Source organism: Ovis aries, chromosome 6 (assembly GCF_016772045.2).
Source record: "Ovis aries strain OAR_USU_Benz2616 breed Rambouillet chromosome 6, ARS-UI_Ramb_v3.0, whole genome shotgun sequence".
In the NCBI taxonomy this organism is placed as follows: Eukaryota; Metazoa; Chordata; class Mammalia; order Artiodactyla; family Bovidae; genus Ovis; species Ovis aries.
Window position 1 is genome coordinate 15534636 of NC_056059.1, and position 288358 is coordinate 15822993.

At 40.7% G+C, this 288358-nt stretch overlaps 1 protein-coding gene and 1 pseudogene across 4 annotated transcripts; both read left to right on the plus strand.

The window, feature by feature from the left end:
* Positions 1 to 27482: 27482 nt before the first annotated feature.
* Positions 27483 to 166548, plus strand: ELOVL6 (ELOVL fatty acid elongase 6). 4 transcript variants are annotated; one of them, XM_042251140.2, is made up of 5 exons: positions 27483 to 27534; positions 28168 to 28288; positions 116232 to 116363; positions 150279 to 150430; positions 162259 to 166548. In XM_042251140.2, the coding sequence occupies exons 2-5, from the start codon at positions 28206 to 28208 to the stop codon at positions 162684 to 162686; spliced, it is 795 nt and encodes a 264-aa protein (XP_042107074.1). In that variant the 5' UTR covers positions 27483 to 27534; positions 28168 to 28205; the 3' UTR covers positions 162687 to 166548. The 4 variants fall into 4 exon arrangements, with proteins under 4 accessions (XP_042107074.1, XP_004009667.1, XP_042107073.1 ...); XM_004009618.6 differs by lacking the exon at positions 27483 to 27534 and adding an exon at positions 27920 to 28013; XM_042251139.2 differs by lacking the exon at positions 27483 to 27534 and having other exon boundaries at positions 27920 to 28288.
* Positions 78932 to 98196, plus strand: LOC132659925 (large ribosomal subunit protein eL34-like; annotated as a pseudogene).
* Positions 166549 to 288358: the final 121810 nt, after the last annotated feature.

Genomic DNA, 288358 nt, shown 5'->3' on the forward strand with positions numbered 1-288358 from the left:
ACAGAAATGGTATGGACCTAACAGAAGCAGAAGATATTAAGAAGAGGTGGCAAGAATACACAGAAGAACTGTACAAAAAAGATCTGCATGACCCAGATAATCACGAAAATGTGATCACTTACCTAGAGCCAGACATCCTGGAATGTGAAGTCAAGTGGGCCTTAGAAAGCATTACTACGAACAAAGTTAGTGGAGGTGATGGAATTCCGGTTGAGCTATTTCAAATCCTGGAAGATGATGCTGTGAAAGTGCTGCACTCAATATGCCAGCAAATTTGGAAAACTCAGCAGTGGCCACAGGACTGGAAAAGGTCAGTTTTCATTCCAATCCCAAAGAAAGGCAATGCCAAAGAATGCTCAAACTGCCACACAATTGCACTCATCTCACACGCTAGTAAAGTAATGCTCAAAATTCTCCAAGACAGGCTTCAGCAATACGTGAACCATGAACTTCCTGATGTCCAAGATGGTTTTAGAAAAGGCAGAGGAACCAGAGATCAAATTGCCAACATCTGCTGGATCATGGGAAAAGCAAGAGAGTTCCAGAAAACATCTATTTCTGCTTTATTGGCTATGTCAAAGCCTTTGACTATGTGGATCACCACAAACTATGGAAAATTCTGAAAGAGATGGGAATACAGACCACCTGACCTGCCTCTTGAGAAATCTGTATGCAGGTCAGGAAGCAACACTTAGAACTGGCCATGGAACAACAGACTGGTTCCAAATAGGAAAAGGAGTGCGTCAAGGCTGTATATTGTCACTCTGCTTATTTAACTTACATGCAGAGTACATCATGAGAAACACTGGGCTGGAAGAAGCACAAGCTGGAATCAAGATTGCCGGGAGAAATATCAATAACCTCAGATATGCAGATGACACCACCCTTACGGCAGAAAGTGAAGAGGAACTAAAACGCCTCTTGATGAAAGTGAAAGAGGGGAGTGAAAAAGTTGGCTTAAAGCTTAACATTCAGAAAACTAAGATCATGGCATCTGGTCTCATCACTTCATGGGGAATAGATGGGGAAACAGTGGAAACAGTGGCTGATTTTATTGTTTTGGGCTCTAAAATCACTGCAGATAGTGATTGCAGCCATGAAAATAAAAGACACTTGCTCCTTGGAAGGAAAGTTATGACCAACCTAGATAGCACATTGAAAAGCAGAGACATGACTCTGCCCACAAAGGTCCGCTTAGTCAAGGCTATGGTTTTACCAGTAGTCATGTATGGATGTGAGAGTTGGACTGTGAAGAAAGCTGAGCGCCAAAGAATTCAGTCTTAAAGGCACACTATTTACAGCTGTCTGTGTATATCCCAAATTATGTCTGACAGCCTTTGGTTCAAGATGGCAGACAACAAAAGAGAACAAGAGGGCACAGTCAGTAGACATGAGAACCCAACAAGTTTCTAGTGGATGGAAAGAAGATGAAAATACCAGGGTCTTGCAGGGGAAAAGGAAGGGATTTCAGCAAAAAAGAACCGCTCAGAGTTCTAAGACACTGAATGAGAATATCTGAAGTGGCCCAGGGGGAAAAAATAAAAGCAGGCCAAAGGCAGAGGTGTAAGTACAATTCTGACCATGGAAAACATGCCCCAGTCAGTGAGCCACTGTCTGCCCTTCCCATCCTCATGTATTCCTATCTCTATTCATATGAGCACCAGCATTTTACCTACAGAGAAAAAATAAACAGACACACAACAACAAAACATTAAGGATTTTTAAAAATACAATTGTAGCTCTTTCCTGGAGAGAATTAGGGAGGAAGACCACAGAACGAAGTTCTCCCCATTCCAGTATTTGTACCTTCTCTATTCCCCTGATTAAACTCTGCACTTGCAGAAAGTAAAGTCTTCTGACCCAAATACACACCTATACACACAGACTACTGTGTCCGTATACATACAGACTATTGGGAAACTAACCTACAACACCACAACAGACGAAACTCATGCTGCCTCCTTAGAACAATCAAATTAAGCTGTGCTAACCTTTCCAGCCAATATGGATGGATGCACAACATGGATCACATGAAACTGTAAATCCAAATGTGTGAAATCCTTGAACCTGGCCACCACCTTATAAATTTAAGATAATGAAGCTCCTCCAACTAACAAGTCCATCCTTGTTCCAAAAATAAATAAATTAATGTCCCTCTAGGTAGATCTCTCCTTCAATTTTAAGTCCCAGAAGAGGGAATCAATGCTTCTCCTCCCCAAATTCTTATTTTTCTCTGACCCAACAGGAGAGTTCACACTCCACGCCTGGGTTGAGTCTTATTCCTTCCTCAACAACTTGCACCAACTGTTGTATTTTTCTTTAGTGGGTCACGTTGGGGTAGCACCAACATTAGCACCTGCAGAACTGGATCACTTCAACCTCAATGGTCTCATGAGTCCCAATCTTACAAATATTCACAGAACCAGCCCTTCTGAAACTCCAGTACTTTGGCCACCTCATGAGAAGAGTTGACTCATTGGAAAAGACTTTGATTCTGGGAGGGATTGGGGGCAGGAGGAGAAAGGGACGACCGAGGATGAGATGGCTGGATGGCATCACTGACTGGATGGATGTGAGTCTGAGTGAACTCCGGGAGTTGGTGATGGACAGGGAGGCCTGGCGTGCTGGGATTCATGGGGTCACAAGAGTCAGACAGGACTGAGCGACTGAGCTTAGAACTTAGAAAACTTTATGGAAATGTCTAAAGCAAAATGTAAGCCTTAACACTTAAATCTCAGCAACTACCCACCACCAGTTGCATTTCTTGAGCTGAAGTGGATATTTCAGACCTTAGCTACAACCCAAAACCGCATCATTGTTACCAGTTGTAGGCCACCTCAGAGACAGTGTCATGGAGGAGAAGAAGGTAGACTAGGGAAAATTGTAAAAACATCCTTCTTATTGATGAATGTGGATGCAGTATTTGAAAGACATCATTTCCCTAGCCAAGGGCAGCCTAAGACCTGAGTCCAAAGCAAACCAAATGACCTACATTGCCCCTATTCCCTAAGCACTTGAATTTCAAACTTCTCCAATCCAGAGGGAAAAGCTTGTCCAACAAAAAGCAGCAGCAGAGGAATACTGAGTGACAGAACAAAAGAGCTGGGGTTCTTCCACAATACCAACAGACTCACTCTTTCCATGGGCCAAATGAACAATGTAGATGAGCTTCCTTCACCAGCTGTCAGGAGAGAACGCCCACAGAATGCCAAAGACTCCACCAAAGAGCTCGTAGGAATCACAGTGGTGGCTACCTGCGGGGAGAAAGTATTGACTAGGAAGGGGCCTTAGGAAACCCCCAGAATCATGGAACTGTTTCTATTTTGATCTCAGTAGTGACTGCATGTGGATATATAAGTAAGCAAAAATTCTTCCAACTGTTCACTTAATATTTGTGTATTTCATTGCATATAGAATATAACTCAAGAAAAAAAGGGAAAAATAATTAAAAAAAAAAAAAAAAAGAAGAGACACAGCCAAACTTTTTTCAAATAAGAAAACACTTCCAGACTTTCTGTAATTCTCCGGATTTCTGGAAGTGATAGATCCCAAAGAAAGAATTAAGGGCAGTCAAAAAGAGAGGAAGACAATGATCACCGAGCAGGAAATGATCACATTTCCCTTCAAATTCGTGTCAAAGCAACTGGAAGCGAGACAAAGAAATAACCATGCTTAGCCCCATGCAACACAAGTTAGCTCTCATGAAAGAGAATGCATCCCCAAAGTCTTTACCTATATGTGCACTGTGACTTTAAATCCTTTTCAGGAAAACAGAGAGGGCTCTGCTCCAGGAAAACATCGCCAAATAGATATTGAGTCAGAACCCCTGTCCAGCACTTGAGTAACCTTCTCCAGAGGCACAGTTTCACAACGATAGTTCAGTGCACCTGCTCCACAGATTTATTCTCAGGGATGTGCCAAATGATTTTCTTTTTCCTATCTATTTCTGTGTTTACTTTTAAGCTACCAAGTGGCATGTGAGATCTTAGTTCCCTGACCAGGGAGTGAATTGGTGCCCCCAGCAGTGGAAGCATGGAGTCTTAACTGCTGGGCCACCAGGGAAGTCACAAATGACTTTCTCTTTAAAAGGGCTGCTACATTATTCAAACTGGGGAAATAAGCCTCTGAGGGCCTTAGTTAGGATCAACAAAAAGAACACAAGAAAAAAACGTTATTTAATACTTTAAAATATTAAAATATTCTTATACCCCCACTCCTCAGTATTTTCTTCTCTAATTTCCCATTTGCCTCCCCACACACAAACTACCACCACATTCAGACAACCAGAATGTTCCACCTCCTGGACTAAAGGACAGAATGTGTCAACAAGTTAAAAGATTTAATTCTTAGATTTGGGATTTTAAAACTTAGGCAGTTTGGAGACCAACAAAGAACCATGACAGATACAATATAAATGGGAAACTACCTGATACATAAGAGAAAAATATCCCATCCTCACTCTACTCCCTGTCAATCTCCAATCTCTAAAGTACAAAGGAGTCCTCAGGCTAAAAGAAGACTCTGCATTTTATTGCAATGGAAACACAGAAGTCGTAACAGAGCATCTAAAGGGTCCCAGAAAGAGGAAGCTTGCCCTCCAGCTCTTGGGTTGAGTTCTAGGAAGGATTCAAAACCCCTATATGGGCTGGTTGTCTCTGGGAGGAAAGAAAACAAGCTCCCATTGTTTAGGCAGAGCCTATGGAAATGACATAGCCTTGGAGGAAAAGTTGTTACACGGCATGCCTACCCAGATGGCATTGGAGGCAATGCCTTAGGCTTCCCCATGCCCCAACGCAGACCGCATGATTTACATGGCTCCTCAGAGAAGCACAAAGAGAGTGATAAAAATGGAGGGCCCTTGGATGGGAATTAGGTACAACTAGGCAATTATGGCAACCCACTCCAGTGTTCTTGCCTGGAAAATCCCAGGGATGGGGGAGCCTGGTGGGCTGCCGTCTATGAGGTCGCACAGAGTCAGACACGACTGAAGCGACTTGGCAGCAGCAGCAGCAGCAGGCAATCACATGGACCTTCATTTAAGGACCAGATAGGATGACTGTTCCAATGCATGCCAGATGACATCAAGGACAACACTGACCTCCTGCCTTCCCCTCAACAATGCAGCCATGACCACTGCTAGCCGGGTGCAGCTTAGGAAAAAACACCTATACAATGTATACTGTTTACTGAAAGGAGGGCTTCCCTGATAGCACAGTTAGTAAAGAATCCACCTGAAACGCAGGAGACCCCAGTTTGATTCTTGGGTCGCGAAGATCCGCTAGAAAAGGGATAAGGCTACACACTACACAATCCTTGGGCTTCCCTTGCGGCTTAGCTGGTAAAGAATCTGCCTGAATTGCAGGAAACCTGGGTTTGATCCCTGGGTTGGGAAGATCCCCTGGAGAAGGGAGAAGGCTACCTACTCCACTATTCTGGCCTGGAGAATTCCATGAACTGCATAGTCCATGGGGCTGCAAGGAATCGGATATAACTGAGAGACTTTCATTTTCACTTTAGTGAAAGGAGAGGTTAACTTTCTGCTCCCTGTCTCTCTACCTACTCCAACCCCAAAGCCATGGTACTTAGAAATAGAACTCAGATGGTCTAACTCTTATACCTGAGCCACATCAACTCCAAACCTGCCTGAACAGTTACGACTAACCCATTTCAGGAAATTTACCTAAAACTTCATGCAAATTAAATCTATCCCAATAAATAATCATGGTATTAAAAAAATTGTTATTAAGAAAATTCAATCTTATACAACCAAAGATATAAAGGAGAAACCACAACGCAATGGTAGAAGGTACAGAGACATAGTCAAATAGGCAAACCCCAAATAGGCAACTTACAAATGGGAGTTGCAGAGCTTCTCCCCAAGGAGCAAGGGGTCTGAGTCCCGCACTGAGGTCTCCAGCCCAAGGGTCTGGTACAAGAAAGATAAGCCCCCAGAATATTTGGCTTTGAAAGCCAGCAGGGCTTACTTTCCAGAGGGGCAGAGAGCTGTGGGAAATAGAGATCCCACTCATAAAGGGCACCCACAAAATCTCACACACTCCAGGACCCAGGGCAGAAGCAGTAATTTGAAAGGAGCCTGGGTCAGACCCACTTGCTGATCTTGGAGAGTCTCCCGAAGAGGCAGAGGCAATTGGAGTTCGTCCTGGAGACATAAACACTGGTGCCAGTCATTCTGGGGAGCTTGATCTACTCTGAGGACACTGGTTTAGGCAATTTGGACTGTTCCCTTTAGCTTTACTAGCGCCTGGGGCCCAGGGCCCAGGCCTTCCCACCAGCCTGTGGCACCAGTACTGGGATGACAGAACAGTCTGGTACAGGCATAAAAATAGACACAAAGCTCAATGGAACAGAATAGAGGGCCCAGAAATGAAGCCCTCTTATATGGGGATATACAATTGAGAAAAAAGGGGAGAAAACAGCTTTTCTGATAAAGGGTCTTAAGAGAATTGGACAGCTATACGTAGAAGAATAAAACTGGACTATTCTATTGGGCTTCCCTGGTGGGTGGCTCAGTGGTCAAGAAATCATCTGCCAGTGCAAGAGACCCAGGTTTGACCCCTGGGTCAGGAAGATCCCCTGAAGGAGGAAATGGCAACTCACTTCCGAATTCTTACCTGGAAAATCCCTGACAGTCTACAGCCCATAGAGTTGCAAAGTCGGACATGTGAACATGTTCTTTCATGAACAAAGATAAACTCAAAATAGATTAAAGATTTAATTTTAAGATCTGATAACATGAAACTTCTGGAAGATAACGTAAACAGTTAAATTTTCTGACATCACTCACAGAACTTTTTTTTTTAATATGTCTCAGGAAAGGGAAACAAAACAAAAATTAAAAATGGACTAATCAAATGAAAAAGCTTTTGCATAGGAAAAGAAACTATCAAAAAAACCTGAAAAGGCCACTTACTGAATGGGAGAAGATGTTTGCAAATGACACATCCAACAAGATGTTGATATCCAAAATATACAAAGAACTCATACAACTCGATATTAAAAAAACAAATGATCTGCTTAAAAATTTGGCAGAGAATTTAAATAGACTTTTCTCCAAAGAACACATACAGACAGCTACCAGGTGCTGAGAAGGTGCTTAACATCCCTGACCATCGGGGAAATGCAAACCAAAACCACCTGTCATAATGGCTGTCATCAAAAAGACAACAAAGAAGAAATTTCGGAAATTATATGGTGAAAGGAAAAGTCCTCCTACACTGTTGGTGGAAATATAAATTGGTGCATCCCTTGTGGAAAACCGTGTGGAGGTTTCTCAAAAAACTAAAACTTGAACTACCACATGACCCAGAAATTTCACTCCTGGGTATACATATGAAAAACATAAAAATATTAACAGTAAAAGATACATGTACCCCAATGTTCATAGCAGCATTGTTTATGATTGCTTAGATATGGAAGCAAATTTAGTGTCCATCAACAGATGCATGGACAAAGAAGAAGTGGTGTGTATATTAACATGGAATACTACTCAGTCATAAGAGAGAAAGTTTGCCATTTACAGCAACATGGATGGACTTGGAGTACTGTTATTATTCATAACAAGGTCCTTTCAATCACACCTGAGTTTTTATCAATGACATGACTTTCAGTTAGCTTCAAGATAAAGGCCAAGGGAATGATCAGCCATCCCCTGACTATGGAAAGCTCTTTACCTTGCCCTATGCATCTCTTCCATCTGGCTGTTCCTCCGTTGAAACCTTTATGATAAACTAGTAATCTAGCAAGTAAAATATTTTTTTCAGTTCCCTGAGTCATTATAGCATATTATTAAACCTATGGAGGGGTTGGGGAACCTCCTATTTGTGGCAGGCTATGTCAAAAGCACAGGTGATAACCTGGACTTATGACTGGCATCTGAACTGGGGACGTGGGGTGCAGTCTTGCAGGACTAAGCCCTTTAACCTGTGCAATCTGATACTATCTCCAGGTAATGTCAGAACTGAGTTCCACTCTGACACCCAGTTGGTGTCTATAGCAAATTGGAAAATTGCTCAGCATGAAAAATCCTACACATCTGGCATTAGAAGTGAAGTACTGAGAATGACATATATGACACAGAAAAACAAGTTTTTTCCCACAACCTTCTTCCTTCCAAATGTGTCATGACTGCATCTAATAGACAGAACCTATGGCTCAGATGGTAAAGCGTCTGCCCGCAATGAGGGAGACCCAGGTTTGATCCCTGGGTCAGGAAGATCCCCTGGAGAAGGAAATGGCAATCCACTCTAGTACTCTTGTCTAGAAAATTCCATGGATGGAGGAGCCTGGTGGGCTATAGTCCATGGGGTTGCAAAGAGTCGGGCATGACTGAGCGACTTCACTTTCACTTTTCACTTTAACTTGCATCCAGATTACAGATGCAAAGGCAATTGGTCAACATAGTTTTCAGTTTTCCAGTCTCATATTTACATCAGTTCAGTTCAGTTCAGTTGCTCAGTCATGTCCGACTCTTTGTGACCCCATGGACTGCAGCACACCAGGCTTCCCTGTCCATCACCAACCCCCAGAGCCTACTCAAACTCATGTCCATTGAGTCAGTGATGCCATCCAACCATCTCATCTTCTGTCATCCCCTTTTCCTCCCACCTTCAATCTTTCCCAGCATCAGGGTCTTTTCCAATGAGTCAGCTCTTCGCATCAGGTGGCCAAAGTATTGGAGTTTCAGCTTCAGCATCAGTCCTTCCAATGAATATTCAGGACTGATTTCCTTTAGGATGGACTGGTTGGATCTCCTTGCAGTCCAAGGGACTTTCAAGAGTCTTCTCCAATACCACAGTTCAAAAGCATCAATTCTTCGGTGCTCAGCTTTCTTTATAGTCCAACTCTCACATCCATACATGACTACTGGAAAAACTATAGCTTTGACTAGATGGACCTTTGTTGGTAAAGTAATGTCTCTGATTTTTAATATGCTGTCTAGATTGGTCATAGCTTTTCTTCCAAGGAGCAAATGTCTTTTAATTTCAAGGCTGCAGTTACCATCTGCAGTGACTTTAGAGCCCCACAAAATAAAGTCTGTCTCTGTTTCCATTGTTTCCCCATCTATCTGCCATGAAGTGATGGGACTGGATAACCCAGGGATCAAACCCACGTCTCCCGCATTACAGGCAGATTCTTTGCCAGCTGAGCCACAAGGAAGAGCCCCCAAGTTTACATAAAGACATTCTAATAGGAGAGTGGAATGAACCTTAGCAGGCCATTCTTCATTATCTATCACAGACATTGTATCACTGTCCTAATATCTTGTATTTGTGCATTCTACAATTATACAGTGCCAGAAAAACATAATGGAAGTTGCCCGCTTTGGGAAATAAACTATTTTAAGTAAATCTATTCTGTTGAAAGCAGAGGAAATGCAAGTAGTGTTACCTGGCAACTTTGAATATCAATGAAATGATTAAGCATACAGTTCCCATTTATTCATGATCTGTGGCTACACATTGCCAAATTTCTAACTGCTTGATATTACAGAGAAGGAGAAGAATCTGACATGTGTAGTGCCCATTTGATCTTGAAAGTATTTTAAAACCTGTGCTTTCCTCAAATTTATTCATTCTCTCCTATGGGGAAAAAAAATCCAGGAAGAAAGGCATTCTGGCTTGCATCACATAAAATCTGAAAACTCTACAGATACTAAGTAAAGTACTGCAGTAGGCTGAACAACAGCTACCCAAATATATTAGGTCCTAATCCTTGGAACCTATAAACTTTACCTTATATGAAAAAAAAAAATCTTTTCAGATCTGATTAAAATAAGGATATTGAGATGGAGAGCTTATCCTGGTTTATCCAGGTGGGCCCTAAATGCAATTACATGTATCCCTATTAGGAGGAGGCAGAGGGAGATTTAACGTGGATATACAGAGGAGAAAAGTATATGAAGACAGATTTGAAGATACTGGCCTCAGAGATAAGAGTGATGCTGCCACAAACCAAGGAATGCCAGCAGCCATCAAAAATTGGAAGAACTAAGAGATTCTCCCCTCTAGCCAACAAAGGAGCATGGCCCAGCTGACACCTTGATTTTGACCTAGTGACACTGATTTTGGACTTCTGGCCTCTAGATCTGTGAGAAATAAATTTCTGTTGTTTTAAGCTAACCAGATTTACAGTGATTTACTGTAATAGTCACAGGACAAATATCTCACAACTGAAATATTAGAGCCTACTAGCTCAGTTCCTTCGGAGAAGGCAATGGCACCCCACTCCAGTACTCTTGCCTGGAAAATCCCATGGTAGGCTGCAGTCCATGGGGTTGCTAAGAGTCGGACACGACTGAGCGGCTTTGCTTTGACTTTTCACTTTCATGCATTGGAGAAGGAAATGGCAACCCACTCCAGTGTTCTTGCCTGGAGCATTCCAGGGACAGGGGAGCCTGGTGGGCTGCCGCCTAAGGGGTCACACAGAGTCGGACACGACTGAAGCGACTTAGCAGCAGCAGCAGCAGCAGCAGCAGCTCAGTTGCTTACGGCAATTTTTGTCCAATGACGCGTTGCTGCGGAGCCCCGGCGGATAGAGCTGTGGAGGAGTGAGACAGAGCACATTGCTTTTTAGCTCCCACAAGACAGACAGTGCCTCACTGGTGAGTTAAGCTTGGCTGCTCTGATTTCAGTAGTAGTGTTAGTCGCTCAGTCTTGTCTGACTCTCTGCGACCCCATGGACTATAGCCTGCCAGGCTCCTCTGTCCATGGGATTTCCCACGCAAGAATACTGGAGTGGGTTGCCATTTCCCTCTCCAGCAGAGCGTCCTGACCCAGGGATTGAACCTAGGCCTCTTCTGGTTCCAGAGGCTGTGCTTCTCCAGTCTACGGTACGGCTGAAAAGTGGACCCAAGTTCCCTTAAGTCACCACTGGAGTCACTCTCCACTCCAATCCTAGTAGAAACCCAGGTTTCCTCCTCAACTTCTCCCTCTTCCTCTTACCCACACCTGTTCAACAAGGAAGCCATTCCTGTCCAAATTCAGTTACGGTTCTTGGATCCATTTCCTCCTCCCATCCCACTGCCACTGCATCAGTTTATGCCTTTTATATCTTTTCCCCCAGATCAGGGTAATAGTTTGCCAACTCTTTCTACTTACTTTCAATGCTTCCCTGTTACCTAAGGTATAAAGTCCAAGAGTATGCTGCTGCTGCTGCTAAGTTGCTTCAGTTGTGTCCGACTCTGTGCGATCCCATAGACGGCAGCCCACCAGGCTCCGCCGTCCCTGGGATTCTCCAGGCAAGAACACTGGAGTGGGTTGCCATTTCCTTCCCCAATGTGTGAAAGTGAAGTCGCTCAGTCGTGTCTGACTCTTTGTGACCCCATGGACTGCAGATTCCTAGGCTCTTCTGTCCATGGGATTTTCTAGGCAAGACTACTGGAGTGGGGTGCCATTGCCTTCTCCTCCAAGAGTATAGCATCACACAAATAACTTTTCATTATCTGACCCCAAACTGCTTCACTACTTTATTTCTCCCCACGCTCGTGGTTCTAATTACATGCTAACATTTTCATTCTCCTCCCATACACTAGGCCTTCCCAAATGCATGGTTGCTCATGCACTGGAGGGCATCACTGACTGGATGAACGTGAGTCTGAGTGAACTCCGGGAGTTGGTGATGGACAGGGAGGCCTGGTGTGCTGCGATTCATGGGGTTGCAAAGAGTCAGACACGACTGAGCAACTGAACTGAACTGGACTGAACTGGACTCTTTCTCTTGCCATCACTCTCACCCATCCTCCAACATTCAGTGCAAATGTCATCTGTTTCATAAAGCCTTTGTTGATTTTACCAGGTAACCCTGAATGCTCCCTTTATATCAAGTAGTGCAGAGCATATACCAACTGGATCGTGAATTCCTCAAGAGAAATGTATGAAATATTATGAGCTTCACATTCTGGTTCAGAGTCTTCAATGGTGGGACATGCAATACCCATTTGTGTGCATAAAGTAAGTGTTAAATCTTTAATTAAAAAATTAATTTCTGTTTATATTTTCCTTTTATTTTAGATTTTTATATTTTTAATAATGCGTAAAATGAACACAATTCATACCAGTGGTACCTGTGTATGATTTTTTTTTTAATGAATGTGTATGAAGGGAGTGCCCACTAATTTTCTTTTTTATTTTACTAACAGAAGTGTGCAATAAAATGTTTGGCAACCACTGGTCTTGCCTATTTTAGGAGATTTAATAACAAATCACCCAAATGCAGCAGGAAGCCCTTTATCTCAAAAAAAAAAAAATCAGTATCTAGAACACTTATCTGCATTTGGCAAATAATCTGTGAATGTTAACTGAGCAAATAAATATAACTGAGGAATATATTTTTAGCATACACGTTCATGGAAGATGTAAAACATAGTCTTTTGATCCTGAAGGTCTTGGGTAGGATACCAAATCTCGTACTCCCCAAGTTTGTGACTTTGGGTAAGTCATTCATCTCTTTGAATATCAATTTCCTGATGAAGTAAAATGAAGATAATACAAGTTGGTTGTGAGAATTAAAAAAATAATAAATGCAAGCTGCTTATCATAATGCCACACTAAGCACTCAGTAAACTGAAGATGTTCTCCAGTACTGTATGGTAGAAAGTCCAAACCGGAAGCCCCTTATATCTTGTAGGTCCACCCTTACTTCTGCTCAAATTATTTTGCCTTACTGTCATCCCAGGAAAGGACCTGGGTGTCCTTAGATATAGATGAATCTTACATGGATGAAATATGAGTCTTTTTAAAGCCAGGTAAGAATCTTATGGAAGGAGGTTCATGACATTTTACAGGAGACAGGGATCAAGACCATCCCATTGGAAAAGGAATGCAAAAAAGCAAAATGGCTGTCTGGAGAGGCCTTACAAATAGCTGTGAAAAGAAGAGAAGCGGAAAGCAAAGGAGAAAAGGAAAGATATAAGCATCTGAATTCAGAGTTCCAAAGAATAACAAGAAGAGTTAAGATAGCCTTCTTCAGTGATCAATGCAAAGAAATAGAGGAAAAGAACATAATGGGAAAGACTAGAGATCTCTTCAAGAAAATTAGAGATACCAAGGGAACATTTCATGCAAAGATGGGCTCGATAAAGGACAGAAATGGTATGGACCTAACAGAAGCAGAAGATATTAAGAAGAGGTGGCAAGAATACACAGAAGAACTGTACAAAATAGATCTTCATGACCAAGATAATCACAATGGTGTAATCACTCACGTAGAGCCAGACATCCTGGAATGTGAAGTCAAGCGGGCCTTAGAAAGCATCACTACGAACAAAGTTAGTGGAGGTGATGGAATTCCAGTTGAGCTATTTCAAATCCTGAAAGATGATGCTGTGAAAGTGCTGCACTCAATATGCCAGCAAATTTGGAAAACTCAGCAGTGGCCACAGAACTGGAAAAGGTCAGTTCTCATTCCAATTCCAAAGAAAGGCAATGCCAAATAATGCGCAAACTACTGCACAATTGCACTCATCTCACACGCTAGTAAAGTAATGCTCAAAATTCTCCAAGACAGGCTTCAGCAATACGTGAACTGTGAACTTCCAGATGTTCAAGCTGGTTTTAGAAAAGGCAGAGGAACCAGAGATCCAATTGCCAACATCCGCTGAATCATGGAAAAAGCAAGAGAGTTCCAGAAAAACATCTATTTCTGCTTTATTGACTATGTCAAAGCCTTTGATTGTGTGGATCACAATAAACTGTGGAAAATTCTGAAAGAGATGGGAATTCCAGACCACCTGACCTGCCTCTTGAGAAACCTATATGCAGGTCAGAAAGCAACAGTTAGAACTGGACATGGAACAACAGACTGTTTCCAAATAGGAAAAGGAGTGCGTCAAGGCTGTATACTGTCACCCTGCTTATTTAACTTATATGCAGAGTACATCATGAGAAACGCTGGGCTGGAAGAAGCACAGGCTAGAATCAAGATTGCCGGGAGAAATGTCAATAACCTCAGATATGCAGATGACACCACCCTTATGGCAGAAAGTGAAGAGGAACTCAAAAGCCTCTTGATGAAAGTGAAAGAGGAGAGTGAAAAAGTTGGCTTAAAGCTCAACATTCAGAAAACGAAGATCATGGCATCTGGTCCCATCACTTCATGGGAAATAGATGGGGAAACAGTGGAAACAGTGGCAGACTTTATTTTCCTGGGCTCCAAAATCACTGCAGATGGTGACTGCAGCCATGAAATTAAAAGACGCTTACTCCTTGGAAGGAAAGTTATGACCAACCTAGATGGCATATTGAAAAGCAGAGACGTGACTTTGCCGACTAAGGTCCATCTAGTCAAGGCTATGGTTTTCCTGTGGTCATGTATGAATGTGAGAGTTGGACTGTGAAGAAAGCTGAGCGCTGAAGAATTGATGTGTTTGAACTGTGGTGTTGGAGAAGACTCTTGAGAGTCCCTTGGACTGCAAGGAGATCCAACCAGTCCATTCTGAAGGAGATCAGCCCTGGGATTTCTTTGGAGGGAAAGATGCTAAAGCTGAAGCTCCAGTACTTTGGCCACCTCATGAGAAGAGTTGACTCATTGGAAAAGGGTCTGATGCTGGTTGGGATTGGGGGCAGGAGGAGAAGGGGACGACAGAGGATGAGATGGCTGGATGGCATCACTGACTGGATGGACGTGAGTCTGAGTGAACTCCGGGAGTTGGTCATGGACAGGGAGGCCTGGTGTGCTGCAATTCATGGGGTCGCAAAGAGTCGGACATGACTGAGCAACTGAACTTAATTGAAGAATCTTATAAGTTCAGGGTCATTCGTGGATTTCCTCATTCTGCCACACCGCAAGAGAGGTTTACTGGATTTTGGCAGAATCATTTCAAAACACTTCAGAATAGAAACACAGTGAAGTCACCTTTCTTTGGGCTTAGACCTTTGTGTCTGTTTGAGCTCATCTGAGTTGAAGGGAGGCATGGCTCCTAAATCACTTATTGGCAGGAAGCAGATGAGCCTCTTCTTATGGTCGCTGAGGGGCTGAAAGGCTCCCTAAGCAGAGGCTCATCCTCTTCTGCGACCTATGAGCACAAGTGGGTCCAACAGAACTTCACAACATTAGAGAGAGAAGGCCTAGAGAGAAAAACTACCTTAGGCCGGTAAGTCCTTAGTGAGATCAGAGCAGCTAGAAGGTTTGTTTAATTAAGTGTTAACCTGAGTTTCTCATAGGATTGCCTCTTCCCAGCCTCTCCCCAGATGGAAAAGAGGCTGTAGGGCTAGAAAATCTGGCAAATTTGCAGGGGATTGTGAGTCAGTGGAGAGTGCAGCTAAGCTGACCAGTGCAATTGCTCTATCAAACAAGTCTATTATTTTAAAAATCCATTCTTCACAGTGCTTTCTTGACTCTGTAATTGTTCAAAATTGCAAAACTTTTCGTTCTCCATCATGGACAAATTCCTCAGAAGTGCCTCACGGTGTAAATAATAAGGTCCCCATTCCTTAATTTGGAAAGACCCACAGGATCCTTTATGATCTGATTTGTGGCTAACCCTCTAGTTTGTTGTCGTGTTGTTAAGCCGCTAAGTCATGTCCGACTCTTTGCGACTCCATGGACTGTAGCCCACCAGGCTCCTCAGTCCATGGGATTTCCCAGGCAAGAATACTGGAGGGGGTTGCCATTTCTTTCACCAGGGGATCTTTCTGACCCAGGAATCGAACCCAGGTCTCCTGTTTTGGCAGGAAGATACTTTACCACTGAACCACCAGGGACACCCCTCTTTTTCATTTTCTAAAGAATGTAATGTTTGTGGAGTTCATGGATCTGAATACACCCAGTAGCCCCAGAGGCCATGAAAATTGACAGGGTGGCAGCTGCTCTCCCAGATCATAGCTGCAGCTCAGTTTAATGTTCTCTTGGTGAAAAGTTTGCTAAGTCATGAGCACCAGTGATTTCTAGTCTGAGGCTTTCACTGTTTCTAAATGAACAGGCTCTGAGAACAAATGCCTTTGCAAAAGTCACTCAACCTCTCTAAGCCTATTTCCCCTTTTCTAGCATGGAAGTGGCTGGCCTGGTTTGCCTTCTGCACCTCTGTTGTTCTATAGGGACTTGAGGAAAGGTCATAACATGAATATCATGCTGTTATTGTCCCAGGCACTATGCTAGTCACATTATATAGATTATCCATTTAAGCCTTTACTGTATTTAATCCTCATTTTCAGAGAAGGGAATAGAGGTAAGAGAGAGCAATGTGTTGCCCCATGATTTACAGGATCCACATGGAATTAAGGGGCTTCCTAAAGTGTGATAGGGAAGAATCTTTGTATTCTATTACAAATTAATCACAAAAGGGATGTTTCCTATAAGTTTAAATCATACATAATGGCTCAGGTATATGAACATCAAGCTCAAATACTTTTGTTTGGCTCACAGGAAACATCCTGACCAAGCCCACCTGTGACTGGCTGCAGAAAGTAATATATTAATATGACCGTTCTAGAGTCTCGCTAGAACCAGGACTTTACGCCTTCTCCTTTGAGTATTAAAAAAAAAAAAAAAAAGCTTGAGTTCTAACTCAAGGAAGACAGTTCTTTGGGACACTAGTTCACTATTTTCTTGGTGTGTTGGCTTTCCAAATAAAGTCTCTATTCCTTGCTTCAACAAATCGTCTCTTGATTTATTCACCTGTCATGCAGATAGCAGTAGGAGCTTGGACTCAGTAACAAAAGCTCCCCAAAGCTGCAGTGGGATGCAGTTACCAAAAGAGGAAAGACCAAGACAGCAAACATCCAAATCAATATAGAAAGAAATGAGTACAGGCTCTGTTTTTCTGAATTTTCCTACTGATGCTACAAACACAATCCCTTATGTCACTGATCTCAGATCTTTCTGTGGCTTTGGAAAGTTTTCAGTGTGTTTACTTTCAAATGTCTTTCAAGCCAACTTGCAACTCTTGTTCATGTCTAAAGAAAGTGAAAGTCGCTCAGTCGTGTCCGACTCTCTGTGACCCCAAGGGCTATCCATGGAATTCTCCAGGTCAGAATACTGGAGTGTTTAGCCTTTCCCTTCTCCAGGGAATCTTCCTAACCCAGGGATCCAAAGGGATTGAACCCAGGTCTTCTGCATTGTAGGTGGATTCTTTATCAGCTGAGCTACAAGAGAAGCCCAAGAATAAATGGAGTGGGTAGCCTATCCCTTTTCCAGCAGATCTTCCTGACCCAGGAAGTGAACCGGGGTCTCCTACATTGCAGGCAGATTCTTTACCAACTGAGCCATCAGGGAAGCCCTGTTTATGTCTAAAGAAAAGAAAGTGAAGTCTCAGTCGTGTCGGACTCTTTGTGATCCCATGGACTGTAGCCCACCAGGCCCCTCTGTCGATGGGATTTTCCAGGCAAGAGTACTGGAGTGAGAGGCCATTTCCTTCTCCGGGGATCTTCCTGACCCAGGGATCAAACCTGGGTCTCCTGCATTGTAGGCAGATGAGCCACCAGGGATATGTTTATGTCTAATCCCCTTCCTATTAACTTATCTCCAATAATCTTTTTTTTTCTTCTTCCCCATCTTGATTAAACCTTCAGTTTTAAAAATTCAGTGATTAGAAGGTACACCCAAAGCAGCCAAGAAACCGCTTGAGGCAAGATTAAAGGGACGTGAGAGGCTCATCAAGATTAGGAGACTGGACCACCTACGACTCTGCATACACCCTAATCTTATCAGCAACCCCAACCTTTTGAAACTTTGTAGAAGAAAGAGGAATGCAAGACTGTTGTTACTGCCTTGATCTTTATCACATACCCTTGCCTGACTTATTTATAACTTCTCCCTATTCACCAGAGAGTGGGGGCACAGTTCTTGAGACCCTAGCCTACTGTGTCCCCCCTTTGCCTGGCAAAGTAACAAAGCCACTCTTTCCTTCTCCATTAAAACAAACAAACAAACAAACAAAAAAAAAAAACTGGATCCAAATTCACAATACCCCGGAAATCATTAAACTTTATAACAGGTACTATATGATCTTAAAAAAGAAAAAAGCTTCAAAGGTCTAAAGTACAGAACTTCAAACAGAGAATCAGACATTAATAAATCAGTATGGGGACTTCCCTAGCAGTCTGACGGTTGGGAGTTCATTTTGCAATGCAGGAGACATGGTCCAGGAACCTTGGTCCAGGAAACTAGGATCCCACATGCAGCTAGGCCCGAGGCGAGAATACTGGTGCTGCAACTATTGAAGAGATCACACCACAGCTAGAGAGTCGGTTAGTCAAAGTCCCTTAGTCACGTCCGATTCTTTGCGACCCCATGGAATGTGCAGTTCTATGCAATTCTCCAGGCCAGAATACTGGAGTGAGTAGCCTTTCCCTTCTCCAGAAGATCTTCCCAACCCAGGGATCGAGCGCGGGTCTCCAGGGTTGCAGGCGGATTCTTTACCCGCTGAGCCACAAGGGAAGCCCGCAAGAGAGTCCATGTGCTGTAACAGAAGATCCCAAGTGCCACAGCTAAGACCCGTGCAGCCAAATGCATAAATAAATCACCATGATTTTGGAAATCCCACATTTTGGGAACTGTTTTACTCATTTGGCTTCTTGGAAACTCTTCCTTTCTGGATGATATTTTTTCTCAAGGTCACCTTATTTTCCAACTTTAAACATCCTCCAATCTCTTCTACAGTTTTTTCTCCTAGTTCAGTCAGTTCAGTCACTCAGTCTTGTACTCTTAGCGACCCCACAGACTGCAGCACACCAGGCTTCCCTGTCCTTCACCCACTCCCAGAGCTTGCTCAAACTCATGTCCATCAGGTCAGTGATGCCATCCAACCATTTCATCCTCTGTCATCCCCTTCTCCTCCTGTCTTCAGTCTTTCCCAGCATCAGGGTCTTTTCCAATGAGTCGGCTCTTCACATCAGGTGGCCAAAGTATTGGAGTTTCAGCTTCAGCATCAGTCCTTCCAATGATTTTCTTTAGGATTGACTGGTTGGATCTAAGAGTCTTCTCTAACACCACAGTTCAGAAGCATTAATTTTTCTCCTAAGATACTTGAACCATTACAAGAGTTCTCTACATGGTCTAATTGAGAAAGACTGCAGGCTCAAAGTAGAACTGTTGGAGAGGAATCCGCTGCTGTGAATGCCTGCAGCACTAAGAGAACGTGAACCATAGATGGTCAGGCCAGGGTGGGGATGTGGGTGTGAGCCTGGCCATCTGCAGTGTGGATGGCCAAACTCAGCCTTCCCTCTTCCTGCTTTTCCTACTAAGAACCATAAAACATGACAAGTGGAGGACACCTAACTGTCCAATAATCCTCATTCTACAGGAGAAAACTGAGGCCACCAAAGGGAAAGGGATTTGCCTAAGATACCTCGTAAATTAATTAATGCAGGGCTAGGAAAGAACTCAGGCTTCCCTGGCAGCTCAGTTAGTAAAGAATCTGCCTGCAGTGCAGGACACCGGGGTTCGATCCCTGGGTCAAGAAGGGCCTCCGGAGAAGGAAATGGCAAACCACTCCAGAGGAAAATCCCATGGACAAAGGAGCCTGGCGGGCTACAGTCCATGGGGTTGCAAGAGTCTGACATGACTTAGCAACTAAACCACCACCACCATCCAGAAAGAACTCAGGCCTTCTAAGAATAGGTCTAGTGCTCTGCCCTTGTGCTACAGCTTTCCCTTTCTTATCCTTCCTCTAACAGGAGCTGAAATGACTTCTCCTGCCAAGGCTCCCTTTGCCTACATTTGGGGCTGGGTGGTCTTCTTCCCTCCAGCTCTCCCTCCCTCTCTCCTCCTCCCTTGCATTCTTTTCCTTCCTTGTTGTGTATAAAATACAACAAAATGATGTATACAATACAATACAATCATAAAAACAAGTAACAGAAGAAAAAATAAGGGTAGAGATTACAAGATGGAGATGGGAATAAGGTTAAAAGTGTGTATTCTATTAAGGTATAAACGTCTACAAAGGTAAGTCCCAGATTTGCTTCCATATTTTTCTAACAGTGGAAACATAATTTACATTATTCTTGATAATAAATCAAGTACCTAAGATGGCACAACTATTAATACTGAGACCAGGTAGAAATACTTCTCAGAGTTTCCTTATAATCAAAATATTTGAAGATTTGTTGTTGTTCCTTTTAGGCTATTTGCTGTAGAACACGTTGAAAAGACAGTCTGTAGGAGTTTAATTAGTATTCACTGTCTTAGGCCAAGTCATAAGGTGGTAAAGCCCTCCTCAGTCTTACATGAGAGTAACTGCTCTGCAGGTCTGAAGGCTCCACTGCCCTGCCACATGCCTCTGACAGGTTAAAGTTGGATCGTGGTGGGAAAGGGACTCACTGAGATTTATGCCTTTCTCAAGGTCTCCTTTATAGTTTGGACCAATATTTATCAGAGGGAGAGTCTGAGAGGGTCTAGGTATTTCTTTGTAATTAAAAGAAGTTTATTCACTGTAAATTTCCATGCATCTCCTATTTTCTACTAATGCAAAAATAAAGAATAAATGCAGTTTCCTAGCAGCCAGTTCATTAACACATTTGTTTAGTCGCTAAGTTATGTTTGACTCTTTTGTGACCCCATGGACTGTAGCCTACCAGTCTTCTGTCCATGGGATTTCCCAGGCAAGAATACTGGAGTAGGTTGCCATTTCCTTCTCCAGGGGATATTCCCAACCCAGGGATCAAACCTGTGTCTCCTGCATTGGCAGGTGGACTGTTTATCACTGAGCCATCTAGGGAAGCCTTCATTAATACATATGAACATATATATGCATATACACACACACACACATACACATACACACACACATATATATATGGAGAGAGTGTGGGAACCTTAATATAATGTAAAAGTAACTCTTCAATTCAGTTCAGTTCAGTCCCTCAGTTGTGTCTGACTCTTTGTGACCCCATGAATCCCAGCACGCCAGGCCTCCCTGTCCATCACCAACTCCCGGAGTTCACTCAGACTCACGTCCATCGAGTCAGTGATGCCATCCAGCCATCTCATCCTCTGTCGTCCCCTTCTCCTCCTGCCCCCAATCTTTCCCAGCATCAAGGTCTTTTCAAATGAGTCAGTTCTTCCCATCAGGTGGCCAAAGTATTGGAGTTTCAGCTTTAGCATCAGTCCTTCCAGTGAACACCCAGGACTGATCTCCTTTAGGATGGTTGGATCTCCCTGCAGTCTAAGGGACTCTCAAGAGTCTTCTCCAGCACCACAGTTCAAACACATAGATTCTTCGGCACTCAGCTTTCTTCACAGTCCAACTCTCACATCTATACATGACCACTGGAAAAACCATAGCCTTGACTAGATGGAACTTTGTTGGCAAAGTCATGTCTCTGCTTTCTAATATGCTGTCTGGGTTGGTCATAACTTTCCTTCCAAGGAGTAAGTGTCTTTTAATTTCATGGCTGCAACCACCATCTGCCATGAAAAGTAACTCTAGATTTCCGTTAACATGCAGGTTGCCTAATTGTTCTCCAGGGGTGCTTTGATCTTAATAGCAATAATAAGAAATTGTTTTCATTATCAAATAATGTTCTTCAGGTTTTCCTTTATATCTCAAATACATTTTTTGTGCTATCACATAATTCTGTGTGTTGAACACATATAGGGGAAGTTTATCAGAATATATCTGAATAAAGAAAGCACGCGAGGTAGGATCCCATTACCTCCTATTTGATCGTCTTTCCCAGCCGTCCCTCAAGGGCCAAGGAAAACTCATTCCTTTGGGCCTTAATTGCTCTTGGCTACTCCCAGAGCAAAAAGTCTTGGCTCACAAACTCAGAGGCTTTCAGGCAGCAAGCAACTGTCTGCAGCATGGAAGGCACATGCTCAGGGTGTTGTGAAAACCCCAGAGTTAAACTGGGTTTTTGAACACCTATCACAGTCCCTTATTACATTTTCTTAAATCAGATGTCTTCCTCTGAAATGCTGTCCTCACCACTCACTTAGTTGAACTTTTCCAATTCACTGAATTTTAAGCGTCTATTTTGGAGTGTGAGTTTATTTTTATGTAACTATTTGTACATCTCCTAATTTACATAAAATTTTGATCTTGTGTATTTCCCTTAATCTCTTCCAAGATTAATAAGGCATGTTGATCACTATGATAAGATCTTTTTAGGACAGGTCTACATGGGATGGGCTTTGAAGTGGCTCAGGCCCACCTCAAACTCTGGGGCAAAGGAAGACGATACTTTGGAACTCTGGCCAAGCACCACGATAGGGAGATGCGGGTGCCACCTAAGGCACATACGGAGCACCTCTGGAGGGGGAAGTGGAAGCAGGAGCCGAAGGTGGGTCCCTAGGTCACCCTGTTTCTCCCAGTGTTTGGGGGAGGCCTCTGCCCTGCCACAGTCTTTAAGAAGGTTCCAGGCCCCAACTTCCCTGTTCCAATCAAATATCTTGCAAGCCACCTCAGTTCTGTCAGTTTTTGTCAGAAAAGGAATGGGGAAAGTTAAGGCTCCTTGGCTTCTTTTGTTTGTAAATACATTGTGTCTTTGAGAAAAAAAAAAAAAAGGATCTTCCTAAACTTTTTAATTTTCATAGAGATCTAAAGTGAAAATTAAAAAAAAAAGAAAGAAAGTGAAAATGACCAGGAACTGAATATTGATTTTTCTCTCTGGGAGGGTTTTTTTTTTTTTTTTTCCCCAATGTTAGAATTTCTTGCTTACAAATCAATATAGTTTGCAACTTTGGAAACTATCTCCAGCTAGGTTAGCAAAGTTCATTGGGGGAAAAAAAACAAATGAAATGTGGTCGCTGTATTGCCAACCTCTGTAAGCAGGGCCAGAATAAAATTGCAACTTACCACTGTTGTCAGAGAGATGTAGTCCCTTTCCACCTGTGCCAGATCCAATGCCAGCTTGGTGGCATCAAAGAAGGTACATGAAGAAATTATGATCTGAATCCCTCTCAAGGGGTCAACTAAATCAGAGGACAAGGAAAAGTGGAATCACCTACTTGAGGTGTGCTTTTCAATTCAGAAATCTTTAGATCTGTTGAAACAGAGATGTGGTTGAAACAACTCTGATGTGATGTGGTTGTTTGTAGTCATTTGCCACAGCAGCCCTATGAAACTAAGAACTCATTGTCTCTGCCCTTAAGATATAAGGTACAATGGATCCCCCTGAGTCTCAGTGTTAAAGAATCCACCTGCAAGGCAGGAGACATGGTTGGATCCCTGGGTCAGGAAGATCCCCTGGAGAAGGAAATAGCAACCCACTGCAGTACTCTTGCCTGGAGAATCCCATGGACGGAGGAGCCTGGCGGGCCACAGTCCATGGGGTCGCAAAAGTAGAACACAACTTAGTGACTGAAACCATCAGTCACCACCGCCTCCCACGTGGCTGAGGGCTTCAGAGCTGTGGTAACAAGCACAAGAGTTTAGGAGGTGAGAGAGCAAGAGATCTTACATTTGAACAGATCTTATATTTGAAAAGCCTTAAGCTGGGAGTAGCTCGTGAATATCCAAAGGGGTTTCGGAAAGAAGGGTATCCAAGCAGAGAGAATGATGGGACAAACAAAGTCCAGACTCAAGATGTTCAGAGGATGTGAAATGGGTCAGCATGGCTAGACTCATCTAGGGACCAGAGGTCTGGAAAAGTAGGTTAGTGTTAGAAGGGCCCAGAAACAATGAGTATATTTTAACATATTTCTGAACCAGTGAAATTTTGAGCTGGTAGCATGCAGCCCAGTGGTTATTTTACATAGAGAAAATGAAATTAAGGATCAATGTACTTTCCCCAATAGCCAGGTTTGGAATAGAGTCAGGACCAAACTCCAGATCTTTAGCTTAGCTGTCATTCATCTTTGTAAATAAATATGTCTTTCAAAGTATGCCTTACTCTCTGAACTAATTTTGAGAATTTTACTACTAAATGTCAATTAGCTGTTATTTTTTAAGCCCCAATTATTTATATTCAATATTAACTACCTATCTGGTTATGGGTTAGAAACACACACAATAAATCTTTTCATCAAAATTCCTAGTGGTGTTGCTGGGCACCTTCCTAACATTCTTCTCCATTTCTCCTAAGCTTCTATAGCCCCCTTGCAGGAAAAAAATAATCAACACAAATAGCCAGGTCTTAGTATGTGTTTTGCAGTGCAAAATAAATGTAGAAAAATCATTTTGAAATATTTTATTTCTAATAGAAAAATAATCCATTATTTCACTACTCATCTAACTCCTGTTGACTTTTTTTTTAATGAAATACAAATACATCATGAAATTCAAATACTGTGAAAAAATAAACACTAGGAACTCTCTTTAGTTTGCTCCCAGGTCTTTCCCCAAACATATGCATCACCAACAAACTCTTCCCTCCAAACCCCACAAAAGTGTACATTTGTAAATGTTTTTCTTAAATATATCACAATACAAAATGCCCTGTGCCTTGCTTTTTAATTTTCCTTAAAAATATTTCTGGAAGCTCTCTGAATATTGCAACCAACAGAACCATTTCTTTTCAAAAGGCTTTAAAATATTCTATTGCAAGGGTTTGCCATCATCTAATTAATATTAACCATCATTTAGTTAGCCCCCCATTATTTCCAATGTTTTCTTATTGCAAACATTGCTGAACAATATCTTATACATATATCTAAAATGTGTTTATGAGTGTATCCACAGCTTAAGTTCCTAGTAATGGAATTACTAGGAATTATCATGCTATTCTCTATCTAAAATCCTTTTAATTTCTCCTCACCCCATAGCAGTTAATGTGTGTGTGTGCTCAGTCATGTCTGACTCTTTGTGACCCCATGGACTGTAGCCTGCCAGGCTCCTCTGTCCATAGAATTTTCAAGCAAGAATACTTGAGTGGTCTAATCCAATTATCTCATCTTGATTTGCCAGTCCGCCAAGATCTGGCCCATGCCCCGCCTCTCCAACCTATCAGTCATTCCTTCCTTATGACCTGGAAACACACCAACCTACAAACTTATCCCTTACCTTAGAGTGTTTGTACTTGCTCTTGCTTCTGCAAAAGTTAGTGACTCTTTGTCACTGTGGTTTCAACTACTGACCTATAACAAATAGCCTGGTGATTATTACTCCAGCAAGGATGAGTTTATTCAGAATTAAGAGAATTACAATTGAGAGTGTGTAACTGTGGTAAACCATGTGCAAGTCCCCGCAGAGGAAGGGAAGAACACTCTTATAGAGGGGAAAAGGAAGTGGGGAGGGTGTAATAAACAAAGAGACCACGGTTTTTCATTGATTCAGTTGTTGCCAGAAAAAAAGAGGAGTCTTTCTTCTTCCTGTTGGGCTCTGCTGTGGTTGCGGTGCAGGAGGGCTCCCCCTTCTGGTCTTGCAGCTTTATTTAATTGAGATTTCTGTGTATTAATTTTTTCTAAGACTCATAGTCACCTTTTCAGTGAAGCCTTCAGTGTTTAAATGAACACTTCCATCTCTTCAGATGATGCTACTTAATTTTAATCTTAGAATGTCACCTTATATGAAATTATTTTGTCTTCTCTGGAATATGAGCTCCAAAAGGGCAGGAGACCTGTCTTTCTTCTTCCCCTGACTCCGAAGAGCTCAGCAGAGCACAGTCTCAAGGAATATCTGGTAAATAAATGGTCAAAGGATAGTGTATTTAAAATGATTAAATAGGCTGCCAAATTGCTTTCCAGGTAAAGCCACCAGTTTTCACTACCACTGACAGTGTCTGTTTTGAATACTCTTAAAAACACATAATACTACCAAGAATTTACCATTTTTTGGTACTTGTCCACTTTAAAGGTCAAGAAATAGGGACTTACCTCCCATTGTAATTTTTCTTCAGACACTGTTAAGAACAAATCAGATATTTGCTTTTAACAAAACCCCAACTCCATCTCCAGAAAATAAACAGGTAATAACAGATGACAAAGTAAGTCAATAAAAATTTCTCATACTAGTTTAAAATTGACATGATGCCTAGTGAGAATAACACTTAGTTTAAAAGGGGTCTTTTTAAGGCAAAAGTAGGACTTATCCTTGCAAAATATAGCAAAATATTTGCTGGATTTTCTCACCCTTGTTTCCTTTGTCACTTTCCTTGCTTCTTTAGGAGTCTTCCCTAGTGGCTCAGATGGTAAAGAGTCCACCTGCAGTGCAGGAGACTGGGTTCAATCCCTGGGTTGGGAAGATCCACTCGAGGAGGGCATGGCAATCCACTCCGGTATTCTTGCCTGGAGAATCCCATGGACAGAGGAGCCTAGTGGGCTCAGTCCAGTGGGGTCGCATAGAGTCAGACAGGACTGAAGGACTAACCAAACATGCCTCCCTTCTTTCATTTACTTAAATCACTTCACTTTACAAATATTTATTGATTACTCATATGCCCAGGTGCAGTGCTAAAATCGTGATCTAATCAGTCCACACCCACCTTTTAAGACTACTAAGTATTTTGGCCTAGCTGTACTTTCAGATTTACTCAGACTTTTGCTGCAGAAGTCTCTAGAATAACAACCCTTAAATGGAGAGATGAGGAAAGTTTGTATATGGAATATTTGGGAGCATCAACTTATACATTAATTTGCCATATATGTGTGTGTGTATGTGCGTGCATGCAAAGTCGGTTCAGTCGTGTCCAACTCTTTGTGACACGATGGACTGTAGCCCACCAGGCTCCTCTGTCCGTGGGATTCTCCAGGCAAGAATACTGGAGTGGGTTGCCATGCCCTCCTCCAGGGGATCTCCCTAATCCAGGGATTGAACCCATGTCTCCTGTGTCTCCTGCATTGGCAGGCAGGTCCTTTACCACTAGCGCTACCTGGGAAGTCTGTCTGTCTCTCTCTATCTATATATATACTGGATTAAAAAAAAAAAAAAACTAACTTTTTATTATACCCTCCTTATTTAGAGATGTTTCTCACAGTTTCCAGTTTTCAGTGGTTTGAGGCACTCGACTTTAAATGGAAATATCCTCTTTGGACTGCCTTGGAGGTGGGGAGGTGCGGAGAAAGAATTTTCTTCCTGGTCCTAATGTCCACCTAATTTTTAAAGCATAGGTTCGTTATTCTTCTTATATTTTAAGCTTACAATCACATGCGTATATTATTAGATGCCTCGATGTCCCATTTCACTTTTCTTAATTTGTGGGGAATGAGTGGAGGGAGGGACAGAGTGAAAAATACTTCCCTCTGAGTAAAGAAAGAGGGTGTATATAGAAACTGAGATTAAAACACTGGTGTGAGACTGGGAGGTCAGTAGGAGTCAATGGTACATTTAGCCCTCTCCTCAAAGGTGATTCTGTTTCACCTACACCCGTAAAATAAATAAAGTGAATTTCTTATGCATGCAAATAGTTTTTGCATTGAACCAGTTGGTCCAGGTCTCCTATCTGCTAACTTCCTTACCCTCTTTGTTTCAGTTCACTATCTCTCTGCTGCTGCACTATCTCTACCCTTTCCCATATCCAAACCCTCCACCTAACCTCCCTCCTCTTCTGGCTTCTAGTCACTCTCGACTTTCTGCCACCTTCGCCCTCAGCATCCCCAGCGGGCACGTGACTGGGGGGCTCCGCAGACCGGGCCCCAAGTTTCCTTGAGTCAAAGCCAGAGCTCGGTGGTGAGCGACCTGGACGGTGTGGCAGGGGCAAGGAGGTAGAAAATGCGTTCGTTTCACGTGGCATCTCAGCGCAAATTTGTCTGGAGTTCTTGGCGAGGAAGCGGGCAGGCTTTATTATTTACTTATAGCCTACGTGCTAAGCTCGCTCTGGGGCTTCGCTTGGTTTTCAGAAACTTCATTCAAAAGCCAGGCGAAGCGGCCCACGAGGTCGGGACTGGGCGTTGTAGATGACCTCAAAGCTACTTCCTCCCCCTCCAAGCCCTTCTTTCTCTCCCCTAGTCACCTTTACGTGTACAAAACTGCCCCCGGGGCTAGAGAGGTCTCGCTCTCTCTCGCAAAGGGTTAAAAGTTGTCGGATCGCATGAGGGGGAGGAGATTCCCCATAGACAAGTAAAAAGGGCGATGGACAAACGTGCGGGCACTAAGACCGCAAGGCATTCATTTCCTCCTACGGTGGATGCGGACGCCGGGAGGAGGAGAGTCCCGGAGAGAGGAGCTGGGAGCAGAGGCGCAGGCAATGCTCAACCCCGACTGTAGCTGAGAGAGGCTGGGGGAAACCGGTTGCCGGAGATCGACCGGCGAGGGGAAGACCTTGGGGGGTGGGTGGGGGAAACAGACTGGAGAGCACTCGAAATCTAGCGCTTTACAGATTATTTTATTTTGTGTAGAGAATACGTAGCGACTCCGAAGATCAGCCCCAGTGAACATGTCAGTGTTGACTTTACAAGAATATGAATTCGAAAAGCAGTTCAACGAGAATGAAGCCATCCAGTGGATGCAGGAAAACTGGTAGGTGATGCTTTCGTGTGATGCTGTCCCCAGGAGCCCCGCGCGTTTTCCCCGTGTGCCTTAATGTCGGTACTCCCTTTCTGGGGCGTGAATGGAGCGAGGAACCGCGGGTAGCGGGAGCGGATCGCTGAGTTCCCTGGTCTCCCCGGTGCAGGAGACATTGGGGCTGCATGAAGCGCGTGAGTCTGTGGGTGCCCCTGGGTGAGCCGTGGCTACACATGCATCTTTAACATAGATTATATAACATAGAACATACATGTGTACATAGAGTGCGACAGGGAAGGCGGGAGAGACGCCACAGACCCTACCTGTGCTGCTCCTGGTTTCCCTCTAGATTTGGGTTTTCTTGCTTGGCCTCCTGCAAGCAGAGTGTGAAAGGCAGTGGAGATAGGACCCGGTCTCCGGCTCTGTTTAACCCTCTCCCATCCGCCGTTCTCTGCTCTCTGGCCCTCGCCCTTTCCCCATTCCTCCTGTCTGTCCTTCCTTTCTCCTTGTAGCTCTCCTACTTCACTGTCTTTCTCCTTGCTGCTCCCCAGCCAGATTCTTCCTTTCCTGGACCCCTTTTCCCCACGCAGATCCCTTTCCAGTTTCATGAAGAGACGGAGGCGGGGAGTGGGGGAGGAGGGGACAATGAAAACAGTAATAAAAATGAATGAACCCGAGCGAGTGGAGCCACGCCATTATTAAGTTTGTTTTACGGAAACGCCTTTTGGACACACTGGATTCTAATTTAGTGGGAAGCTGCTGATTGGAGTTGAGACAGATTAAAAACCCCTGGGTCCGCAGAGTCCTTGTGGGGTGGGGAATGTTCCCCACACAACTTCTAACCTGGGAAAGCATCTTTCTTGTTAACTGTATTCCCTCCGCCAGTCCTTTTGGAAATCCCTGTGTGGGAAGCGATCCCGTGTCACCTTGCGATACTTAACAGGGGAGGGTGTGTATGTTCATCTCGCTTCTGGCTTGTAGACGGAGCTGCTGTGGCAGACATTCTCTAACCACCCCACCTTAAGCCCGTGTCTGACGATCAGTAAAGAGAAAGCGCAAGGCAACCCCCAGCTAGGCAGCTGCTGGCAGCCTCCCAGGTACTGTTGGAGAGGGTCGGGCCGAGAGGGCTCTCGGAAGGTGGGGGATTCCGCCTGCCGCGTGCGCCAGCGCGTGCCCCCGGCGCCCTCACGACCTGCCTTCCCTCCCCCAGGTCATCAATGGGAAACCGGAGACGCTAGCGCGCCTGGAGGCTGGGGCGGGTGGGTGCTCTGCGCCGGAACCCGGGAATGGGGCTCAACGTCTTCTCCCCGGGAGGTTCGGCCGCCGCTCCCGCCTCCTCCCTCGCGGCCGGCCCGCGGGGGACCGGCTGGCCATTTGCGGCCTCAGCGCCGCCGGGCCCGCCCCCTGCGCTGGGCGCGCCGGCGGGGCCGGGCCGGTTGGGGTGGGCGCGGCGCGCGGCCTGGCGCGCTCGCACTCGCTGCGGCGCGGCTGGGGGCTTCCTCGGGCGCGGGGGCGGGGGGCCACAGCCGGAAGCCAGGAGGGCCACGCGATTCGCTCGGAAGGCTGGGAAGTGCGGCAGCGCTCTGGGCCGAGGCCCGTCCTGGGCCTCCGAGGGCGAAGGCGCCGAGGGTGGGCCCGGAAGACGGTTGTGCACCCAGAGGCTCGATTCCGTAGGAGTTAGACAATTAAGGCCTCTGCGCTTGGGGAAGCCAAGCCTCCCTCGGGCCCCACCAAAGGGACCTTCTTTACAGGCACTTCCTCCTCCCGCGAAGGGGGTGGCGCTGAGGGCCGGGCGGGGGCGGTGCCTGGGGGGGTTGGGGGTGGACCAGCAGAAGGCGAAGGTCTCTGCAACTGTTTGTCGTGGTGTCTTGTCACACCGCTGAGTCCATCCTCCCGCCCCATCGGCCCTGCGCTCTCTGTGTTTCCTAATATCTGACCAGTCTCCAACTTGCTGCACCCTTGTTGAACCTGCCCCTCCGGAACTGGCCTCCCCCTCGGGCCGGCTGCTCCGGCTCACTGTAGGCTAGCCCCTCTCCTTGCACCTCCTCGGTGGATACTCCTACTCACTTGTTGCCTTTTTTCTGGGGCCACTTTCTGTGTTTCCACCACCACCTGGTACTATTTCCCCCCTCTTTCTCTATGGGACTGTCCTGGTGACTCAGACCATAAAGCGTCTGTCTACAATATGAGAGACTTGGGTTCGATCCCTGGGTTGGGAAGATTCCCTGGAGAAGGAAATGGCAACCCACTCTAGTACTCTTGCCTTGAAAATCCCATGGACGGAGGAGCTTGGTCGCGAAGAGTCGGGCACGACTGAGTGACTTCACTTTCACGTTCTCTATTGACCAATACATCAAACAGGGCCTAACCCTCGGGATTGAAAATGAGAAAAAACGCACCAATTTATCTTCGCCTGTTGGACTCTTAGCACTCTTAGCTCTTTTTCTGTACATTTCATCTGGCAGTATCTTTCCTAGCTTTTTATTCATATGCGTAAGTATTTAGATGTATGTCTGCCTTCTAGGAGAAGGAAATGGCAACCCACTCCAGTATTCTTGCCTGGAGAATTCGATGGATGGAGGAGCCTGGTGGGCTACATACAGTCTATGGGGTCACAGAGAGTCGGACACGGCTGAGTGGCTAACACACACTGTGCCTCCTGCTAGACCATCATCTCTTCAGGGCATGCTTCTTATTCCGCTCTTGAATGCACCTTGAAGAATGCATTGTACAGGCAGATGCCTGGGAAAAGTCTTAACTAGTGAGTTAAAAGTGATGATGGATGTCTATTTTATTGCCAGCACAGCTCTACCTGAACCTTAGCAGACTTGGCCTTCCCTTGAGTTTTGAATACTATGACATAGTCACATATTAGGAATTCCCCTTCCTGACTTTTTCTCTCTTTGACCCTAATTGTCTTGTTTCTTTTTATATCCCAGAGTGTATGCATTCCCAGTATCCTTGGGTGCCCATTTTATAAACCTCTCCCAAAATGTCAACAGCCAAAAAGTCTTGAACAAGGTGTATAAGAAAATGAAGGTTTTTTCCTTTTCATTTCCTTTGTTAACCAAAGCTTACACCCTCTTGAGGAGAGGGGACGTTTAGGAAGCACAAGGTCTTGCATTTGCCAGACTCATTAACTACAGATGACTTGAAATAGTTTCTGGAGGAAAAACAATGTTGTGAAGTTTCTACTGTATTTTTTTGACAAATTATTTTCAGTTGTCCTTAAAAATTCCCTAGACATAGCCTCAAATAAAACTCAGTTTACAGAATTAAGTTATAACTTATCTCTCAAAGATAAGCTGCACTCACTGTTTTGAAGAATTGTAAGGAAGGTCAGGAGTGTTGTTTTGTCAGGATGCTGTCTGCACTACCTTTTGAATATGATTTAAGAAGGCCTTTATTAAACTTATCCTATAATCTGTACTCATTACTTTATTACATATTAATGTAATGGGACCCTTATTTTGGAGTGATGTTTTTATAAACTAAAGAGTTCAACTGAGGCAAATTTATCAAGTTTATTGCTGCTCAAACAATGATTAACCCTGTATTCACTGTTTTAGACATGGGATAAATGCTATAGACCATTTTACTTTTCTAGCAAATAGTTTCACATTAGAAAAACTATGGAAAAATGCAGAGTAATAAATATGCCTTGGAGAATCACCCTGAGCCACATCTTTATATGTCAATGAAAAAAATATCCTGGGTAATATTATATGGTAAATGAGGGTATATTGCATGAGATAGAGGAAAATACCTGCTTTTAGCTTAACATTTTTAAGTTCTGATTTGACACTGAAAAGCCCTTGTGGTTTTACAGCATTGAAAATAGAGGCGTTTTGTTCTTTTATGAGATGTCTGGCCTTTACCTGCTATTTTCACAAATAGCTGACTTCATTTATTAGGTCTGCTGGGAAGGGGGCAAAATCGTCTAGGGATTGGTAAAGTGACATAAAATTCACTGACTGAGAAGGGCAGCTGGGCTCTGCTCTGCCTTCTCTTTCAGCAGCCTGCCAGGTCTGTGCTCGCAGTGGTAGATGCTAGTTGCTTCAGTTGTAATTGTCTGACCAATGGTGATTATCTTCTGATGTCGGCTGACATGGTGTTCACCAATAAGAAAGCAGGAGGCCTGTGCTGACTGCTGTAACATTATGTATGTGAGGTGACGTCATCACAGGGTTTGCCTAGAACCTCACGAAACCCTCCCCCGCTCCCCTCTGGCATCCTTCACATCCAGCCTTTCACTGCTTTGTATATTTTTCTGACCTTCTTTCCACCCGTGGTAATGGTTATAAAGATTTTATTGTTTTTATATTTTGTATGCTGTGTTTGAGGTCTATAAGATAGTGTGGGGATTTTTAGAAGTAAATACTGTCTGGCTAAGGAAAGTACAGATTGGTTTTTACTAAGGGAAAAAATTAAACACTGTTAAAAAGAAATTGCACATCTTTTTGTTTTTTGTTAGATGTGAGATTTGAAAGGTAACATACAATTTCAATATGAAAAAACATAAAAGTATTATAAGCCTGTGTTAGATTTTTACTCAAAATATAGCAATTAATGTCTATCACACTTTGGAATGCAGGCTGTTTTTCCTGTAGTGACAATTGCTTTGCATTGATCTCTAAAATCCTCCTGTGACTTGTATGTTTTTGTAAGAAAAGTGGCTGTAAAACAGTACCGTCTGTGGCCATAAGACAGAAAAGGCCACAATGTCTCATTTAATTAATACAAATTTGGTCAGCTGTCTAGGAAACTACTATGTCCACACTGTACCCAGTGTGTTTTTGCCATTTAGTTTGGAGAATCACAGTTCATATTAGCCTTAAAATTGAAAATCCTAAGTGTGAGGAACTTAACATTCATTCAGTAAACTTTAGAAACCACTTGAGATGTTGGCCTCTTATGCACTAGGTTAAGAGTGAGAACACTGAGAAAATGTATACAGAGGAAAACTGTGATCTCTGATGTGATCCTAGCAAATAATATTGTGTAAGAACTTTAATCTGAACTTTTATGTGATGTATATTCATGCAGTCTGGTTTCTCTAGGGTTTCCAGGAATAATGCAAATTATTTTATGATTATCTGTCTCTATATTCACATTAGTAACTAAATATGAATATGGTGATAAAATGTTTACATAGGCCTTTTGTTAAATTGGAAGTTAAATTTTGTGGTCTAAACATGACTCCTTGGTGCTTTTAATGTTCAGTTCAGTTCAGTTCAGTCCAGTCACTCAGTTGTGTCCGAATCTTTGTGACTCCATGAATCGCAGCACGCCAGGCCTCCTTGTCCATCACCAACTCCCGGGGTTCACTCAAACTCATGTCCATCGAGTCGGTGATGCCATCCAACCATCTCATTCTCTGTCGTCCCCTTCTGCCCTCAATCTTTCCTAGCATCAGGGTCTTTTCAAATGAGTCAGCTCTTCCCATCAGGTGGCCACAGTATTGGAATTTTAGCTTCAGCATAAGTTCTTCCAGAGAACACCCAGGACTGATCTCTTTTAAGATGGGCTAGTTGGATCTCCTTGCAGAAGGGACTCTCAAGAGCCTTCTCCAACACCGCAGTTCAAAAGCATCAATTCTTTGATGCTCAGCTTTCTTCACAGTCCAACTCTCACAGCCATACACGACCACTGGAAAAGCCATAGCCTTGACTAGATGGACCTTTGTTGGCAAAGTCATGTCTCTGCTTTTGAATATGCTATCTAGGTTGGTCATAACTTTCCTTCCAAGGAGTAAGCCTCTTTTAATTTCGTGACTGCAATCACCATCTGCAGTGATTTTGGAGCCCAAAAATATAAAGTCTGACTTTATATTTTTCTTTATATTTAAACTGTTTCCACTTTTTCCCCATCTATTTGCCATGAAGGGATGGGACCAGATGCCATGATCTTAGTTTTTAATCTTAGCTTTCAATGTTAGATGATAGTAAATTCTAAGTGTCAGGATCACATTAGAATTTAATTACAAAGTCAATCCACTCTAGGTCCAGAATTTGCTTTGCCTGTTTATCTTTAAGGAGAATCTATTTTGTGGGAAAGTTTTGAGAGGGGAAAGAGGCTTAGAAATACTTTGGAGAGCATAAACAACCATCTGACCTGTCTTAAGCCAACAAAGTAAAATGGAGTTCAGCAAATCAAGAATTCATAATTTGGTTCAATGATCTGGATATTTCATGTCCAACACTTTCTAAGATGAGTTATCCAAAAATTGTTGCTACAATTCACTTAATTTGTCATGTCTGGATACAGGTGAGCTGAGCTGGCTTTTATTAATAAGAATCAGACAACAGTCCACAAATTTGCCTTAGCTTGCTATTTTTATTCTTAGCTTCAGATCCATCTGTTCCACCTACTTTCCATTTATCTTTGTTAGAAGAGCACAGACACTTACCTGGAAAAGTTTACCTTAGGAAAATTACCCATATCACACTTATTCCTGTTGATAGTCTAAGGAAATCTGAATGAAAATATAACATGGCTTTATTGAAAGGTAAAGGCTCATAACTTCATTTCTTTGTTTGTATTCTGATTATGAGTATATGGCTTCCCGGGTGGCTCAGAGGGTAAAGCGTCTGCCTGCAATGCAGGAGATCTGAGTTCAGTCACTGGGTGGAGAAGATCCCTGGAGAAGGAAATGGCAACCCACTCCAGTACTCTTGCCTGGAAAATTCCATGGACAGAGGAGCCTGGTAGGCTGCAGTCCATTGGATTACAAAGAATCCCATACAACTGAGCAACTTTACTTCTTCTGTGAGTATATACAGGCAGGTATGAACATGTAAAGTTCAGAACTTTAACAGCATCCTTAACTATATTTAACTTATAATAATTTTATAAGATTAATCTTTTTTTGAAAGAAGACTGCCCTAGTTAAAAATGGATTTGTAATTTTAAGTTCATTGAGCAAAAAGCATCCCGAATCCCAGATCTTTGTAAGTCATCTAAGCTTACATCTAAGCTTTGTAAGTCATCAAACTTACAATTTTATTGTGATTTCTTTCTGTACTGAGTACTCATGATTTTAAGTTTCAAGGTTATTTATCTTAGTATATTAGAATGACAGGTATTTTTAGGAACCCTTTTGTTGAGTCAGTCACCCACTGTGAACTTCCTAAAATTTAACTTTAAACCTGTGTGTCCAAAATAATGTACGAATGAAAGATTCATTTTCTTAAAGATAAATTTCAGATGTCTTTCGCTCAACCCTTAATTTTTTTTTAAACAATCTTTTAAATTCTGAGACTGATTTTTTTTTCCTGGATTTTATTTAAAATTTATTGTAATGAGGTCCACACAAAAGGAAGGGGTGAAGAGTGGGGAACATTCAGGGGACACAGGAATGTGGCCAGTGTCACAGATTCTCAGTGGGGGAGAGGGGTGAAAAGAGAAGGCCAGGCTGGAGCTGGTGCGGAGTAGGGAAGGGGGAGACTGTGGCTGCATCCTCCCACCCCAGGAAGCGCCTCTCGTCCCTGGAGCCCCTCTGCCCTGGGCCCCCGGGGTCCCATCCCTTGTCCTGCCTTGGGCCCAGTGTCTCTTTTGCTCCCCTTGACTTGTTTTCTCTTGACAGATTTTTAAGCAGGATAATGTTCAGGGCCTCACCCCAAACAATCCCACCTGATGAAAGTACAGCCTTTGTGAGGCTGAATTTTTGAATTGACTATTAACACTTAATGGGCACCACACAAGATCATTCTTTGAAGACTGGCAAGATTAATGAAATGCATGTTTATGCATAAATGTCCATACATTTACTTAGAAAAGTATATGTTTATATATATACACGCACAAACCTGTAAGTACACATAACTATGTTAAAGTGACGTTTTGAAAAACTGAAAACTGGTACCCCGTTAAAGACCACTTTTTGTGTATTTCCTGCTAATAGAAGAGCATCTTCCTTGGGAATTCCCTGGAGGTCCATTGGTTAGGACTTGAAGCTTTCACTGCCATGGGCCAAGGTTCAATCCCTGGTTGGGGAACTGAGATCCCATAAGCAAACTGGTGCAACAAACACAGCAACAGAAGCATCTTCCTGAACCCAGTGTACTTTTCTAAAATTCGCTGCAAATAGGTCCTAATTTGAATATTTTGTCAATTTTTTAAACTAAATAATACTATTTTAGTAAATTTCTTAAAACTACAAAATTTGAACATTTAGTACTTGGATTTAACCCCAGTTATTAATAATTTTAAAAAATCTTCAATATGGGTAATAGTAGGGGAAACCCTCAAGTCCCAGTTGCCTGGCTCCTTCTATTTATAATAGAAGTATGGTATTAAAGTTTTTAAGATACTTGGTCCACTCCAACTGGGGTAATTAACTTTTTCAGGTAAAGTGGGTTCAGTTGAATTGAACGCTTTGAAGTTGAGAATTTCATGATCTTGTTTTAGGAGCCTCAATGAGGTAGTGGTGGTGCGGGGGTGGCGGCTGCTGGGGGAAACCCTGATGAAAAGGTTTACACCGGAAACTTTTTTTTTTTTTAATGGTGTGAGATTTCTCTTGAAGTCTATGGATACATTTAAAAGCTGGTATAGCAGTGGTTATCATTACAATAAGAGGGTAGGAAGCTCTATAAAAAGTTACTCTAAATATCAAGGTCTGTAGTTTTCTTTCAATTTTATGACCTTTTGACATAGATTTAAAGATCTTAGAAGTAATTTAAAGATCTGAAAGATCTTCTGAAGCAATGATACTAACAGTTGAGAACATGGTCATTTACTAATTGCAGGCATTCTTTTAAAATGTTTTATATATGTTAATAACTAAATCCGCCCAGCCACCCTTTGATGTATTATCTTTCTGATTTTAAACAACAGGAAATTAGGCCCAATGAGGTTTCACAAGTTGGAATTTGTATGTAGGGACGAAAAAAGAGAAATGGGCTCCAGCATTGACCAAAGCTTAGCCACCCAGGCCTTAATCATCCCCCTGTTTGTGTTAGAATAAATATTCAATCAATTAAAAAATGTGCTTGGAGACTTGGCGGCACTGTAAACATGGAAGAGATCTGCCGTTTTTAGTTTAGGATGTTACAGTGTCTGTTTCCTATTGTTCAATAAGTGGATCCTGAACACTGAAGGCAAGGATAACTACAAAAAGCACTATTAATGTTATAATTGCCCTATAGATATCCTATGTAGATATGGATACTGTAATCACGCAGAACTATTATTTTCAGAATATTACTTAATCAAAATCCATCAGTACTTTTAAATTTGTGGAAAGCCATGTTACCTTTAATAATGCTTCTATCATAAAATATTTCAGTTTCATCTCAAACCATGACACACAGACTTGGAACATTTCTTACAAAGCATACTTTCTGTCTGCTTTTCTATGCTCTATGCTTTGTCCACTCAGCTTGGTTCTAGACTCCAAGCTTGTATTTCTACCTGTTACACTGCCTGTCAGCAGGGGGAAAGAATATATTTATGTATGTGTATGTCTGTATGTGTATATATGGGCTCCCAGGTGGCAGTAGTGGTAAAGAACCCACCTGCCCATGCAGGAGCCATGAGATATGGATTTGATCCCTGGGTCAGGAGGATCCCTGGAGGAGGGCATGGCAACCCACTCCAGTATTCTTGCCTGGAGAGTCCTATGGACAGAGGAGCCTGGCGGGCTACAGTCCAGAGGGTCACAAAGAGTCTGCCACAACTGAAGTGACTTAGCACGCATGCACACACAGACTCACACACACCCATACATATGACTTGGAGATGTCCCTGTTCTTAAAGGTCAGTTCCTCCAGTGTGAAGAAATAGAGCCTGTTAAAAAGTAGTTTTAAATCCTTTTCCTGATTTTAAAGTAAATATTTATTATAGAAAAAAGAAATAAAAACGTTAAAAAGCATAAAGGTTCCGGAAAGAAAACACCTTTAATTCTTATCCAGGGGTAACCACTGTTCTTTGCCACATTTCTTCCAGCCTTGTTTTTAAGATTTTTATATACTTTAGATCATTCGGCGCATGTCAGCAGTGAACTGAGTTCTTATATGCCAGGGACCGCACTGGATAGTTTTCTTTCACCTACTGCCTCATTACAACTTTATATGTTGCTTTTGTTTCCTCTTTACATTATAAATGTTTTTCATGTCACCAAAACCTCTCCTCTCCATAGGTATAATTTTCAGTGACTATTTAACATTGTATTGTTTGAGCTTTAGGTAACCATTCCCTTACATGTTAGGTTGAACGTGTTAAATTTCTAATATTTTGCTGTAGAAACAGACCTCTTGACATCATAGGAGGTCATCAAGAGTATGTGGCCCCCTAGCTGACCAGAAAGCCAGCCCTGGGCAATCAAGGCTCCTCATGCTTCACCTGCCCTTTTGCCCGCTGTTCCCACAGCAGGAGCCGTTTCAGGGATGCAGCCTTGAGAGGGTGATGTGTTGCTGAGATCATCTGGGTGATACACGCACCAAGCCTCATTAAGGACAGTATATGGACTCCTAGCTCTGGTCGGCAGCCGCCCAAGACCAGCCTGGTAGGCAAGTCCCTTGCTCACTACCTGCCACCCTCCCAGTCTCGAGCGGCTGCCTTGTTTTTTGGCCTCTTCCTGCCTTCCAGTGTAAGGGTCCACTTTCAAATTTCACTTTGGAACTCCTAGGGATACAAACTAACAGCTCTCCTTCTAGGCCCGGAGTTGACATTGCAGTGGGCAGCATGAGCCCTTCTTTGTGATGAGAGCACAGGTAAAATGTGCCATGCTATTAAAGATGTTTCATAATTAACCTGTTATGACTAATACTTAACTCATACGTGGCCTGACCACTGGGCCCCTATCCACTGTAGGGTGATTCCCCTTTAAGACCTAATGTTGTAGATGGAATTTGTGCTTTTGTAGATGGAATTTGTGCTTTTAACACCAGCAAATCCAGGAAATGAAATGGTTTGGGTTTTTTCATTTGCTTCTTTGTTTTTTTGCTTAAGTTCTCAGCACAGTTATGTTTGCTTTCTTTTATTGTCTGGTAGGTAGGAAATCTTGGAGGTAAAAGCTTATGTCCTTGTGAAAAATGGCCCCACAAAGGAGTGCAACACTGGGTACTGACTCTAAAAGTAAGAGAAGATTAAGAGATCAAGGAACATTGTGATCCTTAATCAGGAAAAAAATAGGTGGTTTAATTAAATTTACTATATTAAAGGAGGATTCTTCAACTGTTTTTGCTGACATCCACCTTAAAGATGTTTGGAAAATTATGTACTGCCTCACATATTTAATATTTTTTCCTTTGTAAGTTGAAGTAAAGTAAATTTTTAATAGAGATAGAAGAAATAAGATGAGGATGGGCTAGTTTTAATAAATATTTCATGACTTGGTAAGATAGGTTTGTCTTTTTAGTGAGTAATGGACAACAAATCTGAAATGCATGATTCCGGTCCATGGTTTCATTCATCGTTAGCTGAAAAACACGGTCTGTATTCCACACTGATAACATTTAAAAGACTTCAGGTGTACTCATCCTATACTGTTTCTGGTTGTTAAGAATTCAGAGCAGCTTAACATTCAAAATGTGTGGTCTAATCAGTGGGGGAAAAAAGTGAAGATTATCATTATGTTTCACATCATTGTTCATTTTTACTCTGCTTTTGGGGCAAGAAGGAGAGATGCAGGTAATATCTTAAACGATCCTTTGTTGGCTATAGAGGAGGTTATAGCCGATAGCATTTCTGTGTGTGTTGCCATTAGGGCTATTCTCCTAATCCGCCAAGTGTCAGTCACTCAGTCATGTCTGACTCTTCGCAATTCCAGGGACTGTAGCCCGCCAGCCTCCTCTGTCCATGGGATTTCCCAGGCAAGAATAACTGGAGTGGGTTGCCATTCCCTTCACCAGGGGATCTTCCCAACCCAGGGATCAAACCCCGGTCTCCTGCATTGCAGGTGGACTCTCTACCACCAAGCCACCAGGGAAGCCTCTAATTGGGCAAAACACTTCCTTATTCTTGACTTGGTCAACCACTGAAAGAACCTGAGAACTTTCTCAGGAAGCTCCTTTCAGTCCATTCTACTTGGGGTGGCTCTGATTATTAGAAGACTGTTCCGGTTACTGCCTGAAAGTTATGATCCTCCTAGTCCTGACTAGCTGTAGTTTATTCTCACATCTCTGTGACTGTCTTGGATGCATTTGAAAACGACTCCTATCTCCTCTCTAGGCTTTCTTTTCTAGAATATCATCAGCAGTCCTCTGGCAATCCACATGGATACTTGTGAAAAATAAAAAATTAGAACTCCTATACTTTTGAATAGTTAAATGTTACCTACTAGGAAACTCCTGAGAAAGATATTAAAACTTACTCAAATTTGGCACTTATACATTAAAATGAGTAAGCCTATATTAGAGGTGCAGCAGGCGAGGGGGGACTTCTAATTTAGTATTCTGCTGAAAGGTCTGCCACATGGTGCTTTGGAACATTACAAAGCTCTTATTGTATATGACATTCTGGAAATTTTAAGGACTCTCTTAACCCTGAGCCACCGGGCTTGTCTTGAGTTGTAGTTGGCTTTTCAGTGACTGTTCCTGCTTTCATGTTTGCAGAAACATTTTTTGGAAACTATTTCATGATGGCTGATATTGTTTGTGATTATACTGCTTTGGTTGGTGCTCAGCTCTTCTTCAAGGCAATGGCACCCCACTCCAGCACTCTTGCCTGGAAAATCCCATGGACGGAGGAGCCTGGTAGGTCGCAGTCCATGGGGTCGCAGAGAGTCAGACAGGACTGAGCGACTTCACTTTCACTTTTCACTTTCATGCATTGGAGAAGGCAATGGCAACCCACTCCAGTGTTCTTGCCTGGAGAATCCCAGGGACAGGGGAGCCTCATGGGCTGCCGTCTATGGGGTCGCACAGAGTCGGACACGACTAAAGCGACTTAGCAGCAGCTCTTCTTCAGTTCTTTATAATTACTGGGCTCACTGTCTACCGACAAAAGGGTATCTCTGTCCTCGATCCTTAACCAGGTGTTTGGGCCAGGGTCACACGGAGAGTTTGTTTCTCCTCGGAATACACGTGTGCAGGCTTCATCTCCGAGATTCAGAAATGATGGGTCCATGGTGGGGCCCAGGTACTAGGAAAGATCTTCCAAGCTGAAGCTTGTGTCAGTGACGAGCGCTGCCCTGATAACTGCTGATTTCATCTCCGTCTCTGGGTCTGTCTTCTCAGGTCGTTGATCTCACACATTGGACGCCTCTTCCTCTTCCAGCCTGCTTTGCCTCCTTTGTCAGCTCCCTGGGACCAGGATATCAAGCTGCCCAACACCCTGCTATTCATCCTTATCTCTAATGCACAACAAAGACCTTTGTGATCTGGCCCTCACTTTGCTTTCTCTCAATGGTTTCCATTGCCAGTCACCTCCTTCAGGGCCCCGTCACTACTTCTGATTCCTACCTCCATCTCTCCTTGCTCACTTTCCTACCCCAGCTCTCTGCCTTCTCCTGTGACTCCTATGGTAAAAAACTCTCAATGGTTTCCCACTCTCTGTAGGATAAATCCAAAATGTTCTGATTGATTTGAAAGGTCATTCAAAATCCAGCTCCAAGATTATCTTCCTGATGTTACCTGTTGAAAGGACTTCCCTGGTGGCTCAGATGGTAAAGTGTCTGCCTACATGCAGGAGACCTGGGTTCGATGCCTGGGTTGGGAAGATCCCTTGGAGAAGGAAATGGCAACCCACTCCAGTATTCTTGCCTGGAGAATCCCATGGATGGAGGAGCCTGGTGGGCTACAGTCTATGGGGTTGCAAAGAGTCGGACACGACTGAGTGACTTCACTTTCTCCCAGGCCTATTCAAATAAAAATTCCTTCTCTTTCCCACCCATCAAAATCTGTTGCTATTTTTTTTGTGGTTTGCTTGCACTTGGCTCATAAATAGGTTAGTATTCTTTCTTCTATATTGGGCTTCACTGGTGGTTCAGATGGTAGAGAATCTATCTGCAATACAGGAGATCTGGGTTCAATCTCTGTGTCAGGAAGATCCCCTGAAGTAGAAAATTGCAACCCACTCCAGTATTCTTGCCTGGAGAATCCCATGGACAGAGAAGCCTGGTGGGCTACAGTCCATGGGGTCACAAAGAGTCAGACTCAACTGAGTGACTTTCACTTTTCTCTCTTCTGTCTTTGAAATAAGTGCCTATCACAGAATTTGGCGTGTAGTTGCCCTTACTGTGTGTGGACTAGATGAATGCAGGTATGCATGGATGTTATTGTCTAGTGGCTAAATCCTGTCTGACTCTGCAACCCCCTGGACTGTAGCCCACCAGTCTCCTCTGTGCATGGCAGTGCTGGAGTAGGTTGCCATTTCCTTCTCCAGAGGATCTTCCCGACACAAGGACCAAACCCTGTATTGGCAGGCAGTCTCCTGCATTGCCAGCCAGATTCTTTACCACTGAGCCACCAGGGAAGTCATTCATGAATGCACAAGGCTGTTTACTCACTCTCAGATGTATTTATTATTCAATGTCTCTTTAGTTGTCCTTAAGTGAATTATGGACTGATTAGTACCTTCTTGAAATAATAATACTTCAATCAGAAAGAAGTCAAAAGTTTGCTTAAAGTGGTAGGGAAGGTGGGATTGTATACACAAGGGGAAAAAAAAAATCAGGAAGAAAATAATACCAAAATAGTAAAAAGTAGTTGTGTAAAATGATATTTATTTTTCTTTTTGCTATTCCAGTTTTCCATAATTTTTTATATTATGTCTGGGTATGTAAGGTGGTAAGATTTTGCATATTGGTCTTTTTTTTTTCATGTTTTGCATCAACTATACTATATTTACTTCATAGTAAAAGACAGGCTTTATTTTACAATGGTGTATTATCCAATATAAGGTAAAAATTACTTAAAGAAAAAACCAGTACATGTTTTAATAAACATTAAGCAGCATCAGTTCAGTTCAGTTCAGTCACTCAGTCGTATCCAACTCTTTGCCACCCCATGAATCGCAGCACGCCAGGCCTCCCTGTCCATCACCAACTCCCAGAGTTCACTCAAACTCATGTCCATCGAGTCAGTGATGCCATCCAGCCATCTCATCCTCTGTCGTCCCCTTCTCCTCCTGCCCCCAGTCCCTCCCAGCATCAGAGTCTTTTCCAATCAGTCAACTCTTCACATGAGGTGGCCAAAGTACTGGAGTTTCAGCTTTAGCATCAGTCCTTCCAATGAACACCCAGGACTGATCTTTAGAATGGACTGATTGGATCTCCTTGCAGTCCAAGGGACTCTCAAGAGTCTTCTCCAACACCACACTTCAAAAGCATCAATTCTTCAGCACTCCACTTTCTTCACAGTCCAACTCTCACATCCATACGTGACCACTGGAAAACCATAGCCTTGACTAGATGGACCTTTGTTGACAAAGTAATGTCTCTGCTTTTGAATATGCTATCTAGGTTGGTCATAACTTTCCTTCAAACATAAAAGCATTTTGTGAGGACAGAAATGCACATTCTTACTTCAGATAAATGTACTTTGTCAGATTAAGGTAGAGGTAAGCCATACTGTTGATTGAGGTCACAATAAATTTCTCTCTCTCTCCGATTCCAAATTATACAGTTTGATTTTTTTTTTTTTTTTTAAAGTAGGAAAGTGTCCTGCTTCTTTACGGGAAGGTTATAACAGACACTTGTTTGACTTGAACATGACAACTTTTACGTCTGGGTTTCAGGAATGTATCTAATAGGGCAAAGGTTCCCCAGGGACAAGAGTCATCTAACAGCAATGAAAGATTAAACATAAACCTGCCCCTGGAGAGTAAAAAACAATAGGATAATTGGCTCAGGGACCTTGTGGCATCTGGAAATAGACTGAACACACATACATTGGATATATCATTAACAAATACTCCAGCACTGCCCATTGCCTGGGAGATGAAGTCTGATTTAGAGGCGCTGGAAGGATTTAGTTACTGTCTGCAGTGAAGGTTATAAGGGTTATAAAGGACCAATCTAGTCCAGAGGCCAGCCTGTGTGGAGCCAGAAAATCTGGTGTGTCTGGTCTGGTAGGAAGGACCAGGGATCTGATTGGGAACTAAGTGACGAGAGATTTTTTACAGGATTGCCTTGCAGAGATCTAATCACTTTGGGGCATTGCTTTGAACACTCACTGCTTCTGTATTTCCTCTTAGAAGAGAGAGACAGGGATTTCCATGTGAGCACGTGAGAAGTAATGTTTTGTTTTTAGTTCGCTGTATCTAGGAAGACTTGGTGTTCCTTTTTCTATAAGAGTCTTTGCATTGTCTCAGTCAGCATACAAAAGGTTACTGGAGCGGGGAAAAGAGGGTGGAGGAGAATGGCTCCAAATCCTATGGGATATAGTTTGTAACAAAATTTCTGTAATTGAATTAATGATGAGATTTTGGTTTTACCTTTTATAAATTTAGAAAAAGTTCTGCACTTAAACTCCAGACAACTTAAGTGTTCTTTTTAGAAACAAGAAAACAAGAAATATGGTTGGAAATATTCTAAAGGACCAAAAAAGAAAATACTCACTATAAGGAAAATACTGCATACTTAATATGTGTTAGGTATATTAGACTTGATTTTTCTAAAAGAGTGTTGCTGCCGCTGCTAAGTCACTTCAGTCGCGTCCGACTCTGTGCGACCCCACAGATGGCAGCCCACCAGGCTCCCCCGTCCCTGGGATTCTCCAGGCAAGAACACTGGAGTGGGTTGCCATTTCCTTCTCCAATGCATGAAAGTGAAAAGTGAAATTAAAGTCGCTCAGTCATGTCTGACTCTTAGCGACCCCATGGACTGCAGCCTACCAGGCTCCTCCATCCATGGGATTTTCGAGGCAAGAGTACTGGAGTGGGGAGCCATTGCCTTCTCTGAAACTTTCCTCAAAAAATAATATTTCTTGAAGTAAATTTTAAAATTTAATTTGCTAAACATTTATGACTTCTATAACATTAGAAGAAAAAGTACCTTCATTCCTTTTCAGGTAATTTTTTAAGGCAAATTTTTTCCTATCGTAGAAAAAAATCTTTTTTTTTTAAAATTTGACAACTACTCTAAAATAAAACATAAGAAATTGTTCATCATTTCATATTCTAGAGCCACATGCTTATGAGTCTAATACCAAAATTATAGCCTATCAGGTATACGGTGTTCTGATTGGCACAGTCTCTGAGTATGTAGTTACAGTTCCAACTGGTAGAGGGTGAGGGCTATATGATTGTCCTTGACTTTGTAAAACATTTAAACAGACATTTTCACATTATAAACTTGGATAAATTTTGTAATGTTCAAACAAATTTTCACATTTTAAACACTTGATATCTATTTATGCTTTATCTTGAAAATAAGCTTTCATTTCAATGCCATATGATATGAATATTGTGATACTTTTACAAAGAAATCTTTATTAATTATTGAATTCTTTTTTAATTGAGCCAGTGTTGATGCTTATCCCTTGTTTAGTTCTGCTGAGGCAGATAAGAAGTGGTCAACATCCTGTAGCTGCTATGTAGGCTTGGATTGGTGGTATTTATGTGGATAGTTCAGGCAAACCAGAGAGGTGCTTTTTTAAAATTGCATTATTACATAGAGAGACTAACACACTCACAATGGAAATCTGCACAGAATAACCTGGACGAAAAAAAGAAGAAGAAAGACTCTACTGTGTTTTTGTGAATTATCTCTTGGCTAAGGAACAAAAGCTCGGTTTTGGGGAGATTGTTTCTTCCCCGCAAAACATTTGGTATCCAGAGCCTCTTTTTTCCCCAGCAATGCTGAATGGACAGGGTATAGGGACTCAAGCTGGTGAATTATGCTCATCCCACCTTCGCACATTGAAATACTATTCTTGTTCAGTTGCTCAGTTGTGTCTTAGTCTTTGCAGCCCCATGGACTGCAGCACACCAGGCTTCCCTGTCCTCCACTGTCTCTCGGAGTTTGTTCACACTCACGTCCATTGAGTCGGTGATGTTATCTAGCCATCTCATCCTCTGTCATCCCCTTCTCGTCCTGCCCTCCGTCTTACCCAGCATCAGAGTCTTCTCCAGTGAGTCGGCTGTTTTCATCAAGTAGCCAAAGCATTGGAGCTTCAGCTTCAGCCTCAGTTCTTCCAGTGAATATTCAGGGTCGATTTCCTTTATGATTGACTGGTTTGATCTCCTTGCTGTCCAAGGGACTCACTGGAACATAGATTCTAACGAAAAGTGGTGCAAATGTATACTTTCAGGATAAAACTTTTCTTAGTGAGTAGAATACATAGTCTCTTTTATGTTCATAGTCTGTCTTGTCTAGATTTAAACTATTTTCCTTAGGTGGTTACAATATAACAGCTCCAAATGCCTTGTTTATATGCAAAGTCTAGAATATTTGGAATATAGTAGTTTACTCAAGTATTGCTATAAGCTGTGTTTTCATTGATCTTGAGTCAGACCATCAATAGCATGCCAGTTGTTTTCAGCAGTTGGCTTAAATTGCTTGTTTTTCACCTGAAAATAATACTCTTGTTTTCTCATGAGTTCAGCTGAGTTTAAGGATTTAATATTTCCACGCTAGTTCCTGAAGTTTGTATATGCATTGTTTTCCATCAAATTATATGCGTATGGAGGCCTAGAATTAGGAGATAGACATAAAATCTTTACTTTTTTCTGAAGATTTTATGTAGAAAAGTATTAGGATGCATCTTGATAGAGACATGTATTGTCACAAACACTTTGTAAGGGAATAAAGTCTTATTAAGTTGTAGCTTTTTTTTTTTTCCAGTTTCTTTGTAATTATAGTTTCTTCATTCATTGGGTAGGCCTGGTGCAAGTAACTTGAAATTATACATTGTCAGAAATTTAGGAAACATAAGAAAGAATAGAGTAAAAGTTACCTTTAGATAAACATTTTGGTGTAAATCTTTTTAAACATCTTTCTTTCCATTTACCCGTCTTTATATTTTTAGCAATACCTTATTTTTCTGTAACCTGACTTTTTTTTCTTGATAAAGGATGGATCATTTTTCCCTATTCCTAAATATTTCTTCACCAAATTGTTAAGTGGGATAATTGTATTTCTTTAATGTAGTGTTCTAGCTGACATTGGACAGAGAAGGCAATGGCACCCCACTCCAGTACTCTTGCCTGGAAAATCCCATGGACGGAGAAGCCTGATGGGCTGCAGTCCATGGGGTCGCTAAGAGTCGGACATAATTGAGCGACTTCACTTTCACTTTTCACTTTCATGCTTTGGAGAAGGAAATGGCAACCCACTCTGGTGTTCTTGCCTGAAGAATCCCAGGGATGGGGGAGCCTGGTGGGCTGCCATCTATGGGGTCGCACAGAGTCGGACATGCCTGAAGCGACTTAGCAGCAGCAGCAGCAGCTGACATTGGAAAAGCTTGAGGAGACATGTGTCACTGTTTTCAAAAGAGCAAAGACTACACTGGTTAATAGCATGAGAATGGTTTTAAGTTTGACCAGTAGAATAAATATGCAGTATATTTCAGATTATTTTCTTCATGGATTATGTCTTCTTTGGGTAATAACATCAGTTTGCTGTGCAGAACAAACCACCAATCAAGGAACAGTGTTAAGATGCTTTTAACTGCAAGTAACATTATAATTAGCTGTGGCTTAAAACATAAAAACTTTTAGTTATTTCACATAAGAGTAGCTCCGATTGGAAAGCTCTGTAGTTGTTCAGGGGCTTAATAATGGCATCAGTGTTTCAGGTTCTATCGGGGTTTTTACCGTCCTTACTGTGTCTGCCTGCTTCTGTTATGGCTTACTGTGTCTGCCTGCTTCTGTTATGGCCTGTTCCTGAGCCTTGTCAGGCCCAAGCTCACCTTTCTCTGTTGACGCTCATTCTCGCACTTGACTAAGCCACACCCAGCAATTTGCGTTTGTTGAGGCAGGGAAGCAGGTCAGAGGTGCTATTTGAATACAGTGATAAGCGGATGACGTCAGTAGATGAGATAGCACACTGCTATGGTTGCGCAGGTTGGGCTTTTTCTACTTCTTACACAGATCTGCAGATGACTCAGCACAGGGCTGATACAGGAAGGTAGCACATGAACATATGAAAAGTCAGCATGGCTCTGAATGCTGTTTTTCCTCTTGTGCTTGGGATCTCAAGAAAAGCAGGTTTGGGAGATCCGTGAATGTGAGTTAGTGTACTTCCTCTGCACTAGGTAACATAAAGTTCAGATGAAAACTCCCCATATTCCAGGCAACATAGGTTCATTGTCTCACTGTGTTAGTCCCTCAGTTGTGTCCAACCCTTTGCCACCCCGTGGACTGTAGCCTACCAGGTTGTCTGTCCATGGAATTGTCCAGGCAAGAACGCTGGAGTGAGTTGCCATTCCCTTCTCCAGGGGATCCCAATCCAGGGATCGAACCCTGGTCCTGAGGCACCGTGGGCAGATTCTTCACCTTCTGAGCCACCAATGAAACCCCTGTCTCACTGTAACAAGACTTAAAAGCCTTACAGAGTCCTTGGTTACAAAAGGGGAGGTAATCACTCACTAAGCCACCGATATGAAGCCCGGATTATACTCCACAAAGTTCTTGTATGGATTAGTACTGTCCCCCTCTGTCCACTTTCCTTATAGGTGGTACAGTTGATTCTCATTACTTGACTAGATATGTTCTATAAAGTCACTGGAAACATTAACTTGGCAAATTCTGTTCCTAGAAGAAATATAGAGTTAGGTTCCCGCAAGCTTCTGGCCATATTTTTGTCAACCAGTCAACACATAACTTTGTTTTATGTGTTTCTGTTGGCATGCTCACTTGTTCAGTCACGTCTGACTCTTTGTGACCCCATGGACTATAACCCACCAGGCTCCTCTCTGTCCATGGAGTTTCCCAAGCAAGAATATTGGAGTGGGTTGCCATTTCCTACTCCAGTGTTTCTGTTTAAAGACACCTTATTTTACACTTTATTTATATATAGTTGATTCATGAACACTGAACTCATAGCCAATAGCACCATAACTCATGCCTGAAAGAATGTTATCTAACACATGAATTTCTCTGTAAAACAGCACAGCCTTGTATTTAGGAACACTAGTTAGATGGCGTTTCAGCCCTGGGGGCCATTTTTAACAGGGAAATCACCAACAAAAAAGCACAAAAATGCAGAACATGTGACCCTGCTGCTGCTGCTGCTAAGTCACTTCAGTCGTGTCCGACTCTGTGCGACCCCATAGATGGCAGCCCACCAGGCTCCCCCATCCCTGGGATTCTCCAGGCAGGAACACTGGAGTGGGTTGCCATTTCCTTCTCCAATGCGTGAAAGGGAAGTCGCTCAGTCGTGTCTGACTCTTTGCAACCCCATGGACTGCAGCCCACCAGGCTCCTCCGTCCATGGGATTTTCCAGGCAAGAGTACTGGATTAGGGTGCCATTGCCTTCTCCAACATGTGACACTAAGTAGACTGAAAAATGGACACTTATTTACAATATGAGAGTTGAACTAAGAAGGCAGAGCATTACCTTGTTTGACCTAAGCCTGAAGCTCAGGTATTGGGCAACTCAGATTATTCACCACTCTGTGAATGACCATGAATGACCGTGGAAGCACTGTGTGGGGGTGAGAAACAGTCTAATGAGTAGGTGAACTTGCAATAATGAGGATCGACTGTATTCTGCTATAGGAGGTAACATCCAGAGTTCAAGTGTTTGTACTGTCCTGGATAACCCTGATTTATAATGGCAGCACTCAGCTATGCTTAGCAGTGAAAATACTTTTTCACAGAATGCTGAGATGGCAGCTCTTCATGCATACAGAGAACTTGTCTTTTCAGATTTGTATCACAAAGCATGCCTTTAAAAGCTCGAGATTTGAAATTTTATTAAGGGACAAAAGAAAACTTGGGGTTTTCTAAGGGAGAATCCAGAGAGAACTGGGGAGAGAAGGATGGATAATTGAAAACATACCTATACATGCACTCAAACATATACAATTAATCCTTATCAATTGGATTTATGATTGTGGAAAGTGATTAAATTGTGTTTGCTAGAATTTGTGAGTAATACTTATTTGAAGACTTCTGGGCATTTAATAAGGGTATTGTGTGTGTGTGTGTGTGTGTGTGTGTGTGTGTGTGTGTGTGCGTGTGCTTAGTCATGTCCAACTCTTTGCAGCTCCGTGGATTATAGCCCACCAGCCCCCTCTGTCCATGGAATTTTCCAGGCAAGAACACTGGAGTGGGTTGCCATTTCCTTCTCCAGGGGATCTTCCTGACCCAGGGATCAAACTCGTCTCTTGCATTGGCAGGCAGACTCTTTACCACTGTTCCACCTGGGAAGCCCAACAAGGCTGTTAACTAACAGTTATTGAGAGCCTATCCCAGGTCTAACATGGACTTTATGAACACTGACTCAACTAAGGCTCCGGTTTACAAAATGCACTTTGTAACGGGGCCTGTTTTGCAGCTGAGGAACCCCAGGTACAAAGAGCGTGAGTAACTCGCAGAGACTCCTACAGAAATGGGTTCAGATGCTGGGCATCCGCAGAGATGGGTTCATAGCCTGGTAGGCTGAGTCCACCCACTGGGCTGCACTCTGTCTCCCACTTTGGCCTGCAACCCAACACTTACTGGGAAAATCACAGAAACCATTTCCAAAGACAGTGTTTCAAAAGTGTAGGGATGGGTGACAGAGTAGGCTTCATTCATTTTCTTTAGGAAAGTCCAGATCACTGGAAGTGTACTGTATGAAATAGGAGTTTTGGTAATAATTATGGTTGTATCTTTTGGATGGGACTCTTATTCCAATAATTTATAGCAATATAATGCTCACTTAAGCTAAAAATACTTATAGAATATGCTTATTCACTCTTGAAGAGTTTCATTTATTTATTTATTTTTGGTAATCTCTTCTGTGTTCACATATTCTGGGTTGTAGTCTTACAGCGATACAAAGCCAGAATTTCTACTGAACATTAATCTTAAAAAAAAAAAAATTCCCTTACTGGACTTTCCAGTTGGAATCAAACACTAAATCTAGAATTTTATATCAAAAATACAAGAAAGAACTTCCTTAATTTTTTGTCAGCACCTATAGGCCTCAAAAAGTTTTGTGCAGATTATTAAATTAGCCTTAAACATTGAAGTAGGCATTCTGTTCTTCTATGGCTAAGAAAATAACTACAAAATAAGTATATGTATATATATGTAATTATTATTAAAAATTGATATCAGTGATCTTCTTGTACTAAGATCACTTGACTTACTATATACTAAGATATACTTGACTAAGATCAGTTGTAGTCACAAATAGTCTGATAGAAGGGTCCTCTACCTGCCCTCCCAAAAAATAACCTCCAGGAAAACCTTTATAGATACTTATATACCCATTAAAATTACATTACTGAGAAATATATCTTGGTAGAAAATATACATCACATAATGTTACAGGGGAAAATTACCTGCCTACAAAACAGTCTGGCCAATTTGTAAAACACACACATTGCGCACATACATATACATAGTTAGTACAGTTAGTTTGTTACAGTTTTAATTGTGTATGTACCAAAATTCTAATTATGATTGTCTTTTGAAGACAGGGTTAAGTTTTTACTCCAGGGAACCAATAGTTGTCTTAATGCACCTAATATTTTACTAGTGGAGAGACTTCTAGAGGTCTTGCTCTTCAGCAGCTGTGTGCATCCAGGCTGATCCATCTATTCTTGGGTCAAACCAGCTAGTAATTACTAAAAGATCAGAGTGTGCGTGACATGCAGGAGACGGGCAAGAAGAGAGAGAGGAAGGCAAGGTCCTATGAGTTAGATCCTCTGTAAATATCTCTATTTGAATTACAACCCATTCAGGAAGGCAAATATCCATGCAAAATATAGGTAGGTGTCCTATAGCAGAGCAAATATTCAAGTGCTGGAATGTAGGAATTACAGAAAATAGAAAAGAAAATCACTATAGTGGGACTTTAGAAAGACTCCATTAAGAGGCAGGAACCTTGAGAGCTTTTATGGTAGGTAGATTGACAAAAAGGAGAACCAGGCATTTACTTTCAAGGTGGTAGAAGAGAAAACCAACCCCATGTTCTCCGATATGCCAGCCATGACTGTATGCACAGGGCTGAGATAAAGAGGCAGTGTTCACCTACTCTGTTAGCCAGGCCAAAAGTACAAACACAGAATTTAAGAGAGTTAATATCTGAAAAGAGGAGGGCATCCAGGTATCTAATTATTGCTCAAAAGACTTAGATGATTTTGGCAGTAAGGTAAGGACAAGGCAATGTCCTAGACCAAAGACTAATGTTTGAAGAAAGTCAGTGATACGATACCAAAGAACACACCAGCAAAGGGCCCAGATTCATGTGGCCCAAGGCATTTCCTAATCTCACTAGCAGGCTAGAATTCAGTCCCCAGGGGAATGGATAATGCTGTATCATCCTTGAAGCTGGGCTCTGAGCCAGGCTGTGTTGATAAGCTGTCCAGGAGTACTGGGACTCTGTGTCACTGACAGGGGAAGTGGCCAGGTATATTGAAAAGCAGATCACTTGTTGATAATTAGGAAGGTAAAAAAGCCTAGTTGGTCGCCTTGCTCAGAGAGAACCACCCCTCCTTTCCACCCGCCCTGGTGGGCCGAAGCATGCAGGTGGACAGTGTAGGGTTGATTGTCCTCGGAAGCCCATCTTGGCTTCTCTCCAATGCATGGGTAAATGTTTGGTTTTTCGAAGCAGATGTTACCAGTAACTTCCACATACCTTATTTCATAAATACCCCTGATAGTCTGGGCAGGAATGCATTGTAACTGTTCCTTTATCGTTGAGGAAAGTGAGTGTTAAAAGAAATGATTGGCTCACTTCTGCCCCAGAGCAAATGAGTGACTGACTTGGGATTCAATCTTGAGCATGCCCATCTCCCAAGACTGGAATCCATGCTCCTCCTGACCCACTACAGCCCCACACATTGAGGAGAACAGGTAAAGCGTGGCCCTTCCTTGTCTCTGTGAGTTGGACAAGCCGAACTCACTCCCACCTGCTCTTTCTCGCAGTGACATTAAAATGAAGGATTTGATAAGCATCACTAGCTGCAAGGAGACTCAGCCTTGCCTGACTGAGGTTTACTTGAGGTTGTTGTAAGGAATGAAGTTGGATACGTGCGGGTAGACTGGCAACTTGAAAACCAGCCTTAGGAATTGGAGTAACTTCAGTAGGCATGGTGTTGGGGGGTGCAGGGTGGGAAGGGGAAGAAAAACACATGTAAATCAGGTAGGAACATAATGGTAAAAGCGCCCTCTTCTTTCAGAAGCCTAAGTCATATTTAGGATGAGCTATATACAAGTATACAGTCAACAAAAACAAGACCAGGAGCTGACTGTGGCTTAGATCATGAACTCCTTATTACCAAGTTCAGAATTAAATTGAAGAAAGTAGAGAAAACCGCTAGACCATTCAGGTATGACCTAAATCAAATCCCTTATGATTATAGAGTGGAAGTGAGAAATAGATTTAAGGGACTAGATCTGATAGATAGAGTGCCTGATGAACTATGAAATGAGGTTCGTGACATTGTACAGGAGACAGGGATCAAGACCATCCCCATGGAAAAGAAATGCAAAAAAAGCAAAATGGCTATCTGGGGAAGCCTTACAAATAGCTGGGAAAAGAAGAGAAGTGAAAAGCCAAGGAGAAAAGGAAAGATATAAGCATCTGAATGCAGAGTTCCAAAGAATAGCAAACAGAGATAAGAAAGCCTTCAGCGATCAATGCAAAGAAATAGAGGAAAAGAACAGAATGGGAGGGAACATTTCATGCAAAGATGGGCTCGATAAAGGACAGAAATGGTATGGACCTAACAGAAGAAGAAGATATTAAGAAGAGATGGCAAGAATACACAGAAGAACTGTACAAAAAAGATCTCCACAACCCAGATAATCATGATGGTGTGATCACTCATCTAGAGCCAGACATCCTGGAATGTGAAGTCAAGTGGGCCTTAGGAAGCATCACTATGAACAAAGCTAGTGGAGGTGATGGAATTCCGGTTGAGCTATTTCAAATCCTGAAAGATGATGCTGTGAAACTGCTGCACTCAATATGCCAGCAAATTTGGAAAACTCAGCAGTGGCCACAGGACTGGAAAAGGTTAGTTTTCATTCGAGTCCCAAAGAAAGGCAATGCCAAAGAATGCTCAAACTACCGCACAATTGCACTCATCTCACAGGCTATCAAAGTAATGCTCAAAATTCTCCAAGTCAGGCTTCAGGAATACTTGAACCTTGAACTTCCTGATGTTCAAGCTGGTTTTAGAAAAGGCAGAGGAACCAGAGATCCAATTGCCAACATCCACTGAATCATGGAAAAAGCAAGAGAGTTCCAGAAAAACATCTATTTCTGCTTTGTTGACTATGCCAAAGCCTTTGATTGTGTGGATCACAATAAACTGTGGAAAATTCTGAAAGAGATGGGAATACCAGACCCCCTGACCTGCCTCTTGAGAAATCTGTATGCAGGCCAGGAAGCAACACTTAGAACTGGACATGGAACAACAGACCGGTTCCAAATAGGAAAAGGAGTGCGTCAAGGCTGTATACTGTCACCCTGCTTATTTAACTTCTATGCAGAGTACATCATGAGAAACGCTGGACTGGAAGAAACACAAGCTGGAATCAAGATTGCCGGGAGAAATATCAATAACCTCAGATATGCAGATGACACCACCCTTATGGCAGAAAGTGAAGAGGAACTCAAAAGCCTCTTGATGAAAGTGAAAGAGGAGAGTGAAAAAGTTGGCTTAAAGCTCAACATTCAGAAAACGAAGATCATGGCATCTGGTCCCATCACTTCATGGGAAATAGATGGGGAAACAGTGGAAACAGTGTCAGACTTTATTTTTTGGGCTCCAAAATCACTGCAGATGGTGATTGCAGCCATGAAATTAAAAGACACTTACTCCTTGGAAGAAAAGTTATGACCAACCTAGATAGTATATTCAAAAGCAGAGACATTACTTTGCCCACTAAGGTCCATCTAGTCAAGGCTATGGTTTTTCCTGTGGTCATGTATGGATGTGAGAGTTGGACTGTGAAGAAGTCTGGGCACTGAAGAATTGATGTGTTTGAACTGTGGTGTTGGAGAAGACTCTTGAGAGTCCCTTGGACTTCAAGGAGATCCAACCAGTCCATTCTGAAGGAGATCAGCCCTGGGATTTCTTTGGAAGGAATGACGCTAAAGCTGAAACTCCAGTACTTTGGCCACCTCATGCGAAGAGTTGACTCATTGGAAAAGACTTTGATTTTGGGAGGGATTGGGGGCAGGAGGAGAAGGGAACGACAGAAGATGAGATGGCTGGATGGCATCACTGACTGGATGGACGTGAGTCTGAGTGAACTCCAGGAGTTGGTGATGGACAGGGAGGCCTGGCGTGCTGCGCTTCATGGGGTCACAAAGAGTTGGACACGACTAAGCGACTGAACTGAACTGAACTGATATGCAAGTGCCCATACTTAAATATTTTGACCTTTGAAATGACAGCATCATATGTTTCAGCTAAAACAGGTTCCCTGTTGTTTTAATCACACTTTTACTTCACATCCACTTTCACCGAGAGGCTGTTAGAGAGGGTTACCTTTAATTTAGCATTGTTTGCAGACACCAAGCAAACAATCTGTATTGCTTGTCCAACTAGTTGAAAGTCAGTTCTCTTTGTGCAGAAAAAAGGCCAAACCTGCTGCACAAGTTTATGTATTTGCCACGATTACAATAAACATTATAAAAATTAAATTCAAGAGAAAGGTCACGCACAGTATTACTTTTTGGAAATCTTTGCTTTCATCAGAAACAAACATCCTACCTGCCTGCCTTCCGTCCTATTTTCTGTCTTTCAACAAATCCTCATGACATGTCTATGGCAGACTTGTGATAGTGGAATTCTTTAAGTGTTTACCTAGAGCCTGGGTTATAATACCCATGCCATAAATGCAGTTTTCCATTTCTCTTTTTAAAACCATGGCCTCAACTTTCCTTTCCCTGAATGTGTCATTAAAGAAGCAGCATGTGACTGTCTGGCACCTCTTTCTGGTATTTCTTTCTAATTTCATTCCTTTGTGTAGAGAATATACCCTGTATGATTTCAAACTTTTAAACTATTTTGAAGGTTGTCTTATGGCCTAGTATATAGTCTGTCCTGTGGATGCAGGCACACTGAGTTCCAGATCCACCTTTGCCATTTGCCACTTCATGGTTTGCTGAAGTTCAGTTCAGTTCAGTTTAGTCGCTCAGTCGTGTCCGACTCTTTTTGACTCCATGGACTGCAGCACGCCAGGCCTCTCTGTCCGACACCACCTCCTGGAGTTTACCCAAACTCATGGCCATTGAATCGGTGATGCCATCCAGCCATCTCATCCTCTGTCGTCCCCTTCTCCTCCCACCCTCGGTCTTTCCCAGTATCAGGGTCTTTTCAAATGAGTCAGGTCATCACATCAGGTGGCCAAAGTATTGGCATTTTAGCTTCAACATCAGTCCTTCCAATGAACACCCAGGACTGATTTCCTTCAGAATGGACTGGTTGGATCTCCTTGCAGTCCAAGGGACTCAAGAGTCTTCTCCAACACCACAGTTCAAAAGCATCAATTCTTCGGCGCTCAGCTTTCTTTATAGTCCTACTCTCACATCCATACATGACTACTGAAAAAACCATAGCCTTGACTAGATAGACCTTTGTAGGCAAAGTAATGTCTTTGCTTTTTAATATGCTGTCTAGGTTGGTCATATCTTTTCTTCCAAGGAGCAAGCGTCTTTTAATTTCATGGCTGCAGTCACCATCTGTAGTGATTTTGGAGCCAAGAAAATAAAGTCTCTCACTGTTTCCATTGTTTCCCCATCTATTTGCCATGAAGTGATGGGACCAGATGCCATGATCTTGGTTTTCTGAATGTTGTGCTTTAAGCCAATTTTGTCACTGTTCTCTTTCACTTTCATCAAGAGGCTCTTTAGTTCTTCTTCACTTGCTGAACTTGGGCACATTCATTAACCTCCCAGGGTCTTCATTTCTCAGTGTGAAATTTGGGTAATCAAATGGGGTTCTGGCCAGAATTAAACTCAATAAAGTGTGTAAACCTCTTACAAATGTCCAGAGTTATATAAACCCTCTGTAAAAGGTAGCTTTTTACTGGTTTGTCTGTGAACCACCATTTTATTTTTACCTGGCTCTCCATATAACAACAGGGTTCCTAATCCAACACTTCTTTTTAACTTCTCAGTAGGCATTCAGAAACATTGTATCACAATTCTGTCTAAAACCTTTTCACTGCTGGAGATTGCCTATCCATGGACTCAAATTTCACAACCTGATACCAAGATTCTTGGCAATATGATCTCAACTCACCATTTCTGTATTAAGTTCAGTTCAGTTCAATCGCTCAGTTGCGTCCGACTCTTTGCGACCCCATGAATCGCATGATGTCCAACTCTTTGCGACCCCGTGAATCGCAGCACGCCAGGCCTCCCTGTCCATCACCAACTCCCGGAGTTCACTCAGACTCACATCCATCGAATCAGTGTTAGTTCCCTCTTTTTCCTAGGGATAGCTTATGTTCATGGCAGACTGAAGCACTTCTTACTTCCCTTGTGTTTCCATCCCATCTTTTCCCTTTATTTCTGTCACCAGGAATATCCATCCCTTTTCCCTGCTTTGAAAACGTACCCAGAAAGCTCCACGCTCCCTACCACCTTCATAAATACTTAATTTTTTAAAAATGGTTTCAATCTTTGCCTTTAAACCCCTAACTCTTCCATTTGCATTTAAAACCCCTAAACTCCAATTTAGCTCTGGCAGATTCTCTCTTAATTGTTGTGACTTGTATTATCATCTTTATAGCATTTTATACTAATTTTGATAAGATTTGCCTTTCAGTCAAGCCTGCCACAAAGCACAGTAAGTTCAATAACTATTTGTTGTTATTTAGTCAGGAAGTCGTGCCTGACTCTTGCAACCCCGTGGACTATAGCCCCCCAGGCTCCTCTGGAGTGGAGCCGTTTCCTTGGAGTGGAGTGGGTTGCCGTTCCTTCTCCAGGGGATCCTCCCGATCCACGGGTCAAACCCACATTTCCTGCATTGGCAGGCAGGTTCTTTACCACTAGTGTCACCTGGGAAGCCTGATATTTCAAGTACCTTAAAATATATTATCCTATTAAAATAAATTATCAGTATGGTATGTAAATCTAGATTCTGAGGTTGTGTTTCTATACCATTGCCACTCATTTCAGTGGTTAAACATTCATTGCTATGGAGTTTTCATCTTAATAAAGCAAATTTATGCCTGCTAAAATCAGAAGCATAGCAAGTCCTCAAGGAAGGTGCCTGCACACACACTCCTCTCCCCAAAAACCCCCCAAGGAGTTGTTTTGATGAGGGAACTATGGTGATTTAAGAATAGACTATAACATGTTAAGTGAGCTGGAGAAGCTGCCAGTAGATATTTCCTTAACCAAAATATGATTCAATTTGTCTTTAGAGTCCAAATCGGCATGTTTCAGGATCCACCCCTTATTTTATATTTACAGCAGTGAGAGACAGAGGGAAAATGGCCAAAAAGGAAAAAAAAAAAATTCTGGGGAAAAATCGTTCAAAATAGCTAAATATATTTAGCAAAATGGTTTATTATACCACCTTGAAATAGCCACATTAAAGCTGTATTGAGTCAAAAGTTGATAGAATTTTGGTATTTAGTTGTCTATTATCTTTATAATTCTACTCTGGGTAGCCTTTAAAGCCAGTTGTTGAACTTTCTACTGGTAACATTCTTTTAGTTAATTTGTTTTTAACCTTTAGTTTTATTCATTTAAAAAATAATTTAACACAGGCATGGTATAAAATAAAAATTGTACACAAGGGTACTTATTGGAAAATGTATTCAATGTAAAGGGTTTTGTTGTTGTTTAGTCGCTAAGTCGTGTCTGACTCTTTTGTGACCTCATGGACTGTAGCCCGCCAGACTCGTGTGTCCATGGAATTCTCCAGGCAAAAATACTGGAATGGGCTGCCATTTCCTTTTCCAGGGGATCTTCCCAACCCAGCGATCAAACCTGTGTCTCCTATACCTCTGAGCTACTTGGGAAGTCCATAAAAAGGTATAAATCCAGTTTTAATTCAGAATGCCCCTTCCTATGGATAACCAGCATACCTTTATGGTCTTGCATGTAAAAGCAACTGTGAATACAGTCAGTTCTCATTATTGGTAGTACGTGCATGCTGTCGCTTCAGTCATATCTGACTCTGTGTGACCCTGTGACTGTAGCCTGCCAGGCTCCTCTGTCCATGGAATTCTCCAGGCAAGAATACTGGAGTGGGTTGCTCTCCAGGGGAATCTTCACAACCCAGGGATCAAACCCACATCTTTTATATCTTCTGCACTGGCAGGTGGATTCTTTACCACTAGCACCACCTGGGATGTATTATTGGTGATAGCTGCTGCTGCTGCTGCTAAGTCGCTTCAGTTGTGTCCAACTCTGTGCTACCCCATAGACGGCAGCCCGCCAGACTCCCCTGTCCCTGAGATTCTCCAGGCAAGAATACTGGAGTGGGTTGCCATTTTCTTCTCCAATGCAGGAAAGTGAAAAGTGAAAGTGAAGTCGCTCACTCGTGTCCGACTCTTCGCGACCCCATGGACTACAGCCCACCAGGCTCCTCCATCCATGGGATTTTCCAGGCAAGAGTACTGGAGTGGGTTGCCATTGCCTTCTCCGTTGGTGACAGCTATGTTCTATAAAATCACCACAAACACTGAATTAGCTAATACAGAACCAATGCACTCAGGGGAAATACAGGATTTGGTTCTTGAGAGCTTCTCATCACTTTGATCAATATGTATTTTTGTTTTGTATGCATTTCTGTGTAAATACACACTATTTAATATATATTTGTTCATTCATTAACAGTGAACCCAGCCAGTGGCTCTCTGATTCACGCATGAAATTTCTTCATAAGACATGTCCCAGCTTTGCCTGGGAGCACTAGGCAGCACGTTACCACTGGGGGCTATTTTAAAAGCAAAACATCAACCGAAAAGCACAGAAATGCAAGAGACAGAGTGCTAAGACCTGGAAAGGACACGTGCTTACAGTGCGAGAGCTGAAATTGGAAGCAGAGAGTCCTTTGTCTTGTTCTACCTCAGTTGGGCACATATGTCATGTGACTCAAATTTTTTTGCCACTCTGTAAATGTCCACAGTTGATGCTGAAAGTGCTTTGACTTCAGGAGAGGGTAGAAATAAATTTTAGTGAGTAGGAGGATTTGCAAATACAAAATCTGCAACTATATTCTATTTTCTGATTTTAGATACACACGTGGTAGGATACTATACATAATGGTCTACATCTTCATTTCTTCATTGAGCACTACTATTTAAACTTATTTTATATACACAGACATGTATTGTTTTTATTTCCGTGAAAAAGGCGCTTCTGCATTGTATATTTTTGAAGCTGTATATTGTTTCATTATGTGGGCATTTGTGTTGTTTCCAGTCCTTTACTATTTGAGATACAGTGTATCTGTAAGATATACAAGGAACAAAGTGCAATGAAAATGTTGATGGATATTGTCGAATTGCCATCTCTGGTGATGTGCATTATACACTGCTACCACTGTTTTAAGAGGAAATGGTATTCTTCCTCATAGCATCATCTTTTGCTGGTTGTAATGATATGAATTATATCTTAATATCAATCCCCTGTGTCAGAGAATGCATCTTATTAAGTTTCCCAGTAAGGCATAAGAACCTGCTGAATAGAAAATAGTTAAAAAAAAAAAAAAAGAAAAAACCTTAAAGGAGTCAGTGTGTGAGATAATGAGGTTCCTTTCCCCCTTTGTCTACCTATTTCCTAAACTTTTTATTTGGTACATCACCCTTCTTGGTATTTCACATGAATCCATTTGTTATTTCCCATTCTAGTTACACTTTCTATAGAACATATCATGTTTCCAAAATCAGTACATGTTGTAGCAACATATGGGCAACATGCATGCTTTTAGTATTGTAACAATAGACTAGAGTGGATAATTTGAATACATTTAAAATATCTGAAGCTTCATTACCATGAAGTTGATGTGCATTAAACCTAGTAAAATGGCATAGCTGTGCAGATTGTTTAATGAAATAGCATTTTTAGTCCCTGCCTCTATGAAGGTCACAAAGAGTCAGACATGACTGAGTGACTTTCACTTTCTCTTTATGATGTTTATAAATTAGTAGTAAGAGATAGATAAAATAAGTTAACCATGTATATTTCTGATTTATATCTAGTGTGCCTGATAGTGATGTGTGCTATGGAGAAAAGCAAAGCAGGATGGCCTAGACAGGAATTGGGGATAGTTGGAAGGTCCGGTTTGGCAGGAATGTTAGGAAAGATAGTATCTGAGTAAATATTGTAAGGTAATGAGGGTAAGCTATGCATATTCTGGAATGAGGGAAGGGTCCAAGAATAGGCTCTGTCTGGCAGGAAAGTCAGATGTCTGTCAAGGCCAGGATGGCAGGAGCAGGTTAGTGAGGGGACAGGTAAGAGGAAAAAACTCCATGCAAAGAGTCAGAGGAACTAGATTTTAAAATTTGATCACTATCGTTGTGTTGAGGGTATGGGAGAATAGATGGTCATATGTACTATTGGTGGGACAGTCAATGGCTACAGTCTTGGAGAGCTTTAGACACTGTCAAGACTTTTCAATGTAAAAGCATTTTGCCCATGACTAGGATCCCACCGCCTCCCATCCCCCCCCCCCCGCCTCCCATCCCCCCCCCCGCCGCCTCCCATCCCCCCGCCGCCTCCCATCCCCCCGCCGCCGCCCTTCTACATGTGTACAAAACGATACAGGTGCAAGAATGTTCTTTGCAGTATTGTTTTTCATAGCAAACAATTGAAGGCATTCTATATGCTTTCCAAGGGCACATTGAAGCCATGAAATACTACAGAACTGCAGAAAAAATGAGGTCAAGCTTCAGGTGCTGTGATGGGAAGATCTGCCGTACACATTGTTAAGATGATAAGAAATCATGGCATTTAATAGTACGTGCCTGTGTGTGCCTTTTATGTGTTTGTGTTTAATGTGGAGCAAAGTGGTAAACAAATTCCCATTGTATTGTTTAAAAAAAATTAAATTTTTGTTTTACTGTTTGCTTTAGGTGCCAATTTAAGAGTAGAAAACAGCAATGAGATACTACTTTTATCTTCTAGACTATGAGATTAAAATTTTTCCACACTCTCAATGCTGGGGAGTATGGGAAAATATTTTGGCTGAAGGATAGAAATTCTTGTGCTTTTTGGAGTCATTTTTGAGGGTAATTTTTTATTCTCTATGAACTGTTAAAAAGATGGAGGTAGTGACTCCTGCTGATGTGAAAAGATTTCAGATACATTGCCATAAGTGAAAATATAAAAATATGCAATAGTGTTAAGATACACCTTTAAAAAAACATGTATGCATATATTAATGCACAAATATACATAAAAATCCAAGGAGTGGAATTGGGAGTCAGTGGAAAAGGGAAGGAGACTTGGCCTTCACTTTGCATCATTCCTGTATTACTTGACTTTCTCTTTTTTCCCTAACCCTGGGCATTTCTTATTTTTATGGTAAAAATTTTAATCTCACCTACTTAAATTGAAAAACATTTATCTTTTTCATGATTAAGCAAAGTAATCATCAATTTTTGAAATTGCTTTCATATATATTATTGACTGACAGTCCCCCTGTATTATAAATCCCATGACAGTGGAGGATTTGCCTGTCTTGCTCCCCTGGGTATGCTCTGATTCCTTGGCATGTGGTAGGCACTCCATGAAAGTTTGCTGGCTAAATGAATAAAGGAAAATGATTTTGAAATAGTGTTCAGTATTCCAACACTACCATCATCCTGGGCAGGTACGCTATTACCTCTGTTTTACAGACAAACTATGGAAAAACTTACAAAGTTTTTGTAAGTCTGTTGTGAATAGAATAGAGAAAATAAAGCAACTGTGCAAAGTAAGTTTGACACGAGAGCTGAGGCTAAGATTTTGTGCGTCATGACTAGTTGTTTAAGTTAGTGTACTATCCAGCTTTCTTGGTTACCAGCTGGAGAATGGCTGTTCCGTTTTGTCCTGCTTCTTGATAAATGGTGTGCCAGGGGTCCAGAAAGATGTTAATGAGAGTGGAGTTTCCCTTCATCAGAGCTGTGTTTCTGTCTCAGTAAACAGATCACAATTGAAGAAAATGTGCAGATTGATTCCACAGGTGGCACAAAATAAATTGCATCATGTTTGGCGTAAAATTTGTTGTGATATTCAAAATGGGATTACTTAAATTATGGACCCTCTATACAATGGTCACTGTGGAGTCCTTTCTCTATTTCTGTGGCGATGGATGAATATGTAGTGCCATGGGAAAGTGCACCCTTATATAATATAAAGTAATATAGAGATGTAGACTATGATTGGATTTTTTAAAAATAACATTCACGTTAATACATTCAGTAAACTGTAAATAAGTACAAGAAAAAATGTAATAAGCTTCTTAAGCTGTGTATGAAAGCATAATTGACTGATTTGGCAAACTTATTTTTCAGTGTATTATATCCATAAATTTTGGATTACCTTTGTATTTAAAAATAAAGTAACTGAGTATTTGGTTACTATTTATATGTATTTGTTTAATCCTTCCTTTTCCTAGAAAAGAATTTGCGATTAGATGTCAAAATACTAAGCACTGATCTCTGATTCACTTCTTAGCATCATGAACATATTTCTTACTTCTTTTCCTTTAAAAAATTTACTTTGTATAATGAAACAATAAGGCTGCAAAGAGTCGGACAGGACTGAAGCAACTTAGCATGCAATGACAAAAAGTGTCATTTAGCCTAATGGCTAATTCAACATGTGTAACTCATGAAGGTGTTTTTATATCTTCCATGGCAGATACATAATTCTTTGAGGGAGTTAGTACTCGGTAAGTGTTTATTGAATTGCTGTTGGTTTTCTTTCTAAAGATAAAATATCTTTAAAAACTATATTACAGATTATTCGGTCAGGACCCCCCCCCCTCCCCAATACTGTATAGTATTATTTGACATCTGGCTCTCTTTGCTTCACATTGCATATTCCAAATTGTTACTTAACTTAGGGACCATCTGTACAACGGTCAGTCACTGTGTACAGATGTTCCTTTTATGCTTCAGTTAGCAGTAAATTATGGAGGGAACAAGTGAGGTTGTTATTAAGATAGATGAAATGTCTGAGACTTTCTCTCACAAACCTCTCACTAATCCTGGGCTCTGGCCTTGCTGCAAGGAAACCCCGGAGGGCCTGGCCTTATGCTCTTGGACTCTCTCCCTGTCCAAGTCTTCCAAAAATGGGTCCAAATGATGATGATTAGCCAGTTGCATAGGTTGATACAGATCAGTCGAGTGAGTGAGGAAACAGCATCTTTTGCCAGTTTGGCTGTGGCTTCCTGTAGCCACAAATATCCAGCCACAGGCTACCATCTGAAAGAGTTTTTTGAGGAATAATTTTGTGCTTGGGTGTAGATGCTGAGTCTTGATACATTTTGTAGAGGCAGACATTTATTAATCAAGTTTTTATTTAACTAACCAAGGAAGTACAAAACTAACTGCTTGGAGAAACTAATTCAATTCTCCTGTCCTTCCTTTCCTGAAAATGAAGTATGTAATTCAGCATACATGGAGCCCTTTCATTTCTGTTCATGAACATTAGTAAGATTTTAGACAGCACAGGCAAGGAAGTGTCTTAGAAAAACCCTTCCTTTCATTACACCCTCTGTATAGTTCTCTCCTTTAGGGAGACTCCCATCCTAATTTCAGGTCACTTGTTACCTAATTCTCTTTCCTGACACGCCTCCCACTCTTGAAAGCATCTGAACTTCCCAAATATTCAGATTTCACCAAATGTGGCAGGGTCAGTAACAACTACCCATCTCTTGCATTTTCAAGGTGGCTCTGATGAAATCCTCCTTTTCCAGTAGATTCTGGTTTTCTTTTGTCTACCTCTTCTTATTCTATCCTTTTTTTTTTTTTAATCTTTTTCAACAGATATTTAAAGAGAAGACAGCAGGCATATTTGGAGGTATGCCCACTAAGGCACTATTCTTAAGAGAACATTTGTTCGTGTCTTTTTTAACACTCCTGTGCTTTACTATTCCTGCACTGCCTCGTAGCCATTCTTATTATTTAGCATAGTTGGTTCTTCACATGACTTGCACTTCCCACATTGTAATCACCTGGAAAGATTTTGCAGTCACCATGCAAAGTCACCTTAGCATCTCTGGAGGTAGAGATCAGGTTTAACATCTTACTAGGAGATGAGGAGAACCTGTCCATAGGAAGATGTTAGAGACATGAGGTCTGTTTATCTGCCCAGGTACTTCTGATTATTTAAAATCTACCTAGAAAACGTAGCCATTCTGCCATGCCTCTAGATATGAGTATATGAACTAGGACAACATGAGTCTCTTTTTCTTACTCTCTGAAAAAACTGAAATTGTGTTAGAGTAAAAATAAATACTCCAACAAATGCCTATAAAGTAGTTAAATCTTGATACTTAAACAAGTTTTAAAATTTTGATTTTGTTATATATAATCTGATATGAAATAAAATGCATTTAAATACTTTTAGTAGATTTTATAGTTATCTTTCTTGTTTTCTTTTTTCCATTATTATAAACAAAATTTTTTGCTAAAGATAGGAAAGTTTTCTATTCCCTCAGGTCCCGGGGCTAATCATTTTTGGTGACTATATTTTTAAATAATGTTTTAAATGATATATAAATACTAATAAATATGTTAACACACTAATAAATATGTGTGACTTAATTGTAAGAGGATTTCTAAAACCACAAAGTCATTAGTATGTATTAGACTTAGGATTTGGTTCCAAACATGCAATTATAATGATTTATCATCTGAAAACTTCTAAGAAGTAAAAGTTAGTTTTTGTCTGTGTAAACGTGTACAATATATATGTTAACATTATATTTTCAAGGAATTTAAAAAATGTGTTACTAGTTGTGCCCACAATTTGCTACAATTTGTTGGGGTTAATAAAGTAAATTAATTGCCTGTCCTGCTTAAATTGTATTACTTATTTAATTCTCAGAATATAGCTACAGGGAAGAGATTCTCTCCATTTTACAGATGAAGAAGCTGGGGCTCCATCACAGAATTAGTAACTCAAAAGGGTATGGTTTTGACTCAGCGCTGTCTTTCTGAAAGGCTTTTGTTGTTTCTGCTTCTGTCACATTTTTGGTCTTAGAGCAGCCAGAACAGCATTTCTTCTCCAAGGTAATTACAAATAAGAAGGGGAGTTTCACAGTTGGAGAACAGCATCCCAGGAGTCTCTGTCTTGGCCATTAGATTGCCTTTCCTGTTTCATTTCCATGCACACCACCCCCCTCCTCTACTCAGCAGTGTACAAGACAAAAGGTGGCAGCTGATAAGAAATTCAGGCAGAGTTTGGGTCCAATGACAGAGATAGCCTTAAAAAATTCCTGGAGAGAGGCAATTAGGAAGACACTAAGAAATTAGTATTGACAACACAATGCCTGGGACTTCTAACATTTCTGAACTTTTCTAAACAAAGGAGGAAATTTAATTTTTAATAGACAAAGTCTATGCCTTGGTATAAAATTGCCTTTCGAGAGAAAACTATTTCTGTTTCATTGCAAAGGAGGTAAAGAATGCTGTTAGGTCAGTGGAGACAGCTAAGCTCTGTAAAGCTGCTTACTTTGCATTAAGAAACTACAAAATAAGAAACAGCCCATTATTCCATCTCGAGAGTTATTTCAGGAATGGCACTGCAAAGTTCAGTGAATCCCATTTTAAACAAAGATCTGTTAGTTTTGTTTAAATATGTAAAATCATCCTTAAAATTTTCTAGATTATAATACTTTTCACTTCCTTTTTTACATGGGAACAAAATATTTAAAGGTTTAATTTTTGAAACATAAAAAAAAATGTCTTCTTTTAAGATTTACATGGAGAATAAAATATGTCAGCAGCTTATGAATATTTTTTTTTATACTTTATTTCCCTTATATGGCACCATTCATGTAACTACTCTACTGGATTTCAGTATCATCAAATACGTTTTTTTGTTTTTCAAATGAGCTTCTTCAAAATTGCCACCCTTAGAGAGGATATTTCTCATTTTGTTCCTCTATCAATTAAACTTCACCTCACTGTCTAATAACTATCTATGAACTTATCCTACTGTCTCTTAAGGTTTAAAGCATTCAAGAAAGATAGGTAGGTGGTTAATGCTGTCATTCTGTTTAAAAGATTAAAAAAAAAAATCGGGGGTAAGAGATTAAGTATGGCCTTAAATAAGGTCTCAAAAGTGACACTAGACATTTACTTTGTACAGAATGGTATCATTTTCACAAAGTTACCAAAGTTATAGTTTACTATTATTATTAATAAATTTGAAAAATATTATCCATGACATCAGGAAACTGCCCTCACGTATATTCCGTTTGCAGTTTTCTTCGTGTCTGTCAGTACCTGCTAGGCTGATCATGACATTAGAAAGTGACCGTGGTATATCAGAGAAGCAGTTCATTAACTACTGTGTCCTCTCTGCTCTCTCACAGGCCATTGTCTTTAGTTATGGAGGGGTCACCTAGGTTTCAGAGCCTCATTGTGAGAGAAAAAACTGTCTTTACCAATTTGAAAAAGCAAATTTTGGAAGAACCAAGTGTTCATCTTGAAATAAGGTTTCTAGGACAGTGCAGCGAGTGCTTCTCCCTTCTTCATCTAAAAATTTCTGAAATATTTTTAGCCAGGTCACACATGCATATGCATGCGCGCACGCATACACACACACATACACACACACTATAGTGACCTCACTAGGATTGTCACAATACTCACTACATAGGACCTGGCTCTGTGTGTGGACCAGCAGCATCACTGGGGAGCTTGCTACACATACAGCATATCAGGCCCCACCCCAGACCCATTGAATCAAAATCTGCCTTTTAACAAGATCTCCAGGTGTTTCTTATGCTCAAACATACTCAGAATTTGAAGAGCTGGTGTCAGGGAATCAATCACTGTCTGGCAGAAAGGCACTGTCTGTATTTTTCTGTGCTTGAGAGAATCCTGCTTTTTTTTCCCTAGGCAAGGGAGATCCTGAATGGGGTGGTGGAGAGGTGAGACTTAGGCTGGTAAAGGTTTTATAACCATAATAATGTGACAATAGCAGATGGAGAAGGCAATGGCACCCCACTCCAGCGCTCTTGCCTGGAAAATCCCATGGACGGAGGAGCCTGGTGGGCTGCAGTCCATGGGGTCGCTAAGAGTCGGACACGACGGAGCGACTTCACTTTCACTTTTCACTTTCCTGCATTGGAGAAGGAAATGGCAACCCACTCCAGTGTTCTTGCCTGGAGAATCCCAGGGACGGGGGAGCCTGGTGGGCTGCCATTTATGGGGTCGCACAGAGTCGGACACGACTGAAGCGACTTAGCAGCAGCAGTAGCAGCAGCAGCTGTCAACTAATACCTGGGAAACAGTTGAAAGGAATCCATTGTGACAGATTTCTTTTTTTCCCCTCAGCAGTTTCCTCTTAGATGGTGTCTTCAGTTAAAGATCTGCAAAGAGAAAGGTCCACTTTGGGGACTGGGATGATGTAAAATGTGGCCTTGCGGTAGTCTCTAAGGAAAACTGTTTCTTTTTAGAGTAATCCAAACTGTATGAAGCTGTAAAAATATTTTTTGGAGGGTGTGGGAGTTCCAAGAGCCAAATCAATAGGAGTCCCACTGTTTAGAATTGAGTACTTCTCATGTAATATTCATTTTATGGTTAACATGTGTCAACTGAAAAGAGACGCACAATGTGAGAGTTGCGAGTTAAGTTTTATTGGTGGCACAATAAGGACTGCAGCCCGGGAGACAGCACCTCCGAGAGCTCTGAGAGAGGAGACTGCTTCAAAGAGGGAGTGGGGGAAGGTCAACATATCAATATACGACTTTGTTGAAGAGGGAGTTGAAGCACTTCTTTTACAGAAGGTTTTCTGCTAGTCATGAGGCACCATGAAGAAATTTACTGCTTTTCTAGATATGAGAAGATGCAAGGATTGAATTATGAAATCAGTTCCTGAAAATATCTAACCATCTAAAGACCTGGTCCATCTAGTCAAGACTATGGTTTTTCCAGTAGTCATGTATGGATGTGAGAGTTGGACCATAAAGAAAGCTGAGCGCTGAAGGATTGATGATTTTGAACTGTGGTGTTGGAGAAGACTCTTGAGAGTCCCTTGGACTGCAAGGAGATCCACCCAGTCCATCCTAAAGGAAATGAGTCCTGAATATTCATTGGAAGGACTGATGTTGAAGCTGAAACTCCAATACTTTGGCCACCTGATGTGAAGAGCTGACTCACTTGAAAAGACCCTGATACTGGGAAAGATTGAAGGCAGGAGGAGAAGGGGATGACAGAGGATGCGATGGTTGGATGGCATCACCGACTCAATGGACATGAGTTTGGGTAAACTCCGGGAGTTGGTGATGGACAGGGAGGCCTGGCGTGCTGCAGTCCATGGGTCACAAAGAGTTGGACAGGACTGAGCAACTGAACTGAAAGACCTGTTCCACCAGTTTACCTGGTGTGTGCCTCACTCTCCACCCTGAACTCCCTTTGGGGTGTGTCAAAGGTCTGCACAGGATTGATTCAATTGCAGAGGCAAATGGCAAATCCCTTTGGTAAGCGCCAGTTTCTAGTTGACACATGTATTAGATAAACTTTCTTTTTACCACTAGAATTTCATTACAGTTTAGAATTTAGAGATGTTGATAGTTTTAGGTAATGACTTCTTATTGTTGACTGCTACAGCTTCTCTAAGATTAATATTTATTAGCTGATTAGTAAATACAGCCATCAGAATTCATTAAGTTAATCTTCACAATACTCCTAGGCAACTAAGGACTAATTATTTCCTTTTAGTACTGATGAAGAAACTGAGATGCTACAAAATTAAGTAAATTGTTAAAAACTGTATAGCTAGTAAGTGGCAGAAGCAAGTAATAAGTCCAAGATCACTCATTCCAAAGTCTCTCAATTAGGATGCTAGATTGCATTCTAGACTTCTTTATGGCCCAAGAGCACCAGCTCTTAGGAATGGAAAATATTTCAAACCTCATTATTGCTCTAGTTAGTAAAACCTTTCTGTAAATAATTACATGTAAATCTTTTGAGACAACCAAGCACCTATCTTATCATTCCCACCCAAATGCTGGTCTCATTGGTGACTCATTACTATAATAATGCTATTAAAAGACTTCGAAACCTCTCCTTTCATGTGGAACTTATGCAAATAAGAGGTATAGAAATCTAGCTAAGAATTTGTTTCATTTTAAAGATACATTTTTATTTTTTAAGTTATCGATATATTGCCAAATAAGGTTAAATTATAGAATTGAAGGGATCATGTAGTGAACTAATATCCAAAGTCATTTAAATCATGTCAAGTTGATGCTTTAAGTAGTCTGCTTTTTAAAAAAATTACGTTAAATTGTATTTATTTATTTCTGGTTGTGCTGGGTCTTTGTTGCTGTGCAGGCTACTCTCTAGTTGCGGTGTGCAGGCTTCTCACTGTGGTGGTTTGTTATGTTGTTGGGGCGTTCCAAGTGGCACTAGTGGTAAAGAACCTGCCTGCCAATGTGGAGATGTAAGAGACGTGGGTTCAATCCTTAGAGGGGGAAGATGCCCTGGAGAATCCCATGGACCGAGGAGCTACAGTCCAAAGGGTCCTAAAGAGTTGGACACAATCATATACACACACACGCTCTTGTTGCAGACCACGGGCTCTAGGACACACAGGCTTCAGGAGCTGTGGCGTGGGGGCTCAGTAGTGTCTCCAGGCCCTAGAGCACAGGCTCATATTAGTGGCACATGTACTTCGTTGATCTCCAGCATGTGGGATCTTCCTGGATCAGGGATCAAACCCATGTCTCCTGAATTGGCAGGTGGTTTCTTTACCACTGAGCCACCAGTGAAGCCCTTAAGATTTTTAAACATCTTTTAGTTTTGTAAAATATAAATTGGAGGACTTTTGAAAATATTTGCTTAATTTTACTTATTGTTGAGAAATCATCGGTTTTAGAAACTGGCTTGACTTATTGCCTTATTGATGAGTAAGAGATTTCCTTTTGCCAGACAATGTAGTGCCATATGATAATATGGAAATTGCCAGTATGTTTGGATATTTATGGAGAATCATGAAAAACAAATCTAGATCAAGCTATACAAGCCAAGAACCTGGCACACACAACTTAAAACTTCTAAATTGTCTGTTTCTGGGATTTTCTATTTAATATTTTTGTCAAATATTTGTATATTTTCATCACAGTTAACTGAAACTTAGGAAAAGCACAGGTAAGGGATGGGGGGCACTACTGTATTCTCACAGTATACATGACAGAGGACTTGTTAAAAAGAAAAAACAAAAATATACAGACTTTTAAATTTTTTTACCTGGAGGAGTGTAAAATTAGGAATGCAGTTAATACTCTTAAAACATACACACAGGAATCAAAACCTTTCTGACTGTTAAAGCCTAGTCCCAATGCTGTTAAACACAGGCCTGGGAAATAGTAAGAAGAGGTAATAGCAAGAAGAGCATGTGACAATTTCCAGCAGTATCCCCTACAATCTAGTGTGTCTTATGAGACAGTAAAGTGTCTGCTCGCAATGCGGGAGACCCGAGTTCGATCCCTGGGTCGGGAAGATCCCCTGGAGAAAGAAATGGCAACCCACTCCGGTATTCTTGCCTAGAAAATTCCATGGATGGAGGAGCCTGGTGGGCTATATAGTCCATGGGGTAACAGAGTCAGACACAACTGAGTGACTTCACGTGATGAATTAAGTGGTACCACTTTTCATATAGTGTTAAGTTTTTAAAAATACAACATCCATGCAAGAAATTTGCAGAAAATAGTTAAACTGACAATTTGAACTATTTGTGTACCATAACTTACTCTGGGGATGAAATTCTCCAGACCGAGTAAGCTACTTCTCAGGTAAGTGAGCATAGCCAGCTCTAATACTATGTCACAACCCACTAAAAAGTATATTCCTCACTTGCCATAGTAGAAATAGTAACTCTGGGAATGTGAAAACTTATTTTGTGATTAAGAAAAAAATTTTTTTAATGTTTTTTTTTTTAATTTTTATTTTTACTTTAATTTTACTTTACAATACTGTATTGGTTTTACCATACATTGACATTAAACCTGTTAGTATGGGAATGGGAATACCTCTTTATAGAATTTAATCAGGAGGTATCCTTTCGCATATGAAAAATTCTATTTCTACTAGAAAGAAGAGCTGCTCATTTCAGAATCAGTCATTTTGCAATATCTGTATGAAAAAGGAGGCATCCCACCAGTGAGGGAAAAGCAAAGTGCTTCTCTAATCTTTGGAGCTTAAAGAAGAGTTCAAAGAGGGGACATGAGGTATCTGCCATTATATAAATTCAGATCATGAACAAATTTCCATTCAGTTAGTTTTAGTGGGGAGAACTGTCCTACAGTGGCGGCCAGAAAATAATCAAGTTTCCTGTTTGGTTGTCTGCCAGCTCCACTGGACTATGGAACACGATGGGTATTGGCATTTGATACAAACTGGAAAGAGACCATAGTAATAAGTGGACAGACATGGACGGGTGGCCATTGTGGCTGACAGGGCACTTTCCCACTGAAAAAAATGTGAGCCATTCAGGGGTATTCTGCAAGTTCAGAAGTGGACAAAAGGAATATGATCAGAAGCTCAGGACCAGCTTACAGGAAAGATGCAAAGTGAAGCTACTACAGTGGGGCTAAGCTATCTATATGGTAGTCATTCTGCTTTATTGTATAGTCTCTCACACCAGCTGACTTTCTCATATTTGTAAACATTTTACCTGAAATTCCAAAGCATCACAAGGTTCTCTTAGATTAATAAAACACGAATTCATACTAGTAGAATTTGAATATTTCTGCAAGAATCATAGTGACTCTCCAGATAAGGACCACTCCCCTCCATGTGGTTAATTATCAGTCCCCTTCAGACTTCCCACTTCTTCTACTGCCCTCCTTGTGGGTCATCTGATAGACCCTCTTCTGAGTAGGTGGCCTCAGGAAATGCTGTTTCTGTTGTATTCCTCAGGTACATTGTGAGTATCCTTCAGATGTGCTGGAGCTGAATATTAGTTACCTGGGAAGCTTTTAAAAGATACCAATGTCTCTTACCCCTAGACAGATCAGATCCTCTAGGAGGCGGTTCTCAAATACTGTATTTTTTAAAGCTCTCTAGATGATTCTAATGTGCTCCAGGGCTTAGAACCATGCAACTTTCAAGAATTAAACATGAGAACTATCATTCATTCATTTATACCTCAAGGTGAGTCAGTTTCCCCCTGGACTGAGTGTTTTCAGAACAAAGAGGTATGAGAATGAATGAATGAGAAATTTTAATAGTCATTGTGAGCCATTAAAAAAGCAAACATTTTAATAGTCTATACATTTGGGGTAACAATATAAGTCAATATTTTGTTTAGTTTAAGCTGTTCAACTGGTAGCAAACCACTTGCAGAAAAACAGCATAAGACTGCCTTTTTCTTGGAGCCAAGAGCAGGGTATTGATATACTATGCCCTCAATAAGTTGTTAAATGTCCCTTTACCTGTTGGTTGTTAAGATCAGAATTAAAGGTTATCTAAGAAACATTAGAAAAACTAATCATTCTGGAAGAGTTTGCTGCTGCTGCTAAGTCGCTTCAGTCGTGTCTGACTCTGTGCAACCCCATAGATGGCAGCCCACCAGGCTCCCCGTCCCTGGGATTCTCCAGGCAAGAACACTGGAGTGGGTTGCCATTTCCTTCTCCAATGCAGGAAAGTGAAAAGTGAAAGTGAAGTCACTCAGTCGTGTCTGACTCTTGGCCACCCCATGGACTGCAGCCTACCAGGCTCCTCCTACTCTTTTCCAGGCAAGAGTACTGGAGTGGGGTGCCACCGCCCTCTCCCCTGGAAGAGTTTACTGTGGTGTTTTTATTGTATTCAAGAGGTGCCCTTTACGCACGGTATTGTTTGTGTGTTGTTAAATCTAAGACCCTCATTGAAGACCTCAACATTAAGATATATTATCCTTGGTTGCAATTAACAAGCAGTCACTGAAGGCCCTTGGACAATAAGAACATGCTTATTATCATTCAGATATTGTCAAAATGTTGAGTATTCGTTGATCTTAAAAATTCACAAAAATATTGTCTCTTGGTTACAAGTAAACAGTGCTCAGAACGGAAGGCAAAAAGTGATCCAAAACATTAAAAAGAACTAGACCCTCAGCATCAACAAATCTCTTTAGCAGAGGAAGCGGTTGAGATTAGTCCTGCTTTGATACTTGAGTGCACAAAAACTTAGAAGTGAGGAGCATAAAGCAGCTGATCATCGCAATTGCAGAAATAAAGACAGTACAGGCTTCCTCTGGTCTTATCTTCTTGTAAAAAGAAAAAGTGGGAGGAGACCCAACTTCTCCACCTTTCTGTGGAATGCAAAGTCAAGTTTGGGACTTATAGACCAGTGCTAGCCCTACCTCCAAAGTGCCATGGGGAATAAAGGAGAAGCTTTCACTGAGTGAAAGAGCAAGTGAGTTCAGCCCTATCTATGGCAGCTCGGGACTAGGGGAGTCACAGATAATTAACATATGCTTGGAGCAGAGGGATACCAAGCGCATGGGGGTGACAGAACTATCCCGAACCTTCCCCAGCGATGCTTAATGTGACTAATTTAAGGGCAATTTAGGTAAGGTGTTCTGCCGCAGAAGGGAAGGGGCAGGACGAAACCTGTCAGACACTTCATGTGACAAAACAGTTTGTAACCAATGAAAAGCTGAGATTCTTTGCTATGAAAGTTCAGCCATGGTAAGATGGTTGCAGTTGTTAGAGATTGTTATTGCTGAAAAAGAGGAAGGGGGCTAGAGTTAACCTGAAAAACAAACAAACAAACAAACAAACTTAAGATGTAGTTCACTTACACTTAAAAATTCCAAGTTAAAACACTGTTTAATAGAAAGAGTTGGGCCAACTGTGGTGGTCCAGTGGTTAAGACTCTGCACTTCCACTGCAAAAGACTTGAGTTCTGTTCCCAGTTGGGGAATTAAGAGCCTGCATGCTGAGTGACACAGCCAAAAAAAAAAAACAAAAAGAAAGAAAGAACAAGAAAAAGAGAAAGAGTTGGGTCAACTATACAGCCATTCTCTTCTTTGCTTCCACATCGCCTCTAAAAAAAGATAAAAGAGTAGACATATAAAAGAAAAAGTCCAGATCCACCAGAGCAAAAGGAAGAATTTTTATGTGCATGGCTGTTCTCTAGAAACATATCTGTGAGCCAAAAAAAAGATAGTCATCTTTAACGGCAAAAATGCTTTGGAAAGAAGACTGATTTAAATAAGGGAAAGTGTTACTGAGGTCACCATGATTACCTATGCTGTCTGCCCATCTCTGAAAAGTAAAATATTGACATTCCAGGGCCCTAAGGGGATACAAATGCACATTTAATTCTTATTTAAATAAAAATGCATAGGCTCAGGTCCAGGGAACATTCTTGAATTTGAGTTTTTTCTTTAAGCTTCCAAAATGTAGCCAGCTGAAATTCTTCTTAAAAACAGCCTTTCCTAAAAGCAAAAAGAACGTTTTCATTTTGCTGTTTATTTCCTTAATTTAAAAAATATACACAAAAGAGCAAATCCCTGTAATCTGACTCCCTGTCCTCCCACCTTGAGATATACTACTTTTCTTCTAGAACACCTAGAGATATGTATCTGTCCATTCTTGTTTCTATATCGGTATCTATAATGATTTAACTTGATGTAAACCTTCATTAAAAAGATGAAACCTTGTGTCCCCTTGGTCTAGGTAGTCTTTTAATATTATATTTTTAGCTTTATCTGCTTGATCAGGGATAGTTTCTGGATTACAAGGCAGTTGAAAGTCAAAGTGATAGTTGCTTCAGTCATGTCCAACTCTTTGCAACCCCGTGGATGTAGCCCGCCAGGCTCCTACGTCCATGGGATTCACCAGGCAGGAATGCTGGAGTTGGTTGCCGTTCCCTCCTCCAGGGGATCTTCCCCATCCAGGGACTGAACCCGCGTCTCTTACATCTCCTGCTTTGGCAGCTGGGTTCTTTACCACTAGCACCACCTGGGAAGTCACAGGACAGTTAAGTGTAGTCAATTGAAGGCAAGTAGTGGGGTAGGCTGGAGAAGGCAGTGGCACCCCACTCCAGTCCTCTTGCCTGGAAAAGAGTAGGAGGAGCCTGGTAGGCTGCAGTCCATGGGGTCGCTAAGAGTCGGACACGACTGAGCGACTTCCCTTTCACTTTTCACTTTCATGCATTGGAGAGGGAAATGGCAACCCACTCCAGTGTTCTTGCCTGGAGAATCCCAGGGATAGGGGAGCCTGGTGGGCTGCCGTCTATGGGGTTGCACAGAGGCAGACACGACTGAAGCGACTTAGCAGCAGCAGTAGGGTAGGCGATGCCTTGAGGCAGTTAAAAGACAGAGAAGCCTGACAGGCGACATTCAGAGTGAGACAGTATTGAGCAACTAAGCACACAAAGCAGTTTAGGACTCCAGCCTTATCTCAGTCCTTCCCTAACACTGCCTGGTCCTACCCACACAATGACCGTTTCTGAGTCCGTTACACAAATGAAACTCTAGCTTTCAGACTTTTCGGCATGTGTTTCTTTCTGCCTTGAATATTCTTCCATGCTTCTCAAGACCAGCTCTTTCTCATTTTTGTGATCTCAATTTATGCGCCACCTCTACTGAAATATTCTCATTCTCCACAAAAGAGCTTCCCATCCTCAAACACTGTCTTTCCCAGTAATCTTTTGTGGGTCCTCTCTGGCAGTCCAGTGGTTAAGACTGCATTTCCACTGCAGGAGACATGAGTTCTATCCCTGGTCAGTGAACTAAGATCCTGCATGCCTCCAAGTGTGGCCAAAAAAAAAAAAGCAACTCCTAGCACTCTAATTTTTTTTTTCAAAATGCACGATACTGGGTTATTTTTGTTTATCTGTTGATTAACGTCTCTCCCCTACTCAACAGAATGCAGTGCCCATCTTTTTTCACTACTGTGTATCTAGCACTTCACATAGGGTCTGGCAGAGAATAGGTGTTCAGTATATATTTGTGAAATTAATGATCTGTATATCTGTTTATTATCATTATATATTATCATTAGCACAAATCCACAAACTTAAAACTAGCTTGCTTTACAACTGTGAGGTAGTGAAGAGGTTAGTGTTGGGTTGCTTTTTATTAGTCATGTTTTACCAAATTAAAAGTTACTAGTAAACTTCTAGTAGTAGCTTTGTCAGTAGTAAATTACAGAGCATGCCGTGTTACTAAAGTGGGTTACCATTCTTGAGAAACCCAGCAGCAAGGGATAAGAACCTCCCTGCGCATTTTTATAATGACTTGGCAGAAGCTGTGGGATGGAGGAGACAATTGTACTTTTTCTAATCATAGATCTTCTATTTCTTAGTCATTTATTAGTAACTTCTTTTTTTTTTTTTAAGAGCCTCCATTTTTTTACCTGTAAAAGGCAAATGATTTGGTCTCATAGGAATAAGGTAGGTGATAACATACAATTAAAACCTGCCATAATATATAAGTGAAGCTGAAAATCTTATTATTTTGAAATGAATGAAAAGGGGAACACATGCAGCTGATTGCCTGGGAATTCCAGACATGTGTGAGCCCACTGCCAATTGTGTTAGTTCCACACATTTGTTTTTGTCTCAGAGTGGGTTGCCGAGGAATCTATGTAATGTTAGTAGAAGTGTTTTGTGAATTGCAAAGTGCCAGATGAATTTATGATCGCTTTATTATTATATGGTTAAAAAAATAGATTCTATTAATAAGTAAGATAAACCAATTAATAGTGACTCTTAGTTTTTACCTTTTAAATTTAGATAGACTTACTAGAAGCATGGGCTTCCCTGGTAGCTCAGCTGGTAACGAATCTGTCTGCAATGCCAGAGACCCTGATTCGATCCCTGGGTTGGGAAGTTCCCCTGGAGGAGGTCGTGGCAGCCCACTCCAGTACTCTTGTCTAGAGAATCCCCATGGACAGAGGAGCCTGGCAGGCTACAGTCTATGGGGTCGCAAAGAGTCGGACACAACTGAGCGACTAAGCACAGCACTAGAAGCATCAGCTTAAGTGATTCCAGTATAGTCAAAATAACTTGTAAAACCTGGTCAACGGTAATGTTTCTTCATGTAATCAAGCAGGACCTTGTAGGGCCTTCTTGGGACAGACTTCCTCCCCCATACCCTCTGCTTCAGCTCCTCTCAGAGGTGGTTAGATAATACCACCTGATGCACATCAGAGGCTAAAATTACCGCCAAGTAAAAGCAATTAACTACTTAATGACCATGAGCATGCAGCCCCAAGACCTCCTGGCACCTAAGACTCATTAAGTCCTGTGACGCCGCCCTATTACCTCACCATCCACCAATCAGAGAATTGTGCCTGAGCTGATCGCTTGCCCTGGGACACCCCTCTCTCACCCTGCCTTTAGAAGTGCTTTGCTGGAACGCTCGGGGAGCTCAGGCTCTTTGAGCGCTGGCTGCCCTGGACTCCTTGTCTGGTACCTTACCTAAACTGCCCTTTTCTTCACAACAACCTGGTGTTGGTACATTGTACTGTGCATGGGTAAGTAGACCCAAGTTTGGTTCATTATCAACAGTGAAAATGTCCTCCTTGCCAGGGAGTGGAAGGTGAGTTTGTTTGCTCCATTTCAGATTGACTTTGCCCTCTGCTGGACTTCCCTGGTGGCTCAGATGGTAAAGCATCTGCCTACAATGCTGGAGACCCAGGTTTGATCCCTGGGTTGGGAAGATCCTCTGGAGAAGGCAATGGCAACCCATTCCAGTACTCTTGCCTGGAAAATCCCATGGATGGAGGAGTGTTGTAGACTTACAGTCCATGGGGTCGCAAAGAGTTGGACACGACTGAGCGACTTCACTTTCACTTTCGAACGTACTGCCCAAGAGATTAGTCACAATGGTGCACTTTTTAAGAGGAGGCAGCCATAAAGTGCAAAATCACTAAAGGCAGCCAGGCAGTACCAGGTTTATACTCAACCGAGGTAGATTTAATACCAGCTCAGAGTTAGGAACCTCTGAAATCTAGTGCTGGAAGAAACTAAAATGTACTTATATTAACCCCAAAGGTCTCTTGATTTCCAGTCTTCTAAGGAAACCAAAGAAACCAGTTTTATTGTATTTCTTGACCGTTATATAAGGCCAGACTATAAAATTTCCAAAGGTGCCATTTTCCCTACCAAACTTTGACCTGTGTCCTCGGGCTTCCAGCCAAGAAGAAGCAAAGAGCAGAATTCTGAGTTTATGTGATTTCCACCGCTCTTTAAATGACAATCCCAGAAGACTGGATGTTTCTGTGATAAGGTGTTTTTTGTTTTTTGTTTTTCAGACCTCTTTTTCTTCCTTCCTACGTTTTCCTTTACTGAAATAATCACAGGCTTTACTCTTGCTAAAGTACAGATGGTATGCATTCTTATTTTCTAAAGGTATAAAAACAGGGTTTCTGACTACTTGTTTTAGAGGCTTAGAGGTCAAGTTTGCAGAGTCATTTTAAAAAGTGGAAGCTCTTCCAGGAATGGTGTTTAGAGGCATTCAGCATAATGGTCCCAAGCTTGACGCACCATCGCAGGCTCTCCTGAAATACAACCTCTAATAAAACTAGGCAGTATTGAACCCCTGGTAGTAGAATCACTTGCTTCTATACCAAGAGGATTGGGGAAAGCACCAAAATCTGTATGTGGTGTGTGCTGAGAAGTTCATGCTGTGAGACCTGAAGTTCTTGAGAGGTTACCTAAAATGAAAAAACATATCAGCAGGGCCTGTGGTGGGCCCATGTGTGCTAAATGGGTCTGTGACTGGGTCAGGCTCACTCTCCTTACTGAGGAACAGAAAATCCTGGTCAAAGTATGGAAGGCACAACCACAGAGTCAGAAAGTTTTTTTTAAAAAAGTTTTTTGGTAATTAAAAAACCTGAAAGACTTGTTTTATTAAAAAAACAAAAAACAAACAAACAAAAAAAAACAAAAAACAGAACGAAACTAAGGCACTGTGCTAAATAACTATGAGATGAGGTTTCAAAAATGTAGTCCAGAAACATTTCAGTTAAATTTGGTGAGTTTAACTCTTTCCTATCTTATTCTTCTTGCAATACCAAAAGAGTCTTTTGGGAAATAAGGACTTCTCAGCAGAGGACTTTGCTCCCCAGGGAGACATCCTTAAGATGGAGTTAAGTCAGGGTTAAACAGAGAAAAGCTCAGGATGAGGAGGTGATGCTGCAGTGCCTTTTCTTCCTGTCCCCCCTTTCATCTCAGACTCCTTCCTTCTGAAGCAGGTCACCTCACCTCTTTTTGCTGTCTGCCCACCTGCAGTTTCCCCCAGTGCTTTGCATATGAATCCAATTTCCATTCACGTCTACAAAGTGCATCATTTGTAAGGAAATCGAAGTGCTTTTGTTATGCTTTCAAAGTAGGATGATGCTGTCCTTGAGGTTTATCTTTCCAGCATCTGGCACTCAGGGACTTCAGTAAATATTTGAAGAAATGAATGATCCTTGCACAGAGGAGGCAAGCCTTTGGAACACTCTTTATCAGCACTTATCTGTCTTGATTGCTCCGGGACACTTGCTTGACCCTCTCTGCTGTGACCTTTTTTCCATGATACTCCTAGGTTTTCTTCTTACCTTTTGATTCTCTCTTGTTCTTTGCTACTCGTTTCTTTTCACCTCCCCCTTAAATGGTGATACCTCCCTCCCAGTTGGAGAAGGAAATGGCAACCCACTCCAGTACTCTTGCCTGGAGAATCCATGGACAGAGGAGCCTGGCAGGGTACAGTCCATAGGGTCGCAAAGAGTTGGACACGACTGAGAGACTATCACTGCCTCCCTTCCTCCCTCCCTCCCAGTTAGGCTCTACCTTGATTTTCAGGACATTCCCCCTGGATGATCTCATCCAGTTTTGTGACTTAAGCCATCACCACGCAGACGTGGATGGCTTCCAAATAGATACCAGACCAACCCAGACATTTCTAAGTCCCACGCCCTATGGGTCTCTTAATCTCTACCAGCAAGTCACACAATCTTATTAACTCTCTTTATTAATAAATATTAAAATGTGACTTCTTTACTCCCCACCCACAAAACTAACACCAGTTACCAAGTCACACAAACCAGAAACCTAAGAACCATCACCTAACCTCTCCTTTTTGTCTTTCTCTCCACGTTAGCTTAGTTGCTAAGGGCTTCCCAAGTGGCACTAGTGGTAAGAAAAAATTTACCTGCCAATGTAGGAGACACTAGAGACACAGGTTCGATCCCTGGGCTGGAGTGATCTCCTGGAAAAGGAAATGGCTACCCACTCCAGTATTCTTGCCTGTAAAATCCCACGGCAGGCTGCAGTCCATGGGGTTGCAAAGAGTTGAACATGACCGAGTGACTGAGCACAGCCATATTAGTTGCTAAGACCTATCTGTTCCTCGCCTATTGAATTCACTTCAGTCCACATAGGGAATGATTATTGTGGGTTCAGTTCAGTCACTCAGTCGTGTCCGACTCTTTGCGACCCCATGAATTGCAGCACACCAGGCCTCCCTGTCCATCACCACCTCCTGGAGTTCACTCAGACTCACGTCCATCGAGTCCGTGATGCCATCCAGCCATCTCATCCTCTGTCATCCCCTTCTCCTCCTGCCCCCAATCCCTCCCAGCATCAGAGTCTTTTCCAATGAGTCAACTGTTCTCATGAGGTGGCCAAAGTACTGAAGTTTCAGCTTTAGCATCATTCCTTCCAAAGAACACCCAGGGCTGATCTTCAGAATGGACTGGTTGGATCTCCTTGTAGTCCAAGGGACTCTCAAGAGTCTTCTGCAACACCACAGTTCACAAGCATCAATTCTTCAGCGCTCAGCTTTCTTCACAGTCCAACTCTCACATCCATACATGACCACTGAAAAAACCATAGCCTTGACTAGACGGACCTTTGTTGGCAAAGTCACGTCTCTGCTTGTGAATATGCTATCTAAGTTGGTCATTACCATCTCCCAAATGGCATGCACGTGCCTTCACCAGTCCTGGCTGCTTCTCTTGAGAACTGCAGTTCCCTGGCCTCTCTGCCTCCATCAGATTGCATTCCTCCCAGGTGTCCTCTGTGTGACTATGGCCTGCAAGCTTTCTAAAAATTGAATTTAACTCTGCCCCTCATGCCTCAACCCTCAGCTACCTCCTGTGCCTTCAAAAGTTCAAACAAGTCCCGCATAGAAAAGTCATTCGGGACACCACTTCCCAACTCTCCCACCTCATTTCCGACTCCTTGGGTGTCTCAGTGAGTCCAAACTCCTCGTTCAGTTCCCAGCAAGCCTTACCCAGTGCTTGTCCTTGCCGTGCTTCTTTCTGCCGGAGCGCTTCCCTCCCGTTCTTTTGCTGTTCCACTCTTTTAAAACTAGTTCATGTCACAAAGGAGCTTAGTCTCACTTGTGCACTCAGTTTTATGCCTTCACTCCTCTCGGAATACTTTGAAGGCATTGGAAAATTGTTGTTTCTTTTTGCCTCTCACTAGTCTGAACAGTCTGAGCTTTGCATCTCTAGCATCTAGAAGCATATAGATTAGCATTTCTCAAAGGGAGGTCCACAGGCCTTCCTGGGTCAGATTCATTTAGCCGTTGTCAACATTCATGTTGTTGGGCTCTCCTCTCCCCCATAGGACCCAGAGAGTCAGAATTTCTGTTTTTGTTTTTTAACAGATTCCCCCAGATAGTTCTATGAATATATGTATTTAACAAATATTTTAAAATAAATCAGCCAGTGCCTTTGAGCTTATATTTTACTAGTTCACGTACACTGTAGTAACTTGGATTTGTTGCTGATCATTCTATAAATACTCATCCTGTTTCTAAAAAACCATTTAATTTCTTAAAAGTTGACCTCTATGTCATAAAATGAACTGGGGATTTGAAAGTCCCGTGGTCAGTTCTAATCAGTTTAATAAACAATTTGAGCAGTTCAAATGAAATAATCCACACAACTAGATTTAAGCAGGCCAGATGACTCTTCTTGTTAATTACATAAGCACTTGGTCTCACCTCTCTGAAACTCAGTTTCTCTCTGTGCAAATTTAAATTCCTGGGCATAGCTCCAGATGGCTTATAGGAATTTGAAAATCACTGTGGCAGACACTTTTTGTGTTCCATCATTTTGAGTTCAATGTCCAGGTGCAGCCCCTACACGTAGTATAGTATTAATGCTTAGGAAGCTCCCTTAACTGAAATTTTTATTATATGCAAAGAAAACTAAAAAACAGTGCAGCCGGAACTTCTATATATGAGTGGGAGTGAGAAGTCTCTTGTGATGTTTAAACTCACATATTATTTCCGTGAACAGAAATATGTACTTACCAACATTTATTCCTTTTAAGTGCCAATATAAATACATACATGCATAAGGATGACTTTACTGTGTTTGGTATCCTATAAAGACTTATCGTCATGTGCTTATAAACTAGTCTGAAGATCCTGGAGTCTGCCAGACAGGTTGCACAATAGCCGGTAGCTGTTGTGAACTTTAGCTCATGTTTGTGCAAAGAGAACCATCCAGTCCCTGGTGGTTAATGCTTTTGGCTGGTTTGCACAGTGCTTATTATTGCATAACTTTAATTTGCCCCAAATTATCCATAAAGCATCTGGTTCTTGATTTTTTAGAAAGTTATATCCTTGGGTCAGTGTGTCTTTTCTGCTTTAGCATTCAGAGCTCAGTCATTTTTAATACTTGACCAATCAAGCTCAACTAAGTGAAGGTAACTGTGGCCAAAATGCCTTGGCAGAATGTAGAGAGTTTGGGGGTTTTGTTTCCCTGCTGGTTTTTGGTAACAACACAGTAGATCAGGTAGCCCAGCATTTTTTTCTATAGGGAGGCTCTAGAAATGTCACTATATAAACATTTATGTTTTGGAGGTAACGGCTTGCTTGTTCCCAGCCAGTGTCATCAACTCGCCACAGAATTCCATATATATCAGTAGCAAAGAGAAGTTTGAATAGAAATTCAGGGTGCTGATTAAGAGTATGTTGGAAACTAACAGAAAAATCAACAAATAGAACCTTAATTAAGTATAGAGATTTCCTTGTTTCATTCAACAGAAATCCAGAGTTGTAAAGCAGCCCAGTGATGCCATCTGAAAACCAAGCTTATCTCACCGTTCTGTGCTGCCAGCTTTCTCTCCTATGGCTACATGGTGGCTGCAACCAGGCATCTGCTCTGTGACAGAGCAGGAAAGAAGTGCACAGCAGCAAAACTCTGAAAGGGCATGTCAGCTTAAGCAAGAAACCCATGTGGCTACTTCTACTTTTTGCGTCATTGCCAGAACTCCATCACGTGACTAGCCCTAGACCATTTGCTGGAAGGGAGCCAGGGAGAAAGGCATTGTGATCAGCAGCTCAGTATACCGCCATCCTCAGACAACCTCCCTAAGGATGCATCCTGCTGAAACTAGGGTTCCAGTCAGAGGCCATCTGCAGAGCACATCACTCTCTGTAATGTTTGCCCTGGTGGTGGGGCATCTCTTGAGAGATTAGGGACATTCCAGGAAATGACACTGGGGACACTCTCCTCTCAGCTGGCGAGAAGCTAGAGCAATCCAGTATAGATGTGCCTCACTTGCAAAAATATATACTACAATAACAAGATTTGATCTTTACAAGTAATCATTCAGTTCCTCTTCAGTAGGGAAGCTCCCCAAAGTTTCTCAAAATAGTTTAAAATAATTTATACAATTGTATATAATTAAACAATTGTACAATTAAACAGTTTTCTGGGGAATCTGTTGTTTAAAGCAAGATAAACCTGTACTTTAAAAAGGTATATTTTACTTTTGAGACATGACTATAAAATTCATAACAAAATCTTGGTAATCAGTCACTTATGCATTAGATCTTCATGGGCTTAGAACTTTAAAAGTTCTGCCTTGTTGGTTAGGAAAATGGGTGAATGTTTTCTTAGTCCTGACATCATTGCACATCCACTGTTTGACACATTATAGGAAGGAGCATAATTGTATAGCCAAGATCATGATAAGCACCAAAACCATGAGGAAATAATATACTTTGCTGGGTTCCCTATACTCATGGATGGGTAGAGTGAAAATAATTTGCAGAAGTCACTTGACTAACCTCATACACCCTTCCTTACACTGAGCATTATTAAAGTTTATGATCTGTTCCTATGAAATGACTCCTCAGCTTGGAATGTTCAAACTGGAGACTGCCTAAAACCATACTGCACTCTCCTCCCTTTTCCTCAGCTCCAGGACCTGCCCTTATCTAAAACCTGCGCCACTCATTCAAGACTTAGACAAGGTCCTGCCTTCATCTTATCAGTGAGCAATCTTTACATATCACAAATAAGAGCATATTGACTTCATTTATTTAAAGTCTTCAGTGGCTTCCTGTTGCTCTTAGGATTAAAAAGAAACTTTTTAACATAATCTATAAGAGCCCTCATACTCTTGCTTCTACCTATTTCTTGGGCTGTCAGCTCAAAACTCTCAAAACCTCTTGGAATTTGAAGATCAAGCCCACTAAATTTCTTATAGTTGCTTGAATGTGGTTTCTCCCTCTGCCCATGCTATTCCCACTCACTCATTTGGTCTAAACATGGGTTAAAGAGCATCCTTATTCTTTTTTTAATTGGGGTATAATTGCTTTACAATGTTGTATTAGTTTCTAGCATGAAACGGATCAGCTACATATATCTCTTCCTCTTGAGCCTCCTTTCCATGGCACCCACCCAACAAGGTCATCACAGAGCATGGGGCTGAGCTTCTGTGCTGTATAGAGGGTTCCTACTAGCTAGGAGAATCCCAGGGACGGGGGAGCCTGGTGGGCTGCCCTCTGTGGGGTCACACAGAGTTGGACACGACTGAAGTGACTTAGCAGCAGCAGCAGCATATATATGTCAATCCTAATCTCACAGTTCATGCCACCCTTCCCTTCCCCATGTCTGTTCTGTATGTCTATGTCTTTATTCCTAACCTTCTAATAGGTTCATCTGTACGATTTTTCTAGATTCTATATATATGCATTAATATATTTGTTTTTCTCTTTCTGTCTTGCTTCACTGTGTATGACAGACTCCAGGTTCATCTACATCTCTACAGATGACCCGGTTTCATTCCTTTTAATGGCTGAGCAATACTCCATTGCACATATGTATCACATCTTCTTTATTCATCTGTTCTTGGGCATTCAGATTGTTTCCATGTTCTGGCTATTGTAAATAGTGCTTCAGTAAACATTGGGGTACATGTGTCTTTTTGAGTTATGGTTTTCTCAGGTTATATGCCAATTTAACCTGGGTCATATGGTAGTTCTGTTTGTTTGTTTGTTTGTTTTTAAGAAATTTCCATACTGTTCTCCATAGTGGCTGTATCAATTTACCTTCCCACCAACAGTGGCAGGAGGGTTCCATTTTCTCCTCACCTATTACTGGAGTGTTTCCTTATTATCTATTCCTCCACTTTCCCGTTCATTTGTCTATTACCCCCCAAAAGCTTTAAAGTCTCCAAGGGCTCAGGGAGTATATCTGTTTTGTCAACCCTTCTCAATGCCTTGAGCATAATCAACTCTTCTCAATGCCTTGCATGTAGTCAGCACTTAATAAATATTTGTTGAATTACAATATGAAAGAATGAATGAATCAGAACTCTCCATACTTTTGGCCCAGATAAACTCTTAGCAGTACAAATTCAACAAAATTTGGTTCTGTGAGCCAAAAGACTTCATAAATTTATATTAACTAGGAGGTAAGTATCTTTGATCTATGCTATTTGACTAAATTCTCCTCCTCCAAGGAATTCCTTAAAAAGTGTATCTTTCAACTGACATAGCTTATCTATGAAGAAAAGTTCCTATGTGTTAGTTATCTGTCTAAAGGGCAAAGAATGAGGCTAATGTGTGTATTACATTCTCACATAAATGAGAAGCTTAGCGAGATGTAGACTTACCTTCTCATCTTCAGAGTCCTCGGGCAGCTACAGTGTAGTGTCCTGTCTCTATTGCCAGTGCAGAGCACAAGAGATGTGTGCCACTCTTCCTTCTTTGGGTCTTCCTGGTGGCTCAGTGGTAAAGAATCTGCCTGCCAAGGCAGGAGACCTGGGTTCAGTCCCTGGGTCAGGAAGATCCTCTGGAGAAGGGAATGACAACCCACTCCAGTATTCTTGCCTAGGAAATCCCCTGGACCAGGGAGCCTGGCGGGCTACCATCCATAGGATTGCAAAGAGTTGGACATGACTGAGTGACTCAACAACAACTTTCTTTCTTTTTGTTTTCCTCTCTTTTGTCAGAGTCTTTGCTCTTTGTAATGCACTGATTTTTTTTTCTTTTCTTTATTCTTTTTTTGTAAATATGGTATTAGAAGTTTTTAAATTTGATTGTAGGATATAACTGATTTTTCTGTGCGTTACAGTTGTGTTATATTTGGGGCAGGAAATCAAAGAACCAGGAGGGATGGTGTTGGCCAAAGACAGGAAGCTGTTTGATCCTGACGTGGGTCGATCAAGTTCAAGTCTAAACGTCTCCTAAGAGGTGTACTGAAGTGCAGACTTTTAGGGTTACTTTTTCTTAGTCTGTTCAGGCTGCTATAACACAGGACCATAGACTGAGTTGCTTAAGCAACAAAGTGTTCTCACAGTTCTGGAGACTGAAAAGTTCACGATCAAGACAGCGGCAGGCAGGTTCCATATCTGGAAAGGTCCTGCTCCTTAGATGGCCATCGTCTCTCTCCACCCTCGTGTGGAACTTTCTTTTATAAAGACACCGATTCCATTCAGGCAATCTCTGCTGTCTCCCAAAGGCCCCATCTCCTACCAGTGTCACACTGGAGGTTAGGGTTTCGGCACCGATTTTAAAGGGAACACAGACATTTGGACCATAGAACTCTCTAGATTCAGGTCTAGGTCTGGGAAGGGAGAATCTGCCACGGTAACAAGCACCCAGAGGCTCTGATGCGAGTAGTCAGTGGACCACGTTGAGAAACACTTAGGATTTGCTAGGAGAAGGTGCATAGTTAGAAAATGTGCACTTGTACATACATGTTAGAAGACCAGCACCCACCTTCAGATCTGCTTAAACTCTTGCCATATTATCAGGGATCAAGTTAGAAGGTGGGAGAAAGTTGGCTTCTAATCCATTCCTCACCTTCCATAGAAACACTTGTTCCAAAGGCCTCCTGAGCTGCCGAAGGGACCACATTGAGCCACTGGTTTGCGATTACTGGAAATGCCAGGCCTTCCTCCAACTCAGACTAGGACCGGACATTTTTTGTTTAAGACTTTCACTTTTTGCCAGTTTTCCTCAATTCTCACTCCCATCTCTAGCTCTCTTATCTCACTCAAATTAAAACTTATAAAATATATCCTGTTTTAAAATATATCTTGCAAAACACAAGTAGAAAATAAGTTACCCCTAAGCCTACCATCTCAATGTTTCTTTTAAATAAAGAGTAAATAAAGAAAATTAACTTTTATCCACTCTTTTCTTTATATATATATTAATATAGTTTTAGCCTTTCATTTCGCAGGCAGCAATCTGAGTTCTGTAAGGATGTGAAGATAATCTTTTGTGACATTAGAAAGGATGAACTAGACAAATACAGAATTTTTTTTTAAGCTATTAGCTTTTGGCGTTTAGAGAAACAACTAGCCCTTATATTTGAAGTATTATGATGACTTCCTAAAATTGGGATTAGGTTATAGTTCTATTGTGTTATTACTTGGTTGAAAATTTAAAACCTAACTGTAACTCATTTAGCTCTAGAATAAAAAGCCTAAATTTTTTTTTAAAATGGAAAGAGTTGCTATAGTATATTTTAAAAGAAATTCACTTTTCCTTTTTTTTTAGTTTTAAAGTCATATTTTACTCATTTGACTCTTTCTCTAAAGTTTTTATTTCTACAGTACCATTGGGCTTTGCTTCTTAAAGGACATTTAGAAAAATATACATTAAAAAGTCACTTCTGTCCTACAACCCCCTGCCCTGTCCCTCCCCCTGTTGATTCAGGAAGAAAACTAAAAACTTATTTCCTTGTCCTTGTCAGGAATTATTACCCGCTTTTTTGCTACTTGGACCTAAAGCCATTTTGCCAGTGAAGCAGAATTAACGTGCTCACAGAAAATCAAATTCTGTCTCTAGTTGGGTTATAATCTTGGCAATTTTTTGTTGTTGTTGTTTAGAACCAGCCCTTGCTTTTGTAGATTCAGGTTTGGGTTTGCAGGAGGGAATCCTGGAAGAATAATATACATCTTCTTTATGAGAAAGATTAAATAAATTCATCTCTAGTGTCAAGCTACTTTAGATCTGTCTCAATTTAAGATTCTACCATGGTATCTCATAATCTTTTGTCTACGGACTACCTTAATTTACAAGAAATCAGAAACTCAAAAGTTTGGGGATTTCTTAGGAACTCAGATTTTCAATTATAATTATCCCCTAAATAAATATTATTTGCTTATATAAATTAATAACTTTCTTTACCATAATCGAAATACTTTTATGCTCATTCTTTCTGAATGATATTTATGACTATGCAAACATAGCTATATTTACAAGAAAAGTTACTGAAACAAGCAGAATTACTTTTTCAGATACACACTTAGAGATTCATGCCCAAAGGATATCCCAGTATACTGAAATTTCCAAAGGCAAAATTGGCAGAACCTGGTAAAAGTAAACATGGAAGACAGTTCTTGCCCTGGATTTTTTCTCAGCCTTACACAGCTTTTCTCAGAGTGGTTCACTTCCTTTCTATACTGTTTTTGCTCAAATTCACCTTCTCAGTGTGTCTGCCCTGGCCACCCTGTTTAAACTGTGGTCTGCCCCTCATTTCCTGCCTTGTTTTTCCTGCACGCTGCTTTTACTTTCTCTTCTTTCCACCATATGTATAATCTCCTAGCATACTTTATTCCTCATTTCTTTTATAAAAATTTGTTTATTTACTCATGTATTTGTACCAAGTCTTACTTGTAGCACATGGGATCTTCCGTGGGACCATGGGACCGTAAGATCTATATGATTTAATGTTTCCTTAGATATAGTCTTGGACATGTGTCCTCAATTTTTGAATACTAGATTTTAAGATCCAAAACACAGGAATACAGCGTGTCCTTTTGGACAGCTAGAACTACAGAGTACATCACTCTAAGTAGGAGGACACAGAGGCAGAAAATTATTATGCCACAGATTACAAAGAAATCACATGGAGAATTGTGTAAAATCCGAAAGTATGTCCAACCATTAAGTGATCCAGGGAATATGCCTGTCAGCATACGAAAAAAGGAGGCAAACGTCAGATTGAAAGAGTCAGCTTCTAGTATGCGTTGGCTTTTTGAGATGCATTCTCCAGAGACTTTGACCTCTTGGGCAAGGACACTGCTTTAGTTTATCTTCTTCAAGCTATTTCTCTCTATTGAAATTAATAGCCTTGTTAATATGACTTAAAAGGAATACTTTTTTTGAAGAACAAGTGGCTTTCAAGAGTAAGTGATTATTTACATTTGTGAATGGTGGCGTGATGGAGAACTAGAAAAAGTGATGATACACTACCTTTGAAAGAACCAATGAGGAAATAGTCTAATATTTTGGATAGGAACCCAATGTAGTGGTTAAGGGCCCTGGGCTAACACTTGGCTGCCTTGGTTTAAGTCCCAGCACCATCACTGAAAAGTTCTGGGTTCTTGTACAATTTATTTAATCTTGTTCTTTAGTTTTTTTTATCTGCAAAATGGACATGTTCTCTGAACTGTAAATAAGACATTTTGCATAACAAGTCCTTGGAACACTAAGAATTTGGAATATAGTAAGTGCTTGGTGAAACAAGTTATTATTACTTACTAAGTTGAATCTTAGTGGTCTTATACCAAATATTCCATCTTAGTGGTCTGGAGCAGTACACAAATATACATTCTAGGCCAGTGTTCAATTTTGTTTCTATTGTGGAATAGTAAATTCATGTAATAGATATTTACTGTGGGTGCTCAGTAAACACCCATGGAAATGTTGATGTTAAATGTTATTGGTGTTTAAATGTCATTATAGCACATAGGTGAGGCTTCCCAGGTGGTAAACAATCCTCCTGCCAGTGCAGAAGGTGCAAGAGATGCAGGTTCAATCCCTGGGTCTGGAAGATCCCCTGAAGAAGGAAATGGTTCTTAGTTCACGGGGTCGCAGAGTCGGACACGACTTAATGACTGTGTGTGCACACGTACGCTCATAGCAGGTAGGCATCTAGAATTTCTCAAATTGTTTCAAAAATGCTTTAGACTGAAGGGTGTATTTTGAATTACCACTTGCCAAATCATTTTTTAACTTTTTTTTGTGGGGGGGGGGGGGCAGGCATGGACCCTTTGTGTAAACATAGCTAAGTAAAGAATATTCTTTCTCCCAAATCTTGTTGCTTATTCAATTGGCCTTGACAAATAAGAAAAGCGAAGTCTGAGGTTTCCTATTTAGAGTGACGGTCCTCTTGACACAGCATGGGCATGCCACTGTGAATAATGTCAAGGACTCTGTCCCTCATAATGCACGTTCTCGAGGGGAATGCTCTTGGGAATATGGGAAGCCCCATCAAGCTTCCAGCCTTCAAAGAAACCGTGAGTCAGATACACATGTGTCTCCTTAAGAAATTTTACTTCCTTCTGAAATTGTCTGATTGAAGACAGGCGTGCTCTGGGCATATTGCTATTTTAAGAATCTCTCTTCTCAGAACACATGCTTGATAAATCCCAGCTGTACCTTAGTGATGTCTCAGGATTCACCTGCCATGCAACTGAAGTAGAAATTATTCTTGTCTTACAGCCTAGTAGTAAAAAGAAACTTTAGCAATGAGACAAATTCTCTTTTCACTTTTTGGAGAGTTGGGAGCTGTGCTCTTCATTTCTATGTTTGATAGACCTGGAGATTTTTCTATTAAACATTTTCCCCAAGAGAAATTTTTATCATTGTTCCTAGCTTTGATCCTATAATTGAAGGTTTTTGTTTCACAAAATGAAAGTCTCTGTGGGAAACAATGAACATAGATATAAAGATTAAAATCTCCTAAACCAGTTATTGGCCACTCTCTGGCAGGTTTTATTCTGGTTCCTCCTGTAGAAATTGAAGACACACACGTAATAGAGAGCAGCTTCCTGCTTGACTCGTTCAGCTTGGTACACAAACATCAGGGGAGGATCAGTATCTCTCGACATGGCAGAAATGCAGGAGACCCAATGCCTGAGTGTGGCTAATGAAAATAATAATTTGTTCTAAGATTTAGAAAACAGTGCAGTTCATTTTATTCATTACAATTGGCATTCTTTGGAATATGATAGCACCTACTTACATAGTTCTGAGATTTACAAAATAGAGTTATCTTAATTTTAAAAAGGTTGCAGCACAGAAACCTTTATTGCTATCAAACTGTCATACTTTGATTTAGAAGAAATTGGCTAAGAACATTTAAGATCAGATTTAGGGGTGCAAGTCCTGATCAGTTCAGTTCAGTCGCTCAGTCGTGTCTGATTCTGCCACCCAATGAATCGCAGCACGCCAGGCCTCCGTGTCCATCACCATCTCCTGGAGTTCACTCAGACTCACGTCCATCGAGTCAGGGATGCCATCTGGCCATACACTGTTACATGTCTCAACTTCTCTATTCAGTTCAGTTCGGTCACTCAGGCGTGTCCAGCTCTTTGCAAACCCATGGACTGCAGCTCGCCAGGCTTCCCTGTCCCTCACCAGCTCCTGGACTCTCTATATTTTTCTTCCCAGCCTTGGCACTGTTGATCTTAGGTGTGGATAGTGCTCGTTGTGAACAGCTGTCCCGTGCAGCACCCAGCAGGCCCTCTACACACCAGATGCCAGCAGTCAGCCCTCCACCAGCTGTGTGGACATCTCCAGACATTGTGAAATACCTTCTGCAGGAGGGCATCACCCCCTTTGAGAACCGCTGGTGCGGATGAAGAGAAAAGAGGTCCACAGACTGTACCCTGGGAGCCCTTCAAACTTGAAAGATGGAGGAAACTGAAGAGGGAGCTAGCAAATGAGAATGGAAAAAGGAGCAGTGGTGAAATTGAAGACGAGACGAGAGAATATAGTGTACCATAAATCAGGTGAAAAAAGTGTCGCAGAAAAGAAGGGATTACCATTTGTGTCAAATGCTGCTGTTCATCAGGCCACTCGAGATGAAGACTCTTCCTTAGGTATTTAAGGGTTTTAAAGTTTAGAATAAATGGATTGCTGCGATAGGAAAATGCACCTGATGGAGCCTTTAGTGTGTGTGTTTCTATGACATATTAAACACAAGATTGTTTAACATGCCGTAGAAACAAGTTCAATTGCTTTTTCTTTTTTGGCCACACCAGGTGGCATGTGGGGTCCTACTTCTCCAACTAGGGATTGAACCTATGCCCCGTGCAATGGGAGGACAGTCTTCACCACTGAACCACCGGGGAAGTCCCTATAGCATATATTTTTAAATTGAAATTCAGAGGGTGGTCACAAGCCAAATAAACTTGTTGAAAAATAGTATAAGATGGCACTTTAGAACCTGTGACATTTGGGATAGACTGAGTACATGCTAATTTCTGACTGCACGTTTCACTAGAAATCCTAATCATTGGTGCCTTGCCCATTTATGGTATTAATAGTATATGATAAGTCATTTGTTACTAATGCAAATTCAAGTAAATTTTTGAATTTATATATTCATGAGTCATTTCAGGACAATCCTTAACAGTGTGACTCAGCCCGTTGAATTCTAAAATGCTTTCTTGAGCTGAAGAGACTGCTTTTGGATCTAGCAAACCAAGAATAAAGTTGAAAGTTTGCCCTCTGTAGGGGATTCCTCTCTGTCACAATAGAAGAGGGCCTTTAGACTCTGCTGTCAATCAGCCTAAACCATGTGGTAAGATGAAAATAGTCCCTCCAAGAGGTTCATGTCTTAATCCCTGGAAATGTTGACTATGTTACCTGACAGGTCAAAAAGAGACTTTGCATGTGTGAGTAAGTTTAGGAATTTAAGGTGAGGAGAGTGGTTTGGAATATCTGGGGAGACGCAAAAAGGCAAAGGAGCAGATTTTCCCCAGAACCTCCAGAAAGAATGCAGCCCTGGGAATACCTTGATTTTAATCCCATGAGACTCATTGGAGACTTCTGACCTTCAGAACTATAACATCATAAATCATGTCAGTTTCAACCCACTAACTTTGTGGGAGTTTGTTACTGCCAATAGTAGGAAAGTAATACAATCCAATTTGTAAAGTAGGTTTTCTTGATGACCAGCCTTCTCAAAGCAACTGTCCTTGGGCCTTATCTTATGTCCCTGAATGAGCTTTCAGATTTTGAAGTAGCAGTATGAATAGCCTAATTAAAATCTTGCCTTCTTATTATTTTCAAGAGTAAAATGAAATTGATAGTCTTTGCTTGGATAAGTGGGTGGTATCTCATGGGTGAAAAAATGTCTGTTAACTTCGCTAATGGGCTTCCCTGGTGACTCAGTGGTAAAGAATTTGCCTGCCAATGCAGGAGACACAGGACATGCAGGTTCAATCCCTGGGTCAGGAAGATCCCCTGGAAAAAGAAGTAACACCCCACTCCAGTACTCTTGCCTGGGAAATCTCATGGACAGAGGAGCCTGTTGGGCTACAGTCCACATGATCACAAAAGTCAGACACAACTTAGCGACTAAACAATAACAACTACAGCAACCTTACTAGTATGTCATTGCTTCTTGTCCTTGCTAATTTTTACTCAGTCTTCATTTCTTACGTAAATATGATTTGGTGACGAAAAGGTGTCCCTGAGTTAGACCATGAAGTAATCTTGACTATTGCTGACTTATTTTCTCCCTAAGCCAGAAATATATTTAATCACCCAATAGTTAACATGAAAACGTAATTTTTTTTCCTTGAGAGTATTTTCCAACTTTAAAGTTGCCTGAAGCAATGAATATCAACAAAAAAAATTTTTTTTGACTTGTTATTTTGTATTGGGATACAGTTGATTAGCAATGTTGTGATAGTTCCAGGTGAACAGCAAAGGGACTCAGCCATACATATACATGTATCCATTCTCCCCACGCTCCCCTCCCATCCCGGCTGCCACATAGCATTGAGCAGAGTTCCCTATGCTGTACAGTAGGTCCTTTCAACTAAAACTCTTTGTAAATATAAGGAGATCATTAACAGAAATGGATCACCTTTCAGTTCAAACAGTTCCTCCTTGAGTGTAGAGAAAATGCTCTCACATTTGGGTACATTTATGCTTATTTACATAGTTATCTGTGTGGCTGTCATTTTGACTTAAATCTGGGAACATTTTATGTCTGAATTGGATTTAATCTTGTAAACCTGAAATCCAGTTTCCATTCCATTGTGAACAATCATATGCTTTTCATAGCGTTTTTTCATTTCTGGTTTTAGTCTTCAGCACTGAGATAAACCTATTATCCACAGAACATTCAAGGCTTCTTCAGAATAAAGACAAACAGGAAACATTTTTAGTTTGACTCTGATTTTATTTTTATTTTTTAGATATTTTTTATTTCTGTAGTCAGCTGGCCATTTAAGTGGATGACAAGATCTTTTTTTAAGCTTGCAGCCTTGAAACAAGCCCATAATTCTACATTGTACAACTTCTGGTCCAAGAAAATTTCATATTCAGGGGGAAAAAAATCATCAAGACCTCATTTATATTACTTGGTAGGTTTTAAGCCTGTGAGAGGCACAGTTTAATCTGTTCACAGGAGTGTCCTTCAACTGCTTCTGTTTAATAGCCATTTCAGAATTCTGGTATGCTTTCTGTATTATCTTTACTATTACACTTTAAAATAACCAACAAGTGAGCATTTCTTCGTTGGAAATTAAGATGCAAGCTTTCTGTTCCTTAGAACAAAGGGCATTTCTCTAAGGGCTTTAGCACAATGAAACGGAATTGTTGATGAAATTTCTTTCTGGATTCTCTTTCTGCTTGGTGCCTCTCCTATTAGGAATGTACTGTGTTTTGTTGTTTGTTTTTTTGGTAATGGCCTTTAGAGTTTAACGTTTTACCATGACTAGTATCAGTAGCTTATGTATTATAAAAGACAGTTATTTGAAAATTCTAACTTGAAGTGACAATCATTAGCAAAGAATCAGGATGATTGATAGCAATATTTGCAAACAAAACAGAAGCTAGAAATTGTTTTGTCAATGCAGAGCTCATTGTAAGTTAGCATTGTAAGATGGGAGGAGATGTGTCTAATTAAAACCACTGATACATTTTTGGCTAGCGTGTTGTTCAGAGGTTTTGGCATGTGTTTACCCTTTTTAAGGAAATAAAACTTTGTCAAAGTCTTTTTCTTTTATTTACTGTCCTCAAAAATCTTTGATGCTAACTTTGACATTAATTCTTTCTGATTTGTTAGGTTAAACCATGTCTTCCAAAACAAAAATATTCTTATATCTCTCGAGGATGCAGTACTTTAGGATTAAAATTGACCTTTACTCTATGTGACAATTCAGGACACAGCTTGACTGAAATAATGCCATGATTAGCCTAGCCATTTTCAAAAATTTTCTCAGAACAGGAGGATATCCATTCTTAAGTGATAATTTAAAGAAGGTTCCATCTGATAGTGCCTGTGAAGAGGAATAATTCATTAAAAAAGATCCTTCAGTTCAAACATGTGCTTCAGCAACCCCTGTAGCTACAGATGCTGACAATATAGGTTGTGGGGAATATGCCAGAATGTACTAACTAGGATTAAAGTTCAGCCACATCTGCCCACTAGAATAGATGTATTTAATGCCAAGTTTCTCTGTGAGCATATCTTTAATTCTTTGTTGTAGTTGTTCAGTCACTATGTTGTGTCTGACTGTTTGCAACCCCATGGACTGCAGCATACCAGGCTTCCCTGTCCTTCACCATCACCTGGAGCTTGCTCAAATTCATGTTCATTGAGTCAGTGATGCCATCTAACCATCTCATCCTCTATCGCCCCCTTCTCTTTCTGCCCTCAAGCTTTCCCTCAAGCTGCATTTCTCAAGCTGCAGCATCAGGGTCTTTTCCAGTGAGTCAGCTCTTTGCATCAGGTAGCCAGAGTATTGGAGTCTCACCTTCAACATCAGTCCTTCCAGTGAATATTCAGGGTTGATCTCCTTTAGGATTGACTGGTTTGATCCCCTTAAAGTCCAAGGGACTCTCAAGAGTCTTCTTCATCACCACAATTTGAAAGCATCAGTTCTTTGGTGCTCAGCCTTCTTTATGGTCCAACTCTCACATCCATACACGACTATGTTAAAAACCATAGGTTTGACTAGATGGGCCTTTGTCGGCAGAGTAATGTCTCTGTGTTTTAATATGCTGTTTTTGTTTGTCATAGCTTTTCTTCCAAGGAGCAAGCGTCTTTGAATTTCATGGCTGCAGTCACTACCATCAGTGATTTTGGAGCCCAAGAAAATAGTCTGTTAATGTTTCCGTTGTTTCCCCATCTATTTGCCATGAAGTGATGGGACTGGATGCCATGATCTTCGTTTTTTGAATGTTGAGTTTTAAGCCAGTTTTTTTCACTCTCCCCTTTTACCTTTATCAAGAGGCTGTTTAGTTCCTCTTTGCTTTCTGCCATTTAGGGTAGTGTTATCTGCATATATGTGGTTATTGATATTTCTCCCAGCAATCTTGATTACAGCTTGATCTTCATCCAGCCTGGCATTTTGCATGATGTACTCTGTATAGAAGTTGAATAGGCAGGGTGACAATATACAGCCTTGATATACTCCTTTCCCAATTTTGAAGTAGTCTGTTGTTCCATGTCCAGTTCTAACTGTTGCTTCTTGACAGGCATACAGGTTTCTCAGGAGTCAGGTAAGATGGTCTGGTATTCCCATCTCTTTAAGAATTTTCCAGTTTATTGTGATCCACACAGTCAAAGGCTTTTTTATTCTGCCCCCTCCCATCTCTAAGTCTTTCATTGCTCTCCACAACTTAAACCAGCATTCTCCATCTCTCTCTTCCTGGAATCACTATCCATCATTCTTCCCCCCCTTCTTCTTGCATCCAAGTCACATAATATATTTTAAGAAGGAGGAAAGAAAAGAAAATTAAGCCACAAATTTTGGTAATGTACTTTAACTATTAATGGTAACAAATTGCTGGCCACCTGCCTTAAAACCTATTGTAACTTTGAGCTAAGATACAGGCAGGGTTAGCTCTGCTGTTTTCAGAACTCTAAATACTTTGACTTTCCCCTTTATTTCCAAACTAGCTTTCTGCACTCCACTTAGCTCATGCCAAACACCACTGCTTCTTCGCACCCAAGTTCTCTTGCCTCTGTCCATCCATCCAAAGCCTTAAGGGTCCACCTCAAAGCACCAACGCATTTTTTCCTGTCAAAGGCAGAATTTGTGCCTACGTAGCAATTTTTTAAAAACCGTTCAATGGCATACTAACCACACTGCAAATGAAAAAGATGATTACATTTTGAATGGATGGACAAATGTCAGCATTTTTCATCAACAGGTGAAAATATCTAGGGAAACAAAGGTAATTAATTGGTATCTTACCAATTTAAGTATTAGAGAGGTGGTATATTTTAGGGGGCTGTGTGTGTGTGCATTTTACACGCTTTGAAAATATTTTTCCCCAAAAGATCTTATTTCCAACTGTAAAAAGAAAATAACAAGAAAACAGTTTATCAAGTTATGTGTGTTTGTTTGTTTTTGTAGCAAAGGGAAAAAAGATGTTGACAGAAAATGTACAGACAACATTCTACAACAGGTCTGTCCTAAGAGGAGTGCTCTTCCCTGGAAAGGAATATATGACCATGTCATTGAATCCATTGTATTAATATAACTACTTCGATCATGACCTACTTTGACAATAGAATGATTTAAAAAAAATGGTTTTCTCACCTTAAATAAAGAGAACCTGTGATCTTTAAATTAGCATGTGAGGGGAAAGCAGAATGACAAGCAGAGGTGTTTGCAACTCAAAGCTCAGAAGTCACACTATATGTGCTGGGTCAAACAGATTAGAATAACACCCTTTTCTTTAGTAATGGCTTGTCTTGCCATCATAAACTCACCATTTGTATTAATTATGGATATACTCCACTATTCACAAAATTATTTCTCAGAATTTCTGGGCACAGAGTTAATTCCCAGATACAATTTACTTAAGGATAAAAACTGCTGAAAATTTCCCATCATTTTTAATATAGAAGAATGCTTGAAGTCTTGGTGGAACTCTCAAGAAAGTGACAGTCCAGCCCTGGCTAGACTGTGCATAATTTCAGGATCCCTCACCAGAAAACCTCCTTTTATACCCTCATCAAATTGTAACCACGATACACATCCCCTGAATGTCTTGTCGGGGGAGAAAGCAGTATATTTCCTTCAGTCTCTGGGTCTTGTTTGACATCAAACAAATAGATGACCAGATATTTCTCCAGCAAAGATGAATTTGTTGGGGATCAGCAGAGAATTTCAGTTTAGGGTGTTATAACCATGGTGAACCTCATGCAAGGGAAGGAGAATGCTTTTATAAGGAAGTACAGAGGGCTATAATAAACAGAATCCATGACTTTGCATTGGCTATGTTGTTGCCAGGAAAAAAGAGAAGTTGTTCTTTTTCCTGTTGGTCTCTGCCATGGTCACAGGGGCTTCCCTGGAGGCTCACCAGCAAAGAATCTGCCTGCCAATACAGGAGACACAGGTTTGATCCCTGGGTAGGGAAGATCCCATGAAGAAGGAAATGGCAGCCCACTCCAGTATTCTCACCTGGAAATCGCATGGACAGAGGAGCCTGGCAGACTACAGACCATGGGGTTGCAAAAGAGTCAGACACGACTTAAAGCAACAAAGAGAAGATGGCCACGGAACAGGACTTTCCCCTTCAGGTCTCCAGACTCTATTTAATTGAGGTTTCTGTTCATTGATTTTTAGTCTCCAATTCATGTGTGTCCTACAGTTACTTTCAGAACCTTGAATTATTTTTGTGACTTGAATCAGCAGCCAAACTAAAGGAAAAATCTTAAAGGAGATGTGGCCTTACTGAGCAGCATACTTTCTGGGCTTCACACTCTTTGGCTTAGAAGGTGGAGACTTTCTATGTACCAGATAGATCAGCCGAAGTCCTTTTAGGTTTCCTTTTTGTTCCTTTTCTCCCTCACATAATTTGTGAAAGTTGGGTTGGTTGGTTGGTTGGTTTTTGTAGCAAAGGGAAAAAAGATGTTGACAGAAAATGTACAGACAACATTCTACAACAGGTCTAATAGAATTTTCTCTTTCACAACTCCTTCTGTCTGACACGTACACAGTAGCCATTAAAACAAAATTGCTGATAAAAAGAGGTCATCTCCCCATGGGTATCATTAGCAATTATCTGATGTGAAATGCTACCCACATGGAAGTTTCACCATTTTCAAACCTGTCTGACTTCCAAAGGAATGCAGGTCATCTGGCAGAGATTTTGATGAGCTACTCAGGCTACTAAGTGCTGGTTCAGTGTAATCCCAGAAATTGAAAAGAAAAAAAGTTGAATATATATATATATATGTATATATATATATACACACACACACACACATACACACACACACACTCGTTAAGTTTTGTTAGATAGAACAATAAATATCAATACGAATCATAAGCAGGTACACAAACTAGGTCAGAATAGGAAAAACATGTAGGAATGTTTTGAACAATATAACATGATGAAGAAATCCAGATCTGAAGATAAAAAGTAAAACTATTGTTTTGATTAATTATGGGCTATTTTCATTAATCACAGGGACAGAAATAAAAGGAAAAGAAAGGGCATATACAAACATATCCGTATTGCATTTGGGTGCTCCTTATTTGGTTGGTTACTTCTTGTGTGTCCTAGGTCACTTCTGTCGTGTTTGACTCTTTGCAACCCCATGGACTGTAGGCCACCAAGCTTCTCTGTCCGTGGGGTCTCCAGGCAAGAATACTGGAGTGGATTGCCATTTCCTTCTCCAAGGGATCTTCCCAACCCAGGGATCAAGCCCACATCTCTTATATCTCCTGCACTGGCAGGTGGGTTCTTTACTACTAGTGCCACCTGGGAAGTCCTATAACTAATGGAAATGGGCTGTACAATGACTATCTCAAAAGTATTCAGTTCAGTTGCTCAGTCATGCCTGACTTTTTGCAACCCCCATGGACTGCAACACGCCAGGCCTACCTATCCATCACAAGCTCCCAGAGTTTACTCAAACACATGTCCATTGAGTCAGTGATGTCATCCAACCATCTCATCCTCTATCATCTCCTTCTCCTCTCGCCTTCAATCTTTCCTAGCATCAGGGTCTTTTCAAATGAGTCAGTTCTTCACATCAGGTGGCCAAAGTATTGGAGTTTCAACTTCAACATCAGTCCTTCCATTAGAGATTCAGGACTGATTTCCTTTAGGATGGACTGATTGGATCTCCTTGCAGTCCAAGGGACTCTCAAGAGTCTCTTCCAACACCACAGTTCAAAAGCATCAGTTATTCGCTCAGCGTTCTTTATAGTCCAGCTCTCATCCATACATGACCTCTGGAAAAGCCATAGCCTTCACTAGACGGACCTTGTTGACAAAGTACTGTCTCTGCTTTTTAATATGCTGTCTAGGTCAGTCATAATTTTTCTTCCAAGGAGCAAGTGTCTTTTAATTTCATGGCTGTAGTCACAATTTGCAGTGATTTTGGAGCCCCCCAAAAAACATCTGTCACTGTTTCCACTGTTTGCCCATCTATTTCCCATGAAGTGATGGGACCAGAAGCCATGATCTTAGTTTTCTGGATGTTGAGCTTTAAGCCAACTTTTTCACTCTTCTCTTTCACATTCATCAAGAGGATCTTTAGTTTTCTTCAATTTCTGCCATAAGGGTGCTGTCATCTGCATATCTGAGGTTATTGATATTTATCCCAGCAATCTTGATTCCAGCTTGTGCTTCTTCCAGCCCAGTGTTTCTCATGATGTACTCTGCATAGATGTACTCTGCATAGAAGTTAAATAAGCAGTGTGACAATATACAGCCTTGACGTACTCCTTTTCCTATTTGGAACCGGTCTGTTGTTCCATGTCCAGTTCTAACTGTTGCTTCCTGACCTGCATACAGATTTCTCAAGAGGCAGGTCAGGTGGTCTGGTATTCCTTTCTCTTTCAGAATTTTCCACAGTTTATTGTGATCCACACAGTCAAAGGCTTTGGCATAGTCAATAAAGCAGAAATAGATGTTTTTCTGGAACTCTTGCTTTTCCATGATCCAGAGGATGTTGGCAATTTGATCTCTGATTCTTCTGCCTTTTCTAAACCAGCTTGAACATCTGGAAGTTAACAGTTCACATACTGTTGAAGCCTGGCTTGAAGAATTTTGAGCATTACTTTACTAGCATGTGAGATGAGTGCAATTGTGTGGTAGTTTGAGCATTCTTTGGCATTGCCCTTCTTTGAGATTGGAATGAAAATTGACCTTTTCCAGTCCTGTGGCCACTGCTGAGTTTTCCAAATTTGCTGGCACATTGAGTGCAGCACTTTCACAGCATCATCTTCCAGGATTTGAAACAGCTCAACTGGAATTCCATCACCTCTACTAGCTTCATTTGTAATAAAGCTTCCTAAGCCTTGCTTGACTTCACACTCCCTGTGAGTGACCACACCATCATGGTTATCTAGGTAATTAAAACCTTTTTTTTCAGATCTTTTAGGTATTCTTGCCACCTCTTCTTAATCTCTTCTTCTGTTAGGTCCTTGCTGTTTCTGTCCTTTATTGTGCTCATTTTTGCATGAAATGTTCCCTTGGTATCTCTAATTTTCTTGAAGAGATCTCTAGTCTTTCCCATTCTGTTGTTTTCCTCTATTTCTGTGCACTGATCACTGAGGAAGGCTTTCTTATCTCTCCTTGCTATTCTTTGCAACTCTGCATTCAGATGAGTATATCTTTCCTTTTCTCCATTGCTTTTCAATTCTCTTCTTTTCACAGCTATTTGTAAGTTCTCTTCAGACAGCCATTTTGCTTTTTTTGCATTTCTTTTCCATGGGGATAGTCTTGATCCCTGTCTCCTGTACAATGTCCATAGTACATGTCACAAACTTCCGTCCATAGTTCATGAGGCACTCTATCTATCAGATCTAGTCCCTTAAATCTATTTCTCACTTCCACTGTATAATCATAAGGGATTTGATTTAGGTCATAAGTGAATGGTCTAGTGGTTTTCCCTATTTTCTTCAATTTAAGTCTGAATTTGGCAATAGGAGTTCATGATCTGAGCCACAGTCAGCTCCCAGTCTTGTTTTTGCTGACTGAATAGAGCTTCTCCATCTTTGGCTACAAAGAATATAATCAATCTGATTTCGGTGTTGACCATCTGGTGATGTCCATGTGTAGGGTCTTCTCTTGTGTTGTTGAAAGAGGGTGTTTGCTATGACCAGTGCGTTCTCTTGAGAAAACTCTACTAGCCTTTGCCCTTCTTCATTCTGCATTCCAAGGCCAAATTTGTCTGTTACTCCAGGTGTTTCTTGACTTCCTGCTTTTGCATTCCAGTCGTCTATAATGAAAAGGACATCTTTTTTGGGTGTTAGTTCTAGAAGGTCTTGTAGGTCTTCAAAGAACTGTTCATGTTCAGCTTCTTCAGCGTTACTGGTTGGGGCATAGACTTGGATTACTGTGATATTGAATGGTTTGCCTTGGAAACGAACAGAGATCATTCTGTCCTTTTTGAGATTGTATCCAAGGACTGCATTTCGGACTGTTTTGTTGATTAGGATGGCTACTTCATTTCCTTTAAGGGATTCTTGCCCACAGTAGTAGATATAGTGGTTATCAGAGTTAAATTCACCCATTCCAGTCTGTCAGTTCTCTGATTCCTCAAAGGTTGACTTTCACTCTTGCCATCTTCTGTTTGACCACTTCCAATTTGCCTTGATTCATAGACCTAACATTCCCTCTTCCTATGCAATATTGCTCTTTACAGCATTGGAACAGGATAAAGGAGCAGTGACTCCACAAGAGACTGACCCAGAGTTGCCGTGAGTGTCCAGTAGTCTCCAGCGGAGACATGGGTGGCCTGATGCAGGTTTGGGGGCACTGACTGTAGCAGTACATGCATGGATATTTTGAAGGAGGTCGCCATTATCTTCATTACCTTCACCATAGTTTCTGAAAGTGAAGTTGCTCAGTCGTGTCTGACTCTTTTCGACCCCAGGGACTGTAGCCTACCAGGCTCCTCTGTCCATAGGATTTTCCAGGCAAGAATACTGGAGTGGGTTGCCATTTCTTTCCCCAGGAGATCTTCCCCACCCAGGGATCGAACCCAGGTATCCTGCATTGTAGACAGATGCTTTACTGTCTGAGCCAAGGCTGCAGGTAAATAGCAGGGAGGGAACACAGCTCCACCCATCAACAGAAAATTGGATTAAAGGTTTACAAAGCATGTTGCCTGCAGTATGAAAAGGCAAAATGATAGGATACTGAAAGAGGAACTCCCCAGGTCAGTAGGTACCCAATATGCTACTGGAGATCAGTGCAGAATAACTCCAGAAAGAATGAAGGGATGGAGCCAAAACTAAAACAATACCCAGCTGTGCATGTGACTGGTGGTAGAAGCAAGGTCCGATGCTGTAAAGAGCAATATTGCATAGGAACCTGGACTGTCAGGTCCATGAATCAAGGCAAATTGGAAGTGGTCAAACAGAAGATGGCAAGAGTGAAAGTCAACCTGTGAGGAATCAGAGAACTAAAATGGACTGGAATGGGTGAATTTAACTCTGATGACCATTATATCTACTACTGCTGGCAGGAATCCCTTAGAAGAAATGGAGTAGCCATCATGGTCAACAAAAGAGTCCGAAATGCAGTCCTTGGATGCAATCTCAAAAAGGACAGAATGGTCTCTGTTCATTTCCAAGGCAAACCATTCAATATCACAGTAATCCAAGTCTATGTCCCAACCAGTAACGCTGAAGAAGCTGAAGTTGAATGGTTCTATGAAGACCTACAAGACCTTCTAGAACTAACACCCAAAAAGATGTCCTTTTCATTATAGACGACTGGAATGCAAAAGTAGGAAGTCAAGAAACACCTGGAGTAACAGGCAAATTTGGCCTTGGAATGCAGAATGAAGAAGGGCAAAGGCTAGTAGAGTTTTCTCAAGAGAACGCACTGGTCATAGCAAACACCCTCTTTCAACAACACAAGAGAAGACTCTACACATGGACATCACCAGATGGTCAACACCGAAATCAGATTGATTATATTCTTTGCAGCCAAAGATGGAGAAGCTCTATTCAGTCAGCAAAAACAAGACTGGGAGCTGACTGTGGCTCAGATCATGAACTCCTCTTGCCAAATTCAGACTTAAATTGAAGAAAATAGGGAAAACCACTAGACCATTCACTTATGACCTAAATCAAAATCCCTTATGATTATACAGTGGAAGTGAGAAATAGATTTAAGGGACTAGATCTGATAGATAGAGTGCCTCATGAACTATGGACGGAAGTTTGTGACATGTACTATGGACATTGTACAGGAGACAGGGATCAAGACTATCCCCATGGAAAAGAAATGAAAAAAGCAAAATGGCTGTCTGAAGAGAACTTACAAATAGCTGTGAAAAGAAGAGAAGTGAAAAGCAAAGGAGAAAAGGAAAGATATACTCATCTGAATGCAGAGTTGCAAAGAATAGCAAGGAGAGATAAGAAAGCCTTCCTCAGTGATCAGTGCACAGAAATAGAGGAAAACAACAGAATGGGAATGACGAGTGATCTCTTCAAGAAAATCAGAGATAACAAGGGAAGACTTTGTACAAAGATGGGCTCGATAAAGGACAGAAATTGTATGGACCTAACAGAAGCAGAAGATATTAAGAGGTGCCAAGAATACACAGAAAACTGTCCAAAAACATCTTCATGACCAAGATAATCACAATGGTGTGATCACTCACCTAGAGCCAGACATCCTGGAACGTGAAGTCAAGTGGGCCTTAGAAAGCATCACTATGAACAAAGCTAGTGGAGGTGATGGAATTCCAGTTGAGCTATTTCAAATCCTGAAAGATGATGCTGTGAAAGTGCTGCACTCAATACGCCAGCAAATTTGGGAAACTCAGCATTAGCCACAGGACTGGAAAAGGTCAGTTTTCATTCCAATCCCAAAGAAAGGCAATGCCAAAGAATGTTCAAACAACTGCGCAGTTGCACTCATCTCACATGCTAGTAAAGTAATGCTCAAAATTCTCCAAGCCAGGCTTCAGCAATATGTGAACCGTTAACTTCCAGATGTTCAAGCTGGTTTTAGAAAAGGCAGAGGAACCAGAGATCAAATTGCCAACATCCTCTGGATCATGGAAAAACCAAGAGAGCTCCAGAAAAACATCTATTTCTGCTTTATTGACTATGCCAAAGCCTTTGACTGTGTGGATCACAATAAACTGTGGAAAATTCTGAAAGAGAAAGGAATACCAGACCACCTGACCTGCCTCTTGAGAAACCTATATGCAGGTCAGGAAGCAACAGTTAGAACTGGACATGGAACAACAGACCGGTTCCAAATAGGGAAAGGAGTACGTCAAGGCTGTATATTGTCACACTGCTTATTTAACTTCTATGCAGAGTACATTATGGGCTGAAAGAAGTACAAGCTGAAATCAAGATTGCCAGGAGACATATCAATAACCTCAGATATGCAGATGACACCACCCTTATGGCAGAAAGTGAAGAGGAACTAAAGAGCCTCTTGATGAGAGTGAAAGAGGATAGTGAAAAAGTTGGCTTAAAGCTCAACATTCAGAAAACTAAGATCATGGCCTCTGGTCCCATCACTGCATGGGAAATAGATGGGGAAACAGTGGGAACAGTGTCAGACTTTATTTTTGGGGGCTCCAAAATCACTGCAAATTGTGACTGCAGCCCTGAAATTAAAAGATGCTTACTCCTTGGAAGAAAAGTTATGACCAACCTAGATAGCATATTCAAAAGCAGACACATTACTTTGCTGACTAAGGTCTGTCTAGTCAAGGCTATGGTTTTTCCTGTGGTCATATATGGATGTGAGAGTTGGACTGTGAAGAAGGGTGAGCACCGAAGAATTGATGCTTGTGAACTGTGGTGTTGGAGAAGACTCTTGAGAGTCCCTTGGACTGCAAGGAGATCCAATCAGTCCATTCTGAAGGAGATCAACCCTGGGATTTCTTTGGAAGGAATGATGCTAAAGCTGAAGCTCCAGTATTTTGGCCACCTCATGCGAAGAGTTGACTCATTGGAAAAGACTCTGATGCTGGGAGGGATTAGGGGCAGGAGGAGAAGAGGATGACCAAGGATGAGATGGCCGGATGGCATCACGGACTCAATGGACATGAGTCTGAGTGAACTCCGGGAGTTGGTGATGGACAGGGAGGCCTGGCGTGCTCTGATTCATGGGGTCGCAAAGAGTCAGGCAGGACTGAGCAACTGAACTGAACTGAAGCACGGCCCCGCCCATCAGAGCAAGATTCAGTTTCTTCCTCAGTCAGTCTCTCCCATCAGAAAACTTCCATGAGCCTCTTATCCTTCTCCATCACAGGCAGAGAGACTTAAAACCACAGTCACAGAAAACTAACCAATCTGATCACATGGAACACAGCCTTGTCTAACTCAATGAAACCATGAGCCATGCTGTGTAGGGCCACCGAAGATGGACAGGTCATGGTGGAGAATTCTGACAAAATGTGGTCTGGAGAAGGGAATGACCAATCACTATTCTTTCCTTGAGAACCCTATGAACAATATGAAAAGTATTAAGTACCTACAGTTAAAGGTTGTGCTGTATCATTGTACATTTAAGAGTGCGTTAATAAACAAGAGTCCATACCATCTAGAAATTTCTAGTTATCTGGTGATAAAACAGTGCAGTGTTACCATTGTACTCAGCTATGTAGACCTGTCAGAATATGAAGTATTATTGGATTACTGTTGAAGTTTTAGGGAAGTCATCTATCCACATTAAATAGTAAGTGGACCTGCGGCAAGTCATTATTCATCTTGACTGTAATTGAAACTTTACCAAAGAGATACCAGGATGGAAATACAGTTTTCATCCACTTAAATCACCCTTTTGGCTAAAGAAAAATTTTCTTGTAGCAAAATGGGAAAATCATAACATTCAACTATGAATGATTAATTTTTAGTCAGTTAATGCTTCCTCAGATGACTCTTTCTCTTAATTGAACCCTAAACTTAGTTCTAAATTAACTCAAAGCATTATTTCACATTTTTATTTTTTGTGTATTTACTCATTTTTACTACAATTTTTAAAGTTTATACTCCTTTTACAGTTATTGTAAAATATTGATTATATTTCCCATTTGTAAAATACAGCCTGGTAGCCTGTCTTACATCCAACAGTTGATTTCTTCTTCCCTCCCACCTTTATACTACCCCTCCCCTTCCTTTCCCCACTGCTAACCAGTAGTGCTCTATATCTGTGAGACTGCTTCATTTTTCTTATATTCATTACTTTGTTGTATTTTTTAGATTCCTTCTATAAGTTATATCATACAGTATTCTTTCTTATCAGTCTCATTTCACTTAGCATAATGGCCTTCCAAGTCCATTGTTGCCAAAACATTATTTAAATTTCACCACAGTGGAAGATTTATGTAGGATACAATAAGTAACTTGTTTTTTATTATACTATTTATACTCAGTTCCTGTGATTGACTGGGGGCTTCCCAGGTGGCTCTAGTGGTAAAGAACCTGCCTGTCAATGTAGGAGACATTAAGAGATGTGGGTTCAATCCCTGGGTCAGGAAGATCCCCTGGAAAACTAGTGATTACCACTGGTGGAGAAGGGCATGGTAACCCACTCCAGTATTCTTGCCTGGAAAATCCCCATAGACAGCGGAGCCTGGCGGGCTACAGTCCATTGTGTCACAGAGAGTCAGAGACGACTGAAGCGATAGCACTCATTATTGACTGCCTGGGACCCAGATAGAGCCTAGACAATTGATTTTTGTTTACCTGCATGCTTGATCACAGCCATTTCAATTTTTGGTAGTTGTGACCAATAAGTGTGAATGCAGCCACGTAACCCCGAACAACCAATGCCATCAGCAAGCCCCACCTCATTTCCTTTTCTGTAGAACATTTGTCCCTCACAGTTCTCAAATTCTGCATGTTTATATTGATCAGCTTGGTTGCTCTAGCTGTGGAATTGAAGATTCTTAAAGAGATCTTATGGTAAACATGTGAAAAAGGGAACAGCCCTGGCCAGGAACCTAGCAGTACTTTAGGACTAATTCTCATTCTAGAACTGAAGAAATTTGAGGAAAGACTACAGAGGGAAGACTTTTATTCTTTGGTTAGTTCTTCAAGGCACATTATTTTTCCCTTAGATTAGAATGATGGGATCATATAGACATTCTTTAACTTGCTTCATAATTGTGAGTAATATAATTAACGTAACTATAACTGAACTTGGAATTAGAGTGAATGAGCAAGAGAAAGAATAATAAATCGTTGAAAGGAAGAGTTTTCAGTGATACATATAGTGAATTTGTTCTGAAGGGGATTTGGATCAAAGACTTCCACTTCCCAGAAAATGTGGCAGTTGAAACAAAGGTGTAGAGATTCCTCTTCATCTTTTCACAAACAGTGTGCTACAAAGTTACACAACAGCCTTTTAGTTCTGTAAAGGTGTTTAAGAATTCTTAAAACAGCAGATAAACTCTTCTTACCGTAGGACTGAGGCTACTTAATCTCTAAGTCAGGCTCCTTGGCCATAACATGAAGAAAATATTTTACCTACATTTAAGGATGACAGGGAGGCCTGGCGTGCTGCAATTCATGGGGTCGCAAAGAGTCGGACACGACTGAGCGACTGAACTGAAGAGAATTAAATACCAAAGCTTTTTAGCACTATCTCTACCCCTAGGAATCGCTCCTTAAATCATAATACTATGATTATTGTCACTTATCATTACCTTTAATTTAGAAAAGAATATATGCTTTTGCTTATGACTGCTGCTGCTGCTGCTGCTAAGTCACTTCAGTCGTGTCCAACTCTGTGTGACCTCATAGACGGCAGCCCACCAGGCTCCCCCATCCCTGGGATTCTCCAGGCAAGAACACTGGAGTGGGTTGCCATTTCCTTCTCCAGTGCATGAAAGTGAAAAGTGAAAGTGAAGTTACTCAGTTGTATCTGACTCTTAGTGATCCCATGGACTGCAGCCTACCAGGTTCCTCCATCCATGGGATTTTCCAGGCAAGAGTACTGGAGTGGGTTGCTTTGCCTTCTCCGTGTAGACTACTGTCTACATTAACTTAATAAATTTTGTTTTTGTTGAGTGAATCCTTATGTACACATAAGTAGAGATAGTGATTCTGATTTTTAAAGTAATGCCATATACTTTCAAACTTCAAAGGAGTAAAACAAACGTATTTGTGGCCAAAACTGCTTTATTCTTCAAATGTTCAATAGTTAACAGTTTCCATAAAATTGTCTCACTTTTCCGCTTCTCTTTGAAATACAGAAATAGTCTCTTTCTGGAGGAAGAAAATAGATCATATTTTTTTTTCTAAATATTTTATTCTTTAGTTATTAAGACATTAACTGGGAAAGGGAAAGGGAAAATGTGAAACTGTTAGATGCTGAGTTGTGTCTGACTCTTTGTGACCCCATGGACTGTAGCCTGCCAGGTTCCTCTGTCCATGGAATTCTCCAGGCAAGAATACTGGAGTGATTCCCTTCTCCAGGGGATCTTCTCAACCCAGGGATCGAACCTGGCTCTCCCACATTGCAGGCAGATTCTTTTCCATGTGACCCACCAACTGTTAATTTACTCAGTGTTCTCTGAGCTTCCATGTGCTTGAGTACATTAGGTATATTTTCTCTTATCAGGAAATGCAATACAACAAGATCATGATCATTCAATAAACATTTATTAAGCACTAGTCTGTGCCAGGTCTTATGTTTCCAAGAGTTTGTGACAGTCAGTGGAAGTGATTTGATTTAAATCTATTTACCAGTTGATTTCAGGAATCACCACTTTATTTGGTGGTGTTCACCAAGTCAGTCACTTGCAAGCACTGGAAGAAGTGATGCTGTGTGAACAATAAGATCTCGCATGAGTCAGCGATTTGTGGCAGTCGTTGGGGAAAAAATGCAAAACCCTTTACAAGTAATGCTCTTTGGGTGAATGCATTTTTCTTTTTGTATTACATCTTGGAACTTATTTTTCAGCCCTTGAGTGAGGAGTACCCATTTTAAAAGAAACACTGCTTTATCATATCAGAAAGTACTCAGTTATTTGTAATACATGACCTCTGTTACTTTCTATTGAATTGTACTCTGCGCAAACTTTGTGTTTTTGTTCTTTATGGCATTATCGATACTACTGTTCACTTCTCCTTGGTACACTAATAAATGTACAGGACATGCAGATTCTATTCTATTTATCTAGACCTTCCTGACTAAAAGTCCACCTAAACCTAACAAAAAGAAAAAAGGACTCATAAGATCCTGTGTTCCATCATTTTTTTTTATTACTCTCCTTTCATCTCTCCATTATTTTTTCTTTGTTATCTTTTTTATTTCTGAAATTTCATTTATTTTTCTGAAAATTTTTTAGACTTGTTAAAAATTACCATTTTTAGATTTTCATTGAAAATAACAGTGTAACAGCTAGGACCTGTTGTATAGCACATGGAACTCTCAGTGTTCTGTACCAGCCTGGGTGAGAGGGAGGTGTGGAGGAGAATGGATACGTGGGTATATATGGCTGAGTCCCTTTGCTGTTCACCTGAAACTGCCGCAAGATTGTTACTAAAAAAATAATAATAATTTATTTTGTTAATACAAAATAAAAAGTTTAAAGTTTGAAAAATAATCAGCTTGCTAATATATGAGGAAGCCAATTAAAAAATTATGTTATCTGACATAACTCAAATGAAGATGGACTTTAGCTAAAAATTCTTATAAAATTTAGTAGTAAAAAAAGTGAAGTTCTGTTAGATTCAACTGTTCTGAAAACTTAATTGATTCTCCTGAGTTTGCCTTTTGGTTTAGAGTGCCTGAGCTCTTGGTTGTTTTCCTAATTTCATACATTATGTTGATGAAACACTCTTCAAAAACAAACAAGTTCTTTAAAAGTGTTTGTTGGTGGGTAGGTATTTCCTGAAATGTGAGGGGTTTTTGTGTTTTTTTTTTACTTTTTTTTTGAATTGAAAGATAATTGCTTTACAGAATTTTGTTGTTTTTAAACCTCAACATGAATCAGCCATAGGTATACAGCCCTTCCCTCTTGAACCTCCCTCCCATCTCCCTCCCCATTCTACCCTTCGAGGTTGATACAGAGCCCCTGTTTGTGTTTCCTGAGATAAACAGCAAATTCCTGTTGGCTATCTATTTTACATTTGGTAATATAAATTTCCATGTTACTCTCTCCATAATCTCACCCTCTACTCCCCTCTACCCATGTCCATAAGTCTATTCTCTATGTCTATCTCTTCATTGCTGCTCTGCAAATAAATTCTTCGGTACCATCTTTCTAGATTCTGTATATATACGTTAGTATATGATATTTCTTTCTCTTTCTTACTTACTTCGCCCTGTATAATAGGCTCTAGGTTCATCCACCTCATTAGAACTGACATATTACTTATGGCTGAGTAATATTCCATTGTGTATATGTACCAAAACTTCTCTATCCATTCATCTGTCAATGGACACCTAGGTTGACTCCATGTTCTAGCTATGGTAAACAGTCCTGGAATGAACAATGGGATACATGTGTCTTTTTCAATATTGATTTCCTCTGGCTATATGCCTAGGAGTGGGATTGCTGGGTCACATGGTAGTTTTATTCCCAGTTTTTTAAGGAATCTCCATACTGTCATCCATAGTGGCTATATCAATTTACATTCCCACCAACAGTGCCGAGTGTTCCCTTTTCCCCACCCCCTTTTCAGCATTTATTTTTTGTAGACTTTTTGATGATGGCCATTCTGACCAATGAGAGGTGATATCTCATTCTAGTTTTGATTCACATTTCTCTAATAATGAGCGATGTTTAACATCTTTTCATGTGTTTGTTAGCCATCTGTATGTCTTCTCTGGAGAAATGTCTGTTTAGATCTTTTCCCACTTTTTGATTGGGTTGTTTATTTTTCTGGTATTGAGTTGTATGACTGCTTGTATACTTTGGAAATTAATCCTTTGTCAGTTGTTTCATTTGCTATTATTTTCTCCCATTCTGAGGGTTGTCCTCTTACCTTGCTTATAGTTTCCTTTGATGTGCAAAAGCTTTTAAGTTTAATCTTGTTTACTTTTGTTTTTATTTCCAGTACTCTAGGAGGTGGGTCATAGAGGATCTTGCTTTGTGTCATCCAGTGTTCTGCCTATGTTTTCTCTAAGCTTTATAGTTTCTGGTCTTTCATTTAGGTCTTTAATCCATTTTGAGTTTATCTTTGTGTATGGTGTTAGGAAGCATTCTAATTTCATTCTTTTACATGTAGCTGTCCAGTTTTCCCAGCACCACTTATTGAAAAGGCTGTCTTTGCCCCATTTTATATTCTTGCCTCCTTTGTCAAAAATAAGGTACGTATAGGTTTAGTACAGTTCAGTCACTCAGTCATATCTGACTCTTAGCGACCCCATGGACTGTAGCATGCCAGGCCTCCCTGTCCATCACCAACTCCTGGAGTTTACTCAAACACATGTCCATTGAGTTGGTGATGCCATCCAGCCATATCATCCTCTGTCGTCCCCTTCTCCTCCCGCCTTCAATCTTTCCCAGCATCAGGATCTTTTCAAATGAGTCAGTTCTTCACATCAGGTGGCCAAAGTATTGGAGTTTCAGCTTCAGCATCAGTCCTTCCCATGAATATTCAGGACTGATTTCCTTTAGGATGGACTGGTTGGATCTCCTTGAAGTCCAAGGGACTCTCAAGGGTCTTCTCCAACACCACAGTTCAAAAGCATCAATTCTTCGCTCAGCTTTCTTTATAGTCCAACGCTCTCATCCATACATGACTACTGGAAAAACCATAGCTTTAACCAGAAGGACCTTTGTTGGCAAAGCAATGGGTTTATTTCCGGGCTTTCTATCTTGTTCCATTGGTCTGTATTTCTGTTTTGTGCCAGTACCATACTGCCTTGATAACTGTAGCTTTTGAGTATAATCTGAAGTCAGGAAGGTTGATTCCTCCAGCTCCATTCTTCTTTCTCAAGACTGCTTTGGCCATTTGGGGTCTTTTGTGTTTCCATACGAATTGTGAAATTTTTTGTTCTAATTCTGTGAAAAATGCCATTGGTAATTTGATAGGGATTGCACTGAATCTGCAGATTGCATTTGGTAGTGTAGTCATTTTCACAATATTGATTTTTCCTACCCAAGAACATGGAATATCTCTCCATCTGTTTATGTCATCTTTGATTTCTTTCATCAGTGTCTTACAATTTTCTGCATACAGTTCTTTTGTCTCCTTAGGTAAGTTTATTCCTATATATTTTATTCTTTTTGTTACAGTGGTGAATGGGATTGATTCCTTAATTTTTCTTTCTGATATTTCATTGTTAGTATATAGGGATGCAAGTGATTTCTGTGTATTGATTTTATATCCTGAGACTTTGCTAAATTCGCTGACTAGATCTAGTAATTATTTGATACTATCATTAGGGTTTTCTGTGTATAGTATCTTGTCATCAGCAAACAGTGAGAGCTTTACTTTTTCTTTTCCAATCTGGATTCCTTTTATTTCTTTTTCTTCTCTAATCTGTCAAATCCAAGACACATAATTTCACGCATAAATATGAACTGATAAGAACTTTTAAAATTATGACGGATAACTTTCTGATTTTATTAAAGATTTTTTTAATAAACATCTGTTCAAATAAGGGTCCCCAAAATTTCAACATGTTATATTTAATTATGTCTTTCAAGTTTCTTTTAATATAGAACAGCCCTAGATTTTTATTTCTTACCACTGACATTTTGAAGAAAGAAAGTCAGCTGTCCTACAGAATGTCCTGGGCTTCGCAGCTGGCTCAGTGATAAAGAATCTGCCTGCCAAGATGGAGATGCAGGCTCAGTCCTTGGGTGGGGAAGATCCCCTGGAAAAGGAAATGGCAGTTCACTCCAGTATTGTTGCCTGGGGAATCCCATGGACAGAGGAGCCTGGCAGGCTATTGTCCACAGGGTTTCAAAGAGTTGGACATAATTTAGCAACTAAATAACAACAGAATGTTTCAGTTTGGCTTTATCCCCTATCTTTCCTATAAGCAGGTAGAAAAATCGGATATTTGCCAAGATTCAACCTCAAGGTTTTAGGCCACGGTACTGTAAGAAGTTCTGTGTTCTTCCTATTGCATTGTATGATGTCTGACAATTAGGCTTATTATTAATGATTATACTGACATTTAATACCTGCCTCCCCTGGTGAAGATGTCAGGAATCCAACTTTCAGGAGCCGTAATTCATGTAGTTTGATTTTAGCGTTTTAAATCATGAAGAGTTTCTCAGATCATTTTTTTAGTATCATTAGTCTGTTAGGAAGATGCCATTTTTAAAGGCTTTCTTGTCCTAGGACACAGGTCTGTCATGTAGTTTTTCTATTTCCACCAAAATGATCCTTTTAAATTAATCTATCGAAATTGTCCAACAAACTCTGAAAATCAGTTCTCTTGGTAAAAATGTTTCTCTTTGTACCTCAGTACCATGTGGATGAAATGTTTAGAGTTACAGAGCCCCCAAAGAAAATACATCTATCCTGACATGAGTTAACCTGGATGGCCGACTTTATCAGGGGAGGAGTCACTAGCCACCATGTTGCCAAATGGACTCACATTTCTCTCTTCGGGGAACGGGGTACATTCCCAAGGGTATATTTTCAGTGCTGCTTAAAGACCTTTATTTCATAAGATTTTGTTTTTCTGTTTGTTCCCAGGAAGAAATCTTTCCTGTTTTCCGCTCTGTATGCTGCCTTTGTCTTCGGCGGTCGGCACCTAATGAACAAGCGGGCGAAGTTTGAACTGAGGAAGCCTCTAGTGCTCTGGTCTCTGACCCTTGCAGTCTTCAGGTAGGCTGTGTTTTTTTTTTGTTTGCTTGTTTTTCCTTTTCCAAATAAAATCCATCTATTGCATCAGATTAGCTGAAAGACACCCACGTTTAATCCTGCATCTCATATTTTTTATCATTAAGGATGTAAAATAGCACCACAGCCCGAGGGAAAGGCTTTATGCAGCCAAGCTTGCCATGCTCTCTTCATTTTGAGAACCCTCAGGCCACCTCCTCTCTTGTCCAAAGTGTTCGTGCAGTAACTCAGTTTATGTCTTAGGACTAGAAGCGGTACATGAGTTCCATTCTTTGGTGTATAAATATAGATGTAGGGGTAAATGGAAAGCTGCAGCAATAAACTGTGGAAGTGTACGGTAGTGTTCAGATGGGGTGGGCATACTCTTACGGACTGGTACATAGTCAAAAATGGTTTTCGGGCATTTGATGAGACACTGGACCAGAGAATGCTTCTGTCCCATATCCCCAAAGCATCCTCCACCTGAACTGACTGACAGGCATATGCTTATGCATTCAGGTCTTACTTTGCATCAGACAAAACTCGTCATAGAGACTGGTCAGGATCAGGTCTGATCTCTCCAGGAGTATCTGCCAGCCAACATGCAGACACACTCCTGGAACCCTGAAGGAGCATGTCTAGCTTTGTACTATTTGGTGATTTGACAATCATAAGATGAATTAACACACAGCTGGTATCCAGACAGGCGCCAGCACTTACCTACAGTGCTAACAAAGGCACCTATTCCTTTTGTGTTTTGCTTGTCAGAACCAGCACATTGATAACTGGCCTTGGGGGCGGGTAGGGAAGCAGATATAAATATGCTACAGAATAAAAACCTATTCTTTCTAGTTTATAGGAGTATTTCTACTTTTCTTGCATTGCATATTAACAGTTCTACTTCTTCTGTGGTTCGGTGGTAAAGAATCTGCCTGCAATGCAGGAGCCGCAGTAGACACTGGCTTCGATCCCTGGGTTGGGAAGCTCCCCTGGAGGAGGGCATGGCAACCCACTGCAGTATTCTTGCCTGGAGAATTCCATGGACAGAGGAGCCTCGTGGGCTATAATCCATGGGGGTCACAAAGAGTCGGACATGACTGAAGTGACTTAGCATGCACCACTAATGAGAAACGCATGGAATCATTAAAAGCCTCATTAGTCACTTAAGGCTTTTTAAAGATGATCAGGCAGGAAGAGAATTTTCACAAACTCTGATCTGTACATTTCCGTCAAGCTGGCTCCCTGCATCTAAAACACTGATGTGCTTGCTACTGCAGGCGCTCTTTATTTTGGTGCATTTCATAAGGCATGTGAGATACTTGTGATTTGAACCTATCACTAAAGACTCCTTCCATTTCATATGTATCAAGTCCTAATTCTCTAATACAAAGCAGCATTTTAATTTTTATTATTATTTACATTGAAGGTTCACAAAGTCTGCCTTACCTTAAGTACTTTGATATTTGAGGGGAAATTTATCTTGATGATGCCTTTCAGCATTTTGCAGATCTTTCAGCATCCCCTGAACCTTTATTTTCTGTTTTTTAACCGTAGCACATATAAGAGGGAAGAAGAAAGTCCAGGGACCCCCACACACCTGTTCTCCTGCTTAAACAGTTATCAACACTGTTTCGTCCGTGTTCCCACTAACTTCTCCCATGACCCAAATTATTGGGAACTATTACAGACTCAACTATTTCTGAATGAAATGATACCATTTCTAAAAGTTAAGTAGTCTTACTAGACTGGTCAGTGTCATTATCTCACCTAAATTAGTAATAATTCTTTCTTATTGAGTGTTCCATTTTCTCCAGTTGTTTCAAATTTTTTTTTTTTTTGTACAATTTATTTTCAAGAATTTTGACCCAAAGGACTTATACACACTGCTGCTGCTGCTAAGTCGCTTCAGTCGTGTCGACTCTGTACGACCCCATAGACGGCAGCCCACCAGGCTCCCCTGTCCCTGGGATTCTCTGTATATAAAATAGTCAACTGGTAAGGACCTAAAAAAAAGTAAAGAATCCTTACCCAAATGGGTCCACACTTTCCCATTGGTTGATTTAACTTAGAGGTTTTGTCTTTCCTTCCACTTCCAATCCATTCTTTGGATAATCCAGATTGTTTCTCTTTTAGAGTTTCCCCCAGACAAGATGTTACTGATTATATTCTTCTGAAACCCTGTATTATTTGTTAGTCAACAGAGCTAGAAATTTTTATATTTAGATTTGATAGGACTTCTTATAAGAAGTTAGTGAAACAAAAGCAAGGATAAATACTTGATTCTTTACTCATATTTAGCAGTTTCAAAAAAATTAATTTGATTACTTAGCATGTGAATAATAATGGGTGTTTTTAAGTATCATTATGAACTTACAGAATTACGCTTTTTTACATGTCAGTGAGTGTGAGGTGAATTTGGATATGATGTATTACAATCCAATGCTATTATTCTTTTTGATGCTAAGTTAACCCATGTTTGGCCAGAGGGAGTTTCTTCAGATTAGCTCCTGAATCCTTTCCCCATCCTGAGTAGTGCTTATAGCTTGATTTTGTGTATGTGTGTGTATGTGATTGGGGGAGGGGGTGGGGATGACAAGCTGTCCCAGGCCAAGCATGTTGCATATCCTTGTCCAGAACTGAAATCAGTCATTTCTCAAAAGATCCCAGCTTCCTTTGGGAGAAGTAGTATTTAGAAATAACTCTAAGTACCAGGGGTGGTTGTTGTCACTAAGTTCTTATTTTTAGGCCTCTAAGAGAGCAGAAAAAAAATTATTCGTTATTTTGAAAGAATGTATCCAGAGTTAGTATTCATACTTCTGATTCATATTTATGACTAGAGAGTTTTTACTTAATAGATTTCTCTTTCCTCCTATGCCAAAACCCAAGTTCCCAAGCTCAGTACTTACTTACACACACCATAGAACATACGCAATAGTCATTAACACTACCATCTTTTTTAGATGGACAAGTTCCTGTTTCATCTTCAATTTCCTTAGTTCTATTGGTTACTTTACTTTCTTCAGAGCCATGTTTCGTATAAAACTGTAAAAGCTGGAACTACTGAAAGGTGTCCAAGCATGGACTGTCTTGGGTCTTATAAAAATTGATCATAATATTCTAATCATTTATTTGGAAACATTATAATGGAATTCTGTGGTTGTATTAATTGAACATGGTCCCATGTTAGGAAGAGTATATTAAGGTTTCTCTGTGCTTAATTCTGATCAACAGTGCATTGAATGAAAAGGCTTAATACAGAACGAATTTTTTAATGGAATGTTTATGTAAATTTTACTCCTAGACATAAAACACATGTTGTTCATTAATACATTTAAGTATTTGTAAAAATATCTAAAAAGATAATAGAAGAAAACATACTCAATTCTTGTTACATCTATGGTAAGGGAGAGGAGACAGGTTTTTTTTTTTAATGCCCACTATTTACTGTAAAATAAGCAGAAAAAAAATTCAGAGCTTATAGAGGTTGGTTCTAGTGGACCAGTAATGTAGAGCAAAAAGGATTTAAATTTTTTGTGATGCCTTATCTTCTTATTCAAAAGAAATGAAACAAGCATCATGTTGACAGCTCAGTTCTGGATATTGGGCATTTATTATTCTTTGTGCTTTACTGCACTTACAGCATTTCCTAAAATATACGTACATGCATACACAATCTCATACACAGCTTAGAGAATCTCAAGTGATATTTGCTCTTTCTTTTAGAATCTAAATAGCTTTTGAATGAAATTGACATAAAGCATCAAAAATTTATATAAAGCATCAAAAAAATAATACAAACAGATGTTTTGATGAGTATTAATAAAAATTCTCCTATCTAGGTCATATATTAATAACTTCATTATTATAAGAATATGTTTGTAGACGATTATGACTTATTTTACTATAATTCACAAATTTTCAAATTCACCTATAAATGGTGTTTAATATATAAGTATATAAAGTCCTTACACAAGAGATTCCTGCATGAACTGGCATGCAATTGTGTAGGACCCTTAAGAGCCACTGCTTACCACTAATAGGATATCATGGATTTGGAAAAAAGAGGAGAGAGAACCTAACTTTTCTGTTAGAGGAAATAGAAATGAGGGAGAGGAAGAGTAAGATTTTGCTTCTGGAAAATCACTGAAAAGAATTTTTAATGTATGCTGCTGCTGCTAAGTCGCTTCAGTCGTGTCCAATTCTGTGCGACCCCATAGACGGCAGCCCACCAGGCTCCCCCATCCCTGGGATTCTCCAGGCAAGAACACTGGAGCGTGTTGCCATTTCCTTCTCCAGTGCATGAAAGTGAAAAGTGAAAGTCAAGTTGCTCAGTCGTGTCCGACTCTTCATGATCCCATGGACTGCAGCCCACCAGGCTCCTCCATCCATGGGATTTTCCAAGCAAGAGTACTGGAGTGGGGTGCCATTGCCTATATTACTGCTTAAAACGAATGTCTTTTCCCCAGTTTTTCAAGCTTGCCTGTTAGCTCCTTTACAGTAACTAGAGACCCAACTTAGACTTATTTCCGGATACCCCAAGCTGTGTTTACTCATGAAATGAGACAACTGGGTGGAAATTAAATCAGATATGTAGGCTTCCTAAGCAAAAAGAAACCCCTCTCTTACTGCTCTGTTTCAGAAGGAGGGAGGGGGTGTTATATGATTTCGTGAGCATTACCTGTAGCGTGTTTTCTTTCTTTATCTTTGTATTTTGACTGAATATAACAGCAGTTTTCATATAGGTCAAATACATTGTAATTTATTGAAGGCTGTCACAAGTTTTGACGGAGTAGATAGGATATGATCAAGTGAGGTTTTTCCCAGTTCCACCATGGATTTATTTCATTGAAAAATGACTTCTCTGGGGTTTTCTTAACAATTTCTTCCCATTTACCTCAAGCCATGCCTCCCCTTTTAGACCCAAGCCATCAGCTTCTGTGTCGGTCTTTACGGATAAGATTAGGACATAGCAGCCTACAACCCAAGGACAAGCATTTTCTTATTTGATGAGACAATTCCAGGTGGCATTTGGCCCTAGATATTTGGATATTTCCTTAGGGTAATACTGAAAAAAAATTCTGGTAATTTGAACTAGTAAATCCTGAGATTATTGTTTATGGCAGACAGCCTCAAGCCCTACAAGGTGCCAGCCACCCATTCTTCCTGAGTCACTAAATCATGTTGCTATGGCATCTCAGCGGGGTCACTTCTGTTGATTTGTAAAAGACTTTCTATGTACTGATTTAATAACTTCAGATCCTTCTAGATTGGGCGCAGATGTGCTTGCTTCTGATTCAAGCAGCCTTCACCAGGTCGGTGTCTGGCAGAGCTTTCTTCTCACTGGCAGAATAAGGAGCCTTCTAGGTCTCTGACCCAGAGCAGATCAAAGGACAGGTGTCTAGTCAGTGCACATTAGAAGAAGTTAATTACTTTGTGCAGCACATTTGTAGATGCCAGTATCACACCTACTTCAAATTTGCTTATTCCTGTCTCCTGGTGACTCACTCTGGCGTCAATTGCTTTAGGCTTTATTTGTTCAAAGCCAGATACACTCACTTTACAGTTGGACTTTTTGCCATGTTATTATCCAGCGATTTTTCTCTGTTGAAACTCATATTTATTTCCTGGCCTTATTTTTATTTTGTCATTGAATTTTATCTTCGGCTTAGGTATAAAATATATTCAAAGTGAATAGAAAATTACTCTTTTTCTTTAGTAAGAGTTCCATGAACAAAGGGCTTATATATACCATAGGGCACATTCAGAAAAGTGTGTTTAACAGAGCAAAGATGCATATGAATGATATATGATCAAATCCACTTGTGGTTTTATTCACCCATCAGTATTTAATATTGGAAGAATTATTGGCAACTGCCTTATTTTTAAAGAAACAGATATATAATAAAACTAACTGAAACTGTTCAGATGAGAAAAATATGACATTTTAAAAACTCATATTGAAGGAGTTAAGTACATCATTGGCCTATAAAGTGATGAAACATTGAAAATAACACATTTCAGAACTGAATTTATACTCACGCGCCTTGTATCTAGTGCTTTGTTTTGGTTTCCAGAAGCGGTCCTTCTTAATCCACAGAGAACATTACAGACAATGATTACAGTGATATTAATATTATGAAGGAAATGAATCATAAATTATAAATGTCATAGGGAAAAGCTCCTAGTTTTTCAACAACAGGTTATAAACTTCACATTTTTTAAGACACCATCAAAAGGCCAAATGTAACAAAGCAGAAGGTATTTCTAGAAAGCATATACTAAGTAGCAAAAAAAGGCAAGCTGATGAATAATTGTGGTAATGTGATACCTTTTGTAAAAAGTTTAATAACCCATAAATTTACACTACATTGTATTTATTAATATGGCAGTGGCACCCCACTCCAGTACTCTTGCCTGGAAAATCCCATGGACGGAGGAGCCTGGTGGGCTGCAGTCCATGGGGTCGCTAAGAGTCAGATACAACTGAGCAACTTGACTTTGACTTTTCACTTTCATGCATTGGAGAAGGAAATGGCAACCCACTCCAGTGTTCTTGCCTGGAGAATCCCAGGGACAGGGGAGCCTGGTGGGCTGCTGCCTATGAGGCCGCACAGAGTCGGACATGACTGAAGTGACTTAGCAGCAGCAGTGTAGTAAAACATAAAAACAACATTTCAAAAGTTCAAGCTAGTGATTCTTTCTGGGGATGCAGGGAGCCCAGTAAGATCAGAGAGGGTCTGACGGAGGCTTGCCCTGATTTTGTATGACCTTGTTATTATGAAAAAGTTAAATTAAAAAAATAACTGTTCGATACAAGTATGGATAGCAAATTTTTTTAAGTTGAAAGCAAATAATGAAAAGAAGTCAGTTGATTAAAGGAAAGCTAGCAATGGCAGCTCACTCTAGTACTCTTGCCTGGCAAATCCCGTGGACGGAGGAGCCTGATGGGCTGCAGTCCATGGGGTCGCTAGGAGTCAGACACGACTGAGCGACTTCACTTTCACTTTTCACTTTCATGCACTGGAGAAGGAAATGGCAACCCACTCCCGTGTTCTTGCCTGCAGAATCCCAGGGATAGGGGAGCCTGGTGGGCTGCCATCACCTATGGGGTCGCACAGAGTCGACACGACTGAAGCAAGTTAGCAGCAGCAGCAATTGTAGTCACTTATAAGATTCTGGCAAAATGCTGGTGTACATTAAATAGAGCAAGTTTATATCAAAACACAAACTTTGTGTCCTGTTGATCCAAACATGCACCACAATAATGGCAGATTTATAGTTAGAATTAAGAATTTTTTTTTATATGTTGTTGTTGTTCAGTTGCTAAGTTGTGTCCGATCCTTGTGACCCCATGGACTGCAGCACTCCCGGCTTCCCTGTCCTTCGCTATCTCCTGGAATGAGCTCAAACTCATGTCCACTGAGTCAGTGATGCCATCCAACCATCTCATCCTCTGTTGTCCCTTTCTTATCCTCCTTTCTATCTTTCCTGGTATCAGAGTCTTTTCCAATGAGTCAGCTCTTCACACCAGGTAGCCAAAGTATTGGAGCTTCAGCTTCAGCATCAGTCCTTCCGTTGAATATTCAGGGCTCAGTTGTGTCCGACTCTTTGCAGCCCCATGGACTGGGGCTTGCCAGGCTCTTCCGTCCATGGAATTCTCCAGGCAAGAATACTGGAGCGGGTTGCCATTTCCTTCTCCAGGAGATCTTCCTGACCCAGGGATTGAACCCAGGTCTCCTGCATTGCAGGCAGACTCTTTACTGTGTAAGCCACCAGGGAAGCTGCTTTATATATACATTCTTTGTTTGGCTGCTCTGGGTCTTCACTGCTGCGCTTCATTGCTGCTGTTTTCTCTAGGTGCGGCGCATGGGCTTCTCATTGCGGTAGCTTCTCTTGTTACTGAGCACAGGCTCTAGGCCCTCAGGCTTCAGTAGTTGCAGCCTGCGGGCTCAGTGGCTGTGTGGTATGAGGAATCTTCCCAGACCAGGGATCGAAGCTGTGTCCTCTGTTTTGGCAGGCAGGTTCTGATCCACTGTACCACCGCAAAGTCCAAATTAAGTACTTTTTTGGTTTTCTATTTTCTGAAAGTGACCCTGAGCTCAGTGTGTATGTGTAGCTGGAAGGATAACTTGGGGACCTTTCTTCTGGTTGTTTTCTTGTGACACTAGTTGAGTCACTTTTGACTCATTGAAAAACCAAGAGCTCTACTAAAAAGAAATGGCAACTCTCCATCCTTTAAAGTGAAGTGGGACCGGTACACTAAAATCCATACATCCTGGTTTTGCTCAGGGCAACCTTAGTTTTATACCCATTGTCTCAGCATTAATAGCTCCCCTTTCACGCTCAACAGTGACTCACTTTGAATGGTAAAAGATAATGGTTAATCTAGTTACAACCCACTGAGGAAGTGAGTTGGCTTAATAAAACAGAAAAAGGGGAAATTCCAACTATCATTTGCCAAGTTGCCCCAACAGATCTTTTAGAATTTCTCTCCTCTCTGAAACTTGCTCTTCTGTCCATAATATTCCCAAACATTTAACATATTGTCACTCAAAAGTATTCGAACCAGATGTCTTTTTGATAGCCCTTTAAAATTTTTCAAAATTTGTCACTATTTTCCTAGTGAACATCTTTAGGTCATTCAAAAATAAAAGCTCAACTAGTCACTGAATTGTAAAGTGAAGTGTTACTCACTCTGCTGCTGCTGCTAAGTCGCTCAGTCGTGTCCGACTCTTCGCGACCCAGTGGACTGCAGCCCACCAGGCTCCTCTATCCGTGGGATTCTCCAGGCAAGAGTACTGGAGTGGGCTGCCATTGCCTTCTCCAGTTAGTCACTCAGTCATGTCCAACTCTTTGCAACTCCACGGACTGTAGCCCACCAGGCTCCTCTGTCCATGGAATTCTCCAGGCAAGAAGACTGGAGTGGGTTGCCATTTCCTTCTCCAGGGGATCTTCCTGGCCCATGAATCAAGCGTGGGTCTCCCGCATAGTGGGCAGATTCTTGACAGTCTAAGCCATCTAAGTGAATGCTGGAGACCATGTCACTTCTTGGGAAGATGAAGCCGGTTTGAGACCTGTGGTCAAATAACCCAGTGGAGTGTGGGTTTCATTTTTCAGCTCATGAGTTTGGTGCCAGGTAGCTGTATTTGTTCAAAACAAGACAGCCGTACTCATACAGGTAATTCTAAAGGATGAGGTAATGAAGCTATGCAATAGAAGGAACGATGAACTGGACTAATCTAGATTTTACTGATCTAGCTCATCTTTTATGGATTTTAAAATCTTATCTAATACGCTCTCTCAGGGCAACCTGAGAGGCAGGAAGTTCTGATAAGATGGGTAAATTCAACACAGTTGTTCTGAGTATGATTCTTATTTCTCCCTTTGCCTTGCACTATGCTAACCCACCCCCCGCCACCCCTCAAAAAAGATGAGCACTAAAGGAGAGAAATAAATCCAGAGTGAAATAGAACCTCAACCCAAGTAAATCTGCTCTCATTGCTACTGAGAGGCTTTTAAAGGTATCAATATGCCTTCCCCAACCAAGGGTCACTTCCTATCTCAACACTCTGGAGTTTGGGGTCAAACTGCCTTCAATACTCCCTGAGTTGATTCTGGGGGCACCTAAGGACCTTTCTATACTGTGACTGGGAGATGATATGCCATGTACATGACAAGGTTATGGCCAAAACCCAGGGAGACTGAAAGATCTGGAGAAAAATCTCTTTGGAAAAAAATCATCATAAGGCGATATTATTTAAAAATACTCTGATACACCTGGTCATAAAGCTATAAATCACTAGTCAGTTGCATCGTATGATAATCTACTGTTGCAATAAAAAGATATTTCTGGATTGAATAGCAGGAAGTATCGTCCATCTGTAGCTCTTCTCCCTGTTTAATGGTTCCCATGGGTCATATAACTGCTCCAACCCCACCCCTGTGCCCTAATATTGTTACTGATGTAAAGCTAAGTCCACCACAGAAGGAACAGCTAGAACCAACAATACTGATTTGGTTTGGCTTGTTTGTTTTTAAAGGCTGTATTTAAAGACTCACCAATTGCTGGATTCTGAATATCCAGTGTCCTTAGCATCCAAAAACAACTCTGAGTTATAAAATTCTTCTCAAATATGCTGAGTAGCTGTCTCATCTCCATTTCCATGCTGGAATCTCTGGTCTGGCCTTCATCACTTCACATCTTAGTACTACAAACCACCAGTTCCTGTTTCCCAAATGTTTCCTCCATCAAAGCTACTCTACATATCTTACTTATTTCCCTGCTTAAGCATTAATTGAAATGCCTTTGCCTTTAGGTTGACACTTCAACCTGCCCATCAAAAATTAGTCTTTCTTTGATGGATCTTTCACCACTGCCCTATACAAGCTTTCCATTCAAGCCAACTTGCCTCATCATTGCCCCCCAAAATGCATACTTTTGCCCATGCTCATTTCATATCTCTGAACCCAATATCCCTCCTCTTTCTCCATTCATCCTCCATTCCCCCGCCCCCCTCCCTTTTAAGTCTTATCCATTTTAGAGTGTCTTCTCTGTAAAGGATTCTCTGATCATCTCAGCCCATATCTCAGCTTCTATCGACCTTGTTGCTAATGGTCAGTTAGCCAGGCTATATGCGACCTTATCTGTGTACCACTGAGGGGCCGTGTGAGTTCCTTGGGGCCAGAATTGTGTCCAGTTGTTCCTGGAACACCCTGGCATGCACACAATTTCTGAATTAATAAAAATCTCACACTTAGCCACTTCTCCAGTCATGTGTAAGCAATGTTTTTATTCATTGCACTTGTCCATCCTTTATATTTCTTGTATCAACTGCCGCAGACAGACCGCAGTCCAGTCTTCCTTTGGTATCATCAGGCTTCACCTGTGAAAGTACAGATGTGCTTCAAGAAATCCAGGGTTGATGTCCTGGAGCTGGAGGTATCTTGCAGAGGCCTGTAGAGTGGTGCACAGAAATGCCTTTGTTCCTGTGACCTCTCCTCCTCTCCCATCCCTCAGGCCAGAGTGGCAGCTCCCTTCTTCCTCAAACCTATTAACAAGGCTGCTGCCTCAGGGCTCTCGACTGGAACATTCATTGCCCATTATTCAAATAGCCTGTCCTTTGCCTCCTTCAGACCTTGGCTCAAATCTCACCTTCCCACCTCCCTGTCTAAAATCACACAAACACCCACCCTCGCTCCTCACTGTCCTGATTCCCTTTTCTCCTTGACACGGATCACCTTCCAGCCACTGTGTGTGTTGCTAATCTTGCTCATTCCGGTCTGTAATTCAACTCTGAGTTCCATGAGGGGAAGGATTTTGTCTGATTTTTTTTTTTTTTTGCTGTGTCTCTAGTGTCCACCTAGGCATTGAAAAAAATAGCTTTTCAAAATGAAAAAAGGAAATGAAAAGAGATTTATGAATAGTTGTAAATTTCCTTGCCTTTTTTGAAAAGTCTTCTTTCCAAAGAGGGAAATAGGGTATTTTATATGCTTTTCCCTTGACTCCAGGAACAATATGGATTTTCCAGTATTCCTGGGAAAAGAGTAATTAGATTGCTTAACTAAATGCTTAATATTTTGCTTTAAAAAAAATTAAGATGTCCATTATAGGGGAGGATTCAGAGCTGCTGTAAGAGGCACTTTCTGAGGTAGCCCAGGAGAGCAAACATCACCCTGCTTTGCAGGGGGAATCTGGGCTCTCAGCAGAGCCCTGGTCTCTTTCTTGGGGATGGCATGGACCTGCAGGTCACTCTGCTGCTCCAGATTAAGGGAAAAATCAACTCATAGTGTCACAATCTGGTCCAAATAGGAGAAAAGTGTATAGTTTGTTGTAAATGTAAATTATGAGAGGACCTAGACTGTCCCCAGTGTGTGCATGAAGGGAGCTGCAGGTTAATGAGTCCAGGCGGCTGTGGCCTCCTGCTCCCAGAACTACAGTCTGCCTGCCAACCTTTGCTTCTTTACAGCTGGAAGTGGGATCCAGTAGTCATTGCTTTATTAAATGATTTTTTATAGTTATAAGAGTGAGAATTCGCTGTTCATAAAACTGGTAACTGCGGAAAAGCACAAACACAAAACTTTGCCTTTCAGAAATCCATGTATATTTGCTATTAATATTTTGGTGCATGCCCTCTCAATAATGTTAAGCTTGAGATTCTTTCCTCATAATTTTAATTTTGTGTAATCCAGTTAATAAATTTGAGTCTGGATGAAAATAGGACTTCAGTAATATGTTTGTATTACAGGATGCTAGAACAATGTAAAACAGTGACACATAGGGCATTTAAATCATTTTACCAAAAGGAATTAGTATTTAAATAGCTAGAATAACAGCTTTTCTGAAACTTGTGTGAGAAATAACATGAGTGTTCTTGAAGAGATTTCACAGTCATTTAGGATATAAGTGTTATAATTCTGAACCATTTGTTAAGGATTATTTTGAGTCAAAGCTGAGTTAAGGATTACTTTGCTTATAAATTTGCAGTATTACCTCACAAATTCTTAAAGAATCCTTGTTTAGCAGGGTTTAAAAAATATATGATATTGAACAAAAAATTGAATCCTCAAAACTCTTCAGACCTAACTGTTCATAAAATCCCCTAACTGCATAACCTAGAGTGCCTCAGGTGATGTGACATCCTTATCAAGATGAAGCAACTAGAATCACCGCAATTGTAGACTGGCTGAAGGAAGCAAAATGAGTAACATGGAAAAGAACTAGAAGCTTGTTCTGGAAAGGCCTGTTTGCACAGAATTAACTGAAATATGGAGAGAGAAAACCCTTCTTCTCAAGGTCCACATGTCCTCAGAGCATGAGTGTGAGTAGAGAGTGAACTACAGGCAGGACATGAGATGAGGGTTCAGGAAAGAAACACTGATAACTCACGCTAGGGTTGACCACAGCTGTCAGAATCAATGGAAATATGAAACAGTTCTCGCAGGAAACTTCTGACCGCCATCTTCAAAGTATCAGCAGTCCTTTCATGAGAGCTATTTTTATTTTCTGTATTTCAGCCAAGAACTCCACATAGTAACTGCTCATCTATTTTTGATGATGCTGTAAAATTGACAGGCTGCGCACATCCCACTTGATTTTACCAGTTTTCTCCCTGGTAACTAACGTGTCTTGTAGTCCCTGCTACCAACAGATGGGTTATTTTAATTGATTGCTGGTTCTTCTTGGAAGCTGATTCCTGCCGTTTGTCTTACCAACTCTTGAGTGAAAATTGATGGGGGCTGTTGGATGCCTTCTCATCACTTAGGACTGGATGGTTGTTTGTGGTGGAGGCTGTGGTACCCCAGCAGTCCTCACTGTATTCATTGCAATCCACTATTTCCTTTATAGTTTTCAGAGCCCTGGGGTTTAGTAACAAATTGATATGACCCAAATGGTTGATTTGGAGCATAATACTTCATAGCTCTCATGCTGCATTTTCCTAACAGCATGATTTTCTTTTATTCTTTTTTATTTCATTATTAACAGTACCATGGTGGACAGTCAGGTGGCTTTTTGTTTTCTTTTGTTCTGAGAAGCAGATGAGCAGCATGATTACAGTAGCTGGAGAAAACTGTCCATTGATTCTAGGTATATATGTGTTAACCCACAGCAGAAATTGTCAGTACAGCTTAGAGAATTGCCTATCACTTGAAGAAATTATGAATCATCAGCTATTCAGTGTTCTCTTATGCAGGAGGCAGGGATTCGGGTTCTCTGAAAGGGTTTAGCTTTAAAATATAGTTTATAGTGACTTGGTGAAAAAAAAAATTTCAAAAAGATCCAGGTCAAAGACACAGAGATCAGGAAAGAAGTACTGAGGAAGGAAAATAAAAATTTTGCCTTTAAAAAGAATATAATTAAAACTCTTAAAAAAAGAAAGAAAAACCCTGTAGAATTTTTCCAATTTTGAATGGACAGCCTGGCCCAGCAGGTTGCATCTAAACCTCTCAAGATGTTCTTACCACCACTTGCATTCTTGCTGAGACCAAACCCATCTTTTGTCACACGGAGCAGTGAGGGAATTGCACTTGGGCATGCACTAATCCGCTGATTGACACCTCTAGGATGTAAATGTATGACATTTCCTGCACTCCTTCAGGACTTCTCCTTAAATGCATTGAGGAGAATGAGGTTAAAGTTTGAAGTCATTAAAAGTTAAAGCAAATACCCATTTTCCTGCCTTGTGAATTTCTTTCTTTTTTTTTTGTTTTTTTTAGGACCGATGCTTATCTATTTATATTTTTGCCACTTTATTTCTTTAATTGAAGGATAATTGCTTTAGAGAATTTTGTGGTTTTCTGTCAAACGTCAACAAGACTCAGCCATAGGTACACCTATGCCCACTTTTTTTTTTTAAGTTAACATTTCTTTAATAGCCATGATCTCTGGTATATGGGATTTTAGTTCACCAGCCAGGGAACTGACTTTCACAGCTGCCTTGAGGTATATGTTTTCTCCTTTTACAAGTGAGGAAACTGAATCTCAGAGAGGTTTAAGTAATCTTCCCATGCTTACTGTTAGGCAATAAGCCTAAAGCCTATTATGTTTTACAAAGGAAATTGCTGCAAAGAACCGACTGCCCTTTGGGGTAAATTACTGCTCTCTTCCTCCTCATAGTCCTAGTCATCATCACGGCTGTGCTCTTCTGCAGCCCACGGCCCTTTGGGTAGGAGCACTACACTGGTAATTTTATGACTTGCTGTCCTGATGCAATACCACATCAGAACAAGGAGCAGCTCTGAGGAGGAAATATGGCTCATCTGATGACAAGTTCTCATTGGGCAAGAATCCCATATAGTCCACAATGTTAGCACCCAATGCCTGCATCTAAAATTTTTTTTTAAAGGCACGTGATCTGTTAGTGATTTCAATTATTGAGAAATACAGAGATGCAGTGTTGATCCGTTTGTGAGACTGCCGGTAGAAATGGACACCAGGTGTGTAGGCAGCCTAGTAGAGTTTTATATTCAGCCAAATGCATGTTTTCATACACAGTGTCCATTATTTCTTCATGAGGAAAAGACTGAACATCTATTTCTTCATGAGGAAAAGGCTGAACTGTTAATTTTGATTTTTTAAAAAACACTATCGTAAATATGTGATTATCACTTGAAATATTTATCAAAGTAGCATCTGCCAGAAAGGGGAAAAAATAAAATAACACCCCCCCCCCCAAAAAAAAAGACTTTTTTTTTTTTTTTTTTAAAGGAAACAGAAATCTGTTATGAAAGTTCTGGCTAAGTTAAATACTAGAGTCTCTACATTAAAACACCAGTATACCCAAGTAAGTCCTGCTTTCACTTACTCTTGCTGCACTCAGCATTTGGATAGAAAATAATATTTGTTCTCATGAAATATACAAGCCATAAAACCCTGATGTTGGCTTCGGTGAAAACAAACTCCATGTTTAGTTCCACTGAAGGCTTTGAGGAGAAATGACCAAAGGTTGTGTAAGCTTCTGTACCACTGTCTCATGTTTCCTTGAAACTTCTGGGCAGAACCCTATGAGATGTCCTATAAATCCTAAATAGACTTATAATTTAAAATGTTTTTAAAATAAATAAAACCATATTTTTTTTAATCTTTATTCAAAAGGAAAGACTAGAACCAAAGTGACTGATTTTTAAGGACAAAATGAGCACTTTTGACAAAACAAAACTAGTAGAAATCACTTTGATTAAAAGTATTTTGTACCAAAAACCAACCAAAAAACAGGAGCTACTTTAAAAAATTAACTCCTCCTCTAACCCTCCGTAAGTTTTAAATTATTATTTCTTAATGCAGTTTAAGTAGCTACACAGAAAAGGCAAGGCTGAGTATCTCTGCTGTGACTTTAGTGACAGGCACACTAAGAAACTCATTCAAGTATGTTTGCAGCATGAGAAGTGTCAGAGCCAGCTGGGCTTGCAAAACCTTCCGGAAGTCTTTTATTGTTTCCTGTATTGGATCAAGTCCAAAAGTGAGGATAATTACCCTCTAGAACTGCCAAGGTTTCAGGCTATTCAGAAAACCCTGATCTTGTAGTAGGAAAGAAATGTGGGCCAAGGTATAAGAATAGTGACTGGATTTTAAAAAGAATATTTCCAAGGAGCAATTTTCTCAAAAATGGTCCTTTGGCTTTGACTAACAGAATGCCAAGTAGAGAACCATCCAGTCAAAACCACAGGCAATAGAAAGAGAGGAAATCAGACTCATTATCCACTCCTAGGCTCCCCTAATAATCGAAGAGCTGAGAATTTCAACCAGGCTTCATTGGGACTTTTATTTAGGTAATTCATGAAAGCCTTTGCTGGGACAGGGAAACAGAAGTAGATCTCAGTGTTGAATGGGAAATTTTTATTGTCTTGAAAGCTCCTTATTTTCCAAATTTTTTAAAGATTACCCTGATTTAAAGTAAACAGATTCTCCCTTTATTTAGAATAGAGAAGAAATGATAGGTTTTGCTCTAAATTTCCAAACCTAATAACCAGATCAGATGGTATATGCTGGTCACTTTATCTACACTGTTGTATTCATCCTCACAACAGAAAATACTCTCCTAGGGAGGTCAGATTTTCCAGATGAAATGAGTTCTTTGGATATTTCAAATAATTTAGAACTTTCATAATTCAAAAGCATTTTCCCATAGGAATAATTTTAAATACAACAAATATATACCTAAGAGTAACTTTTCATCATATCTAACTTTTGTTTCTTCATTGGAAAGTTCTTAGTTTCTAACACATTTTTCTGTTCTACCACTAACCCCTCCACTTAATGACTACTCAAATAGCATTGTTATAATTTAGCAACAATGATTGTTAAACTGACAGCCCCTGGTAGTCACCAAAATCACCACTAAGACCTCTGAGGTACCTGAACGAAAAAATGGTTCAAAAGATAATGACCAAAGCTCTGGGTATTTCTGTTCCTCATTGATGTGGTGTGCCCATGGGCAACACTGTAAAGGTAGTTTAAATCAGGTCCATCAGCTTTGAAATTATACGATTCTTGAGTGTATTTTAGATGTGGGGGATTCATATTCCTTCAAATTTCACATATTAGGTACATCCTGATTGATATCATATAATACATCAGTATTTCACAATGTCATGATCCAAATCTATGTAAAATGCATCTACGTTGCTATTTTGCTTAGAGTGATGAAATTTACCTTACGGCTTATAGGTGACAGGACCACATTTAGTTGGTCTGACTCAAAAACCCACACTGTCTACTCAATGCCATGCTAGTCACATAACTGAGAAAATCAGAAATAAAAGTCCTCATTCCAGAAAGACTTTGTGAGTAGCTTACATAAGAGGGGGAATATGATCTTACGAGCCAGGGAAGGAGGAGAAACGACTGTTTCTTAAACTGCATCAAAACATCTGGAATGTCTATTAAAAATTCCCAGTTCTGGGTCTTCCTCCAAAGCTAGTAAGTTGGCGCCTCTGGTGGTAGAGCTTGGAAATCTGCATTTTTATTGACCTCCATGGTTTACTGTCATTAAAATTTCTGTGTAATTTCAGGGCTCTTGAGACATCACCCTATCCCCTAACCCGAAATCTAGATAACTCCCCGCTACACACACACACACACACACATAGCCCTACACACACACTGGCAATACAACAGCAGAAGGCTTTCAGAAGATGTTCAGTGTGTGGTGAGCTGCCCTACAGCGGTGACAAACTCGCTGCCAAGGCCAGCACGCTTAATCCTTACTCACGCATTCTTACTGCGCCTCTGCCTTTCTACAGACTTTCTCCAGCACCATGGAGTATTCACTCAGGTGCGTTATATCACAATCAGCTTCCTGGTCGACCAAAAGCCATCTTGGCAGAGCCAGGGGAGGCAAAGCCAGCCGCCCCTCAACAGTGTCTCAGACCTCCACTATGACTTCCTGTGAGGGAAATCTCTCCCTAATTCTGGTTTCTCCACGTAGCCTACCCCCTTCCGCTCAACATGCACACATGATTTGCCAAGTCTTGAGTTCCTATTCCATTATCAGTCTGGATTTTCTCTCTTGCCTGCCACATCTGGCCTCAAACTCAACACTACCTGAACCTGTTTAATGGAAAATGTTCACAGCCAGTCCCTGAACTCAAAATTTCACCATGGGAAATATATTGCAAGGAAATAAAGTCAAACAAGGAGAGGCTTCCTGTATAATGATATTTATGGCGGCATTATTGGCACTTAAATAAGCAATATAGAAAGAAATAAAGAAGGGAGCGGTAAGTTACAGTGCAAACATCCGGTGGAATCATGATGCAGATATTAAATAGGGGGTTCAGGAAAACTGGGTAGATATGGGAAAATTGCTGATGATAAGTTGGAAATGTACTTAGGTAGGCTGCTCTGCTTGGGCACTCTAAGTTCAGCCATGAATGGAAAGTGAACAAGACTGGAAGGTAATAAAAATTATAACCATTGTGTTATGTTTATAGGATCATGATTGGTCTTTTCCTCTGTATTTTCTGAATTTTCTAAAGTCTGTCTGCTGTAATTATTTATCTTTTTAATAAAGCTTATCAAACTTTGCAATCAGGGTGGCCTGATTGTGTCCTATTTACGAGGCTCAGTGGAGGGAGTAAGCTTTGACTGCACCCTCATCAGGCAGCTCTCTGCTCAGGTGACAGCTCCAGTGGGCCTTCCAGCAGCTTCCTCACGCCCTCTGCAGTAGTGCTCCGTTGCACCCCTCTGCTCTGACCTCTAGAAGTCAAAGTGCCCTAGGGCTCATTTAGGTGCTCTGTTCCCCTCTATTTCAGTTCTCTCCCTAAGGGATCTCACCTTATTCAGCCCATGTTTAAATATCAGATGACTCTTATACTGAAGTGTCCAGCCCTGATCTCTTCCCTAAACTACAAACTTCCCTTCATCTAAAGCTACATCTTCACTTAGAAGCACATCTTCACTTAGATGTGCATATGGTAGGCATCTCCTGTCTTATGTCCTTAAACAGAGGTCTGGATTTCCTCTCCGCCCATGCCCCACTATGACTTAATTAACATGCAGATAAGTTCGCTATTAGGTCAAGTCCTCTCTTGCTAAGTACCTGGCATCATTATCCATTCTTGTTCATCAGGCCAGAAATCTTAGTCTTCCTCCTTGTTATCTGGCCCCACTCACAGTGGTCCAGGGCACCCTCTCAGGCATACAGATTTGTCTGCTGCTTTCTGTTCATGTCTGCTGTGACCACCTCTCTCATTTGGAAATAGAAATATAATATCCTTTTAAATGTTCTCCCTGGTGGATTTCTTACATAATGATAAATTATTTAATATTATTCATAATTACACATTAGTCTTCATTATATATGATTATCTATTTTTAAAAAATTTGTTTATTTATCTGGCTGTATCAGGTCTTAGCTGCAACACTCAGGATCTTTGTTAAGTCATGATGGATCTTTTGTGATACAGCTGGGGCCCACGGACTCCCTAGTTGTAGCCTGCGGGCTTAGTTTCTTTGAGACATGTGGGATCTTAGTTAGCCAATCAGGGATTGAACCCGAGTCCCCTGTATTGCAAGGTGGAGTCTTAACCACTGGACCAGCAGGGAAGTCCTTATGATTAGCTATTAATGTTACATTAATTATTGTGGTTGCCTTTGATTGCATTATAGTCTATTCTTCACACAGTGGTCTGAGTGATCATTAAAAATGTATATCAACATTGTGTCACTCCCTTGCTTAAAATCCATCAATGTCTATGCAGTGCAGTTAGAATGAAGTACATTTTATGATGTTCATTGTTAATTTTTAATATTACTATCACTGTGACATATGAAACCCTCAAAGGCCCTACCAGTGCTGGGCCTGTCCACCTGTTGAAGCGCATTTCCCTCCTGCCTCTGTCACCTCCCAGCCTCACACCACAAGCACGCACAGCTCACTCCTGCTCTGCTGTCACCTGTCCCTGTCATGTTCTTCTCCGGGTCTTGGCCAGAGTGGCTCCTTTTCATCAGTTCTCATATCACCTTTTTTTTTTTCTGTAAGCCTTTTTATTTGAGATATTCATATATATTCAGAAAAAATGCACAATAATTAATGTAGAACGCAACAATTTTTCTTTTAACAAAGTGAACTCACTTGTGTAATCCCCACCCCAATCAAAGTATAGAATATTACCAGCACCTCGGAAGCTTCCCTCTGTCCCCCTTTCCAACTGTTATCTCTCCAAAAGTAACTACCAATCTGACTTTGCCTGTATTTGAACTTCACATGAACAGGATCACACAATGTATATCCTTGCGTGTCCAGATTCTTTCATTCATTACATTTGTGAGAATCGTCCATGTTTTGCATGTAGAAGTTGTTGCTTTGCTCTTATTACTCTATAGTACTTCATTTATTCATTTATTTTACTCTGTGGTAGGTTGACATTTGATCTGTACTGTGTAGATATTATGAATAATGCTGTTGTGAACATTTGAATACCTGTCCTTTAGTGTGTACTATGTTGGCATTTCTGCTCAGTTTTTACTTAAGAGAGGAATTGCTCAGTCAGAGGGTTTGGCTTAAATGTTTTCCAAAGAGCTTGTACCAATTTAAGTTCTCACCAACAGCATGTGAAAATTCCAGTTGCTCCCCATTCTCTCCAACCATTGATATTGTCGCTTTCTCTTAGCTTTAGCACTTCTGATGGGAGAATTAGTTGTTTCTTCTTTTGAAATAAACCAGCTGCCCGGATGGATTAAATCTCCAGGAACATTTTTGTTTTTTCCTACTGATGTTGTGTGTTTGTCAGCAGATCATAGGAACTTTCACACCATGAGGAATAACAAGGTAGAAGTATTTTTAAATGAATAAACGTAGGTAGAAACAATCTGATTAAATTTTTGTAAAGCGATATATGTGCGATGATTTTACTTACACTGAGTGCCAGATTCTTGTCTCAGGATTCAAGTAAGGATTATGAACTCTGATATTTCCATGAAACAATACCAATGGGTTCCTTAATCTGAAATTTCTATGAACCTCCTAAAAGGGTTTGTTGATAATGGTTGAGTTCATTATGATTCTATAATGAAGACCATAATGAAGGGAGAGCATTGAAGAAATGATACTTTCAAATTATGGTGCTGGAGAAGACTCTTTCTTGGACAAACCAGTAAATCCTGAAGGAAAACCATCCTGAATATTCACTGGAAGGATTGATGCTGAAGCTCCAATACTTTGGCCACCTGATGCAAACAGCTGACTCATTGGAAAAGACCCTGATGCTGGAAAAGACTGAAGGCAAGAGGAGAAGGGGACGACAGAGGATGAGATGGTTGGAGGGCATCACTGACTCAATGGATATGAGTTTGAGCAAATTTGGGGGGTTAGTGAAGGACAGGGAAGCCTGGCATGCTGCAGTTTGTGGTGTTCCAAAGAATGGGACATGACTTAGCAACTGAACAACAAGAATGAAACAACAACAAGAATGAAAACTTGATACATCCTATAACATATAGTTATATATAGTATGTTATAGAGAAGCGTTCTGATTTCATCCTCCTCCTCTCATGCTTTGTAGCATTCCTATCCCAAGACATTTGTACTGATATTTATTTCTATTTCTTTCTTCCAACCACTCATCACTGATTCTTCACCTTTAGTGAGAAATGCATTCAGTTTATGGCTGCAAGTGCTGAGTCATTTATCAGGCAGTCTCTTAACTCTGGTGTTAATATTGGCTGTGACTGGGCAATTTGAAACCAGTCTGTTGTTCCATGTCTGGTTCTAACTGTTGCTTCTTGACCTGCGTACAGGTTTCTCAGGAGGCAGGTCAGGTGGTCTGGTATTCCCATCTCTTGAAGAATTTTCCACAGTTTGTTGTAATCCACACAGTGAAAGGCTTTGGCATAGTCAATAAAGCAAAAGTAGATGTTTTTCTGGAACTCTCTTGCTTTTTCAGTGATCCAGCGGATGTTGGCAATTTGATCCCTGGTTCCTGTGCCTTTTCTAAATCTTGCTTGAACGTCTGGAAATTCTCAGTTCACGTACTGTTGAAGCCTAGCTTGAGGGATTTTGGGCATTACCTTACTAGCATTGAAATGAGTGCAGTTGTCTGGCAGTTTGAGCATTCTTTGACATTGCCTTTCTTTGGGATTGGAATGAAAACTGACCTTTTCCAGTCCTGCGGCCACTGCTGAGTTTTCCAGATTTGCTGGTATATTGAGAGCAGCACTTTAACAGCATCATTTTATAGGGTTTGAGATAGCTCAACTGGAATTCCATCACCTCCACTAGCTTTGTTTGTAGTAATGCTTCCTGGAGAAGGAAATGGCAACCCACTCCAGTACTCTTGCCTGGAGAATCCCAGCTACAGTCCATGGGTCACAGAGTCGGACATGACTGAGCGACTTCACTTTCACTTTCAATGCTTCCTAAGCCCGGCTTAACTTCACACTCCTGGTGAGTGGCCTCAGCATCATGGTTATCCAGGTCATTAAGACCTTTTTTGTACAGTTCTTTTGTGTATTCTTGCCACCTCTTCTTAATCTCTTCTTCTTCTGTTAGGTCCTTGCTGTTTCTGTCCTTTATTGAGCCCATCTTTGCATGAAACTTTCCCTTGGTATCTCTGATTTTCTTGAAGAGATCTCTAGTCTTTCCCATTCTGTTGTTTTCCTCTATTTCTTTGCATTGTTTGCTTAAGAAGTCTTTCTTATCTCTTCTTGCTGTTCTTTGGAACTCTGCATTCAATGGGTATATCTTTCCTTTTCTCCTTTGCCTTTAGCTTCTCCTCTTTTCTCAGCTATTTGTAAGCCCTCCTCACAGCCATTTTGCCTTGCTGCAATTCTTTTCCATTTCATGCATCCATTTGTCTAATGGATTTTTAGAACAGCCCGACAAAAGGAACTGGGCACATAGACAGCAGAAACTTATGGCTTATGTCTCCTCCCTTTCTTATGGGTAAAACATGATCTCATGTAATTTTAGGGCTCAAATCCTAAAAGACATTCCTAGTCCCCAGTTTTAAGGATGTGGAAAGCTGAGCATCATAGTTACTTTTCTCTTCTTTCCTCACTTTCTTTCTATTTTGTTTCAGTTTTTGGGTCAGGGGAGAGACCATTTATACAAATAATATTATATATCATTATTCAAGTACTCTCCCAGTGAGATTTTCATTAACCATCTCTCAGGTGGAAAAAAAAGTTTGATTTCTTCTTGCAGTTGCAAACCCTAGTTAAGACTGTGCAATGGAATTAATGGGTCAGTGCTGTTTGTCTTGGCACTGAAGTTACCATTGCCTAGTAATTTGGGAATATTCCAAAAGAGATTAAGAGTTTTCTCAAAGGAACAAAGCTTTCTGTAGAAACAAGATATGTAACCACTTTTGTAGTTCTGGTAAGTTTTTTGCTTCAACATTAATTTTTACTATGCCCACATTTATTTTCAGGTTCTTTTTAGTTCATTCAAATCTCTTTCTTTAATTTTCTGCCATACTTAATTAGGATCACTAATTATAAGACTTTATCTCATTGTTCCCATCTTAAAAGTCCAGGAATCAGCACATTGTTCTTTCCATATGTTGGTGACAGTCAATAAACCTTAGTCATGAGCAAGTCTCCACTCACCCAGGCATGAGTTAGATGGCATCCCATCAGTGGTGAAATTCAGGGAGAAGAGCTCTCACCTAGGACAGCAGTGATGCAGAGACAGGCATCCGTCTTCATCAGTTACCTGGACGGCTTCATCCAAAGGCTCGTGGAGTAGGGAGTGGAAGGCAGTCTGCAGGGTAAAGTCTCCAGGACACCCCTAATTCAGAGCCAGCACTCATAGGTGCGTCCACATCCAAGATGCCAAGTGAATTGGTAGGAGATGGGTCCTGGGTATTAGAATTGTTTTAGCATGCATCTTGATGATTGTCATGTCCAGTCAACTTGAGAATAGTGAGAATCACTATACTAAATGAAAGCCTCCTGGCAAGTTCAGGGTCAGGTCTGGATAAAGGGCAAAGGACTGGAGCTATAGTCAGAAGATTCGGCTATTTAGTAACCTGTAATCTCAGGCCAGTCCCCTGCCATCTCCATGCCTATTTCTCTCTTTGTCTATGTAACCATGAAGGTTACATACCACACCATAGTGGTACCACATGAAGTTGTTGTGAAAATCAAATTTCATAATGTAGGGACTCAATAAATTTCTTTAAATGTGAACTACTATGCCACCATCTAGTTAAACACTTGTTAGCAGAACTGAAGCTGGTTTCATGTGACTTACCTTCTTATATATTTTTACAACTCAACTCAGTCTATGTATGTATAATCTTTTAAAAATGTATACAACCTGGATCATCCTATAGAATATTCTGTTCCTTATATTTTTCACTTAATTACCACATATCCTGGAGCTCTTCTATGTCAACACCTAAGGCAAATGTACCTGGTATATTTTATTGCTATATTGTTTTCATTGTAATTAATTAAATCATTTCATGTCAGTTATATTGAGAGGTTTATATTATGTCTTAGCCATCTTTTTTTTTTTTAATCAGTTTTTTAAATTGCAGTAACTTTGGCTCATAACATTTTACAAGTTTTATGGGTATCGAAAGTTGCTGGTCGCTCAGTCGTGACTGACTCTTTGCCACCCCATGGACTGTAGCCCATCAGGCTCCTCTGTCCATGGGATTCTCCAGGCAGGAATGCTAGAGTGGGTGGCCATTTCCTTCTCCAGGGGATCGTCCTGATACAGGGATTGAACCCTAGTCTCCTGCATAGCAGACATATTCTTTACCATCTGAGCCACCAGGGAAGCCCACTGGTACTGGGTTGGCCAAAAATTCATTCGGATTATTCCACAGGATTTTACAGAAAAACCAAATGAACCTTTTGGCCAACCCAATACATAACATTTTTACTTCTGTCTACCTTACAGCTTGCTCACCAGCAAACTTCTGGTATCTGTTACCATACAGTAGATCCCCTTTACCCATTTTGCTCTCTAGTAATCAATACCGTCTCTCTTTTGCATCTACGTGTTTTTTTGTTTGGTTTGGTTTATTCATTTATTTTGTTGTTAGTTTATTAGTTTTCTCATATTCTACATATGAGAATTTGTCAGTCTGACTTTTTTCACTTACCTATTAAACCACTTCAAGGTCCACCCATGTTGTCCCAAAAGGCTAGGTTTCAAAAGATGTGTATATTTTCAATTTTGATGAATATATATATATATGTTGTTCAGTTATGTTGTGTTTGACGCTTTGCAACTCCATGGACTGTAGCATCCTAGGCTTCCCTGTCCTTCACTATCTCCTGGAGTTTGCTCAAACTCATGTCCATTGAGTCAGTGATACTATCCAACCATCTCATCCTCTGTCAACCCCTTCTCCTCTTGCCCTCAGTCTTTCCCAGCATCAGGGTCTTTCGTAATGAGTCAGCTCTTTGCATCAGGTGGCCAAACTATTAGAGCTTCAGCATCAGTCCTTCCAATAGAATATTCAGTTGTGAACTCTAGTTAAGACTATGCAATGGAATTAATGGGTCAGTGCTATTTGTCTTGCACTGGAGTTATTGCTGTCCTAGTAATTTGGCAATATTCCAAAAGAGATTAAGAGGTTGATTTGCTTTAGGATTGACTGGATTAGTCTCCTTGCTTTCCAAGGGACTCTTGGGAGCCTTCTCTAGCACTGCTGTCCAAAAGCATCAATTCTTTGGTGTGTAGCCTTCTTTATAGTCCATACATGATTACTGGAAAAATCATAGCTTGGACTATATGGACCTTTGTCTGCAAAGTGATGTCTCTGCTTTTTAATACACTGTCTAGGTTTGTCATAGCTATTCTTCCAAGGAGCAAGTGTCTTAATTTCATGGCTGCAGTCACCGTTGGTGTTGATTTTGGAGCCCAAGAAAATGAAATCTGACACTGTTTCCACATTTTCTCCATCTTTTTGCCGTAAAGTGATGGGACTGGACTCCATGATCTTAGTTTTTTGAATGTTGAGTTTTAAGCCAGCCTTTCAGTTTCCTCTTTCACCTTCATCAAGAGGCTCCTTAGTTCCTCTTTACTTTATGACATTAAAATGGTATCATCTGCATATCTGAGGTTGTTGATATTTTCCCCAGCAATCTTGATTCCAGCTTCTGAGTCATCCAGCTCAGCATTTCACATGATGCACTCTGTATATACGTTAAATAAGCAGGGTGACAAATATACAGCTTGGACTTATTCCTTTCCCAATTGTGAACCGGTCTGTTATTCCATGTCTAGTTCTAACTACTGCTTCTTATCCTGCATACAGGTTTCTCAGGAAGCAGGTAAGGTGGTCTGGTATTCCCATCTCTTTAAGACTATTCCACAGTTTGTTGTGATCCACACAGTCAAAGGCTTTAGCATAGTCAATGAAGCAGAAGTCGATGGTTTGTTTTTTTTTTTTTAATTCCCTTGCTCTTTCTATCATCCAGCATATGTTGTCAGTTTGATCTCTGGTTCCTCTGCCTCTTCTAAATCTAGCTTGTACATCTGGAGATTCTTGGTTCACATACTGCTGAAGCCCTACTTGAAGGATTTTGAGCATAATCATGCTGGCATGTGAGATGAGTGCAATTGTACAGTAGTTTGAACATTTTTTGGCATTGCCTCTCTTTGGGATTGGAATGAAACTGACCTTTTCCAGTCCTGTAGCCATTGCTAAGTGTGCCAAATTTACTGGCATATTGAGTGCAGCACTTTAACAACATCATCTTTTAGGATTTGAAATAGCTCAGCTGGAATTACATCACTTCCACTAGCTTTGTTCGTAGTGATACTTCCTAAGGCTTACTTGACTTCACTCTCCAGGGTGTCTGGCTCTTGGTGAGTGACCACACCATCGTGGTTATTTGGGTCATTAAGAGCTTTTTTGTACAGTTCTGTGTATTCTTGCCATGTCGTCTTAATATCTTCTGCTTCTGTAAGGTACTTGACATTTTTGTCCTTTATTGTGCCAATCTCTGCATGAAACTTTCCCTTGGTATCTCTAATTTTCTTGAAAAGATCACAAGTCTTTCCCATTCTGTTGTTTTACCCTATTTCTTTGCATTGTTTGCTTCAGAAGTCTTTCTTTTCTCTCCCTGCTATTCTCGGGAATTCTGCTTTGAGTTGGCAATATCTTTCCCTTTCTCCTTTGCCTTTCACTTCTCTTCTTTTCTCAGCTATTTTTAAGGCCTCCTTAGACAACTACTTTGCCTTCTTGCATTTCTTTTTCAAGAAGAAATATATATATATATATATATATATGCATTACATTATACAATTTTAATATCAACTTTCTTGATCCACAAGAAACTTCAAACTTGCTAATGGAGATATGCAACTAAATATCCAAGTCAAGAGCAATCAGTCACAGCTATAAATAACCACTCAGTTAAAAAGTGAAAGTGTGCACTCTGAATTGTTAGTGAAGAAGTAGAGAAAATAAATTTTTAAAAACTACATTATGTGGGGTTAGCCAAAAAGTTCATTCTGTTTTTTTCCCATAGTATTGTACAGAAAAATATGCAGGAACTTTTTGGCCAATCCAATACATCCCCATTTTACTGCCTGTTTATTGGACAAAAAAAAAAGCTTCAGACTTTGACTTGTTATATTATTATTGGAAAGTGTGTTTGTAGCAAGGAACAGTCTAGACCACACAAAAGGAGACATTCTCTATTACAGATACGTGTCCTCAAGTGTGGAAAGGTGGGTTGTCAGTAGAGACAAGATACTGGTGTGGAGATGCCTTCATTCCCTGTCATAAGCACCGTAATATTTTGGTTCTCATTGATTTGCTTTAACGTATTCAGGGATCATTGAGTATTCTTCCTATTCTGGAAACTGTCAGAGTCTAGGACAGTTGTCAGAGTCTGGCTCAGACGGTAAAGCGTCTGTCTACAATGCAGGAGACCTGGGTTCGATCCCTGGGTTGGGAAGATACCCTGGAGAAGGAAATGGCAATCCACTCCAGTACTATTGCCTAGAAAATCCCATGGACAGAGGAGCCTGATAGGCTACAGTCCATGGCGTCGCAAAGAGTCGGACATGACTGAGCAACTTCACTTGCACTTTAAGACAGTCTAATGGCAGTTAAAGTTTGTTGTCAGGGAAATCAGTGGCCTCGCCCATGTTTACAAAGTTGCTACTGTTAGATCAGCCATCCTCATTTTTTTGACAACTGATAAGATCTGATAGATATATTTTTTCCTGATGACAAATACAAGTGTAATGAAACATTTTTGTTGCTCAATACTGGAAGGGATTGCACCTTTGGTTATTGAGTTAGCAGGGGGTGGGGGGCGGAGGAAGGGAGACCAGGGAGGTTGGCACTGTAGAATAAAAATCTTTGAGAAACCTTGTTTTGATCCCTAAATACATTTAAGTTGAGGGCCAAGAAGGAAGCAATGCAAAAGTGGTTTTATCAACTCTTAGTGTTTATGCAGAAATAATTGAAAGTATTATTGATGATTTATACCCAAGGCTGTTTGTTCTCAGGGTAGAATTCTGGAATTCTTATAGTCATTACTGAGATATTCCACTTTGACTTTCAGAAGGCACTAAAATTGGAAGATTAGAATACAGTTATTCAACTTTTTCTCAGGTAAATACATAGTCAAACCTCATGATCACAGCGTGGGTTTGAAAGATTAGCCATATTGCTCAAGCTTTTTTAGAAGGGACCCCAGTGTTTATACCATGAGTTGTTTCTCTCAGAATTTGAAATTTGTTTATATAATATATATATATGTTTATTACCACTTATAATGAGCTGTAGAGAGTCTCTTCCTGCCCCAGTGGATTATAATATCTGATACTTGGTGGATGTTGATGACATAGATGTTGATTCAATAAATGAGTCAGTCTTTCTTCACCAGTGCCCGGGTGTCATCCACGGGCAATCAGGGAGTAGTATTGTATCTCAGTCTCATACTAAGAAGTTGTAAGCTAGTGCCATCGTGATTATTCAGCGTATCAGTTGTAAGTAGGTGCCTATTTTAAAATGTATTTTTTAAATTGTCCATCTAATACCAGCTTGCTGTCCAGTAGTCAGGCATTGCAGAAATCTGTGTATGGTACAAAATAGAAGGTTCCCATCTCCATCCCCAGAGTGTCACAGTAGGAGTCCAGTGGGCACTCTTGGCACCTCCTTGAGTACATGCTCTGGCAAATGGTAATAATGATGAAACAGGGTTCTTCTGGGCCAGAAATCTAGAACATCTGATTGAGAAGAAGCACCTTAGTTAATCAGGGCAGTGGTTTCTTCCCGATCTTCCTGCATTGTGTCTAATAGGACCCAGTAGCTGAAGCAGGGAAGGAATATCTGCCTCCACTGAGCTCTCCCCTCTTCCATTAACTATTCTAATCAAAACTAGACTCAGGCAAGAAAAATGATGTATTTCTTTAAAAAAAAAAAAAAAGGATGCTGGTGTGACTTTACAGCTGGGAAAAGGATGTGATGATGCAACTAGTCACATGCCCCCATTAAATACAATGGCCCATACTCTTAGCCTCTTTGAAGCCCTAGATTTACAATCTTTATCATCTGATCAAAAGATAAATTTCACATGAACCAGGAGCTTTTCTATACCAACAATCTCTTCTTTCTGTTAGCAAATGCCCATAACACTTAAGAATAAAACACATAATAACATGAATAATCATCAGTTCAGTTCAGTCGCTCAGTCGTGTCCGACTCTTTGCGACCCCATGAATCGCAGCACGCCAGGCCTCCCTGTCCATCACCAACTCCCGGAGTTCACTCAGACTCATGTCCATCGAGTCCATGATGCCATCCAGCCATCTCAACCTCTGTCGTCCCTTTTCCTCCTGCCCCCAATCCCTCCCAGCATCAGAGTCTTTTCCAATGAGTCAACTCTTCACATGAGGTGGCCAAAGTACTGGAGTTTCAGCGTTAGCATCATTCTTTCCAAAGAACACCCAGGGCTGATCTCCTTTAGAATGGACTGGTTGGATCTCAGTGCCAATCAAATTCTCCATTTATCAATTTCCTTGACTTCCAATTAGGACAATTTCAATTAAGGATATTTAGCCTTAACTGGAGAAAGTTAAAAGTGATTTTCAACACTAAAGGACAGACGAAGTAAAGCAGCAATGATAACAATAAATAGTAAAAAAATAATAATAGTATAATAATTTATTCAGCACCTGCATATGAGAGGCTGTGTGCTAACTAAATACCTTACTTATATTGTCCTATAAAATTTATAGAACTAATTTACAAATTAGGTATTAATTCAGATGGATAAAGACTGAGAGAGGTTAAGTAATTTGTCTAGTCATGAAACTAATGAGAGCCCTGCGATTGGAATTTGCAACTCGAATCTATGGGTATCGGCTCAGTGGTCCAGGCACGTGGCCTGGAAAGTGTGTCAAGATTGGTAAGAATACTGTCTGCCATGAGCATGAATAAGGACTGGGAATAGCCAGACATAAGCTGTGTATTTGTCTCTTGCATCATAGCAATATGATGTAAATTATGGAGGGGAAAAAGCCTCCTCCCGTAAAGTACATGTTGGTGAAGTCTCCCAGTCTAAGAACCCTGTGCCCACTTATAACAGAAAGCTGCCTGGTTCCAAAGCGCACAGTGGCTGAGATATGCCGGGGCCAGAGGTACTGCTTTCCCACAAATTACAATCAGCCCATTGGCCAAGCAGCTCCCTGACGGCTCCCCGGCAGTGGCATTGTCACACCACAACAAAGCGCCTTTGCCCTCAGACACATGCGCCCGACGGCTGGCACTGAGGTTTTCCCTGAAAAATGCACTGTCCTCTGTTTTGAGTCAGCCTTATTGTTCCGAGCTTAGGCGGGGAGGCGCATGTCCCGATATGGGACAATAAGATGAGCTATGGGCTTGTTGCCAGTAATATTGTGGGTCACTGTGAGACCTAAACTTTCAATTCTGCAGTGCTCTGAGATGACCTCCCCTTCGTGCCCTCCCCTCAGAGTCTGGATGCCTATTTAACCCTAACTCCAACGCCACCTCCTCTTCCAGGACCGCTGGCAGCAGCCAGTGTCAGTGTACCGCTTCTTGTCCCCCTAGCACCTGGAACATTGCCAATGAGTATTTACCAAGTGAAAGAATGAACAGCTGTGCCAATACTTAGACTATCGGGTATAGTTAAACTACAGTGACTTTTGAAACTCAGGAAGATAAACAAAGTCATCATTCCAAAACTCCTCTCCTTGGATCTACTATGGTCATGTCTGAATCACATAGTCTAGCAGCAAAATGTGGTGGAGGAAGGGCTCTGCTTCCTGGGTGTGCTGGGCGGGGCTCAGCAGGGAAAGACATGGTCTCTACAGTGCGTTGATTGTTCAGAAAAGTCACAGATCTGGGGCCTCAGGAGCAGGGACCGGTACATCGTAAAGTGTGTGTTTCTTTGCTTTCAACTGGTATAGAAATCACTGATGTGTCTCCCACTGATGTATCTATGAAAACCAGCTAACTGATACAGTAGGTGGTTCACCAGCAGCATCTGTGACCAAGACATATTTGATAGCCACAAAAGGTTAACCAGTGTTCAGAAGTTTCCTGAAAGTAGGATGCTCTGGGGTCTAAATAGTAAAAAGCAGGCCTCCAAATGGCTTATACAGTAAGGAAGCTGTATTCCCCAAGCCAAGAAGTCTTGTGGTTAAGTCACTGAAAGATTGGCTCATTCAGCAGGTCAGTCACACCTTGGAGGAATACTTTGAGATCCTCTCTGACTGAACTTTATCCTCAAGGGAGCTTCCTCCTGGTGGCAAGACATCTGCTGCTCTTCCAAGTAGTATGTGCTAATGAGCAAGGAAAACTTTCCCCAGAAGGCCCGCAGCAGCTCTCTCCTCGCATCATATTGATTAGAACTGGGCCATTGTCCATCCTAACAAGTCATTGTGAGAAAGGGAAATGGAATTACTAAAACTTGCTTAGGTAAGTAGGATTTACTCCTAAACTGAAGATAAGATCACCTTCCTGGAGGCAATCATGATTTGAGAGAACCTGGACAAAATCATCACATGGAGAAGGAGGAAGGGACTTGGTCCCCAAATAGACACAGAAAGTCTCTCTGTAGGCTCAGCGGAAGTGCTATATCCATTTTTGCGTACTACCTTCCACAGCAGCAAATCAGTCCCCAATTTGCTAATAATTTGGTGATGGTGGCAACTTTTCATATGAAATTTAGCCATCGTCAGGTGGAATAAAGACAAAACAGGAAAAATCAATTCAGGTTAAGACAGAAAATTCTGCATTATTTGACAGTACCAATGAAATCCAACTCCCCATCCTCAAATTGGGACAAGTTTATTGACTCTAAAGGCTTTTAGGTCATTCCACCAGGAGGGGACATTTCTTTGAGACAAGAGTGAGAAGAGCAGCGTTCGAGTAAACACAGAAAAAAGCTCCCCAAGAAGAGGAAATATCATATGCAGAGGTCCTAAGGCAGAAAACTGGAAGGATCAGAACTTGTTGGAGTGATTGACTCACAGGAGCAGGAAGAGCATGGCAGGATGCAGGGGTGAAGAAGGACGGGCCATCCAGAGTCTTGCAGTTTCTATTAGGGAGTTGGGGGTTACATTCTGTGTTCAGCAGGAAGACACTGAAGGATTAAACAGGGATCTGCAACTGTAAAATCATACCAATAATCCTATGCAGAATGGTTTTATGTGTTGGAAAGAGTAACTGTTTAAGGTAGGCCATATGTTATTAGAGAAGCTGCTTATAGAGTCCTCACTTAATTAATAGGCAGTTGCCAAGAATTCAACTTCATCACCTCTGTTCTATGCAAAGCTGGCCTTTAGTTCTCGCCAGCGGATGCATGTTTGTGGATGAGGTAGCCAAGTGGAATGACTTAGTCAAGCAACACTGAAGACATTTTAAATGCTAAAGTGATTCAGTTATACATACATATATATGTATATGTGTGTGTAGTTCTTTTTCATATTTTCCACTATGGTTTATTATAAGATACTGAATATAGTTCCCTGTGCTATACAGTAGGACCTTGTTGTTTATTTTTTATATAGCAGTGTGTTTGTCAGCTAATCCCAAACTCCTAATTTATCCCTCCCCCAACCCCCTTTCCCCTCTGGTAACCATAAGTTTGTTTTCTATACTGACTTTAGAACCTAAAAATGGAATGCTGCCAGAAAAAAAGATGGGCAAACACATCTCTCCCATGATCAGTCAGCTCTCCCCTCACTCATGCACGTGGCTTGTGAACTCTGGGACACATGTCTATGGGGTTCACACCGTGATGGAGCCTGTGTGTTCCAGTTGACAAATCCTCTCATACTTACGTCGCTGAGCTCAACACACTCCAGAGCTCTCCTGTTTCTTTAGCAGTTCCGTGATAACAAGTCCACGTGTGAGTTTACTTCTCAAGCAGCGATCTGACTTTTTCAGCACTTGGAGCTCCTCTGACTACGCAGAGACAGATACTTTACAGGGCACTGAAGAACAGTGTTGGCACAGTGTCAGGGCCTAGTTTTGGGAGCTCAGGGGAGTGAACCTGGATGCGCTGCAGGGTTGACAGTAGAGCTCAGCCTTCTTCCTCTGGCTTCTGTGAGAAAAAAATGGATTAGAGAGATTCAGGGGAACAGAGGCAGGGGATTTGGAGAATGATTGGGCAAGGGACAGAACTGAGATAATTCCAAAAGTTTTCAGCCAATTCCCTCTCATCCCCAAGGGATCGTTCTCAAGTTGAAACACTAAGGTAACTGGCGTTCTTGAGATCCTGCCCCGGATCTAGTCCCCTTTTCCATGACCTCTTTTTGGAGCATGGATGAAGAGTGAAGTGGCATGGCCTTCAGAATAAAGCTCTGAGCAGTTTTCTTGCTCTTAACAAAACATTTTTAAATGCTTCTGGGTAAATGCAAATGATTGTGATGCAGTTCTGCCTATTTCTGCCAATGGCAGTCTTCTACTAATGGTTAATGTCAGACATGAAATTATTTTCCTGAATATTGTTTCTTTTCTCTTTTCATTATGAAGTATATTCGGTGCTCTTCGAACTGGTGCTTATATGGTGTACACTGTGATGACCAAAGGCCTGAAGCATTCAGTTTGTGACCAGGGTTTTTACAATGGACCTGTCAGCAAATTCTGGGCTTATGCATTTGTGCTAAGCAAAGCACCCGAACTAGGTGAGTGTCTTTTCTCCTTCCATTTCCTCTCCCACCCTCACCCCTTTGTAGTTACAAACGTGTAATATTTATTGAAAAATGAACAAGGAAATAATTTGAAGGTCCTATTTTACTGGTTGCAGGAAAATTACAATAAGTGAATTTGCATTCTTAACTAACTTCTGTTACTTTTGTTCTTTTCCCTCCTTTTAAATAATTGTACCTTGTGTATATCAAGAGCCAAAACGTTTATACAGAGTGTGCATGGATCCAAGCCCCACTGAAAGCACAGTTCCGGGGGCTAAGAACGTCCACCTAGCCCCTTCTCTGAGGCCTTGAACAGCTGAGCTAATATTAGAATATTGGGGAAAGTTAGCCTCACAGCTATTTCCCAGTCTCACAGCAAAGTGTATGTTCGGCTCTGGAGTTTGGATACAGCCTAGGACATTCAGCCTTTGTTTGGGTAGCCTTATGTTCTCATTCACAAAATATTAAGGGTTAGTTTCTGATGTTGTTTAATTTTAATCAGTTGAAGAAATAGGCCTTAGAGAAATGTAATTCATCTTCCAGAAATTAGTCCAAAATTCTGGTACTAGATAGATAGGTAGATTCCTAACAGTTTTTGCTTTAACTCTTTAATAGTCTTGAATATAAGTGTGTCACACGTTGACAGTGGAAAATCAAGTAGCAAGGGCTTTTTTTTTTTTTTTAACACAGGCACAGTTCCCCAGAAAAATATCTTTGTTGCCAGAAAAAGGGAGCCACCAGTGATAAAAAGATCTGAGTTCACCTCTGAACCATGCTGGCCAGAGTCTCACAAACTGGCCCACATCCTTAGGGTACACCTGTGCATCCTCTGGGTTTCTTAATGTTTTATCTATAATTAAGAATTGGCTTATTTAGCTCAAAATTCTTATCTATCAATTGCGTTCCATCTCCTGTTTCTCCTGAAAAGGGGGTTGGAAGTTGTAATTTCATTTTAAGTTACCTACAGTGTTAGCTATCGAGTCTTTCTGAAAGGTTCCCCTGGTTTGTATCTGTTCACAGAGGGTATGACGTGTCTCTGATGTATGCATCCTCTCCTCTAGCCACTCTGCAGCAGGGGCTCTAATCTGCTGGCAATTGGTTTGAACTGTTGGTTTGACCACTTCTTCCCAGGCCAAAGACACGGGAGGAACAGCAGGAAAAAAACTTCAGCACTCACACACAGCCTATCAAAAGTCTTACAGTGAAATGCATTAGTATGGACTCATTGGTTTATTCCTTTAATAAATTTTTAAATTTTTTTATTGAAGTATAGTTGATTTACATGTTGCCCTAATTTCTGCCATACAGTAAGGTGATTCTGTTATTCATACACATTCTTCTTTTCTACCTTCTTTTTCATTATGGCTTATCATAGGGTATTGAATATATTAATAGCTCCCTGTGTTCTATAGTAGGACTTTGTTGTTATCCATTCTATGTACAATAGTTTGCATCTGCTAATCCCAAACTCACACTTCATGCCTCCCCTGCTTGCCCCCTTGGCACCCTCGGGTCGTTTCTCTATGTCTGTGAATCCATTCCTGTTTGGTAAAATTCATTTGTGTCATATGGTGGATTCCACATATCCGTGATATCGTATGGTATTTGCTTTTCTTTTTCTGACTTATTTCGCTTAGTATGATCATCCCATCCACACTGCTGCGTATGGCAGTATTCTATTTCTTATGGCAGAGCAGCATTCCACTGTATATATGTGCGGCATCTTTATTCATTTGTTGACAGATACTTTAGTTGTTTCCATGTCTTGGCTATTGAGAATAGTGCTGTTATGAACATAGCGGTTGCATGTATCTTTTTGAATTATAGTTTTGTCTGAATATATGCCCACGAGTGGGATTGCTGGATCATGTGGTAGCTCTGTTTGTAGTTTTTTAAGGAACTTCCATACTGTTCCATAGTGGCTGTAATAACTTACATTCCCACCAACAGTGTAGGAGGGTTCCCTTTTCTCCACATCCTCTACAGTGTTTGTTATTTGTAAACGTTTTAATAATGGACATTCTGGCTGGTGTGAGGTGGCTTTGATTTGCTTTTCTCTAATAATTATTGATGGTTGAGCATCTTTTCATGTGCCTGTGGGTCATCTGTATGTCTTCTTTGAAGAAATGCCTATTAGGTCTTCTGCCCATTTTTCAATTGGGATGTTTGTTTTTATTGTTGTTCAACTGTATGAACTGTTTGTATATTTTGGAAAGTAAGCTCTTGTTGGTCATGTTGTTTACAGATATTTCCTCACAGTCCATGGGTTGTCTTTTTTTTTTTTTTTCTGTGTATGTTTTCCTTTGCTGTGTAGAAGCTTGCAAGTTTAATTAGCTCCTTTAATTTTTGCTTTTATATCTATTGCTTTGGGAGAATGGCCTTAGAAAATATTGGTAAGATTTACATCAGAGAATGTTTTGCCTATGTTCTCTTCTAAGAGTTTTATGGTATCATGTCTTATATTTATGTCTTTAAGCCATCTTGAGTTTATTTTTGTGTATGGTGAGAGGGTGTGTCCTAACTTCATTGATTTATTTATGAAGCTGTCCAACTTTCCTAACACCCCTTGCTGAAGAGACTGTCTTTTTCTTACCCTTGCCTCCTTGGTCAAAGGTTAATTTGGACCATAGGTGTGTGTATCCTTTAATAAACTTCTAATAAGCATCTACCATGGGCCAGGCATTTAAAATGCTGAAATGGAATTGCTACTTTATCAAAAAGAGAAATTTATCATATGAATTTTTTTATGAACCAGGCCCCCAGGCAGCTATTTTTTAATATTTAGATTAGGACCACTAGCTGCAAAGTCTTACACTAGAGAAGTGTTTTTCAGACTTGGAGCTATAGACAATGCCTAAAAGCCTACAGATATGTTTTTTAGGAATTTCAAAATTCTATGAGGACATTTTAATTTTGTATTTTCAGGTATAGATAAAAGATTGTCTACATTTCTCAGTGATTTTTTATTTAGAGTCATAGCGTGTCTGCTATGAGTCAGACTAAATAATTATTCAAATTGAGAAATATATCCCTTTGACTTTTACTTTATTCTGTGTAAGTATCCTTATGAACTGCCTCCCCACCTTTTTGATAAAGAATTGTCTATAGATACATGAATACAGTAAATGCATGAACCTTGATTTTTCTCTGCATGCCATCCCTGAACACCTTTACAGGTTCCCCCCCCCTACCCTCAAAAAGGACTTTGTTGCTTGCTTTAATCAGGAAAGGTGTCTCTCTGCTTCTGGCCTTTAGGCCTCTAATTGCAAAGGAGCTACTTCAGTCTTGGCTTCTGGAAATGCATTTCCCCGCCAGGGCTGCTTAGCTGTGTTCGGAGTTTTAGCCAGTTGTGTCTGAGGGACTTGAGAATAAAAATAGCTCCTTCTACCTTTTGAAGGGATAATACATGGAAGAGCCACACCAACCCATTCATAGTGGCCATTTTCCTTCAAAGGCGTGAGTAGCTCTGTGCTGTCTGTCCTCCCAGCTTCTACTCTAGATGGACACCTGAGTCGCAAGGTTAGGATTTGTGGATCACTCAGAGGTATTTGTGCTATAATCCTCTGTCTTGTTGGAGTGTTGTTGGTCCTGAGGAGGGTAGGGCAGTCAGTCACCTGTCTTTATTACTCTAGGCTCGAACATACCACTCCCTCCTGCCCCAATGTAGACCTTGTAATTAGACACAATTCTGTTCCCTCTTGAGGCCCAAAGGAGCTGTACGCTAGTTCCTTATGCCATTGGCTTGATAATCACTTTGCCCGGAGAAGCCTCATTCACCACAGCAGTTTATAGGCTGCATATCAAACAGTCCATTCCTTCACAGTTCAAACAAGGGATTGAAGTGCTGTCAGTGGGCTAAAGAGTTGAAAAACAAACCCTAAACTTGATGCAGCTCTTTAATGAGGGTAGTGTGTGACACCAATTCTTCCTGTGGTTTCAGATCCATTATACAGATATTTTCAGTCTTGAGTACCCTTTTCCAATTTTCAAATATGACTTATTCCCGTTCAGATATCCTGGATCTTACTTGATAGCTATCTTCCCAAGGTAAACCGCTTCATCAAAATAGATCCTAAACCAGTTCGCCTAGTTTAGTGAACATGTGTGCTTTAGATGGCTTTTTGTTGGTTTGGGAATTTAAATTCCTTCCCTGTAAAACATTCTTAGAAAACCTTGTCGCTACTATTTAATTAAGAAAGCTTTATTCATTTGGATTGTTTAGAATTTTTCTTATTTTTTAGGTTCCCAGTTCTGCTCTCAGTTCTCTATTCTGAACTTCCTAATGTGTACCAGAGAAAAAAGAACAGTTCTTCTATGTTCAATACTGAAAACTCTATTTTCCCACTCCCAAAACCTGCCTGCCTACAGTTTTCACTAAAGTTTTTTTTTTTTTATTGTGGCAAAGTGTATGTAAAATTGGCCATTTCCAGGTGACAGGCCTGCTGCATTATGGGCGTCGGCACTGTTGTACAGCCATCACACCATCCACCTCCAGAACTTTTATCTTCCCCAGCTGAAAACTCTGTGCCCATTAAACACTAACCTTCCCCCTTCACTGGACTTTTAATAGCAAGAAGGGCTTTCTGTCTCAGCAGAGAACAATGAGCTCATGTCAGTGAATTCCACAGCTACGGTCTACTAGATACTAGAACGAGTGAGGGGAAGAGAGCCACCAGCCTGCTTTGTGTGCCAAAATCTTTGACTGACTACTGTTTGAATTATATTAAAACCTGCTGAGGTTTTGTTTTGTTAAAACTTGGAAACATCTGCTCTGAGTCTAGGTCCTTGCTCAGTTGAGCTCGTCATTGTTTTTGAAACTCTGACTCAGCGGAGCTCCCGCTAACTCTGCGAAGAGGGGCGCAGCCATCTGTAACAAACTGCACACCCAGTGGGCGCTCTGTCTCTTGACGGCTGGGGCTTCCGCATGCTCGTGACCTTCTCCAGAGCTGCACACAGGCCTGCATTTGACAACACAGGTGCAGCAGGCAGAGTTCAGGAGGGACACTTAGATACCGGATCACCGTGATCTGGCTTCAGGCTGGCTCTTGACTGAAAATAGCCAAACCAAAGTTTAGACTGTGGTAAAGAACATGAACCAGAGGAAGCTAAAATATGTGACATGCCCAAAACATTCATGAGTCAGAAGATCCACTGCTTAAACATGGCCAAAATTCTTCCCATATTGCCCGCAGGACATTTGACCAAGAAAGATTGGTTGGCTGACACTGCATTCACAGTCTCAATATCTTTTGTTTGCATTTCTCGGTTGCTCTGTAGCTTTTGATAGGCCTGGATGTGGAATGCTATCAGTATGATTGGCTCACAACAAATTAAATGAGTTATTGTGTAGTTTTTCCCAGAGCTGCATGACTGGTGCATCTCAGCTGTGATATCAGAAGAACCGTGAGAGGTCTCAGGGCGTCCTTTCTAGAACCTCATTCAAGGGAAACTCCCCTTCTCTGGGTTGGTGGCCTGCCTGGAGACAGTAACTTTGATATGGAATCGGAGTGCTACTCCTGAGAGATTCAGGGCCATTACTGGAAGATTCTCATCTTCTTTCTCCATCTAATCACCCTGTATAGCTGTTCTGAGAAAAACTGTTATGTGTATCTAAATTAATTTCATTTTGAAGATATCATGGCATGACCTTTGCCCCCACCTCCCCATGTTAAGTGAAAACACCGAGTATGTCTTATATCAAGCCAGAGCCCCCCACTCAGACAGGAAGAACACATTTTTCCAGATTTGTAGCTTCTATGTTAGCCTATTCTCATGGTCTGTGTTTTGTCCGCTACCACTCTCCCCACTCAGACTGTTCTTTAGACAATAAAGTTTTAATATAAAGGTGATGACAGAGGTAAAATTAAATCTAAGGAATTTAAAAGGATAAAATGTTCATTATTTTATGGCAAATAATTATGTTTGAATATTGTACAGGCTTTATTTTAGTTAATACTTAGAGACTCAAGAGTCTCAATTACAAATAAATAAATTTGCTTTTAACATAAAATTCCTTGGAAATTCTACCTTCTTTCTGCTGTGAACAAAGGTAAGTTGAAATTACTGTGTCTATGTTATAGTCCAAAGAAGGAAGGGAGGCGCAGAGTAGTAATTACACAGAAATAGTGGATCTTTGACAAGCACACAAATAGCACAGATTAACACAAATAAGTAGACACCAGGTCTCCTAACACTAGTTGTCTCCCTTTAACATACAACTGAGAGTTACTGTCACCATTGATCATTATTATTCTGTCTGACATTTATAGGTTTAATATGTCAAACATCTCACAATAGAGAAGACTTCAAAGAAAATTTTATAAAAGGTTCAGAAATGCAGCAGCTGGAAACTTCCTTTCTGTTCTAAACAAATAAGTAATAATGTCGGAGTTTGCTTTTTCTTTTTTTTTTTTCATATTCCTTAGGTAGTAGTTGACTATGTGTTTTCTTGAAGAATAGCTGATTTACAATCTTGTTAATTCCAGGTGTACAGCAAAATGATTCAGATTTTTTGTTTTAAAATTTTTTTTTCCATTATAGTTTATTACAAGACATTGAATACAGTTTTCTATGCTATACAGTGAATCTTTATCAATTTTATGTATAATAGCATGTGTATCTGTTAATCCCATTGCTGTTGTTGTTCAGTCACCAAGTTGTGTTCGACTCTCTGTGACCCCATGAACTGCTTCTGATCAGGTGGCCAAAGTATTAGAGCTTCAGTTTCAACATCAGTCCTTCCAATGAATATTCAAGGTTGATTTCCTTTAGGATTGACTGGTTTGATCTCCTTGCTCTCCAGGGGACTCTCAAGAGTCTTCCCCAGCACCACACTTCAAAAGCATCAGTTCTTCAGTACTCAGCCTTCTTTATGGTCCAACTCTTACAACCATATACGACTACTAGAAAAACCATAGCTTTGACTATATGGACCTTTGTTGGCAAAGTGATGTCTCTGTTTTTCAATACACTGTCTAGGTTGGTCATAGCCTTCTTCTAAGAAGCAAATGTCTTTTAATTTCATGGCTGCAGTCATCAACCGCAGGATTTTGGAGCCCAAGAAGATAAAATCTGACACTGTTTCCACTTTGTCCCCATCTATTTGCCATGAAGTGATGGGGCCAGATGCCCTGATCTTAGTTTTTTGAATGTTGAATTTTAAGCTAGCTTTTTCACTGTCCTCTTTCACCTTCATCTAGAGACTCTGTAGTTCCTCTTTGCTTTCTATCATCTGCATATCTGAAATTATTGATATCTCCTGTCAATCTTGATTCCACTTATGATTCATCTAGCCTAGCATGATGTACTCTGCATATAAGTTAAATAAGCAGGGTGACAATGTATAACCTTAAGTTACTCCTTTCCCAATTTTGAACCAGTCCATTGTTCCATGTATACTAACTAAGCAATACTAACTGTTGCTTCTTGTCCTGCATACAGGTTTCTCAGAAGGTAGGTAAAATAGTTGGGTATTTCCATCTCTCTAAGAATTTTCCACAGTTTGTTGTGATCGAGACAGTCAAAGGCTTTAGCGTGGTCAACGAAACACAAGTAGATGAGATTTTTTTGGCATTCCCTTGCTTTTGCTATGACCCAGCAGATATTGGCAATTTGGTCTCTGGTTCCTCTGCCTTTTCTAAATCTAGCTTGTACATCTAGAAGTTCTTTTTTCACATACTGTTGAAGCCTAGCTTGAAGGGTTTTGAGCTTTACCTTGCTAGCGTGTGAGATGAGTGCACTTGTACAGTAATTTGAACATTCTTTGGCATTGCCCTTCTTTGGGATTGGAATGAACACTGACATTTTCCAGTCCTGTGGCCACTGCTGAATTTTACAGATTTGCTGGCATATTGAGTAGAGCACTTCCACAGCATCATCTTTTAGGATCTGAAATAGCTCAGCCGGAATTCCATCACCTCCACTAGCTTTGTTTGTAGTAATGCTTCCTAAGGCCGACTTGACTTCACACTCCAAGTGAGTGACCATACCATCATGATTATCCAGGTCATTAACTGTCATTTTTGTACAGTTCTTCTGTATATTTTTGCCACTTCTTAATCTCTTCTTAAGTCCTTGCTGTTTCTGTCCTTAATTGTGCCCATCCTTGTATGAAATGTTCCCTTGGTATCTCTAATCTCCCATTCTAGTATTTTCCTCTGTTTCTTTGCATTGATCACTTCAGGCTTTCTTATCTCTCCTTGCTATTCTTTGGAACTCTGCATTCAGTTGGGTATATCTTTCGCTTTCTCCTTTGCCTTTAGCTTCTCTTCTTTTCTCAGCTATTTGTAAGGCCTCCTCAGACAACCATTTTGTCTTCTTGCATTTCTTTTGTTTTGAAGATGGTTTTGGTCACCACCTCCTGTACAATGTTACAAAGCTCTGTCCATAGTTCTTCAGGCATTCTGTCTACCAGATCTAATTTGATCTCTGGTTCCTCTGTCTTTTCTAAATTCAGCTTGTACATCTGGAAGTTCTTGGGTCATGAACTGCTGTAGCCTAGCTTGAAGGATTTTGAGCATAATCTGCTAACATGTGAAATGAGTGCAAGTGTATGATTATTTGAACATTGCTTGGCATTGCCTTTCTTTGGGATTGGAATGAAACTCCTAATTTATCCCATGCCCTGCTCCCACTTTTCCCTTTGGTGACCATAAGTTTGTTTTCTATGTTTGTGAGTCTGTTTTGTAAATGAATTCATTTGCATATATTTTAGATTCTACATATAAGTGATATCATAATATTTGTCTTTGACTTCACTTATGATATTCTCTAAGTCCATTCATGTTGTTGCAAATGGCAATAGTTCTTTTTTATGGCTAAGTTATATTCCTTTGTGTGTGTGTAGCAGTTGTTGTTTAGTAGCTAAGTACTGTCCAACTCTTTGTGACCCCCGTGGACTGTAGCCCACCAGGCTCCTCTGCCCATGGGATTTCCCAGACAAGAAGACTGGCATGGGTTGCCATATCATATTTTTATCCATTCATCTGTTGATGGACACTTATGTTGTTTATCATGCTTATATGAACATTGGAGTGCATGTATTTTTTTGAGTTAGAGATTTTGTCTTTTCACAATATATGCCCAGGAGTGGGATTGCTGGATCATATGGTAGCTCTGTTTTTAGTTTTTTGAGGAACCTCCATACTGTTCTTCATAATGGCTGTACCAGTTTACATTCCCATCAATCTTTTCTGTTTACTTAAGGTCCCATCAGAACCTTAAGTCTTTCCAAGATCCAACATTGTCTGACCTTCCTTTGTACCCAATGTTTTAGGGCATCCTTGAAGAATAAGGGATAAGATGAGTGTAAGTACTAATTCCCCTTGTGGTTAATTAAATTTCAGAATAAGAAGAGGGACCACCTAGTTACCCTTGCTATACAAAAAGAAATCGAGGTCACCAAAGGTCATGAAGGATATTGATTTTTCTCATATCTGAAAACCACAGAGATAGGAAAGAGAATGAAGCATCTGCCACATAAATCCTGCTTTTGTCCCACATCCCAGTGTTTATTGTTCTGGTACTTGTTAATGGAATTGGGTGTATTTGTTACTGTGCCTGCTCTTCATCTATTTTTATGTAAGTGTTCGAAAGTATATTTTTAAGAATCCCTAGGCTTTTCAGAGAATCATTATCATCTACCTACATGAGCACCATTCTTGCTTCTATAACATAAATTCTTTACCTTAGATGCGAATAGTGGTCTTTTGGGTAGCCAGAATAGCTCAGATGGGAGAGTCAGACCAGAGAAACAATAGTCTTTTTCTTCAAGGGGTTAATGTTACTGAGATTTTGGATAATCCTGTAAAGCATTTTCAGAGTTAATTCCACAAGAAAGTGTCATCCTCAGTTTTTTATCACTTGATTCATTGCTACCAAAATAATACCTATTATCCTGTTCAGTAAATACAGAGGATTTTTGTTTTTCTGTTTGCCTAACTTTTCAAAATTTATATTAGAGTACAGTTGATTTACAGTGTGGTTAGTTTCAGGTACACAGCAATGATTCACTTATAAGTATCCACCCCAAATCCATCTCATTCTTTTTCAGATTCCTTTCCCATATAGATCATTAGGGTATTGGGTAGATTTCCCTGTGCTATATAGTAGGCCCTTGTTGATTATCTAAATGCCTAATTTATCCCTCCCCTGCCCTTTGGAAACCATAAGTTTGTTTTTGAAGTCTGTTTTGCAAATAAGTTCATTTGTATCATTTTTAGATTCCACATATAAGTGATATTGTGTGATATTTGTCTTCCTGACTTATTTCACTTAGTATGATAATCTCTCATCCATTGCTTCAAATGGCATTATTTTACTCATTTTTTATGACTAATATTCCATTGTATATAAGTACCACATCTTTTCCATTCCTCTTGTGATAGACATTTATATCACTTCCGTGTTAGCTATTATAAATAGTGCTACAGTGAACATTAGGGTGCATGTATCTTTTCAAGTTATGGTTTCTCTGAATATACACCCAAGAGTGGGATGGCTGGATCATAGGATAGTTCTATTTTTAATTTTTTAAGGACCCTCCATACCGTTCTCCATGGTGGCTGTACCAATTTACATTTCTACCAACAGTGCAGGTTGCTTTCCTTTTCTCCACACCCTCTCCAGGATTTATTGTTTGTAGACTTTTTAAAAGCAATTTATTGGAATATAGTTGATTTACAGTGCTGTGTTAGTTTCAGGTATACAGCAAAGTGAATCAGTTGTATATAGGCCATTATAGAGTATTGAGTAGAGTTCCCTGTGCTCTACAGCAGGTTCTGAGTTATCTATTTTACATCCTGTAGTGTATGTAAGTCCATTCCCGTCTCCCAGTTTATCCCTCCCCTACTTTATCCCCTAGTAACCCTACATACCATAACCTAGTTTTCTACATCTGTGATTCTACTTCTGTTTTGTAAATAAGTTCCATATACAGACTGGAATATTGCTCAGTCATTAAAAAATTACAAAATATTGATATTTGCAGCAACATGAATAGATCCAGAGATTGTCATACTGAGTGAAAAAGTCAAACACAAATGTTATATAATATTACTTATATGTAAATAGCCTAAAAAGGTATTTTTAATAGACTTTTTGATAATGGCCATTCTGACTGGTGTGATGTCTTTGTCTTTGGATATAGAGTATCTTTTTTGTCAACAGTTGGTCAGTAGTTACTTGTGATTTTGATGTTTTTGTGAGAAGAGGTAAGCTCAAGTCCTACTCGGCTATCTTGTCTCTTATCCAGGAATAGCCTTTTGTTTAAATTTTACTTTTCTAATTTCCATATGCCAAGGCTTCACATTTTATAGGGAACCTGCAAAAGTGTGTACTTTTGTCGTGTACCAAAGAAAGGTGGTTTTATTACCCCAGAGCGGCCTAAGAACATTTTACCGGGCACTTGAATTCAAATTTGTTTCTCTTGAGTAATGAATATCACTTGACTCTCTTCTAGGTGATATTTCCTAAAATGCATAGCCTCATTGGAAATGGACAATATACTTACTAGTGTCCCTTCCAAATCAAAAATATGATTGTGTGCAAAACACCCTTCTGACAGTAACATTTATGGAGTGCTTACCATGTGCCTGTTTTGTATCCTGTTGAATCTTCAAATAATTCCAAGCGATTATCTCCATATTACACATGAGGAAACTAGAAAATAGGATGAATAACCTGCCAGGGGCACCGAGCTAGTAAATGTCAGTCCACAAGTCTAACCCCAATCCGGCTCATTCTGAGGTACAAGTTCAAGACATTCACCTTCTTGGTACGGAGTCTAGCCAGGCGGCTCACGTCCGTTTCTGTTTGTCTTCCAGGAGATACAATATTCATTATTCTGAGGAAGCAGAAGCTGATCTTCCTACACTGGTACCACCACATCACTGTGCTGCTGTACTCCTGGTACTCCTACAAGGACATGGTTGCTGGGGGTGGTTGGTTTATGACTATGAACTATAGCGTGCACTCTGTGATGTACTCGTACTATGCCTTGCGAGCGGCGGGTTTCCGCGTCTCCCGGAAGTTCGCCATGTTCATCACCCTGTCCCAGATCCTTCAGATGCTGGTAGGCTGCGTCATTAATTACCTGGTCTTCCAGTGGATGCAGCACGACCAGTGTCACTCCCACTTCCAGAACATCTTCTGGTCCTCGCTCATGTACCTCAGCTACTTCGTGCTCTTCTGCCACTTCTTCTTCGAGGCCTACATTGGCAGCAAGATGAGGAAAGCAACGAAGGCTGACTAGTGTCGGGACTGAGGAGGAAGCCGTAGCTCAGGGTCATCAAGAAAAATAACAGACAAAAGAAAATGGCACAAGGAATCACATATGGTGCAGCTAACACAAAACAAGACATATGAGCAAACACACAACCCAAGGCAGCTTAGGGATAATTAGGTTGACTTAACCCAGTAAGTTAGTGATCCTTTTTGGGTGAGGACTCACTGAGTACACCTCCATCTCAAAGGACTGCTGCTGGAAGACCCCATTCCCTCTTTATCTGTCAACTCTAGGACAAATGAGAACAAAGTGGGCCAGAGGCAGAGAGAAGGCAAACAAGCTATTAACAGTATATGGAAAAAAATGAATTTACTGTTATATTTCTCTAAGGATCAAAGAAGTTTACTTAAAAACCATGTGAGCACATACATAAAATCCTCTCTAATCTTTTTTGACACTAAACTGGAGCCAACAGAAAAGGTAAAAATGGAAGCGACACGGGCTGTGTATCTAGAGTAACGCTTTTGCAAAATTGAAAGTACTTTTTCAGAAAGGTTATGGGTTGTAGCCCCCGTGAGAAAAGATGTCTTAATCACCTCCTGAGAAAACAGATGATAAACTATATTTCAACTATGAGAAAGACTCGTTCCCCTTCATAGCACAGCCTCAGTCTAGTGAGTTCACCATAACAAAATGGGGCACAGTATTTTCCCAGGGTTCTCCCTGGGAGGAAGGAAACAGTGCCGCCCAACTCCTGAAAGGGCAGCTCCAATCTCAGTATTTCTGATAGTTTTATTTTCTACCCCTAAATGGAGTAGGACACAGCATCCTTTGTTCAGTTGCCTTGGGCTTTCAAACAGAAGAATAAATATAAAAAACAGACAACTCAACCAAATTATTTGAAAAATAGACTCTCTTACCTGTAAAAAGTTGCGGCCCTACACCGAAGTTCTTAAGCTGGGAAAGAGGAATGAGCTGAAGATCAATATAAGAGAATAAGTACACCCCTCCATAGATGACTCCACACATAACTTTCCAAATGAAACCCTGTGGTACAGCCCATATTTTCTATATTTTTGTGAATTTCACAAAGCAACCCACAGGGCTCTCCTTGATCTTGGGTGAACACTGTGTTTCTGCATCATCTGCCTTTGCTCCCTAAAGCAATGCAGAGGTGCATAAAGTGCCCTCTGCTGGTCAAGCGGAGATACTTTGACAAACACACTTTATGGCAAGTTGAGCTGAACAGTTAACACACAAACGGCCCCTTTGAGACTTATTCTTCAAATTTTAAATGATATAAAATATTCACCATATTTTTGGCCAAATCAGAAGACATTCTTCCTACTTTGAGTCAGCTTCAGAAATTTTTTGAAAAGGGACTTATGCTCTGGAATTCAAAAATCAACTTATTAAGAGCCATATTCTTTTAAAAAAAGCTAGATACTATAATATCTGCAATATTTCAGTCCTTTACAAGCCAAATGTGTAAACATTTCTGTATTTCAAAGAAGCAATTATGTCAAGTTGTTCAATGTGATATAATAGTATTCTAATTGGTTATATAGCTTAATGATTAGGCAAACTAGATAAAAATTAGGGGCTACTACACTGCATAGATTAGACATGCATAACCACACATATATACACACAGATGTGAAGTCCACCAAACTTTAAAGCCCAAATAAATAGAAACATGTTTTCTGGCTAGCAGAAAAAGAAGCTGTTTAGCTTTCTTGCTTTGAGTGTGTACAGAAAAGGGATTTTTCAAATTATTTTTATATTATTTTAGCTTTAATTGTGCTGTCATTCATGAAACAGAGCTGCTCTGCTTCTCTGTCAGAGATGACAAGGGCTTTCTCAGCATCTCGTCTATGTGTGGAATTGAAAAGAATAAAGTTTTATTCCATTCTGTGTGAATGGTCTGAACCATGAACAGAGAATCCGTGCGAACCAAGTCATGACTGATGGGATGGAGGGTGGGCTGTATGCAGGGAAGGGAAGCTGTTATGTCTGTGTTAAATTATTGTGAACAATCTATGACGTCTTGACGTTGGTTCATAGATGCATTGATCGGAGAATGTATTATTAGGGCAAAAACTGACATGGACTGAAAAGACAAGTCCTGCTATAACAACTAATAGATTATTAGGATGCAAACAATGTTATTTTGAGCTTTGAAAATACATGATACTGTGCAATAAGCTTTTTTTTCTTATAACAGAAAATGAGCAGAATAATGAGGAAAAGGCCAAATAACAGTTGACTTGAATTTAACTGAAGGACAGTTAGAGCTTATTTGGTTAATTTAATGATTTAATCCATTGATTTATCAGTGATCCTTTAATGCAGGTTAGAATAAGGAAATAATCATAGACCTTAAACAGATTCGGATGCTTCCAAAGCACTTTCATCTTGGTACAGGTTCATACTTGTGTCTACTTATGAGATAATTTAGAAATTTTGTTTACGGGTTGAATGTCTAATAAATAGTTTTAAAATTAGCTAAATATATCTAAAGGCATTTCCGATGTTTATCATGGGAGGGGGAAAAATCACACCTTTAAAAAAATTGAAATTCTGGTATTACAGGTTCAATACACTGTTTTTAACATCTCAGCTTAAGTGATTAATTCTATTAATATATGAGGCTGGACCACTACCCCGTGGCAAATCTGAAGCCTATCAGAGAATTGACTGCCACATAGATAATCCTGCTGTCACTTAACATTCCAGAAAAACTTGGGCAGGCAAGTTTTTATAGCTGCCCCACTATGCTGCAATAGATTTCCTTTCTCTTAAAGATTTTCCACTGCACTTCAATTCCAGTATCGTGAAAACATTCCTGGATTGAAAACGTTTTTTAAACCAAATCTTCATTTCAAACATAAATGCATGCAATTTGATACGCAAGGTCTGAGCATCCACCCAAGTCTACGAGTTTGCAGTGAAAAACATTCTAGCGAGAAATGCTCTATTCACAGATCAGGAGGTTTTATCTAGACTTTCTAATTTCGCTCATGAGAACAGAGCCACTACTATATTCAAAAATCATGTATTGAGATGATTATTCCAGTTAATTTACTCCCATCCTTCTAACCATCTGTTTCCTTCTCCAGGGGATCTTCCCAACCCAGGGATCAAACCCGCATCTCCCACATTTCAGGCAGATTCTTTACCATCTGAGCCACCAGGGAAAACTTTCTAATCATATGCTGCTAAAAACACAAGGGGACAGGGACAATACATTCAAATATGTTGCTGATGTGGAAAGAAAAAATTATATCCCCTGTCATTTCTATTAATGGGGCTCTGAGTCTGGAACTTTACTGAGTAGGGTTTTTGCAGAACAAGATGGAAGAACACTTCTAGGAAAGAGACTCACAGAAAAAAAAAAAATTTTTTTTTTTAATCAGCTGTGGTATCATTATCATAAGATAAAACCTGTCACATTAAGAACAACAAAGCACCTAGAGTAAACTACACTGGAGTAGAATATTCCACAAGTCTGGTCTGGTTCCAGACTGCTGGGTTACCAGGGAGAAATAAGCTCAGGTTGCTATTATGAGAGAACAGCCTTTCTTCAGATACAACTAATCTCCAGTACACTTTCCCCCCCCAGTTTGGTTAATGAATCTTCAACTTAGTTGTTGGGTTGGTCATGCGCTGACTCAAGAGGGCTGTTAGGAGAGTGGAGATGGTCAAACAGACCACCTCCTTGAGTTCAGTGCTTTGAGCTGTGTGTGCATGGTCTGTGCCTGTCTCTTAGACACTTCTTTCCCTGAAAATGTTTCCATCCTGAAAATTACAATTGTGTGAGAGCTTTATGATGAAAGTCTAGTGGTCCGATCTTTTTGTTTTCAATAATAAATATTTTGCTATCAATTCAGGATGGTAGTAGAGCCTATTTTCGTGCTGTGAGTCATTGTCTCCTGTAACTTAACTTGTTATTCTGTCCTTTTTCTATCTGTATACAGGAACCAATTCTTTGTGCCTCAGACCCATCACCAACCAAAACAGATTTTGATAAGAATGCACCACAGGGTTTGGCCTCTGTTGCATACACGTTGAAGTGATAAAGCAATGATACTCTATTTTGTGCTGACAATCAGGATGAAGTGTTAGGTCCCAGTCTTGCAGTGAACCAACAGCCTCTGTATGCTGGTACCCAATACTTAAGCAAAGAAAGAATCATTGTAGTTATAGCATTTTCTTGAATGCCAGTTGTAACACACCAGTTATAAACATCTTTGAGCCATATGGCAAAACCCATAGCTAAAGAGACCAGTTAGGTACCCCTGTGCAGAGCATCAAAGACTATTCACAGGCCTGTTGAATCACCAAGTTACTTGCTTCATCCCCAGATACTCTGAAAATTCAGGGCTCACAGAGAGGGAAAAATAGGCCCCAGATCTCCCTTCCTCCTGAATTATACTTTTTTTTTTTTAAGTGAAACAAGTTATTCTAGCACTAAAACAGACAGTGGGAACACATCTGTGGCGGGGTTCAGGGGTGCTGGGGAAATCTTAAGAACGGCAGTTTAATTTCATGTTGGGCAAGTAAAAGTCTTCACATCAGATACACTTCACAGAAATCCAAACATGACACTACATTGTAGTAAACAGCTCCTGAAGCAACTGGTTAAAGAAACTGGTTGCATAAATCACAGTCAGGCCATTTTCACAACATATTTAAGCCAAGATTTCAAGGTCCCGACTCAATGCTGGTATTGAACACTGTCATTCTCTCAATGCTTGGTGTCTCTGGAGACTCTTCCCCAGAAGACAGAACCCTAGAATGCTCCAGAAGTAGCCTCATAGTGCTGCCCAAGCCTGTCAATTCAAACAAGTCTGCTCTCTGGGCATGTTCAGGCAAGAGGTTGCTTACTGCTACCTGGAAAACCACTGGAAGATTCTGCTTCTTAGAGGAGCCAGTGCCTCTATTCATCTAAAAGCCCACCCATATAAGCCTCACAGAGCAAATTACAGCAATGTTGGAATTGTTATTTTCAAGTGCTGATTTCACGACATTAAAAGAAATATTTTTTTCTGGTATATTAAAAATAAAATCATAACTTTTTGATTTAAAACCAAACTGTTTCCCGTTTCTTTTCTTTCTTCTTCTGGGCAGTACAAAGGAGGCATCCATAAAGGCTACTTAGAAATCTCAGAAAGGCCTTCCAGTGTGCTCATGGACACAGGAGAGTCACTGAAACTCCCCAGTTTTCAAGCAAAGCCCAGGACTGATGTGGGTGCCAAATACTTCTGATCAAAACCCAACAGGTGTCCAGCCCTCCCATGATGTTTCAAGGGTGAAACACAGCACATTATCCAGACCTGACATGTCAGGGCAGTCCTCATGGGGCAGGTAGTCTAAGCTGGATCCCTGTTTAACAGGTTGAGAAAAATATGTTCATTAGATCAAAAGTCACTGAAGTAGAAGGAGCAAGATGTGAACATAATCTCCTGAAAGAAGTATAAGTGAGTGAAATTCCAAGGCTCAGCCCTGCACTAGCAAGCACGGTACCATGTCACTGGACAAAGAGTTCCCGGACAAAATGTGTTGGAAACAGGAAACGTAGCGCCTGCCTCCCATCGCTTACACTCCCGTGACTAGCAAGGGGAGCGCAGCCGTCAGCTCCCCACTGCTGCAATTTGGCTTCAACTCCTAACGTTTTTGTATGATCTGTTGTATATGTTTCAGGCTACATGTTCGTGTTTTTCTCTACAATGTGTACAATAGCAAAGTGCCTACAGTATTTATATTTAAAACCAAGACTCTGTTACTTGTGAAAGTTCTCTATAGCTAAGTTGCTGTGAACACGCCTTTCTTTTCACATCATCTCAGAATAAGACAAAACTTCCCATTTGTAACTCATTTAATGTATGTTCTGAACTCAGAAAGTCATTTTTATTAACTTCGCAACAACAACAAAAAATAGTGTGTGTAAAGGAAAAGCAGAAGCAAACCTTAGAGGTGTTTCTCTTTTCCATAGCAGTCTCAGAACCCCAATACAAATGATTGTGCCATCAGGTAGCTTCTGACAGAAACACAATCTCGTATAATAGTATACAAGCTTCAGAAACGAACGTGGCACACATGAAAACATGAGCCTTTTCTATCACTATATAGCAAAAATGCTGTACTGATGACACTTCAAGACCAAGAATATGCTATAGCAGGCTTCCTAGGGATGGAAAAATAGAAATAGGGTCAGAATACAGTATTTCAGCAACATGACCACTCGTGGTTGTTTCTGCAACGTAAATGAAACTAATTGGACCCATAATAAGTTATCATTAAATGCATGGTCAACACAAAGTAATTAAAAGGGCTCCCCACTGGTTGGCCTATTGCTGATGAATGAATCTCCAGGTCTCATAGATCTGGGGCAAGGTTTCATTTATTGCCAAACACTTGTCCTGAGACTAAACAGGGAGGTCTTGCTCAGTGCACTGGTGACCACAGGGGTTTCCATTGTGCAGGGAGAGGTGGCCTGCACCAAGTGACCCCAGCCCTCACAAAACTGTACACTCAGACATACACAGAATCATACATATGCTCTCCCCATTAGCCTGTGATATCTGCACCCTCATGTCACCATAAAGGGCTCCAGGCAAGATTAGAAGCTCTGGATTAGATCAGATGAAATGCACCAACCCAGTTCACTCTGTAACCTTTGACATTTCCTTCTGCTTTTCATTCTTTACCTATGTAATAGTTGAAGGATGTAACCATTAGTATTCCACCTTATTTATATATGGCTCTTCTGTCCATGGGGTTCTCCAGGCAAGAGTACTGGAGTAGGTTGCCATTCCCTTCCCCAGAGGATCTTCCCGACCCAGGGATCGAACCCAGGTCTCCTGTACTGCAGGCAAATTCTTTACCATACGAGCCACCAGGGGAAATATATGCATTATAGAAGACGTATTTATATGGAAAAGATAACATACATAGGCTCTCAGAAAACAACACAGCATCCTCAGGGTTAAACCCGTGGGGTGGCCCCTCCTGACACAACCCCTGCCATCTCACTACTGGATTCTGCAATCTTTGGTATTTTCAGCCCCCCAGGGTGAAAGCCCTGTGCTACAGGCTGGGGTTTCATACACAGCTTCCTTTTCTATCGACTACACTAATTCCTTTCATACTAGAGGGAAAAACTGCCCCCCTGGGTGTTGCTCTGCTATGTTTTATTTATGAAAACTCTACTGGGTGTTTCTTCAGGCAGCCAATCTCTCTCTACAAAGAGAAGGCAAACAGGTTTGCAATGCTTACATCTCGTCTGGCTCATAACTGTGTGAGTTACTATAAAATACCAGTTCATTTTTGCAAAACGAGCACTTTGTCTCCTAATCAGAAGCAGTTCTTATTTCAACTTGGTTTTAGAATAATCACATCTATACAACATAAATCTACTGAGCTTCTAAACTGACTTAGGCAGCCAAAGCAACTCATTTGTTTATTTTCACCTAAGCCGAATTTCCCCCGGACCCACTGGCCTGTAGAGGCAAATTGTTTGCTGGTTTTTAGCTCCCACTGACTTCCTGCCAAGTCCCTTGCATCTAATTCTAGAAATCACCAAGGGGAGTCTCACAGCCTCTGTCAGGCATTTCTGCTATGTGGTCACTCCCACCCCACCTCCCTGCCTTCCACAGCCGCCCAGCTGCTATTGCATCTGTTCACTGGGCCCTGCAACCTCTCAGCCTGGCCAGGTGGAGCAGTTCTCAGAAGGCCTCCACTGCCCCTCAGAGAGACAGGGCACCCTCTGCTCTGCAGTGAGACAAGATGCCTCTTTGCCTTGGTTAGATGTGCTTTGTGAGAAAAACCACCCCCTTCTCTACCTAACAGCCAGACATGCATCCAGGAACTAAAGAATGGATTTGAGAAATGGCCACTGCACTGAATCAGAATGTCTATTTCTTCTCCTGCCAGGGGCAAAGCTGGCCCTTGGATTGAGCTAATTGGATCTCCTTTTACCTGGAGAAGTATTTGAAAGGTCGGGCAAGGTCGGGCATGTTGAGGCAAGCCCAGACATGTTGAGGCTTGCCCGGGCGTGTTGAGACATGCCTCGGAAAAGTGCCGCGGACAAGTCCCGGAGGTGGGCCGACAACCAAGCCGTCCAATCAGGTGCCGACACGGAGCCCTTGGACACCAATCACCGCTGAGCCCACGCTTTCTTCCTTATATGGGAGCCCGGCCCTGGCTATAAAACCCTTCCCCACCCCTCATACCTCACAGACTCCCTTCGCTTCCTTGCTCACCCGCCCCCGGGAGTTCTGCCCGAGAGCGACCGCCCAATAAAGGCCCTGATCAACGGTCCATAGGGGTGGCTCTTTATTCCCGCGGCGTTTCTTACATCTGGCACCCAACATGGGGCTCTAGGTGAGGGCCCCCGGCACTCGCCGTTGAGGCCCCCTCGAGCTCCACTGCCGCGGTAGCCCTGGACCCAGGCGGCTGACCAACCCCCCAGACGGCAGGATACGGGGTAAGTCCCTTCGGCTTTGGGGCCCGCCCTCCCTGGCGACCACCTCCTAGGGCCTGGTAACAGGTGCGCACTTACTGGGCCCTCCCGGTCACCAGCTCATGGGGGAGACGTCCCCAGTGGCTGAGTAGACCTCCGGCTTCGGCCTTTCCTGGTCTCCAGCTCGTGAGGGAGACGTCCCGAACGGCTGAGTAGACCTCCGGCTTCGGCCCTTCCCGGTCCCCAGCTCGTGAGGAAGACGTTCCGAACGGCTGCACGGACCTCCGTCTTCCCTTGGCACGTCCGAAGACGTTTGGGCAGCGGGGGTTGCCTCCACGCTCTGTGGTCGCCATGGGATCGACGGCCTCCAAACCCGATCCCCAATACTCTACCCCCTTAGAGTGCCTGCTGGCTAACCTGCAGACCCTAAGACTAAAGGGATATATCCGCCCCAAGCAGCTCACTTCTCTGTGTTCACAAGCCTGGCCTCAGTATCCTATAGATAATGGCTCACAGTGGCCAACCACAGGGACATTAGACTTTGACGTCCTCCGTGATTTAGATAATTACTGCCGGAGAACGGGAAAATGGTCTGAGGTCCCCTATGTTCAGGCCTTTTGGGCGTTGCGCTCTCGCCCCACCCTGTGCACCACGTGCACTCCCCGCCAAATCCTGCTTATCATGGGTCCCCCGATTCCACCCTCCTGGGCCAAACCAGCTCCTCCCGTCTCTGAGTCCTCTGCTTTCTCTGTTCCCCCGGAAGATCTGGTGGCCCCTCCTCCCTCTACCTCTCCCACGGCCCCTACCCCTTCCACTCCTGTTCCTGCCCCCCCCCCCACTCCGGCCTCTCCTACCTCCGTTCCCGCCCCTGGGAGTTCTGCCTGAGAGCGACCGCCCAATAACGGCCCTGATCAACGGTCCATAGGGGTGGCTCTTTCTTCCCACGGCATTTCTTACAGTATTATCCCCAGAAGTCCCTCAGCCCCACTATAAATGGACTCCTATGGCAACTACCTGTGCTCCCTAGACTTGCCCTGACATCTGAGTCTAACAGAGGACACAGGTGGAGCTCCTTTTCTAGAAGCCTCCCAGGTCTCCTCCTGGCTCCCCATTATCTGTCTCCATTACAGGTCCAGGCATCTCTGAGATGCACTTAAATTCAGCCCAGGCACCCTGCCAAGTTTGTAAAAATGAAATGCTAAGCACACTGACCAAGGGAACATTTCATGCAAAGATGGGCACAATAAAGGATAGAAATGGTATGGACCTAACAGAAGCAGAAAGACATTAAGAAGAGGTGGCAAGAATACACAGAAGAACTGTATGAAAAAGGTCTTAATAACCTCGATAACCACGATGGTATGATCACTCACCTAGAGCCAGACATCCTGGAGTGTGAAGTCAAGTGGAACTTAGGAAGCATTACTACAAACAAAGCTAGTGTGGGTGATGGAATTCCAGCTGAGCTATTTCAAATCCTAAAAGATGATGCTGTTAAAGTGCTGCACTCCATATGCCAGCAAATCTGTAAAATTCAGCAGTGGCCACAGGACTGGAAAAGGTCGATTTTCATTCCAATCCCAAAGAAGGGCAATGCCAAAGAATGTTAAATCTACCCCACAATTGCACTTATCTCACGTGCTAGCAAGGTAATGCTCAAAATCCTTCAAGCTAGGCTTCAATAGTACATGAACAGAGAACTTCCAGACATACAAGCTAGATTTAGAAAACACAGAGATTAAATTTCCTACATCATAGAAAAAGCAAGGGAATTCCAGAAAAAAATCTACTTTTGCTTCATTATATACACTAAAGCCTTTGACTGTGTGGATCACAACACACTGTGGAAAATTCTTAAAGAGATGGAAATACCAGACCACCTGAGCTGCCTCCTGAGAAACCTGTATGCAGGTCAAGAAGCAATAGTTAGAACCAGACGTGGAAAAATGAACTGATTCAAAATTAGGAAAGGAGTATGTCAAGGTTGTATATTGTCATCCTGCTTACTTAACTTATATACAGAGTAAATTATGTGAAATGCAAGGCTGGATCAAGCTCAAGCTGGAATCAAGATTGCTGGGAGAAATATCAATAACCTCAGATATGCAGATGACACCACCCTTTGGCAGAAAGTGAAGAAGAACTAAAGAGCCTCTTGATGAAAGTGAAAGAGAAGAGTGAAAAAGGTGGCTTTAAATTCAACATTCAAAAAGCTAAGATCATGGCATCTGGTCCCATCACTTCATGCCAAATAGATGGGGGGGGGGCGGGAATGGAACTAGTGACAGACTTTATTTTCTTGGGTTCCAAAATCTCTGTGGATGGTGATTGTAGCCATGGAATTAAAAGATGCTTGCTCCTTGGAAGAAAGCTATGACAAACCTAGACAACATATTTAAAAGCAGAGACATTACTTTGCCAACAAACGTCCATCTAGTCAAAGCCATGGTTTTTCCAGTAATCATATATGGATGTGAGAGTTGGACCGTGAAGAAGGCTGAGCACTGAAGGATTGATGCTTTAGAATTGTGGTGCTACAGACTCTTGAGAGTCCCTTGGACTGCAAGGAGATCAAACCAGTCAATCCTATAGGAAATCAACCTTGAATAATCATTGGAAGGACTGATGCTGAAGCTGAAACTCTAATACTTTGGCCACCTGATGAAAAGAGGCAACTCACTGGGAAAGACCCTGGTGCTGGGAAAGATTGAAGGCAAGGAGAAGGGGGAGACAGAGGATTAGATGGTTAAATGGCATCACCAATTCAATGGACATGAGTTCTGAGCAAACTCTGGGAGAAGGACAGGGAAGCCTGGCATGCTGCAGTCAGAGGAGTCACAAACAGTCAGACACGACCGAGTAACTGAACTGAACTGAGCTACTGAATAATGAAAACATACTTAAACAAGTCCTTTCCTTTCTAGTGAAAATCAACTTTTGAATTAAACAGGTAAACTGCAGAAAGTCATGACAATTTCTTAGACTTCCTCTCTTTATCCCTGACTATGGCCTTCTCGTGTGCACATTTCATCTGCCTGGAAAGTAGAGGTTAGGGTACTTGTTGAGTTCTTATATCCCTGCCTGTGCATTCCTACCTTGTGTGGCTAATCACCACATAAATATATAATGTGTTATTTGTGGACTGTTGAAAAATCTGACTTCAGTAGATTACAATCTTTACAGCAGTGGTCCCCCACCTCCAGGATCTAATGCCTGATGATCTGAGGAGGAGCTGAGGTAATAATAATAGAATTAAAGTGCACAATAAATGTAACACTTGAACCATCCTCAAACTATCCCCTCAACTCCAGATGCATGGAAAATTTGTGTTCACAAAACCAGTTCTTCGTGCCCCAAATGTTGGGGACTGCTGATTTATAGCACAAAGAATCAAGTTCTCCCGTCCCCACTGGTGACTCTAGTGCCTTGGAGTTAAATATTTGTTGAACTGATGAAAAAAATGTTAGTTGCAGCTGTGGATGTAAACAGCATTTTAGATTTCTATCTTCTTTCTCCTCTGTGTGCTCTGTGTGTTTGTAAATGTTTGTGTGCTCTGGGAAAGCTCTTGTCCTTTTTCACTGTATACTTACAAATAGGCAGAACTGTGTTTTGAGCCACTGGATTAGTTGCTTATTCCAGTGGGAATTTTTTAAATCTCATGCAATATCATGGTTTGATTAGCAAAAGTTCTTGTCTAGGACTTCAAAAAATAGGCTCTGGCATCAAGTTGCCTAACTCTGCCATCTGCCTGGAGGTAGTTATTTAACTACCCTGTGCCTAAGTTTCCTCATCTGTGAAATAGGCATAAGAATGATACCTAAATGTTAGTCACTCAGTCGTGCCTGACTCTTTGTGACCCCATGGACTGCAGCCCACCAGGCTCCTCTGTCCATGAGATTTTCTGGGCAAGGATACTGGAGTGGGTTGCCATTTCCTTCTCCAGGGGATCTTCCCAACCCAGGGATCGAACCCAGGTCTCCTGCACTGCAGGCAGATTCTTTACCAACTGAGCTACAAGGGAAGCATGAATCTCAAATACATCAGAACATAAAGAAACCTATACACTTTCCCAGAATACTGAGGGTTTATAATAAGATTCATTAGCTCCAACTCCATATTTAGTCAGCTGCTTTTTTCTTCTGAATTCTTCTGGATTCTGATTTCTTTCTCAGACAAAAGAAAAGGAAAGTTACTCTCTGCAAGAATGTTTCAGTTTAGTCACATCTCAGAAATAAGCCAGCCCGCTAATTTGGGAATATGAGAGAGAGAGAGACCGTGTGTGTGTGTGTGTGTGTGTGTGTGTGTGTGTGCGCGCGTGCGCACGTGAGCGTGTGTGTGTGTGCGCACGTGAGCGTGTGCGTGTGCATGCACCTTCGTGTGTGTGGGAGGTGACGTGATGAAGGAGTGGAATAATACTGTTCTAAGCAACAGCCATTGGGTAGGTTTCCAAATACTTGGTTTCAGTGTCTATGCTACAGTATGTACTCCTAAGCATCTAGAGAGAGAAGAATTTTCCATCCTTTGCTCACAATCTCTCTTTAAAAGAGATTCTGCTTGATTGTAGGGGAAAGATGCCTTATTATATTACAGTACATCAGAGCCTACCTTTGGAAATGGAATGGGACGGTATTGGTGAGATCTCTGTGTGGTAGTTTGGTCCATGTTGGTGGTCCTGTCAGCAAATGTTAGTTACAGCAAGTCCCACTCAGTCATAGTGATCTGGACTTGCACTGGTACACATATAGTGACATTCATCAACCAGAAGGGCTACGAAATGTGGATTTTATTTGTTTGTCTGTTTTTTAAGTTCAGAGCCTATGTGATTTTATGAGGAAAACCCTCTTCCAAAAGTAAAAATTCCTAGATTCAGTGGACAGTCATTCAGATAGGATCATTAGAGAACCATTAAGAAATCAGTGATCTTAAATGACACCTTGGACTAGTTGTGCTTAATATGTATCCATAGGATATTACATCCAAAAACAGGAACACATTCTTCTCAAGAGTACATGCAATGTTCTTCAGGATGTATGTTAGGCCACAAAACAAGTCTAAACAAATTTAAGTGGACAGAAATTATATCGAGCATTTCTTCTGACTACAGCATTATGAAACTATAGGTATCATTCACAGGAATGAGAACGAGAAAAAACACAAACAGGTGGAGACTAAAAAACATGCTACTGAAAAAAAAAACCCCAATGTTTCAACCCGTAAATCAAAGAGGAAATCAGAAAATACCTTGAGACAAATGAAAATAAAAACTATCTAAAGTCTATGGGATGTAGCAAAAACTGTTCTAAGAGAGTTTATAGAAACACATGCCTACCTCAAGAAACAAGAAAAGTCTCAAATAAATAACCTGAAAGAAAAAGAACAAACAGAGCCCACTGTCAGTGAAAGAAGGAAATAATAAAGATCAGGAAGGAAATAAATAGAAACCTAAAAAAAATAGAAAAAAATCAAAAAAACCAAGAGCTGTTCCTTGGAAAGATAAACAAAATTTATAAATGTTTAGCCAGATTCACCAAGAAAAAACAGAGAGGACACAAATTAACAAAGTAAGAAATGAAAGAAGAGAAACTATAACCAATATAACAGAGATTAAAAAACATGAGAGAATATTATGTATAACTATAAAGCATAAAGCAATAAATTGGACAACCTAGAAGAAATGGATAAATTTCTAGAGACATACAATCTTCCAGACTGAATCAGGAACAAATAGACAATCTGAAATAGACAAATTTAAAAAAAAAGACTCCTAGCAAGCAAAAATCCAGGACTAGACAGCTTCACAGGGGAATTCTACCAATACAGAATATATATAGAGAAGAGTTAATATTATCCTTTTCAAAATATTCTGAAAAAATTGAGGAGGGAACACTTCCAAATTCACTCCACAAAGCCACCATTAATTTGATACTGAAAATAGGCAAAAACAGTACAAAAAAAAATTATAAGCCAATATCTCAGATGAATATAGATATAAAAATCCTCAACAAAATATTAGCAAACTAAATTCAACAATAAATAAAAAAGATCAGACACCATCAAGTAGGATTTATCCTAGAGATGGAAGGATGGTTCAAGATCCAAAAATCAATCAATGTGATAAACCACATTGACAACAGGAATCCAAAAAGTACAAATAATAAATGTTGGTAAGGATGTGGAGAAAAGGGAACCCTGGTAGGACATTAGAGGGAATATAAATTGGTACAGTCACTATGGAAAGCAGCATTGAGGTCCCTCAAAACAATAAAAATAGAACTATCATGTGATCCAGTTATCTATCTGGAAAAAAAGTGAAAACACCAATTTGAAAAGATAGATGCACTTCAATGTTCATAGCCAAGATATGGAAACAGCCTAAGAGTCACCAGCAAATGAATGGATAAAGATGATGTAGTGTGTGTCTATACAGTGACTGTTGTTCAACCGTGAAAAAGAATGAAGACATACAGATGGCTAACAAATGCATGAAAAGATGTTCAACATCATTCATTATCAGAGAAATGCAAATCAAAACCACAATGAGGTACCATTTCACGCCAGTCAGAATGGCTGTGATCCAAAAGTCTACAAACAATAAATGCTGGAGAGGGCGTAGAGAAAAGGGAACCCTCTTACACTGTTGGTGGGAATGCAAACTAGTACAGCCACTATGGAGAAGTGTGGAGATTCCTTAAAAAACTGCAAATAGAATTGCCTTATGACCCAGCAATCCCACTGCTGGGCACACACACTGAGGAAACCAGAATTGAAAGAGACATGTGTACCCCAATGTTCATCGCAGCACTGTTTATAATAGCCAGGACATGGAAGCAACCTAGATGTCCATCAGCAGATGAATGGATAAGAAAGCTGTGGTACATATACATAACGGAGTATTACTCAGCCATTAAAAGAATACATTTGAATTAGTTTTAATGAGGTGGGTGAAACTGGAGCCTGTTATACAGAGTGAAGTAAGCCAGAAAGAAAAACACCAATACAGTATACTAATGCATATATATGGAATTTAGAAAGGTGGTAACGATGACCTTGTATGCAAGATAGTAAAAGAGACACAGATGTATAGAACAGTATTTTGGACTCTGTGGGACAGGGAGAGGGCAGGATGATTTGGGAGAATGGCATTGAAACATGTATAATATCATATAGGAAACGAGTCGCCAGTCCAGGTTCGACACAGGATACAGGATGCTTGTGGCTGGCGCACTGGGATGACCCAGAGGGATGGTACAGGGAGGGAGGAGGGAGGGGGGTTCAGGATGGGGAACACATGTACACCAGTGGTGGATTCATGTTGATGTATGGCCAAATCAGTACAATATTGTAAAGTAAATAGCCTCCAATTAAATAAATTTGTATATATATATAAAAGAATGAGAGCCTGCTATTTGCAACAACAAATACAATAAAACAGAAACAGACTCACAGATATAGAGAACAAACCAGTGGTTACCAGTGGGAAGAGGGAAGCAGGGAGCGGCAAGATAAGGGCAGGGGATTAAGAGGTGTCGCCCACTATGAATGAAACAGGCTCCCAGGATATATTTTGTACAGCACAGGGAATGTAGCCAATATTTTATAGTAACTTTACATGGAGTATAATCCATAAAAATATCGAATCTGTATACTATAAACCTGAAACTAATATTATAAATCAAGTATTCTTCAGTTTTTTAAAAAGGCCCTATTTTATATGCTAAATTCCATCAGAGTTACTAAAGTTTCCTAAATATATGCAAATTTGAAAACAATGTACATGAGATAGCCTTACAAAACCATTTCGGACAATGACTTCTCTGGAGGGGTTTTATTCAGTGGTAAAAGCTTCTTTTTAAAATTAGATGAATTGTTTTGCAAATTTAATGGAAAAAGCCTGGCTAATCACAGTATGTTCAGGAGTAACTCTTGGGTATGTCCTGAATAATTATAATGCTAGGCAAATGTGCCGAGGTAAACCATTTTTCTACAGGGGCCTCTTCACATCATGTTAATAAGTCACTTACTAGAGCCAGCACATTAAAAACATAATTCTGTGTAGCTTGTTAGTTTTACAAAAGGCAAGGCATTCCTCTGACTTCTCTGAGTGGGTGAGATTAAGGAAACCTCAGAGAAAGCTGAAGGGAGAGGAAGTGATGATGCAAGCACCAAGCCCTTCACTTGGAATCAACTTAAAACAGCTGCCTGACTGCCTCATAAATCATCTGGCACACTGTTTCCAATGAAGGCTCTCAGGCTACGTTCAATCGTTTAATAACTTGAGCCAGCAAATGAACAGCAAGGTCTGGGTGAAAACTTAGACAAAGGACTTCTGATGCAGGTGAGGCAGCCACAACTAAGTATCATTGCAGACTTAGTACAGGGTTCCAGAATTAAGTACGGGAGCTGATCGGTGCAAAACAACCCATTTAGATTATTATCCAGACTCCAACCTACTTTTATGGTGGTTTGAACCAGTTAATTATTTTAATTTATTTTCCAACAGCTCTTTTTCTAAGTGGAGGATACTTAAGTAAAATTTGTTTTTGTTTCCTTGCTTCCAACATAAAGGAAATTACTATGCATCCTGCAACAAGTAAACAAGGCCTCCCCCAGCCAAATCTGTTCTTTATTGATAATGGGCATACCAATAACTTAACACATCAATCTAAGAACATAATGAATAAACTGACATATAGTTAAAATTTCAAGATCAGAACTATAGTGAGGATACATATCCATGTGTGAGGATATCACACACATACACACACACCCTTATTTATGACCATCCCACTGATTTCTTTTCTGCCAAGTTTCCACTTAACTCTTTATCCCAAGTCCTAACCTTGTGCTTCAGATTTATTTATCCAGATATCTTCTAGACGTCTCTTCCTAGATATCTAACATTCAGCACATCTGACACCAAACTCATGACCTTCCCTTCTAACCCTGGTTCTTCTATTTCTAATGTCAGTGAAAGGTGGGCTGTCAGATCAGACTTCTGGAGCATCCTTGATCTGTAATTTTAGCTCATCTCTTCCCCGTAGCCAGTTAGTCTGCCAGTCCTGACTGTGTTGCCTCCAGGCTGTTCCCTTCATTGTGTTCTCTTCTGTCCTGAAGTCACTGTCCTACCTGATCCTTATCATCTCTTTCCTGGATACCTGCAGTTTCTCTCATGTATTTAGTTCTTTTCTCCCCATGTAAATAGTCATGGGTTAACCTTTTCTGGATAATGCCTTTCATCAATTAATTATCCTTACTTTTTTTCCCAATGGGTTTTCCAGACTTATCTCTAGCTAGCATCTTCAAATAAACCTCTCCTACAAAGGTATTTCTTCTCCTTAATCTGATTTAACGTAGTGCCTTTCCTTTTCGCCTGCTTTTTACATTACTTGTCTCTGCCTATTGAAATCCCACCATTACATCAAAATTCAGCTTCAATCCCAGCAACACTGTTGTTGTTCAGTCGTGTCCGACTCTTTGCAACCCCATGGCCTGCAGCACACCAGGCTCCCCTGTCCTTCACTGTCTCCCACGGTTTGCTCAAACTCATGTCCATTGAGCCAGTGATGCTATCTGTCTCATCTTCTGCCAAAACCCCAGAAAACCCAAACTGAAAACTGTCTGTCCTTTTAAGTTCTTGTAATTCCTATCAATTCCAATGATTCTCAGTCCTTAAAATATGAAGATGGCATTCCTAAGTCAAAAATAGAGATTTTACCAGTTCCTCTTGCCTTTGACATGATACCTACCACATAGTTATTGTGAGGAATTAATGAGCTTATCCATGTAAAGCCTTAGTACTTGTCACATAGTAACTGCTCAATAAATATTAGCTAATGTTACTACTTCTGTTATTTCTTACTTTCTCTCTTCTGGGTGATAAAATATACGCGTTGTGCTTAGTCACTCAGTCATGTCTGACTCTTTGCGACCCATGGACTACACGAAGCCCTCCAGGCTCCTCTGTCCATGAGGATTCTCCAGGCAAGAATACTGGTGTGCGTTGCTATGTCCTCCTCCAGGGGGTCTTCCCAACCCAGGGATTGGACCCAGGTCTCCCACACTGCAGGCGGATTCTGAGCCACCAGGGAAACCCAAGAATACTGTAGTGGGTAGGCTGTCCCTTCTCCACTGGATCTTCCCAACCCAGGAATCAAACCAGGGTCTCCTGCATTGCAGGTGGATTCTTTACCAGCTGAGCTACCAGGGAAGCCAGCAAATACAATAACCTCTGTTTTGTCTTCACTGTGATCCTCCTAAAGTTTGTCTATATAAATTGTCTTATTATTATAATGCATTCTACAAACAACAAAAATATCTTTTCTAGGTTAAAACAGAATGAGATGCTAGGTTAAAAAAAAAATCAATGAGGGTAAATGTAAAGTTTTTTCTGACATTCCTGTCATGGTTTGTTTTTTGTTTGCTGCTTTTGATATCCACTTCTGATCAGCCAAGATCCTTGAGAGAAAGAAAAAAAATCTTTCATCTGAGTACCCAGTATTTGTGCCCAGATATTATTCTTGCTTGCTTGCTTGCTAAGTCACTTCAGTCGTGTCTGACTCTGTGTGACCCCATAGACGGCAGCCCACCAGGATCCCCCGTCCCTGGGATTCTCCAGGCAAGAACACTGGACTGGGTTGCCATTTCCTTCTCCAATGCATGAAAGTGAAAAGTGAAAGTCAAGTCACTCAGTCATGTCCGACTCCCAGCGACCCCATGGACTGCAGCCCACCAGGCTCCTCTGCTCATGGGGATTTTCCAGGCAAGAGTACTGGAGTGGGGTGCCATTGCCTTCTAACTTGTCCTGAAAGATCATTTGGCTCCACAGCTCACTTCTAGCATCAATACTGTAGCAAAAAAGAGTTCTTGAGGAGATAGAGGTGAGTTCTTGTGATGCATAGCTTTACTATTAGGTTTTCAGCATACCACTCTGAAAAGTTGCCAGGGCTCTCAATACAACACGAACAGAATGGCCTTCCTGTATCATGGCTCTGGTGGCTGTTTCTGTCAATAACAAATGTGTCTTTTAATGAAGCTTTCTAATAAGAGAAACTTGACTCCAGGAATACAGACATCTCCCAAAGGATTATTATATTCAAAAGGCCCTAAAACTCTGGAATTTACATACAAAATTCTAAGCTAATTAAACATGTACTTGTCATTCAAAAGTAGTGAATGAAACATTGATCACTAGAAGCATCATTAGATATAGACCTATTCCTTTACCTTTAAGCTCACAAATAAAACTTCAATTTTTAAGTGTCTGTAATGAAGTCTTTGAAGAAAACTTGTTCCCATGCGAGGAGGTATATTTGCCTATTTGAACTAGATTAAAGGCATTTTGAGGTTTTAGACCATGGATTTTGCTTTAAACTGTGGGTATTATTTAAACCTCATTTAATTTATATTGCCATTAAATATAATAATAGTGTATAATGCCACTAAAAAGGGTTCTCTTTGTCTAGAATTTTCATGCACTTTACATTTCTGTATTAATCTGCAATTATTTTACAGTAACTGCATTTCAATTATAACAGCATGTTTTTTCTTCAAAACTGCAGTTCTACTTAGTGGATTTATCCAACATACAGCTCTGAAACTAAAATAAAGTCAGCATCCCTAAAAAGCAGGATGTTAGAACCTGTTTACATTTCCTTTTTTGTTGTTGTTACATAAAAATTGTTTATCAAGGAAAATCCTTACTATATCTGAAAAGCTGTTTTGGTTCTTATCAAAATATCCCACATTTACACATAAATGTTTATTTTTTTAAGGAATTTTCAGTTTTTCTGTATTTTGGGCTGCTCCTTAGAGCTTAATTCATAAAGATTTTATTGAGCCTAACCACTCACAATGAGGAAACAGTGGAAACAGTGAGAGACTTTATTTCCTTGGGCTCCAAAGTCACTGCAGATGGTGACTGCAGCCATGAAATTAAAAGATGCTTACTCCTTGGAAGAAAAGCTATGATAAACCTAGATAGCACATTAAAAAGCAGAAACATCACTTTACCAACAAAGGTCCATCTAGTCAAAGCTATGGTTTTTCCAGTAGTCATATATGGTTGTGACAGTTGGACTATAAAGGAAGCTGAGCGCCAAAGAATTGATGCTTTTGAACTGTGGTGTTGGAGAAGACTCTTGAGAGTTCCTTGGACTGCAAGGAGATCCAATCAGTCCATCCTAAAGGAAATCAATTTGAATATTCATTGGAAGGACTGATGCTGAAGTTGAAACTCCAATACTTTAGCCACCTGGTGTGAAGAACTGATTCATTTGAAAAGACCCTGATGCTGGGAAAGATTGAGGGCAGGAGGAAAGGGGTCGACAGAGGATGAGATGATTGGACGGCATCACCGACTCAATGGACATGAATTTGAGTAAACTCCGGGAGTTGGTGATAGACAGAGAGGCCTGGTGTGCTGCAGTCCATGGGGTCTCAAAGAGTTGGACATGACTGAGTGACTGAACTGAACTGAACCATTCACGAATCCTTTTATTATAAGAACTTTCAAACATGTATAAAAATAGAATAATATAATAAGCTCCCATATTCTCAGCACCTAGATTTTTAACATTCATTAACATCTGCCATATCTACCATATTTGTTTTAAGGCAAATTGCAGGCATTATATTTTATTCTTAAATATTTCAAGAATCACTGCTTTAAGAAAAGGTATTTGTTTACGTAGCCACAGTATAGATATTGTGATACTTAGAAAAATTACTAATAATTTCTGATAACCATCTAATATGCCAGCCTTTTTTTTTTTTTTCCAAAATCCCTGGCTATCTCCAAAATGCCTTTGTTCAGAGAGCTTCTCCTTGTTTATTTTCATGCTGAGTGCTTTATAAAGAAACAGGGTTAATGGTCTTATGAAATATCCAACATTCTAGATTTTTCTGTTTGCTACTGTGGCATCATTTAACTTATTCATCTATCCCTTGAGAAGTCAAAATTTTTTGCCTATCAGCAAGAAGTCAAATTTTTTAACTTTTTATTTTCTACTGGGATATGTGCTAAGTTGCTTCAGTTGTGCCCAATTCTTTTGCATCCCCATGGACTGTATCCCATCAAGCTCCTCTGTCAAGAGGATTCTTCAGGCAAGACTGCTAGAGTGGGTTGCCATTTCATACTCCAGGGGATCTACCTGACCCAGGGATTGAACCTGAGTCTCTTATTTCTCCTGCATTGGCAGGTGGGCTGTTTACTTCTAGCACCACCTGGGAAGCCCAGGTCTGCGACTGTATTGGGGAATAGCCAATTAACAATGTTGTGAGAGTTTCACGTGAACAGTGGAGGGACCCAGCCATACGCATACCTGCTTCCATTCTCCCCCTCCCATCTAGGTTGCCACATAACACTGAGCAGAGTTCCATGCGCTGTACAATTGATTCTTGTTGGTTATACATTTTAAATATAGCAATGTGTACATGTCCATCACAAATTCCCTAACAATTCCTCTCCCCATCTTTCCCCCCATAAACCTTAAGTTCATTCTCTAAGTCTGTGAGTCTCTTTCTGTTTTGTAAGTTAATTTGTATTATTTCTTGTTTGATTCCACATATAAGGGATGTCATACGATATATCTCCTTCTCTGTCTGACTTAGAGAGGTAAAATCTTAAAGTTTGATTAGATTCAAGCTATTTTTGGCAAGCATATGTCATTGGTTTCCTAGGTGGTACAGGAGTAAAGAATCCACCTGCCAAAGCAGGAGACACAAGAGATGTGGTTTTGATCTTGGGTCTGGAAGATCCCCTGGAGTAGGAAATGGTACCCTACTCCAATTTTCTTGCCTGGAAAGTCCAGGAACAGAGAAACCTGGTGGGTCATGGTCCCAGGGTTACAAAGAGTCAGACATGGCCAAGCATGCACACATGCTTCAAGCATGTGATACCGCTTCTCAAAGGAGGCACACAATGCCCGCATATCCTACTTTTAGGGAGGCTGAGATTAATGTCCTCTTTCCCTCTTATACTATAGGCTAGTATTTTGACATCTTTCAAATATACAGTTCCTTAAATTAAAAGACACTTATTCCTTGGGAGAAAAACCTATGACAAAACTAGACAGCACATTAAAAAGCAGACATCACTTTCCACCAAAGGTTTGTATAGTCAAAGCTGTGGTTTTTCCAGTAGTCAGATGTGGATATGAGAGTTGGACCATAAAGAAGGCTGAGCACTGAAGAACTGATACTTTCAAACTGTAGTGATGGAGAAGACTCTTGAGAGTCTCTTGGACAGCAAGCAGATCAAACCAGTCAGCCCTAGAGGAAGTCAACCCTGAATATTCACTGGAAGAACTGATGCTGAAGCCGTAATAATCTGGCCACCTGATGCAAAGGGCCAACTCATTGGAAAAGACTGAGGATGGAAAAGATTGAGGGCAGGAGAAGGGGGAGACACAGGATGAGACAGTTGGATGACATCACTGATTCAATGGGCATGAATTTGAGTAAATTCCAGGAGTCAGTGATGGACAGGGAGGCCTGGTGTGCTGCAGTCCATGCGGTCGCAAAGAGTTGGACATGACTGAGCGACTGAACTGAACAGTCTATGGAGTCACAAGGAGTTGGACACCACTTAGCAAATGAACAACAATAAACCTTTCAATCAACCTAATCCTTTGGGCATCCATTTTGATAATAGTTGCCTGAATCATCTACTTCCCTGGGGGATTAAAAAGAGCTGAGATTTTATAATTCTTTTATTTTATCCCACAGTAACTCAAAAAATTTTTTGCTTAAAAAAAAAAAAATCACTCCTTATAGTGAGGCAAGGTGAGGCCCACTGGTGAGGAGCACAGGCTGAGATGCAGGCAGCGGGGTCTTGATGAGGAGACCATGTGTGCCTCAGCCTCCCGGGGCCTGTCCACCAGTGTCCTGGCTCCCAACCGAGAATCAGAGGAGGCACCAGGCCTAAACCAATTGCTTTTGAAGCTGCTCTTGGAAATGCTGAGCTACCTGCTGCCAAGCATGCTGCTCCAGCAATGCCGCCAGATTTGCTGGTACTGGCACTCCTGGTGGACACCCAGGACGTGTAGCTGAACATCCTGCCCTATAACCACGCCAAGCTGTGGCTCATCATCAACACTTGCCTGTCTTCCCACTCCCACCCAACTCAGGATGACGACAACCCCAGGCCCTGCATCCTGGGCTGCTTCTGTGAGTGCAGAAACAAAGGATGTAAATTCATCCTGAACCCCACAGGCAAAAAAGGCTTCTGTAACCATATGATGCCGAACGGCGGCAATGACTATGAGGAAGAGGAGGAAAACTTGGGGGTCAGGCCAGGAACTTCTTGGGAGGCAAGCTACTGCCCTGCCTACAGGTGTTGGTACAAGGAAGAAATGTAAGACTTGGAGAAGGGGGGTTTGTGGCCAGAACTTGGTAGAGCAAAGATTTGGATTTGTGTCTCTCTCTGTTGGACAGAACAAGGCAGTGACCAACTGTATCAGCTAGTCATCAAACTTTTAGATGCTAACTATGCCATCCTGCCAGAGAAGGTGATGGCACCCCACTCCAGCACTGTTTCCTGGAAAATCCCACGGATGGAGGAGCCTGGTGGACTGCAGTCCATGGAGTCGTGAACAGTCAGACACGACTGAGTGACTTCACTTTGACTTTTCACTTTCATGCATTGGAGAAGGAAATGGCAACCCACTCCAGTGTTCTTGCCTACAGAATCCCAGGGACAGGGGAGCCTGGTGGTCTGCCATCTATGGGGTCACACAGAGTCGGACACGACTGAAGTGACTTAGCAGTAGCAGCAGCATGTCATCCTGCGTCATTTTTTTATAAGCATTTTCCCGTCTGGTGGCAGAGAGTTTCTCCTTGTGGATCACACATGCATTCACCAACATCAAGAAGGGCATATGCTTTGTGTTCTTTCTACACAGGATCAAGGGATTTGACTTGAGGCCTGAGCAACGTGGAGTCTCTATGTCCCAATCCAGTGTCATTGGGCAGGTCTGTCAGACCTAGTTGACAGCTGTCCCTGTAAAACAATGTGACCGTGCCTTCCAGGAGCTGGGCCCACTGGCTGAGCCACCTCATTCATCAAGGGCTTGCAGATCCTGGCATCCTGGGTTCTCCTGGGTCCAATCAAGGGTCCTACTTGGCCCTGTCTTTAAATTCTGGAAGCTATGAGAAGAATGCTTTTACATCAGATTTACTAACTGCTGCTGCTCTAATGCAGCCCCTGTTCTACTGAGTGGAGATGCATGAGTAAACACAGGGAAATGGTGAGAGGGCTTCTCACCCTCCCCTGCTCCATGCCAGGCCCCTCTGGTTCAGTCCCATGCCCTCTGCCCTTGTCTTTTATTTCTGCTGCAGAGGCTTCATTGGTCCCTTCCAGGAAGCCCTCTCCTCATGTTTGAACTAGAAGGTCATCTCTATAACTGAGTAATTCCGGCCCGTAACTTTCTGTGATTTCAAGCCTGGGACCAAGACTCAGAGCTGAAATCTAAACTAATTCGAAACACTGTTTGGAGGCAGAGGGTTCTGCCCACCCTGTAAATAATGAATTTGGTCCCCTGAGTCCCACCCTACCCTGGATTGTATGGTGTATAAAACTTTTACTTTGTTACTTTGAAATTCTTTTTGAATATGGAGATAATAAATCAGGGGTATATCTTTCAGTCATAGGTAATAAATACAATATTTGCTTTAAAAAATCACTTCTTAAAATTCAACATCCATTCAAGATTAAAAAACCTTATTAAAGTGAGTATAGAGGGAACATTTCAACAAAATGAAAGCTATTTATGCCAAACCCACAACCAACCTAATACTCAATGGTGAAAAACCAAAAGCCTTTCCACTGAAATCAGAGCAAAACAAGGATGCCCATATTGGGGCACTTCTATTCAGCATAGTATTGGAACTTCTAGATTCAGCAATCAAAGAAGAAAAAGAAATTAAAGGTAACCAAATTGGAAAAGAAGGGAGCAATCAAGATGGTGGAGGAGCAGGACACAGACATCACATCCTCTAAAAAATACATGTACATGTGAATGATTCTTACAGAACATCTACTGAATGCTGGCAGAAGACCTCAGACTTCTGAAAGGGCAAGAAAACTTCCACATAACAAGGTAGGGCAAGAGAAAAGAGAAACAGGAATCAGGATGGGACCTGTGCCCCTGCGAGAGAGCTGTGAAGGAGGAAAGTTTCCCCCACCCTGGGATGTCCCCTTGCTGGCACAAAGGTCAGCCTGGAGGAAGGGGGAGCTTTGGGGCCTTGGAGGAGAGCACAGAAATCAGTGTGAGGAAGGAAAAACAGAGAGTGAGCTGCATAGACAGTTGGCACCACTGCCCTGCACTCTCCAGGCTGAGATGCTTGTCTGCCAGTAGAGGTGGGAGCTGGATGCTGAAGCTAGGATTTAGGGGTCAGACCTGGGGAAAGGACCATGATTGGCTGTGCAGAGACAGCCTGAAGGGGCTGGAGTATCGCAACTGAGGATATATGTGAAAGAACATTGCGCGCACCAGAGAGGCAAAGTGCCATTGTTAGCGGGCACACAAAGAAAGAGGTGGTACTGTCATAGAAGCTTCTTTCCCCGTGCACATGCTCTCAGGCAATAGGAGATCACCAGGAGCAGACATGAGCTCCTATCAGAACAGCAGACAGAAAGCAAAATGAAAAAATGAAAGCAATATAAGAGAGACCTATTGGATAATATAAAGCATGCCAATTTACACACAATAAAGATTTCAGAAGGATAAAAAAGATAAAAGGTGATTGAAAATGCATTTGAAGAAATCTGGCTGAAAACTTCCCAAAACTAAAGAAGACAAATATCCAGATATAGGATGCACAGAGTATAACAAGATGAACCCTAACAGACCAACATCAAGACACATTACAATAAAAATAGCAAGTTAAAGGATTCTAAAGACAGCAGAGAAAAGCAGGCAGTCAATTACAAAGCCATATGGCTATCACCTGATTTCTCTACAGAAACACTGCAGGCCAGAAGGGAGTGGCAAGATATATTCAAATTCTTGAAAAGGGAATATATGCAATCTAGACTACTCTACTCAGCAAGATAATCATTTAGAATACAAGATAAAGAATTTCTCAGATAAGCAAAAACTAAAAGAGTATAGCAATACTAAACTTATCCTTAAAGAAATATTGAAATAGCTTTTCTAAATAGGAAAGAAGATGATATAAGAAAAAGGAAATCAAAATTCAAAAGTAAATCACTTAAGCCAGTATACAGATCAAAAAGGGAAAAACCTATTTGTGAAAATGAAGATAAACACAAGTGTCGGGAGCTGCATTAGGCATTACTGACAAACTGGAGGCACGGCCCTAACCCCCCCTCTCTTTGTCCCACAGGCACGGACCCGGGATGAAGGAATTAGGCCTTGTGATTCTGGCTTATTGTTTCCTCTCCTCAGCTGAGTTGACTGAAAAGGAATATTAAGGTGCTTATTGTTCTTGAGAGGAGCATGAGAAGGCAAAAAGCCTTCTGCACATGTGCTCAGAGAATAATTCATAAAGTTAATCATTGACATTTGTTTAAGGACTTTTACAAAAGAGTGTTCCAGGATGAGCACATAGGCAGCAGGTTGAGGCCATGGGAGGGATTGCTATCTGAAGCCTATTTGTGAGGAAAATGTTTATGGCAAAGGAGTTTACTGAATTTAGGGCTTAGAAATAATTAAAATAGTTAGAAGTTAAAGATTTAAGGAATGTTGTAATGTTAGCGTATTTTACTATAGCTTATAGAGGTTAGGAATTTGAGAGATACTAATAGCTAGATGTAAGAGGAGGGTGGCTGCAACCCAGCGCACTAAGTGCAGCTGAGAGGAGTTACACCACGTCCAAGGTCAGGGGCAGCGGCCGAGAGTGCCAGGCTGCAACGGCACAGGAACGGCCAGGAGGAGCTACCCCGCGTCCGAGGTCAGGGGCAGCCGGGAGAAGACACCCCGCATCCAAGGTCAGGGGTGGCAGCCGAGAGGAGCTACCCCACGTCCGAGGTCAGTAGCGGCCTGGAGGAGACACCCTGCGTCCGAGGTCAGGGGCGGCGGGCGAGAGGAGCCACCCTGTGTCCGAGGCCAGGGGTGGCCAGGAAAAGCCACCTCGTGCCCGAGGCCAGGGGCAGTGGCTCTGAGGAGCCACCCCGCGCCCCAGGCCAGGGGCGGTGGCCGGGAGGAGTAACTCGAGGAGCAGTGGCTGCAGGGGCACAGGAGGGCCTAGAGGAGCTATCCCAAGTGGAAGGTCAGGAAGGGCTGCGGTAAGCAGATACCCTTCGTCCAAGGTAAGGAGCAGTGGCTGTGCCTTGCCGGAGAGGCCATGAAGATATACCCCATGCCCAAGGTAAGAGAAACCTAAGTAAGATGTGTTGCAAGAGGGCATCAGAGGGCAGACACACTGAAACCATACTCACAGAAAACTAGTCAATCTAATCACGCTAGGACCACAGCCTTGTCTAACTCAATGAAACCAAGCCATGCCTACAGGGCAACCCAAGATGGGTGGGTCATGGTGGAGAGGTCTGACAGAATGTGGTCCACTGGAGAAGGGAATGGCAAATCACTTCAGTATTCTTGCCTTGAGAACCCCATGAACAGTATAAAAAGGCAAATGATAGGATACTGAAAGAGGAACTCCCCAGGTCATTAGGTGCCCAATATCCTACTGGAGATCAGTGGAGAAATAACTCCAGAAAGAATGAAGGGATGGAGCCAAAGCAAAACAATACCCAGCTGTGGATGTGACCGGTGATAGAAGCAAGGTCCGATGCTGTAAAGAGCAATATTGCATAGGAACCTGGAATATCAGGTCCATGAATCAAGGCACATTGAAAGTGGTCAAACAAGAGATGGCAAGGGTGAACGTCCACATTCTAGGAATCAGTGAACTAAAATGGACTGGAATGGGTGAATTTAACTCAGATGACCATTATATCTACTACTGCTGGCAGGAATCCCTCAGAAGAAATGGAGTAGCCATCATGGTCAACAAAAGAGTCTGAAATGCAGTACTTGGATGCAATCTCAAAAATGACAGAATGATCTCTGTTTGTCTCCAAGGCAAACCATTCAATATCACAGTTATCCAAGTCTATGCCCCAACCAGTAATACTGAAGAAGCTGAAGTTGAACGGTTTTATGAAGACCTATAAGACCTTTTAGAACTAACACCCAAAAAAGATGTCCTTTTCATTCTAGGGGACTGGAATGCACAAGTAGGAAGTCAAGAAACACCTGGAGTAACAGGCAAATTTGGCCTTGGAATGCAGAATGAAGCAGGGCAAAGACTAACAGAGCTTTGCCAAGAAAATGCACTGGTCGTAGCAAACACCATCTTCCAACAACACAAGAGAAGGCTCCACATGGACATCACCAGAAGGTCAACACCAAAATCAGATTGATTATATTCTTTGCAGCCAAAGATGGAGAAGCTCTATACAGTCAACAAAAACAAGACCAGGAGCTGACTATGGCTCAGATCATGAACTCCTTATTACCAAATTCAGACTCAAATTGAAGAAAGTAGGGAAAACCGCTAGACCATTCAGGTATGACCTAAATCAAATCCCTTATGATTATACAATGGAAGTGATAAATAGATTTAAGGGCCTAGATCTGATAGATAGAGTGCCTCATGAACTATGGAATGAGGTTTGTGACATTGTACAGGAGACAGGGATCAAGACCATCCCCATGGAAAAGAAAGGCAAAAAAGCAAAATGGCTGTCTGGGGAGGCCTTATAAATAGCTGTGAAAAGAAGAGAGGTGAAAAGCAAAGGAGAAAAGGAAAGATATAAGCATCTGAATGCAGAGTTCCAGAGAATAGCAAGAAGAGATAAGAAAGCCTTCTTCAGCGATTAATGCAAAGAAATAGAGGAAAAGAACAGAATGGGAAAGACTAGAGATCTCTTCAAGAAAATGACAGATACCAAGGGAACATTTCATGCAAAGATGGGCTCGATAAAGGACAGAAATGGTCTGGATCTAACAGAAGCAGAAGATATTAAGAAGAGGTGCCAAGAATACACAGAACTGTACAAAAGAGATCTTCATGACCCAGATAATCATGATGGTGTGATCACTCATCTAGAGCCAGATATCCTGGAATGTGAAGTAAAGTGGGCCTTAGAAAGCATCGCTATGAACGAAGCTAGTGGAGGTGATGGAATTTCAGTTGAGCTATTTCAAATCCTGAAAGATGATGCTGTGAAAGTGCTGCACTTAATATGCCAGCAAATTTGGAAAACTCAGCACTGGCCACAGGACTGGAAAAGGTCAGTTTTCACTCCAATTCCAAAGAAAGGCAATGCCAAAGAATGCTCAAACTATCACACAATTGCACTCATCTCACATGCTAGTAAAGTAATGCTCAACATTCTCCAAGCCAGGCTTCAGCAATACCGTGAACCGTGAACTTCCAGATGTTCAAGCTGGTTTTAGAAAAGGCAGAGGAACCAGAGATCAAATTGCCAACATCCACTGGATCATGCAAAAAGCAAGAGAGTTCCAGAAAAACATCTATTTCTGCTCTATTGACTATGCCAAAGCCTTTGACTGTGTGGATCACAATAAACTGTGGAGAATTCTGAAAGAGATGGGAATACCAGACCACCTAACTTGCCTCTTGAGAAATCTGTATGCAGGTCAGGAAGCTACAGTTAGAACTGGACATGGAACAACAGACTGGTTCCAAATAGGAAAAGGAGTATGTCAAGGCTGTATATTGTCACCCTGCTTATTTAACTTATATGCAGAGTACATCATGAGAAATGCTGGACTGGAAGAAACACAAGCTGAAATCAAGATTGCTGGGAGAAATATCAATAACCTCAGATATGCAGATGACACCACCCTTATGGCAGAAAATGAAGAGGAGCTAAAAATCCTCTTGATGAAACTGAAAGTGGAGAGTGAAAAAGTTGGCTTAAAACTCAACATTCAGAAAACAAAGATCATGGCATCTGGTCCCATCACTTCATGGGAAATAGATGGGGAAACAGTGTCAGAGTTTATTTTTTTGGGCTCCAAAATCACTGCAGATGGTGACTGCAGCCATGAAATTAAAAGACGCTTATTCTTGGAAGAAAAGTTATAACCAACCTGGATGGTATATTCAAAAGCAGAGACATTACTTTGCCGACTAAGGTCCGTTTAGTCAAGGCTATGCTTTTTCCTATGGTCATGTATGGATGTGAGTTGGACTGTGAAGAAGGCTGCGCACCGAAGAATTGATGCTTTTGAACTGTGATGTTGGAGAAGACTCTTGAGAGTCCCTTGGACTGCAAGGAGATACAACCAGTCCATTCTGGAGGAGATCAACCCTGGGATTTCTTTGGAAGGAATGTTGCTGAAGCTGAAACTCCAGTACTTTGGCCACCTCATGCGAAGAGTTGACTCATTGGAAAAGACTCTGATGCTGGGAGGATTGGGGGCAGGAGGAGAAGGGGACGACCGAGGATGAGATGGCTGGATGGCATCACTGACTGGATGGATGTGAGTCTGAGTGAACTCCAGGAGTTGGTGGTGGACAGGGAGGCCTGGTGTGCTGTGATTCATGGGGTCGCAAGGAGTCAGACACGACTGAGCAACTGAACTGACTGAATAGCTAGAAGCCTTTTTAAGAGATAGTGAACTCAGGAAGTTAGGAGCAAACAGGATTTAGAAAGATAAGTAATAAACTGAGGAATGTAGCATGAGTTACAATGTAATCACAACCATAGGACACATAAAAGGAAGTAGATAATAGATGGTAAAGCTGATTCTGAGAGAATCACTGAAGCAGGAACTCTGTTTGAAGGGCAACAATGATTTATGGAGATAATAAATCTGGGTGAGGGGGAACTGAAAATGTCAAACCTCTGACCTAATGCTTTTGTACAAGTATTAAAGAAAATCTTAAACTTGAAATAAATGCGCAGTCCAAGAAAATTGAGAGGCTGCATCATTACTTGCCGACACCGTCCCTCCCTTCAGGTTGAATCCCTGGCTGCTGGAGCTGGACTCCGGCACACAAGGAACAGCAAAAAGATAAACATAAAGATATAGAAGAGGACATCAAAATCATAAAATGTGGGGGAGGAGAGTAAGAAAATGTAGATTCTTGTTTTAGAATGTGTTTGACTATCAGTCTAAGGTAAGAAGATATAGGAAGGAGTTCATATGCTTAAAAAACAGAGTAACCACAAATCGAAAACATACAATAGGGTCAAAAAAACAAAAAGAGAACCTAAGAATAAAATAAAATCAAACTACAAAGACAAAAATGAAAAAAAGAAAATATAGAATCAACTGGATAACAAGCTTTAAAATGGCAATAAATGCATATTTATCAGTAGTTACCTTAAATGTCAATGGATTAATGCTCCAATAAAAAGACAGAGTGGCAGACTGGATAAAAAAAATCAAGAGCCTATATATAATATGCTGCCTACAAGAGACCTACTTTAGGGCAAAAGATGCACATAGATTAAAAGTGAGGGGATGAGAAAAGATAGTTCATGCAAAAAGAAATGATGAGAAAGCAGGGGTTGCAATATACAAAGCACACAAAATAGACTTTAAACAAAGGCCATAAAGAAAGATAAAGGACACTGTAAAATGATAAAAGGATCAATACAAGAAGAGGATTTTACACTTATCAATATATATGCACCTTACGTGTGTGTGTGTGTGCACTAAGTCACTTCACTTGTGTGACCCCTGACCCCATCCCAGCAGGCTTCTCTGTCCATGGGATTCTCCAGGCAAGAATACTGAAGGAGGCTGCCATGCCCTTCTCCAGGGATATGTACCTAATATAGGAGCCCCCAATACATAAAATAAATATTGACAGACATAAAAGAAAAAGTTGACTGGAATACAATACTAGTAGGAAACTTTAACACAGCCCTCACATCAATGCACAGATCTTCTGGACAGAAAATTAGAAAGACAACAGAGATCCTAAATGATACAATAGAACAGCTAGACTTAATTGATATTTTTAGGACATTACATGCTAAAAATCAGAGTACATATTCTTTTCAAATGCACATTGAACATTCTCTAGGACTAACCACATATGACACAGGAGACCAGGGTTGATCCCTGGGTCAAGAAGATCCCCTGGAGAAGGGAATGGCAACCCACTCTAGTATTCTTGCCTGGGAAATCCCATGAACAGAGGAGCCTGGTGGGCTACAGTCCATGGGGTCGCAAAAAGTAGGACACAACTAAGCGATTAACACTTTCACTTTTCAACCACATAATAGGGCACAAACGACAAAAAATTTAAAAGTATAGGAATTATTTCAAGTATCTTCCCTAACCACAACAGCATGAAACTGAAAAAAAAAAAAAAAAAAACAAATACATGGAGACTAAGCAATATGTTACTAGAAAACTCATGGATCAATGAGGAAATCAAAAAACAAATTAAAAAATACCTTGACACAAATGACAAAACACATCCATAAAATCTGTGGGATGCAGCAAAAGCAGTTTCTAGAGTGAAGTTCACAGCAATACAGGCCTTCCTCAGAAAACAAGAAAAATCTCATAAACAACCTAACCTACTACCTAAAATGACTAGAAAAGAACAAACAAAATCTAAAGTCAGGAGGAGGAAGGAAATAATATAATAAAGATCAAACAGGAAACAAAATACAAGAAAGTCAATAAAATCAAGAGTTGGTTCTTTGACAGGGTGAGCCTCTGGCCAGGTTCACCATAAAGAAAAGAGAGAATACAAATAAATAAGAAATGAAAAAGAAATATCAACCAATACCAAAAAATTTTTAAAAAAACAAGACCAGGAGTAGACTGTGGCTCAGATCATGAACTCCTTGTTACCAAATTCAATCAAATCCCTTATGATTTTACAGTGGAAGTGAGAAGTAGATTTAAGGGCCTAGATCTGATAGATAGAGTGCCTCATGAACTATGGAATGAGGTTCCTGACATTGTAGAGGAGACAGGGATCAAGACCATCCCCATGGAAAAGAAAGGCAAAAAAGCAAAATGGCTGTCTGGGGAGGCCTTACAAATAGCTGAAAAGAAGAGAGGCGAAAAGCAAAGGAAAAAAGGAAAGATATAAACATCTGAATGCAGAGTTCCAGAGAATAGCAAGAAGAGATAAGAAAGCCTTCTTCAGCAATTAATGCAAAGAAATAGAGGAAAAGAACAGAATGGGAAAGACTAGAGATCTCTTCAAGAAAATGACATACCAAGGGAACATTTCATGCAAAGATGGGCTCGATAAAGGACAGAAATGGTCTGGATCTAACAGAAGCAGAAGATATTAAGAAGAGGTGCCAAGAATACACAGAAGAACTGTACAAAAGAGATCTTCATGACCCAGATAATCATGATGGTGTGATCACTCATCTAGAGCCAGACATCCTGGAATGTGAAGTAAAGTGGGCCTTGGAAAGCATCGCTACGAACAAAGCTAGTGGAGGTGATGGAATTTCAGTTGAGCTATTTCAAATCCTGAAAGATGATGCTGTGAAAGTGCTGCACTCAATATGCTAGCAAATTTGGAAAACTCAGCACTGGCCACAGGACTGGAAAAGGTCAGTTTTCACTCCAATTCCAAAGAAAGGCAATGCCAAAGAATGCTCAAACTACCACACAATTGCACTCATCTCACATGCTAGTAAAGTAATGCTCAACATTCTCCAAGCCAGGCTTCAGCAATACATGAACCATGAACTTCCGCATGTTCAAGCTGGTTTTAGAAAAGGCAGAGGAACCAGAGATCAAATTGCCAACATCTGCTGGATCATGCAAAAAGCAAGAGAGTTCCAGAAAAACATCTATTTCTGCTTTATTGACTATGCCAAAGCCTTTGACTGTGTGGATCACAATAAACTGTGGAGAATTCTGAAAGAGATGGGAATACCAGACCACCTAACCTGCCTCTTGAGAAATCTGTGTGCAGGTCAGGAAGCAACAGTTAGAACTGGACATGGAACAACAGACTGGTTCCAAATAGGAAAAGGAGTATGTCAAGGCTGTATACTGTCACCCTGCTTATTTAACTTCTATGCAGAGTACATCATGAGAAATGCTGGACTGGAAGAAACAGAAGCTGAAATCAAGATTGCTGGGAGAAATATCAATAACCTCAGATATACAGATGACACCATCCTTATGGCAGAAAGTGAAGAGGAACTAAAAATCCTCTCGATGAAACTGAAAGAGGAGACTGAAAAAGTTGGCTTAAAACTCAACATTCAGAAAACGAAGATCATGGCATCCGGTCCCATCGCTTCATGGGAAGTAGATGGGGAAACAATGGAAACAGTGTCAGACTTTATTTTTTTGGGCTCCAAAATCACTGCAGATGGTGATTGCAGCCCTGAAATTAAGAGACACTTACTCCTTGGAAGAAAAGTTATGACCAACCTAGATAGCATAGGCAGAGACATTACTTTGCTGACTAAGGTCCATCTAGTCAAGGCTATGGTTTTTCCTGTGGTCATGTATGGATGTGAGATTTGGACTGTGAAGAAGGCAGAGCGCTGAATAATTGATGCTTCTGAAGTGTGGTGTTGGAGAAGACTCTTGAGAGTCCCTTGGACTGCAAGGAGATCCAACCAGTCTATTCTGAAGGAGATCAGCCCTGGGATTTCTTTGGAAGGAATGATGCTGAAGCTGAAACTCCAGTACTTTGGCCACCTCGTGTGAAAAGTTGACTCATTGGAAAAGACTCTGATGCTGGGAGGGATTAGGGGCAGGAGGAGAAGGGGATGACAGAGGATGAGATGTCTGGATGGCATCACTGACTGCATGGATGTGAGTCTGAGTGAACTCCGGGAGTTAGTGATGGACAGGGAGGTCTGGCATGCTGCGATTCATGGGGTCGCAAAGAGTCGGACATGACTGAACGACTGAACTGAACTGAAATGATGAACCATTATATACCAGCAAATTCTACAACCTAGATGAAATGGACAACTTTCTAGAAACATACAGCCCACCAAAGCTGAATCAAGAAAATACTTGAATAGGCTGATCACTAGAAGTAAAATGTGTGAAAAGTGAAAGTCACTCAATCATGTCTGACTGTTTGGGACTCCATGGACTCTACAGTCCACGGAATTCTCCGAGCCAGAATAATGGAGTGGGTAGCCTTCTCCAGGGGATCTTCCCAACCCAGGGATGGTACCCAGGTCTCCCACATTGCAGGTGGATTCTTACAATCTGTAATTTTAAAAAATAAAATAAAAATAAAACAAGAGAAAACAAACCCTCTACAAAGAAAAATCCAAATCTAGATGTCTTCAGAGGCAAATTCTACTAAACTTACAAAGAACTTTTGCCGATCAATCTCAAACTCAAAATACTGAAGGAGTGGGAACACTCCCAAACACATTATATGAAGCCACCAACACCTTGATTCCAAAACCAGGCAAAGATACCCAAAACTGAAATTAAAGGCTAGTATCTTTGATGGATATAGACACAAAAATTCTCAAACACTAGCAAACCAAATCCAACACATAAAAAAGATTATATACTATAACCAAATGGGATTCTTTCCAAGCTCACAAGGATGGCTCAACATATGCAAAATCAACATGATACACACCACATCAACAAAAGAAATGACAAAAGACATATGATCATCTCAATAGATGCAGAAAAAGCATTTGACAAAATTCAACATTGACTCATGATAAAAACTGCTACCAAAGTGGGTATAAAGGAAGCACATCTCAACATAATAAAAGCCATTTATAACAAGCCCACAGCCAATATAATACTCAACCACGAAAAGCTAAGTCTTTCTGCTGAAATCTGGAACAATACAAGGGTGCCCACTATCACCACTTCTCTTCAACCTAACATATGTAAAATAGATAACCATTGAGGACCTACTGTATAGCGCAGGGAGCTCTACTCAATATTCTGTAATAACCTAGATGGGAAAAGATTTTGAAAAAGAATAGATACTTATATATGTATAACTGAATCACTTTGCTGTACACCTAAAACACAACATGGTTAATCTACTATGTTCCAATATAACATTGGAGAAGGACATGGCAACCCACTCCAGTGTTCTTGGCTGGAGAAGCCCAGGGATGGGGGGAGCCTGGTGGGCCCTCATCTATGGCGTTGCACAGAGTCGGACATGACTGAAGCGACTTAGCAGCAGCAGCAGCAGCAGATCCAATATAAAATAAAAATTAAGGGAAAAAGGACAGAGAAAATAGTCAGTCACGTCTACCTGATTCAATGTGGTTTTCCTATGTGAAACTCTAAAACTGTGCTTTTGCTCACCCTCACTGAAAAAGCCATATGGCTTTCACTGTATAAAGATAGAATTGTATCCATTCATATCTGGTTTAGTTTTTGTATCCATCTTTCTATTTTAGCAGAAATATAAATTCAATTATTTTTGATAAAGATAAAAAGGAATCTTCAAATTGTTCATTACATAAAAATAAAATAAAGGATCCTTGTGCTAACTGGCTGCTCATGAACAGAAATTAAATGTCACACACATTATGGCAATTTCTACAGATTACAATTACTACCACAATTTTATGTGGTACATATTATATGGAAGTAGAATTTAAAAATTACAATAACAAAAAGCACTCTGTTTCCCTACATATTTCCTATTGAAAATATTTGAAGTGCGAAACTGGTTATGGCCTAAGAAGGCTTATGATATTTGACAACACTAGGTACAACTGCTGAAGAAGTTTGAGAATTTTTTAAGCAATCAAAAATGGAATAATTTGATACTAATTTTATCACAATGAAGTTTAGTGAAGGATTGCCATTATCAGATTTTTTAAAAAATGTTACTACTGGTAATACAATGGTTAAAATAAAAGTATATACCTTCCAAAAAAAGAAAACTGGGCTAAGACATATAAATGGCCAATAAGCACATGAAAAGATGTTCAACATTGTTAATTATTAGAGAATGCAAATCAAATTTACAATAAAGTATCACCTCACATCAGGCAGAATGGCCATCAAACCCTCCTACAGTTAGCAGGAATGTAAATTGGTCTAGTCACTATGGAGAACAGTATGCTGCTGCTGCTGCTAAGTTGCTTCAGTTGTGTCTGACTCTGTGCGACCCCATAGATGGCAGACCACCAGGCTCCCCATCCCTGGAATTCTCCAGGCAAGAACACTGGAGTGGGTTGCCATTTCCTTCTCCAATTCATGAAAGTGAAAGTGAAGTTGCTCAGTGGTGTCCATCTCTCAGTGACCCCATGGACTGCAGCCCACCAGGCTCCTCCATCCATGGGATTTTCCAGGCAAGAGTACTGGAGTGGGGTGCCATTGCCTTCTCCAGAACAGTATGCAGACTCCTTAAAAAATGAACAGTAGTGTTGCCACATGACCCAATAATCCACTCCCGGGCATATATCTGGACAACTCCAATTCAAAAAGATACATGCATCCCTATGATCATAGTATCACTATTGACAATATATGCCCAAGACATAGAAATAATCTAAGTATCTCTTGAGAGAGGAATGGATAAATAAGATGTATACGTATACATACACATATACACAGGGATTCCCTGGCACCTCAACTGGCAAAGAATCTACCTGCAATTCAGGAGACCCCAGTTTGATTCCTGGGTTGGCAAGATCCCCTGGAGGAGGGCATGGCAACCCACTCCAGTACTCTTGCCTGGAGAATCCCCAAAGGACGGGGGAGCCTGGTGGGCTACAGTTCATGGGTCACAAACAGTAGGACACGACTGAGTGACTAAACACAATACAGCACAAATACATATAATGGAAAATTAACCATAAAAAAGAATGAAATACCATTTTTATCCACATGGATGGACCTTGAGATGATCATACCAAGTGAAGTAAGGAAGGAAGAGAAAGACAAATATCATATGGTATCACTTATGTGAAATCTAAAATATGACACAAATGAACTTATCTATGAAACAGAAGCAGACTCACAGACATACAGAACAGAATTGTGGTTGCTAAGGGGGAGAGAGGGTTGCAGAAAAATGGACTGGAAATTTGGGGTTAGTAAATGCAAACTATTGCATATAGAGTGGATAAACAACAATGTCCCACTGTACAGCACAGGGAAGTATATTCAGTATCCTGGGATAAACCATGATGGAAAAGAATACAAAAAAAAATGCCTACATATGAATAATTGAGTCATTTTACTCTATAGCAGAAATTAATATATTGTAAATTTATAATTCAATAAAAATTTAAAAAGATAAATTGGAAGAGTAAAAGTGTCACTGTATGCAGATGATAGGATAATCTATATAGAAAACCTTAAAGACTCCACACAAAAGCTACTAGAACTGATAAATGAATTCAGCAACGTAGCGAGACACAGGATTAACACACTGAAATCACTTGCATTTCTTTACACTAACAATGAAACTTTGGAAAGAGAAACTAAAAACAATCCCTTTTAAAATTATATCCTAAGAAACTTAGGAATAAACCTGATCAAGGAAGTGAAAGACTTATACACTGAGAACTATTCAACATTGATAAAGAAAATGGAAAATGATTCAAAGAAATGGAAAGATATTCAAGTTCCTGGATTGAAAGAATTAATATTGTTAAAGTGGTCATGGTACCCAAAGCAATCAACACATTTAATGTGATCTCTATTAAATTGCCCATGACACTTTTCACAGAAATAGAGCAAGTAATCCTAAAATGTATATGGAACCACTAAAAACCCAGAATTCCCAAAGCAATCCTTAGGAAAAAGAAAAAAAGCTAGAGGCTTAATCCTCCAGATTTCAGACTATAACACAAAGCCACAGTAATAAAAACAGTTTAGCATTGGCACAAAAATGATATATGGACCAATGGAGTAGCATAGAGAGGGCCCAGCAATAAACCTGCACACCTACAATAAATTAATATTTGACAAAGGAGGTAAGAACATACAATGGAGAAAAGACAATTTCTTCAGCAAGTGGTGTTGGGAAAGCTGAACAGCAAAATGTAAATCAATGATGTTAGGACACATCCTCACACCATACACAAAAATGAATTCAAAATGGCTTAAAGAAACCACAAACAAAATGACATGACAACCTATGGACTGGGAGAAAATATTCAAAAATAATGTAACTAACAAGAGCTTAGTTTCCAAAGTATATAAACAACTCATACAACTCATTAACAACAACAACAAAAAACCCAATAGTCTAATTGAAAATGGGCAGCAAGACCGGACCTGCATAGTCATTGCTCCAAAATAAACAAACAAAAAAATCCAGATGGTCAATGGACACATGAAAAAATGGTCAACATTACTAATTCCAAAAGTAATGAAGAGGCTGAGTCAAAGCAAAAACAATGAAGAGCTGTGGATGTGTCTGGTGATGGAAGTAAAGTCTGATGCTGTAAAGAAGAATATTGTGTAAGAACTTAGATTGTTAGGTCCATGAATCAAGATAAGTTGGGAGTGGTCAAACAGGAGATGGCAGAGTGAACATAGACATTTTAGGCATCCGTGAACTAAAGTAATGACCAACCTAGACAGCATATTCAAAAGCTGAGGCATTACTTTGCCAACAAAGGTCCATCTAGTCAAGGCTATGGTTTTTCCAGTGGTCATGTATGGATGTGAGTGGACGGTGAAGAAAGCTGAGTGCCAAAGAATAGATGCTTTTGAACTGTGATGTTGGAGAAGACTCTTCAAAGTCCCTTGGACTGCAAGGAGATCCAACCAGTCCATCCTAAAGGAGATCAGACCTGGGTGTTCATTGGAAGTACTGATGTTGAAGCTGAAACTCCAATACTTTGGTCACCTCATCCAAAGAGTTGATTCATTGGAAAAGACCCTGATGCTGGGAGGGATTGGGGGCAGGAGGAGAAGGAGACACAGAGGATGAGATGGCTGGATGGCATCACCGACTCGATGGACATGGGTCTGGATGGACTCTGGGAGATGGTGATGGACAGGGAGGCCTGGCGTGCTGCGATTCATGGGGTCGCAAAGAGTCGGACACAACTGAACAACTGAACTGAACTAAAATGGACTGGAATGGGTGAATTTAATTCAGATGACCATTATATCTAGTACTGTGGGCAAGAATCCCTTAGAAGAAATGGAGTAGCCCTCATAGTCAACAAAAGAGTGCGAAATGCAGCACTTGGGTGCTGTCTCAAAAATGACAGTATGATATCTATTCATTTCCAAGACAAACCATTCAGTATCACAGTAATCCAAGTCTATGCCCCAATCACTAATGCTGAAGAAGCTGAAGATGAATGATTCTATGAAGACCTACATGACCTTCTAGAACTAACACCAAAAAAAGACGTCCTTTTTCATTATAGGGGATTGGAATGCAAAGTAGAAAGTCAAGAGATACCTGGAGTAACAGGCAGTTTGGTTTTGAAGTACTAAATGAAGCAGGGCAAAGGCTAACACAGTTTTGCCAAGAGAACATACTGGTCATACCAAACACCCTCTTCCAACAACGCAAGGAACAACTCTACATATGGACATCACCAGATGGTCAATACCAAAATCAGATTGATTATATTTTGCTGCCAAAGATGGAGAAACTCTGTGCAGTCCACAAAAACAATACCAGGAGCTGACTGTGGATCAGATTATGAATACCTTATTGCCAAATTAAGACTGAAATTGAAGAAAGTAGAGAAAACCACTAGGCCATTCAGGTATGACCTAAATTAAATCCCTTACAATTATTACAGTGGAAGTGACAAATAGATTCAAGGGATTAGACCTGATGGACAGAGTGCTTGAAGAACTATAGACAGAGGTTCATGACATTGTATAGGAGGCAGTGATCAAGACCATCCCCAAGAAAAAGAAATGCAAAAAAGCAAAATGGTTGTCTGAGGAGGCCTTACAAAAGCCAAGAAAAGAAGAGAAGCAAAGGGCCAAGGAGAAAAGGAAAGATATACCCATATGAATACAGAGTTCTAAAGAATAGCAAGGAGATATAAGAAAACCTTCCTAAGTGATCAGTGCAAAGAAATAGAGGAAAACAATAGAATGGTAAAGCCCAGAGATCTCTTCAAGAAAATTAGAGATACCAAGGGAACATTTCATGCAAAGATGGGCTCGATAAAGGACAGAAATGGCATGGACCTAACAGAAGGAAAAGGTATCAAGAAGAGGTGGCAAGAACACACAGAAGAACTGTACAAAAAAGATCTTCACGACCCAGATAAGCATGATGGTGTGATCATTCACCTAGAGCCAGACATCCTGGAGTGCAAAGTCAAGAGGGCTTTAGGAAGCATTACTACAAACAAAGCTAGTGAAGGTGATGGAGTTCCAACTGAGTTATTTCAAATCTTAAAAGATGGTGCTGTTAAAGTGCTGTACTCAATATGCCAACAAATTTGGAAAACTCAGCAGTGGCCACAGGACTGGAAAAGGTCAGTTTTCATTCCAATTCCAAAGAATGCTCAAACTACCACACAATTGCACTCATCTCACACGCTAGTAAAGTAATGCTCAAAATTCTCCAAGCTAGGCTTCAACAGTATGTGAACCGAGAACTTCCAGATGTTCAAGCTGGATTTAGGAAAGGCAGAGGAATCAGAGATCAAATTGCCAACATCCGTTTGATCATAGAAAAGGCAAGTGAATTTCAGAAAAACTCTACTGCTTCCTTGACTACACTAAAGCCTTTGACTGTGTGGATCACAACAAACTGTGGAAAATTCTTAAAAGATGGGAATACAAGACCACCTGACCTGCTTCCTGAGAAACCTGTCTCAGGTCAAGAAGCAACAGTTAGAACCAGACATGGGAAACAGACTGGTTCAAAATTGGGAAAGGAGTATGTCAAGGCTGTATATTGTCATCCTGCTTACTTAACTTTTATGCAGAGTACATCATGCGAAATGCCAGACTGGATGAAGCTCAAGCTGGAATCAAGATTGCTGGGAAAAATATTAATAATCTCAGATATGCAGATGAGAAATATCACTAACCTCTGATATGCAGATGACACCATCCTAATGGCAGAAAGTGAAGGGAAACAAAAAAGCATCTTGATGAAGGTGAAGGAGGAGAGTGAAAAAGCTGGCTTAAAACTCAACATTCAAAAAACGAAGATCATGGCATCTGGTCCCATCACTTCACGGCAAATAGATGGGGAAACAATGGAAATGGTGACAGACTATTTTCTCGGGCTCCAAAATCACTGCAGATGGTGACTACAGCCATGAACTTAAAAGACACTTGCTCCTTAGAAGAAAAGCTATGACCAACCTAGACAGCATATTAAAAAACAGAGACATTACTTTGCCAACAAAGGTCCCTATAGTCCAAGTTATGATTTTTCCAGTAGTCATGTATGGATGTGAGAGTTGGACCATAAAGAAGGCTGAGTACCAAAGAACTGGTGCTTTTGAACTGTGGTGTTGGAGAACGAGAGTCCCTTGGACTGCAAGGAGATCAAACTAGTCAATCCTAAAGAAAATCAATCTTGAATATTCATTGGAAGAACTGATGCTGAAGGTGAAACTCCAGTACTTTGGCCTCCTCATGCAAAGAGTTGACTCATTGGAAAAGACTCTGATGCTGGGAAAGACTGAAGGCATGAGCAGAAGGGGACGACAGAGGACAAGATGTTTGGATGGCATCACTGAATCAATGGACATAAGTTGAGCAAGCTTCAGGAGATGGTGAAGGACAAGGAGGCCTGGCGTGCTGTAGTCCAGTGGGTTGCAAAGGGTTGGACACAACTGAGAAACTGAACACTAACAAATTACTAGAGAAATGCAAATCAAGACTATAAGCAGGTATCACCTTACACAAGTCAGAATGGCCATCATTAAAAGATCTGCCAATAACAAATGCTAGAGAGTGTGCAGAGAAAAGGGAACATTCTGACACTGTTATTGGTGGAAAAGTAGACTGGTGAAGCCACTATGGAAAACATTATGAAGGCCCCTTAAAAAAACTAAAAATAGAGTTGCCATATGATCCTCCAATTCCACTCCAGGGCATATATCCAGAGAACACTAATTCGAAAAGATGCATACACCTCAATGTTTATGGCACCACTAAGTTGGCTTAAAGCTCAACATTCAGAAAACAAAGATCATGGCATCTGGTCCCATCACTTCATGGGAAACAGTGGAGAAAAGTGGAAACAGTGTCAGACTTTATTCTTTTTGGGCTCCAAAATCACTGCAGATGGCGATTGCAGCCATGCAATTAAAAGACACTTACTCCTTGGAAGAAAAGTTATGACCAACCTAGATAGCATATTGAAAAGCAGAGACATTACTTTGCCAACAAAGGTCCACCTAGTTAAGGCTATGGTTTTTCCTGTGGTCATGTATGGATGTGAGATTTGGACTGTGAAGAAAGCTGAGTGCCGAAGAATTGATGCTTTTGAACTGTGATGTTGGAGAAGACTCTTGAGAGTCCTTTGGACTGCAAGGAGATCCAACCAGTCCATTCTAAAGGAGATCAGCCCTGGGATTTCTTTGGAAGGAATGATGCTAAAGCTGAAGCTCCAGTACTTTGGCCACCTCATGTGAAAAGTTGAGTCATTGGAAAAGACTCTGATGCTGGGAGGGATTGGGGGCAGGAGGAGAAGGGGACGACAGAGGATGAGATGGCTGGATGGCGTCACTGACTAGATGGATGTGAGTCTGAGTGAACTCTGGGAGTTGGTGATGGACAGGGAGGCCTGGTGTGCTGCAATTCATGGGGTCACAAAGAGTCGGACACGACTGACCGACTGAACTGAACTGATTTACAACAGTCAGAACATGGAAACAATCTAAATATCCATCAATAGATGAATAAAGAAGATGGGAGGGGTGCGGTCCTAAGATGGCAGAGAAATAGGATGGGCAGACCACTTTCTCCCCCACAAATTCATCAAAAGAACATTTGAACGCTGAGAAAATTCCACAAAACAACTTCTGAATGCTGGCAGAGGTCATCAGGCACCCAGAAAAGTAGCCCATTGTCTTCGAAAAGAGGTAGGAAAAAATATAAAAGATAAAAAGAGAGACAAAAGAGGTAGGGATGGACATCCATCCCTGGAAGGGAGTCTTAAAAAAAAGAGAAGTTTCCAAACACCAGGAAACACTCTCACTGGCAAGTCTGTGGCGAGCCTTGGAACCTCAGAGGGCAACATAACCAGGAGGGAAAATAAATAAATAATTAAAACTCACCGATTATGTGCCAAACGGTAACTCCCAGCAGAGAAGCAGTGCAGATGCCTGCATTTGCCACTAGCAAGTGGGGGCTGGGCAGGGAGGCACAGGCTGCATTGCTTAGAGTAAGGACCAAGCCTGAATGCCCCGAGCACAATCTGAGGAAACTAACTTGGGATAGCAAACCAGACTGTGGCATAGCTATCCCGTGAAAAGCCCTAACCTAAGACACTGCCAGGCCTGCTCACAGAACAAAGGACTGAGCAGAGCTAGCAGGCTGTGGACCGGCCCATCCTCCGCCGGAGACAAGCAGGCGGAGGCAGCCAGAGCCAGAAGGGGGCAATCGTGGCCCCAAAGAGAAATCATCTACCAAACTGCAAGCAGGCTTCATTGCTAACCAAGACTTCTTGGGATTCTGCACTGTCGACATCTACCAGGCGGGTTGCAGCCAGAGATCAGCTCCTCAGAAGAGACACACAGCGCACCTGAGAAGGCGCGCAGGTTGTACACCCAGAAAACCGAGCGGCAGAGACAGGGGAGGCGGTAAGTCGCAGCAACCGAGCTCGCCAAGCCCCTGGTCACCTGAGCTGCTCGGACATGGAAAGGGTACAAAACGCAGGTCCAACCGAGTCTGCACCTTTGTGGAGTACCTGAGTAACTGAACCTGAGCTGCTTAGACCTGGGAAGTGCACTCAACCCAGGGCCCACCTCAGACAGTTCCTGGCAGAGCAACCTAGAGCCTGAGCAGTGTAGACTGGGAAAGCACACACACCGTGAGCGGGGCAAACCCAGTGTGGCTGCGACACTGCAAACACTCCCCACACAGGCCAGTGTTATTTCTTTGCAGTGTTCCTCCCTCCCCACAGCACGACTGAACAAGTGAGCCTTAAAGAGTGTCCACCACCGCCCCCTCGTGTCAGGGTGGAAATTAGACACTGAAGAGACCAGCAAACAAGCTAAAACAGAGGGAACCGCCTTGGAAGTGACAGGTGCAATAGATTAAAACCCTGTAGTTAGAACTGACTACATAGGAAGGGGCCTATAGATCTTGAGAAGTATAAGCCGGATCAAGGAACTATCCTAAAATGAACTGACCCCACACTGTCCACAACAACACCAGAGAAAATCCTAGATATATTTTTACTATTATCATTTTTTAAATTAAAAAAAAAATTTTAAGTCCTCTATTACTCCTTTAATTTTCATTTTTATAACCTACTATTACTTCGCAAAAAAAGATCCTATTTTTTAAAGCAAACTTCATATATATATATTTTATAATTTCTATGACTTTGTTTTTTTCTTTAATATTGTATTTTTGAGAATCCAACCTCTACTCTAGATTTTTAATCTCTGCTTTTTGGTATTTGTTATCAATTTTGTACCTTTAAGAACCCAATCTTCAGTATCCATTTTTACTTGGGAATGAGATTACTAGCTTGACTGCTGTCTCCCCCTTTGGACTCTTTCTCCACTAGGTCGCCTCTATCTCCTCCCTCCCCCTTCTCTTCTCTACCCAACTCTGTGAATCTGTGTTTTCTGAGTTGTGGCGAACACTTAGGGAACTGATTACTGGCTGGATCTGTCTCTCTCCTTTTGATTCCCCCCTTTATCCTCCTTGCCACTTTTGTCTCCTTCCTCCCTCTTATCTTCTCTGTGTAACTCTGTGAACGTCTCTGAACAGTCCAGACTGTGGAGAGCACATAAGGAAGTGATTACTGGCTAGCTTGCTCTCTCCCCTTTTGATTACCCCTCTTCTTCTCCTGGTCACCTCTATCTCCCTCCTCCCTCTTCTCTTCTCCATGTAACTCTGTGAACCTCTCTGAGTGTCCCTCACTGTGGAGAAACTTAATCTTTAACCTAGATGTTTCATCATCAGTGCTGTATAGATGGAGAAGTCTTGAGGCTACTGTAAGAATAAGACTGAAAACCAGAGTCAGGAGGCTTAAGTCCAAATTCTGAGAACACCAGAGAACTCCTGACTCCAGTGAACATTAATTGATAGGAGTTCATCAATGCCTCCATACCTCCACTGAGACCAAGCACCATCCAAGGGCCAACAAGTTCCAGAGCAAGACATACAATGCAAATTCTCTAGCAACACAGGAACATAGCACCAAGCTTTAATTATACAGGCTGCCCAAAGTCACACCAAACCCATAGACATCTTACAACTCATTACCAGACACTTCACTGCAATATAGAGAGAAGAAATCCAGCTCCACCCACCAGAACACCAACACAAGCTTCCCTAACCAGGAAACCTTGACAAGACACCCATCCAACCCCACCCACAGCAAGGAAACTCCACAATAAAGAGGAACCACAAACTGCCAGAATACAGAAAGGCCACCCCAAACACAGCAATATAAACAAGATGAAAAGGCAGAGAAATACCCAGCAGGTAAAGGAATGGGATAAATGCCCACCAAACCAAACAAAAGAGGAAGAGATAGGGAATCTACCTGATAAAAAATTCCAAGTAATGATAGTGAAAATGATCCAAAATCTTGAAAACAAAATGGAGTTACAGATAAACAGCCTGGAGACAAGGATTGAGAAGATACAAGAAAGGTTTAACAAGGACCTAGAAGAAATAAAAAAAAAAAAGTCAATATATAATGAATAATGCAATAAATGAGATCAAAAACACTCTGGAGGAAACAAACAGTAGAATAACGGAGGCAGAAGATAGGATACATGAGGTAGAAGACAGAATGGTAGAAATAAATGAAACAGTGAGGAAAAAGGATTAACAGAAATGAGGACAATCTCAGAGAACTCTGGGACAATGTTAAATGCCCCAACATTCAAATCATAGGGGTCCCTGAAGAAGAAGACAAAAAGAAAGACCAGGAGAAAATACTTGAGGAGATAAGAGTTGAAAACTTCCCTAAAATGGGGAAGGAAATAATCACCCAAGTCCAAGGAACCCAGAGAGTCTCAAATAGGATAAACCTGAGTGAAACACCCCAGTTCAGTTCAGTTCATTTCAGTTCCGTCGCTCAGTCGTGTCTGACTCTTTGCGACCCCATGAATCGCAGCATGCCAGGCCTCACTGTCCATCACCATCTCCCGGAGTTCACTCAGACTCATGTCAATCGAGTCTGTGATGCCATCCAGCCATCTCATCCTCGGTTGTCCCCTTCACCTCCTGTCCCCAATCTCTCCCAGCATCAGAGTCTTTTCCAATGAGTCAACTCTTCACATGAGGTGGCCAAAGTACTGGAGCATCAGCTTTAGCATCATTCCTTCCAAAAAATCCAAGGGCTGATCTCCTTCAGCATGGACTGGTTGGATCTCCTTGCAGTCCAAGGGACTCTCAAGAGTCTTCTCCAACACCACAGTTCAAAAGCACCAATTCTTTGGTGCTCAGCCTTCTTCACAGTCCAACTCTCATATCCATATGTGACCACAGGAAAACCATAGCCTTGACTAGACAGACTTTAGTCAGCAAAGTAATGTCTCTACTTTTGAATATGCTGTCTAGGTTGGTCATAACTTTTCTTCCAAGGAGTAAGCATCTTTTAATTTCATGGCTGCAGTCACCATCTGCAGTGATTTTGGAGCCCCCCAAAATAAAGTATGACACTGTTTCCATTGTTTCCCCACTATTTCCCATGAAGTGATGGGACCAGATGCCATGATCTTTGTTTTCTGAATGTTGAGCTTTAAGCCAACTTTTTCACTCTCCTCTTGCACTTTCATCAAGAGGCTTTTAGCTCCTCTTCACTTTCTGCCATGAGGGTGGTATCATAGGCATATCTGAGGTTATTGATATTTCTCCCAGCAATCTTGATTCCAGCTTGTTTCTTCCAGTCCAGCGTTTCTCATGATGTACTCTGCATAGAAGTTAAATAAACAGGGTGACAATATACAGCCTTGACGTACTCCTTTTCCTATTTGGAACCAGTCTGTTGTTCCATGTCCAGTTCTAACTGTTGCTTCCTGACCTGCATACAGATTTCTCAAGAGGCAGGTTAGGTGGTCTGGTATTCCCATCTCTTTCAGAATTGTCCACAGTTTATTGTGATCTACACAGTCAAAGGCTTTGGCATAGTCAATAAAGCAGAAATAGATGTTTTTCTGGAACTCTCTTGCTTTTTGCATGATCCAGCGGATGTTGGTAATTTGATCTCTGGTTCCTCTGCCTTTTCTAAAACCAGCTTGAACAACTCCAGAAAGAATGTAGGGATGGAGCCAAAGCAAAAACAACACCCAGTTGTGGATGTGACCGGTGATAGAAGCAAGATCCGATGCTGTAAAGAGCCATATTGCATAGGAACCTGGAATGTCAGGTCCATGAAACAAGGCAAATTGGAAGCGGTCAAACAAGAGATGGCAAGAGTGAACGTCAACATTCTAGGAATCAGTGAACTAAAATGGACTGGAATGGGTGAATTTAACTCAGATGACCATTATATCTACTACTGCAGGCAGGAATCCCTCAGAAGAAATGGAGTAGCCATCATGGTCAACAAAAGAGTCTGAAATGCAGTACTTGGATGCAATCTCAAAAATGACAGAATGATCTCTGTTCGTCTCCAAGGCAAACCATTCAATATCACAGTTATCCAAGTCTATGCCCCAACCAGTAATGCTGAAGAAACTGAAGTTGAACAGTTTTATGAAGACCTATAAGACCTTTTAGAACTAACACCCAAAAAAGATGTCCTTTTCATTCTAGGGGACTGGAATGCAAAAGTAGGAAGTCAAGAAACACCTGGAGTAACAGGCAAATTTGGCCTTGGAATGCAGAATGAAGCAGGGCAAAGACTACTAGAGTTTTGCCAAGAAAATGCACTGGTCATAGCAAACACCCTCTTCCAACAACACAAGAGAAGGCTCCACATGGACATCACCAGAAGGTCAACACCAAAATCAGATTGATTATATTCTTTGCAGCCAAAGATGGAGAAGCTCTATACAGTCAACAAAAACAAGACCAGGAGCTGACTGTGGCTCAGATCATGAACTCCTTATTACCAAATTCAGACTCAAAATTGAAGAAAGTAGGGAAAACCGCTAGACCATTCAGGTATGACCTAAATCAAATCCCTTTTGATTGTACAGTGGAAGTGAGAAATAGATTTAAGGGCCTAGATCTGATAGATAGAGTGCCTCATGAACTATGGAATGAGGTTTGTGACATTGTACAGGAGACAGGGATCAGGACCATCCCCATGGAAAAGAAATGCAAAAAAGCAAAATGGCTGTCTGGGGAGGCCTTACAAATAGCTGTGAAAAGAAGAGAGGTGAAAAGCAAAGGAGAAAAGGAAAGATATAAGCATCTGAATGCAGAGTTCCAAAGAATAGCAAGAAGAGATAAGAAAGCCTTCTTCAGCAATCAATGCAAAGAAATAGAGGAAAACAACAGAATGGGAAAGACTAGAGATCTCTTCAAGAAAATTAGAGATACCAAGGGAATATTTCATGCAAAGATGGGCTCGATAAAGGACAGAAATGGTCTGGACCTAACAGAAGCAGAAGATATAAAGAAGAGGTGGCAAGAATACACGGGAAAACTGTACAAAGAAGATCTTCACGACCCAGATAATCATGATGATGTGATCACTAATCTAGAGCCAGACATCTTGGAATGTGAAGTCAAGTGGGCCTTAGAAAGCATCACTATGAACAAAGCTAGTGGAGATGATGGAATTCCAGTTGAGCTATTTCAAATCCTGAAAGATGATGCTGTGAAAGTGCTGCACTCAATATGCCAGCAAATTCAGAAAACTCAGCAGTGGCCACAGGACTGGAAAAGGTCAGTTCTCATTCCAATCCCAAAGAAATGCAATGCCACAGAAACACCCCAAGACACATATTAATCAAATTAACAAAGATCAAACACAAGGAACAAACATTAAAAGCACCAAGGGAAAAACAATAAATAACACAAGGGGATTCCCATAAGGATAACAGCTGATCTTTCAATAGAAACTCTTCAGGCCAGGAGGGAATGGCAGGACATACTTAAAGTAATGAAAGAAAATAACCTACAGCCCAAATTACTGTACCCAGCAAAGATCTCATTCAGATATGAAGGAGAAATCAAAGCTTTACAGACAAGCAAAAGCTGAGAAAATTCAGCACCACCAAACCAGCTCTCCAACAAATACTAAAGGATATTCTCTAGACAGGAAGCACAGAAAGGGTGTATAAACTCAAAACCAAAACAACAAAGTAAATAGCAACAGGATCATACTTATCAATAATTACCTTAAATGTAAATGGGTTGAATGCCCCAATCAAAAGACAAAGACTGGCTGAATGGATACAAAAACAAGACCCCTATATATGCTGTCTACAAGAGACTCACCTTGAAACAAGGGACACATACAGACTGAAAGTGAAGGCCTGGAAAAAGAAATTTCATGCAAATAGAGACCAAAAGAAAGCAGGAGTAGCAATACTCATATCAGATAAAATAGACTTTAAAAGAAAGGCTATGAAAAGAGACAAAGAAGGACACTACATAATGATCAAAGGATCAATCCAAGGAGAAGATATAACAATTATAAATATATATGCACCCAACATAGGCGCACCGCAATATGTAAGACAAATGCCAACAAGTATAAAAGGGGAAATTAACAATAACACAATAATAGTGGGGGACTTTAATACCCCACTCACACCTATGGATAGATCAACTAAACAGAAAATTAATGAGGAAACAAACTTTAAATGATACAATAGACCAGTTAGACCTAATTGATATCTATAGGACATTTTACCCCAAAACAATGAATTTCACCTTTTTCTCAAGTGCGCATGAAATCTTCTCCAGGATAGATCACATCCTGAGTCATAAATCTAGCCTTGGTAAACTCAAAAAAACTGAAATCATTCCAAGCATCTTTTCTGACCACAATGCAGTAAGATTAGATCTCAATTACAGGAGAAAAACTATTAAGAATTCCAACATATGGAGGCTGAACAGTATGCTGCTGAATAACCAACAAATCACAGAAGAAATCAAAAAAGAAATCAAAATATGCATAGAAATGAATGAAAATGAAAATACAACAACCCAAAACCTATGGGACACTGTAAAAGCAGTGCTAAGGGGAAGGTTAATAGCAATACAGGCATACCTCAAGAAACAAGAAAAAAATGTCAAATAAATAACCTAATTCTACACCTAAGGCAACTAGAAAAGGAAGAAATGAAGAACCCCAGGGTTAGTAGAAGGAAAGAAATCTTAAAAATTAGGGCAGAAATAAATGCAAAAGAAACAAAAGGGACCATAGCAAGAATCAAGAAAGCTGGTTCTTTGAGACAATAAATAAAATTAACAAACCATTAACCAGACTCATCAAGAAACAAAGGGAGAAAAATCAAATCAATAAAATTAGAAATGAAAATGGAGAGATCACAACAGACAACACAGAAATACAAAGGATCATAAGAGACTACTATCAGCAACTATATGCCAATAAAATGGACAACTTGGAAGAAATGGACAAATTCTTAGAAAAGTATAATTTTCCAAAACTGAACCAGGAAGAAATAGGAAATCTTAACAGACCCATCACAAGCATGGAAATAGAAACTGTAATCAGAAATCTTCCAGCAAACAAAAGCCCAGGACCAGACGGCTTCACAGCTGAATTCTAAAAATTTAGAGAAGTGCTAACACCTATCCTACTCAAACTCTTCTAGAAAATTGCAGAGGAAGGTAAACTTCCAAACTCATTCTATGAGGCCACCATCACCCTAATACCAAAACCTGACAAAGATGCCACAAAAAAACGAAACTACAGGCCAATATCACTGATGAACATAGATGCAAAAATCCTTAACAAAATTCTAGCAAACAGAATCCAACAACACATTAAAAAGATCATACATCTTGACCAAGTGGGCTTTATCCTAGGGATGCAAGAATTCTTCAATATCCACATATCAATCAATATAATACATCACATTAACATATTGAATAATAAAAACCATATGATTATCTCAATAGATGAAGAGAAAGCCGTTGACAAAATTCAACAACCGTCTGTTTTCCAGAAAGCAGGAATAGAAGGAACATACCTCAACATAATAAAAGCTATATATGACAAACCCACAGCAAACATTTTCCTCAATGGTGAAAAATTGAAAGCATTTCCCCTAAAGTCAGGAACAAGACAAGGGTGCCCACTCCCACCGCTAGTATTCAACATAGTTTTGGAAGTTTTGGCCACAGCAATCAGAGCAGAAAAAGAAATAAAAGGATTCCAGATTGGAAAAGAAGAAGTAAAACTCACTGTTTGCAGATAACATGATCCTCTACATAGAAAACCCTAAAGACTCCACCAGGAAATTACTAGAGCTAATCAATGAATATAGCAAAGTTGCAGGATATAAAACTAACACAGAGAAATCCCTTGCATTCCTATACACTAACAATGAAAAAACAGAAAGAGAAATTAAGGAAACAATTCAATTCACTATTGCAGCAAAAAGAATAAAATACTTAGGAATATAGCTACCTAAAGAAACAAAAGACCTATATATAGAAAACTATAAAACACTGGTAAAAGAAATCAAAGAGGACACAAATAGATGGAGAAATATACTGTGTTCATGGATAGAAAGAATCAATATAGTGAAAATGAGTATACTACCCAAAGCAATCTATAGATTCAATGCAATCCCTGTCAACCTACCAATGGTATTTTTCACAGAGTTAGAACAAATAATTGCATAATTTGTATGGAAATACAAAAAAGCCTTGAGTAGCCAAAGCAATCCAAAGAAAGAATGGAAATGGAGGAATCAACCTGCCTGACTTCAGGCTCTACTACAAAGCCACAGTCATCAAGACAGTATGGTACTGGCACAAAGACAGAAATACAGATCAATGGAACAAAATAGCCCAGAGATAAATCCACGTACCTATGGACACCTTATCTTTGACAAAGGAGGCAAAAATATACAATGGAGAAAAGACAATCTTTTTAACAAATATTCCTGGGAAAACTGGTCAACTGCTTTTAAAAGAATGAAACTAGAACACTTTCTAACACCATACACAAAAATAAACTCAAAATGGATTAAAGATCTAAACGTAAGACCAGAAACTATAAAACTCCAAGAGGAGAACATAGGAAAACACTCTCCAACATAAATCACAGCAGGATCCTCTATGACCCACCTCCCAGAATACTGGAAATAAAAGAAAAACAAATGGGACCTAATTAAAAGCTTCTGCACAACAAAGGAAACAAAGGAAGCAAGGTGAAAAGACAGCCTTCAGAATGGGAGAAAATAATAGCAAACGAAGCAACTGACAAAGAATTAATCTCAAAAATATACAAGCAACTCCTGAAGCTCAATTCCAGAAAAATAAACAACCCAATCAAAAACTGGGCCAAAGAACTAAACAGACATTTCTCCAAAGAAGACATATAGATGGCTAACAAACACATGAAAAGATGCTCAACATCATTCATTATCAGAGAAATGCAAATCAAAACCACAATGAGGTACCATTTCACGCCAGTCAGAATGGCTGCTATCTAAAAGTCTACAAGCAATAAATGCTGGAGAGGGTGTGGAGAAAAGGGAACCCTCTTACACTATTGGTGGGAATGCAAACTAGTACAGCCACTATGGAGAACAGTGTGGAGATTCTTTTAAAAAGTGGAAATAGAACTGCCTTATGACCCAGCACTCCCACTGCTTTGCATACACACCGAGGAAACCAGAATTGAAAGAAACACATGTACCCCAATGTTCATCGCAGCACTGTCTATAATAGCCAGGACATGGAAGCAACCTAGATGTCCATCAGCAGATGAATGGATAAGAAAGCTGTGGTACATATACACAATGGAGTATTACTGAGCCATTAAAAAGAATACATTTGAATCAGTTCTAATGAGGTAGATGAAACTGGAGCCTATTATACAGAGTGAAGTAAGCCAGAAAGAAAAACACCAATACAGTATCAGTTCAGTTCAGTTGCTCAGTCATGTCCAACTCTCTGTGACCCCATGAACTGCAGCATGCCAGGCCTCCCTGTCCATCACTAACTCCTAGAGTTTACTCAAATTCATGTCCATCAAGTCGGTGATGCCATCCAGCCATCTCATCCTTTGTTGTCCCCTTCTCCTCCCGCCTCCAATCCCTCCCAGCATCAGGGTCTTTTCCAGTGAGTCAACTCTTCGTATCAAATGCCCAAAGTGTTGGAGCTTCAGCTTCAGCAGCAGTCCTTCCAATGAACACCCAGGGCTAATCTCTTTTAGAATGGAGTGGTTGGATCTCCTTGCAGTACAAGGGATTCTCAAGAGTCTTCTCCAACACGACAGTTCAAAAGCATCAATTCTTTGGCGCTCAGCCTTCTTCACAGTCCAACTCTCACATCCATACATGACCACTGGAAAAATCATAGCCTTGACTAGATGGACATTTGTTGGCAAAGTAATATCTCTGCTTTTCAATATGCTGCCCAGGTTGGTCATAACTTTCCTTCCAAGGAGTAAGCATCTTTTAATTTCATGGCTCCAGTCACCATCTGCAGTGATGTTGGAGCCCAGAGAAATAAAGTCTGACACTGTTCCACTGTTTCCCCATCTATTTCCCATGAAGTGATGGGACCGGATGCCATGATCTTTGTTTTCTGAATGTTGAGCTTTAAGCCAACATTTTCACTCTCCTCTTTCACTTTCATCAAGAGGCTTTTAGTTCCTCTTCACTTTCTGCCATAAGGGTGGTGTCACCTGCATATCTGAAGTTATTGATATTTCTCCTGGCAATCTTAATTCCAGCTTGTGCTTCTTCCAGTCCAGCATTTCTCATGATGTACTCTCCATATAAGTTAAATAAGCAGGGTGACAATATACAGCCTTGATGTCCTCCTATAATAACGCATATATATGGAATTTAGATGCTGGGAGGGATTGGGGGCAGGAGGAGAAGGGGACGACCAAGGATGAGATGGCTGGATGGCATCACGGACTCGACGGACGTGAGTCTGAGTGAACTCTGGGAGATGGTGTTGAACAGGGATGCCTGGCGTGCTGCTACTCATGGGGTCGCAAAGAGTCGGACACGACTGAGCGACTGAACTGAACTGAACGGAATTTAGAAAGATGGTAATGATAACCCTGTAAGTGAGACAGCAAAAGAGACACAGAATTATAGAATAGTCTTTTGGACTCTGTGGGAGAGGGTGAGGGTGGGATGACTTGGGAGAATGGCATTGAAACATGTATATTATCACATGTGAAACATCACCAGTCCAGGTTCAATGCATGATATAGGATGCTTGGGGCTGGTGCACTGGGATGCCCCAGAGGAATGAAATGGGGAGAGAGGTTGGAGGGGGTTTCAGGATGGGGAACACATGTACACCCATGGGGGACTGATGTCAATCTATGGAAAAATCAATACAATATTGTAAAGCAATTAGCCTCCAATTAAAATAAATAAATTTATATTTTTAAAAAGAAGATGAGGTATATAGATATACAGATAAAATGAAATATTACTTGGCCATAAAAAGAATGAAAAATGCCATTTGCAGCAATATGGATGAACCTAGAGATTATCATGCTATGTGAAGGATGTCAGACAGAAAAAGACAAATATTATGATATCACTCTCATGTGGAATCTTAAAACTGATAGAAATGAATGTATTTATAAAATGGAAATAGGCTCACAGACATTGAAAACAAACTTATGGTTTCCAAAGGGGAAAGTGGGTGGGAGGACAAATAAATTAGGAGTTTGAGATTAGCAGATACACAGTACTATAAATAAAATAAGCATCAAGGTCCTACTGTATAGCACAGGGAACTATATTCAGCATCCTGGAATAAGCTATAATGGAAAATAAAAAATAATCATTCTCTATCAACTCAGGTAATTCAGGCCTCTAAAATACAATTTATGTTGGAAACTAAAGGTAGGATAAATTCTTAATTCTATCCTTAGATGATTTTCAGAGTATCTGTCTGGTGCAGCCATGACTTCCAAAGGTGACAAATGAGTTTTGAGATTTTTTTTCCCCTTTCACTCTTATTTTCATTATCTTTATTAACTCTTGGGTTTTTATATTTTTCAACCAGTTGTAGTCATTATTCTCTTTTGGCTACTCAGCTTGTCCCATCTTTAGGCCATGAGCACCCTTTGGGACTGCTGCTGTGTCCCTCAGAGACACATGTATGGCCTCAGAAGTCTCTGAGAGGTTCCTCTCCTTCAGCCAAAACAGAAAGTCCCAAGCTCACCTGTGCTTTTCCTCATCCAGACCCATAATCAACCATCTCTCTGAGTCACAGTTACTCTTAGTGGGGGAAAGCTCCAATTTTTTTTTCTACTCTAAAATACATTTCAAAATGAAGCTGAATTTAACTACATTATCAATTTGAAAATCAACTTATTTCAAAGACTAAAAACCCATTTATGTGCTGCTCACAAAAGATGTTTTAATTAATATAATAATCACCAGGCACACACAAGTAAGATTATCAAAGCACTTTGGGCATTTCATCACTGGTTCTGCAATATTCCCATTAATTTGGTACAAGATAGTTTTATCCCCATCTAACAAGGTGAGCTGAATAGAAAAGCAGAAACTTAATTGCACAGAATATTAGATGCATGTAAACCTTAAGGCATGAGTCGTGTTCTCTCACTATTAACAAAAAGCTAGTCAAGACTTTAAAGAAATTGTACGAAGCAGTCCAAAAACTATTGTGCAAATAATACTTAACTGGCAGTTCTTTGATTAAATGTTAGTTAAGTAACTTAAAAGAAGTGTTTTGAGCATAATTTTGAATTTTTATTTCACATAAAAATAAAGATTAGCCAGGGATGTAAAGTACTGGCTAGAGCAAACATTCATTTAGTCAATAAATATTTATGTACTTAGAAACATGAAGCACTTAGTCTTTCGGGTTGTGATGTCTTAAATTAATTTTTAGAGATAGAATACTTTTCCTGTGACGTTAAATTAACTACATTTGAATTATCCCACAACTGTCAAAGGTAGGATTACAGTATCATGATCTCTTCAAGATATAAGAAGAAGAAATTGGTCTGATTTCTCGAGATATCAAATCCCTTGAGTTCCTTAGCATTTGGTAGTTGATAGTCTCTTGTTTTACACTGTGGGTTGGGGTAAGGTTTTCAAGCTATAAATCTGGGTTATTCTCATCTTGGTTGCCAGCTTGTCTTTATCACCATCAGAACCAGCCCCAGCGACCTCATTGTCAGGCATCCATTGTACCAGCGAGTAAACCATAGCTGAACATATTCCTCCCCAGAGGGCTTTGTCTGGCTGAAAGGCCCTGGAGACTTCCAATAGGACAGTTTCACCATCGGAGTCTGCCTCTGTCAGCAGATGCCTTATCACCAGCACTGTTACTTTTCAGCTTCTTCAGTTTACAGGATACTATTTTGGAAAGAGCTCTGTACCAGAAAGTGAGCACCCTAGGCTCTCAAGAAGTCCCTCTTTGAACTATGACCCCTGATTATGCACAAGTCTCTGACCCTCAAAAATCCGATAAATTCACATTAGCAAAGAGAAACACTCTCAAGGTCAGATCCAGGTGACTTCATTTACATCACTGTGCTTCAGTTCTTTTTAGTTGGTACAGACCCAATCAATACAATGAGATGGAGAATTTAGGAAAATGGGTGGGAAAAAAAAAAAAAAACAGTAATTGAGAACTTAGACACCATCCATCATCGCAACCTGACTTTTTCAAAATATATGGGTTGCCAAATAGGGTTGACTGAATTCACCAGAAAATAATCCAGTGCTTCACTCAACCTTTTTGCTGGGACACTGCCTTTCTTCAAAATAATTTGAATGATATAAGCCTACAAATGCCTCCTCCTGGTTAAGGTTATGCCTTTGGAGGCTGTGTAGCAAAATGGAAAAAGAACATGTGCTCTAGAGTTAAACTATCTGGACTGAACTCTTACTCTATCATTAATTAACTGTGTGACCATGGGCATGTTGCTTAACCTCTCTTTGTCTCAATTTCCTTATCCATCAAACGTGGGTGGTAAAAGTACCTCCCTCGGGCCTCCATGGGGGTCCAGTGGCTAAGACTCTGAGCTCCCAAGGCAGGGGGCTCAGGTTCGATCCCTGGTCAGGGAACTAGAACCCACATACCACAACTAAGACCTGTAGCAGCCAAATAAATAAAAATAAATATAATATTAAAAAGTACATCCCTCATAAGCAAATATATTTAAGTTCTCAGATAGCGTTTGGTACAGACTGTGCCCTCAATAAATACTGGCTAGTATGCATCAAACCAAGCTGCCATTCCTGACCAAAAAAAGAGAACTGTGTTTATTTTTACAGATTATATAGCACCTGTGGGGACAGTTAAATTTTCAAGGCAGTCCAATAGAGAAACCATAACTTCCAGAACACTTCCATAATTTCTAGAACACTTTCTTCGAGTTAGTGCCTATCCAGTTGCAGATCAATCAAACCACTGCTGAGCCAGTATTGCTCTCCTGTGAGCTGTTCAAACATTCTGTCTCCTGGCAGGCAAAGCAATCTACTTCTTTGGTGGATTTTTTTTCCCCCCCAAAAGGTCATTATCTACTTGTGGCCTTAAACTTACACTGAAATGTGTAAGTCTCTCTTTTTAACAGGATTCTTCAGGCTACTCGTCCTACACCACAGACCCTAGCAGCTCTCACTTCTAATTCTCACAACCAATGACTTGAACAAAGATTGAGCACTTCCTCAACAAAGATTGAGCACTTCCTGTCCGCATGATTGCTGCAACTGTTACAATATTTTCATAGGAAAAATTTATAAATGAGTTTCACTCAATGCAAAGTTTCTCCTAAATTCCCTCACGTATGCCAAATGTGGAAAGAAAATTAGAGTTACCTTCAAAAAGTCCTTTTCTTCCCCTTTTCTGCTGTGAGGACTAGTCAGAGTAGCTTGAAACTATGAGAACATGCCTGAGATGTATTTGCTTGTCAACTATAAATAGATTCACATTTCTGGTTTAATAGATCACTCTGGAAGTCTCCTAGCAGCTTTCAGAAAAGCAATTTCTCAGGTGTTTCCATGAAATTATTGAGACAAAATGGATTTTTCTACCCAAAATGTTAATTCTGTTTCACATATTGAAGCATGTATTTTGGTAAATATATAATGTAATACTGTATCCTTCTAAGCTAGCTGTAAGCAGGAGACAGGGGATTAATTCACCAAATGGAAAACCTTTGCCTGGATTGTAGCTGACCAGAAAAAAAAAAAGAAAAAATGTTCTTACCTCAGAAGCCAACAGACAGGCATGCTTAGGAGAGGAGTGTGGGGGAATTCATCAGGAGGCCTAGGGGGAATGGGAAGAAAAAATTATTACAATGCACCTTTTTATTAACACTCTGTTTAATAAATTCAGTTGTTTTTCCCATTCAAATTAAAAGACTGTTCCACTTGGACACAGTTTAACATTAAGGAAAATATAGCGTTCAGTAGGAGGAAAAAACCGGCGTCCATTTCACAACAGTTAAAGGGAAACTTTCTAGTTGTAAAACTGGGAAACTTTCTGGTTGTAAAACTACAAACTACTTTTCCATAATATTCTCCATCATGTCAATGGATAACAGTTTTCTAGTGATGGGTACCCCTCTCCCTTTTCAACCTGGCCCACCCATGCCCCCAGTCACTGTGTTATAACTAAGGAAGACAGTTTCAGTGATATAAACAAAGTCAGGACACAGTCTCCACCTGAGGAATTGCAAAATGGATCAGAAGCCAGGATGCTTTCAGAGAATAAAAAATAGGAAAAATTTTGGTAAAGGAAGAGAAAAATAGAAAACATATGATCGGCCAAGCCACACAGTTAACCCTGGATGAAAGAACAAGGAAATAAGTAGAGTCCAGAGTCATCTGGGCGTTTGGGGACTGGTTGGCTGGATGTACTGCATTTCTGGTCAAGAGGGGACTTTACAGGGACACACAAGTTATCTAAGTATCTGTTTGCTGATAAAGTACCCCGAGCAGGCTCCTTCCTGGGCCTAGAAATTCAATTCAACAGCTGATAACAACTCAATGGAGAGCTGCCCAGTGCTCTCCGGGTGTATACTGATGGGGCTGGGAACCGAAAAGGCAGACAACCATCACGTACTGACTAAAGGTGAAACAAAAGACCAGGCCTCTCACCTCGGGAGAGGTGAGTCCTTCAGGGCAATTCCTGCCCTGGATTTTCCACACCAGAAAGCCGGTCTCTAGCTCTGCCCTATCCCTGCCTCCTCTCCTCTTCTCTAGAAAGCTTTCTTCCAATAAACAACCAGAACACGAAACCCCAAGCAGGCTCCTTCTGGGGAATCTAACCCGGTGTTGCGTTTGGCCCTAGGAAGCAATGCCGAGGATGGACGCTCTGCCTCCCTACCTAGCGGTTGGAAAGGAGTCTCACTTCACTTCTGGGGCTGAGGGATGGCTGCTAGTTCTCAGGCAGGTTGATTGCTGAGACTTTAACCTGTGGAGAACTGCAATGAGATTCAGGTGGAGAGCTGTGCGTTAACTGGTTCAATGAGCTAGGCATTTAGGGTATGTGGGAAACAGTAAGGCCAGAGGAATTTAAAAAGAAAATGACTGGCAGATCTATTAACCAACAATTTAAAGCAAAGTTTGAGAGCAAAAAAGAAAAAAACCTCTGGCAGTTTTTTACAGGGACCCTCCTCTCCCAAAGTTAGAAGACTTACTTGTAAGAACAGCAGAAGTTGAGAGAAAGTTGGGTTCCCAGCAAAGGCCAAAGTCAGGGCCCTAATGGGGAAGATGTTTCTCCCCATTGCTGCATTTCTTTTGTGGGATCCAGTCTCTGGCAGGCTTTCCCCTGGGGGTGACTCCCAGCTGCACCATCATTATGCCTTATCAGTTCAGCATCTCTGCAAAAACAAAGGGAAGAACTCTATCTCAGGGAATTTGCTGGTGGTTCAGAGGTAAAGAATCTGCCTGCCAAGCAGCAGGGGAGGGTTCAATCCTGGGGTAGGGGGTGGGGGATGCCAGGAAGATCCCCTGAAGAAGGAAATGGCAACACACAATAGTCTTCTTGCCTGGGAAATCCCATGGACAGAGCAGCCTGGTGGATCACAAAGAATAGGACACAACTTAGCAACCAACCAAACAACAAACTCAAAAGAGCAGAAATCCCAGGAGAGAATGTTATTATCCTGATTGAGATCAAGTGTCCATTTCTGGAACCAGTCAATGTAAACTGAGGGATGAGATATGACCTAAAGAAAGAACACAAAGGAGAAAGGAGCCGAGACTACCAATAAGATACCACCCTTTCCTGAAGGTACAGAGCTTTCTGCTTTCTAGAGATATTAACTTCCCTGCCTCATCCCTCATTGGAATACTCTTGGCCTACAGGAATCTTTCCCTTCTCTAGGCTGACTGATTCTCCTACAACAACAATAGTAGCTCAGCCTTATAACACTTACTATGTCCTGTTTACATGTTTTTACTCATTTATTCCCCACAGTGTCCAATGACGTTGTTACTATTATCAGCCACATTTTATAGATGAGAAAACTGAAATACAGAGAAGTAAATAATTTGCCAAGTTTACACGCTAGTGAGTGGTGGAACTGAGGGGCAAACCCAGCAGGCTGGCTTCAGTGGATATTAATATCTACCTTGCTATTTTGCCTTTGTAAAACACTTTTCTTTTATTGCCATTTAATACAATTAAACTGTTTAAAGCATGGTTTCAAAAGCAAGAGTGATGCCTGAAATCTTTTTCTCCCTAGGTTTACATAGAATTCAATTAATCACAGAACTCAAAGGCTCTGCAGTGGGTAACGGTGACAAAAATTCTTAAAGATTTTTACATGTTGATTTTTTGACTCAATCAAGAAAAGCCTTGGAAATAGAGGAAGTGTGAAAAAAGATCCTCTGTAATAGTATTTCTCAAGCTTCTCTCATTCACAAGTTTTCCGTATCTATACACCATCTCAACTATTATTTACTTGCTGTTTTTATTGAACTTGATCTTAAATTGACTCACTATTTGGACTCCAGTATGACTTACTTGAAATTATGTTGTTCTAATTGTCTTTTTCCCTTGTTGTTGTTCAGTTGATAAGTCATGTCTGATTCTTTGTGATCCCGTGGACTTCAGCACACCAGGCCTCCCTGCCCCTGGAGCTCAGCCAAATTTATGTCCATTGGATTAACGATACCATCCAACCATCTCATCTTCTGCCTCCCTCTTCTCCTTTTGCCTTCAGTCTTTCCCAGTATCAATGTCTTTTCCAATAAGTTGACAGTTCACATCAGGTGACCAAAGTATTGGAGCTTCAATTTCAGCATCAGACCTTCCAATGAGTATTTGGAGTTGATTTCCCTTGGCATTGACTGGTTTTAGATCCTTGCTGTCCAAGGGATTTTCAAGAGTCTTCTCCAGCACCACAAAACATAAAATATATTAAACATAATATTAAATCTAAAGTGTATTTCCTAAAACATGTTAAAAATAAGCACCTGAGAAATCAACTTACCATGAGGTACCACCCAGAAAAGCTAAAATTAAAAAGACTGACAGGAGGATAGCCAAACCACACATGCATTATTGGTGGAAATATAAAATGGTACAACCATTTTAGAAAAAATATCAATTTCTTATAAAACTAAAAGATACACCTAGAATTAGAATCCTACCTGAGAGAAATAAAAATATATCTCCACAAAAAGACTGGCATAAGAATGATCATAGAGGCTTTATTCATAACGGTTAAAAGCTGGAAACAGACAAGAGAATGGAAGCAAACAGAGGTGTATTAGCATAATAGAGTACTATTCAGCAACATAAAGGAATACAGTACCAGTGAGCACAGAAAAATAGGAATGAAGAAAAAATTAGGCTGAGTGAAAGAAGTCTTACACGAAAGAGTACCTATCATGATCCTAGTTAACTGAGGTTCTAGAATAGGTAAACTTATCTATGGTGAAAAAATCAGAACAGTGGTTCCCTAGAGATGAGGGTGGACAGAGATGAAGGAGGACCAGGCAAAAGGTAGCTTTCTGCGGTGATTCTGTATTTTTACAGGAGTTTGAGTTACAATATGTAATCATTTTGTCTACTCAGTAAATTTTACTAATAAAAAAAAACCTAAATAGATAATCAACAAGGACCTACTGTACAGCACAGGGAAGGCTTCAATATTCTGTAAAAACCTGTATGGGAAGAGAATCTGAAAAAGAACAGGTATGTGAATAGTATAACTGAATCATTTTGCTATATGAAACTAACCCAACATGGTAAATCAACTATACCCCATATAAAATAAAGACAATTTTTAATGTAAAAAACAAAAAAGGAAAAAGAAACTATTAGCAAGTATTGAACTCATTAATAACCTGCACACAGAAGGGTTTTAGGAGAAATGCTCCATTGTCTGCAATGCATTAAAAATAAGATGAGCTGATGGCTCCATCAAGGGGTGGCTAGTTTAGATATGTGATGAAGCAAGCACAGTGAAATGTTAGTGGAGAATCGAAGTGGCAGGTTTACTGCTGTTCACTGTAAAATTCTTTACAACTGGCTGCATTTCAAAAATTTCCATAATTAAATGTTGGATGAAAAGTAAATAACTAACCATTAAAACAGTTCACCTAGCTACCACTTGAAAGCACTTCACCTCCCTCTGGTAGTCCATGTTCAGAGCCTGCAAACACTGCTGGAGCAGAAATTTGCTTTTTCTTGACATCTAGATTTGCAAAAGAACATTTTTTTCAGCTCTGTTTAAGCCTATAAACTGAATGGAAAAGTTATGATTTAGGTTCATATTCATCTCTCCACTTTTCATGTCAAAACTTACACATTTCCTCCAATCTGTCTTCTTTCCAAGCTTTTCTGAAACAAAGGAACAACTGACTAAAATTTTGTAAATGAGCTCTATTTTCCTGCAGGAAAGTCATTCTTTAGGAAAACAGAGGGATTTGGCGTTTGGAAGTCTTGGTCACTGCACAAATATGTCTCTAACTTAGCATGGGAACAAATGGAAACAGGATGCGAGAAAGAAATGAAAGCTGACCCTTATGGAACTCGGTAAGTTTTGTAAGCGTCACCACTTAAATCATTGCCTGAGATACTATTAAAGTTACAGTATGCAGCTATCAAATACTTGAATGCAATAACAACCCAAATCAATATTGATTTAGACCAAAATATTTTTGTGTGACAAATTAATGACTGCCATTCACAAGGCTGAAACAGTAGTCCTTCATTAAAAGAAACTGAGAAAGCCAGAACAGCAGAGCAAGCTAATATAAACCAAATTGGAATGGAAGATCTGGAGCTTGGCAGAATAAATAAAGTGATTATTTTTCAAAGCCATAACAATTACTATCTTGATCAAGAAAAGCACTAAAGACAAATATTCATCAGTCTGAAAGAGTTTTAGTAGCTATTAGCATAGATTAAATTTGTGAAGGAAAAAAATAGCACATAGGCTTGTGCCTTGCCATGGAATCCAAAAACTCAAAGCCTATAAAATGCAGAAATTATTCTAATTAGGCAATAATAAGGACTGTTTATTAGAACTGTAATTCAAATGCAAGCTTCCATTTTACATTATCTAGCACTAAAAGGAATAAATTAATTGCTATTAGGAAAGAAGAAACCCTCATTGCTAGGTGCTTTATATCTGTGTATAATCTAATAGAAGGTAGGAATCAGATCAATGTTTCTTCATATAATATCTACATGAAAATTATACTTATTAACTACCTAGGTGAGATAAACTCAGACAAACTAATGATGTTTATTTGAATTTTTTTTAAAAAAATGACAGTGATACAAAAATAAAAATTATAGCGCATATTAAGACTATAAGCCTTCAAAATTGCCTCCTATGGGGAGAGGACAGACCTCTGCAGCTACAGCCAAAGATAAATTACAGATAGCTAAAAAGAAAAAAAGAAAAAGACAAAAGAGACATTCCCACTCAGAAAATCAGAGTGAAGAAACTATGGATTCGGTCTTGATATCTCCCATTTAGTAAAAATGGAAAACTTGTTGAAATCATGTGATAAACAGACACCCCCATGAACATGGCTGGAATCACGCATTAGTGGTACTGATGCTGACAGATTCACACAAAGATGCTTCCGTTTATTTTTCAGGGGCTTGAAAATTGATCTCTACTATGGTCCCAGGTGAGTGTCTTTTTGGCCTAACAAATCTCCCAGAGTACTTTGATTTTCTTTGCATCTCAAATGAATCTATCCATTGTGGCTATGCCTCTTAATTGACAAAATTGAAGAGATGGAAAGGAAGCCAACTTTCTGATTAAATTAATGTGCCAATTTGCTGAATTATGGATAACCTCTTGCAAACCCCAAATGGATCCTATGGCTTTTCTAGGACTAGTTTTTTTTTTTTTTTTTTTTTAACTGAATGAATGATAGTAACCAACTCTGACAAGCCAGGCTTAAGATGAACGGTTACAAGGTTTCATCCTAGGCTCCCCAAAGTAGAATCCCGTGGTTACCCTCCCCAGTCTCGTGCCAGAGAACTTTCTCATTTTTCTGTCTTGTCATCACTTCTCCATTGCACACTCACTCAAGTACTTCAGTCTCTAGAAACTACCTATGTACTAGAGGCTAAAGAAACTCTGGAGCCAATCAGAATACCGAAGCACTGTAGTATCAATGCCAAGGAGGAAGCATCTAGACTAGGGAGCAAAAGTAAAATGCTGACGTGGTTTCCAGTATCTGTAATGTAGCAGGGAAGTCAGCTTTCTGCATGGTATGTGGGTGGGGGTACTGGGTGTAGGTTTTCATTCTGAACTACATTGTTTCCATCTGGATATTGTTTGTACAGTTTACAAATCACACTCAGACTCCTGGAAGGGCCATGCAGGCCCACCATGAGAGGCTTTTGAAAAGGGACATTTGACCATTGTAATTTCAAATTTGCACCAAGTTCAGGGCCTGGTACAAAGATCAAGAATGCAATATAAAGGGTTTCCTTTAGGATATCTGATGTGAGAGCAAGTTTTGTTTCCTTCCAAAATCTCACTGAAATGACAGAAGAATAGAATCTAAAGTATGAACATCTATTTTAAGAAGATAACCGATAATTTTTTTCTTTTTTGGAGTATTTTAACTCGACAGTTGTAAGCCCCACACATTGAAAATAGGTTTAACTTAACGATGTGGACAGGGTTTAAAGGAAATCAGAACCATGCCAATCATGTTGAAAATGACAGTCTTTCCCGTTAGAAAAATTATACAAGGGCAAGATGTAAAATTTGGCTCAGTGAACCATTTGTATAAAAATGACCTGGGGATCGAGTTGACTGTTGCCATAGATGCACTGTGGCATTTGGAACTACTCAGTCTACCCACAGCTCCTGGTGAAAGGGCCAACCAAGGTGGCTGTGTTTGTATTATGACCATCTATTCTCCTGCCAGTGGCTAATTGGAGCAGGGTGACCCAGGGTGAACAAACCAAGAATCAAACGAGGATAATCAGATTCCTTCTCCCAGGAACTGGGAACTGGGAAACTGGGTCAGCTGCATCCTGATTGCTTTGCTTCTCCAAATGTGATTTGTGGGTCAGCAGCATCAGTGTCCGGAGAAGGCAATGGCACCCCACTCCAGTACTCTTGCCTGAAAAATCCCATGAATGGAGGAGCCTGGTCGGCTGCAGTCCATGGGGTTGCTAAGAGTCAGACACGACTGAGCGACTTCACTTTGACGTTTCACTTTCATGCATTGGAGAAGGAAAGGGCAACCCACTCCAGTGTTCTTGCCTGGAGAATCCCAGGGACGGGGGATCCTGGTGGGCTGCCATCTAGAGGGTCGCACAGAGTCGGACATGACTGAAGCGACTTAGCAGCAGCAGCAGCAGCAGCAGTGTCACCTGGGAACTTTAAAACATACACTCCTTCCCTTAGACTGAATGAACCATTCTTCACATTTTTTAAAATATCTCTATGTGATTTGGTGGATATGAAATTCTGAGAGACACTGAGCTGGATGCTGGGAAGAGGGGCATCTCAAATGAAAGGTTGTGTAGAAATTGAGTTAGGCTGGCTTCAGGGCACACTGGAGTGAGCACAGGCAAGCCAAAGTTACAAGGAAACAGAAAAGGCTGGAAGAGGCCACGTTGTTAAGAGGGAGGGCAGAGTGGAGAGAAGCAGAGATGAGAGTTCCTTCAGGGTAAGAGACTAAGAGCCTAACTTCTTACATGCATGACCAGTCCTCAGACCCAGAGATCTGTCTCCTCACATCTTGGATGGATGCCCTGTAACCTGTGGCAGTGTTACACTGAACACTTCTTTAGGGCTAGTCTCTAATCCCTGATTATTTATGTTTCCCATCTTATGTAGTTGCTATCAGAACTAATAAGATTGAGGAAGCTGAGTGCAAAAGGGGAAATAAATCACTTAGTTCTCCCAGGATCTGGGCCACATCTGGAGTATGCTTAGATGCTCAGGTGGTGCTAGTGGTAAAGAATCTGCCTGCCAATTCAGGAGACATAAGAGACACAGGTTCGATCCCTGGGTTGGGACGATCCCTTGGAGGAGCACATAGTAACTGACTCTAGTATTCGTGCCTGGAGAATCCCATGAACAAAGGAGCCTGGTGGGCTACAGTTGATAGGGTCACAAAGAGTCGGACACAACTAAAGTGGACTTAGCACGAGCATGTTCAGTTTGGGCCTCTCACATCAAAAAGGATGCTGCCACCCAGGAGTCAGACCTCCAAAGAGGCACAGTCTGAACTATGTCGGCAAGGTCTGAAATGTAATCGATAGCAGAATGGTCAACGAAAGCAGGAGTATTTGGCTCTTATAAAGGAAGATTCTCAGGACACATGGTTTGAAAAAGGAGATACTATTTTCTGATAATTTAAGGATTAAATTAAGAATGGGTCTTTCTAGATGTCAGACCCAGCCCAGTGGATGAGTTAACAGCTCATATAAGGAAGAATTTTCTTACAACTCAGACGGTATAACAAACTGTCTTTTGGAGTACCAAGCTCCCTATGACCAAAAGTCTCAAGTCAAAAGCTGAAGCCAAAGACCCTTTCCAAGACTTGGGAGAGAAAATCCTACTTTGGGCATGGACCTAGAAGATCTTTAGGGTATGCTCTATCTCTAAGATGGTCCAGTTGCAGAGCTAGGATTTTAAAGGCTCTTTTCCCTCTTCTGTCCTTGAGCAGACAAAGAGGGACTGCTTTACGGATCTGGTGATCATGGAAGTCCAGACTTGGCTATTTGCCTTTATTGTCCGAAAACTCTACTGAGTTTTATGACAGTTTTTGAATAACAAGATGGTAACAATTGTGAGGGAATAAAAAGTCACTTGGAGTCCAAGAGAGAAACGGAAAGAAAGCTATGAGTTTGGAATGAGAAAGGAACAAAAGTTGGTTCCAAGAGTAAAAATTTTAATATTACAGAGGGTTAAAAAAGCTGTTAGGGGATCTTGAAGCTTCTGCTTTCTTGCATTTGTGATCTTTATTCCCTCTCTATTTTAATTGCTTAAAAATTATCCCTATCAACTATCTCATGATTGCAGGAAGTACAGACAGCTTCATTATCATTTCCAGCTCAGACCAAACATAAGCAATGTTGTGTGAATCTATTGAGTAATTTAGCAAACACAGAAAGTTGTATCAGGAAAGGCAGAATCTAAAACTGAAAGTTAAGGGGAAAGCTTAACAATGAATTGGTAAAGGTCAGATGTGTTAGAAGAATGAAGCAAATAGTATTACCAGAATTTGCATGACTCTTTTCATCATACTTATAAACATCATTTTTACTATCCCCAACCAGGTAATTTCTTATGAGACTCCAAATGCCAATTTCTTATTTTTCTATATGTTGCCTCCTACACAGCCTTTCTTTCTTCATAATCTGTTATCTCATTCTTTCTTATCCATTTGGCAAAACTGTTCAGAGTATGTGGTAAACAGCACTCTGTGCTTCTCTTCATTCTTCCAACTGTGGAGGAAAATTCCCAGTTCAGAAACATGTTAATCCAGCATACATGCTCCATGGCTCCTGTGATCCAGAGTTCAGAAAACCTAACCCAGACAAATGCAAGGAATGTGAATAATTCTGCTTTGGAATCCATGAAATGCTCAATAGAATTGAGGGACAATTTCTTTTGTATTCTTTTCACTATATCTTTTTTGAAAAAAAATTTTTTTCACAGTTTTGGCAACTGGGAAACACACATTTTTTTCCCCCACTTTTTGTGTGATACAATATATGGGTAGTTTACAGAGAAATAATAACAATAGAAATACCTATGTCCCTACCAATGAGACTTAAAGATAGGACACAACCAGACCTCAGAAGCCCCGGATGCCCATCGCTAAAGGTCTCCTCTCCAGGTGTCAGAGACAACAACTCTTTAGAATTTTTTTGTCAACAATGCTCTTGCTTTTCTTCATAAGTTTACCCTAAGCCTACATCACCAAATAGGATATTGTTTAGCTTTACCTGCTTATAACTTTATATAGTGGAATTATTTCATACTTAATTTTTTCTTTTCTGTTTAAATACTGTTTTTCTGATTAATCCACTTTCATGTGGGTAGCTGTACTTCACTTAACAGTATTCTGTAATAAACCTACATGGTAATTTCTTACTCATATTACTGTTGATGGATATTTATATGGGTTCCAGTTTTGTTTTGTTTTTTGCCATTATAAACACTATTGTATGTGCCTTGAGATATATTATTGATGTAAGAGTTTCTCCAGGATATATATCTCAGATTAGAATTGCTAGGTTGTAAATTTCTTGCCAACACTTAGACTATAATGACTTTAAGATTGTTACCAGTGGTTGAGTGTGAAATGATCTCTCCTTGTGGTTTGATTTCCCTGGTTACTAAGGGGATTAATCGTCTCTTCATGTGGTTTTTTTTAAAATTTATTTTAATTAGAGGCTAATTACTTTACAATATTGTGGTGGGTTTTGCCATACATTGACATGAATCAGCCATGTACATGTGTTCACCATCCTGAATGCCCTGTCCCACCTCCCTCCCCATCCCATCCCTCTGGGTCATCCCAGTGCATCAGCCCTGAGCACCCTGTCTCATGCATCGAACCTGGACTGGCGATCTATTTCACCTATGATAATATACATGTTTCAACGCGGTGGTTTTGAGGTCACATCTGTGTTCCCTTTCCTGCCTTTCTATTGCACTTTCTTTCCTTCTTGTTCCCTTTAGGAAGTACTTATATATTCTAGGTTTACATCCTTTGTCAATTTCAAGCTTCTTTTCAAAGTTACACCTTGCTTTTCTACTTTCTTTATGATGTGCTTTGAGGAACAGAGAAGTTCTTAATTTTAATTATAATTTATTGATATTTTTCTTTTTGAGGTTTTAAGAGATTTTCCTTTAACCCAAGGTTATTAAAATATGATCCTATAAATGTTTGTAAAGGCATTATAGCTTTGCCTCCCACATTTAAGTTTACAGTCTACCTTAGATTGATTTTTTTTTTTTTGTAAATGTGTCAAGTGGGTATTGGTTTTATTATTTTCTGTACGGAAAACTGATTTTTTGGGTGTACGTATTGATTCTCCATACTTCTCCTACCGATGTGCCACTCTGTCCCACTCAATCATCTTTCAAGTTTTTTTATATCAGTACTTTGTAGTTTATTTGTCCATTGTTATTAATATATTCCTACAATGATACTACACTTCTTAATGCCTATTGGTTTGTAAATAATTTCTGGTATCTGAAAGATCAAGTCCTCCTAGTTAATTCTCTTTTTTTGTAAATAAGTCTATTTGTGTCATATTTTAGATTCCTCATATAAGTGATATCTTATGGTATTTGTTTTTCTCTGACTTACTTCACTCAGTGTGATCATCTCTAGGTCTATCCATGTTGCTGCATATGACATGATTCATTATTTCATTCTTTTTATGACTTAATAATATTCCATTATATAAGCAAACCACATCTTCTTTATCCATTCATCTGTTGATGGCCACTTAGATTGTTCATGGGTAACTTTTGACTTTTTTCATTTAAATGTACTTACCTATTTGTTCTTTTAATTGTTCATTTCTTATATTTTCATGATTTGACCTGGTATCATTTAACTTCTGTCTGAAAAGTCATTAGCATTTCCACTGGTACATGTCTTCTGGTGTCCAATTTTCTGTTTTTGCTATCCAAAGTTTTGAATTTTGCCTTCATTTCTTCACCAATATTTTTGCTGGATCTAGAAATATATTTATTTTCTTTTAACACTTAAAATGTATTATTCTATTTTCTTCTGACTTTTTATCACTTCTGTTACCTATCTTTTTAAAGTATATTTTTTAAATTTCTGAATGCTTTAAAAATTTTATTTTTGTATTTGTTTTAAATATTTATCTTGTTTAATTTTATAGAATTTCTTTTAATCTGCATTTAATTATTTTAATTTGTTACTGTTATGTTTATTGGTTTAAATATTTAACCAAATTATCATTTATCATATAATTTCCATTTGGTCATTTTAAGCTGTCTTTAGTTTCTGAATTCATTAGTTAATATTTTGTTCAGACATTTTGCATCTGTATTCATAAGTGAGTTTGATTTATAAGCATTCTTTCTTGTACTTTACTTGTCTAATTTAGAAGTAAGGATTATATTAACCCCATAACAGGGCTTCCCAGGTGGCTCAAGTGGTTAAGAATCCTCCTATTGATATAGGAAACATAGGAGACACAAGTTTGATCTCCAGGTCAGGAAGATGCCCTGGAACAGGGCATGGTAACCCGTTCCACTCTTGACTGGAAATCCTGGACAGAGGACCCTGGTGGGCTACAGTTGATGGGGTCACAAAGGGTCAGACATGACTTCGTGTCAGAACAACAACAACCCCATGAAATGAGTTAGACAGTGTGTACCTTTAAAATGACTTTTTTATTGTTTTATAGAAGTTTTAGTTTCCCAGCAAAATTGGAGGAAGGTACAAGGATATCCCACATGCCTCTTGTCCCCACACATGCATAGCCTCCCCTGTTTCTGACATCCCCCCCGCAGAATGGTATATTTGTTACAACTGATGAACTTTCATTGACACATCATAATCACCCAAAGTCCACAGCTTCAGATTTACTCCTTGGTGGTGTACATCCTTTGAGTTTGGAAAAATGTATGACATGTATCTCCCATTATAGTATCACATAGAGTATTTTCACTGCTTTAAAAATCCTCTGTGCTCCATCTGTTCATGCCTCCCTCTCAACCCTTGGAACCACTGATTCTTTATAGTTTTGCCATTTCCAGGATGTTGTACAGTTGGAATCTATTGGTAGCTTTTTCCAATTGGCTTCTTTTACTTAGGAATTTTTTTTTAAGGATCCTCCTTTTCATAGTTTTGATAGCTCATTTATTTTCAGTGCTAAATAATATTCCATTATCTGGATTATCACAGTTTATTCATTCACCTATAGAAGGACATCTTGATTGCTTCCAGTTAATTTGGCAATTATGAATAAACCTGTTATAAACACCCATGTGCAGGTTTTTGTGTGGAGAAAAGTTTTCAACACCTTTAAGTAAATACAAAAAAGTTGATTGCTGGATCATATGATAAGAGTATGTTTAGTTTTATAAGAAATCACCAAACTGTCCAAATGTGACATGCGAGATCTTAGTGCTGCAACCAAGGATGGAATCCACACTCTCAGTGACGGAAATGTGGATTCTTAAACACTGGACTCCCAGGAAAGCCCCTTAACTGTTTTTCTTTAGTGGGTTTAAAACTATTTCTTCCTCTGAAAGTTTGGTAAGTTGATTTTTTTTCCTAGGCAATTGTCCATTTGGCTTAAGTTTAAAATTTTATTATCAAAGTTATTTATACTTTATTTTTTTAAATTGCTACCATGTCCATAGTTTTATGGTGATTGCAGCCATGAAATTAAAAGATGCTTACTCCTTGGATGGAAAGTTATGACCAACCTAGACAGCATATTCAAAAGCAGAGACATTACATTGTGCACAAAGGTCTTTCTAGTCAAGGCTATGGTTTTTTCAGTAGTCATGTTATGGATGTGAGAGATGGACTATAAAGGAAGCTGAATGTCGAAGAATTGATGTTTTTGAACTGTGGTGTTGGAGAAGACTCTTGAGAGTCCCTTGGACTGCAAGGAGATCCAACCAGTCCATCCTAAAGCAGATCAATCCTGGGTGTTCATTGGAAGGACTGATGCTGAAGCTGAAACTCCAATACTTTGGCCACCTGATGTGAAGAGCTGACTCATTTGAAAAGACCTGATGCTGGGAAAGATTGAGGGCAGGAGGAGAAGGGGATGACAGAGGATGAGAGGGCTGGATGGCATCACTGACTCAATGGACATGAGTTTGAGTGGACTCCTGGAGTTGGTGATGGACAGGGAGGCCTGGTGTGTGTGGTTCATGGGGTTGCAAAGAGTCAGACACGACTGACCAACTGAACTGAACTGTAGTTTTATGTTCTTTTCATCCATAACATTATATAGCTTTTCCTTTTTTCCTCTGCTTACTTTTGTCATATAGTTGCTAAATTTTTCTCAAACAACTATATTTTGGCTTTTAAATTTTTCTTATATTTTTTTCTCTATTTCAGTAATTTCTGTTCTTTATATCTTTGTTTATTCTGCTTTTGGATTTATTCTGCTTTTTAAAAATTTCTTCAGTTGAGTGCTTCTCAATTCACTAACTTTCTTTTTTCCTATATCAAATAAAGACATAAAGGTATAAAATTCCCTCTAAATGTCAGTTTCTTTATATACCATAAATTATAGTACACAGAATTTTCACAGTTGTTCAGGTCCATTATGCTTATAATTTCTACTATGATTTCATCTTTCATCCACAAGTTACGCAGAAATGTTTTTGTAATTTCCAAGCATACTCATTATTGCTTATCATTTAACTCTTAATTTCATTATGGTCAGAGAATATGGTTTATATTACCACATTCACGTGGTCTTGCGAAACTTGTTGAAGATACATTGCTGCTGCTAAGTCGCTTCAGTCATGTCCGACTCTGTGTGACCCTATAGACGGCAGCCCACCAGGCTCCCCCGTCCCTGGGACTCTCCAGGCAAGAACACCAGAGTGGGTTGCCATTTCCTTCTCCAATGCATGAAAGTGAAAAGTGAAAGTGAAGTTGCTCAGTTGTGTCTGACCCTCAGCGACCCCATGGACTGCAGCCCACCAGACTTCTCTATCCATGGGATTTTCCAGGCAAGAGTGCTGGAGTAGGGTGCCATTGCCTTCTCCGGAAGATACATTATGGACTAGCAAATACTAACACTCATGAATTTCTATGCATATTATATATATGATTGTAAAAATTATATTTAAAGTCTTCTATATCCTCACGAATTTATCTCCTAAGTTTATTAATTACCAAGAACAGTGTGATAAAATCTCCTACTGTGATAGAGTTTTCTTTAATACTTCTTGTGAGTTGTCACTTTTTTGCTTTATATATTTGAGGTAGGGTTCTCAGTGTATATGATTTTTGAATTATATTTCTGGAAAATTGAACATTTTTTCATTATGAAGTAACTTTTGCCTCTAGTAATGTATCAGCTTTGGACACAATCTAGCTTTAGGAATAAGTGAAATGGAAACAATGTCTACCCCACTAACTTTATAGTTTGGGTGTGAGAATTAATGAGATCAAATAAGATAATGAATACAAAAGTCCTTAGTAAATTAAAAAGTACAATGCAAATGTAAGACAAAACTCAGGAGAAAAATAATAACACAGATATAAAGGCTTTTTGACCCCAGTACAAACAATCACATATATCCACATCTATGTCCATTGAGTCGGTGATGCCATCCAACCATCTCATCCTCTGTCGTCCCCTTCTCCTCCCACCTTCAGTCTTTACCAGCATCAGGGTCTTTTCAAGTGAGTCAGCTCTTTGCATTAGATGGCCAAAGTACTGGAGTTTCAACCTGGGAGTTGTTTTTACTTGGGCTCTCTCTCTCCATTCTTTCTGGAGTTATTTCTCCACTGATCTCCAGTAGCATATTGGGCATCAACCTGGGGAGTTCATCTTTCAGTGTCCTGTCTAAAAAGCCTTTTCATACTGATTATGGGGTTCTCAAGGCAAGTGGTTTGCCATTCCCTTCTCCAGTGAACCACATTTGTCAGAACTCTCCACCATGACCTGTCCATCTTGGGTGGCCCTATGGCATGACTCATCATTTCATTGAGTTAGACAAGGGTGTGGTCCATGTGATCAGATTGGTTCGTTTTCTGTGATTGTGGTTTTAAGTCTGTCTGCCCTCTGATGGAGAAGGATAAGAGGCTTATGGAAGCTTCCTGATGGGAGAGACTGACTGAGGGGGAAAGGTGATCTTGTTCTGATGGGCGGGGCCATGCTCAGTAAATCTCTAATCCAATTTTTTGTTGATGGGTGGGGCTGTGTTATTTGGTGGTGGTTTAGTCTCTAAGTCTGTCCCATTCTTGGGACCCTATGGACTGTAGCCCCACCAGGCTCCTCTGTCTATGGGATTCTCCAGGCAAGAATACTGGAGTGAGTTGCCATTTTCTTCTCCAGGGGATCTTTCCGACCAAGGGATTGAACCCAGGTCTCCTGTGTTGCAGGAAGTCTTTACAAACTGAGCTACGACCTAAGGCCAAACCATGGTGGAGGTAATGAAGATAATGGCAACCTCCTTCAAAAGGTCCCATGTAAGCACTGCTACACTCAGTGCCCCCAGCCCTGCAGCAGGCCACCGCAGGCCCATGTCTCTGCCAGAGACGCCTGGACACTCACAGGCAAGTCTGGGTCAGTCTCTTGTAGGGTCACTGTTCCCTTCTACAGATGAGGAAATTGAAGTTGAGAGAGATTAAGCAGTTTGAACACGATAACAATGCTAGTTAAGTGATGCAGTGGGATTCGAGCAGGGTTCTGTGACTTCAGAGACCATCTTTGTAATTACTACATTTTGTATTGTCGTTAAATACATAACAGGCATCACCTCGTCTACCTGGAATCAATAATGTGCACTCTAAGAATTTAGCTGAGAAGAGTAAGGAGGACATAAAAGGATGCAACATGTCAAAAGTTTAAGGGCTAAAGTGTAAGTAGTACTTTACACAGGAAATATTCTTCAATTCTCCTTCAATATTCATATACTCTTTCCTTACAGTGTTAACTTGCTTGGTTATCTCAACATCAAGTTTACAAAACAGAAGCAACAGGGAAGGTGAATGAAGAGCATCTACGGATACAGGCATGAGAACAGACAACCTGAAAATTCATAAAAGTAAAGATAGCAGGTTAAAGTATTTAAACTCAAGTTCTAAGGACCTTTGTATTCAGCAAAGGAGCTCTGATCATCACAAAATTGTAGGATGCTCTTATGTTATGCCTCGTGTGTGACAAAATTCTTTTGTCAACAGGAAAATGTATACTTGTGCTCAATCTGTTTCATACTGGGGTAGAGAAAGACCATTATTCTAATTTTTTTTTTTTAAGAATATTTGGTGTTTAGAACAATAGGCCTTGATTACCTTAAAACCTCAGTGGTAGAAAGAACACCTTAGTTTGTATTGGAGTAGTTGTCACTTTAACTTGCTTCACACAAAGGATGCCTCATTTAGAGCTAAAGAAACTGAGGTGCAAGCACCTGCCTCAGTGTCCTAAAGGGACTCCCCTAAGGGTTCTGAAAAATACAGTTTTACTGTACTTTATTGTTTTGGCAGGTGAGTGATATAAATGAAAATAAGAACCCAGATAATTCAGGCATTGGTTTGGGATTTACACCTGTTAGTTTAGAATGCACTCTGAAGGCTTAATTGTTGAGCAGGGCACACGGTTTTTCCTTGTAGCCCACCGGAAATGGAAATCATGTCAGAAGGGCCAAATATTCACCATAGAGGAGAAAAAGTAGGAAATGATCACCAGTTAGGAAATTTTCCTGTTTGGTAATTTATGTGCTTCCTAAGGTCTCTGGTTCAGATAGGTAAGTGATTAAGATGCAATGTCCATCACATTATTTTCCTACTGAGCTATGTTATTGTATGTGAATCTGCCTGCAATGCAGGAGGCCAGGTTTGATTTCTGGGTTGGGAAGATCCCCTGGAGAAGGAAATGGCAACCCACTCCAGTATTCTTGCCTCAAGAATCCCGTGGACTGAGGAGCCTAGCGGGCTACAGTCCATAGGGTCACAAAGAGTCGGACACAACTGAGCAACTAACTCATGTTACTGTAAGCATATGGCTACTAGCTACAGAAACCCTGTCAAGCTCCAAATGAAACAAAAGAGTTCAGCATGAAACAATGCAGAGAGGGTTTCTCATTTAAAGACTTAGAAAAAGAAGAAAGAAAAATTAAACAGCAAGAACAAAATCTTGCCTGTCACAGCTGTTTAAATTACCTAGATAGTTCCCCTGTCTCCCAATCTTTCTTTTTCTTTAAGAATTTAGTGCTTTTAATACATTTTCAATGATCACATAATAATCATTTATTTACATGAAAAGGATATAGTTGGAAATCAAGATTAACAAGAAGTGGAATCATATGTTTCAAAAGAATTGAGTATACTACACCTTCTAGGAGGTGCTAGAAAAGAAGGCAGAATGCTCACGGTATGTGTAGCAGGTGGTGGTGTTCAGTCACCAAGTGGTGTCCAACTCTCTGCAACCCCATGGGCTGCAGCATGCCAGGCTTCCCTGTTCCTCACCATCTTCCAGAGTTTGCCCAAGTCCATGTCCATTGAATTGGTGATGTCATCCAACCATCTCATCCTCCATCACCCTCTTCTCCTCTGCCTTCAATCCTTCCCAGCAATGTAGTAGGTGACATTTACTCAAACAGAGTCACAATTGGGCATTGTGCAGGAGAGCAGGAGATTTAGGAAATAAAAATATTCAGTCTGGAAAAGTGCAAATCAAATATCTTAGATGAAAATGCTCTTTTTTAAAAATTTTAAAGGAGGATATTTCTGTAAAGACGTGAAGCCTCAACAAAGGACAATAACTCTTCAGGGCGACTTGCTGACTAAGGGCACAAAATGTGTTTTTTCTCTATTTTGACCAGGGAGGTGGTGTTAGAGCCTGATCAAGGACACAAGCTCCCAGTTTATGAGGGATCAGAGTCACTGTCCCACTTGAAGATCACAGTTCAAAGAAAATGCTATGTTAAGGGCTATTATAATCTCATGTCATCTCTTTGGTTATCACTGGAATCCTAAAAGAGCTGCTAACACACTAAAATGCAATCTAAACACAGCTTTAAAAATGCTCAGTTTTGGAAGAAGAAAAAATATTCACACAGTAATATAATTTTTGCATCATTGGGAGAATCATAACTATAGGTTTTCTGGTCTATTGACTCATTAGAGATAAATGACAAGTCTTCTGATCCTCCAGATTTTCGACTGTCACAGGAAAACCAAATGCAGAAAGATCTGAATTAAACAGAGGAAAGGGCCATGCTGAGTAATTAACTAACGTAAGTTATTCTCGCCCCACAAAAGCTTTACCAAAACTTTTAAGAAGTAGCTACTTGAGATGTGCTTCGACTGCTTTTCATGCTGACTTCTGGTATAACCTAAGTTCAAGGAATTCGAGAGAAAGGAAAGACAAGACAAGCAAAGGGACTAGTGTTAACGCAAAATAATCCAAAGCCCCAAATGATCCACAGATGACTGCATTAAGTTGTATAATTTGTAATAACAATGTCTTGGCTCCAAGAATGATCTTTAATTGGAATACCTTGTGAAATTTTATGTTATAACAGAGAGAAAGATTTCAAATATGTTTTACTTAAAATAACCACTTTGCTTTAACTCTAACATCCCTTTAAACTATAATTTATTAATTAACCAGGTATACAATGTTTATGTTATGTTTATGTTATGCACTGGTTTTATTTAATTAGAAGAAAATTGATTGCTGTCCAAAATAAAAATAAATCAGGCAATTTGCTTACAATCTTATATTTTGAAAATAAGTAAAAGTTCTGTGCAAACATAGAGAGGGGGAATTTACCATTTTCATTAGAAGAAAAAATTCTGTGGGGAAAATGATAGTAATGACAGAAACAAAGAAATCTCTTGGGTAATGGTTTAAAAGTTTTCCTTCAAAGATTTTAAAATAGAAAAAATAAGCCATGTAATTTTGAAGAAATAAGGTTCTAAGTCAGTAGATTTTTCATTAATTTATCAAAATTCATTCTGCAAAATTACCATCATGGACCATGCCGATGATGTTAAATGCCTACAATGTATTATAATGATAATTTTAATATTCTAACCACTTCATAAGATTGAGCTAAATGTTCTGTCCAAATAAAAGAAATTATAACTGACCAAACCAGTATGATTGATTGCTTTAACCCCAGATTTCTTCTGGGAAGGAAAAAATTTCAGGAGTATTGAACACTTGAACACAATTTATAAAGTACTATTTTCCCCATTTTGGTGTCTAATGAGATACCAAATAATTCTCTAGTTTACTTGAAAGTCTGCAATAAGACTACTTGAAGGAAGAAGCAAACACGCAATATGTATTTGCCTTCAACACTGAGTAGGTGATTTGTTGTAGAGATTATAAATGGAAAATCTGTATTTTTCCTCTACTTTTAAAATGAAGTATCACCATCCATCAGTACAGTTTATTCCTCATGATCTTACTTTTAATTCAAGTTTTCACTGAATCAGCTCCATTTGGTGTGGAGATCTTTGTTGCCACAAAGGGTGAGCTGATGGGAGAGGACAAGATTTCTCAACCCCCTCAGCAATGGGCCATGCCCCTTCAGAGATAAGATGGAAGCTACACTTCATCCCCTGGTCACCGGAGCCTCTATCATTGGATGATGCAATACAGCTTCCGTGTTCTGTGCCCATATGCATCTGGGGCTCCATTCTCCATGATGATTGTTCCAAGGACGCTATACAACAGAAAAAAGGCATTTCAGTATTCCCATCACGTGCAGTGTGCCGTAAATGAGACCCTTACAGTGGTTGGAGGGTAGACCTGAAATATGAGATACAAATGACCCTATTTCTCAAGCCATTCTGAACCCAGTTTTTAAAAAATTAAAATGGTTTTGGTTAGTTAAGATGATTCAAAGGACTGTGCTACCTGACATTGCTATTTAGCTTTCTCTGTGAACTTTCTCTCTTTCCATTTGGCCCATGAATGACTTGAAAACAGAGCTCAGGTTTTAAATGCAGTTGCAGTCCTATTCCCTGACATAGTATTCTACCCTTAACCTGCACCAGTTGATGCTGGTTTAGGTCAATGAATAAGTAACTTTGGAGGCACTACTAGTACAGCTTGTGGTTTAATGGGTTTTCCAGGAGTAGAGAAAGAATTGGTTCAGAGCCAATCCTGAGCTTTTATTTCACTTTCCACTCTACCTCTAATCTCTACATGCTCTTTCATAACAGGTATTAAACATTTATGAGCTGGCTAGACATGATTGGGGTTGTGATGACTCGTATTGGGAGACAGGTATATGAGTGGCTCATACAGAATGGGCCAAACTGTTTGCAACAGAATGAGCAAAAAGAGAGAGACTCTAATTTATTCCTGAAAATACTCGGCTGAGTCCTCAGTGTTTTCTGGGCTTAACCATACTCTTTCATTTGCAAAATTACATTATATGTACCTCTAAAGAAGATTACTTTCATACCAAAAAATTATTCGCTTTTAGCTCAAGAAAAAGTATTACGCAAGGTATTCCACTACTTTCAAAAATTACAAAACCCTAAGCAACTTTTGATAATGCCAAATATTTTCATTATCCAGGTTAACAACACATTAAAACTACAATAAATATTATATAGTATATATTTTATATGTTATTAACATATATGTATAATAGGTAAAATATTTACTATAGTTTTAAGGTTCAATTCTGAAATATACTTTAGTATCCAGAGCCTTCCTCAGATTAGGAAATAAAGTCATACTGAATCTGGGTTACATGGCAACATGAATGAGAGGGGGGGTTTGGAATAAGTTTTTTAAAACAAGAAGCCAGTGTTCTCTCTACAAGGAAGTTCTAGGAGGAGAGAATGGTAATCAGCGTATTTATGAAGGGCAAATATCAGAAAATATATTTTCTGAAGTGAAATATGAAGGGGCTGAAGTGCCTCTCATGAGCAGAGAAACTATTGTCTCAAAGTTTTTTCGGACTTTTCTAAAGGTTTATGATACAAAGTGTATTCAACTTTGTCGTGTGAGTTAGGAAATACGACTATGTAAGACCCAAGCCCAAGAAGTTTATCATAATGCAACTCTTGGTAAAAGTATTATGTCAAATCATATAGAACTCCATTTCTATCCGAAGCAGATTGAGCTCCACAACAGCCTGAAAATGTGAGTTGATTTTATGGCCCCTCTTCTAGGGGTCTGACTGGATTTCACAGATGGCCAGGCATCTGGCTGAGGGCTAGACCCTAATAAGACTTAAATAGCCCTCAATCCCTAGGAGAATCCCCAGATCAAGTTAAATTCACAAGAACCCTTTATTCTAGAACATGAAATACATTTTCTTGGAGTCATTTGCAATTTCACTGGAACCATACTGACAGCAGCCAATATAGATCCGTAACCCCAAGGATGACCTCAAACTCCAGTGTAATTCCAAGAATTCTTACGCCAAGAATAAGGTGGCGCTCCTTGTGTGCTTGCTTAAAGGGATCTAGCAGACTGCTCTGTGACCAGAGTTTTGAGTGAATGTGGTAACCTCACATAAGACAGGAATCTGGTCCAAATATATTTCTCTAAGCTCTGTGGCATTCCAATACAGCCAGTTGTTCACATAGCTTATACAATTTCACTATTGCTTCTGTGCATAGAAAGTGAAGTCGCACAGTCGTGTCTGACTCTTTGCGACCCCATGGACTGTAGCCTACCAGGCTCCTCTGTCCGTGGGATTTTTCAGGCAGTAGTACTGGAGTGGATTGCCATTTCCTTCTCCAGGGGATCTTCCCAACCCAGGGATTTAATCTGGGTCTCCCTCATTGTAGACAGACACTTTACCATCTGAGCCACCAGGGAAGTCCTATGCTTCTGTGCATAGATGAGACTTTCCATAGTCAGGAAATATCAAGATCCAGATAAAGATAATCATTCACCAGGATCCAGGGGGGAAAACTGGCCAAAATCTGCTGCCAGGCCTTCCTTCAGGGCCTCGGGTGGACTCCCATTTCCAAGGTTTTAATGTTCCTTTACAACCACGAACTGCAGAGAACAAAAGGGAGAGAGAGAACACTGTCAAAATTCATAAATTATCTCAACATACATTAAAGTCTATGGCTTTGTAATGTTCATCCTATAGGAGGGGAAAGCCAAAGGAAGGCCCTATCAAATTTGTTTCTCTGGCTACCGAAGGGTTCAGTTTTCAGTGAGAAGCCTTATGCAACTCTCTGTTAAAGCAACTAGGCACTACTAATACCTTTACTGAAGAATCTATCCTAATTCTGGAATCCCAACTTTTGGGCCATGGATCCCTAGGAACTACTTTTTCCCATAAGCAACCCATGAATCTACAAGAGGTCTAAAGTTTGCCCCTAGACCAGATAAATAATGCCTCTTACATGTATCTGCTCCAACTTTCCAAATATGTATGTAGGTGCTTAGTTAATAAAATTCACCTAAATATGATACCAAGCTCTGAATAATCTGGGCTCATTAGTGACTAATAAGCACTCATAAATGCAGCTACTATTTTTCAGGGATCCATGAAATGTTTTCTCATGCTTGAACAGCTTGGGAACCAAAATCCTAAAAGACAGGCCCAGAAAACATTATTTCTCTTTGGTCAACAGAATTATTATTTATGTCATTGTTTGTACTGTCCACATTTGATTGGGCACTTGCAATGCAGGCTGACCAGAGTTAATTGGCTCACATTCACAAGAGATGAATCCACCTGCAATGCAGGAGACCCCAGTCCAATTCCTGGGTCAGGAAGATCGACTGGAGAAGGGATAGGCTACCCACACCAGTATTCTTGGGCCTCCCTGGTGGCTCAGCTGGTAAAGAATCCACCTGCACTGTGGGAGACCTGGGTTTGAGAAGGGAACAGCTACCCACTCCAGTATTCTGGCCTGGAGAATTCCATGGACCATATAGTTCATGGAATTGCAAAGAGTTGGACACAACTGAGTGACTTTCACTTTCACACAAGATAGATTAAAGTATTAATAGGTCAAAGATAAAAGGAAAGAAAAGAAGTTACCCCATGCCCCAGGATGAAGGACGCAGTTTGGTCAAGTCCTTCCTTGCCAATCAGTAACCCAGCAGAGAGGCTGCCCCAAGGCTCTGGTTGATTATGCTCCATTGGTTCAGAAATGGGCCCTCCACATAATGAGCCCATAACTCAGAAATATAGAGAATAAAAGAAAAAAAAGTTTCCTTGACCATATTTCCTTTCGAGAAAAGTATAGGAAGAATGAGTGGTTGATTAGGGAAAGCAATATTGGTGAGAGAATGGTGAATCCCTGAACACATTTTCATTTTCTTATTTTCCACAACACTAAGTATCCTTGCCACCTCCTCCTCCTCAATAGCCTCCTGCAGTAACACAATGCAAAATTAACACATGACCTACTGTTTAAGGGCACATGCCCATTTTTCTCACTGGAGAAGGGAATGGCAAACCACTCCAGTATTCTTGCCATGAGAACCCCATGAACAGTGTGAAAAGGCAAAAAGATATGATACCAGAAGATGAGCCCCCCAGGTCAGGAAGTGTCCAATATGCTACTGGGGAAGAGTGGAGAAATGAATGAACAGAGAGTCTGGGCCAAAGCAGAAATGACACTCACTTGTCTGGCTCAGGCCAGACTTCAGCCCTCTGCACTGCAAACTTTCCAAACACATGCCTCTCTGCTAGAAGAACATAGGTTCCAGGATTCTGGCCTGGTTTGAGGAAGGCAGCTGACGGAACCAAATTAGTTTCTGCTGCTTCTCCTCCTCATTCAGGTGCTCCCCGCCCATTCTCACTGATGCCCGCAGCAGCAGTTGGTGTCAAGATGGTTCCTACCATGGGGGTCAGCCTCTCACCACGGCCCCGTGTCTGTATGCTGCTCAAGACAGCCTCAAGTGTCTCTGTTTTTGAATAAGAAGATACACACAGATTGCATTTTTCCTTCTCTCCTATGATTTAAATAACATGAACTAAACTTGCTACCTAAAACCTGAAGGAAGTACCATATAGACTAACAATGAAATCAGGGTAATTAAGGATTTGAAGACATGAAGCTTCAAAGATCTGAGGACATTTCTGTAACTAAGTTCACCCAGAACCACACATTTAGGGAATCACTAGAAGCAGAAGGGCTCTTACAGCCCATGTAATCCAAATGCCTTGGAGTCCTGATGAGGAAACAGGGGTTAAGTGATTTGCTGAAAACTAGCCAATTAGTAGAAGAGTAAAGTCAGAATTTTCATTTCTTATTGCATTTCTGTACTCAAGTTCAACCAAAAAATAAGTACACACTGAATGCCTACAATGGGCAGAGACAGATGGTTGCTAGTCTGTCAAAAGCACAGCCACAGGAAAGCTATTCTCTGAAATGCCTATGAGGTAGAGGCAGGGAAATGCAATATGGGAAGAATCCCAAATAATGCCTGTGACCTTCCAAACCCCCTTAATAAGCTTTTCTCTATGTGCCCACAGGTTTCACTTCCCCATGGGCCTGCCATATATTCCAGCTTCTTCCACAATATACGCCACAAGTTATACCAACAACACACACTGAACCAGTCAACGTGTCTCTGACAGGATCCTGAAGTGGAAATCCCAAGCATTGTAAGAGAGCTTGTCCCATGTCTGCCCTCTAGCGTACTAAGATCAGTGACTGAAGAGGAAGATCTGTGAAGCATTTTGTTTGAACTTTGCAGTTACTATGCTTTTTGGAAAATATACAGGGTTCTCAGATAAAATACAGGATACCTAGGAATATTTGAATTTAAAATTCAACTTCAGTATTAGTATGAATTTAACCAGGTGTTCTGTATTTTTATTTGCTAAAGCTAGCAAACTGTTTTGCTGCTGAAGTTTAAGGACTTAAAATGTGTGTGAGAAAAGAAGTTTTAAGAAAATTAGGAGCATAATTTTCAGTTTGTAAGACATCCATCTGAAAGGGATCACCTAAAAATTTGGAAAGACTTTTCACAAACATACAAAAAACTAAGTTATAGCAAGAAAGTATACTTGATAGAAAAAAAAGGATCCCATACATGTCTTGGGCCATTACATTATGGCACTAGTTTAGCTTGTCTGATTAAGTTAGGACAGTTTCCCCAGCCCCACTGCCCACCCAGGACCTCCCAGTTGTTGTGGTGGTGTTAATATTAACACCAGCTGGAAGTTATAATAGGTTCCAGTCTCTCTCAGCAAAGAACAACAAAAAAAAAAATGAACTGGGATTAATATAAAGATAATTTCTTGCTTCATGTACTTTGGTTACATTACCCAAGGTTGGGGGCAAGAAGGCATCCCAGCCTCGCCATCTGCAGGCCTGCTACAGATCACATCTCCGCTCGGTTCTTCACAAGGATTCTTTGGATTTTTAATAGCCACTTCTGAGTCCTGCAATAAAGCCAAAATGTGAGACGATCTCAAAACAAAACAGTAGCCCATTCAGCGATGGTCAGATAATTACTTTTGTTACTGAAATTTAGGTACCTAAGATGCATGAGAGAAGAGAAGTATTAAGGAGACTAGGAGCATAACTTTGGGTTTCAAAGCCTTGTTTCCTGCATTATTTTACAGATTATGTTTCACTATTTGCAAGGTACTGTGAGAAGGGAGGAGGAGGGCATGGGAGGCAGGGGAAGTCACACATGCATTCATGGATATATCGACTGAGGGCTAACTATATCCTAGGCCTTGTGCTAGTACTGGAGATGTAGCAATGGAAAAACAACAAAATCTCTGCTTAAATGGACTTTGAATTTGTAGAGAGGGGAGTGCCTGTAGAAACACTATCACAGCAACTGTGTGACACACACAATATTAACTCCACCTTATAAGTGAAGCCAGCAGCGTTGGAAGATAGTAGTGATGTACCCAAGGCACATGGCTACCAAGGGCTGGGTCACAATGATGGGCCAACTGCAAATTGACATGCGCCATCTACCTCTATAAGGATTAAGTCATGAGCTGCTGCAGCTGCTGACCTTCAACACCCCCTGAAAGGAGTTCAGGGTGAAGAGCAGAAGTGAAGCACTCTGTGCTCTGGGACAATCTGGCAGGACACATCTTCAGAGAGTTAAATTTTTTTCAGGAAAAGATTTTACGAACAAAATTCTTGCATTTCCTTTTACCTAGAAAAATACTAAAATTCTTCATGGTGATGTTTGCTCCTTATGACTAGCAATAACCTTCTGCAAAAAAAAAAAAAAAAAAAAAAATGTGCTTTATCCCACGTACTCCCCTTGCCTTCACCAAAATCACATATATTCTGACGTCCCCCACTACCTCTCTGGAGCAGTTTCTCAGAGCTATCTGAACTGCTGTCTCCTGAGCTATAGTCTTCATTTTGCTCCAGATAAAACTCAACTCATAACTCTCCTGTTGTGCTTTGTTTTGTTTTGCTTTCAATCAACAGTTATAAAGCCTAGGCTCCATCCAGGTCTATGTTAGGCATGGTGTCATGCCCCAGGGGAGGGGGCAAAAGGAAAGAAGATCTAACAGGGACCCCTGTCCTCAGAGCCCAGCCTCAAGAGGGAGAGAGGCAGGTACATCACATCTGAGCAGCCATCTAAGGGAAGGCAATGAAGGAAAGGTGTTGGGGAAGACACCAGTCAGCCTCAAGATTCCCAAACAGCGCTACTAGTTCAAGGCAGATGGCAGCTCAGTTCCCTTCGGGAGTGCAACCGTCAGCCACACAGCCCTGTCTGCCCATCTGAAAGTGAAAATTGCTTAGTCGTGTCCAACTCTTGACGACCTCATGGACTTTAGAGTCCGTGCAATTCTCCAGTCCAGAATACTGGAGTGGGGAGCCTTTCCCTTCTCCAGGGGATCCTCCCATCTGCCTATCTGAGGAAGGGCACTAGAAGATAGGGGCTGCTCTGGAAGCCCATGCCAGGAGCTGTGAATTCCATGTAACAGATGGAACCCACTGGAAAATGGTGTGGGCTATTATTTTTAACCAAAGGCATCAAGGAGAACAATCGAAGTGGTTAATATAAACAGTTCCAAAGTTTCAAGGTATAGTTTGTGGAACATACTACTTCCTGTTGATTTTCTTACAAAGCAGGCCTTTCAAGAAAGCAAGTTTCATGAAGTAATTACACTACCATACTTTAAAAAATTATTTAGTTTCACAAATAGCCTTTTCAGAGATACACAAAACAAATAGTGTTTGGACAGTTAATCTAAATAAGACAGGCAAGACTGATACAAAGGGAGGAATAACTGATTTTATCTCTTTAAAGAAAATTGCTTAACACACCTAACTGACAAACTCAGTGCTGGAGTTGTATTTACTGGTTTATATCAGTGATGTGGCAATATTCAAGTTGGCAGTTTTAATTTGATCCCAAGAGAATCTTACTATGTTGTAGTCCACAGAATAAGAGAAAAAAAAAAAAAAAACACTTAATAATTATAGTACATGTGAACTTAAGTTTCTTCCTTCCACTTTTTTTTTTTTACAGTATTTGCCAAACATTTGCTTTTCTTTTGACATTCTGTCCAATGGATGAACAGCTGATTATTCAGTATTCTGTCTACAAACATCCAACATATTGATTGAACACTAGGCTAAAAAGCACAAAGTTTACTGGTGGACCACTGAATTAAAATGTCAAATTTTTGCCCATGAATCCTGTGTCTCAAGAAAGAAAAGGGTTTGGAACGTGGAACTCCTTGGGGAAGCTTACAGTTCTTGGAAAATCATAACAATAAGAACAGAAAGCATTTATTAAGCCCTAAATTAACCAGATAAACCACAATAGTGTATAAAATGCTTTTCAATATTGAGGATAGTGGATGACGCTGGCCTACTTTTTAAGAAAGTGGAAAATAAGCAAACAATGTGATCCCCAATGTAGTGGGGTTTTGTGTGTAATAAATATGTAAATACTATTATTCCACAGTTCTGAGCTTTTAATTGGAAATGATTAAAAACACAAACTCCAAGAACTAGAAACTTCTTTCCAATTTAGGGAAGAGACTGATTTTCTTGAACAGAAGTTAATATTTTGTGGGAAATCAACTCAATGGACAGGATGTGTGAAAAATTGTAGTTATACAGGCTGGGGATGGGGTAAGGGGAAGCCTGTGATGCTAAAAGAAAAAGGTGGAATATAAAAATGCATGATGTTAAATAGCCACCCAATAAACTACATAGGTCTATGGACAAAGACTGGAAAGGAACAATAAAACCACAGATGTTTTAGAGCAGTGAAACCCTGGATCATTTTTTGTTTTGTTTTCTTTTTACTGTTCTTCCAGTTTTTAAATGAAATAAGTATGTAGAAGCAGCTCATCTCCAAGAGCCCTTGGGAGGAGCTTGAAGGAGGTGGAAAGTTCCAGTGGAAGCAAAATCACCGGTAGTAGTAGTGAGCTCTGCACAGCCCCAGGAGCAGCAGGAAAGCCAGCACCAGCACGCCCGACAGCCACCGGGCTGACGTTCCGCTGATGCCCACAGCCAGCACAGTGCAGATCCCACCCGTCGAGGTCTGCATACTCACATCACTTCCCGGGGTAGCCAACGGGTCAGCTGTGACAACACACAAACAGAAGTCAGCAGTGAGCCATGGCCAAAACACTTGTATTTTTGTACTCACTAGCCAGTCAGCTCTCAACCTCTACACTTCAGGCTCATACTTCGGGAAGAATATGGAAAAATCCATGAGAGGTCAGTCGCTGCTGTTGTTCACTCACTCAGCTGTGTCTCACTCTTGCAACCCCTTGGACTGTACCCCACCAGGCTCCTCTGTCCATGGGATTTTCCAGGCAAGAAATACTGGAATGGGTTGCCATTTCCTTCTTCAGGGGATCTGCCTGACCCAAGGATCAAACCGTGTCTCCTGCACTGGCAGGCAGTTTCTTCACCACTGAGACACCAGCGAAGCCAAATGGGTCAGTTGAAAGCACTCTGATGTACAAGTTACTGCAGCATAGACTTCCCCCATTGGTCTGTTGGCCCTGGGATTGATTCGAGGTTATTTGCATACCACCTCTATAAGGCACTGCAGAACACTGATTAAAGATCAACTTCTGTTAAAAGAACAACTGCCTCTCTCTAAGACCAACACAAAGCAACCCTGCCCTAGGAGCAAAGGGAGTTTTCAAACAAATGTTTGGCCGGATTGCAATCAATATAAGTCAAAGGAAGGAAGGAAGGAAGAATTTGAAAGCAGAGTCTTTTACTTGAGACCAGGTTATAAAGGAATGTGAGTAGCCTCTGAACAGGAAGCAGAGGAAACCATTTTTCTTACTTTTTTTCTTAAAAGTCATAGATCCAAAAGGTCTCAATGGTAACAAGAAGCACTTACTTTCTTCAAGAGAGAAAAACTAAGTGGAGGGAAAAGAGGCATTCACCAACATCCTGCTGTTCATTAGTGAAATTGTTACTGGAATTATTGTTGTTCATATGGGGCTTCCCAGGTGGCTCAGACAGTAAGTATCCGCCTGCAGTAGAGACCTGGGTTCAGTCCCTGGGTTGGGAAGATATCTTGCAGAAGGGATGGCTACCTACTCCAGTATTCTTGCCTGGGGAAATCCCATGGACAGGGAAGCCTGGCGGGCTACAGTCCATGGGGTCTCAAGAAGTCCAAGGCAGAAGAGGGGACAGAGTGACCAACACTATCAGCAACCAACACAGGCTGTGAACTTTTACGTGAAAGTAAGTGAAACAATGCTGCCATCTACTGGGAATGCATGCTTCCAGAACCTCTCAGGACCTCGAGTAGAATTAATTATTCTTTGGAAGAGCATAAACTTTAAAAATAGCCTATTAAACATTTTGTGATGCTCACTTGTTAGGAATTTCTTCCCCTTGGCCCTGGATCCACCAACTATATACCCATGCCCCCACTTTATTCCAGAAGGAGATGAAGGAATGAATACACAGAGAACCGACATCAGTCCCCATGATGGGAAGAGGCAGCAAGGGACAAGCTTTAGATGAATCATGCATCTACTGCATGGGTGAAGCCCCAGAAGAGATCCCAAGTCTAGTCCTAGTTGTAGCTTGAGTTAGCCATAGGAGCTTTCGCAAGTCCCTTTCAGAGACAGAAGGGAAAGAAACTAGCATTTGTTATACACCTTATGTTTCTGATACTGGGATAGTTAGATAGCATCACAGACTCAAGGGACATGAATTTGAGCAAACTCAAGGAGATAGTGTAGGACAGCAGAGCCTAGCAGGCTACAGTCCACGGGGTTGCAAAGAGTCAGACATGACCTAACAACTGAACACTGGGCACTTTTGTTTTGTTCTCAATGGTAGGTTTCCATTTTACAGGTGAGGAAAGTGAGATGCAGGGGAGTTACATAATTTGTACCAGGTCACACGGCTAGTGAATGGCAGTTTTGATTCAAATGGTTCTCTGATTTCAAAGTCTGTATTCTTTCTACTACATTGGGCCACATTCAAAAAGAGTTTTAAGTTCCATGCACCTCTGGAAAACTGTTCTAGAACTGACTCTGCAAGAACATGTACGATCTGCGTATAGGACCCTTGGAGGATCATCCAGTTATTCCTGGCTTTCGTGATGCTGTTTTAATTCTAACTGTCCTTGGTTATACACATCCACTATTAACACCTAGCAGCCATTTTTAAACTGGTGGATATTAACAGGCCACACCTCTGATCCTCTCAGAGACTGTAAAGTCTCAAGTAATAAGCACATGATAAGAGGTCTGGAGAGCCAAGCTGGCTGCAATATCAAAGCCTTTAAGGCCCAGAGCAATCAGCCATCATTTCACAAGGGCAGGCCACACATCACTAATTTTTAGGTTTTGATTAATTCTTCTCCTACATTAAACAGAAAATTTCCTAGCCGAATAAGCTTGGTTCCATGGTCAAACAATTTCAAGTTCTGGACTAAACAAAGGTCAACAAGACTTTTTCACATGTTGTAGTGACCATGAATCAAGAATTGAAGGCTAGCGTATGCAGCATTTCTTAAACTGGGCCACACAATCCTTTTCTTGTGACCCATTTCACAGCACCATAGTTCGGGCAACTTGGGCTGAAGAAGACCTGCCCTAGAGGCTGTGGGTTGATTCAGAGCCAAACCAGAATAAATAAGGACCTCTTTTGCGCTCAAGAGGTTTGGAGTCCTCTGAGAAACCCCTGAGCAGGGGCCCTCTGAGGAGGCCTGTGGGTGTGGAGACTTCCGGTTCTCATATCCTCTGCATCCCCAAGGCAGCTGGGAGTACCTACATCTGGGAGGGGAGCTTCCATTGCCTCCAAGCAAGGAAGGAAGAAGGTTCCTTTACTAATCTGCTCACAACATTGTGAACAGTGGGCTTCCCAGGTGGCGCTAGTGGCAGAGAACCCACCTGCCAATGCAGGAGGTGCAGATGACCTGGGTTCAGTCCCTGGGTTGGGAAGATCCCCTGGAGGAAGGCATGGCAACCACTCTAGTATTCTTGCCTGAAGAATCCCACGGACAGAGGAGCTTGGTGGGCTATGGTCCACAGGGTCGCACAGAGTTGAACATGACTGAAGTAACTTAGCACTCACGTATACACGTGCAGTATGATGCCTGTGAGATGTTTCTAATAACCACTGGACTGGGAAGCACTCCCTAAAAATGTTTTCCTTTTATGGAATTAAAAATACAAGGTGAGGTCATTGGGGCATGGAAGGACAGAAGGATTGGACATCTGACAAATCCATGTTTTTATTAGATATAGAATTCAAACACAAAGTCATGATCCAGATTAATGGGAACTCTGGTGATATTTTAAATATTGCTTTTGATTAAAGGTGCTTAAATTTAAGTGTTAGACCCAGTTTAATTGTCATTTTGTAGCAACTCGTATTTAAAATATTTTAAAAAATAAAAATAATAATAAAATAAAATATTATTAGAGGAATATGATATTTTCATCAGGTTTTAATGACAGGAATGGAAGCAGTGTGCTAAAGAGTGTTCACAAGTCATTTAATGAATTGGTGCCATCAGTTCCAAGTGAAATTAATGTGCTAACTACAATACATAACCCTGCAGTACCCGTCTTCTTCTTATAATGCCTTTAATAATCCAAAATTAAAGTGTCAGAGAGAAACCTGAACCATTGCTAGGATACTTGTTTTCACAATTTCATTACTGGGAATAATAAAAAGCCATGAACAGATGAAAACAATTTGATCCTTATTATCAAAATCAAGAGGATTATCATCAAGTACTAAATTTATCTTAGGTTAGAAAACCACAGCATGAAATATGAATATAAAAACAGATTTCTATTAGGACTGAGTCATTTTTGCTAATATTCACAAACATTTTCCACTATTTTTGTCAGGATGCTGTGATTTCTAATGCAAGGCCATATTCTTCATCACAGAATATAATTTATTCTAGTAATTTAGACTAATTATTATTAATAATCAAAGCTTTTAAGCTTATAGCATCTACTCATGAGGATCAAAGTATTCTCTCACTCCATCATTGCTGCTGCCGCTGCCAAGTCGCTTCAGTCATGTCCGACTCTGCATCATTAGGCACAGAGAAAATTATCACTGAGTCTGGAGGCCAGCCAGAAGAGACCTATTTATTTTTCTGCATCTATCCATCCCCTCAGATTGCCTTCAGATTATAGAAGTTACTAAAAGTAAGGTTTGATACAGAACTAGATCTTCTGGGTGTGGTTTTACTAAAGGCTGAGGGGTTCGGTTTCTGAGCGAGGGCGGCGGGAGCAGGCTGACACGTAACCCGCCGAGACCATCACGGTGACAGAGCGGGAGCAAAGGTAGCCATGGCTGCGTTTACCAGCCGTTAACAACAAAGGCGTGAAGACCAGCTGCTAGGACGTAAAGGGAGAAAAATGGGAGCCCACTGTGACCGTATGTCACACTTCTTAAAATTTAGAAATGTAGCATTGATGCTCCCCATCTATTTGGCATAAAATAGAAGTTTTAAGAAATTATCTGTTTACTTTCCAGACTGTACCAGTAGTAACAGCAAGTTATTTAAGTGAGAGGGGAAATCACCGAATTTCTTAAATTTTATATTTGCCACTGACATCTGGGGTGTGTGTGAAATATTCAGAAAGAGTGTAATATACACATTATATATATATATGTAAATAACAGATTTACATGTGTGTGTGCTCAGTCATGTCAGACTCTTTGCGACCCCATGGACTGTAAGCCCGCTAGGCTCTTCTGTCCATCTCCAGGAAAGAATACTGGAATGGTTTGCTGCTTCCTCCTCCAGAGGCTCTTCCCTGACCCAGGCATGGAATCCGAGTTTCCTGCATCTCCTGCACAGCAAGCGGATTCTTTATCGCTGCACCATGTGGGAAGCCCAGATTTACATATATAAATTACATATATTTTTCACTATGTAAAAGTTTAATTATAGAAAAATCTCAATATAAATTTTCTGAATTCACTAAAAGTTATGGACAGCACTATCATATCTCTGCAGAAAAACAGTTTGACTTAATTGCAGGAGAGCAGGTTGGCAATGCCAAACTATATACAGATACCACCACCGAGGCAGTACCCTTCAAAATTCGGGGAACATTCAGGGAAACGATTTTTCAAAAAATTGTGTCCATTCTTCCCAAGGTGAGATGGTGGAGTAGAGTCTAGAAGAATCAAAGGCATTTCTTTTACTTTCTGAAGTGACTGGAGTCTTTCAGATATCAGCATCAGGAACTAGTTTCCGTGAACAATTTGTCATATGGAACAATAATTTCACTTTCTTAACCAGACTTTATGGAATTTGCTATGGAGTTAGCCATTTTGCTTGAGGTTCAGCACTATTTGACATAAAGTATATTGGAGGCAAGTAAGAGAATGGTCAGTCCTAAGAACATATGAACCCTGAGTACAGATCTCATTATAAAAGCCATCTGTCATATAGAAACATACCATGTAAAACAACAGTTAGCTTAAGAGGGTCTCACTGAACCACCGTCTCTCTTCATGGCTTATAAACCACCCACCACTATACAGTCCGTTACCCCCAGTTCCCTGGGAGTCTCAAAATTTTATCCCACAGGATACTTGCTTCTGAAAGCAATTTAACTTTCAGGGGAGCCCTCAAAGACAGGACTAACAACTTTGACAGAGAGGAAATGTTACCATAACAGAGGGGATACCCAAGTGGAAAAGTCCCTTTTATTGAATGGTTCACTGCTCTTTCAAAAAAAAAAAAAAATTAGGGTGTGTACTGACTACATAAATATTAGGAGTCTTTCAATACCTCTAAGAAGAGAAAATTATTTGAGAAAATAATATACTAAAACACCAGAGCCCCAAACAAGTGCAGAATTTTCCTTTTTCAGGATGTTTTCTGCTTGCAGAACTGAGATGGATAAATGGCTGGCAGTGACTCAGCCGATTCTGGCTTCTGGTGTCTTTGAAGCCAACTCTGGCTTCAAAGCCACCCTCCGACCACCCCTCCCCGGTTCTGGAGTGCTGATGGTGAGGATACTGCTCTTGCAGGGGGAGGGTTCAGGAAGCAGAAATGGAGTACAATCAACAATTTTAAAAGTTCTCATTCTGCTCAAGAAATACTGACTTTTTAAAGTAATACTTTAAAATCCTTGAAAGTGATTCAAAATGCCAGGAGTCCAGACATCCTTCCCAACCTGTCTAGCCTGCCAAGTTCTCCCAGCGGCCCCCAAAATCAACATTACAAAGCAGGACATTAGCTGAATAGTTAAAGAGAACCACCTGTGTTCTCACCTATATTGCATTGTGAATAATGAAAAAGGATTTATTCCAGATGCTATTAAATTAAGAAAACTTGAACCATTTCATTCTCGACCCCATCATCAATCTAATCAGGAGAGGAAACTCACCAGCCTGATTGAACCAAATGATTTCTCGAAGCTCTAATGAAAACACACTTAAGTAGAGATTTTTTTTGGAATCAAGTCCCTCCCCTTGGATCCAAACCACCCACCAACCTACCAGGGCAAACCTGTCCAGGCTCAGACAAGTCGCCAGCAAACGTGCAAGCGTAGTTTCCCTCCATATTTGTTCAGGTGGTATTTTCCCCACAGCTGTGCACGCCCAGTCGGCACTCATCAATATCTGCCAGGAAAAAGGAGTAGGAAAGAGAAAAGTGAGGTGCAGAGGAGATCAGAGGTTCATACAGTAATTGAAAAACCCAATATTCTGGAAAAGAAGCACCTTCAATTTGTGTCATGATACATGTTCTCAAAGCTCTGTACATTTTTAGATTCAAAAATTCTATTATCCATGTGGGAAAGAGAGATGAACTGGGTCCCTGGGGTGCATACCCATGCAGGTAAACTCCTGATGTCAGGCTTGAAGCTTCTCTGCTGCTTGGAAGGAAAGGAAACCTCCCAGGACAAATAGCTCCGTGGGAAAGTCGGAGATGGTAAACTATCTCTAGGTAAACATTTAGAAGTTCAGATCCTATTAAATAAAACATTTTTGCCTTTTTTTTTAACACAGATATAAATGAAATCATCTCTTTCTTTCCCAACTACCCATCTTTTTTATTCTCAGTTATCACCACCATAACCTTTAGGTCCTTCCTCTCTTCAATTTTCCATTGCTGTAAGAGGAGTAGCCTTCCTACATTCCCCATATCCCGTCTCTCCTCTACTCCTCTCCTAAGCACCAGTGCCACATTGATCTTCCCCAGCCACATCTCCCATCACTGCACCACTGACTCAAACGCCGGATAAAACGTACTCATGCGCCAGGTTCATCCAAAGTAATACTTCCTCCACGAAGTCCCTCCCAATACCTCAAACAGGTATTTCTACCTATTCTAAACTCCCACTTCATTTTTAGTTCTCTTATGATGTACATCTTTCTTCACTACTTATCACAGCTGCATTGATTTTAGATTATACTCTAAAGGTGGGGACAGTGCAGAGAACAAGAACAAGCTCACTGTTTCTATGTGGCCTGAGGACTCCACACCAGTCAGGCAGGCTGGGCCATAACGCTCTGCTACATGAAAGGAGGCATGTGAGTAATAGAGTGGGAATCCAGAGTATACGGACTTTAAACATCCAAGAAAGTATACCTTCCTTTTTCTTCAAAGTAAATGAAATATAAAGCCTGTTTGTCTAAATTATCTATGAGCCTGTTTAATTAGAGCAGTGACATTTTCCTGACTGACAGCCAAATATGTGCTTAAAAGAGCATTTACAGATGTTTGTGGACTCCACAAAACTAATCTGATAAAGGTCTGATTTAAATCAACCAGATCCAGAAAATTGGTAGTTATGACTGATATTTCATCTTCAACCTCAACATGTGGGAGAAAGCAGTGCCATTTCAGTTTGTTATCAGGGCATCTGCCTCTCACCGTGAAAAGATTTTCATGTTTTCAGAAGGAAAAGAAAACACTGGAAGAGACATTTTAAAGCCCCGTAAAACTTGAGATAACTATTTTACTGGGCCAGGATGGTTTCAAGTCAGGTCTTTGCTTGTATAGTGATGCTGTGCTGTTGACACTTGGAATGGTACATGACAGGCACTATGTGAACTCCCAACCTAACCAGCCACACCCAGACCTTGGCAGAGGATGGTGATTGTGAAAGAGGTCTTAATCATTCGCTGCTTATATTTAAATGTCAGTGGCTTGAACTGATCAAGAGCCAGCCAGCGAACCCTTTCATAGAATCTTCACGCACAACAGTGACCTCCAACAAACCCATATCAGCTCTGAAGTTCACCACAGTTCAGTTGCCAAATTCAGTCTGGTTTCCCCCATGATGGCTCAAAGTACGGAGTACTGATCAGGTACTGAAGTCACTCATGCCCCAGAGAAAGAATTAGAAGGGTAGAGGGGAAAACAGCCTCTGCAGAGTGTAGGCGCTAAGTAGTGCGGTCATGGCCAAAAGGCGCGGACTTGACTATTTACCGAGAATTGAAATATGTCAGTTTGAACAGATCACACAACTCCCCTTTTATCACCAGTTATGCCCTGTGTTTTCTAAAACCGCCACACCCAGCATTCAGTGATTCTCCAAGGCTTGCCCCTACCCACTTCCCTCCACTCACAGCTTTCTTCCCCAGACAGTGGATTCCATCTCCCTGGTAGCCTTCTGAGCACTGGCAGACATAGCCACCTTCTGTACTGACACACTTGGAGGAGGTGGGAGGGCAAACTAAGAGACCCATCTCACATTCATCTACATCTGTGGGCAAAACAATGAGCTAGTGAAATATGTACGCAATCCTGGTATAAATTACTGTAGTAGGAAAGTGAAAGCGTTAGTTGCTCAGTTGTGCCTGACTCTTGGTGAGCCCATGGACTGTAGCCCGCCAGGCTCCTCTGTCTATGGAATTCTCCAGGCAAGAATACTGGAGTAGGCAGCCATTCCCTTCCTCTAGGGGATCTTTTCAACCCAGGGATCGAACTCCGGTCTCCTGAATTGCAGGCAGATTCTTGACTGCCTGAGCCACCCAGGGAAGCCCATATTAGGAAAGAAGAGTATAATCTTACATATACTCATCTAGCCATTTACAGGTACTGTTTGCAAACATAATGCAAGCCCTGCGTTTGGACCTAAAGTTCATTTCCGAATCAATTTTCACAGATTTCTCAGTGTTTGACTAGCTAAGCATGTGTAAGTAAATCACTTTGTGCCAGAGTTTCAAAGCAGAAGAACATTTACAACAATGGCCATCAAAATAAAATAGAAACCTATCTAGCCTGGATGGGAGGCGAGTCTGGGGGAGAATGGATACGTGTATATGCATGGCTGAGTTTCTCTGCTGCTGTGCGCCTGAAACTACCACAGCATTGTCAGCTGGCTGTATTCCAACATAAAATTAAAAGCTAAAAAAAGAAACCTATCCAGCAAAAACCGATTTAATAAATTAAAACGTATGATCTAAGTCTTTGAGGGGAAAAGTTGTTTTTCTTGGAATTGGGGAGTTTATAAATTTGACTTGAACTCACATTCATGCTTCTAAAGCTAATTATAAATTCTTCTCCTTAATATCAACTACATACATTATGGAATTCTAATATAAACTCAATGTATTAGAGCATATACTCTATGTTTCATTTTTTTCTATTCATATATCCACTGCCTTTTAGCTAATATCAAATAATTTACTCACACCTGAGGATAACATAAATCCTTCTGCAGATTTTGGGTCAATACAATCTGAGAGAATCTTTTTTATTCACTATTTTCCAGATATGTGTATTTGGATTTTGCTCTGACCAGAACATTGTTTTCCATCTCCAGCAAATCCTTTCAAACTCTGACATGTGACATCCGCTCCCTCTGAAACACACTCAGCCCGTGTACTGCATCCCATGGCATCAGTCTTTATTATCTGCAAACAGCAAGAACCCTATCAGATTATTTTCAAATCTCAGAGGAAAAAAATGGACTTTAATGCTTTGCATTCTACAGAACATTCTAGAACTTCTTTTGTCAAGTTCTGGGACAGGTTAGCCTCCAAACAGAAACACCATGTTGATCTGTAATCTGTATCTATATCAAAGGGTCCACAAGCCATATGTTTCTGTTTACATGCTCTCAACAAATCTTTAGTCTTAAAGAATTATGTGGTGTTCAAAACCCTGCTGTTAACTTATTTATGATTTTTTAAAGAATTTGCAAATTTGAACTATAACATTTCTAGGAGTAAATGGACTCAAATTTTTTAAATTGTATTGCTTTATTTGAGAATTCCCAACCATCATGAAAGGCTCAACATATCCTTATCTCCCAAAGATAATATGTAGCAAATAAGTCTATGTACCAACATGGCAAAGAGATTTCATCATAAAAATATTTACTGTCAATTTACTAAAAGTATGTTTCATATATAATAGAATATGTATGTCAAAAATGTATGTTTTACGATCAAGATTTATGCCGTGACTTGCAAACCTCTAGGCACTTTTACAGAGTCATGAACCATACAAACTAAATGCTGTAAACGGATCATTTTGTTTCATACTCCATTGAAATGCAAATGCCTCAGGGAACAGAGTTGCCTGTTGAGCCATAAACATGAGCAAGTTTTTTTTTCTTCCTTTAGCTACTTATGTATGAAATCATTCTCCAAATGCCTCCTCTCTGTTGGAGTTAGGGGCATCTGACATACCACAACAGGATATAAACTATCTTCTGTCTTTTCACTGGTAAACGTGCTCATCTGAGTATAGAAGAGGTCAAGAAACTCTGCAAAGTTGCCCATAAATTAAAGAAAGTTAAATGATCTAAGTAGGATTCAAGTCCCGTGCGAATGCAGACATCGGGTAATTGCATTTGACTTGCTTAGCTATTTGAGCGAAAAGATTTCTTTTGTGGGAATACATGCCTTTCACGCTTGCTTGGTCACCTCCTATCATTCGTGACTCTTTAAGGTGGATAAGTTCAGCCTAAATCAATTATCCATTGGATTCAGCATTTATTTGGAAGACTAGCTCCCAAATCACAGGCTGTTCAGAGCGTATGGTGGACAGCAACCAATTACCCAAGACATTTTAAGTCACTAGCAGAATTAGAATATGATTCAGGAATTATTTGGTAAATTGCAATCCCCCAGGCAATGAAAAGCAATTGACATGCGTTTGCAGCTGGGGGTTAGGCCATAGCCAAAGTTCTTTTTGCCACCCTCTGGCTCCAGAAGGAATGAAAGCCTGTGCTCCACGTGCCTCCTCTCTAAAATACAGTGACAGTTTCCATCCAGTCTACTTCACATGGTTGTTTTAAGAACTTGAACAAAAAGTGATAACATTTTGAGAATTTTGAAATATACATATCTAGATAAGGGTGATAAAGGAGAAAGGCACTGTGATGGCCTGTATCAGAATTAGCCTTATCACACTAGAAAAGACTCTGCAGTCTGTTAGTAAAACTAACAAAATTAATTCATTCTAAAACGCCTACTATGTGTCAGATCCTCATGAGGGCCAAAAATACAGTGGTGGAGGATATAGATGAGAGTTCTGCTTTTTACATGATTAATTACTGAAGTATATGTGTAATGAGCACAATCAAAAACAATACTGGGTTCCAAGAGGGCTGAAACAGCTCTCGTATTGGCTGGTCAGGAGACTAGGAAAGTCTTTCTGAGAAAGAGCATATTATGTTGAGATATGAAGGATTCACAGGACTTGGTGGGGAGGGGGTTAGAAAGAGCACTGTAAGTCAAGAAAACAACACCTGCATGTCACAGGCAAGGCCTATGTAATGGAAGAAGGCCGTCAAAAGGGGGGATAGAAGGGCACAAACTAAGGCTGATGAGGTGGACACAAGTTAGTTTCTCCGGGGCTCAACAGGCTACATTTTTACATTTTAGTCATGAATTTATAAGAATTTGTGATTTTAATATATTTGACAGTGAAACTTTTTATGATTGAATCGCTTTGCCATGTGGCACACAGATCAACTTGCCACATATCATTATGTGACTTTGGGGAATAAAAACATATTGACCTGAAATCTAATATAAAGTTTTCAAACTCTTTTTATAATAGCTACTTGCTTGAAATGAAAATTTCACTACAAAACATAAGTAAGACCTCTTAACCTCACACAAGTAGAACTGAAACTTCACAGGCTAAGACAAAATAGAATCCAGGGAAGGAAAGATGAGGCAACTCACCAGGACAATTTCATTTATTCTGCAGGAGGCAGAGTACAGTCTCTAGATAGGAAGCCAGACATAGCCTATTATATGTGTATTCCACACCTCTGGCCATTTTGTCACTTGCTCATTCCACCCAAGGGGCCTAATTTACCATCTGTCATTCACCTTGGTTTTTGAGTCCCCCAAACATTAGGCTTTCAAAATATCTTCCATCAGCTTAGAGGAAGGTCCTCCATACTGCTAATATTTATTATCTCTACTGTTTTATTCTATCATATTGTTTGTCTCTGTATCAGACTGTGACTTTGGAGGCTGGGGCTGCATTTAGCTCAGCATGCCATCACCAGCACAGAGCACAGCGTACGGCAAATCAATAGTCACCAAATGAATAATATTCCTAACATAATTATGTTTCCAGTACTTCTTTTCTTGACATGAATTACTGATAACTACTCAGTCATAATTTTCAAAATCTTTGGTCAAGTCATTAACTTTATAGCTTAGTTTCAGTTTTCAAATCTGTAAAATGAGATATTGTAATAAGGGTCAAATTAGAGAATACATTTAAAGGATCTGGTAAACTCTAAAGCTCTGTGAAAATTATTACTCAAAATATTCACCACTTTATCACCATTTATCACTCACACTGATAAATTCCTATAAAGAAGGGTAAGAGGTTCCAGGGCCTTGTTGACTATAGTTTGCCAACCACAAAAGTTGTGGTTGAGTGTATATGAGGTCCTAATACGGAGTTCTCCAATTGATGTTTAAGCCACATACTGTGTTAAAATTAAGATACCCTCAGAAATACAAATAAATAAAATGTTTCAAAGCAGAGTTGCACTGACTGAATGGCAGGGACCTATCACAAAGAAGAGGTAGGGTTTGTAGGAGCTTTAGGGCTGAGCTAAGCCTTGTTTGAAAACCACTACCTTCATGAGTCGGAGAAGGCAATGGCACCCCACTCCAGTATTCTTGTCTGGAAAATCCCATGGATAGAGGAGCCTGGTGGGCTGCCGTCCATGGGTCGCTAAGAGTCGCACACGACTGAGCGACTTCACTTTCACTTTTCACTTTCATGCACTGGAGAAGGAAATGGCAACCCACTCCAGTGTTCTTGCCTAGAGAATCCCAGGGACGGGGGAGCCTAGTGGGCTGCCGTCTATGGGGTCACACAGTCGGATGCGACTGAAGCGACTTAGCAGCAGCAGCAGTGGCTTCATGAGTGAACAGAGTATAAAACAATTAGGTTCCCTAAAGTTGTTACATATTGAATTGTTGTATACATATTTAATACATTAGCATCTTGGTGATAAGTGTATAATATAGAAGAATAAAATCTAACATTTGTTGTTTGTGGACTTCCTGGAGCAGCTAAAGCAATCAACCTATATTTGTTTATCAGTTACCATCTGCTTTTCACAATGATGGGAGTAATGCTAAATGGGTCAAATACCAAAAATACTAGGCATGGATGAGGGTCCACTCAAATCAGTTCAGTTCAGTCGCTCAGTCTTGTCCAACTCTTTGTGACCACATGAACTATCGCACGCCCAGCCTCTCTGTTCTCGCCTATTTTTCACTTTTGCCTCCAAGTTAGATTTCTTTAAAAAAAAAAAAGAAGTCCAACAACTCTCGTTAAGTAAAGTTCATGTCCAGTCTAATGTGGAGCCATCTAATATGGCAAACCATTGGGAAGAGAAGGACCAAAGTTCGATTCCAAAGTCTGGCATCACTCACTTTGTACGGATTTAGTCAACATTGAGTTAGAGAGATCATTCAGAAATTCGAATCAGTAGGAGGAAACTGTTGGAACCAAAGCTGTAGCAAAGATCTCCTGATTCATACCTGACACCATGATCTCGGCCACTAGCAGGTGCTGAGACTCTCACGTTATAGTCAAGCTCTCTGCTGCCGGCTAAGACGTCCAATGGTGCAACTTCACTACTCAGATTGGCTCCACTACCTATGGAAGGCCAACAGATACACTTAGTTTACCATTTGTGATTTAAAAAATGTTTGAGTTAATTTATATTTATGGCTGCTTGTTGGTGATGAGTTCACACTCATACTTAGAGTAGGTGGATTCAGAGAAACTCACAGGATCTAGCTTAGAAAACCTTCCCCGCCATACCACACCCTCTCAGCTTCCCTCTATGCACTTGATATTGAGGGTGGGGAGAGGCAGGAAGAAAGACAGGACTCTTTTAGGTACTGGCATAAATGGTAAAAGTAGAACACCAAAATCCTTATGCACAGAATCAGCTCATAATCACAGTTTGCCATTATGGAGGACAAACTGACCTCTCCAACCTGCCTTCATAATACACTTTCTCCTTCAGGCTGCTTTTGACATTTATTTTAGCTTGACTTTGCCGGTATTTAGAATGTGGAAGAACATAAATAAACCATAACTTAACATAGGCATGGGACCTAAGCAACTCCCCAGAACACAGGAGAAATGGATCCCCTAAAACACTGCGTATCCTCTAAGTGTGGTCCATGGATCCCTGGGGTCTCACTGCATGCCACCTAGAAGGTCAAAGCTATTTTCATAAAAGGCAGATAACTCCGTTATTATTTTCACTGTGTTGACCAAGGGGGCAAAAGCAATGACGGGTGAAAGTGTGGTGCCTGAGCATGAATCAAGTCATGGCATCTCTACTGTGGCCATGTTCTTCACTGCCACATACACACACACGCATGCACACACACTCTAGTTTCACCTTTGAAACACCAGGACGGAGCAGTAAAATTCTCAGTTTTTAAAACTCTTGACTATGGACTACTTGCTGTTCAATATCCTGTGTAATGCAATGGGAAGCACACAGGAAAGACTGCACAGACTGATCTCCTGATGTCTGTCTGGAAGGAAGGCACTCGTGAAATGAACTCTTAGATGTTTGAGCTAAAACTAGCCTCTTTTTTTCCCACTGAACATGATTTTTACCTGAAAGAATGTTTGATAAACTATGTCAGTAACACTTGAGGATTTGGCATTTTTCAAAAATGAATGAAGCTATTCTGTCTCTTCAGGGGAAATTAGCTCACAGTGCTTGTTGCCAATAATAAGACTGGAGTTTTCAAGTGAAAAGTACCTTTCTACAAAATTTTCCACAAAAAGTTTCTGACAAAATCCAGACACTCAAAGACTTCTCTGATGAGTTTGATAACTCATGAACATTATTGTAGGTATATGACAGTCAGAAGATCTGCATAACTCAATCAATCAATATTTTTAAATGACCAAAACACAACAAAATCATGCATAGAAAAAGATTCATGCAAAATATAAAACAAGAATACTGGGTTTTAATATAGCAGAGGACAAGAAGTTCATTGATATGACTTCAGATTCAACACTGCAACAGGCTCTAAGGAACTACCATCTGTCTAGTTCTGAAATAATATCAAAAGAAAAATACACAAAAAGGGCATCTGAGAAGGCTTTTAAGAAATTTTTCCTTTCCCAGCTCCATGTCTGTCTGAGGCCAGATTTTCCTCATAGGCTCCAAACAAAATAACACAGCAACAGCTTTAACAGAGAGGCAGATGGGAGAATCTGGCTGCCCTCTATTAAGCCAGACATTAAAAATATAAATGTAAAACAATGCCATGCTTCTCAGTACATATTTTTGTTTTGAAAAATAGAGATTTCCTTTTCATAAAACATGTTCACATATAATAGATTACTGTAACTTTAATAGACATTAGATTTTTAGTTTTAATTTCTAATGTCATAAATCTTTTTTTTATTTTTTTTAATTTTTTTATTTTATTTTTTATTTATTATTATTTTTTAAATTTTAATATCTTTAATTCTTACATGCGTTCCCAAACATGAACCCCCCTCCCACCTCCCTCCCCATAACATTTCTCTGGGTCATCCCCGTGCACCAGCCCCAAGCATGCTGTATCCTGCGTCAGACATAGGCTAGCGATTCAATTCTTACATGATAGTATACATGTTAGAATGTCATTCTCCCAAATCATCCCACCCTCTCCCTCTCCCTCTGAGTCCAAAAGTCCGTTATACACATCTGTGTCTCTTTCCCTGTCTTGCATACAGGGTCGTCATTGCCATCTTCCTAAATTCCATATATATGTGTTAGTATACTGTATTGGTGTTTTTCTTTCTGGCTTACTTCACTCTGTATAATCGGCTAATGTCATAAATCTTAACAGATAAAACTCACACAAAAAAACCTTCAGTTTTTCAATCATTTTAAAAACATAAAAAGGTCCTGAAATCAAAAAGATTGAGAATTGTTATCCTAAGGCACCAATTAATAGATCTGAAAATCCAAAATATCCAGTTCTGGTCCATGGATAAATTAATCCATTTGCTGTCAATCTGTCACCTAACTTACATCACGCCTATGAATTTTATAAACATATAAAATAAAATTGAGGTTCTCTCTTATTAGATGTCTGTCAAGAGATGAATCCAAATACACCTTACTTGTCTGGATGCACATTCAAGGGAAGTAAATTAGCACCTCTGGTTACACATCATATCAGAACTATTCTTCCTCAAAGTCATGTTTAAAATGTGGGTCACAAACCATGTCAGTGTGGATTCCCTGCACTTGTTTGGTATCCTCAACTTATTTATTATAAAACACTTTTCTTTTCATATTGAGACAGTCATGTGGCTGGGGAGTTGTATATGACTGCCTTCAAAATAGAGGCCATAAAACTTCTGGACAAAATGTCTTTGAACATTTCCTGAGTTGGTAAAATACTGGCGTTTATTTCTAAGAATAACCTGTGTGTGCATACCTGCTCAGTCATGTCCAGTTCTTTGTGACCCCATGGACTGTAGCCCACCAGGCTCCTCTGTCCTTCAGGTTTCCCAGGCAAGAATATTGAGGTGGGGGGTCTTGTAGACCCAGAGAGCAAACCTGGGTCTCTTACATCATAAATGGGGGGCTGAAGCATTGGAAGACTTTGAATGTTATCTTTGTTCATTAATTTTACAGCTGAAAGTGAAAGTTAAAATCACTCAGGTGTGTTCAACTCTTTGCGACCCCATGAACTATAGTCCACCAGGCTCCTCTGTCCATGGGATTCTCCAGGCAAGAAGACTGGAGTAGGTTGCCATGCCCTCCTCTCGGGGAGTCTTCCAGACCCAGGGACTGAATCTGGGTCTCCTACCATCAGGGAAGGGAGGCCGGTTGAATTTAATTTGTAATGAGGAGCTGAAACTCATCAGAGAGAGAGAGAGAGAGAGAGAGAGAGAGAGAGAGAGAGAGAAGACAGTTGGCATCCCTAAAAGTAAGGGAGCTTTTCATAACACAAAATATTAAAAATCAGCACAAGCACAGGAATCAATATAGAATGATATTCCTGAGCCAAAGTAAGATAATTCAGCTGCACAATTTGTCATATTATCTGCCAATATCCGATGGCCATCAAGAGCCAGACACATTTTTCCATCTGGAGCTTTCACAAAACCTTCACGACACAAACACTGAGCAGTTCCAAATCTCTCTTTGCAAATATGTTCACAGCCTCCATTTCGATGCAAGCAGGGATCTGCTCCTAGCAGGGAGAAGACATGCATTCACAGATGGGCTTGGAGATGAAAAGGTTGCCAGTGATGCAAACTACAGCATACAGCTTGGGAGAGAGACACTGTATCTAAGTGGAGTTTATATCAAGAGCTATTTCAGGAGAGTTCCTGTGAAGAGCCACTGGTTCTCAGATAAGCTCAGAAAGTTATCACCTTATGAGTATTTATTGAATTTAGCCAGTACTTTTGTTCGAGAAGCTATTTGGGAAGATAGGAATCAGATTTCCTGACTCATCATCCAGTCAAACTGACAAAGGGTGATTCAGAAAGAAGAGTTACAATGGAAAACCAAGCGGCTTTTCCATTTTGCTCTACCTACTCCTGGCTGAAGCTTACTCACTGGCATTCTCCGGAGGTGGGGTAAAGCCCAATGTAGGTAGAAGCTTCCCCTGCAGGCTTCTAAACTGCTCCCCCAGCCCATCCCTACTCCTGGACGTAATGCCTTTAACCCAAGTCTTTGAAAAGGAGCAAGTTAGTAAAAACTAATTAAGAGAAGCAAAGATGAGGAAGGAGGGATAAAGCCCAAATTCATTACTAGACTGTCTTAATTTAAACAAAATTCAAGTCTCAGGAAATCTTAACATCTACCCAAATTAGTGAGAATTGCAACACCGCCCTCCCTTCCCTGCCATCAAACAATTTAAATAGTTGCACATGCCAGTCAAAGAAAGACCAGTGTACCTGGTTTTGCCAATGGATGAACTACAACCAGAGATGAGGGCTTCAGCATGCTGCCTTGGAGACGTACACTATTTTTTGCCAGTCCTCTTGTTCGTCCTTGTTATCGATGGCATACTCCAATCAGAGAACCACACAGGATCCTCAAACATAGCCACAGAAAATGGGTGACCTGGAAGCAGTCAAATCCATTACAAACATCTTGTTTTTATCATAAATATTTTTCAAAGGACAAAGAATACCCAATTCCTACACTAAATCAATTCTTTAATAAGCTGCTAAGCAAATAGGAAAAGGAGTACATCAAGGCTGTATATTGTCACCCTGCTTATTTAACTTATATGCAGAGTACATCATGAGAAATGCTGGACTGGAAGAAACACAAGCTGGAATCAAGATTGCCAGGAGAAATATCAATAACCTCAGATATGCAGATGACACCACCCTTATGGCAGAAAGTGAAGAGGAACTTAAAAGCCTCTTGATGAAAGTGAAAGAGGAGAGTGAAAAAGTTGGCTTAAAGCTCAACATTCAGAAAACGAAGATCATGGCATCTGGTCCCATCACTTCATGGGAAATAGATGGGGAAACAGTGGAAACAGTGTCAGACTTTATTTTTGGGGGCTCCAAAATCACTGCAGATGGTGACTACAGCCAAGAAATTAAAAGATGCTTACTCCTTGGAAGGAAAGTTATGACTAACCTAGACAGCATATTCAAAAGCAGAGATATTACTTTGCCAACAAAGGTCCGTCTAGTCAAGGCTATGGTTTTTCCTGTGGTCATGTATGGATGTGAGAGTTGGACTGTGAAGAAAGCTGAGCACTGAAGAATTGATGCTTTAGAACTGTGGTGTGGAGAAGACTCTTGAGAGTCCCTTGGACTGCAAGGAGATCCAACCAGTCCATTCTGAAGGAGATCAGTCCTGGGTGTTCTTTGGAAGGACTGATGCTAAAGCTGAAACTCCAATACTCTGGCCACCTGATGCAAAGAGTTGACTCACTGGAAAAGACTCTGATGCTGGGAGGGATTGGGGGCAGGAGGAGAAGGGGACGACAGAGGATGAGATGGCTGGATGGCATCACTGACTAGATGGATGTGAGTCTGAGTGAACTCCGGGAGATGGTGATGGACAGGGAGGCCTGGCGTGCTGCGATTCGTGGGGTCGCAAAGAGTCGGACACGAGTGAGTGACTGAACTGAACTGAAACAATTTAATGAGCCACCCACATCAAGGAAAACCCATGGGATGAGGAAACCTGTTAGAAGGGGAGCCTGGTGGTACAAAGTCCTAGCAAAGCTGGTTGTCACTCAGCATTCAGAGAGTGAGAGAATGTGGGTGATTGACATAATATCACCAAGAAGAAGGAGACCCGGGCAGGAACATTTCCATGTTCAGTGATTCTATCACTATTTATAGACTAAACAACTTGACTGTGTAAGTTATTTTCCTCCTCTTTGTCTTAGGTTCCTCGTCTTTTTTTTTTTCCAGAATTTTTTTTTTCCACTGACTTACATAATGATCAGTAGTGATTTAGAATTGGCATTCCTTTTAATAAAAACCACGTTGCTGTTAGGACTATATATCTGCCTACCCTGCAAAAATACATTCTTCTTAAGCTAAGTTAGTACCAATTGGAAGCCAACTTTCCCTTCGCAATATTGTGAGGAGTATTTTGACTCTTAACTGGAGCTGAAATGGGAAGATATGGTTTACCAAAAGTAATATAAAGTAATAAGGCATTTTTATTTTCTTTTTTTTTTTTTTTTAATTTTAGCTTCCTTGTCTTTTGAATGGCAGTAATACGTAGTAGACTAAATTCACAGGTTTTTGTAAAATTTTTTAAAAATCTAAGGTAAAAAAAAAAAAAAAAAAATCTAAGGTAACTGAATAACAGTCTCCTCAAACTCCCATCTCCAACACATTTCCAGGCATTAAACCCCTACCTCCTTTCCCACTCTAAGGCCTTGTTCTGTCAATTATCTCTTTCACTTATTCATTCCCGTCATCTCTCCAGCTTCTTTCCTTTAGCTGATTAATATCTCCAGGTCTCTCCATGTTAGTTCCCACATCCCCTTGACCTCTCTTCTTTTCGTCTCTCTCTTACCCTTTGCAGCCAAGTTCTTTGGAAGCCATTTATTATCCACTGCTTCCATATTCACGGCTCTAATCAACCCCCAAGTGGGCTCTTCCCATCTTACCTCAACTAAACCCACCTCTCCATGCCACTGAAACTGCTCTGATAAAATATTCCAGTGTTAAGTAAGCTGGGAGATGTTTTAATATACTATCTCAAGTGGTTAGAGGCTACGGCTAAGGAGCCCTAAGTTCAGAAGCTTTTTAATCACTGCATGTACAGTCACATTTCCCGGGCCAGTCATTTTCACAAATGAGCAATGGATTTGGTGGACTAGCATGAATGTCTCCCTCTAGTGGCAGCAAACTCAAATGATTAGTCCTGGTGAAATGAGTGCGCCCATCATTATTGATGGGGGCCCTTAAGATTCATTTCGGTATCTAATCTTTGTTCCAAATAAAGCCATTAACGCAGAAAGGGAACTTTTTACATAACTTTTGTTTTGTTTTGCTTACTGAGATAAAAAAAAATACCTAACACAAAATTTACCCTCTAAGCCTAAGACTTAACCCACAGTTTCTGCAGTGTAAAATACATTCACTTTGCTGTACAACCAATTTCCAGAATTTGTTTTAATCTTGCAAAACTGAAAATCTATACTTATTAAACAACTTCTCAGTCCCTGCCCAGCCAGTCCTTTGGAAACCCTATATTACTTTCTGTTTCTGAAAGTGTGATTATTCTATTCAATAAATACCTTAAGTTAAAAACATTTGTCTTTGTAACTGCCTTATTTCATTTAGCCAAACTTCCATGAGGAAATGGCAGCCCACTCCAGTATTCTTGCCTGGAGAATCCCATGGGCAGAGGAGCCTGGCAGGCTACAGTCCATGGGGTTGCAAGAGTCGGACATGACTTAGCAGATAAATAACCTCAAGGTTCACCTATGTGGTAGTATGTGTCAGAATTAGCTATAGTTTTTCATCACAAACCCCTAACTAGATATCATCTTTCTTATTTTTTGTCTACAGGAGAGCCACAATTGTGTGTTAAATTAAGAATGAATTCCTTCAATCTTGAAATGAAAAACCCTGAATTGGTCGTTGAGATGCTACCATTTAAATACCGGCAGGTGGCACTATAATGATGAGAATGGTTATTTAGATATTTTCATACCAGATTATTTGTATTTGTGAACGTATTTAATAGAAAGTTGCATTGGTCATAGAGTAGAGCAATGCAAATTATTTATAAAATACCTACTATACTTTTTGGCTTAGAATATGGTATCTTTACATTCTAGTAAGGAATTTTCAAATCCCTTTATATATCAAAGCTATACATTTACATTTATTTGGGAGATTCATTTTTTAACAATGTGTGTCTCCATACTAGACTCGGTGACTTCACAGGAACCATATTGTACCCTCCACTTTATCTCTACTTCCTACAAGATTCTATAAATATCTGTTGGGCACATGGACGATAAAGCCTATGATTACATACATGTGAAGTATGTCAATTTTTAAGAAGCTTGGAAGTAGGTAGAATTTTAAATTATATTTATCTTGATCTGTTTAATGTATAATACAAATCTAGAAATTCATCATCAAAGGGCAAAATTAATACCTTATACAAATTATTAGTTTTGTTAGCTCTTTCCTAGAAGAGAGAGACCATGTTTTCTCATCTTCTCAACCAACCAGTTTCTAAATTTCTGAAGCATCTTTAACATCTCCCTGGCCTTTATTCTGACATCCAATCTGTTACTAAATCTTCTGTTTTTCATTCCCAGTGGTTCTTTTTTTTTTTTAATACTGTAATCCTCCATTCTACTTTTAAATGGCAATGTTCTAGTTCAGGCTTTTATTAACTGTTGACTGAACAACTGCTGTAACCTCCTAACTCATCCCCTTCTCTCCAAATTCCAATCTAACCTTTTTACTGTTACCTAAGTGGCTATCCTGATATACCAGTTTTATCAGATACAGTTCCTGCTCAAGAATTATGCAGCGGCTCTCCAGTACCTTCAGAATGAATTTCAGTTATCGTATTCTGGCAGGACTACAAAGACCAAATTTTGCAGCCTTATTTCAAATGATAGTGTTTTATCAGCATTTATTTACCACATGGTCCAGTTCAAATACAGTCAAAGTGAATCCCCCACTGTTACTTCATCTGATAACCATCTGTACTTCTAACAGATAGCATAATCTACAGTGTTCCAAAACTATTTATGAAAATACATGACATCCTATGCAAAATCTGAAAATATAACAGAAGGGAAAATTTATTAATCTTTGCACAGAATGGCTAAAGGGAATGTTATCACTTGTGAAAATGACATTTTATAAAACATAAGAAATGATAACAGCTGAACAAGTTCTTAAAAATCTTTTAAAGTGTTTAATATTTTCATTCTGCTTTTAAGAAATCTTGGCAAAGAGAAATGATAATGCAGCACTGTTTTTCAATCTAATATTTCAACATTAAAATAATCTTCATAGCTTATAAGCCCCTGGAGAAATCTATTAGCCTGTTTGTTTCTGTCTCTTTCTCACCCTGTGTTTAAGGGTACGTGTGTAGTTATGGGAGGGGGTGGTGAGTGTATGTGAGTGTGTGTGTGAGTGTGTATGTGGGTGTTAACATTCATCAACACTCAGTCAAGTTAAAGAAATCCCCCATTCCAAAGCCTTACCAGGGCTTCCTTGGTGACTCAGTGGTAAAAAATCCACCTGCAATGCAGAAGCCACAGGAGACCCAGGTTCGATCCCTGGGTCAGAAAAATCCCCTGGAGGAGGGCATGGCAACCCACTCCAGTCTTCTTGCCTGGAGAATCCCATGGACAGAGGAGCCTGGCGGGCTACAGTCCATGGGGATGCAGAGTCAGATACAAGTGAAGTGACTTAGCACGCATGCATGCATATTAGCAAAAAGACAATCAAAGCCTTACCTACATCCTTCTGGGCAAGTCTTTGGCATTTCAAGCCATCCAGATTGGACATTTCAATCACAGACTGCTTGGCATTGCACCAATACAACTTGTCAGTTAAGTAATTAATTGCTATTCCACTGGGCCAGACCAGATCTGAGCTAGCTATAACCAGTCAGCCACTGCCTTGAAGAGAAGAACTTTCAATTCGTGGATTAATTCCCATGTCAGTCCAGAATAATCTCCTTTAATCAAGGAAACATATAACAAATAAAATTTGCAAGGAAAAAAATTCTTTTACTCTTTTTTTTTTTTTTGCCATACATTGACATGAATCAGCCACAGATGTACATGAGTTCCCCATACTCTTTTATTATTAAAAACATCAATGTAAATCGCTTTAGGATAAACTAAAGTGGTACACCAAGGAATACAAAAAACATAGCACTGTATGCTAGACAAATAATTTTCAAAATCAAAAAATTATCTTCTCTATGTACAACAACTTGGACAGGAAAATACTGAATTTAAGCTCTGATAATTAGATAAAGAGGAATTATTCATTTAAAAAAATATAGTATATTATATATTACAAATATACAAATACATCAAAAGTTTTTGAGTGCATATTCTTATTAGTATTTTACATTGCAAAAGACAATGGAATCTTGCTAGTCTCTCCCTTGGCTATACATATGTAAAATTCACTGGTTATGCAAAGTTACAACATAAAGGGAAGAGCGTATTTGTCTATTATCCAGTTTTATATGATAAACTTGGTTAACTTGGTCAGTTTTAAGTTCTGTGAGTCAGGTGCTGAGAGTTTTTTGAGTTCAATATGGTTCACTATCTTTTCACTGTTTTAATCACATGGCTAGCTCCAAATTAATGATATATTTTCTGAGTTTACTGTTTTCTATAGACCATCATAACATTCTCATTATACATAAAATAGTGTTGGTTTTTATCTTCAATTTTTAACTAGGAAGGATTGTTTATTCTCTTAATTCTCTAAACATAAACCAACACTTGTCACCAATTCAAGTTAACAACTAGAGCCCTCTAATCTTTCTCAATTTCTCTTTCCTCTTCTCTAAATCTAGGACTGACCTATCACGGCAATGCATGATTTTTCTGAAGAGAATTCATAAGCCATGCAATTCAAATATCATCCTCTCAGGGAATAGTATAGTTTTTAAAGAAAGTACAGAGTGTAGTGGCCTTATGCTTCATTGATTAATGAATCACAACCCATTTCTTTTCAAAAAGAAATTGAATTTGCTTAAAATGAAGGGTTTTCTAAACAATAAAATTGTATACAAAAGTAAATCAAAAGACATTAAAAGGAGGAGGAAGTCATGCTAGCCATATAATTTCCAAACATTTGAACACATCTCATGGATTTTCTTGGTTTCTGATTCCACTGATTACCTGAGATCTTAAGACAAATTTTAGACACTAGCACATCAAACATGAAGTGTTCTATGATCTCTGCAAAAAGGGCCTTATTTTCACAATTACTTACTTGGCCATTGGATGAACAGCAATTCCTCGTGGCTGAGAGATGCCCTTCTTAATGATTATTTCACGATACTTGCCATTTAAATCACTCCCTTCAATGAGAGATTTCCTAAAATGCATGTAAAGGGGCTTGTTACACCAACTTTACTTTTTAAACAAAAATACTTTCTCTGTTGCGTACTGAAGAGCAAAATAGGCATTCTAAACTACCCTATCACACCCGTGCACAAGCCCATACACATTCTCATACACAAGTCAGGAGAAACACTCTCATAGTCTGGTTTTTAAAAAAAAACACACACACACAATGTTTTAATTAGTCTCTCAATATTCAACCCATGTTATTAAAGTACGCAGTGAAAGGTAAGGTAAGAGGGGCTATGTCAGTGGCCTGATAGGGTTAAAGCCAGGATGTGTAAATAAATACCACCATTCCTTTCTCTTCACAACTTCCCAGCTCCTGCTGAAACCAGTAAGAGCCAGAGGAACCACCAGCCTCTGTCACAGACCCCGGGGAGCAGGGAGAGCAGATCTCTCAGGGCCACAGAGTCAGCCAACACAAGGACGGGAAGGGGAGCGCTATGTGGACTTTAATTTTCTTCCGTGTGATTCTAAGACAAATGGGAGAATTGAAATATTATTTGCTACCCTTCACATTAAAAAATGATAACAACTCTTTGGAATCTGGCTGGGGAGAAAACTTTTGTTTTCTAAGTTTTCCCATTTGCCAAACAAGTTTTTATTATCAAATTAATACTTATGAAGCACCTAATGTGTGCCAGGGATTGCCCTAAGCATTGGAGACACAGTAGTATACAAAACCCAGCTCTGTCCTTAAAGAGCTTAAAGATCCACAGAAGAGTGAGGGGGAGGGAGGGGGAGGGAGGGAGGCCAGGAGGGAAGAGAAAAAGAGGAAGAGGGAATTATATTATGGAATGTGTAAGAATGCAACTGACACAGAGGGAAGTAAGTCAGAAAGAGAAAAACAGGTATCATATGCTGTGCTGAGCCGCTCATTTGTGTTTGACTTTTTGCAACCCCATGGACTGCAGCACACCAGGCTCCTCTGCTCATGGGGATTCTCCAGGCAAAAATACTGGAGTGGGTTGCCATTCCCTTCTTCAGGGGATCTTTCCAATCCAGGGATCAAACCCAAGTCTCCTGCATGGCAGGCAGATTCTTTACCATCTGAGCCAGCAAGGAAGCCCAAATATCGTATATTCCTTGGAAGAAAAGTTATGACCAACCTAGATAGCATATTCAAAAGCAGAGACATTACTTTGCCTACTAAGGTCCATCTAGTCAAGGCTATGGTCTTTCCTGTGGTCATGTATGGATGTGAGAGTTGGACTGTGAAGAAGGCAGAGCACCGAAGAATTGATGCTTTTGAACTGTGGTGTTGGAGAAGACTCTTGAGAGTCCCTTGGACTGCAAGGAGATCCAACCAGTCCATTCTGAAGATCAGCCCTGGGATTTCTTTGGAAAGAATGATGCTGAAGCTGAAACTCCAGTACTTTGGCCACCTCATGCGAAGAGTTGACTCATTGGAAAAGACTCTGATGCTGGGAGGGATTGGGGCAAGAGGAGAAGGGGACGACCCAGGATGAGATGGCTGGATGGCATCACTGACTCAATGGACATGAGTCTGAGTGAACTCCGGGAGATGGTGATGGACAGGGAGGCCTGGCGTGCTGCGATTCATGGGGTTGCAAAGAGTCGGACATGACTGAGCGACTGAACTGAACTGAATGCATATATCTGGAATCTAGAAAGATGGTACTGATGAACCTATATGCAGGGAAAGGAGAGAGACACAGACATAGAGAACAGACTTGTGGGCAAAGAAGGGGAAGGAGAGGGTGGGCCAAATCAAGAGAGTGACACTGACATGTATACACTCAGTTCAGTTGCTCAGTCATGTCCGACTCTTTGCGACCCCATGGACTGCAGCATGACAGGCTTCCCTGTCCATCACCAACTCCCAGAGTCTACCCAAACCCATGTCCATCGAGTCAGTGATGCCATCCAGCCATCTCATCCTCTGTCGTCCCCTTCTCCTCCTGCCCTCAATTTTTCCCAGCATCAGGGTCTTTTCAAATGAGTCAGCTCTTCGCATCAGGTGGCCAAAGGATTGGAGTTTCTGTTTCAACATCATTAACGTGTAAAATAGATAGCCAGTGGGATATTGCTATACAGCAGAGGGAGCTCAGCGTGATGCTCTGTGACAACCTAGAAGGGTGGGATAGGATGCGAGGTGGGAGGCAGTCTCAAGAGGGAGGGGACATGTGTACACATATGGCTGATTCATGCTGCTGTGTGGCAGAAACCTATGCAACATTGTAAAGCAATTATTCTACAATTTAAAATAAACAAAAACAAAACAAGCAAACAAAAAAGAATACAACTGGCAGATTCAGGGCCATGGCTTGGAGGGCACCATGAGCCCCAGCAGCTCCCTGGAACAGGCAGGATCACAAATAGAAGGGATAAAAAAGAACCTCCCTTCCCTTCCATGTGAGGTCTGCTTGCCCAGTTTTCCCACTGCAACCTAGAAAGTACAGCTATATGTCATTCAATAAACATCTGGAAAGGCCTAGCCCTTGTTCTTCCAGGCAGTGTGTACACACAACCGACGTGCCCAGAAACACAGGGCAGGATCATTCCCTCCTCCCTGTCCTACAGAACAAACACTAAGGAGATCTTCTCCAGGTGGCTTGCTCGAGCGCCCTTTCTAGACAGGAGAAGGGGCTTGATTTCTTCTTCCTCACATGCCATATGCAAGAAGGAGACAAAGGTAACACTGGCTCAGGGCCTGGGCTGGGGCAAGCACACTTTGCAAAGGATCAACTTAGGGCAGTGGATAACTGGAAATTATTTGTACTGCAGTGCCACTTCATTCCTAGATGAAGAGGTTGTAGGAAGGGTACTGCAAGGCAGAAGGCATTTTTGAACTCAATGTGTCAACTTCACTCAGTCACAACTGTCACTGTGCCTGTGCCCTTGGTAGGAGGCAAGGAATTCTGAAGCCACTTGCTTGTGACCAGAGGGGATACAGCTGTCAGTTCTGATCTCACTGTTAGTTATATCATCTCTAAATCCTCAGTTTTGAGCGGGAGTGAGGGGGTGAGAATTGACACAGATGTAAGCTCCTGACTCTGGCGCTGTCTCAGGCAGGACGGCTGGTATTTGCTCTCAAAGCTCCCCAAGGGGGTCACCCAAAACAGACTTCTGCTTGACTCAGCCAGAAAGCACATCTTGAACTCCAGTGTTGGTCATGAGAAAGCAAAGACAAGGACAAACATTTGGGTTCACATGAGTTCAAGCATAACCCCCAATCGAGTGGAACATCTTTCTTTTTAGAGTCGTTATCTAATTGGTCTCAATGCCACCACTGGGATCCTCTAAACCAAAGGTCCTCAACCTTTAGGATCTACTGCCTGATGATCTGGGGCAGAGCTGATCTAATAGTAACAGAAATAAAGTGCACAATAAATGTAATGCACTGGAATCATTCCAAAAGCATCCTTCCACCCCTGGTCCATGGAAAAATTGTCTTTCACGAAACTGGTCCTTGGTACCAAAAAGGTTGGGGATGCTGACCTAAATCCATCCTGTTTCCAGGGCAAGAGCTGTCCATCCAGAACTCTAGAAGAGTGATTTTCTTACCTTATAGTGGTTTTTGTCACCTCAAAAAGATGAGCAAACAGATTTCTTCCTGATTCTTTTCACTAAGGATCTGACTTTAGGAATCAGGACCCCTTATCACTAAATAATAACATTGCCAGGGGAATTACCAACTTCCTTCCTTCCTACAGTTAGATGTTAATATGAATCTGTCTTCTCCTAAGCCAGTAGAAACCATAAGCATCCATTCTGCTTTTTTTCTTTTTTAACTTTTAAGAGTTACTATATAATCTAATATCACAAGCTAGGAATCCCAGTTATTTAAATCAAATTTCTAGCTAATATCAAGGTTTTCACACTATAAACCTCTCATTTCCAGACAAATTAAAGGTTTTCTCTTAGCAGCTGCCTTTAGAGGGAGAGGGCTTGAGAAGGGCTTGTTATTACTCAAGTCAATGAACTAGGGAATTTGAGGTCTGATACTCCAGGATAGGGTGGTGCTTGTCTATCTCCTGAAGGCACTGCCTTAGCAGTAGGTACTACAGTACTATTAATCAAACATGTAAAATTAGAGGTGCGATGAGAATGTGAGAAACGTGAGGAGACCTAGCATCCTTAGAGAGTCCAAAAGTGGCTGACATCTGCTGTCCTGATCAACGTTTCTGAGAACAGCCGTGTACAAGCTCTGTCATTATGCACAGGTAACATTTTAAATGTCCTTTTAAGTAGGTTCAAAACAGAGAAGGCCATTATTATGATTTTTATCATTATTACAACTGAAGTTGATTTTCACTTGTTATAGGACTCTGGGTCAAGCACATTTAATCAACCTTGGTTGTTGGAGGCAGCCACATACCTATGATTATTAAAAACATAAGTTTCAGAAATGGTCGCCCTTGAGTTCAAATTCCAGATCCAATACTTGCTGGCTGCTTGACCTTGGGAAAGTTTTGTTACCTCTCTGATTCTCATTTTTTTTAATTTTTAAGTTGGGGATATGAAAACGTATCTTTTGGGGTGTCAATATCGATACGAAGCTCTTAGTGCAGTATCTGGTGCATTTCAGTTATTCAGTAAATGAATAAATACAAAAAGAATAAAGAAATGGGATAAAGGTATGGCTAAATGAATAAGCAAATAAGTGAACAAATTAATTAAAATATACTCGGTCTGGACAGAGAAATACCTTATTATTCATAGCTGAGCACCACATCATACATCTGGCTCATTTTTAAAAGCCCGTTTGTTTCCCATGGGTTATCAAGGCCAAAAGAGATTTTCTGGGACATAGAAAACCTGCCCTGAAGCATTTAAACCCACTCCCTGGGACTTCTTCCTCTGTGTTGGGACCACTGTTTGAAGTAAAATCCCAGCTCATTCTCTCTTTTACTTTAATGTGGCTGCGGAGGTGCCAGAGGTTTGAATTGGCCACCAGGTCGCTCCATAGCTTTAAGATCCTCTGAGACAGTGTCCCAGGGCCTAGAGTCTCTAAGCCTCTCCCGTGAGGTATTGTGATTGGCTCTTTCTCACTCAGAAGCAGGAAGTGGACTCTCAGTAGCGAACACAAGAGACACAGCCACTTCTCTCCCCTCCCTCCTCCCCACCGCGACTGTTCTGGGGCTCATGCAGGACACACACACACTCAAGTGCAGCAGTGCTTCCTGCAGGCCCAAAAGCAGTGTGCCCAGAGGGCAGACACACCACAGCTTCTCTCTGGTCCTCCTGTCTCCCAGCAAAGAGAAAACACACCATCTCTCCGCCCTGAAGAGAACTTTCCTCACAACTCCAGTGAGAAGCACTTGCTCCCTCCTTCACACTCATTTAAAAGAGCCAACATGTGGGTTCCAGCGAGACTTGCCCTTTGAATGTTGTAAAACTTTGAATAAATCACTTAGCTTTATGAGGCTTAGTTTCCCCCTGCCTCCGCAACCTGTAAAATGAAGGGGAAGTTGGTCCCCGAAGCTCCTTCCAGAGCCCCCTCTGGGAGTACCCACCTTCATTTGGCAATTATTTATGCATGACCTTATGACATTTTTAATACTGAGATTCAGACCAAGTGTTTGCATTAGTTTTTCCTGTGTATATGCACTTTGTCTCCCTGGCTACACTAAGCTGACTGCAAACATGGAGCTCCTCATGCTCCTGTGTATCTTCCCGGCCACCTAGGTAACAGCTGACCCATAGCAGATCCTCAGAAAAAGCGTGCGGACTGTATCCAGACAGCCTTTGCGTTTCTCTGATTACAACAGCCTGAAGTGCAAAAACACACGCTGCTTTCTTGGTCCTCAACATTCACCCTTAATGAAAGATACAATCTTGATGAAAGGGGGAAGGTGCTGCTTGGTGGTGGGGAGCGGGGTAGGGAGGGACTGTGAGCAGCACTGGGGCATCTTCCTCTGATGCCAGTCAGGAAACCAGCAATATCTTCCTGTTTTCCAAGTGAAGGATGAGGCCAACTATACTGCATATCCATCACTCCCATCCCATGTGACTTAGCAGCAAAAGAGGACACATACCCTCTGTCTGTCCAGTAGAGTTTACGGCCAATCCAGTCAACAGCAAGACCTTCTGCTAAACCTGCGTCTTCCTCGATAAGACTTTCTCGCTGGGAACCATCCATATTAGCTCTTTCTGTCCACTTCAGGACTGTATGGGCAAAGTATATCTATGAAAGAGAACACAGGCCTACAGTCTGATATGTTTAAAAACTTAATGTGGAATATATACAAACAGGGTTAGTAAATCTTTGTATCATACAGTATAATCATTCAGAGCTTGGCTTTGGAGATAGATGCACCTGGAACTGAACCCTCTCTCTGCTGCTTCCCAAATGTGTATAAACCTAAGCAAATTACTCAATGTCTCAGAAGCGCAGCTTCCTTATTGGCAAAATGTGAATAATGCTATCAAGGCATTAATTTTACACACACACACACACACACACACACACACACACACACACACCCTTAGCCCTGTGCCTGGCACATATTTCTATTCCAGGTAGTTTGCTCATCTTTGATCACTGGACAATAACAAAGCCATCATATTTAAACTCTAATGGCTGCTACAGTCTGAAAGGGAGCAAAGATGAGCAGTTTAATGGGGGCTGTAAGCTGAGGTTTATCTTCCACAGCTTGATCTACAGGACTCCACTTCACTGCAAGTCAGGGCACAAGGCTTCATCTCCCTGTTTGGCATTTATTTGTTTGATCACCTTGGTTAAATCATTTTACTTATTTGTATATTTTTTAAATTGAAGTATAGCTGATGTATGATATTATACGTTGCAGGTATATAATATAGTGATTCACCATTTTTAAAGTTTATGTTCCACTTATAGTTATTATAAATACTGGCTATAGTCCCTGTGTTGTACAGTGTATCTTGTAGCTTATTTTACATGGTACATAATAGTTTAAACCTCCTAATTTCCTTCGGCTATATTGCCCCTCCCCACTTCCCTCTCCCTACTGGTAATCACTAGTTTGTTGTTTTATATCTGTGAGCTTGCTTCTTTGTTATATTCACTAGTTTATTGTATTTTTTTAGGTTCCACATATAAGTTATATCATATAGTATTTTTCTTCCTCTGTCTGGCTTATTTGACTTAGCATAATACCCATGATATCCATCCATGTTGTTGCAAATGGCAAATTTTCATTTTTTATGGCTTATTACTATATTGTTTTATTTATTTATACCACATCTTTATTCATTCATCTGTCGATGGATACTTAGTTGCTTCCATATCTTGGCAATTGTAAATAATGCTGCAATGAACATTGGGGTGCATGTATTTTTTTGAATTAGTATTTTTATTTTTTTCCGATATATACCCAGGAGTGGAATTGCTGGGTTATATTGCTGGGTTTATTTTTAGTTTATGGAGAACTCTCCATAGTGTTTTCCACAGTGGTTGTGCCAATTTACATTCCCAATAACAGTGTGCATGGTTCATTTAAGTCATTTAATCTCAATTTTCTCAGCTATAAAAATCACAAAATCAGACGAGATATTTGCTAACATTCCTTTCATCTCTAACAATATATAATTTCATTTTAAATTATCAGTTTTGTTCAATAGAACCTACCCTGCAAGTACAAAGTTCCTTTTCAGTTTAGTATGCAGACTATCAAACAGGTACAAGAATAAAAACAGGGATATTTTCACAGTTCTCTGTGTAGCCATGATTCCGAAAATCACACTCACTGACATCTACACCATGGCAACAGCAAAACAGTCAGAAGGTAATTTTTGAAAATAAATTGTAGTATCATTAATATGTCAGCAATCTGTAGGGTATCTCACACCTCTACCTGCTATAACTGTAGCAAGACAGTTTTTGCTACTCTGACAAGGGGTGAAAGAAAGTTCAAGTATCCTGAAAGCCACCATTTAAACTGTCACAGTTTATTCTTTCAAATATAGATTTTCTTATCAAAATTACTCTTGGGATAAAGTAGCACTATTTCCCCTGAAAAGATATAGCCATTAAGAAAGGACCTTGACAAGGATAAGACATCCCATGCTCTGCTCTTCAGCCTTCAATGCTGACAGGGGCCCTTTACCTGAATGTGGGAACATTCCCCAGCAGTTTTAGTCTGGCCAAAACCCAGCCTTCCAGATCACTGTTCTACGCAATGGCTCTCATCTACTGGTCTCATGTAAGCAGGGAGCCACAATTAACAGGCAGATCCCAGGTTTACCTAAAGTCTCACCCCAACTAATTCCACTGAATTCTTTTTGTCAGTACTTCACTGGCCCTCCCAGGAGAAGGGACACAGCATTTCTCCCTAGGTTCATTACATTGAGTCTGGAGTCTCAAAACAGGAAAAGCCTAACATAACCGGCCCTGGCACAGTCTCAAGATTCTGAACAAATGGTTACATAATGAGATGTGGGAATCACATACTCTTTGAGGATCTCTTATGAGAGCTAAAAAACTTGACAATACTGACATTTTGCACACCATCAAACCACAGCGGTCCATGGAGTCCACTCAGAGAATTCCTGTCTTATCCCTGCGAAGCCTCTGAAAGTATTTGATCTAGGAACAGAAGATATAAAGGAGAGCTAAAAGTGCTACAAACGCTTAAAACTGGGGGGGAAAATAACATTCCTTTTCTGGGGGGGGAAATATGAGGAAATTTTAATTTGGTTTCACACTGAAGCTCTTGATGACCCACTGAAGACCAGCCACTGGCTAAGCTGAGCTGAGCTTGCTCACCACAGATTACCTTCACAGTTCTTTCCATCTTGGCTTAAAGTGTATCCCTCTGCACACATGCACACTTGGGACTTAGGCTGTTGCTCACACATGCTGCGGCTGCAGTTACCTTTCTTCACTTTGCAGTTTCTGATCTAAAAGAGAAGACAGTTAATTTGGAGCAGAGGTGTGTTTTGACAGGGATGCTACATGATCCCTGCCTGGTTCTTAAGAACTCCAATCTTCTGCGACATCAGCAGGAGTGTTGTTTCACAGTGGTGGCTCTGCTCTAGGGTCAAACCATAGCCCAGACTACTCAGTATTCCAAAGCCCATTTATTTCTCTAATTGCACTCCTCCCACAGTAGCTCTCAGAGTGAACAAAGTATGTATGTTAGTAGCTCAGGCTTGTCCAGCTCTTTGCAACCCCGGGACTGTATAGCCCGCCAGGCTGCTCTGTCTGTGAGATTCTCCAGGCAAGAATACTAGAGTGGGTTGCCATGCCCTTCTCGAGGGGATCTTCCTGACCCAAGGACAGAACCCAGGTCTCCTGCATTGCAGACAGATTCTTTACTGTCTGAGCAAACAGGGAAGTCCTAGTTCTCAGGTTAGGACATAAAATTAAATGGAAATGTCATTCCTTGGGTTATAAACACTAAGTACAACTTAATAGCTTTATTTTTTGACCTGCTTTTATGAAAATATGTATTTATGCATTTATTTTAAAAAGGCACAAAACAAATGTTTGTTTTTCTGATGCTGTTTCTTGTTGAAAATGCTGAAAATGAAGTATGTTTAAGAAGCAAAAAAGGTACAAAATTAAGAACATGTTTTCTTAAGTATAATATTTGCAGGTCAGATCTATATATTTATTTATTTTTAGGGTCATTATGTAAAGAACAGCATCTTTCAGACAATATATTCCATTGCCATATGTCGTATCCTCAAATTTCTGTTTATTGCTGCAAGCATTCCTTGTTTCGTAAAATAGCCAGAGTGCGTAGTAAAATCTGCTCAGTGAGGTAGGCTCTTGGGCTAAATTAGCCAAATACACTGAACAACAAATGGCCAACTTGGCACCTTTGGTTATCAGAGTCCTGGGCTAAACTGGCAACACATATATCCCTTTTCACAATTTGCTCATTTTTTTTTTCTACCAATTTTAATGATTTTATGAAATACTATGGGATAAGCTTGAGTTTGAGGGCAGCTCTCAAGGTGCATTTTGGAGGCCAGAGCTCTGGCAATAGGAGACGGCAGGGGAAGAGGACTGGGGCCATGGACCAGGAGTCCTGGCATAACTGAGATCAGTGACAGCCTGAATAATGTGAGGAGCCAAGGACCTATGAAAAGGACCACTGAAAATCCAGCCTTCGGTGAAAGAAACAAGCAACAAGTCAGCGAGAGCCTACGCACGGCAGTGTGAGAGGCCTAAGCTGTCCTCCATGTAGGTTTGTTTCCCTGGTCTCTGTTCATCTATTAGTACCTAGAATGATGGCAGCTAACCCTGACTCTGCCCCTTTCCTCCTACTTCAAGTTACTAAACACATTCCTTGACCAACAAACCATCACACGTGCATACGTCACTAAGCTGTGTCCGACTCCTTGCAACCCTGTGGACTGTAGCCTGCCAGGCTCCTCTGTCCATGGGCTTCTTCAGGCAAGAATACCAGAGTGGGTTGTCATTTCCTTCTCCAGAGGATCTTGCCAACCTGTGGATGGAACTCCGGTCTCCTGCATTGACAGGCAGGTTCTTTACCCCTGAGCCACTTGAGAAGCCCAAAGCATCACATGTTGAAAACATAGTCTTGTCCCCTTGAAAATGTTTCTAATGTACATTGAGATCTCGTGGGGGGCATGTCACCTACTAGAGATTCTGACCTGGTAAATGAAGGGAAAGGCTCATCTTCACCAGAATCTACATCAACTCTGATGGTAAGAGTCTCCACAGTACACTTTAAGAAACACTGGCCTAATATGCTAAGGGAGCACCCCACTTTCACCTAAATTACTGACACCTCCTTTTAGCTAATCTGTGTTATTTCTCTGGTCGTTTTAAACTTGTTTACTCAGATCTCTTGATAGAGTTAAAAGCACAATATTTCTGATTATTTAATACTACTGCAATACTACCTACTAAGTCAGGTAAAATTTACATAGAATAGTTTTGGATATTGATTCCAAAATTTTTGTTTCTTGTCCACAGTTTTTATGCCAATTACACACTTAGTACATTGTTCATGTTCCTACATGCTTCACATATCAACATTTTAATTAAGAAAATTAAGAACCAAATGATCCCAGTTTTTAAAGTGACTAAAGTCAGAAACTTAAAGACGTATTGGAGACAAAATATACCTACTTCAATTTCTAAAAAAAAGAGCATGTGATTGTTTTAACTGTACTTTTTATAATATTTACAAGTGAGAATCAACAAAAATCCAGCAAGGTCTGATCCAGCCTTTTAATAGCACCAAAGTGCTACCACTTTCTTGAGGTAACAAAAAATTGAGGGATCATGCGTCCTATAAATATCTTTTATAAAAATCTTTCCAAACCAAGCATGATAGATGACCACTGAACTTAAGAGTTGGGAAAACTGATTTCTGTCTCAGTACTGCTTTTATATAAAATCACTTTATCTCTTTGACTTCAGTTTCCATGAAATAAGTGTTGAAGAAGATAGCTCCTGAAATCTCTCACTGAAAAAACATTATGGTTCTATACCGAATCAGATGTTTGTTGTAAATTCCTCTAAGTTTACATCTTTAAAGATTCTCAAACCTTAATTACTGCTTATAAATGTTAAGG

Excerpts from the sequence above, each read along its gene's own strand:
- ELOVL6 (XM_042251140.2), top strand. The coding sequence starts at position 28,206 with ATGTCAGTGTTGACTTTACAAGAATATGAATTCGAAAAGCAGTTCAAC. Across the intron at positions 28,289-116,231 it reads CAGTGGATGCAGGAAAACTG|GAAGAAATCTTTCCTGTTTT; the intron begins GTAGGTGATGCT and ends GTTTGTTCCCAG. Across the intron at positions 150,431-162,258 it reads AAGCAAAGCACCCGAACTAG|GAGATACAATATTCATTATT; the intron begins GTGAGTGTCTTT and ends TTTGTCTTCCAG.